Raw genomic sequence first — 288,358 nt, forward strand, 5'->3', positions numbered from 1 at the left:
GGTGGCCCCCCCTTTTCGGCTGGACGGGAGGGCCTGGTGCGGACTCGATTGGGGGAACCGGGTAACGCTCTTCACAGCCCGTCTACTCTTCCGGGTAGTCGCGTGGCCAGCTGGTTCAGGTGAAGCTGGTGGGGAAATCTCTTCGGCCTCCGACTCTGATCCGGAGGCCTGGGCGTTCTCCGGGCCTTCTGCTAGGCCCGTGAAGTCGGGGTATATAGGGGCATATGGCGGTGGCGCAATATCGTCTTCGTACGCTTCCGTCGTAGCAAGTATCGGGGCCTTCGGAGGCTTCTTTTCGGGCAAACCCTGAACTTTCCCTCGGGTTTCTTTCGGGAGTTTCTTTCTAGAAAGTGTGTTGGTAGTACTGGGCGTAGTTCTTGCCTTAACAATAGTAGCAGGGGGCGTGGTCTCAGTGGCTTCTACGCTAGGGGCGGTCGGCCTTATGGGGGCGGTCCCTGCGGCCTTCGGAACGGCAGCGGTTGCCGAGCTTTGAAGAGCGAAGGCATGGGTCGGCAGGGCTTTAAGTTTAGTTTTCCGGCCCTTTCTCTGCTTTACCACCATGAGAGCGGCCTTTTCTACCTTCCGTTGGGCCCAAGCTGGCGGGTCCCGGACTACATCCAACCACGCTTCTATGTATGGAATGTCCTCGGGACAGCCTGGGTTCCCTTCAATTATGACAATATTCATGATCGCCGCCACTTTCTCATACTCGAATGACCCTCCCGGGGGCCATTCAGCAATTCCTAGCCCTGGCCACATAAATTGACATCTCTGTATCATCCCGGCCCTGCTACACTTATCTTGATCGAACACTTCGCTAAAGTGTTCCGTCATTAAATCTAGTGGTGTAGACCCACCCCCGCCCATCCTAACCTGAGTGCCAAAGGACAGGTGACGGACAAAAGGGGAAAGGGGCGGTGGAGGAGTAAGGGGTCTCGTTCCACCAGACACAGAAGGGTCAACACTCGGCCTGACCAGGACGCGGTCGCCCGGCCTGGAACTGCAAGCCCATTCACACACTTTCATACGCCACAAGAAACCCTCCCGTTCGCTGCTCGGTTTCGTCGTCGGAGCCTAGTGAGTTTCGGGACCTAGTCTTATACCAATAGTCCGTATTAGTCACGCCTCTTCTTCGGTCCTTACTGGGCCGGTCACTACGTAGAGTATACTCACCTGTCCGCCGGGGTCGCAGGCCGCGCCGTCGTACGCTTCTTTCTGAAATGGAAAAAAAAGGTGTCTTGCTGGAACCTCGCAGCCCCACTTCCAGTCAGCCGGAATCAATCGGCCCTCCCGCCGTGAGGTGGACGCTAAAATCAGCGGTGGCCACTAACCACCTTCCCGGCTGGGGGAGTCGGTGATCCGATCCGACTGCAGTGGGGAGGGGAAAGAATATAATCCGATTTCCCTTTCTACTACTGTCCCATCTGGGTCGCCAATGAAACAGGTGGGAAAATCAGGAGACGAAAGGCAAATTGGTTCCAAAACAATACAGCTTTTATTGCTAGCAAGTGAACAGCACCGAGTAGTCTCAGGACACTGTGTGTCGTAAATCACCTGACACTTACATTTATACCTCCCTACTGGGCCTGCGCATTAGACCCGTTACACGTCATAACTGTCATGCGCAGTAAACAATTGTAGTTCTTACAGTACATAATTGTAGTTCCCAGTACGTACACACGTCATAACACTGAAATGATACTGGCAGGAGAAACGAAACTTAGCAGCTTATTCTTCACACACACACAATGCTCCTCTCTAGTACAGGAGATAAGGTTTGTTCGGCTCAGGAATGCAGGGCGGGGTGTCAGCACCCACCAAGGTCATATTGCTACATGCAAGCTGATCTCGTATAGGCCTTGCTACTACAGTTACAAGCTATATGTCTAATAGCCCTGCATTCTGTCTTACATTAGTAAACAGCAAGACTGGATAAGGCACGAATGTCCAGTGCATTCATGAGTGTGGCTAAAAGCCAAAAGCAGAGGTAGAATGCATAAGTATAAGTCCATCAGTAAGAACAAAACATGAGGTCGTCCTGTTGTTCAGTAGTATTCGGGTGGTAATCGGCGTTCCACTCCTTCAAAAGGACGACCTTAAGGCCGCCTCCAATCTTCTGTCTTGGGCGTCCTTTAGGGCCGTGCCACCTTCCACCGGCAACGCCGTTTTCTTAGTCACCGCAGTGATTAAAGAATCCACGGTAGGCCACAGATAGGCCTCACGTTCACTCACAGCCAAAGGATAGAGGCGGGACATAGCCCTAGCCACTTTAAGGCTCGCTTCCGGGAGATCCCATTGAGCCGAAATTAAGGTGTGCATGGCATCATGCACGTGGAAGGTTCTAGGCGGGCGCTTCGTCCCCAGCATAATGGCAGAGCCAACAGGGGCTGAGGGAGAGACGTCCTCCGGAGAGGAAATCTTCAAAGTGTCCATGGCCTGTAACAACAGGTTGGGCAAATCCTCTGGGCTAAAAAGCCGCGCTGCAGAGGGGTCATCCGCTCCATCCGAGCGGGGATCCGTCTCCTCCAAGGAATCCGCAAAGGACCGTTGGGAGACCTCAGACACGCTGCCCTCATCTACATCGGAGGAGACAAAGTCCTCCAAGGCCTGGGAATCAACCCGAGAGCGTTTACCTCTGGGAACCTCAACCTCTTTACCAGACGAGGGAGCAGGGGCAGCGTTTTGCATGAGGAAAGCCTGATGCAGCAGCAAAACAAACTCGGGGGAGAAACCCCCCAGACTGTGCACTTCCGCAGCCTGGGCAACAGCCCTAGACGCACCCTCAACCGGCACTCGCAAGAGCGGGGGAGAAACATGCTGCGCATCCAAAATGGCGTCCGGCGCGACACTCCGCGAAGGAGCCGCGCGGGAAGAACGGCGCTTAACTTTAGCCGCTTTTGTGCCGTCGCCCAAATTAAGGGCGTTCATGGCATTAATGTCTCCAACCTCAAGGGCGGCCCACGAAGAAGCCGTCCGAGCCGCGTGGCCGGCCAAGATGGCGGAGGCGAGGAGCGGGGGATGGGCGTTTATGGCGGGAAAAACCGCCACGCCGGAGGAAGGACCGGGACATTCATCGGTCACGAGACTGTCACCCAACAAGGGCGAATCAGGCTGTAAGACCCCCGCATCCCCTCTAGAAGCGCTCAAGCGAACCGGGGAGCGACCCTTTGCGCCCTCGCCCTCCGACGCCATATGCCACGAGGAGAAGAATCGGGGAACCCCCTGCCCGCTATAAAAAGGTAAAAATTACCTGCTGTCCGCTCCGAGCTGTAACGAACTGGTGTCCCAGTGAGTAGCTGCAATGAACGTTTAAATAAACGTCGAAATAAACGCCTTTAAGGACGTTTAAAATTTTTTTTTTTTTTTTTTAACGGAGCCAGCGGGAGGGGGGAGAAAAGGAGGGACCTGGCACCACCAGGTTTGCACTTGCTCAAAAGAGCCCTCAACCCCAGGCACTCAACAAAACCTAAAAATTAGGCTTGGAGGCCTAGCCAGAGCTGCTGCTGTGTGTGACCACCACCTGCTGAGATAGAGAACATACTGAGGAGTTTCCGGCAGCACATGACCACATATAGGGAGGCAAAAGTTTGCTCTCTATCTCCACCTGCTGGTAGATGGACACAACCCACCAGTCTATGGATTGATCAGCTTGATGATATGGAAAGATAGATTTCCAGCTGTGGTGACTGGAAACAAGAACATTAGAGCAATGGGGAACAGTCTGGTACCTGTTGTCCTCTAGTTTTTATGGTCAAGCAGTAGAGTCCTGTTTTATCTTATGCTGCTTCAATAACCTTCACTAAATAATATTTCCAATTTTTTGCATCCCTATCAAGCAAAATTATTACTGGACAATTCAGCTGGCAGTTATAGGGAACATCCTTTTTGTCAAAAAAATATCGTTATTAACCTTCCGAAAGCAAAACACACTTAACCGCCAACATCTACAGGCTACAAAAAACCATCTGAATCCAATCCCAGTAATGAAACCCTCCCCCACTCCCTAACAGAACTTGGCCCATCTTTTAGCCGACTTTTCCACTATTAGGATGCTTAGAATCCATATTCGATTCAAATTTCTGAATTAGACAGATCCTATTCTGCCAAAAATTGAAATGGAAGATTTGAGTTGTCATTCCAACCGGTTATAGGGTGTCTTTAATGCTAAAGAAAGTAGAAATTCTAAAAAAGAGAACCATCAGGGAACAACAGCTTAAAAATCCCCCCCCCCCTTCCTTCCTTTCATTATGACTTGTATTTCATTCTTGAAGAGATTTTAATGGTTAAAAAAAAACCATCCCCCCAAAAAAGCATTAACTCTCTTTTCCTGCTTAGTCACTCTCACTATTATGAATATAGGTACAGGGAGACACTCCTGTGCTGATTCCCATCAGCAGTGGCGTAGCTATGTGGGGCCATGGGGGCCTGCCCCCCCCCAAAAAAAAAAATTTGCTCTGGGCCCCTGGTTTGGTTGGCGGGGTTCCCCAACCTCTGCCAGCTGAAGTCTTTGTCCAGCGCTGTTCTCCAGCACCACCGCATTGCCTGCCCTACTCTCTCTTCACCTCACATCCGACATGCTCACTTTCATTAAAAGGAGCATGCCGGACGTGAGGGGAAGAGAGAGCAGGGCAGGCAATGCGATGGCGCTGGAGACCAGCGCTGGACAAAGGCTTTAGCTGGTGGGGGTTTGCAACTCCCACCTGCCAAAGTATTTGCGGTGGCAGCGGTGGGGGTTGGGGACCCCTGCCAGCCAAGATATACAATGGCAGCAGTGGGTGGGGAGCGCAGGGTGGCGAGGCGGCGGAGCGGCAGACCAAAATGTGCCCCCCCACCTAGGGCTCTGGCCCCCTCCCACCTCGAGGACTGGCTACGGTCCTGCCCATCACGCATCACATATCACGTGGCCAGGTCGCTAGCACAAGTATAATACAAATAACTGAAGAGGGAATTCAGGACAACTTTTTAAAAGCAATAGCCATGATGTACCTAATGGAAAAGGAGTTCACTTTATTCCTAAAAGGCTCAAAGGAAGATGAGAGACCAAGAATAATACAAGCTGATCTTTTAAGGAATCTAATTAGCAAGGATGCCTTAAAGAACTTTAGCATAGTTAATCCGTTTTTTGCTCAGTGTTCAAAGTGTAGAAATCTAGGGTGAAAATTAAAATTTGAGGGAAAACGGGCTAAAGTATCCCTTTCACTTCAGTGAATACATTACAAACCAAAACTAAGATAAACATGAGAGTTTAAGAACATACAATGTTTCTGGGCTGATGCAAAAAATAAAAAAACGTTAACTTTGTTTTGTGTTTAACTATACATTCCCAGGCCTATAGCTTCCTAAACTGTTGGGACCCATTAACATTTCCGGGTTTCACGACTATCTGCAATGAATGTGTATGACATACGCTTGCCTATAGTGGGTTCCTACAGCATGCAAATATTCCTCATGCATATTTATTGTGGATATCCTGAATTCCCGACTGCCCGTGGGACCTCCAAGTTTGGGAAGCCCTACCCTAGCCTGCCAGTGCCATAACAAGCTCAGCTCAGCTGCCATTTCTGAAATCCGAGCAGTGGAGGAGCTGCAGCAATATACGTAGCGGGAGTGCAAAGACAACTTTCTAATGCTTAGGGGCTGTTATATAACGGACAAGCATCTCTAGCAATGCAATCGTCCATCAATGCTCCGAATCCTCCAGCATCTAGATAACATCTCAAAACTCGGCCTAGGATGATGCGTTACCAACAACCATGCTCCAGAACTTGTCCGTAGTGTATATTTAAAAAAAGAGAATTATTTATACGTTCCATTTTGCACGGTGCGCCGGAACATCATGAGCGCAGCATGCTCCAAAAACAAAAATGTCCCGATTCCAATTCTTAAACGTGGTAACGGCAAGAGAAAGATACAGAAAGCAGATATGAGTGTTATTAAAAGGGCAAGACACACCCTCCCCCTCGTTCCCGGGTGACTCATTCACTTTATCCTGTGCTGCAATCGCTGTCTGCCGAATTTTGGGCTTCTCTTTCATGACCTGAACGGGGAAGCACTGGATATCGGAGACTGTGCCCATCAGAGGATAACCAAGGGGAGTTGGGGGGGGGGGGGGGAGGGATATGACGGGCTGCCCTGCAGCTGCAGGGCCGGAGGGAGGATCCTGAGCCGCTGCTGCTGCCGCAGGAATGCTGCACAGTCTGTCCGACCTGCTGAGCAAAAACCAGGCATGGAGCCAGAGGCCCCGCCACGCCCTTAGCTCCCCTTTGGCAGTTTGCAAGATAGGCCTGGGCACGCAGAAAAGAAAAAGCATGATCCCCCTAAGAAGTACTGTACATGAATCATTTCAAGCGAGAAAAAAATAGAGGCAGAGGGTGCAAGAGCCGCGACAGCTGAGCTGAGGCAGGCAGGAGGCCGGGCTGCAGGAGGGGCTTCGGTGCAGAGGAGGGCTTTCAGCACTTTGCGTTATGTGACAGTGTTGCGTTGAGACTGAAAAAAGAAACGAGCTGCCTGAGTTGTACTGTAACTTTGTATTTCTTCAGCTCTTCCAGCACTGTTTGAAAGAAGATCGAGGAACGGAGCTATGCCACACAAAGGACGAAAATCGGGTGGAGGCGGTGGCAAGGGGGTAAGTGAGCTGCTCTGCGCGGCGAACTGGGAAACCGCAGGGACCCGGCGCTTTCCGCACCCAGGTGCGGGTGGGGAGGGTGCGGGAAATGCCTCGCTAATTATACGCCGCTGCTCGGTGAGTCACTGGCATTTGACGAGACAGGAGAAAAGCCATGCCTTGTTGGGGAATCCTGGAATCACCTCCACTCCCAAGACATCCCGTGGGCGCTCCCACCTTAGCCCCAGAACTAGCTGTAACGATTTAGCGGGGATAAAAGTGGGATCACAGGCCGCTAGGGAGTGGCAGCCTGACCGCGGGAGCCAAAACAAACCCTCCTTACCAGCCCCTATAATTCACTGGAAGGCGGGGCCAGGTTTACTGGCTCCGCCCACTCAGTGCCTGCCGGATTTTGCGCGCATCCGAACTCTTTTCCGTCGGGAATTCCAGGGGGAAAGTAAAGCAGAGGCGAGTACCATGGCGTTCGCGAGCTGGTGGTATGCTACGGTAATTGCGCCCTTTAATTCTCTACTGAGGAGGGAGGGGTTTATGATGGGGTGGCTGGGGCTGCTTGCTAGAGTGAATGAGTGTTGGGATGGGGCTGGAGCGCAGCAGCAGCGCCTTGTACTAAAGGTCGGAGGGATGCCCGCCTAGTACCTGTGGAAAGCAATCCCCTCTCCCAATTCCTTTAGCCCACTTTCTTCCTTCTCTCTTATGACCTTTGTTTTTAGTTTCTAAACCACTTTGCTGTTTTTGCGAAGGTCAGTGTCTCAAGTCAGTAAAGTAAAAGTGGGTTTTTTTTAACCGATCCCTTGCAACATCTGCAGGAATTCTATACATTCCACATTTTAAAGTCGTGGACTAAGTGAAAAAAGATAAACCGGTTATTACCAAAGGAACAGGGCAGGATAGGACAGGACATTCAGACAGCATTCCTTTACGTACCTGCTTATTGATACTACAAGACCTACAGGAGAAGAAATGTCCAACAAATTACATTTTTCAGCACACGTGTGTTAACTTAAATTTTTGAACAGGAAAACTTTTATACAGAGTGATTAATGTGCAAACACGATTGAAGAAGCTGTGCATAATTTCTAGTTTCCTAATAATAAGTAGCAGTTGCTTAATAAGAACTTCCCGTTGTTTTTACTGCTTCTGAACACTTTTTGTAGCACTGCTAGGTATACATAAAGCTCTATATAGATAAGCATGAGAGGGAGAGAGTCTGCTCCATGGAGTTAGTCTACTCCCACTACCACAATCTGGCATAATAAATGTTTTAGTTCTGGTAGAAGAGCTTGAACCTGTCTGGCATATCACTAGTCAGGCTCAGGAGAGCCGTAATGATTTTATTGCATCTTGTTTGCTTTCCTATTTTTATGAGTAACCACATATTTTGCTATTTGCTAACCTTGTAAGCTTTCTTTTATTAACATTTCATTAGTAATTTCTTGTAACTTGCTTTGCTTCACTGTGGTACCCTTGTATGAATTTTATTGTTTTATAATTTGAAGGAGGAGCAGGCCCATTGTGGCTTTAGTATGTTTGGTGTGTGATTTCATCAGGGATTTATTCACTCTTTCTGAAACAAATATATGAGTTTTTTTGTTTGTTTTCTTTTGATGAATCTTTCATTTTGGACTCCATTGCTATCCTAATTCTGTGTAGTGTGACATGATGGGATGGTTTAAACAGGGCCAGTTTAACACATGGGCATGTAAAAGTAAAGATAGGATTCCCCCCTCCTCCCCCCTTTCCTAGCTCAGTCTCTTATTTTTTGCACTCCCAGTGTCTCAGTAGGGGTCATGTAAGCTCTTCTTTTCTGACAGGCCCTTGCAGTGGCCCTCGATCCCTCTTCCTTATTACCATGGAAACGTGAGGAGCAAGGTACCAAAGGGCCTTTCAGCCTATGAGGGCCAGTAATAGGCCTCTGTCCTTCATAGTCACATTATTCGGGTACAGTAAGTATTTCCCTCTAATAACCAAATTTACTAACCTGTGTTAAGGGATTTAACTCATGTTTAATACAAGCTCCATTATTCCCAGTTGGGTCTGTTCATTAACTAAGTGCATATTTGCATCTAAGGCATGTATTCATGTAGGTGCAGCAGAACAGGGTAAAGGTGAGAGTGATTGCACCTTCAATATCATTCACCTCCGGCAGGCCTTTCCTATATCAGAACATTTCTGTTGTGTTTGGTGATTAGCCTTCCTTCATAGAGTTACAGTTGGGATGTAAAGAACTGTAGTTGGGAGGTGTGCTAACACTGGCTGGCAGCCATAGCCATGGTGGGGAATACTGATACACCACGTGGCTTCTGCTGGGCCTAACTGTGTCCTTTAGCATGAGGGCTATGAGAACTGCTTCTATTATGGCAGCCGTGTTGGCCCACAGAAGGTTACCTTTAGTGTGGACTGTCGACAGCTTTGTTGGTGTCGCAGTAAACAGTAACAAGCCAGAATGATCTTCAGAATTAGTCAAGGTTACTGGCTCAGATATTGTGTGAATTCTGTGATGTTTCCAAAAGCTACAGCCTGTTTATTCCACTTAACTGGTCTGTGGGTTAACTGCCTACAAGGGCCCAGATAGGGTAGGGATACCGGGGGAGGATGAATCCTGATGAGCATGTAGGGTCTTGGCCATCTGTGATCATAGGTAGATTCTTAGCACTCTGTTGCATGTAAATCTTTGCTCCCCTTTCTGTTTGAGTGTTTCCCCCTATAATTTGAGCATCATTGGTTTGTAATCAGTTGTACCATCTGAGGAATCCTTATTGTGTAGTTATTACAGGGTTTGGTCCCTACCACACTGGGCTTTAATTTGCGCTCCGATCTTCTAGTTCTCTAGGTGTGGGTGACTGTCTTATTTTCATCATAGCTTTGGTGCAGGTTAGAATGGGCCTCTGGAATCATTTGGAGAGGGCGTGAACCAAAGCTGGTCTGAAATTGAATGAACAAGTGGGAACAAAAACTACCATGCAGTTAATTTCCCAGAGCTATTAAATCATGTAATCGGTTCATAAATTAAGTGTAATTTTGCATAAAAATTAGGCCTGTCTTTTTAAATATCTTTATTTGATCTCATTTTATTTAGTTACTCTGTGCTCTGTCCTTTGGTTTTACTCTTCTGGTATTTGCTTTTAAAAGGACCCATGTGCAGGAAGTTAGTTTTGCTTAAAAGTGCTTATGATTGGGGTTACTCTTTTAGCTCAAAATTGTTTCATTAGTTTCTAAATAATGTAGCATAGAGAAAAGAAGATGGGGAAGGAGAAAACCTGGATGTTGGTTTAAGTACAGGAATGTGACTCGCTGGGGAGCATGGGGAGGGGTGTTCACCTGTGACAGTGTACTGGAGGATAAGTGTGTAACAGTATCCCTCTCTCTATTGGGAGGCAGGGCTAGGAGCCTTTTGGATCAGGTTTGGAAGGATATTAGACATGAAATTGATGGAGAAGATGGTTAGCATGGATAGCAGAGGCAGACACCCAGGACCTTTCCTCGGGTCTATATCTTTTCCAATAAACCAAGTACTATATCGTTTTCCTAGAATACTGAGAATCAGCAATGTTTGGATTTCATATTCAGGTTCCCCATCCACAATAACAAGAATAGGAAGAGAAATCCTTTCTGAAGATCCATGTTCTGGGTCTCCATGTTCTGGCTTTGACCAGAGATATGTAAAACACATTAGGGATACAGAGAGAGCCATGTAGCTTGAGATATTCAGAAACAGGCCCCCAATCTTCTTGCGTTAAATAGAGACCAATGTATTTAGGGTCATGTGTGAAAGAGAGGATCTTAAGCCAAATATTTTTTTTTTTTTGTAGACAACAATACCCTGTCTCCTGCTTTGTATTTGGAAGATTTATACCACTGTAAATCAGCCACTTGTTTCTATATTTTTGTGGTTCTGAACAAACTCTTTCCATGCAGTGGACAACCTTATCTGCTGTAGACACATCAGTAGGGACATAGGTATGAAGGAAGGAAAGGTCTTAGGATACGTACGATAGGCGCCACAGAAAGGAGAAGAGTCTGTGGATGTGGCATTGTTGTGTCCAATTATATTAATGGTCTGACATACAGTGTCACTATAATTGTTCTAGTATCTGAATGGTTCACTCAAATATGTCTTTCGTTGAGGTTGACATGCTGAGGAAAAGGACAGTTTTAACACAAAGTACCCTCTAAAACTTGGAGATGAACTGGACTCTCAGCCCGATATTCAAATAATTTATGCTTCTGATTTTGGGCCCTGTTTACTAAGCCGCGTTATAGGCACGTTAGCGTCTTTAATGCGTGTTAATGCACGATTTTTAACTGTGTATGTGCCTACAATATCCCTATAGGCGTCTACACGGTTAGTGCGCGTGCAAATTGTAGGTGCATTAAAAATTCTAGTGCGCCTTAGTAAACGGGCCCTTTGAGAGGTATGTTTCAAAACTGAACTCTTTGAAAGTTTGCTAGGGCTGAGTGCCTAAATTTGTACTCATTAAGCTACTAAATTTAGGAGCATAAAAGGTGGGTGGCAACAGGGTGGATTTAAGGTGAGGAAAATTCTTAGGAGCTTAGCACTAATTTTCAGAACTGAGCTCATAAATTAAAACCATAAATCTAGCTAAATGAATGGTAGGCCTGAATCGGTGTTCAGAACCATTTTCAAGGTCAGAAGTGGCACCAGATGGCTCTGGGTCATCAGGGACAGATGAGTCAACGTTTTTGTCCTCCATCTCATTAAGTGACATGTAAAATAATGTATGAGAAACCATCCCTGTCATCTACTATAGGAACATTAATAAGGTCACTGGAAACTATGACTTATCTTCAATTCAACATCAGAGTAATCTTAAAAAGACTGTATGTATATGGGGTAATTCTGTAAGCAAATTGAGCTTGAAGAACAAGCTTTTTCAGGCTCAGCCAGGTGCTTATAAAATTACCCAGGGTATTTGGAAGCAATTTTGGGTGGACTGCCTCTGACTCTAGCTTCATAGTACATAACAAAATATCCTGTTTTTGTAATTAATCAAATTTCTCTTAGATTTCCAAAGTAGGAGTCAGAATCAGAGTTGGACAGTAGAAAAATAAGAGTTGGAGTCAGAATTGGAGGTTTGGTGTGTCAACTCCATTGATAAAAATATATGCAAGGGCGTAGCCAGAGAGTTTTTACAGGGAGTTGTGAATCACCCCCCCCCCCCCCCCCCCCGTACCTTAAAATCCTGTCTCCTGCAGTGTTCACCCAGGCAGTCGCAATCATAGGCTGCCCGCAGTCTGCACTGGAAGTCCCAGTGCAGGCCATGGGCAGGCTATGAATGCCGCTGCCCGGGTGAAGACTGCAGTCAACCTCCTTGACTTCAGCAGACAGGGATTTTAAGGTGGGGGTGGGGGCTAGGTCTGACATGGGTGTGTACACCACTGACACACCTTGTTTAAATATGCCACTGAACATATGTGCTGTTGGTATATAGCAGTGGCATAGCTACGTGGGGGCCTGGGCCCCAGTAGATTTGGTCCTGGACCCCCCTGCTGATGACCCTCTCGACCCCCCTCAAGCCGCCAACCCTCCACCGCCGTCCGCTACCTTTGCTGGCCGGGGACCCCAACCCCTGCCAGCTGAGATCCTCTTCTTCTGGTGCAAGGCTTCGTTCTGTTTCTGTGAGTCTGACATCCTGCACGTACAACGTGCAGGACGTCAGACAGAAACAGAACGAAGTCTTGCGCTGGAAGAAGAGGACCTCGGCTGGCGGGGGTTGGGGTCCCCCGCCATCAGAGATAGGCGACGGCAGGGGAGGGTTGGGAGCAGGAGGGGGGTCGAGAGGGTCGTTGGCGGGGGGAGTCAAAGTTGTTGGTTTAAGCGGCGGTGGGGGGGGATTGGCGGCGCCGGGGGGGGGGGAGCTAATATGTGCCCCCTCACCTTGGGCTCTGGACCCCCCTCCCACCAAAGTCTGGCTACGCCCCTGGTATATAGGGGGCAATTCTCTATAGCTTGCCTAAAGTTGGGTGGCAATTCTGCAAACAGTTACTATTACAGAATGCTAGTGTAAGTCCACATTTGCACGTCTAACTTTAGGCACTAGCACTTCTGTTAACAAAGTGGCTGGTGTAAATGTTCACACCTAAATGTAGGCAGTTAAACATGGAACTGCTAGTATTCTATAACCTGTGAATGCAAATGCTTGGTACGCCCCTGACACATCCATGCCCTTCCCACATCCATACCTCCCTTGCAGTTGCGCGTGATAAATTTTGAGTGCACATTTTACAGAATCCCAAAAAAGGGCAGTTGTGTGCATAATTGATAATTAGTGCCAATTAGCATCATTTAACAGCAATGATAGCCAATAATTGATAATGCTAGTTAGCAAGAAAGCAGAAAGACAGACGATCTGCAAACTCCAAGACAGAAAATGATCAGAGCAGATCATTAAGAGACAAAATGTAATTTATTATTAAAAACCTTTGTACAAATCAGCTGATTTGTACAAAGGTTTTTAATAATAAATTACATTTTGTCTCTTAACGATCTGCTCTGATCATTAATGCTAGTTAGCAGCCAGACTCCACTGTTGATCCAAAAAATGTAATCATGGTACCCCGTTGTTTATTCAATTGCATTAGCTCCCTGGTCCATTCCGAATTCCATTTGATTTTATGATTAACATATAAAGAGGCGCATTTTCAAAGCACTTAGACTTACAAAGTAGGTTACTATGGGGCTCATTTTCGAAAGAGAAAAGCATCTAACAAGTGGCATAAAGCAGCATTTGGAAGTTTTTTTTTCACAAAAAACGTCCAGATCACTATTTGTGAAACCTATTTTTAGACTTTTTTTCTATGAAGTCCGTCAGAAGTGTGTTCAAATCACAAGGGGGCATGTCGGGGGCGTTTTGAAGGCGAGATTAGGGTCTGCCTAACACTTGGATGTTTTACAGCCGTAATGGAACAAAACAAAAATGTCCAGGACTAAAACCAAGATGTTTTGCTCTAGTCCTGTTTTCAGAACAAATAAAGCAAAATAAGGTGCCCTAAATAACTGGATGACCACTGGAGGGAATGAAGGGTGACCCTCCTCCCATCCCCCAAAAATGTGAATAAAAATATGACTTACCAGCCTCTATGACATCTGCAGGTGTTAAAGTCAGGTCTATTAGAGTAGCAATCTGATCCCTAGAGTAGTGTAGTGGTCGGTGCAGTACACAGTGTGGGATGCAGGTCCCTATCTCCCTCTACCTGTCACACTTGTGGTGGAAACTGTGACCTCTCCCAAGGTCACCAAAACCCTACTGTACCCACATATAGGCGCCCCCTTCACCTATAAGGGCTATTATAGTGGTGTACAGTGGGGGACAATTGAGTACTTAGCTTTCTCAACTTTTGTCTCCAGTATGAACTCTAAAAAAGTTGAGAAAGCTAAGTACTCAATTGAAGACTAATAATAACGATGTAATCTCTACATAATCTATAAATAATGAGGTTATATATAAAAGAAAAAAAGAAAAATTGATAAAAAAGAAAGATATAATCTTGAAAAACTTCATATTAGGATTAATGAGGATTGCGGCATTGCCCCTTGAATCATGCTTGGCTCAGTCTAGCCAGTACGGAAGCACACACACTGATCTGACGATCTTATTGAAAGAAAAACTGCCTAATTAAACCATAGTGTTTTGATTTAAGTATTTATCTGATGTGAAGCTGAGTAGAATGTATTGTTGTGGGCATCTTTAGCGTTCAGCATGCGCCTATGTTTAATGCATGCTAAAAACACCAGCGTGCCTATGTAAAAGACCCCCTAAGGTTCTAATTAAGAAGGATTTTCAGCTGAAAACGTAGGATCCTAATTTTGGCTGAAAATAGGACACACATTTAGGAGCCTAAATTAAGAGTTTTGCTTTATTTATTTATATATATATATATATATATATCTTTCCCAATGTTTTCTGGTATCCCGTTTAGTCAGAAGATGTGTTCCACAGAGAAAGTAGCTAATGTGGATAGTTTTGGCAAAGATACAATGAGGCTCATTTTCAAAGCACTTAGATTTACAAAGTTCCATAGGTCACTATGGGGCTCATTTTCAAAAGAGAAGGACGTCCATCTTTTGACATAAATCGGAAGATGGACGTCCTCCCAGGGACGTCCAAATCGGTATAATTGAAACCCAATTTAGGACGTCTCCAACTGCACTCTGTCGCAAGGACATCCAAAGTTCAAGGGGGCGTGTCAGAGGCGTAGCGAAGGTAGGAGTTGGGTGTGCTAACACTTGGACGTCCGTGACCCATAATCGAAAAAAACAAGGATGTCCCTGACGAACACTTGGACGTTTTCACCCGGACCTGTTTTTCTTATGACTAAGGCACAAAAAGGTGCCCAAAATGACCACATGATCACCGGAGAGAATCGGGGATGACCTCCCGTTACTCCCCCAGTGGTCACTAACCCCCTCCCACCCTCAAAAAACATCTTTAAAAATATGTCATGCCAACCTCAGATGTCATACTCAGGTCCATGACGGTGCATGCAGGTCCCTGGAGCAGTTTCAATGGGTATTGCAGTGCACTTCAGACATGCGGACCCAGGCCCATACCCCCCCTACCTGTTACATTTGTGGAGGGAACAAAAAGCTCTCCAAAACCTACCACAGACCTACTGTACCCATATATAGGTGCCCCCCTTCACCCGTAAGGGCTATGGTAGTGATGCACAGTTGTGGGTAGTGTGTTCTGGGGGGCTCAGCACACAAGGTAAGGGAGCTATGTTCCTGGGAGCAATTTATGAAGTCCACTGCAGTGCCCCCTAGGGTGCCTGGTTGGTGTCCTGGCATGTCAGGGGGACCAGTGCACTACAAATGCTGGCTCCTCCCATGACCAAATGTCTTGCATTAGGACATTTTTGACATGGACGTCTCTAGTTTTGAAAATTGCCGAAAGTCAGAAACGTCCATGTCTAGGGATGACCAAATCTAGGGACGTCTAAATTTAAGGATTTTGACATCTCTGGCGGTTTTTTTCAAAACAAAAGATGGGCGTCCATCTTGTTTCAAAAATACGGGTTTCCCCGCCCCTGGATTTCGCCATTTTGCAAGGACGTCCAAATCGCAACTTATACGTCCCTTTCGAAAATGCCCCTCCACGTAACTTTGTATATTTAAGTGCTTTGAAAATACGCCACATAATGAGTTATTTTACTGAATATACCCATCCAGATAACAGTACAGTGGAACCCTGATATAACGTGCCCTGTAATTACATATCTACATATAATGTGATCATCTCTTGGCTCCCATTTTTTTTACATACAGCTCCTTTTGCAACAGATCAGTTTTTAGTTCAATAGTTCACGCTCTATTGACCCTGCTGTAATGCAACCTCGTATTTAATGCAAGAATATTTTGTGGATCCAAATCATAGCATTGTATTGGATTCCACTGTATTATCTTTGGGTGGTGGTAGATCTACAGAAATCCATGGAAATGGGGACCATGGATGTGAGGGTACATGTAAAGGTTGGAGCAGAATAAGGGGTTTTGGTGTGGGCACAGATTCCACAAGTAGAGACAAATTCTATAAAATTAGCAAAGGTACAGAGAAGGGCAACAAAAATGATACAGGGGAAGGGATGACTTCCCTTATGAGGAAAGGCTGAAGCGTCTAGGGCTCTTCAGCTTGGAGAAAAGATGGCTGAGGGGCGATATGATAGAGTTCTATAAAATAATGAACTGGTAGGCGTGAATTGCTTGTTTACTCTTTCCAAAAATACTAGGACTAGGGGGCATGCAGTGAAGCTACCGAGTAGTAAATTTAAAACAAATTGGAGAAAATATTTCTTCAATTAAACTCTGGAATTCGTTGCCAGAGAGTGTGGTAAAAGCAGTTAGCTTAGCGGGGTTTAAAAAACATTTGGCTAGCTTCCTAAAAGAAAAGTCTGTAAGTCATTATAAGATGGACTTGGGGAAAATACACTGCTTATTTCTAGGTTAAGCATCATTTTGGGATCTCGTAACCTGGATTGGCCACTGCTGGAAACAGAATGCTGAGTGTGATGGACCTTGGTCTGTCCTAGTATGGCAATGCTTATGTTCCTATGTTTTTATGCATAGAAGGCCACCATACAGATTGATTGAAATATTTAGTTTTATTGCCGCCTGGGTGTTGTGCTTTTTTGCTGCCGTGCATCTCAAATAAAACAGGCTGGTGTAAGGTTATGGGTTTGTAGAGGAAATTGACCTGAGTGTTACTAGGTGCTGAATCCTGAGCTTGTTATAGCAAGTGTGGTTGTTCATGCTGCTATTATCGTAGTTTCAGGTATAACGGGGTCTCTTGATTGTTGATCTAGTAGCGCTATAGAAATGATAAGTAGTAGTAGTAGTGATGTTAGTGGGAATACACTTGGAAAAGGCATCAATCAGCTTTTTGATCCTGGACAGATTGTTACCACAAAGTTGAATCTAACGAAGTGCAAAGCCATCCAGCTTTATGGGGGCTTAATCTCTAAGAGGACTGTATGTACTCTAGATTTTTATGGTCCATTTATACCATCACAGAATACTGGGCCTTTTCCAAAAGATGCATCCACTCCTCAAATGCCCATTTAATAGCAAATAGTTTCACATTTAATTATGCCTTGTTAATTACATGCTGCTGTGGATAATTTCCATAATTTCTGCTGGAATGAATTTCCTGGAATGATATGCACAGGGATGGAGTTTTGAGAGTGAATTGTTCATGTCCTTATTTCAGAAGTGTCTGCCTCTACTAGAAAGAGCAGGTGGGGTTAGAGTGATACAAGACAGGGGCTGAAGGCTGCTTTAAGGTAATGAAGGTCTTAACAGCATCAGGTGGCTACAGTTAAGGACTGGCTCCTTTGTGATTATTATTATTTATTGCATTTGTACCCCACATTATCCCACCTTTTTGCAGGCTCAATGTGGCTTACAGAGTGTTGTTATGATGCAGTCATTACATGATCTTAGATACTTAAGCTGAAAGTAAATGAATAAGATGCAATGTCATCTTTATGGAAAGGTCATCTTTATGCAAGGTCATCTTTATGGAAAACTTTTTAATGAATTGTAATAATGTAGAAAACCAAAGAAAATGTTGATATTGCCTTTAGACTCTGAGGTTTGGGCCATTCCCTAACTGCATTTTCTTTGGTGAAATCCCTCTCTAACCCTTTCTTAGGCAAGATATACCCTAAGAATGGCGACCTCAGACACTTCTGCATTTTGGCATATAAGTGGTTGTTTCTCGGCCTTTGAAGGGCATTTTTGGCATGTCTGTGTAACGGATGGGCACTATATGGGGATGTAATCCAGGTATATTACAATGTACTGACCCAACCTATCTCAGAACACATTGTTAATGAAATCTGATCTAATTTAATCTTCCTACAAAGGTCCAAAATGGCTTACATAAAAATACAAAAGAATCTCATCACATTATAGACTATGTGTGGCTCACAATACTGTTACCCCGGATTCTATAAATGGCACCCAAAATTGCACATTTTAATTGAGTAACGAGCCTAGCACTGATAATTAGGTGCTAACAATCAACTATTGGCATTAATTGGCAACAATTTGGATATATGCATGCATCTTGCTAGGCACCATCGTATAGAGATGTGTGCACAAATCTTTTAACATTTAACTGAAAAGGGGGATTTTCCATGGAAGGGGCTTGGACAGGTCAGAGTGGTTCACTAAAGGTGAACACAGTGTTATAGAATTCAGGGGATCTGCACTTAACTTATGGGACAGAATTTAGACTAGGCTTCAGTTGGTGTGAATCCTTGCACCCAAAAGTTGGGCACGGATGCCGGCGCAACACGCTATTCTATAAATGGCGTCCAAATCAGATTGCCACTTATAGCATTCAGGGTCTTATTCAGTGGTGTGCTGGTAAATTTTTAACAACAGGCTCTTTCCCTGGTCCACCTCTGTGCCCCCCACCTACCTCTGCGCCCCCCCCCCCCAAAAAAATTGCAGAACTGGCTATACCCCGGGTGGGGGGGGGGGGGGGCGCCAGCACATTACTCTTTCCAGGAAAAAAATTTTTAATTATCCCAGGTTCCAATCTAATTCATGTTTAATATGGGATAAAATGCCATAAATAAGTAAATAAATATAAACTTTTAACGTTCAGCACCTGATTCTCAAAGTGGACATATTCCAAACACTATAATGAAAATAAAATTATTTTTTTTCTACCTTTGTTGTCTGGTGACTTTGTTTCTCTGATCATGCTGGTCCAGTATCTGATTCTGCTGCTCTTTATCTGTTCCCTTGACTCTGTTTCCAGGGCTTCCTTTCCATTTATTTCTTTTCTTTCCTCCTTTCTTCTTCATTTCTGGTCCTCCGCATACTTGACTGTACAGTGGATCCAGCTTCTGCCTATTTTCTCCATCCATTTGCAGTTTCTCTCCTCACTTCCTTTTCCCTCATCTAATCTCCTTCCTCTATCTTCCCTCCATGTCCAGCATTTCTTCTCTCTCCCTTCCCTCCCCTCCATCCATGTCCAGAATTTCTCTTGCTCTCCCCTCCATCCATGTCCTGAAACTCTCCTCTCTCCCCTGCCCCTCTCTATCCATCCATACCCAGCAATTCTCTTCTCTCCCCTGCCCCCCTCTACCCACCCATGCCCAGCAGGTCTCTCCCCTGCCCCCCCCTCTACCAATCCAGCGATTCTCCTCCCTCCCCTGCCGCTCCGAAGCATGTCCAAAGATGTCCTTCGCTCCCACCCTTCCCTACCGCTCCCCTCCGTATTTGTTTAATTACCTCCGTCAAAGCGCGCGCCATTTAAAGCCCTGCTGCGTGCTGGCCGTCTCCAGGCTTCCCCTGCTTGCTTCGGATGATGTTCGTGCCTTAGTCCCGCCTTCATTTTGACGTCATTTCCTTTTTTCGCGAAGGCGGGACTAAGGCACGAACATCATCCGAAGCAAGCAGGGGAAGCCTGGAGACGGCCAGCACGCAGCAGGGCTTTAAATGGCGCGCGCTTCGACGGAGGTAATTAAAAAAAGACGGAGGGGAGTGGGAGGGGAGGGTGGGAGCGAAGGACATGGTTGGATATGCTTCGGAGCGGCAGGGGAGGTAAGCATGGCCTGTGATGGCGCCCTCCTGCCATGCTTACCTCCCGCAATGGAGCCGGCTCGCTCCCAACAACAACCGGCTCACAAGAGCTGTCAAAATTTAACAAGCGGCTCTTGTGAGCCGGTGCAAGCCGGCTCCAGCACACCACTGGTGTTATTCTATAAAGGTTATGCTCCTAGGTGAAGGTTCTTGAGATTTTGATAATTAAACTCACCAATGATGATCATTGGAACACTTCCCCTCTTAGAACGGCCCTCATAAGTATATAATTGGACCTCGTACTTTTAAATATTAAAACTTTGTTGTATACATACATACATAAGACTGATGTGCAAAAGTCATTTACCTGGGTAACTGAGCTGCTGGAAAACTGCCCACCCTCTGGATAAAAGTATGGGTTGATGGGTCTTTTAGTTTGTGTGGCTATAGGATCTATTGTTTTGCTTTGACTGCATCTGTTCATTGCCCTGCTCCCCCCTCCCCCAAAGCTGCTGCCCTAGACAATGGCCTAGTCTTCCTGGTAGTTAGGCTGGCCCTGTCTTGAAATCAGGGTGTATGTAATATATATTTTAGCAGGCACTTGATTAATATTTTCTTTGTAGCCCTTTGAGCATATGTGTGGGCTGCTTTAAAATAGTGTAGTTGAGTCCTGATCTGACTTCACTTAGGGCTGCAGCTCCTTGAGGGGTACCAGGTCCATTTTACCTATGTATTTGATTACTTGTCTTTTTGAAAGATTATCACCCAAGCATATTACGTAAATAATAAGTGCGACACAAAGAGGTGGGAGGTAGTTTGGGATAAAGGTACCAAAACCTAGGTACATACACCCTATGTATGCATGGGTTTGGCCAACTAAGATGCGAGTTGTTCCGGAAGGCAGGGTTTGGTTGGGGAAAACCACACATCATAAAATTTCCTAGAATCTATCTTGTGGCATCATGTCGTGAAAAATATGGGTCCCCATACAGTTGATCAAAGACTTTCCACAGGAAGGCCAGTTGTGTTATAGGGGTTCACTGACATAAAATCTCAGTGAAGGCATAGAGTTCCTCAAAAGAAATTGTCCAGTTGTCATCTTGGAGCTGACTCCTTGCTTATATAGAAGATGATAGTTTCATCAATTAGCAACCACCATAAAATCAACAATATCAATTCAGTTAAAGACAGATGTATTTGGTTTAGTTTCAGAATTTTGGAATGTTTTCATTGAGAACTGCATTGCTTGCAACAAGTCAGGAGAAAACATGATAGTTAATGAACAGCTTTATCATGTACATAGTAGGCAAATCTGATAAATTTGGAATCAAATTCTGGCTTGCAGCAGTTGCTGAAAACAAGTACCTTTTGAACAGCTTGTCATACTTAAGTAAAGGCAGTTACCAACCTGAGATCAGTCTCTATCATAATATTATGAACGAATTGTGTTCAAAATCTGTACCCTGGTCCATAAAATCGTTCACGGTGAGGCCCCGGTATATAAGTCAGACCTCTTAGACTTACCAACCAGGAACACAAAAAGGTCAGCAGGCACATTCCTGAATCTCCACTACCCCAGTTGCAAAGGACTTAAATATAAATCAACATATGCATCCAGCTTTTCCTATATTAGCACGCAACTATGGAATGCATTACCAAATGCCATAAAAACAACGCACGACCTAACAATCTTCCAAAAATTACTAAAAACCAACCTGTTCAAAAAGGCATACCTCAATGATCCATCCTAAATACCAGACAACAAAACTCTTCCAGAACTAGACAAAACCGAACTCTCTATACCTGACTGCTTCAGTAACTCTATCACTAACGAACGTTAACACACTACCACCTTATTTCTCACGCCGAAATGAACTGATTATCTAATTTAATCTATAATTTACTCTACCATCTATGTACTTAATGCAATACTACTTTGTATTTCTCATTCCGTAAATGGCGATCGCCACTACGGCATAATGTAAGCCACAATGAGCCTGCAAAAAGGTGGGAAAATGTGGAATACAAATGCAACAAATAAAATAAATTTATTGTCCTTGAGTTACTGGACCCTTTCTTGAACAAGGGAAGAGTACTACTGACAGTTTTTTACTTCAGTGAAACTAGCCAAGAAGTTGAAGACTGAGAGTCTAAGCATTGTGAGCACAGTGATAGCGTTCATGAAGAGAGGTTTCACCATTGGCCAAATCTCCCAAGCAAATCTCTACAACACTATGGTGATTGCAATTTCACTATTTACCAAGGAAAGGTAAACAAAAATGTTTTTACTGAGCACCCTCTATCCATGTGGCCACATTGGAACTGACAGAAAGAAGATACTTGAGATAGTAGCTTTACAACAAGACAAAATTGGGGGTCAACACTTTGAATCAAATGGTTTGAAATTATTTCACAGAACCGGGAAGCTGTACATGGCCACTCCAGATTTTCCACAACATCCTTGATCTGGCTGCAATCAGCGCAACAATATTGTACAATACTGGGCAAAAAGATAAGTTGATGTGAGTTTATCCTTCAGTTAGTTTTAGAGCTTCAGCAGCATCACATAACCTTGAAAAAGCATAGGCCAGGGGCATCTGTTGACCAAGAAGAGCCTGGGGGAGTAGCAAATGATGCAAGTTCCAGATTGTGAAGTGCTTGTGTATAGGAAATGTGCTCAGTGAGGTACCAAGGGCAGGACAGTGGAGGTGGTCCACCCTGTGTGCATGCTACAAGGTGGTGCGGGGAGCAGCTGCACAGCTGTTGGCTCAGCTGGTTCCCCTTTCCCTCTGATGTTACTTCTTGTTCTGGGGCAGGGAACCGGCAGCCGGCCGTGCGACTGCTCTCTGCACCCCCAGGAGGTAAGAGCGATGCACTTGGGGAAGGGGGAGGTGATTCACAGAGGGTGTGGTTCACTGGGGAGGGGGCACAGCGGCAGTCCGCCCCGGGTGGCAGCTGACCTAGGAACACCACTGAGCACTGAGTGTAGTGGAAATTTCCATAATTGTATGAAAAATGAATTAGCAATGAGTTACAATGAATGAACTTTGATTTTCATTTTATAAATATCAAATTTTCTTTAATACTTTTTAGTAACTGTAAGATATATCACTTATTTTTACATAAGAAGCAATTTTAATTTAGGGTCAAAATGACTTCATTAACCATTCTAGGTAGGGAAAGTGTTATTAGTTCTAGTATTAAAGATAGTAATAGAGGATAAATAATCTCCATGCAAGGATTCCATGCCTGCATCAAACAAGGTTAGACTTTATATAAATAATTTATATTTACAACACACATACTGTAAAAATACTAGAGGTGTCGTCAAAATACTACCCCAGGTTTGATCATTATTTAGGTACTAACTTTTGGATTTCATACTGGAATCAGTGTGGGATACTTAAGTTGGTGAATTGGTAGCATGGTGAATTAGAAGGCTGTGAGAAGAGCCGTTTGCTTCCAGACGATAATCCTGGCATAGTCGAGAGTACCAGAGGACAGAAGCTGCTCCTGTGAAGACCTGCTGATTTTAAGTGGGCCTGAAGTTGTACAGGTATGGCCAGGAAGTGGATGAGACATTGTTTGTCTCAGAACCATCCTGTGTGACTCATACCCCTACTTTGTTCCATCAGATGCCATCGCCAAGCCAACACCTTTCATACCGAATGGCATTGACATCTTGGTTTGATCATTGTACGTGACAGACAACTAATTTTGCCTTTCAACACCCTTCATCGAAGTCAGTGACCTTACTCCTGCATCATTTGCTGTTAGTCAAAACTGACATTAGCCATGACTGGATTTGCCTGTTATTGTGCAACAGTATAAATACAACAGTCTTTCTTTTTGCTTAGAAACAGTAGGAGCTTTCTCACTGGTAAATGAGCAGTTGGAAATATGTGATGATGGGGACACCAATAATCCATTATGTGAATAGCCTAGAGATGTGAAGGGTAGAAGCCCCCTCCCCTCTTTTTTTTGTGCACAGGACAAATCACTTAGGGTCCTGTTTACAAGGCACGCTAGTGTTCATTAGCGTGCACTAAAACGTAGCACATGCTGGGTAGGCACCCACAATATTCCTATGGGCGCCTACACAGCGCGCACTAATTTTTAACGCATGCTAACAAACACTAGCGAGCCTTTGTAAACAGGGCCGTTAATGTTGGGCTTAAAAGTTTAATATGATTTGGGGGCCACTATAACAAAGCATGTTATCGGTAATGCAAGCGTTAGCGCAAGCGGTTAATGCACGTAATGAAAATCCTTGCTCAAGAATCAATGAGATGCAAAAGGACTCATGGTCTATTATCGCGAGCAAGTACGTACATTTAAAATGTGGAAAATATAACACTGATCCCTCTAACTAAAAAAATTTAACTACATCTCCGAGGTGGTATTTTCATTACTATCTGTATTGATAGGCACACTTTATTTATTATAATCAATCAAATGTGTAATGAACAAACAACATATAATAACCAAGCTCAATAACAAAGTTGGAATTACATTTTTACTGTTATCTTGAAACTCTATACTAGCCCTGTAATCCCAGGACAAGAGACCATGTTTCCCATAGCCTCCCATCCTTTTGAACTTCATGCATGTACTTTAATCTCTGTTGTAACCGGCACTGTTACCTCTAGGCTGAACAAAAATCCTCCACCTATGGTCCTGCCCAGTGGCATAGCCATGGGAGGCCACGGGGTCCTGGGTCCACCCCCAAATTGGCTCTGGTGCCCCCAGTTTGGCTGGCAGGGGTCCCCAAACCCAACCCCCACCAACTGAAGTGTTTATCTGTCCCGCGCTGGTCTGACACTTGCCTCCTCTCCTATTTCCAGTCGCGCCGTGCATACTCTCATTTTAATGAAACTGAGCATGCTCACGCATGTTCTGCAGCACTCCAGGGAACCTGCCTGACCTAACAATTGAAAACACAGTGTTGAAGCACCACCCCCCACTGGCAGCAGTGCAGTTGGAAGACTCTGCACAGCTTAAAGGGAACAATGGTTAACAGGGGCTTCCTTTGTATCTCATTAACTTGACAGTACACACATCAATGGACAGTGTTAATGCAGTTAGGTACTTCCACCTATTTATCAATAGGCTACTTGCGGAACACCATCTGCCACCAATATGACTGTAATATCACCTTTTAACAAGTTATCCCTGTTCCAGCTAGTAAATGCCCTTACTCTAGCCCTTATGGCTACAGATATCAGTGTTGAAAGGTCATACTGATATTGCACAGCTGCATGAAGAATTGTAGTGCTTTCAGTGAAATAACATAGTTAGTGATGTCACAAAGTGACCATTCTGCCCACCAAGATTCTTCCACTTTGGGTGGATGAGCGTATAAATTTCTGTAAGTCCAGCACCAGTTCCACACCCCTCTATCATAGCAAGCTGATGTGGGAAAAGAATGAAAACAAGGTTGTGCCTGACTAGTAGTGAATTCAGAAAATTTGAAAGATACTGAGCACCAATCATTAGGGATGGACAATCATTAACAATGATAGAAGAAATGTCAATGACATTTCCTTTGTTTCCTGTTGTTGGCAAATGACAGTGAGTAGAAAAATACACATGTGCTTTTATAAGGGAACCTGACCCCTAGCGTAGTACTGCAAGACTACCGCTAGGGGGTGCTGGAGCCATTTTGATTCCTGCACTGGCTAGGACATGAGTGACTGGGGGTCTAGATTGGGGAACCAGGATAGCACAGGTGAGCCCTTCAGATGCTAGCTAAGATCGTTTTGGCCTGATGCTCTCGGGATGGAGGAATAATGCTGCTGGCAAGGTGGCTTACAACAAGCAGCCATGTGAATCAGTAATCTACAATACTGAGCTACCATCAGTTGCTGACTCCCATAGTAAAACATGGTCCAGTAAAAGCCTGACTTCTGTTTCTCCTTGATAACTACCCCCCAAGGTGGTTATTTTAGAAGCTCTATTCACAATGTATATATTTAAATATTCATACCTCTAAAACCTTCCCAGGCACAAATCCACTTCTATGGCACTATTAAATGTTCTTTTATGTTGTGAAGGATCTTCAGAATGAATGCAACAAGACTGCTTAACAGACAGTTTTCAGGGAGTCAGGTGCAAATCGTCATTGATCCTATGAAGTGTGTTTTTTTGTGTTGATCATTTTTTTAGTGCTCTATTCTCAGAAAAATAGCATTTTTTCAAAAACTTATTTTTTTTTCAACAACAGCCCATTTCTTAGCTTCAACAGTGCATATTCTAACTGCTAAAAAAGCGAAATTCCTGATTACTGAGTACCTCAGTACTCCCATAATTTATTTCTTACCAAAGTTCATAAGGATATGGAGCAGCCACCAGGCCGCCCTATTGTAGCCTTGAGAAATTCCATTTTGGAACCTCTGTCCCAATTTCTAGATTATTTTTTGAAGCCTTTTGCATCTCAGGTTCCTTCCTTTTTACAGGATACCACCGATTTTTTTTTAAAATGTCTGCAATTGGTTGAACTTGCAGAGGAATCTATTTTTGTCACGATAGATGTGACGTCACAGAGGAGGCCTTAGCTTTGATGACGGAAATCTTGAATAAGCGGCCTGCTCCACAACGTATCTCTACTGAATTTTTGATTGCTTTGGCAGAATTAGTCATTAGGTTCCTGACTCCTTTTGTACTGCTGCCATTTAAGTGAATGAATGTATTTAGTATAGCACTGTTGAAGCTAAGAAATGGACTGTTGTTGAAAAATCAGAAGTTTTTGAAAAAAATGCGATTTTTCTGAGAATAGAGCACTAAAAAATGATCAACACAAAAAAAACATACTTCATAGGATCAATGATGATTTGCACCTGACTGCCTGAAAACTGTCTGTTAAGCAGTCTTGTCACATTAATTCTGAAGATCCTTCACAACATAAAAGCACATCTAATAGTGCCATGGAAGTGGATTTGTGCCTGAGAAGGTTTAAGAGGTATCAGTATATGATAATCCCTGCATGGTCATAAGTAGAATTGTCCAAATCTTTGTGATATATTTAAATACTGACATTTACACATGTATATTGAATATACATTGAAAGCCCCATTTGAGAAAGCCAGTATTTACACATATAAATGTGAAATACGTGCATATGACAAGGGGCTGAGATTTGGGTAGGACCAAGTATTCCTAATCCAGAAAGGGAATGCACGTCTCTGATCACCAAGATCGATGTTGGGATTCACAGCTGCTCCCAGGCACATATAGGTTTTCTAAACGTTCTAGTTTCGGACAGTGTTTGTGTCCTTTCCTAAAATGCTACCAGAATTAGACACATCCCAACCTGGATGTCTCAATTCCAATTTCTATGTTCTAACTAAAATGTTCTGAGATGAAGCATCCTTGCCAGTGCTTATGCAGCTTCCTCTTTTCTTCATTGAGGTCCGCTTTTTTTTTTTTTTTGGTTTGTTTGTTTTGAAAATATGCTATTATGGCACTAATAACCTCTTTTAACTCACCCTTTAACTATGCCAACTGTCGTTTTGCCTTCCTTCTGTTTTTTAATTCATGGAATCACTGTTCCCTCTAAGCTGAGTGGGAGTCCTCCAACTTCATTGCTGCCAGTGGGGGGCATTGCTTCAATATTGTGTTTTCCATTGCTAGGTCAGGCAGGTTCCCTGGAGTTCTGCAGAACTTACTACTGCAGTGATACCTTGGTTTTCGTTGGTAATCCGTCCGAAAACAATCGGCGAAATCCAAAACCAACGAAAACCGAGACAATAAGAAAGTACAGTAGACGGCGATTTTGAAGTTGCAGCAGTTACGTCACTTGTGCTACTGGCGCTGTCAAGTACCACCAGGAAGGAGATTTTATGCCATTCCTGGGATTTGGCAAGCCTGTCTTGATGGATCTGCAGCCAGCTGAAGACGAAATCCAAGGTGACAGACGAAAACCGAGACAAATTTTTTGATGAAAAAAACGACGAAAACCGAAAACGACAAAATCCGAAGGCGACGAAAACTGAGGTTTTACTGTACTACTACTTATCATTTCTATAGCACCAGGGCCGTGCCGACACGGTAAGCGAGGTAAGCATGGCAGGAGGGCGCCATCCTCTGGGGGGCGCCCCGCCGCACCATGCTTACCTCGCCCTCTTCTCCCCAGATCCTTGTCCTTTTTTTTTTGTTTGTTTGTTTAAATTTACCTCTCCGGCGCGTGGCAGCGTAGCGTTAGTGAGGAGGCGGCGCTCCCCCGCCCCGACGTGTCAGTCTCTTCCCTTCGCTCGGTTTCGCCTTCTTCTGACGTCAGAAATGACGTCAGAAGAAGGCGGGACACTGAGCGAAGGGAAGAAGACACGTCGGGGCGGGGGAGCGCCGCCTCCTTCTCACTAACGCTACGCTGCCGCGCGCCGGAGAGGTAAATTTAAACAAAAAGGAAAAGGATCTGGGGAGAAGAGGGCGGGTAGTGTAGCGATCGTTTTCGGGGGGGGGGGGGCGCGGCGGGGCCAACTGCAGGGGGGCGCCGGAGACCCTAGGCACGGCCCTGTATAGCACTACCAGACGTATGCAGCACTGTACACTTGAACATGCAGAGACTGTCCCTGGGTGGTGGTTCAATATTGTGTTTTTAATGGCTAGAGACAGGCAAGTTCCCTGTACAGCTTGCCTGTCCCTCAGTATTGAAAATGTGATAGTGAAACAGCATCACCCCCTGGCAAGACTGTAGGTGGAGAAACCCCACTCAGCTTAGAGGGAACAGTGCATAGAATACATCTGGTCTGGGCTTCTGAGATGGTGTTTTTAAATAATGAATTCCAAGGAGTAGAGGATGACATATGACTTCAAGCATTTAGGAGAACTCATCTTTTTTTTTTAAAAGCACCAGAACTGACCTGATGTTGGTCCGTGTTTTGGCGGAGATTACCGCCTGCATTAGGGGTCAAATACAAATTGCTCTGGATGACAATGCTCTTGTGTATGGTGTTAAGGGAGGAAAGGCTGCTGGGAAGCAGACAAATGCACATAAATCACAGTATACTGTAACTCCGTGACAAAGCAGAACTGCTACTCTCCTGAACACTGTCAGACAGAAAGGTGCAAAAAAGGATTTGAGTTCTCTTAAACACTTGAAGTCATGTGTCATCCTCTACTCCTTTGAATTTGTTCTGATCTATGTAGAGGTTTTCTCTTGTTTTTAAATAATGTCCATGCCTGGGTGTAAAGACAGTTCATCACCGCAGCAGTTCATTACTGAGCCAGATAAACAAGTAACACTTCACCATGCCCAGGGCTTCTAGGTGCTTTTGGGCTAAGATCAGGTGACCCTCAGGGAGAGGAATGCTGGCTTCGGCCTAACCCCTGATAAGCCTTTTCTTGGCTGGGAGGTGCGTAGTGGCGGTGCCCAGTGCTCCCACCAGCTGCCTTCAGAGAATGGAAAAAGGACCCAAATGAAGAAAATAAGAAGCAACATAAGCACTGGCTAGTCATTTGCAAAGCATTAATAAAGAAGGCTAAAAGAGAATATGAAGAGAAACTTGCTGCAGAGGCTACAACTCACAGTAACAACTTTTTCAGGTACATCAGAAGCAGAAAGCCTGCGAAGGAATCCGTGGGGGGCGCTCAAGGAGGACAAGGCCATAGCGGAGAAACTGAATGAATTCTTTGCTTCTGTCTTTATGGAAGAAGATATAAGAGATCTGCCTGTACTGGAAATGGTTTTCAAGGGTGATGATGCGGAGGAACTGAAAGAAATCTCGGTGAACCTGGAAGATGTACTGAGCCAAACTGACAAATTAAAGAGTAGTAAATCACCTGGACTGGATGGCATATATCCAAGGGTACTCAAAGAACTCAAGCATGAAATTGCTGATCTGCTGTTAGTAATATGTAACCTGTCATTAAAGTCGTCTGTAGTACCTGAAGATTGGAGGGTGGCCAATGGGATGCCAATTTTTAAAAAGTGTTCTAGGGGTGATCCGGGAAATTATAAACCAGTAAGCCTGATGTCGGTGCTGGGCAAAATAGTGGAGAGAAACTCCTTTATATGGTGTGAAGCCCCGCCCAGTGCATCCTAGGATGTACTGGGCAGAGCTGGGCACCACCATTTTCAAGGCGGCGCTGCTGGAAAAGGAGGGAGTGTACCTTCCTCCTCCAACAAATGTACGAGTGATGCTAGACCCCACAGGTTTTAGGAGGGGTTGATTAGCAGCCCACTGAGCTACCAGGGCTTTTTGGGGGAGGATGCGAGGGGGGGTTAGGGGGGCTGGAGACCCACTGGATCTCCAGTCCCCCTGAACTTGGGTTTGGGGGGACTGGAGGTCTGCTGGACCTCCAGCCCCCGTGTCGCTGGCTGCGGGTTTGGTCAGGGCACAGGCCATGCTGTTTAGGGTCTGGTGGTCCCACAGACCTCCAGCCCCTGTGTTTGACAGGTCTGGACTTTTGACAGCCCAGACCTGTCAAACAAGTGCGGGAGGATTTGCTCAGGCACAATCCTCCCACACTTTACCCTATGATCAGAGATAGCGTGCATAAATTTGCATGCTGTTATCTCTGATCCTGTGGGCGGTAAAGCCCTGCGCTGTTCCAGCGCTATTTTTAGAGTGCTGTTTGGAACAGCGCAGGGCTTTCAATCATCTGGGCATTAGTAAAGCTCTGGTGGTCCAATGGCCTCTTCAGGGCAGGAACGAACTCCACTCGTTTTTGCCTCATGCTGCTGCTCCAATCCACATGGCTGCCTAGACTTTCCGTGGCAGCCTCGCAACACTGAAACGGGAGATACTGGCAGTCATTTTCCGATTGGAACTAGCACGGGCAAAGGACTTGCTCTTGCCTATGTTGGCTCTGCCCATACTGATTCCAATCGGAAAATGTCTACTGGGACCTCCCGCAGCATTCTCACTAGGCTGCTGCGGAAAAGTCTCGGCAGCCATTTGGATTGGAGCAGCAAACAGGGCAGGAATAATGGGGTTTGTTCCTGTCCCTAAAGAGGCCACTAGATCACCAGGGCTTCACTAAGGTAGGCCCACGAGGGCTACGGGTGGTTGAGCAGGAAGGGGGGACGGGAGATGTTTAGTTTCAGACGAAAATGCATCTTTAGTGAAAGCCCCTGACCTGCCCATGGCCACAACCCCTTTTAAATTGTGTGCTAAAGATTACTTGTGAATCTTTATAGAATAGCACTTAGCAAGTTGTTCGCACCAATCCAATTATTGGTGCTAATCAGTTTGTTAACCAATTCAGTTGTGTTTGATTCTCAAAATAACGTACAAGTTTGTGCATATAAATTTACACTCCATTTATATAATTAGGCTGTTAGGCTTTTGGTTGAGAGGAGAGGGGTCTCTCGTAGCTGGAGATTATGAACTACAGTTCTGTTAAATAAACCCTCCCCCTCCCCGCCCCCCCCCCCCCCCCCCCCCCCCCACTGGAATTGCTAAGAGATCATAAAGAGCTAGAGGTATTGAGTCTTGCAAGTAGCAAAATATCCCTCTGAAGCAGGAAGGCTCTGCCAGATTTTGAGCCTTGGCTAAGGGGTGCCTAGAGCAGAGAATCCCCCAGGAGGAAGGGCTGCAGAGAGTGAGAAGTGTCTGGGGCAGAGGAAGGGCTACAGTGGCTGAGAGGTAGATGGAACTTTGGACAGCTTAGGCAGAGCTGTGGGGTCATGTAACCCAGTGGATCTTGGAAGCAGAAACCCCTCCCAGGGAGAGGCAGAGGGAGGTCCAGCAGGGGAGCCACAGCCCCTCCAGGTGAGAGGGAGGTCCAGCAGCTGAGAGCTAGCATAGCCATGGCTTCAGGATGGGTGACCAGTGAAAGGGGTGGAGCTCAGGGTTCAGACAACAGAGTGGTGGTGGCACCACAGATCCTCCCAGGACTTCTAGTAGGTACCAGTTGAATTCTGCCCTCAAGGTGAGACTTGAAGTACAATGGAGAATGGGGAGGGCAACTAGTAATGAGATGTGGGGGAGATACAAGTGCTCCTTATGTAGCTGGCAATGTTATATTGAGATTGGTACCTCAGGTTATCTCAATAATTCTCTGATGCTCTGTAGCAGAGTTGTCCAACCTCGGTCCTTGAGGGCCGCAATCCATTTGGATTTTCAGGATTTCTTCAATGAATATGCATGAGATCTATTTGCAAGCAAATAGATCTCATACATATTCATTGAGGAAATCCTGAAAACACAACCTGGCGAGGGCTGAGGTTGTATACCCCTGCTCTATAGGGATATATAAGAAATTCTTGCTGTTCTTTGGATGGGTGTGCCTCAAGGAGTTTAACACCTTAACTGTTTAAGTGCACTATTGGTATTTGCTATGAATTTACAGTTGTTTAAGTTAAATAATCTGGTGGTGGAGATGAAAACGGTAACGGAATTCAAACATGCGTGGGATAAACACAAAGGAATCCTGTTTAGAAGGAATGGTTCCGTGGAATCTTAGCGGAGATTGGGTGGCGATGCCGGTAACTGGAAACAAAACGGGAGCTGGCCAGACTTCTACGGTCTACGCCCTGATCGTGACTGAATAGATAGGGATGGGCTGGAGTGTAAATTTTAAGGGGCTTCGATGTTAGCTTCAAAACTTAGTACAAGAACAGTACTGGGCAGACTTCTACAGTCTGTGCCCTGAGAAAGGCAAGGACAAATCAAACTCAGGTATACATATAAAGTATCACATACCATGTAAAATGAGTTTATCTTGTTGGGCAGACTGGATGGACCGTACAGGTCTTTATCTGCCGTCACTTACTATGTTAAACACTGCCAGCCAGTCTTATTCACAGTCACATTTGTGTTTCGTTTTCCTTGGGGGAGGGGAGAGAGAAAAATCTGACCTGTCAACAACCCTCTCTCTCAGGTGGAGACAACAGAGACAAAATATTCAAGTATCAACGGAGCCTGCCCAAGTGGTGCTCTTGCTAGGTCGGACCCGGACCCAGGAACAGCCACGTGTGTAATTGCTATTACAGAATATTTGCATAAATAATAATTTCCGCATGTAACTTGAGGCACAAGCACTTATGCCAGCCTAACTAATGTCAGTTTCAGATGTAACTGATGGTATTCTGTAACCTGTGTGCCCATGACCTGCCAATAGCCCTCCCATGTCAACACTCACTTGAAGTTGCACACTATGGACTAGATTCTGTATATCACACCTAAAAATTTGGCGCCGAAATGAAATTTGCATAAGCCTAAATTTCTGTGTGGTATATAGAATATGCCGAGTGGCCATGATGGCGCTTAACTCTAGGCACGGCCTTGTGTAATTGCTATACTGCTGGATTCTGTTCTAGATATATCAAAAGCCACAGTATTATCTATGTGTGTTACTCATTTTAGCTTTATTAAAACACGTTTATGGGAAGGGCATTGCGGAGGACAGGAATAAGGGTAGAAGGTATTAGGAAGTATCTACTGTGTCAGCACTTAAGTACATAAGTAATGCCACACTGGGAAAAGACCAAGGGTCCATCGAGCCCAGCATCCTGTCCACGACAGCGGCCAATCCAGGCCAAGGGCACCTGGTAAGCTTCCCAAACGTACAAACATTCTATACATGTTATTCCTGGAATTGTGGATTTTTCCCAAGTCCATTTAGTAGCGGTTTATGGACTTGGCCTTTAGAAAACCGTCTAACCCCTTTTTAAACGCTGCCAAGCTAACCGCCTTCACCACGTTCTCCGGCAATGAATTCCAGAGTTTAATTATGCGTTGGGTGAAGAAAAATTTTCTCTGATTTGTTTTATGATTTATGGTTTTCAGCGTCCATGGAAAATGAATTGCGGTTTTACGTGGAGTAGTAAAATGAAATGGAACAAGTGGCATGCAAAACAGTTTTGAACAATGAATTAGAGCAGAATTTGCATACAAATTGTCTTCAAGGTTCAATCGGTGCACATGCATCTGAATATTTTACAGTATAGTGTTCGTGCTGCCCTTTAAAAAAATGTCTGAGGCAGTGAGGAAAAGCATTCAGTAGCTTGGCTTTCTGGCAGCTGAGGTGGGCTTCGTTGAACTTATGAATGTACCAGTGCCATCCCGCAGCTTAGGTAACTTTGTTGTACAGAAAATCTTTGTGAATCCATCGTGCCAGAGAACGATCAGTTAATTTTGTGCGTTCCTGCTATGGATTGAGAGAATTGGTTAATTCTGTGCCTTCCTGCTATGTGTTGTGAGAATAATCAGTTAATTATGTGCCTTCCTGCTATGGGTCGAGAGAATGATCAGTTAATTCTGTGCCTTCCTGCTATGGGTCGTGAGAATAATCAGTTAATTATGTGCCTTCCTGCTATGGGTCGAGAGAATGATCAGTTAATTCTGTGCCTTCCTGCTATGGGTCGTGAGAATAATCAGTTAATTATGTGCCTTCCTGCTATGGGTCGAGAGAATGATCAGTTAATTCTGTGCCTTCCTGCTATGGGTCGAGAGAATGATCACTTAATTCTGTGCCTTCCTGCTATGGGTCGAGAGAATGATCACTTAATTCTGTGCCTGCTATGGGTCGAGAGAATGATCAGTTAATTCTGTGTTTTCCTGCTGTGGGTCAAGAGAATAATCAGTTAATTCTGTGCCTTCCTGCTAGGGGTCCAGAGGTTTGTGTGGTAGGTTGTGTTGCATTCTTTTGGCATGATGTGGTAGATATCTCAAGTGCGTCTCTTAAACCCAGACACCTTCACCTCATTTCTGTTCATTTATTTAAAGTTGCTTTCAGCTGAACATCTAACACCTTTTTATTGGACTAACTTCATGATCAGAAATTTTGTCACCTTATATCTGTCAACAAAAATGGAAAAACTAAGAAATCTGAATACTTATAGGACTCAAATAGTCTTGTAGAACATTTCACTCTAGAGCACATGTTAGACCTGCTTTTTTTTCTGTTTATTTTTTAGCCATACTGGCGTTTGGCCAAACATCTGTTAAAATTCTGTTTGCTGTACACTGCTTTTGAATATTTGTCCTAGAGGACTCAGAAAAGTCATGTTTGTAAAGCTGATACATTGGATGTGACTTACACTAAAATACAGTTCTTTAACAAGGAATGGAGGGACTTTTCTATTTTATTCATCCTAGGCATCGATTTAACTATTCTATAGTACAGACGGCATACCTTCCCATTTCATAAAGAAAATTTTGGCTGCCATATGTAGCATTCATTACACATTAGAGCATACTTGACCCCTTTCTGAAGGCTCCTGGTGCTTTTTGTTGCATTTTGGCCTTTCTCTGTACTTTGAACCCTCTCTGTACTGCTATATTACACTAAAATACAGTCAATATTGTTTTTTTTTTTAACCAAGCATTGTTGGCCTGTGTATTTCTGGCTCTGGCAGCCACTGAGCACATGTTGCCTCATCTTATTCAGCTAGGATTACATGCAGTGGTAGAGAGCAGAGCGTGACCAGCTCATGAAAGGGCAATGTCTTTTGTTGCACTATCAAGAAAAAAAGAGAAATCTTGTTTTTATCCAGTCCAAAAGTTTAAAATATGTGGACATTTCAACTAAAGAACTTTGGCAGATGGTATCTTTGTAAATCATCTCAAGCACATTAATTTACAGGGAGTGGTAAATCTCCCTTGCAAAACCTATACATGTAAGACTGCAGGATAAAAAGACAACGTATAAAATATAGCACACTTTTTAACATGAGGTAACTGAAAATTTGCATTTACGAGTTACTTGGGCAAATGGACTCCCTCCCTAGTTTTCTGTTCAGGAAGATTGGAGTACATGACTGTCTCATTCCCTTTATCAGTTTCACATTTTAAACAATATTATGACATGCTATCAAATTCTCACTCTTCAGTAAATAGTCCTCTAAGTCTTCTCCCAGTTATTGATTAATCCAGGGCTGGTGCTAGGGTCTCTGGCGCTCCCCTGCAAACTATCAGTCCAGCATCTCCTTTCTCTTTTCTCCTTCCCCCCTTCTCCCACCCCACCCCCCTTTTTCAGCCCAGTGCCTCATATGTAGATCACCTCGCTTCGCCAAAGCAACTCCTCTTCTATATAGCCTACACTGGTTACCAATAAAAGATAGAATATCTTTCAAGTTCTGTGTTTTTATTCACCAAATTCTATATGGTTCTGCTCCATCATAAATGCACAATCTCATTGAATTACCCCCACATAATGCCGTATCATAATCCAGAGAATATCTCATTCTGCATTTCCCTATTTGTAGGAATGTAATCTATAAAACAATTCACAATGCCAGTTTTTCATATCAAGGTACTAAAATTTGGAATTCTCTACCAAAACCAAATGCACAGATGATTACCTATCCTTCAGAAGCCTACTGAAAACTTATTTTTTTCAATTTAGCCTTTCGGAAAACAAAGAATTCTATTTGAACATTATCCATTCATACAATTAATTTCACTTCTTCCCTCCCTAATCCTATCTAGCCCTAATTGTACCCAAATTTATTAATCGTCTCTTCTTTGTTTACAAACTTAATTATGATTTAATCTTCTTCTCTATCCATCTACCCTTAAGAACAGTTGCATCCAGGTTAATTCACCACATGTGTTATATTTGTTTTACATAGTCAATGTTATAGTATTATTTATTGTACTTTATAATCTGTTTATGTAATTTTTAATATTTATCATTCATTTAATTGTTTGTTATGTAAGCCACATTGAACCTGAGTCACTCTCAGGCTAATGTGGGGTAAAAATGCCATAAATAAATCAGCAGTGTGCGTTCTTTCAAAAGAGAACACACAGGTCACAAAGAGGGGAATTCTATATATGGCACCTTAAAAATCAGTGCCGTAAAACCACACAGTTAGCATGATTCTATAAACCACGCCTAAAGTTATGCGTAGTTTATAAAATACGCTCATGCACGTTCTTGCAATTAAAATTTAGGTGTGCTCATTTAGGTCGCCTAAAACCAGGCCTAAGCACCTGCAACTAAGTTAGGCGCGTATAGTTTTTTGAAAAGCCCACAACCTGCCCATTCCACGCCCTTGGCCACACTCCCTTTTCGATTGTACACATAGTTTTATAGAATAGAAAGTTGTGAGTTAAATCTAATTAAAGCCAATTAGTGTCGCTAATTGGTTAAGTACTAATTATCAGTGCTGACTGGCTTGTTAATTGAGTTGCGGCCAAATTAGCGTACACAATTTAAGGCGCCATATATAGAATTTGGGGGAAAGAGCACATACTCTTAAGAATATTGCTCCGGTGATGACATAAGCAAAACAACCCCAAACAAAACAAACATTTCCAGAAACAACGCAAAGCAAAAACTTTCTGGTTGCCTAATAATTACTGGCCTCTTGTGTATTATGAAAAAAAGCTAATTCTAAAATAAGATTTAGTCAACTTTAGATCCAATGATAAAACAAATGTCCAACTTATTTATTGTTTTTATTTTCAGCATGGAGATAAAAAGGCTGGTGGTACCTCGAAACCAGGGGAGAAGAAGGAACCTGAAGCAGCAGAGGTAATTATACATTCTGGGACTAATTTGCCCCCTGTTTACAAAGCCATGCGGCAATGCAGACACAGCCCATTCAAAGTGAATGGGTTGTGTCGGCATTACCACACCGGCAGCCAGTAGCACAGTTTTGTAAACGGGGGTTGATAAGGAGGTGCGCAGTTTTAGGAAAGAGGAAGGTGTGTAAATAGCAGTATTCTAGTCACTTATACATGCTACGGAGAGAATTCTGTAAACAGCACCGAACCTTGGGTGCCAAAATAATTCAGTGCTAAGTGCTATTCTGTATAGGATACATGTCTTATACAGAATAGCGTTTGATCCTGTGCTTAATATTTAAACACCAGACTTGCGTCTGCTAAACCCAGCTGTAAATGCCGTCTTCTTCCCCCACCCCCCTTTTACAAAGCCAAAAGGCAATGCTGACACAGCCCATTCACTTTGTATGGGCTGTGTCGGCATTACCTCATTGGCAGCCGCTAGTGTGACTTGGTAAAAGGGGGGATTTGTTAGCCATACCCTAAGATATTAGCTGTTGATGTTACTGCTAGACAGAATGCAGGTTGTGATCAAGGAAACCAATCCACTGGAGATGTGAAGTAAAGAAATCAAAGGCAAGTGTGGAGGAATCAGTCACAAGGATGGAGGGCAAAGCACAGCCAGGTGAAAGGATGGCATATTTGATGAATTTATGTTGTTTTTGATATACCACATATCAAAAGACAAAATATCTAGGTGGTTTTCAATCATAATATCTGCATGCATGTTTAAAAGCTCCCCCTCCCCCCACTCAGCAGTCTTTGTCATCTATCACTGAATGATATGTTGGCAGTATCCTAACAAAGCACCATCTTTCTCTCAACGTTCAACACGAGGTCTATAAAATACTGAGTGGAGTGGAACGGGTAGAGGTGAATCACTTGTTTACTGTTTCCAAAAATACTAGAACTAGGGGTACACAATGAAGCTAGTAAGTAGTAAATTTAAAACAAACCGGAGAAATATTTCTTCACTCAACGTGTAATTGAACTCTGGAATTTTTTGCCAGAGAATGTGGTAAAAGCAGTTAGCTTAGCAGGGTTTTGAAAAACGTTGGCTAATTTCCTAAAAGAAAAGTTCATAAGCTATTATTATAATAGACGGGAAATTCCACTTCTTATTTCTAGGATAAGCAGCATAAAATCTGTTTTACTATTCTGGGATCTTGCCAGTTACTTGTGACCTGGAATGGCCACAGTTGGAAACAGGATACTGGGCTTGATGGAGCTTCAGTCTGTCCCAGTGTTGCAATTCTTATGTTCTTAACCTCCTTTAATTTCTTCATGGATACATAAGAGATGAAGGCAGTTGCAGACGGTTAAAACAGATGCAAAACTTTTACAGCTGGGGAATTGTATTTTGTTTTGTTTTGTTTTTTTGTTCGTTGTTGTTTTTAATTCAGTTTAATACAGTTTTTATATTCCTAATTTTCTGACCTCAGCCAGTAGTTTAACAACAAAAGAAAAATACATAAAAACTGAAATGACCCAGTTACAACTGTAGTCAGCCTCTCTTTTGAGGATGAGGGTAGCCCCAGAGGTCCTGCATAAAAGGGAATAATGGTACTGGAAAACCAACAAAGAAAAGCGGACTACAAATTTACCAGTGCAAGACTAAAGAAAGGGTCATGGTGGATCCAGAGCGGTGAAAATGTCAGGACCTACGCAGAAGTGAATAAAATAAAGGGAAAAGCATAGCTGTAGACCTCTAGTCTGCAGACGCACCAGGCAAGAAAGAGGGGGGCTCTTTCCTGCCCAGAAGAGGTCACTAGACCACCAGGGCACCACACTAAAGTAAAGGAGGGGAGGATAGGATGCCCATCCACCCGCCAGCCTGCCCATTCGTCCACAAATCTGGACAAACAGGCAGGCTGGCAAAACCCGCCAGGATGCCCGGCCGTGTCCTCAAAAAGAGGACATGTCTGGGTAAAACCAGACGTATGGTAACCCTATTCACAACCTCCTTCAGCTTTTGTCTCATTTCACAATGATAAATAACTAGATGCTCCAACAACTGCAGTTGGAATTGCACACTGTCAAATTCTGCCATTATAATTTTGCCGATTTTTGCATGAGTTTTATTCAGTGGCTTAGCTACGGGTGGGCCCAGGCCCACCCACTCTCAGTCTGAGCGCCAATCAGGTGCCTTGTCTTCTTTTTTTTTTTAACATATTTTTGTGCTAAACTATAACTGTGCAGCTTCTGGCCTTGTCTTCTTATGCGCAGGTAACCCTGCACAGCCGACACATAAGAAGACAAGGCAACTGATGGTGCTCAGACTGAGGCTGGGTGGGCGTACTGCTTGTCTCACATTCAGCTACATGAAGAAAACGCCTCTAAGCTTTAGCACTCTAGCCTCCAACAAGCAAGCAGCAGGTGCCCTCCTGATTGCTTTGTGTGCTGCTTTTGGGGTCTGGAGTCAGGCTTGGGGGGACTGCTGTTGCAAGTTTAATGTTCTGCGGAGTCTGCTCTGCACAGTAGTTTGCCTCAACTTCCCTGTGGTGGCTGCTGCTGTATAGGTGCAGCTCTTCTACGCTCTAATCCTCAGTGTTTCCCGCCCCACGGTCCACGCATGGCTGTATAGCAAAATTGGCCTGGGGAACTTGTGCTGGGCAAAATTGGTACTTGGGAGCTTGCGCTGCTTTTTAAAATTTAGGTAGCTTCCCCCCCCCCCCCCCCCCCCCCAATCCCGTGCTGCTGGAGAAATCAGGAGTCAGCAGCCAGACACTGCGGCGGCATCTTCCCCCCACCCCAGTCAAGTCTATTCTTCCCGTGGCCTCCTCTCCTCTCCTCCACACCGATCAGGGCCTCATCGAGGGGCACTGCAGGTCTGCAGGGAAACGCTGCTCAGGGTCTGCACTGACCAGGTTTTTAAAAAAAAGTTGTTGTTGGGGTTTTTTTCTTTTCTTTTTTTTTATCTGGGCAGTACAGAGCCTACCAGCATGACACATAAAACTGTTTGTTTGTTTGTTTGTTTGTTTACATGTCATGCCGGTGGGCTTTTGCACTGCCCAGATTTATAATCCATGTTGCTGGACTTCTTGGTGGGGGATGGGCACTGCAGTGCCCAGAAAAGAAAAAGAACATTTTTGTTTAATGCTGGTGTGCTTCTGGGTGGAGGAGGGGGGTTGAGAAGGGCAGGGTTGATGCCAGCCTATGGTGGAGGGGGTACGGCAGGGCTGATGCCAGCCTACAGGGAAGGATGGGGGGGGGGGGGGGGTTGGGAAGGGCTCATGCCAGGCTACAGCAGGACAGTTTCAAATTTTTGGTCCTTTATTCTGTATTTGGTGAGGGTTTATCTGTGTTTATCATGTTACCAAGGTGAGAGATTCTGTTGGAATGTAGTTAGTGTGGGGATCTATAGGAGTCTGAATTGTCTGGCTTTTTCAACGGGACACGTATTGCTGTTGTGTATATTTGCTGCTTCCTTTTTAAAGGTATTGCTATTGGTCTGTTAAGTTTTCCAGCATAGGCTCTGAGAAGCTTCTTCGCAGGATTTAGTGTTACTTCACAAAGAGGAACTTTTAGTAATGAACAGCACGTGTTTTCTGCTGCAGGGCCCATAGGAATAAAATGAGTCCTATGGCAAATAACACGGGCTAATTGTTAGTAAAAGACCTCCAAAGTATCTGGCAGTGAAGGGATTTTGTGTTGGTATTATTGAGGTGCTACCAGAATTTGTATTCAGTATTTCTATGGAAAGCTGTAAGAGGAAATATTCTAGTTATGTTCTGTGTGCTACAGATTTCACAGTAGGTGGGGAAAAAATCTCAATATTGACAGTGTGAAAGTATGTGGTTTATGTTGATGCAGGACAGCTGTTGGGCAGACTATTTACTTAGAAATCCATCATCAAGTGCACTCTAAGGCATTATTTAGTAATATTCCAAGAAACACTACCCATACCTATATACATACCTCCCCCCCCCCCCCCCCCAATATTCAGCACTATTTTAACCAGTCAGCATTGACCGCTTGCCGCTTAAATAGCATTTAACTATCTAACTGCAAATATTCAGAGGGAGATAACCGGTTATCTCCACTGAATAGTCATGGTTAGCTCATAGTGGCTATAGCACGCGATATAGCTGGTTAGCGCTGATATTCAGCGTTTAAATAGGACTGCTGTTTATGCAGTACTATTTTTAATTGCTTGGAACGTAACTGGTTAGCACTGAATATTGGCTTAACGGGTTAAGTTCCGGTGGCCAAAAATGACGCCGGAAATTCAATGCTGATCGCTGGATACGGTGTGGCATTGAATTCAGTGCTGGCAGCGGGCTTTAACCTTGCTGCCTTCCGCTGGATATTAGCACCATAGTGCCCACCCATATTAGCTCTAGGCCCACGCAAAAAGTCAGGTCTGGCTACGCTACTGGTTTTATTCATTTATAGCTGAAGCTGTAGCCTCTTGCTCGCTCTTCAGCTACCCCATGTGCACTGTTAGGTAATTGGGTTGTTAGTAAAATACAATAGAAGTTGTCTTGGTGGTTCTGTCACTGTCCCTTGTTCCTGCCATTTGAAAGTTCCTAGGAGAAACTAAATTTGAATGTTATATGATTCATGTGTCATCTACTGCATTCCCTATGCCAGGGTGCAGTGGAGTTTCCTGTTTGACAACATTGTTGGAGGAATTCAAAGTATGCAGTAATATATTTGGGTTATCAACTTACTTATAGTTTTGGGTATTCAGTATCTGATGGATGAGTTCCAGATCCCTCCCTGGTTATGGAATTCCTTACAGTTTGTAGTCTTTAACAGTTGTAGCAGTCGGTTCGAGATGAATGGCACACTTGCCAGGGTAAACAGCACCTCTCTGCCACTGAATATCGCTTGTTCAGAATCCAGGAATAGATTGTTTTTGGAAGGCTTCTACTTTTCACCTGTCTGGAATCAAAAGTTCAGTCCAGAAGTTGTAGTGGTGGCTCCAGCAAGCCAATTTATAAGAATGTAAGAAGAAAATCAGTAACGCTGTTGACCACAGGATTCATCATAGGTTAAAACAAGAAAACAGCACTCCTGCATATACCATGTATGTGTTCCTGACAATGCACAGTCGTCCCAAATTTATTCATTCAGAATACCCTAACTCAGCTGGAGTACATTGTCTTGACAGTATCCACTTTTTCTCTCTCTCTCAACACTCCAGTTGTGCTTCCTTATACCCTGTAAAAGAAATGGATTATGAGACTTCTAGATGAGTTGCTGTAACCTTACAGGAGCTTTGGTGTAGGTGCAAGCCCAGGAGTTATTTAGCTGGTAGTGAAATTTCCTTCCCAAAACATAGCATGGCACCCAGAGCAATATCACCCTCAACTTTCTTCAGCTGTTTTTCCTCCCTGCTGCTTCTAGAAGTCTCGCCACATATCAATTACATCATCAATATTTAAAGTCAACAGGGATGATACCTTGATATACCACAGCTTTACATAAGATTTCCAAGACTATTCCTAAGACAGCAGGCCAGAGCCGTAGCGAAGGCGGCTGACACCCGGGGCAGGTCGCCGCTATGCACCCCCCCCCCCCAGGGTGCAGCACGGCGCCCCCCCCCCTCGGCGCACTCCCCCCCCCCCCCGGAGCGCATTCTTAATTGACGAAGAAATGAAGAAGCGAGGGGCGGGCGGGAGGACCGATCTGCCCCCGAGTCCACGTCGCTGGGAGCTGCGTCGGCTCCGTTGGTTCCTTGCTCTCTCTGCCCCGGAACAGGAAGTAACCTGTTCTGGGGCAGGGGGAGCAAGGAACCAACGGAGCCGACACCCCCCCAGTGGCGTGCACCCGTGGTGGACCGCCCCACCGCCCCCCTCCCTTCCTATGCCACTGCAGCAGGCAACTTATTCTTACTGGCTGGTCAAACATATTACTGTTAAGAACATAGTTTAGGAGTTGGCCATTGTCAGTATCTGAATTCTAGAGAGCTTGGGACAAGTACGTAGGATCTCTAAGGTAGTCATAGGGAGAGTAGATGGCATGGATGGGCAGGCTGGCTAGGTCATATGGTCTTTATCTGCCTACATTTTTCTATGTTTCCCCTGCAATGGGAATAGGAAGTATGTCCATTCTGACTGATTTGTGGGGTTTTCTTCCTTTTGGCCATGTATTTTGTTTGAAGCAATGAACTTGCTTAGAATCCCTCTGGACGGGCCCAGGGTTGGACTGATGGGTTTGTGCACGCCTTCCAGCAGGTGAAGACTGAGAAACTTCTGACTCTAGAGAGCCAATAAGAGCCCTGGCCATGTGACCCTAGCCTCAGTATTTTCTCAGTCTCCAGCAGGCGGTAGAAGGTGAGTCCATTAGTCTCTCTCTTTCTCTTTCTCTACTTTAAAAAAAAAAAAAAAACCCTTCTGTGCCTGGGGAATCCAGTATAGAGGCTAGGAAGAGAGCAATTTTTTCCTCTCCAGCCTCTGGGGTGCTAAACTCGGGGGTCCCTAACCCACTTCCTCCCCATCTCCCTTTGGTGCAGGGAAGGGCTAACCCTTTCAGTGGAAAGGTGTTTAGCCTTTGGGAGAGACAGCCACTTTCACTTTAGATTGGAAAAAAAAGCATTGTTTGTTATCTTTCCTCTCCCCCAGGCACAAACGAGCAAGCAGCTGTGTAGTGCTGCACTGATTTGTGAGCCTGCTTCAGTTCCTCTTGTCTCCTGTTTAGGAAAAAACAAACAAACCCCATGGCACAAACAAGCAAGCAGCTCCGCCATGATTGCTGATTTCTTTTCAGCTGTCTCTCTTCCTCGCGTTCAACGTCGGCTGCATTTGTAAAAAAAAGAAAAAGATAAAACTTCACAGGGGCGTGGACTGAACGACGCTATGGCAGAGAAGTTAAAGCGTTGTGCTGTGTGCCAGTGCAGGGGAGTAGGTTCACTCGGGGCGTGTAAATTTTGCACCGCGATTGCTGTACCAAAGTCGCCCCTTCCCCCGAACGCTTCGCAGGCTGCGCCTGTCTCAGTGTCCTCCCTTTCATCCGCGGAGCTGGCTGGCCTGTTGGGTGTGGCTTTGAAGTCGGCCATCTTGCCTGCAACTTCAGCCTCTGCAGCATGCGAGCTCCCATTTGCTGCATAGCCTTCAGTTCAGCGTGAGGCAGTGTCTGGAGGGACTCAGGGGGAGGGTTTTTCCCCTGAGTTTGTCCTCCAGATGTACCAGACTTTCCTCATTAAAAATATTGATTGGTAGCCTCAGATGTCATACTCAGGTCCATACTCCCCTAACAAGGCTCATATATGGTTTTAACCTCCACCTTAACAATATATCATAATGAAATCATTCATATGTTTTTTATCGCCTCAGCAGTGCACATGACCAACTTCACTCTTTTATTGGACATTCAATAGCACCCAAATCCTCACTGGCGATAATATTTTATTAAACTGTTTCTTCATTTACTTATTTACCTGTTCATTTTACTTTTTAATCTCTAAGTTACTTATAAGCAATACTTAACTTGCACTGAACGGTCAGACCAGGGGTTCAACAATGCCCGACATGCATGTTTCGCCCTAAAAGGCTGTGTCAAGGGCTCCCCCTTAGCCGTTCTTAGTACCAGCCTCGCAATGTTTTCTTTCTGGATTTCCTCCTGCTAAGGTCCATGACAGTGCATGCAGGTCCCTGGAGCAGTTTTAGTGAGTTCAGTGCACTTCAGACAGGTGGACCCAGGCCCATACTCCCCCACCTGTTACATTTGTGGAGGAAACAGCGAGCCCTCCAAAACCCACCAGAAACCCTCTGCACCCACATATAGGTGCCCCCCTTCACCCATAAGGGCTATGGTAGTGGTGTACAGTTGGGGGTAGTGGGTTTTTGGGGGGGAGGTTTGGGGGGCTCAGCACACACAGTAAGGGAGCTATGTACCTTGGAGCATTTTATGAAGTCCACTGCAGTGCCCCCTAGGGTGCCCGACTGGTGTCCTGGCATGTCAGGGGGATCAGTGCACTAGGAATGCTAGCTCCTCTCACGTCCAAACGGCTTGCATTTGGATGTTTTTGACTTGGACTTCTTTGGTTTCGAAAATCGCCAAAACTCAAAGACGTCCAAATCTAAGGACGTCCTTGGGATTTTCAAAATGAAAGATGAACGTCCATCTTTTTTCGAAAATATGCTTTTCCCCGCCTCTGGATTTGGACGTTTTACAAAAACGTCCAAATCCCAACTTAGACGTTTCTTTCGAAAGTGCCCCTCTATGTAACTTTGTAAGTCTAAGTGCTTTGAAAATATGCCTCTATTGGGCTCATTGTTGAAAGAGAAGGACGTCCATCTTTCGACATAAAACAGAAGATGGACATCCTTCTCCCAGAGACGTCCAAATCGGTATAATCGAAACCCGATTTTGGACGTCTTCAACTGCAGTCCGTCACAAGGACGTCCAAAGTTCAAGGGGGCGAGGCGGAGGTGTAGCGAAGGCGGGACTTGGGCATGCCTAACACTTGGATGCCTTTGACCCATAATCGAAAAAAGCAAGGACATCCCTGATGAACACTTGGACGTTTTCACACTGACCTGTTTTTCTTAAGAATAAGGCACAAAAAGGTGCCCAAAATGACCGGATGACCTCCCGTTACTCCCCCAGTGGTCACTAACCCCCTCCCACCGTCAAAAAAACATCTTTAAAAATATGTCATGCCAGCCTCAGATATCATACTCAGGTCCATGACAGCGCATGAAGGTCCCAGGAGCAGTTTTAGTGGGTACTGCAGTGCATTTCAGACAGGCAGACCCAGGCCCATACCCCCCCCCCCCCCCCCCACCTGTTACATTTGGGAGGAAACAGCGCGTTCTCCAAAACCCATATATAGGTGCCCCCCTTCACCCGTAAGGGCTATGGTATTGGTGTACAGTTGCGAGTAGTAGATTTTGGGGGGCTCCGCACACAAGGTAAGGGAGCTATGTTCCAGGGAGCATTTTATGAAGTCCACTGCAGTGCCCCCTAGGGTGCCCGGTTGGTGTCCTGGCATGTCACAGGGACCAACGCAGTACAAATGCTGGCTCCTCCCATGACCAAATGGCTTGCATTTGGACGTTTTTAACATGGACGTCTTTGGTTTCGAAAATTGCCGAAAGTCAAAAACATCCATGTCTAGGGATGTCCAAATTTAAGGATTTGGACATCTCTGACGGTATTTTCGAAATGAAAGATGGACGTCCATCTTATTTCAAAAATACGGGTTTCCCTGCCCCTGGATTTCGCGTTTTGCAAGGACATCCAAATCACAACTTGAACGTTTCTTTCGAAAATGCCCCTCCACATGTCCTATCCAGTCTGTCCATCTATACCATCTACCATCCCTTCCTCTTCCTTAAAGAGCTATGCTTTTGTCTCTAGCTTTCTTGAATTCAGATACAGTTTTCATCTCCACCACCTCCATCCACTTCTGTTTCTGTGGATTCTGGAAAATTGTGTCTATGTTGTTGAATGGAATTCACCTTAAAAGCTATATAAAATTTGTATTACAATACAAATACACAAATAAAAACCTATTTTTCTGACCCCCAGGAAAGTAGCAAATTGCTTCAGAAATAACCATCTAATATTCAAAATGATAAACACTTAGAATCAGAAGCCCTATCTATATCCAATGAATCCAGCATTTCACACGAGGCATGAATCAGCAGTTCCATGAAGGTAATAGCCACAGTGACAAGTAGCCCTGCACTTTTATCTACATTGAATATAATGGTATTGTGTGCAATGCAACACAAATTTTAAAATTAGAAGTGCAATATTCCCTGATTTTTTTTTTTTTGGATACTGTAGAAGACAGCAGTTTTGTCCTATTAGAACCCACATGTAGAGCTCTATAGAATTTGATGTGCCTCTGCTCTCTTCTATAATTGGGAATTAATGTCATGCTGGTGTTCTAAACTTGGAGTCATGCTATTGATGAGATGTTGATTTTGCTGCCAGCAGCATAATACCACATTGTCATCCTTGACTCAGTCAACATCACTGAACATTAGTGTAAGCAGTGGCCCCAAATCATTTGATGTCTCTCCCTCATGTCGTTAATCTTGTTCTTTTTGTTGTTGTTTTATTGTTTGTGGATAGATCAGAGAATTGTAGTGCATGATTTTTTTTTTTTTAGCTCTCCGGCCCTTCCCAGCATGCTATGCATGCCATGCGGACAATGTACAATTTTTTTGTTCCAGTGGGTGATTCTGTGGATGGAATGAAGAGAAAGGCGATTGTTTGGCAGCCCTGAATAAGTGGTTAGTTTGGAATTGTCTCTGCTTGAATGTGGTTAAAATGGAGTATTTATGGGTGAATTTCTTGTTTATTTTGGGATATTAAGGTTAGTTAAGACATTATGGAGTTTGCTTTCTTCCACTTGGATGGATTCTCAGGTTGGCAGAAGCTTGTAGGCTGCTCGGCAGTTCTGATCTATTTGAAACCTCAAAATTTTCATACAGTGTTCTAGGCAGTGGTGTTAAGTTGTTGGACTACTGTACTGCTTTTTATTTATGACTGCCTACATATGTTTTGAAGAAATTGCAGTGGATTCGGAATTATATCACCCTCTTATCTCCCCGAAATTCCCAATGTAATTGTACCATCCCTGCCATCTTCCATCCCCCTCCCAAGCAGGAGGAATCATCAAGCAGCATTTTATGTTTTCATGCCACTTACTGGCCCCGCAAATTCCAGCTGCAGAGGAGAAGGAAGTGACACTTACGTGCTATTCTATAAATGGATGCCTAAGTGTGTTTTTGCACTGAACTGCTGTCGCCCCATTTTGGTGCCTTGCATCCATTAGAATGCTTTTTTTTTGTGCTGAAAATTCAGCACAGAAGTAGCACCTAATGTTCGGTACTGTATATAGAATTTCCCCTATAATGTGTAAACTGCTTTGGTCAGTGATTCCCAAACCTGGCCCAGGAGGCACCTCAGCCAGTCAGGATTTCAGGATATCCACAATGAATATTCATGAGAGAGATCTGCATGCACTGTCTCCACTGCATACAAATCTCTCTCATGAATACTCATTTTGCTGAGGTGCCTGCAGGACCAGGTTTGGGAATCACTGACAAAAGCAGTTTACACATTATAGGGGAAATTCTATATACAGTACTGAACATTAGGTGCTACTTCTGTGCTGAGTTTTCAGCACACAAAAAAAGCATTCTAATGGATGCAAGGCACCAAAATGGGGCGACGGCAGTTCAGTGCAAAAACACACTTAGGCATCCATTTATAGAATAGCACATAAGTGTTTCATGTGGATCTGCAAAGGGGCATGGCCATGGGAAGGGCATGGGCGGTCTAGAGACGTTCCCTTAAAATGCACACAGTATTATAGAATTCAGGGGCTCAGTGCCCAACTTCCTCACCTGGTTTCATTTGGAATAACTCCTCGCGCCAAAAGCTGAGCGTGAATCTTGGCACTACGCACTGTCCCAGAAACTCCGTTAGAGAATGCCATTCAGTGCCCATAATTTTTGGCACTGAATTTTGAGCACCATTTATAAAATTTTACCCTATGTACAGGTACTTTCACTGTCTCTAGTAGGCTCACAATCTAATCTCCTATCTCATCTACAGTCAGTGGGACTGGGTAGTACAGTATTGGTTTAGGCCTTCATTTGCAGTCTCATCTGGGACAAATTTGTATAAAATAAAGAGGTTGAGATGCAGTGTCTTTCAGAGGTTTTCTTTGTTACACATTTTGTTTTATATATTTTTAAGTCCATTGCTGTTTTTAACTAAATATTTTGGTATTAATGCCTATGCTTAAGCATATGATATCTTTGTAACCAAGGTCTTTCTTGTTATATTAGATCTTGGACTGTTGTTGATTTGTTTGATGCTTTTTCTAGCTGGTTAGCTGCCAAATGGCTTGTTTTGAATACGTCAAAAATGACTGCTTGCTGGATTACAGTATGTTTTAGACCATCTCTCTCAGACCTCTGGTGTTTTGGGGTACCCCTTTCACAGTAGGTGGAAACCTTCAAGTACTTGAGCATTTTGTTTGATTCTCAGCTCACCCTAACAAAGCAAATTTCTTTTGTACTTAAGGGCATTTTTACCCTGTGGCATCTTCATGCTAGTAGACATCTCTTTGATGAGTCTACACTGCATACTCTTATCCATGCTTTGTTGACATTTCACCCGGACTGTGGTAATGTGGTGTTTGCAGGGAATAAAACTGCTAATATGAATTTCAAGTTTACTGCTTTGGAGAAAACTATCGAAATGGTTCAAAGCAAATTATATTTAAAAGAAAAGGGAAGGATCTAAAATAAAATAAGAGAGTCAAAAAGCACAAAAAAAACTAGAGAGAGCGGAAGTAGGATGGAAACCAACACTGCAAGAGACCAGACACAATCCCAGTCAGTCAGCGATAGGCTCCCTACTACTACTTAACACTTCTATAGCGCTACAAGGCATACGCAGTTCTGTACACCATACACGTAAAGACAGTCCCTGCTCAAAGAGCTTGCAATCTAAATAGGATGGACAGACAGAACAATTAAGAGGTAAGGGAATTAAAGAGGTGGGGATAAAAGGTACAGGCAAGTGAGCAGTGATTAGGAGTCAAAAGCAGCGTTAAAGAGGTGGGCTTTTAGCTCCCTAGAGCCCAATTCTTCACAAAACAAATATGTTTCAAATTTACCTTAAAAACAGGTAGAGAAAGTTCCAGATGGAGGTCAGCTGGGATAGAATTCCAAAGAGCAGGATCTTGTACATTAAATATCTTTTTTTTCTGTTTGAAAAGAGGTAGACAGAATGATATGATGGAACCTGGAGAAAATGACTGTGAAGAGTGAAGAGCCCTGGAGTGGCAAATAGGGCAGTAGAAATTGTGAGAGGTATATAGGGTGACATGAATGAAAAATCTTAAAAACCAGAAGTAGTTCTGTAAGACATGGGGAGCATTGTTATGCTTACAGAAAGAGGGAGGGGTCATATGATCAAAGCTCCCAGCACTCGTGAGAAGGTACAAGCCAGCATTTTGTACCAATTGGAGATGTCAAACATCTTTCTGGCTGGCATCATAAAGTACAGCTTTGCAGTAATCTAAGTTGGAGATCACTAACACATGAACAAGAATGTGAAGGGCCAATACTGAAAACTGACAGAGTATAAAATCGCAGTTTAAAAAACAGGTTCTAACAGTTTCTGAAATGTGTTGGCAAAATGACCACTTGCAATGTGAAGTGGTTGCAAACCTTACAGAATACGGCTATAAATTTGTCCATGTGACTGCATCATTTCTTTGCTGTCATTGGTTCCCTATTCGATATAGGTGTATATTTAAATTAATGATATACTATTAGCAGTCAGGACCTTTCATGAGAAGGTACCAAATGTTTGTGACTGAGATGGTTTCACCTTACCTTCCTGGTAGGATACTGAGATCAGCCTCAGGACCTAGACTGGCAGTTCCTGAATTATTCTGAACCCGATGGAAATCCATACATGCAAGTACATTTTTAAAGTTTATGCAGAATGTTCTTTAAAAAGATTTAAACCAGTATTGAAATCTTATTTTACTGCTGTGCTTGGAGCACCCCATCCAGGGAGTTAAATTTATTCAGTCTTGAGTGTATCTCTACATTGGCACTGGGGTTTTTTTTAATGTGTGTTGAATGATTGTCTCTCAAGTATTTGAATTAGGTGTCTTACCTTCATGTTATTAGAGTAACTTTCAGATATTTTATGTCAATTTTATTTGGATTGTAAACTACAGTGATCTGTTTCAGCTAAGCGGTATAGCAAATTTCAATAAACCATAAATGATCAGTTTTAGGAAATGTCCCTAAAATAAATGCCACAAATATTCATAAATCTGAAGTTCTAACATATTGCTCCCACTGTTTTACTTGTGAGTGAATCTGGGTGCTGCTCAGCTAATCTTTGTTGCAAGCTCATACTGGCATCATGCTGATGAGTGCAAAATGTGACTACTGCACAAACAGTGGAAGAGGTGACTCAGGAAAGGAGCTTTTGATAAATAGAGAGGGTGTGACCATGATGAAATGTGCTCACAATTTATTCCAATGAAGTATAAAAACATATGGAGAAAATGTATTGGGACTGAACAGAATAGAGACCTAGAGGCAAAACCTAAAGAGGATGTATTAATGCAACCCCTCCCTCCCCTTAAAAAAAAACAAAAAGCTCCTGAATCAAAACAAGCAAGCAAATCATCTGAAGGGTCCATGCTGGGGTAGGTTAATCTGAACCTTGAGAATGGTAAGAAGGTTTAGTTCATCAAGACATATTAACAAAACCCCCCATGTATTACGAATGCTTTGCTTATGTTGAAAACCAGACCTGGTCCTTAGGACACACCTAGCCAGTCAGGTTTTCAGGATTTCCATGATAAATGGAAATCCTGTATACAATGGAGGTATGGTATGGCATGCAGATTTCTCTTGTGCATGTTCATTATGGAAATCCTGAAAACCTGGAGATGCCTACTTCTAGTCCAGCTCAGGGCCAGTCTCTCACCCATTATAAATATTCACGGGATAATAAACATTCCAGCATCTTGTTAAACCGGATTAATACCTGAATATCTAAAAAGCTTCTCATTCCAAGGGAGCAGCTGAGTATTAATTTTGCTTCATCTCACTAATCGGTGCTTAACTGTGGATTAGCACTTTGCTTTAATCAGTTTCTGGCTATTGTTTTAGATCTCTCTTTGCCATTATCTGGAACGAAAAACAAGAATATCCATAAAAGAGCAATTTGCACAATTAAAATACAGATAAAGTCATTAGACACGTGAACAAGTTAAATGGAAGCTAAAGAAAATACAACACATTTTAAAATGACTGAACTCAGAACAATTAAATATAAAACCACTTCAGTGCATCGGTAAAAGTAACCCAAGCTGGGCTATAGTTCAGAATCGGGGAATGCTGTAAATCTGCTGGTGTTAGACAGCCAGTGTGCTGGAGCAAAGGTCTTAGAAATTGGCAATTCTGATTCCCCTGTCTACCTCTTACTGTGTAATCTCTCTGTGATTAAACTTCAGTATTAAGCTGTGATTTGGGCGGGGGCTGTATTATATATGGTAAGTATCTGGCTCTAGACTGTAAGAACAGGCGAGTCCATGCTACTTTTTTTTTTTTGTTACATTTGTACCCCGCGCTTTCCCACTCATGGCAGGCTCAATGCGGCAGGCAATGGAGGGTTAAGTGACTTGCCCAGAGTCACAAGGAGCTGCCTGTGCCAGGAATCGAACTCAGTTCCTAAGTTCCCCAGGACCAAAGTCCACCACCCTAACCACTAGGCCACTCCTACTTTTTATCGAGTCCCACAAAGCCTTTCTCCTTCACCTGGAAAGCACACCTACATGAAAGAAAAAGGTAGATAAATCACAGGCTGAATGACAGGAACTGGGGCCCTGAGGGGTATTATCATTAGGGCACAGTTTTAATACATTACACTTTTTTCCCCTCAAAAATAAAAAACCTCATCTAGGTGCTTCCTTGAACAGGGCTACTTGTTTGAGCTATTGTGAGATCCACAAAAATTCAGCAGTACTGTGAATCCAAGGTTCCACAGATGAAGGAATAGAATTAATTTGGATAAATCACTTGTTATGTATCTCATACCGAGTTTCATAGTTTGCATTAATGGTCTTCACTGAACAGGAGAGCACAATAGTCCTGTTTATCTCTGGGAAAAATACATTTTGAGTATAGAGCAGTATCACTGCTATAGGATGTGATTGGGGATTGGAGAGCTCCTGATGAATGTGACTTGCATTTCAAAAGCTCATGTACAGTAACATTTTTGGATAATTGTTTTGGTTGATATGGTTACCAACTTTAAAGGGAAAAAAGTATCTTCCATAACACAAATTTACCCATGGCTTTTAGTTCCACTAGACATTGTGGAGACAAATAGTTTAACTCTGTTCCAAAAGCAATTGGACACATTTTATAGGGAAAATGGATGGAAGGGAAGCTATTAAAATTTAACCATCAAGGATCCCTGTGTTCACACTCCTAAATTGTGATGTTGTAGGCCCTACACATATCCTGCCGTCTAAGTACTTTTCTGCCTCTTGCCACTGTCTTAAAAGAGGATGTTGAGTTGTTGTTGAACCTTTAGCCTGATCCTGGATGGCAGTACTTCTGTTTTTGAGTCAGTCAAGGATATAGTACTAAGTGCTATTTCTATTTAATGACAATAGGAGCAATCTATTGGCATAGGCTATCCTTAGACTATACAGTTGCAATGATATGTGAGCATAGTGTGCAACAGGCTTATTTTCGAAAGAGAAGGACGTCCATCTTTTGACATAAAACGGAAGATGGACGTCCTCACAGAGACGTCCAAATTGGTATAATCGAAACCCAATTTTGGATGTCTCCAACTGAAGTCCGTTGCAAGGACGTCCAAATTTCAAGGGGGCATGTCGGAGGCGTAGCGAAGGCGGAACTTCGGCGTGCCTAACACTCGGATGTCTTTGGCCCATAATCGAAAAAAGCAAGGTTGTCCCAGATGACCACTGGAAGAAATCAGAGATGACCTCCCGTTACTCCCCCAGTGGTCACTAACCCCCTCCCACCCTCAAAACACATCTTTAAAAATATTTTGTGCCAGCCTCTGATGTTATACTCAGGTCCATGACAGCAGTATGCAGGTCCCTGGAGCAGTTTTAGTGGGTACTGTAGTGCACTTCAGACAGGCGGACCCAGGCCCATACCCCCCCCCCCCCCACCTGTTACATTTGTGGAGGAAACAGCAAGCTCTCCAAAACCCACCATAAACCCACTGTACCCATATATAGGTGCCCCCCTTCACCTGTAAGGGCTATGGTAGTGGTGTACAGTTGTGAGTAGTGGGTTTTGGAGGGGGGGTTGGGGGGGCTCAGCACAGAAGGTAAGGGAGCTATGTACCTGGGAGCATTTTATGAAGTCCACTGCAGTGCCCCCTAGGGTGCCCAGTTGGTGTCCAGGCATGTCAGGGGGACCAGTGCACTACAAATGCTGGCTCCTCCCACGTCCAAATGGCTTGCATTTGGACATTTTTGACATGGACATCTTTGGTTTTGAAAATTGCCGAAAGTCAGAGATGTCCATGTCTAGGATGTCCAAATTTAAGGATTTGGACATCTCTGACGGTATTTTTTAAACGAAAGATGGATGTCCATCTTTTCTCAAAAATACGGGTTTCCCTGCCCCATGAACAAAGGAATGAGGGAGAGGAGCACAAGCAGATGGGAAAGTGTGAAAGAAAAAAAAACTTGTTGAGAAAGGAAGAAGGGAAGTAGAGTTTTCTGGTACAAGTGATTGTCAGAAATCTCTGGGGATGATGCACCTTTTTTTGCACTTAAATGCATTAGTGTTGCACAGTGATTTCTGGCACCCATATGCTCAAAAAAACAGGGAGTGAATTTCCCCTTGCCAGCCATCCCTATATTCATCCTCTCAGGCCTTGTGAATCTCTAGATGAAAACTACAAGTTACCGACTAGGCCTTTGATTAAAACTTACTAAAATCAGTCTCAAAGTATGTAGTTAAATAATTGTGATTGTAGGGAGAAGTGGCACGCGACCGGGAAGGGCAGCCATATTCCGAGGAACAATTTGGCACTCTCTGATGCTGTTTCTTTTGAAAGGGGAAACTAATCATTTGGCAACATATACACCAGTTTAAATCTTTCAGAAATGATTAGTGGGTGAAGAAAATTAATGTGTAGAAAGAGATTAGTTTTAAGAGAAGAACAAGAAGAACAAAGTGAGACTTAAGATGTCTTTAATAACCGTATCAAGTAGCTCTTGAGCGGGAAAGCATGCACTTAGACTACAGATTAAAATATCGTAAATTGGGGGTTAAACAGGCAACAGTTGTCTTGGATTACAGTATAGAGAGAAAAGTAGCATGAGATGTTAAATTAGAAACATGACTGTGTGAAAAAGGAACCTGGAAAGACTTTCAGTTATGGTACTGAGACAGCAGGGAAAAGCCCAGCCATTATCAAATATAACTTGCTCAGAGCCCGGTGCCCTATATTTTAAAGGGGCGGCGTACCATTCCGTAATCGCACATTAAAGTTCTTGAAAACAATCTTGCCTTACGTTGCAAATCTCCAAAAATAATTGTGATACAAATGTCCTGCACTGCTCTTTTCACTGCTTCACAATATAAACTTTCATAGTATTTGCAATAATAATATTGGACTTATCGGGTAGGTTTAATCTTGAAAAATGATGGATCTTCTTCATAGTATTGTCATCCACTTTCTCCCCAACTTAATCGTGATCAATAAAATACTTTCATTCCTCTCCCCAACACAGGCAGTGTTTCACTGAAGCTTCTTCAGAGGGGACATCTGTATCATAATTATTTTTGGACATTTGAAATATAAGGCAAAATTTGTTTTCGTGCGATGATGGGATGGTAGGTCACCCCTTTTAAATATAGGGGGCATCTGGTTCTGAGCATATTATAAAATTTTATTTTTAAAAACTTTTAATTTTTTATTAAATTGAAATAAAAGACAATTTAGTTGATATTGAGTTGGGTCAAGCATTTAATTCAATAAAATATAGCCCCCATTATTTAGGTTTTTGAGATTTATCAAATATAACCAATGTGAATATTCTGTAGCCCCAGAAACACTTGTGGGTGGATAGAGGTTAGGACACCTAGTTTTAAAGACTAGAGGACCACATACAGCTTTTGAACTGTGAAGATAAGAAAACATGTGCCTTGAGAGTTTTTAATGGACTGTTTAGCTAAATGATGTGTAAACATGGAAAGTGGAAATGAAACTTCCATTTTGGCATCAGATTGTTCATGATGGCAAGTGCACTAGTGGACAGGATTAGGGCTAGGCTCTGGAAAGAGGGCACATAGATGGTCACTTGCCAAAGACTTGCTTCAGGGGTATAAATTAGGGTGAAAATCTGTAGCAGCAGTGCAAAAAGGCTTGAGACATCATATTCTATTCCTGGTTTTAACTGAACTAAAAGCCCAAAAGAGCAGGAGGAAAATGCTAAGTCAAAACAACCCAGAACTAATAATGGAAGGGACTCTCAATTTTCACACTCTAGCCTATATCTCTGTGTTTGTCTCATACAGAATTTGTTTTGTGTGACGCTTCACAATGCATCCTTTTTCTTTAAAAGTCCAAATTCCACATTTTGAGGACAATTATCTAATCTAGGCGCTAACGGTTATGTACGTATTATGGAGAGAATTCTATGACAGGGGGTCCCATTTCTGCATGCATTACATACGTAAATATGCAGAATACTGACATTGATGCGTGCACGTGGGCACATATGGCATAAATATCAATATTCCCCCTAAGCGCTATTCTGTAAGAGCACGCCAAGTGGCATACGCCAAAATTCTGTATATGGTACTCAATTATGTGCACAGATTTGGGCGTGTGCCCAAAATATGATACTCAATTATGTGCACAGATTTGGGAGTGTGCCCAAAATATACATGCAGTTTCATTGAATGAGCCAATTAGCACCAATAATTGGGTACTAACAATTATTGGCGCTAGTTGGCAACAATTAGAACTTACACATGCATCTTCCTAGTCGAGATTCTATAAAGATACTGTCATAAGATTTTCTGCTTGGATCCAAAAAGGCGGCATAGCCATGGGAGGGGCAAGGGCAGATCGTGGGCGTTCCTAGAATTTGCACGCAGTGTTATAGAATATGACAGATCCTCGCCTAATTTAAGTGCAAGGATTTACACCATGTTTCAGTTGGTGTAAATTAAGGTCTGTAATGGATATTTGTATTAGATTTGAATACATTATTTGTATTCAGCGGAATAGTAATTTAATTTCGATTACAATTAATCCAGGCTCTACTGTGCTAAATCCTTCTGAAATAAATCTGATTTCACTTTGCTTCTTTATTATTTGTTATGTAAAGCTCAATGCCCATTGTTTCTATTCGGCCAAATAATATTTTTCATTATTTGTATTTGGCTGAATAGTAAAATATGGTATTCGGTATAGCTCTAGTATAAATTGTTTTGGGCGCAGATGCTGGCACTGAGCACTATTCTATAAACAGCCCCCAACTTGGACTAGTGCTTAGGGCTAGATTCTATATATAGAAACATGACAGCAGATAAAGGCCATATGGCCCATCCAGTCTGCTCATCCTCTGTAACCCCTAACTCTTCCTTTTTCTAAGCGATCCCACATGCTTATCCCATGCCTTTTCCTCGACTCCACAACCTCCACCGGGAGGCCATTCCATGCCTCCACCACCCTTTCCGTGAAATAATACTTTCTTAGATTATTCCTTAGCTTATTCCCTCTTAACTTCATCGTATGCCCCCCCTTATTCCAGAGCTCTCCTTCAGTTGAAAAAGGCTCACTTCCTGTACATAAATGCCCTTGAGATATTTAAACGTCTCTATCACGTCTCCTCTCTCCTTCCTCTCTTCCAGCATATACATGTTGAGGTTCATAAGCTTGTCCCTATCCTTTTTGTGTTCAAGACCTCTTACTAATTTTGTATCCGCCCTTTGGACCGACTCCATCCTGTTTATATCTTTTCGTTGGTGCGGTTTCCAGAACAGTACTCTAAATGGGGCCTCACCAGAGACTTATACAATGGCACTATCACCTCCTTTTTCCTGCTGGTCATCCCTCTTTTTATGCATCCAATAGAGATGCCTAGGCATATTCTATTAGACACACCTAAATGTAGGCACAGTATACAGAATACGCCTTGGGGTGGGTGGACATGCCTACATTTAAGCGTATCCATTTACGCAAGTGAAAAGCTAATGTACATGCGCCTACATCTACGCATGCTGGCCCAAATTCTATACCCGTGTGCGTAAATGTGATTGATAGGCCAGGCACGCCCACACTCCTCCCATCACCACACACCCCCTTTTTAAAGGCTGCACATGTGAGAATTTACGTGCACCGCTTTATAAGAATACGCGTATCAAAGCGCACGTGGAAATTCCACTTAAAACCAATTAGTGATGACAAGTGGTCATTATCGTCCACTTATAAGTGGCTTGTTAAACAATTGCGGTGCATGCGTAGATTAGGTGCACATCCCTCAACACGCCATATATAGAATCTTGCAGTTAGTGCTCATTTTTTCCAATGCCTATATTTGGGCGCCATTTACAGAATCTAGTCCAAAGTGCTTAATTGTAAGAGGAGGGCATTGATGGGGCTGCCACTTACAAGCACAACTTATAGAACACTGTACCTTACACCTGCCCGTACCACATTCCCACCAGATCTGTGGCTTGTGTAGGTGCGCAAGTCTAGATTTTAAGTATTCTGTACCAGGTTATGCTAGTATGTTACAAAGGAATCTATGCGCCCAATTTCCTTTATAGAATATCTCTAACCCTGCAGTATCAGGGCACCTATATGGTGACATCTACTTATAGAATTATCTCCTAAGAGGGTGAATGTTTAGAATACTATCCACCATATAATTGAAAGAGAAAAACGCTTAGATTTCGACCCAAATCGGGAGATAGACGTTTATCTCACAAAAACGAATAAATCGGTATAATGGAAAGCCAATTTTGGACGTTTTCAACTTCACTCCATCGCGGAAGCGTACAAAGTTGACGGGGGCGTGTCGGAGGCGTGGTGAAGGTGGAACTGGGGCGTGGTTATTGGCTGAGGAGAGATGGGCGCCTTTCGCCGATAATGGACAAAAAGTATGCGTTTGTAGCTAGAATTTAGGGCACTTTTCCTGGACCCTGTTTTTTCACGAATAAGGCCCCAAAAAGTGCCCTAAATGACCAGATTACCACTAGAGGGAATCGGGGATGACCTCCCCTGACTCCTCCAGTGGTCACTAACCCCCTCCCACCACAAAAAATGATGTTTCACAATTTTTTATTTTCACCCTCAAATGTCATACCCACCTCCCTGGCAGCAGTATGCAGGTCCCTGGAGCAGTTGTTAGGGGGTGCAGTGGACTTCAGGCAGGTGGACCCAGGCCCACCCCCCCTACCTGTTACAATTGTGCTGCTTAATGCTTAGTCGTCCAACCCCCCCCAAACCCACTGTACCCACATGTAGGTGCCCCCCTTCACCCCTTAGGGCTATAGTAATGGTGTAGACTTGTGGGCAGTGGGTTTTGAGGGGGATTTGGGGGGCTCAACACACAAGGGAAGGGAGGTATGCACCTGGGAGCTCTTTTACCTTTTTTTTGTTTTTGTAAAAGTGCCCCCTAGGGTGCCCGGTTGGTGTCCTGGCATGTGAGGGGGACCAGTGCACTACAAATCCTGGCCCCTCCCACGAACAAATGCCTTGGATTTATTCGTTTTTGAGCTGGGCGCTTTCATTTTCCATTATCACTGAAAAACAAAAACACCCAGCTCACAAATTGTCGAATAAAACATGGACGTCTATTTTTTTTCGAAAATACAGTTCGGTCCGCCCCTTCACGGACCCGTTCTCGGAGATAAACGCCCATGGAGATAGACGTTTTCGTTCAATTATGCCCCTCCAAGTGTGTACGCACCTTGAGTATTGCGTTCCGTTCTGGTTGTTGTATCTCAAAAAAGATATAGTGGAATTAGAAAAGGGTCAGAGCGACCAAAATGATAAAGGGGATGAAACTCCTCTCGTATGAGGAAAGGCTAAAGAGGTTAGGGCTCTTCATCTTGGAACAGAGATGGATGAGGGTAGATATGACTGAGGTCTACAAAATCCTGAGTGGTCTAGAACGAGTAGAAGTAAATCGATTTTTTACTCGTTCTAAAAGTACAAAGACTAGGGGACACTCAAGGAAGTTACATGGAAATACTTTTAAAACAAATAGGAGGAAATATTTTTTCAGTCAACAAATAGTTAAGCTCTGGAACTCTTTGCTGGTGGATATGGCAACAGTGGTTAGTGTATCTGGGTTTAAAAAAGGTTTGGATAAATTCCTGGAGGAAAAGTCCATAGTCTGCTATTGAGACAATGGGAAGCAACTGCTTGCCCTGGGACTTGTAGTATGGAATGTTGCCACAATTTGGGTTTCTGTCAGGTACTTGTGACCTGGCTTGGCCACTGTTTGGAAAACAGGATACTGGGCTAGATGGGACCAATGGTCTGACCCAGTATGGCTACTCTTATGTACTAGTATATGTGTGCATATGTATACACATAACATCAAACACTATTCTGAAAATACCTTCTTAACTCCTATAGTGCATACTTGCAAGGGAGTCCTACACATGGGTGGAGCATGGATGGGACATAGGCAGGGCTCCCACTTAGGTGTATAACCAGGGGCAGATTGATCAGTAGGGGGCCCAGTCTCTCCTATTCTCTATTTAATTACTTCTGATAGGTGGTTAGGGGCCCATGACCCTTGCTGCCTAGGGGCCTAGACCACTGTCGGTCCGCCCCTGTACATAACTTACAGAATACTGCAAGTTAACACCAGTCCCACTTACACCAGGTGGCATGAGAGCGCTGTGTCAATACCAGGTTATACTGCTCTTTCTCAGGACCGACGGGGGGGGGGGGGGGGGGGGGCAAAAATCCCCGGGCCCGGGGTCTCTCTCTCTCTCCTGATGGGACTCAGGTGATCGCATCCCGTCAGGTGCAGGAGAGAGAAAATTCTGGTGCTAGGCCACCCTTGGAGGCTGGGGAGGACCCAGGAGCAGACACAGCAAGTTGGCGGGGGGCCCTGCCAGCAGAAGAAATATTCTTCTAGTGCTGCTCTTCTTCACAGTCTGTCGCATTGCCTTCAGTGGCTGATTTCCCCCTCAGGCCGTGCATGGACTTGGAAAATCCACTGCTTATTTTTAGGATAAGTTGCATAAAATGTGTTTTACTTATTTGAGATCTTGCCAGGTACTTGTGACCTGGATTAGCCATTTCTGGAAACAAGATACTGAGCTTGATGGACCTTTTCTTTGGCTCAGTATGGCAACACTTGTGTAATGTCATGATATCAGGAGGTGTTGTGGATTGCCAGGGAGGCATGGCAGGACATTGAGGCCAGACCTAGAAGATAACTGGGCACTGGTCAATGTTTAAACCAATGCCTGGTTCACTTTCCTGTTTATTTTCGAACGAGAAGGCCGGCCATCTTCCGACACAAATCGGGAGATGGCCAGCCACCTCCTGAAGCCAGCCAAATTGGTATAATCGAAAGCCGATTTTGGCCGGCTTCAACTGCTTTCCGTCGCAGGGCCAGCCAAAGTTAACGGGGGCGTTTCGGCAGAGTATGGCAGGCAGGACGGGGGCGTGGTTACGAGATGGCTGGCTTTGGCCGATAATGGAAAAAAGAAGGCAGGCTCTGACAAGCACTTGGCCGGCTTCACTTGGTCCATTTATTTTTAGGACCAAGCCTCCAAAAAGTGCCCCAAATGACCAGATGACCACCGGAGGGAATCGGGGATGACCTCCCCTTACTCCCCCAGTGGTCACCAACCCCCTCCCACCCAAAAAAAAAATTAAAATTCATTTTTTGCCAGCCTCTATGCCAGCCTGAAATGTCATACCCAGCTCCATGACAGCACTATGCATTTCAGGCAGGTGGACCCAGGTCCATCCCCCCCTTACCTGTTACACTTGTGGTGGTAAATGGGAGCCCTCCAACCCCCCCCAAACCCAATGTACCCACATGTAAGTGCCCCCCCCTTCACCCGTAAGGGCTAAGGTAGTGGCGTACAGTTGTGGGGAGTGGGTTTTGAGGGGGATTTGGGGGGCTCAGCACACAAGGTAAGGGAGGTATGCACCTGGGAGCTATTTTTGAAGTCCACTGCAGTGCCCCCTAGGGTGCCCGGTTGGTGTCCTGGCATGTGAGGAGGACCAGTGCACTACAAATGCTGGCTCCTCCCACGACCAAATGCCTTGGATTTGGCCGGGTTTGAGATGGCCGCCATTAGTTTTCATTATCTCTGAAAACCAATGCCAGCTATCTCTAAAGCCGGCATTTGGCCGGCTCTGACCGTATTATCGAAATGAAAGATGGCCGGCCATACCACCCTAACTTAGCCCCCGGACTGCCCACACACTGGCTGGTTTCAGAATGGGTGGTTAGAGGGGATATTCAGTGGCACTCTCCCGTGACATGCTGCTGAATACTCCTAGTTAGGCCTGGACGTGTGATTTAAAGGGCCAGAAGCCTCTCTTGGCTGTTTAAAGCACTTTGAATTGACCCCCATGTGTTTAGTATACTGGCATATCTATGGGTATGTTTGCACTTATGCACATACATGCCAAAAATCCACGTAAGAATGTTTCATAAATACACGCAGATCTTACTTAGCCCATATTTGACAAGAAGGTGTAAACAAGAGCAGAGACTGGGCGAGATTCATACATGCATAATTCGTAGACTAATGTAAATTACATGCATGCCTCCAGCATTAGGTGCGAGCACTTACACCAGTTCTAAATTAGAAATGTGTAATTTTGCTGTTCTATTCTATAACGGAAAGTAGGTATTTCCTTTCCTTTGTAGAAGAGGTGCCACATAGGTGTATAGTTGTAGAAATGCTCCTGTAGGGATCTATGTACCTTTATACTATACTATCGCTATCTTGTATACCACACATTTGTCCACAGAAGACTTCACGGCAGTTTACATATCCAAGAGAAACTCTTCATATGAAGATGAAGTACATATCAATACAAAAACAACAAATAATATACTGGGTACATATCTTACTTCACTTAAAAATCATTGAACCAAACATCCAGAAAATTCTCAATACTCTCACATAAAAATTTCCAGAAGTGAAAATATGAAAACACTTGTTTAATGTCTAAAGGTAGTGAATTCCAAAGTCTTGCTCCTTGAATTGAAAATAAACTTTCATAACTAGACTTATAACCTTTTTAATTGAGGGACAACCCAAACATAAAGTCCTAGGAAAACAAAGTTTATGGACCTGAGATGACACCACCAGTAATCAGGGCCGGTCTTAGGCAGGGGCGAGAGGAGCGGTCGCGCAGGGCCCCGCGGCCCTCCCTCCTGCACCCCCACCACCACCACCACTGCCGCGATCTGACTCCTTGCCTCCACTCCCCCGAGCCACAGAGTGCCCTCCCGGCATATACCCGAGGCCGCCCTGGTGGTGTAGTGGAGTCTTCAGGGCAGAAAAGATCCCGTCTTTCCTTCCCGCTGCCGGCGTTGATGCCTTGTTGCCGCATCGCTCTTTAAAAACGGCTGCCGAGACTGTTGGCTCAGGCAGCCATGTGAATATTCAATTACTGTTTCATTATTGCTACCAAGTATTACATATTAAGTGGATTTGTTTTAATTAATTTATCTAGTCCTTACATGCACATGCTTTTGCTTTTTAAACCCAAAGGTTTCCTATGATAGCATTGTGCATATTTGAATTAATTTTTCTGTATAAGTTTTGCTTGATTTGTCTTTATTTGAAATAAAAAAAATGTTTAAAATGCATCTTGTCAACAAAGGGTGGGGCAGGGGGCCCCACCTAACTGGTCTGCACAGGGCCCCACAATTGCTAAGACCGGCCCTGCCAGTAATTCCCCTACTCCCTCAGAATTTGATCCATACAAAGACTTATGAACCAAACAATGGATTACACCAGTCTTCTATAATAAAATCTTGATGCCGTTCCAGAATAGATTCTCACCACGCAGCATCTGGGGGGAGGGGGGCTCAGTTATAGAATTACCCCCTTAATGGCAGAATATTGCCATGTACTGTAGATGTATAAGTTATACAGCTAAATTGTGTTGCCTCCAGAGCACTCCAGATCCTGACTCCTGGACACACAGTTTTGAGGAATATAACAATTTCATGCATCAAAAATTATGTTCAAGTCCTTCGTATTCTTAAAACCAGACACACTCACACATAATAGATCAGTGTAGCCACCAGCTTCATAAGTGGGTTTGACTATTAACTTTATGTTCCCTTTGGTTTCATTCTTGTGTGGTGCTATGCAGTTGCTTTTTTTTTTTTTTTTTTTTTTGCTTATCTGTATTTTAATTTATTAGTGTTTACTGACGATAACGCCAATCCAAATGGCACTATTTAAACTTTGTAGCTCAGGTGACACCCAGTGGATTGCTAGGCCAATTTCTGGAAGCTTTTATGTGATAAGCACTTGAACAGAATATTACTTTCCTGTGGGGTCGATGCAGAAAGGTACGGCTGTCGCGCAATTAATAAGCACTTTATCTGCTTGTTAATGGCTGTTGTATTTAAAAAGTGTTTCTGAATTAAAATTTACTCCCACGGTAGACATGAGCACTCAGCAGGTGAAAATGTGAGATAATGAGACTGTTATCCCGCAGCATTGCAGGGCTCTGTGCTGATGTTTTCTGTGGGGGCGCAAAACCAGAAACCTACTGCCAAGTCTAGGGCAGCATAGAACCCCCGCGGTCTGCATCAGCCCCATTTCCCTTCCCTCTGCTCGACCCCCTGCCAAACCAAAATGAGTCCCTCTGGCACTCTCCCCTGACATGATTGACCCCCTGCTTCCTTCCCCCAGAATGAAAAAAAATGGCCTTGTGTCTATAGTTCAAACAAGCTTCATTCTTAATGAAAAAAATGGCCGCCTGTGCATACGTCATGTCTGTGGCTGGTGTAACTATAGGCATGACATTTAAGGCACACCAGCCACAGACATGACGTATGCACAGGTGCCATTTTTTTCATTAAGAAGAACGAAGCTTGTTTGAGATATAGAACCTCTGCCCTGACAAAATTTCGAAACCTGGCTTGTGTCTATAGTGGCACCCTTCCCTCCCACCCCCACCACCCCATTCGACTTGAATTTTAAAAAAAAGTCCCCGGTGTCTAGTGTCACGCTGTAACCCGCCGACTTTAAAGTACTAGGTGTGTTTTTGCGCTGTTTTGGCGCCATCCATTCAAGTTTCCAGCAGATTTGTCTTTTTAAAGACAAAGTTGTTTTTCAACACTGGATGATTTATTTTCTTGGATTCAGATACTATTATTAGATCTCTGACACGGGTGTTTTTCACCAAAACACAGACCGTGTGGGGTCTGATCAATAAAGCAAGGCTGAGACACCCTCTATCTTGAGGGCTCCTTGTGCTTGTTTTGCTATTTGCTTTTGCTGTTGTGTTTTTTGTTTCCTTCTCCTTTGTATTTTGAAAAATCAGTATCAAAACCTTGTATTGTATATGATACATCACAGGTAGCCAGTTAAGCTGCTTCAACAAAGGGGTAACATGCTCAAATTTACCCTTCCCCAAAATCAATCGAGCTGCAGAATTCTGGACTATCAGCAATGCCTTACATCTTACCTTAGCCATGCCTGAATATAAATCATTGCAGTAGTCAAGTTTTGTCAATATCAATGATTGTACAACTGTCCGAAAATCATAAGCACTCTGCATTGGCTTCGATTTCATTAACATATGCAATCAACAAAAAGATGATTGTACTACTTGCCCAATTTGCTCTCTAAAAGATAATTGCGAGTCTAAAATAACTCCCAAACTTCTGAAAAGTGGTTTCACCACAGCATAAGCCCCATGCAGAGTACAAGTTTCAAATGAGGATAGAGTAGACTGTGTTCCAATCATCACAATTTCAGTTTGGGGTAAATTCAACAACAGTTTGTTTTCCCTCATCCAAAAATGGTCCTTATCTATACATCTTCTCAGAATCCGTGACACATCTTCTGCAGATGTAGCAGGAAAAAGCAAACAAACTGGATATCATCTGCATACATTCCGTAACTCTCTTCAACCCCCGGACCACCTCGTTCCTGAACGAGGCAAGAACAATGCTCACTCGCTTCTGCCTCCAGCGCCGTCATTTTCAAAATAGCAATGCAACCCGAGATGCTCTAGGCAGAGACAGTCGACAATATAAGAGATGTTTTCCCTTATATAACAGACTCACCCCACCCAGTGCACCACATCGCCATTTTGAAGATGATGGTGCTGGAGGCAGGAATGAGTTGGCATTGCTTGTGCCTCATTCAGGTAGGTGGGGTTTGGAAAAAGGGTTAGGGGTGCCACTAGACACCAGGGAGGGATTTTTTTTTTCAAGTTGAGTGAAGTGGGGGAAATGTGCCACTTTGATTTGGGGGAAGGGATTGTGGTTTGTTTGTTTTTTTACAATTGGGGCCGAGCAAGTCAGGGTGTGGGAAGGGAGGAGGCCCCACTAAACCACCATGGACTTTTGTGTTTTAATGTTGAGGGAGGGGGGGGTCAGGTCAGGGGATGGGATGGGATGGGAGTGCCCAGACTACTACTACTACTTATCATGTCTATAGCGCTACTAGAGGTATGCAGTGCTGTACACTTGAACATGAAGAGACAGTCCCTGCAACAGAGCTTACAATCTAATTAGGACACAAACAGGACAAACAAGAGATAAGGGAATATTAAAGTGAGGATGATAACGATGGGGATTGGGAGGGAGGTTAGGATCTGGTTGGGCTGCGTCTGGGATAGGGTCCAGTGCTTGGTGCTAGCAGCTTATTTATTTATTTTTAAATGTCACCCACCCTGTCAGTGCATGAGTCAATCAGCGCTCATGCACTAACAGGAAGGGTGACATTTTGCAATGAGCTGCAGATTTCTGCCACATTAACTTGCTTGCTAATTTTGTGGTAGAACTGGCATGCTGAGCTGGCTCTACCATAAGTCTTTCTGCATCCTCTTGAGTGAGCCTGGACCCTTCAGGTCCTAGACAATGAGCAGGACAGGGCCTACCCAGTGCCTGGTTGTGCGACTGCATGGGAAGACTGAGTGTGTGGGTTGCAGAAAGCAGTGGAAAACCTCTGCAGCAGCCAGGTAGGATTCTCAAAGCTTGTAGAAAGAGCTGGGGCACTTAATACCAGCAGCACAAGTATGTAATGCACCCTTATTTGGGAGCATGACCCCTAGCAGTATGGTTCCCCCCCCCCCCCCCCCCCTGAAAATAGCCTGAAAAGATAAACACACAGAGCACAAACCTTGTTACAAATAGTTGGGTTTTTTTTTAAAGACATTTAGCATTTTCGAAAATGGTGACATTTGCTATTCGGATTTTGGATGTTTAGCACAAAACGTCCGAGTCTGACTTAGACATCATATTGAAAATGCCCATCCACATGTCTAACATTTTCAGTAGAGGTTAAGAGGGGTATCGTATCAGCTGAACATTCTGCATGTTTTTATTCAGCTGTCAATCACTGTTGGTCAACTGGCACCAGCTTACAGTATTTTGCATCTGCGTTTTGTGTCATGCAGTTCTGATAGGATAGCGTTAGGTGGCAAGAAAAAAATAATTCTGGTCACAGCCAACAGAACTCTCGTTTAACTACTAAAGCTTAGTGCTTATTGTTAGCTGAAACTGTAAGTTATTACTGGACAGTAGCCAGCTGCCTCCTAATAACTTACAGAGAACTGTCAAAGTACTATTTGAGCACTGAATGTTGTGGCTTAATTCGGATGCCATGGATAGCTTAGGATAAACTGTTTGAGCATGAAACACTATGATGTTATCTGCCACTTGACTTTATTATGTCTTATTTGTCATAATAGAGTGGTCACATCTGTTAGATACTGCTTCCAGACTATTTTGGTCTACTGTTTCTGGAAGTTTAAATGAGCACGTGAAAAACTGAAGAGCGCTTTTCCAAAACTCACTGGGGCCAATATTCAGCCACGATCGGCACCGACCCCAGATATTCGATGTCAGGCCGTTTCCAGTGACCGGCATTGATCGTCCAGATTTATTTTGGCCACTAAAAAGTTGACCAGCTATGCTGATTCAGCACTAACCTAACAACTTTTTAATGATCAAAAAGAGGCCTGCTGATTAAGTGGCCTGTTTTGACTGCGCAACATAGCTGGTTTGGCGCTGAATGTCCGCATCTAACTGGGTATGTCATACGATATAGTTGGTTATCTCCTGCTCCGCAGTTAAGACGCTTAAATGCTATTTAACCGGCCAGGAGCCATTCCGTCATGGTTAAAATAGTCCTGAATATTGAGGGGACTAAGTCCATGAGGTTTTTGGCACATGAATAAGCTACAGTAAATAAACATAAAAATAGCCATACTGGGTCAGACCACTGGTTCATGTAGCTTAGTATCCTGTTTCCAACAGTGGCCCAATCCAGGTCACAAGTATTTGCAGAAGCCCAAATAGTAGCAACATTCTATGCTACCTATCCCAGGGCAGACAGTGGCTTCCTCCATGTCCATCTCAACAACAGACTATGGACTTTTCCTCCAGGAATTTGTCCAAGCTTTTTTAAAACTTGGATACCTTAACCCAGACAAGTTAGCCACTGTTACAACATCCTCCAGCAACGAGTTCCAGAGCTTCACTATTCTTTGAGTGAAAAAATATTTCCTCCTATGTGTTTTAAAAGTATTTCCATGTAATTTCATAGTGTCCCCTACTTCTTCAAAGTGTGAAAAATCGATTCACTTTTGCCTGCGCTACACCACTCAGGATTTTATAGACCTCAGTCATATTCCCCCTCAGTGGTCTCTTTTCCAAGCTGAAGAGCCCTAACCGCTTTAGCCTTTCCTCGTACGAGAGGAATTCCATCCCTTTTATCATTTTGGTCGCTCTTCTTTGAACCTTTTCTTGCCTTGATGAATGAAATTAATCACATAGCTCAAAACTGATCCCCCCCCCCCAAAAAAAATGGACTGAGTTAATGTACAAGGTTCAAAGCTTCACAAAATATGATTTTTGTTATGGCAGATCAGAGAGTCGGAAGGGTCGAGTTGCAGTTTGGAGCGCTTCCAGATTCAGTTACCTGTTCCTGTTGTTTTCCTGAGCCTCTGTGAGCTTTGAATCTTCAGGAAGTATAAATCAGATTTTTCCTGTACCGGGGAGCAAATATGCTTTAAACTGGCCCGTTAGACTTCCTGTGCTTTGTTTCCAGCTCTTTGCTGTTTGTGCATTAGCAGTCGGCTGCCCTTTAAAGCTGCTCCAGAATGCATCCAGCCTGTGACTAGATTAGGGATAATGCCAGAGCATTAGATTACACCATCCTGAAGCTTAAAGCTTTGAAGTCATATGAACGAATATAGTTCCATGCTGCATTAGGGGGATTATTATTATTATTATTTGTAGCATTTGTATCCCACATTTTCCCACCAATTTGCAGGCTCAATGTGGCTTACATTTGCCGTAATGGCGGTTGCCATTTCCAGGTAACAGAATTACAAATGGTGTTGCGTTTCACAACCATTTCCAATATGAATGAACCTAATTATTTATTCCAGTTTATCAACTGGCTTGTTTCAAAATGAGCTGCGTACACAGTACAAAACAGAATATAAGACAAAAAAATTAACAGCTCTCCCCTCCCTCCCCTCAATACTGAGTCCCCTTTGGTCAGCTTTTCTTCATAGAAAAAGAAGCCAGATATTTAGTGGCACTATTTGGATTGTGGCTGCTGCTGAATATCTAAATACAGTGGTGAGCAGCTTGCATTACACGGACAGCAGAGAAATTCAGCCCCTATTCGGATAGCTTATCCAGAGGACATTTTGGACAGCTTTGGGATAACTTGTGTCTCCTCCCTGACTCTGTCCCCAGACTGCCCTAGCACGATCTGGACAGTGCAGATCCAGTCTGTAGAGATATTCAGCAGTTCTGTCGGGATGGTACCACTGAATATCTCTTTCAGCATCATGGGCTGGATTCAGTATACGGTGCCGAAACGTTGGTGCTTAATGGTATTCTATAGAGTTCTCCGGGATCCCCGGAATCTGCATCCATCTTCGGGCACAAGCACTTACACTAAATGAAACTAAGTGTAAATCCTGACATGCAACTTGGGCGCAGATCCCCCAAATTCTGTAACGTGCATGTTTTAAGGGAACACTCTGACCCACCCACCCACCCATGTCCCTCTCATCATAACGCCTCCTCTTCAGATCCATGCAGAAACACTTAAGCGCCATTGTATAACAGGGGAATTAACACTGGAGAAGTCCTTTGAGATAAGAGAGAAAAGACACCGTTTCCATGAAGATTTAGTTAGATTTTCTACCATAATGCACCTTTTGGTTTCCACTGTGCCATGTGTACTCCTTCCTACCACTCCAAAAAGTCAAAAAACAGGGGTAGGGAAATAACTAGTGTACCTGAATGTAACTCGCATTGAGCTACTACTGAAAAAGGTGTGAGAAAAATTCAAATATTAAATATAAGTGCACTGTTTGCTATAGGAAAAGTGCAAAGGGCTTGGACATGTCTCCATCTTAGGTGTCGTCGTTGAAGATACGATGAAACCTTCTGCTCAGTGTGCTGCGGCGGCTAAGAAAGCAAATAGAATGTTAGGTATTATTAGAAAAGGAATGGAGAACAAAAATGAGGATGTTATAATGCCTTTGTATCACTCCATGGTGTGACCGCACCTCGAATTTTGTGTTCAATTCTGGTCGCTGCATCTCAAAAAATATATAGTGGAATTAGAAAAGGTGAAGAGAAGGGCAACGAAAATGATAAAGGGGATGGGACGACTTCCCTAAGAGGAAAGGCTAAAGCGGCTGGGGCTCTTCAGCTTGGAGAAGAGACAGCTGAGGGGAGATATGATAGAGGTCTATAAAATAGTGAGTGGAGTGGAACGGGTAGACGTGAAGCGTCTGTTTACGCTTTCCAAAAATACTTGAACTAGGGGGCATGCGATGAAGCTACAAAGTAGTAAATTTAAAATGAATCGGAGAAAATATTTCTTCACTCAATGTGTAATTCAACTCTGTACTTCATTGCCAGAAAATGTGGTAAAGGCGGTTATCTTAGCAGAGTTTAAAAAAGGTTTGGATGGATGGCTTCCTAAAGGAAAAGTCCATAGACCATTATTAAATTGGACTTTGAGAAAATCCACTATTTTTGGGATCTTGCCAGGTATTTGTGACCTGGATTGGCCACTGTTGGAAACAGGATGCTGGGCTTGATGGACCTTTGGTCTGTCCAGGGCCGTGCCTAGGGTCTCCGGCGCCCCCCTGCAGTTGGCCCCGCCGGCGCCCCCCCCCCCAAACGATCGCTACACTACCCACCCTCTTCTCCCCAGATCCTTTTTTTTTTTTGTTTAAATTTACCTCTCCGGCGCGTGGCAGCGTAGTGTTAGTGAGGAGGTGGTGCTCCCCCGCCCCGACATGTCTTCTTCCCTTCGCTCAGTGTCCCGCCTTCTTCTGACGTCATTTCTGACGTCAGAAGAAGGTGGAACCGAGCAAAGGGAAGAGACTGACACATCGGGGCGGGGGAGCGCCACCTCCTCACTAACGCTATGCTGCCACGCGCCGGAGAGGTAAATTTAAACAAAAAAAAAAGGACAAGGATCTGGGGAGAAGAGGGCGAGGTAAGCATGGTGCGGCGGGACGCCCCCCCAGAGGATGGCGCCCTCCTGCCATGCTTATCTCGCTTACTGTGTCGGCACAGCCCTGGGTCTGTCCCAATATGGTAATACTTATGTACTTATGCGTGCAATGTATAAATAGAATAAGTTACACCCAGATGCAGTTATTGAATAGCTGCTCCCCACAAAGCATTGGGGCGCCTGAAGTGAGGCAACCACATATAAGCTTTTAAGAGGAAAAAAAACTCAGACTGGCGAAAGAGGTTAGGGCTTTTCAGTTTGGAAAAGAGACGGATGAGGGGAGATATGATTATGGTCTACAAAATTCTGAGTGGTGTAGAATGAGTAGGAGTGAATCAAATTTTTTTTTACTCTTTCAAAAAAGTACAAAGACTAGGGGACACTCAGGGTTTTTTACTAAGGCATATTTACGTTTTTAGCGAGCACTAAAAATAGGCACGCAGTAAACGTTAGAGACGTTCATAGGAATACATAGGCGTCTCTAACATTTAGCATGCACCTATTTTTAGTGCACGCTAAAAATGTAAGTGTGCCTTAGTAAAAGACCCCCTCAATGAAGTTACATGAAAATTCTTTTAAAACAAATAAGAGGAAATATTTTTTCACTCAAAGAATAGTTAAGCTCTGGAGCTCATTCCCGGAGGATGTGGTAACAGCAGTTAGCGTATCTACGTTTAAAAAAGCTTTAGACAAGTTCCTAGAGGAAAAGTCCATAGTCTATTATTGAGATGAACATGGGGGAAGCCACTGCTTGCCCCGTGATTGGTAGCATGGAATTTTGCTGCTATTTGGGTTTCTGCCAGGTACTTGTGACCTGGATTGGCTTTGGAAACAGGATACTGGCCTACACGGACCATTGGTCAGATCCAGTATGGCTATTCTTATGTTCTTATCTTAGCTATGATTGAGAGGGGTTATGACAGACGTTTATAAAACAACATGGGGTGGGATTGGAATGGTTAAATAGGGAATGGTTGTTTAACCTGTCTAAAGCACAGAAACAAGAGGACACTCCATGAGGCTAGTGACCAGCAAATTAAAAAAAATGTAGAAAGTGTCCCCCCCCCCCCCACATAACACATAATTAAGCTGTGAAATTTGTTACCAGATGAAATGGCCAATGCGACCAACATAGCAGGATACAAAAGAGAATTGGATGCATTCCTGGAGGAAAAGCCCATAAAATATTATTAGGTGGTTCAGAGAGCCATTGGTCATCCCTAGAAATGAGCTATGAGAAATAGCTCCACATTTGGGGGTCTGCTGAGTACTTGTACCCTGGGCTCAGTGGACCTTGGTGACAGCATGGCGTTTACATAAAAACATAAGTATTGCCATACTGGGACAGACTGAAGGTCCATCAAGCCCAGTATTCTGTTTCAAACAGTGGCCAATCCAGGTCACAAGTACCTGGCAAGATCCCAGAACAGTAAAACAGATTTTATGCTGCTTATCCTAGAAATAAGCACTGGATTTTCCCACTCCATCTTAATAATGGCTTATGGACTTTTCTTTTAGGAAATTATCCAAACCTTTTTTAAACCATGCTAAACTAACAGCTTTTACATTTTCTGACAGTGAATTCCAGAGCTTAACTACAAGCTGAGTGGTGAAATATTATCTTCAGTTTCTTTTAAATTTACAACTTAGTAGCTTCATTGCATTCCACCCCCCCCCCCCCCCAGTCCTAGTAATTTTGGAAAGAGTAAACAAGCAATTTGCCTTTACCCTTTCCACTCCACTCAGTATATTGAAGACCTCTATATCTTCCTAGCGCTTTAGCTTTTCCTCATAGGGAAGTCGTCCCATCCACGTTATCATTTTCGCCCCCCTTCTCTGTACCTTTTCTATTTCCACTATATCTTTTTTTTGAATGTGGTGACCAGAATTGCATACCATGGAGCAATACAAAGGCATTATAACAATTTCATTTTTGTTTTCCATTCCTTTCTTAATAGTTCCTAACATTCTATTTGCTTTCTTAGACACCGCTGCACACCGAGCAGAGGGTTTCAACGTATCAACGATGACACCTAGATCCTTTTCCTGGGTGATGACTCTCAATGTGGAACCTTAAATCACGCAGCTATAGTTTGGGTTCCTTTTTCCCACATGCATTACTTTGCACTTGCTCACATTAAACGTCAACTGCCATTTGGATGCCCAGTCTCATAAGATCCTCTTGTAGTTTTTCAAAATTCTCTTGTGAGTTATGAACTTTGAATAACTTTGTGTCATCAGCAAATTTAATTACCTCACTAGTTATTCCCATCTCTAGATCATTTATAAATATGTTAAAAAGCAGCAGTCCCAGCACAGACCCCTGGGGAGCCCCACTATCTTCTTTTCTTCATTTTGTTTCATACGTAATCCAAGAAGGGTTGTTCTAAGCTCATGGTACTTCAAGACAGAGAGCCCAGAATCTGAAATTGGGGATGGGTAGGACACAGACTGGTGCAGTTTGGTTGATGACACAGGAACCAAATGTATGGGGGACATAGGCAAGGTAGTGTTGAGCTGCAGCATGAAAGCACCTGTAGATGAGAAAAGGAAATCTGAACTGATGTAAAAGCAGACAGCCAGTTAACTAGGCGCGTATGGCACTGAATATTGACACATATGTGACTTACTCAGAAAAAACTTTTCTGATTCTACACATAGAGAAAATTCTTTTTAAAATAATACCCAAATCTCTTTTCCCAGCAAATAAATGTGCTGTTACAAATATGTTTGTGTTAGGTAAGAGATGAGGTCTTTATGTATATAGATTGTATGTATATCCATGAGGTAAGAGAGAGAAGGTGAAAAGTTGTGAATGAAAGAAAATGAGGCTTTGATTAGGACACGAGTCATGAGACAATTATATTCTTGACTAATGTAGGGGATATAGAGGCATATTTTCAAAGCACTTTGGGAGGCTAAGTTCCATAGGTTTCTATGGAACTTTGGGAGGCTAAGTGCTTTGAAAATGAGCCTGAAAGTAGAGCAAAATGGTCTTTTAAAGGCAAATACTATCTCTGATATGAAAAGTGGCACTGTCCCTTTAAAAGTAAGGGCATACAGCCCCCCAATTTTTGTTTAGTTTATTTATTTATTTATTTAATTGCATTTGCATCACTACTACTACTACTACTACTATTTAACATTTCTAGAGCATCACACATTTTCCCACCTATTTGCAGGCTCAATGTGGCTTACATAGTTTTGTTAACATTGTCATTCCAGGATATCAGAAACAGTATTGTGCAGAGATTAAGTAAGGGAAGAAAGAAGGAAGGAAGGAAGGAAGGGAGTGATTAGGGTAATTATAGAAAGTGGGCTTTCATAACTGAGTGGGTTGGTGAGGTGGATTAGTGAGGGTATAGGTTCTCATTGTAGGCCTTGTTGAAGAAATATGTCTTCAGAGATTTGCGAAAGATAGTTGTTTCTTCGATTGTTTTCAGGTCTGTAGGTAGTGCATTCCATAACTGCGTGCTCATGTAAGAGAAGGTAGTGGCATGCATCAGCGTGTATTTTAGTCCTTTACAGCTGGGGAAGTGCAGATTGAGAAATTTGCGGGATGATCTTGTGGCGTTTCTGGGGGATAGGTCCACGAGGTTTAGCATGTAGATTGGGGTGTCTGCGTGAATGATTTTGTGTACAATCGTGCAGATCTTGAACGCAATGCGATCCTTGAGTGGAAGCCAGTGAAGTTTCTCTCTTAGGGGTTTTGCACTTTCATATTTAGTTTTTCCAAAGATGAGTCTGGCGGCAGTATTCTGGGCAATTTGGAGTTTTTTGATAGTCTGTTCTTTGCAGCCAGCGTACAGTGCGTTGCAGTAGTCCAGATGACTTATTACCATGAACTGTACCAGGGTACGGAAGATGTATCTTGGGAAGAAAGGTTTTACTCTTTTGAGCTTCCACATGGAGCAGAACATCTTTTTTGTCGTATTCTTCACGTGGGTATCGAGAGTGAGGTTTCGATCAATGGTAACTCCAAGGATTTTCAAGTTTTGTGAGATGGGAAGAGAACAGTATGGTGTCATAATGGTGGAGAAGTTTTTTGTGTTATGTTGTGAGGTGAGTACAAGACATTGTGTTTTTTCTGCGTTAAGGTTTAGTTGGAATGCATCCGTCCAGGTGTGCATGATCTGGAGGCTTTGGTTGATTTCGTAGGTGATTTCATTTAGATCATGTTTGAACGGGATGTAAATTGAGACGTCATCTGCATATATGTAGGGGTTGAGGTTTTGGTTGGCTAGAGGTTTGGCTAAAGGTATCAACATTAGGTTGAATACGGTTGGTGAGAGGGGGGATCCTTGGGGGACTCCACATTCAGGTATCCATGGGGGTGATCTGTCTGCGTTCGTTGTTACTTGGTATGATTTTGTGGTCAGGAATCCTTTGAACCATTTAAGAACTATGCCTCCTACTCCGAAGTATTCTAGTATATGTAATAGTATTTCATGATTAACCATGTCAAAGGCACTGGACATGTTGAATTGTAGGAGGAGTATGTTGTTACCAGTTGCAATTGCTTGTTTGAATGAGTTCATTGCGGACACTAGAACAGTTTCGGTACTGTGATTTGACCGAAATCCTGATTGAGACTCGTGCAGAATTGAGTGTTTATTTAGGTATTCAGTGAGTTGTTTCGTCACTATGCCTTCCATGAGTTTGGTTATAAGTGGAATAGATGCTACTGGGTGATAGTTGGTTAGGTCCATTGTGTTTTTCTTAGCATCTTTCGGTAGCGGGGTAAGTAGGATGTTTCCTTTATCCGTGGGAAAGAGCCCATTTTGAAGCCTGTGATTTACGTGGTTCGTGAGGTCTGTTTTGAATTGTTTGGGTGCGGATCTTATTAGATTATTAGGGCATATGTCTAATTTGCATTGTAATTTGGCGTATTTCCCGAGCCAATGTGAGATTTCATGTGATGAGAGCGTGTCAAAGTTGGTCCATGATCGATCTGCTGGGCATTCCCCAGGGTTTGAGTCTAGACATTCAAGGATATTTGTGTAATCCGTTATATTGGTTTAGTGTCCTGCTTTGCTTACAGGAGTCTGTTTGTTTTGGGAAGCAGTTTTGGAAAGAGCATGCCCTGTTTTGACACAGAAAAAAATTTTAAATTGTAGATTATTTTCCAGTCATTTCAGGCCATAAATGACATGGATTTTGCACATAGGGTTGCTTCTCCTTTTTTGGTGTGTTTCATGAAATGACATGAGAAATGTCATTTCAAATGAATGTACATCCCTACTAAAAAAAGTGACTTTTGCTTGGAAAACAGTAAGCAGAGTTAAAACCGTGGGATAGCACCACAGAAATAGGAAATATAGAGTGTAAGGCTCAATTAATCTGCCGAACCAGAAGGTTTTCCTTAAAGAAATCTGCCTTCAGATTCTTTCAGAAAGACATTTTATTTCCAACCAGATAGCTTTGGGAACTGAGATCCAGAGAGACAGGCATAAATGGTTTTGAGTATCGACCTTGGGTTAAAAAAAATTTTTCCATTTAATTTCTATGGGAACAACTTTTTGCAAACAGAGCCCCTAGTTTGACTGCTTGGATGCCGGAAGTGTTGTATGCTAAACATTGGTTCTCATAGTTGATTCAGTAGCGTGTGTAGCTCAGGTAGTTGTTGGTAATGTATTGATAAATATTTGTTTTTTTATGTAAAACTACAGCAGATCATCCTTCAATTCCATTGACATTTTGTGTATCCTTATTTCTTTACCATGTTCCATCATCTCTCTTTTTTTTTTTTTTTTTTTTTAAATCAATAGACGAAGCCTACAAGCCCCACGTCCAGTCAGTTGTCTGCTACGCATACGAGTGGAGCGCTTCCCTCCGATAAGGTAAACATATGAAAGAACTTCTGTATATCATTACTCTAGTTCAGGGGTTCTCAACCCAGTTCTTGGGACACACCTAGCCAGTCAGGGTTTTCGAATACCCAAAATGAACATGCATCAGATAAATTCTGAATGCCATAACTCCATTGTATGCAAATTTTTCTCATGCATATTCATTGAGGGTACCAAGAAGCAACAGGGCAGCCGATCCGCAACATCCAATGTGGAAACAGACATAGCAGATCAATAGTAGATACAAACAAATCTTTATTGTAGAACTTCAAACCAATACGATGCCCAACACGGGCCGTGTTCTGCCTATAAAGGGGCTGCGTCAGGGGCTATATGGTGTATAGAAAGTTGTTCACCACCAAAGAAATTAATACCCGTTTCGGATAAGACACCAGCCAGATGGAAAACCAGCACAATTGCTACACAGTTGTCAAAATGCTGTCCAGGAGATGGCAGCGTGCACACAGACACACAGCAGTATTAGTTTCAAGTTCTACAATAAAGATTTGTTTGTATCTACTATTGATCTGCTTTGTCCCTTTCCATATTCAATGTGGGTATCCTGAAAACCCAACTGGCTAGGTGTGTCCTAAGGACTGGGTTAAGAACCCCTGTTCTAGTTTGTAAGAGCACCGTCCCATCCTTAGAATCATTGACCGGAAAGGGGCACTCCAAGGTTTTGGTAGATTACATCTCCGTGAAAATATTATCGTTCTGGTTTATCGGTGCTGTAACTGGATACTGGCTGTCATGAAATTTAGATCACTTTACACTGATTCCTGCTGCTCTTATGTGGTACTTCTATAAGTGGGTGCCCCAATGTTCTGAGATCTATTTGAAAGCAGTGTTCTGGCTTTTATTTTTTGAATCCTAGCTTTATCAAAAGTGATATTCAGTAAAAATAATTTGATACCTCTCTTAGACAATGTTGATAAATGTTAAATTTCTTATCCTGTCTTATACTGCCCTCTGTATTCAAGGCCAAAGTATGGTGAGAGGATGAAGGTAATAAGACTGTCTTATAAACAGATCAAATGCAAGTTTCCTACCGGCATGTACATCTTTGGAAAATCTTCAGTAAACATGGCTTCATAGTTATAACTCGGCTATTAGAACACTTGCGATAAAATTTCTAGATGATCTTTTGAGAGTAAACCACTATTTGAAGATTCAGGCACGTACAGACAATTACAAATCTAAGTAATTGCACCCCAAACCATGACAAATCTTAAAACATGCAGGTATAAAGGAGAGAAGGCTTGCGTGTTTACTCAGTCTTATGAAGCTTTAGAGGACCAGTGAGAAAAATCACAGCTATGGAATAAATATGGTGAATCACTGCATTTGGCTTCCATGAGGGCTGAGGTACCCTACACAGAGCATCCAAGAATATAACTGTAAGAGCAGTGAGCGTATTTGGAACAGGTTCAATGGGCAGTGATGGGAGCGAGGTTCACAGGTCAGGTTGAAGTCATAGAAGGCATTTCTGTAACTAGGTGCCACGGTGGAGGTACCTAGCTATAAGAATACTAGCATAAGTTGAATCAAAGTGCCTACATTTAGGTGTTTGCACTTATGCTAAGTTTGCGGCTGGCGTAAAGGGGTGCACGTAAATGTGATACTTAAGCGCCTAGCTTACAGTATTCTAAGTTACACATGCAAATATGAGCCCTTCCCGTGGCCCACCAATACTACTCCCCATCCTTGATTCCAACCTTATATCAATAAAATTGTATCTCTTCAAGCACTTAATACACATCATGACCTTACTTTGTATAAAAATCATAATTATTATTTTTTTAAATGTAATAACGGACAAGACAGAGAATATTATGGCACTCATTTTCAAAGGACACGGAATCTCAAAATGCTCAAAAAAAAAAAAGTCCATCTGACTAAAACGTCCAAATTGCGATTTTTGGAACAGCAGACTTTGGACATCCTACACTGCATTGTGCCCAAATAGCAAGGGGGCATATCCTGAGTGAGACTTGGGAGGGCCCAAAATTAGGACCTCCAAAAATGATAATCGAACAAGAAGAACCATCCAAGTCTAAAAAGGACGTTTTTATTTAGACCTGTTTCAGTCACGTTCAATGTGCAAAAAAGGTGCTCTGATTGAGTAGCTGACCATTGGAAGGATTAAGGCATGACCCTTCATGAATCCCCCAGTGTTTACTGTCCCCCTCCCTCACTCCTGAAAGTGTCATTGGAAAGGGAAACTAGGCTCCCTGACAACATCAGGTATTATGGGCATTCTGAACACAGCAGCAAGGAGGTCTGAAGGGTAGACTTGTTTATGTTTATTGGGAAGTTGATATACCCAGGGCTGGCCCAAGGCAAGATGCTGTCTGAGGCAGAGCTAACATGCTGCCACCACCCCGGGCGACGTTTACCTCGTCACGTTCCAAACCCGGCAGTGATTCCCATATGCTGCCCTGCAGCTGTCATCCACCTCTTCCCTTTACTGCATTTGCCTGAGCCTCTGATGAAACAGGAAGTTATATCAGAGAGGTGGCCACAGTAAAAGGAAGAGGCGGGTGCCGACGGCAGGGCAGCTTATGGCAGGGGTGTAGCTAGGTGGGGCCAAGGGGGTATGGGCCCCCACAGATTAAGCCCTGGCCCCCTCTGCTTTTGTCCCCCCCCCCCCCCCGCCAGGTACCTCTGCTGGCGGGGGGGGTCCAAAGTGGCGGGGGAGGTCGATGGCTGGGAGAGGCGGGCTAAACAGTTCCCCCCCACCTCAGGCTCTGGACACCCCTCCCGCTGAGGTCTGGCTAAGCCCCTGGCATATGGGAATCTGTGCCGCTGCTGGATTTGGATTGTGATGAGGTAAAACGCCGCAAGGAGGGAGATGCCACTCCTGAAGAGTGCCGCCCCTGGATATACCATTCCGCCTTTTGCTACAAATCAAAGAGGTGTACAAGACCAAACAAAAAGAATAAGGAAAAGAACACCTATTTCAATAGAACAGAGGAAATAAAGCAGAGAAGGCAGAAAGGAAAAAGAGAAAAGATTTAAAAATGGGCAGGGGAACACAGACAACCAACTGTCCACCAATACCTGTCACCCAGAAATGATGCTGCAATTAGGAATTTAAGGAAATGCCTGGGAAAACAAATAGGCTTTAAGGAGACAGGGGAAGCCAGGGAGTGAAAGTTCAACTTTCAAAGCAGGGGGTAAAGAATTCCAGAGAAATGGAGCCAAACAAACAAACAAACAAATGGAGCTGAGACTGGCACAGTGAACAAATGGTACAGTGAGATGGGAGTCAAAAGCAGAGCGGAGTTCACGAGTTGGGCGGAAGAGAGCAATGAGGCAGTAGTCAGTGCAGTGGACTGCAGGTTCAAATCCTACTTCAGCTCTTTTTTACCTTTAAATTGTAAGCCCTCCAGAAACAGAGATATACCTACTGTACCTAAATATTAAAGACATATGCAAGCCTGAGGGCTATTGAGGGGATGCACATTCAGGAACAGTGGGTATTTCCCTGTCTCTGGTGAGTTCACCATTTACAACAACAGAGTTGCAGTGGAATATGAACCCGGGGTGCCCTGGATTAAAGCCCATTGCTCTGCAGGGACGTCTGTGTGGCCATCTTCATACAAATGCTGCCAGACAGATGTCCTTGTTCTAGTCCCTGGTTGTTTGGCGTTCATAATTTGGGTGTTTTATTTTGGAAAACGGCTGTTCATTTTGGACATTCTCATGTATTTTTGAACAGGAAACCGCTGCAGTTTTCCTTTTTGAAAATGGTTTTCAGATGGATGGGTGTTTTGGAGGTTATGAGCAGGATGTTCCAATTCTGACTTGGAGGTTCTTTCGAAAACGTATCATTTAAAGAAATGTTACTCCATCATGAACAATCTATTTTATGAAGTAACTTGTAATTCTAACACTCAATAAGCACGCTGAATGGTTTTAGAGAACTAAAATTACAAGTTAGATTATAAAATAGTTTATGGATTTTATTGTTACTAAAGACTGAAATAACTCCTGCTTGACTTAAGCGACTCTTTGGCACGGCAGCGGCTGGTGTTAGAAAGGTTGCCAAGAAGAGGGTACGTTTGAACATATTTGATGGACTGGTCACAAAACTCAATTGTATTGGCTTATGATTTCGTTCTTCAGAACATTTTGTCAGTACCCTGTCCTCCTGTTATCTCAGCCTATTTACTGAATGGTCCTGCAAGTGGGTTGACGACACTTATCCATTGATGGCTTAGGTGGTCACTGCCGCTCACCTTTGTTTGGCAGTGGCGTGGCGGCAACCGGAGCCGCCTCCTCGAACTCTTATCAAAGTTGGACTTTTGTACTTGATGTCGCAATTGGCAGTCCTTAAGCCTGATACTATGGGTCACTTTTATGCCATTTGGAGACCATTAAGCAATGGTGTGGTCTTCCCTGATTTTACTGTGCATTAATTCGGAAGTACGGCCTGGTCATCCATTAGTGTTGGTTTTTGGTTCATGGGGGGAGGGGGTGATGGAGGTGGGTAGGGAGTTACAACTGTTACCTTTGGGATTTTGTATTTAATTGTGTATATTGGTTGGCATTCAGCCAGTGTCTTTGATAGAGTCTTATTAAAAATGAAAAAAAAAAAGTTTGAAACAAACCCCTTGGGTGCACTGTTATCTTCTCTGAACTGGTTCCTTATTGTCTGCTGTGGTGATTCGATTTGATTGTGGACATGTGCCCATCTTTTTGGGGCTGAAAAGAGCAGCAGCAACGGAGGGGGGAGGGGCTAAAAAGAATGACCCCACTATAACGGTGAGGCAGAGCCCTGGGCAGGGTGGTGGAGCTCGAAAGGCAGGTGGAATGCCTTTTAAGCTATCTTTAGTTATTGAAAGAAGTAAAATAAGGCATGGCATGTTGTTTATGACTTACTGGGTGTGTTTCTGGTATGAATATGATGGTGACAGTAGACTCAAATATATTTTACAGTTCTTTGTAGGTTGGAATATCTTATCTTTGCTATTCTTAACAGGTATCATAATCTAATATGCCTTTGGGCTTTGTTTCTGTTAGATTTGATGTAGTTCCTTTTCTGATTTTGTATTTTGGGAATTGCAAACCGCCTTGATACCACTGTATGCGAAGGCAGGATATAAAGAATAAATAAACATAAACATACAAAGACTTCAGTTTTCTCCAGGACTAACACCACTATTACAGTTCTGCCCTGCAAGCTGCAAACAGGCTTGTGTCCAGTGCTGCTGTTCCATCACGGTCAGACTGGACTCATACATAAGAACATAAGAGTAGCCATACTGGGTCAGACCAATGGTCCATCTAGCCTAGTATCCTGTTTTCCAAACAGTGGCCAAGCCAGGTCACAAGTACCTGGCAGAAACCGAAATCATAGGAACACTCCATACTACAAATCCCAGGGCAAGCAGTTGCTTCCTATGTCTGCCTCAATAGCAGACTATGGACTTTTCATCCAATAATTTGTCCAAACATTTTTTTAAACCCAGATACACTCATCGCTGTTACTACATCCTCTGGCAAAGAGTTCCAGAGCTTAACTATTCGTTGAGTGAAAAAATATTTCCTCCTCTTTGTTTTAAAAGTATTTCCATGTAACTTCCTCAAGGGTCCCCAAGTCTTTGTATTTTTGGAACGAGTAAAAAAAAATTGATTTCTACTCGTTCCGCACCACTCAGGATTTTGTAGAGGTACACATTGTAAGTACTGTTGTCCCGTACTCAGAAGAAATTTTAATTTTTCTGTGTTTATATGGCACTACTCCTGTACTTGGTAGGTCAAGGCAAGTCCTATTTGCATTGTATAAAATCATGGGTCAGTCTTCTTCATTCTAAATGTATAACAATGGGGTAAACGTGCAGCATAAAGATATCCAGATAGCTTCACTGAAAATATGCATAAAGGTATGTATTTGTCTGAACACAGTATGTCAGCTGAGCTTTATATGAATAACTTACCTGTTTTAAAGTTATCCTTCTATTTTGGATAACTTATCATCAGAACTTTACATATAGGTTGCTATTTTAGAAAAATCCCCATGTCTAAATGGCATTCTTTTTAAAGCTGTTAACTAACATGTTAATACGAAACAATATCATTTCATATTAGGGAGTCTTTTATTACTATTTGAAAATACGGGTTTCCCCGCCCCTAGATTTGGATGTTTTGTAAGGACGCCCAAATCGCAACTTGGACGTCCCTTTCGAAAATGCCCCTCTCTATCTCACAATCATAATCCGTCCATAGATGACTTAAACATAGTAGTAACCGTGAATCAGATCAAACTCCACAGATGTCTAGTCTCTTCCAATATCAGATTACTTGTACTGGATCAATCCATCTCAGAGGCCAATGTTCATCAACTCTTTCAGTAATTGAGTGAAATACTTAGATCCTCTGAATGATATCCACTGCTATGGTGGTTCCGCTTTACAGCACTCTTCTCAGATGCCCTGTTGAGTCTTTCACCAGTTGGGAGTCACTGACCAAGAAAGGGATCTAGGTGTCGTCGTTGATGATACGTTAAAACCCTCTGCTCAGTGTGCGGTGACGGCTAAGAAAGCAAATAGAATGTTAGGTATTATTAGGAAAGGAATGGAAAACAAAAATGAGGACATTATAATGCCTTTGTATCGCTCCATGGTGCAACCACACCTCGAAGATTGTGTTCAATTCTGGTCGCCACATCTCAAAAAAGATATAGTGGAATTAGAAAAGGTGCAAAGAAGGGTGACAAAAATGATAAAAGGGATGGGACGACTTGCCTATGAGGAAAGGCTAAAGCGGCTAGGGCTCTTCAGCTTGGAGAAAAGATGGCTGAGGGAAGGTATGATAGAGGTCTATAAAATAATGAGTGGAGTGGAAAGGGTAAATGTGAAGCGTCTGTTTACTCTTTCCAAAATTTGATGGAGCTACAAAGTAGTAAATATAAAACGAATTGGAGAAATGTTTCTTCACCCAACATGTAATTAAACTCTGGAATTCATTGCCAGAAAATGTGGTAAAGGTGGTTAGCTTAGTGGGTTTTAAAAAAGGTTTGGATGGCTTCCTAAAGGAAAAGTCCATAGACCATTATTAAAATGGGCTTTAGGAAACTTCACTGCTTATTTCTGGGACAAGCAGCATAAGATGTTTTATACTTTTTGGGATCTTGCCAGGTATTTGTGACCTGGATTGGCCACTGTTGGAAACAGGATGCTGGGCTTGATGGACCTTTAGTCTGTCCTAGTATGGCAATACTTATGTACTTATTTAAGCTGGCGTCAAACCCGTAGATTTGGCCACACAACCAGAGCGGGTCTCCAGCAAGTGCCAGGAGCAATGGCGTTCCAGTGTCGGGGGGGGGGGGGGCACCTTACTGTAGTCTCCAAGATTGGCTCTTTGAATGCCTCTGCTATGCTGCCAACTGCTTTGCTCCACTCATTTCAAATCCTTGCTCCTCGCTCCCTACTCCTCTCAATACTCCTCCACTAATACTTGCTCGCCCAGTACTAATCGCAGCTTCACTACTCGCCATGCCATTCTCAAACCCACAAAATAGTTGCATCCACCCCAATCCAGCACTATTTTCTTTCAGAAGGGCTGCATCCACCCGATCCAGCACTCCTTTCCCTCCAGAAGAGCTGCACCCCCCCTGGATCCAGCACTTATTCTCTTTAGATGGTCTGCATCCTCTTGGATCCAGCACTTTCCCACCAGAAGGGCCCTATCCACCTGGATCCAGCACTGTTTTCTCCCAGAAGGGCTGCATCTACTTGGATCCAGCACTCCTCCCCCCCCCCCCCCCCCAAGGGCTGCATCTACTTTGATCAAGCATGCCCCCCCCCCCCTGAAGGGTTGCATCTACTTTGATCTAGCACTATTTTCTCTAAGATGGGCTGCATCCTCCTGAATCCAGCAATCATTTCCCCCAGAATGGCTGCATCTCCCTGGATCAGCACTCGTTCAACTCCAAAATTCCTGCATCTACCTGGATCCAACACAGTTTTCTCTCAAAATGGCTATATCCCCTTGGATCCCGCACTTATTTCCCCCCCAGAAGGGCTCTATCCCCCTGGATCCAGCACTCGTTCATCTCAGAAGGGCCCCATCCCCCTGGATCCAGCACTCATTCATCTCAGAAGGGCCCCATCCCCCTGGATCCAGAACTCATTCATCCCAGAAGCGCTGCATCCACTTGGATCCTGCAGTCATTCACTCTCAAAAGTGCTGCATCTATCTGGCACTGTTTTCAATCAGTGGGGTTGCATCCACCGGGATCCAGCATTCATTTTCCCCCAGAAGGTCCCCTATCTCCCTGGATCCTGCACTGTTTTCTCCCAAAAGGGATACATCCCTTGATCCAGCACTCATTCCACCCAGAACAGCCTGCACCTACCTGTATCTAGCACTCATTCACTCCCAAAAGTGCTGCACCTACCTGGATCCAGAACTGTTTTCCCTCATTGCAGCTGCATCTACCTGGATCCTGCACTCTTTCTCCCCACAAGGGCTCTGTCCCCTGCCTGGATCCATCACTTCATCCCAGCAAGATGGGCAGCATGTACCTGGATCCAGCATTGTTTTCTATCATTAGGGCTTCAGACATCCCGAAGGAATGTCGATTAGGCAAACATGATTTTTTAAGGTGGTACTCGGAAGATGCGGGGAATCCGTTTTTTACTTGTTTCCGAAAAACGCTGCTCTAGTAGCTGGAGTGAAAACTAAGTGACCGAAGGATATCTAGATTTGTTTGTTGCCTCATGCAAGGATGTATTTGAAATGCAAAAGAGAAAATACAAGTAGGAGATGTAATACTTGACAGGTTGATTAAGAAGAGATGACGAGAAACCTGTATTCATTCCAGGTACAAAAACAATCACTATTTGGAGGTAGGAAAATAAGAGCAATTCTGTTCTCAGTGCTTACTCTTTTCCAGTCCGGCGGCTTCTTTTAATGCACGGTTGCATGCTGTCTTCCTGTTTGGAGGGAGACGTGGGCAGCAGTCTCCTTTGATTCCCAGCAGAGTGCTTGATTCTCGTGAGAAAAAATGAGACGGATCACTATAGCTGTCCTGGCAATAGTAGCCTCACTGAAAACCCGGCCAGGATCGCATCTGAACGGGACAACAACGGTACGTTCGCAGTTTTAGGAAACTCCTCCAGTACGGAACAGATGATTAAGTACAACAAGGGTGGAGTGAGGGAAGCTGCAGGGTGGGGAGCGACTGGCTCTAGTTTGTCACGTGCACAGAAAGCGTCGGGTCCTTAAAACGCCATGGGACAGTCTGTTTAGAGACAGAAATGAAAACAAGCTCCTGGCCAGCGCTTTAACTGGGGGTTACAGTAAAGGTTTGGGAGTTAACAGCAAGGCTCCCACACTAAAGGTACTACGTTCTGCCAGGGCTTTACTCCTGCTCTGTCTCTTGATTGCCTGACCTGTGTCTAGCAGTGGCCTTTTCTTTCCAGGACCTGAAGTAACATGATCTGCTAACTTAAGATCTTTCTCTCTGGTTTGTATGCAACGTTACTAGCTAAATATATGAAAAGGAATACCATAAAATACTGTTCTGTTTAGTGTATCTTTGCCACGCTGTTGCCGGTTTAGCCTAAGAACAAGCAGGAATTGGAGAATCGTGTTCTGTGTAGTTTCTGCTCCGTAACCAGGCGTTCCTGAAAACACAAACCAGAATTAGAAAGCATGTCAAAGGTATCACACAGACTGAGTTTGAGTTTTGGAGGGGGTGTCACTTTTTGTGCAAGCTCCTCTTCGTACAGTCGACAAGTGGAAAGTTTTTTTTTTTGTGTGCGTGTGGCCTTTAACTCGGCAGATGTTCAGCCCTAAGGGTGTGGTGAGGCGTACAAGTGAAATTGTCATATAGCACGTTTAGATGCTACATGCACTGTCTTGCACGCCACCCTATGATTATAATGCAGACAACTGGCCGTCACCAAGTGGGAAGTACCCCCCTAGTGCTGTAGGTCTCTGTGCTGGTGACAGTTCATCTCGTCCTTGGTGTCTGAGAGCTGAGCTGCTTGTGATATACTGTAAAAAAAAAAAAAAAAAAAATACATAAATAACAGGGAAAAAAAAGAACTTTAAAGAAACAGCTCATTTTCCCATGCAGTTCAGAATCAAGGTGATAAGTGCCATTTAAAACAAGTATGGTTGGACAACACGTTATGAAATGATTCCTTCCTGCTATAATCTTTTTCTCTCTGGTTTCCCCCTCTAAGTCACATACAGTTGAAACACCTTAAACTCCTCTGCCTCCAGTTCAGCTCTTGGTTGTAGTATCAGGGTTCTTGAAGATGCCATTTGGCTACAGTTTTTGCACTAATGTACAAAAATCCATTTAGCTTCTGTCCAGTTCCTGCTTTTAATCATGTCAAAGTTCTGGTACTTGGTAACACTAGGGCTCAGATTACACAGGATTATAATGGGTAAAGTTTTGCTGGAGCAATATATTAAGACTCAGCATAGACTTTAGAGGTGTGCATGAATCGGCAGTAATAATTTGCACACAGTATAAACTCTAAAGAAAACCTTGCATGGGGTGAATAACTTAACATATGGCCATGTGGGGGTGATTTTATTATGGGGCATCTGTGTGTAAAAGGTCCTTTGAAGTGTACACGTGCTCCATAGAAGGTGGAAATATGTTCATGCACTGTATGCCTGTATATTCTTATTTTATAACAAAAACAAACAAGGAAAACCTCCACAGATGGACTAAACCAATCAGTCAAATAATTAGTTGAGTGGAACGGGTAGACGTGAATCGCTTTCTTTCCAAAAATATTAGGACTAGGGGGCATGCAATGAAGCTTGAAAGTAGTAAATTTAAAATGAATCAGAGAAACTTTTTCTTCAAGCAAATTGTAATTAAACTCTGGAAATTGTTGCCAGAGAATGTAGTAAAAGCAGTTAGCTTAGTGGGGTTTAAAAAAGGTTTGGGTGACTTCGTAAAGGAAAAGTCCATAGACCTTTGTTTAAAATGGACTTGGGGAAAATCCACTGCTTTATTTCTAGGATAAGCAGCATAAAACGTATTGTACTTTTTTGGGATCTTGCCAGCTACTTTGTGACACTGTTAGAAACAGGACACTGGGGTTGATGGACCTTCGGTCTTTCCCACTATGGCAATACTTATGTAGACACTACATGATTCTTTAATAGCCAGTGTCCAAAAAGGTTCACAGAGCCCAGCACAGCTGTGTTTCTGCATAACGATATGCCTGCATCAGGGGTCAAAACACAATCTTTGTCATCAGATAGCAGTGGATGGAGCCAATAACTGGTTCACAGTTCTAATGCTCTTCAGTAAAGTAGTTTAAAATAACTCAATACACCACACTCGTAGAATCAAAAACAGCCTGTCAATGTGCCACTCTGAACAGAACACCACATTGAGTTATTTATTTTAACTACTTTACTGAAGCTGTGTCGGGCTCTTTGAACTTCTTGGACATTGACTATTAAAGAATCATCTGGTTCTTACATTTGACTAATTGACTTCGCTTTTTTTTTTTTTGTTTTCTTATGTTATAGAATGTGTGTGCCCTGCAACTATGTCCTAAGAGCACCTACACATGACGTATCATAGCTAGGCTTTTTGATGGCATGAATTCTTAATGCAGATTTTTGGCTGTTCTGTTTTTAAAAAAAAAAGCACTTTTCCACATATAAAGTTAGGTTTGCACGCAAAAAATATTTTATTGAAATTATCCCCACAGAAGTTAGAACAGGGCACTTAAACTGTCAAGGCACCTATGTGCCTGTTCTTTTTCAGCACATAATTGTGTGCCTTGGAGCAGGTCTAAATGTGTGTGCCTACTTCCCCTAGGGCAGTAGTTCTCAACCCAGGCTTTCCACAATGAATATGTATGCGAGAGATTTGCATAGAATGGAGGCAGTGCTCTAAAATGCTTCAAGGTACAGTGAGTGTAAGACCTATCTGGGTCTAACCCCACAGAAGCGCTTATGCTTCTGCGCCATGATCAGACACCCCCCCCCCGAGCGTGTGAAACAACGCGCTCGTGGGCTCTAAACGCAACTAGCATTCAAATGCATGCAAAACAGGGCTCTTAGCTCAAGTAGCTTGTAAATGCATGCTAAATGTATTTCTCCTCAATGATCAGCGAGCAGTGCGCCAAGCGTTGGCGCGCTGTCCGCTGCAAACCGTACGCCAGCTGGTGTTAGGGTTTGCAGACCATTGGGAAGGAATGGAGCGGCTTATCCAGCATATATTTGTATGCAAGCAGGCACCCCATTCCCCCCCCCCCCCCCCAATGCATCCCCCGACATTTAGGTTTGTTACAAAGAAGAAATATAGAATATTTTTCTTATGTGAATGATATTGTGCTGCTGTTCCCCATTTTGTCAGATTTTAATTCTGTGAAGTCACTGATGAATAATGTTTTTTTTATGGAAATTTTCTCCTGGATATCTCAACATTTTCTGAAGATTAACCCTGATAAAACAAATGGTTTATTGGGGTTCATCCTAAAAAGGGGAATTCTTTGATAGTGTAAATAATTTGACTGCTGATATGGATGTGGTATGACTACATTACACTAGTATAGGGGGTGATTCTATATATGGTGCCTAAAAAAAAAAATACGTGCAGAAAATATTTCCGACTAAGCTTATTCTATAAGCGGTGCCTCGATTTAGGTGTGGTATATAAAATACACTTAGTTGATATTTCAGTGCCTAAAACTACGCGCCTCCATTTACACCATTGAAAATGTAGCGGAAATCCTGACATGTAGATTTAGGCGCAGAGGGCCTTTCTATAACTATGCGTGTAAATTTCAGAATGTCCATAACCACGCCCTTTTTGCTTGTGCGTGTTAGAAATTAGGTACACCTGCATTACAGAATCCGCTTAGTGAATTGTGCATGTAAATTCAAATTATTGCCAACTAGTAAAAAAGGCCCGTTTCTGAGACCAATGAAACGGGCGCTAGCATGGTTTTCATCGTGAGAGTGTGGTGTGAGAGAGACTGAGTGAATGTGTGAGTGTGTGTGACAGAGTGAGGCTGTGTGTGTGAGAATGAGTGTGTGTAAGAATGTGAGTGTGCGTTTGATATATGTAGACTTTGTGTGTGAGTGATTGAGGGAGAGAGTGTGTGTGTTTGAAAGAGTGTATGTGTGAGTGTTTTAAGCAGGTGGTGCATTCTCCTCCCCCTACCGTGCTGCTGTTGTTTCCCCTCCTCTCACTGCCCCAGTCACCCTCCAAGTTCCAGGCCACCCTCCCCCCCCCCCCCCCCCTCAGAGTGAGTGTATGTGTTTGAAAGAGTGTGTGTGTGTGTATGTGTGAGTGTTTTAAGCAGGTGGCGCATTCCCCTTCCCGTTCTGTGCTCCTCTTCCTCCCCCTGTGTTCACCGTCGACATTCCAGTCTGCTGTCCCTCCCCCAAGCCCCCCTCTTCATCCCAAGCCCTCCTCCCTCTTTTCTGTGCTGCCTCCCTGGCAGTGCATGCAGCATTCATGCATTGATTTGTTTGCTGTGCTGCTGCTCCTCTCTCCTCTTTGTGTCTCCGTAGGAGCACAGGTACCAGGAAGTTGTTTTGAAGTTCGTGTTCCTGTGCTCCCGGGCCAGTGAGAGATGAGTGGCTGCAGCGCAGACAGCCAATGGCTGAAGGCTGTCTGTGTTTTTTTTTTTTTTTTGTTAAGATTAGCGGCGATCTTTGAGGGGGGGAGGGTGGATGTGAAACGGCAACCTCGGGGGAGGGTGGGCTTGAGAGAGGAAGCTGCAAACTCGGGGGGGGGGTTGTGTTTGAAAGAGGCGACCTTTGGGGGGGGGAATGGGGGAAGCAGCGACCTCGCTCGCGGGTGTTTGGAGAGTGGAAGAGTCGAACGGAATAGGCGACCTTGGGGGGGGTGGCGAGGGGGAGGTGCGTACTTGTTTTGAAGCCTCCAAAAGTCCCTAGCAACGTGTGTGTTCGATGTGTGCTCGTCCCTCGCGTCCAACTTGATGACGTTGAGGGCGGAGCGATGCGATTGGTTGAGTGTCATTGCTCCGCCCTCGACGTCATCACGTTTGACGCGTGGGCGGGGCAGACACAAAGCGATCTCACCCCCTTCACTTTTAGAATGTTGGGTAAGTGAGGCTTCATTAGAACGTTGGAGGTGCGTTTTATATAGAGAGATTAGTTCTGATTGCTTGTTAAGTGCTGTTATCAACACTGATTAGTTTGTTAAGCCAATTAAGTTATACATGTTATAGAATACGCCTGGATTTTAGCGCAGATCTCTAGACTCGCTAGTTAGTTGCAGTGGAGATCCTAGGTCGGCTACCACCCGGGGCGGATCGCCGCTGCACCCGCCCCCCCCCCTCCCTCCCCCGGGTGCATTCTTGACTGCTGGAGGGTGCAGTTAGCAGCCGTGCGCCTGTCGGCTCCCTGCTCCCTCTGCCCCGGGACAGGAAGTAACCTGTTCTGGGGCAGAGGGAGCAGGGAACCAGCGGAGCCGATAGGCACTTGGCTGCTCTCTGCACCCTCCAGCAGCGTGCACCCGGGGCGGACCGTCCCGCCCTTACTACGCCACTGGTTAGTTGTGAAATCGGAAATAAAGCTTTTAGATGTGTAGTTGGATGCTAGTTTAACTATGAACACTTATATGAATTGTTTGGTATAAAAGATTTTGTTCAAGTTGAATCTACTGCGCAGATTAAGGTTTTTCTTAGAAAATCAGTATTTCTGACTTGTTATCCAGGCAGTGATTCTTAACGTCTTTTGATAATATTTGTCTGTTAGGCTTGCCAGCTAAGCAGTTGCAGAGACTGCAGGTCTTATAAAATGTAGCCGCTAAGTCGATCCTACATGGTAATAGATTTGACTGCGCAACACCATTTTTACGTGAATTACATTAGCTACCTATTCAAGCAAGAATTGATTTTAAAGCTTTGACTTTGACTTTTATTTTTAAGATTTTGCATGGTTTAAGTCCTGGATACTTGACAAATTTAGCAACCACTTCTAAACCACTATTGTCATCTACGATCTTCACGGGAATTATTACTTGCATTACCAACAGCTAATTGCTGCCAATTAGTACTAAATAGAATACACTGGCAAAGGTTATGAACTTTGGAACATTGTATATCTGAAATGAGAAATATTACACACTAGTAAAAAAGGCCCGTTTCCAAAACAAATGAAACGGGCGCTAGCATGTGTGTTTTTTTTTTGTTTTGTTTTCTTTTTCTGTTTGATATTAAGGGATATTTTTTTTTTTAAAAAGGAAAAGAGTTTTTTTTTTTAAGTTGTAAAGTCTGTATGAGTGTTTGTGGTTTTGAGGGGGTGTTGTGGAGGTCTATGGGTGTATGCTATTTTTTGGGGGGGAGGGGTGTTTGTGGGGTAGGGTAGCGTTCTGTATGAGTGTTTGTGGTTTTGAGGGGGGTTGTGGGTGTCTGTGGGTGTGTGTGCCATTTTGTGGGGGGGTGTTTGTAGGGGGGTGTTTGTGGGGTAGGGTTGTTCTGTATGAGTGTTTGTGTTTTTTTGGGGGGGATTATGGGATTCTGTGGGTGTTTGTAAGAGAGAGATGTAGGTTTTTACTGTTTCAGTTTTTGTATTAAGGGGGTTGGGGGAGGGAGTGTGTGTGTATGAGTGTGAAAGCAAGATGTTGTCTGTCTATGGCAGTGTGTGGCATTTTGGGTGGTGGGCAGTTTGGTTGTATGTATGTGTGTTAGTGAGTGATGCTGATTGTCCATATTAGATGTGGGGTTTTTTTGTGGCTGGTAGGGGGTGATTCTCTGCGTGTGAGTGTGATACAGTAATCTTAATTCAGCAGGGCACTCTGATGTGGTATTTGTAGGCACTTGTATTTTTGTTGAAACCAGAGGAATCCGTTGCAGGCAGGCAGTAGGAGTAGATATGGGTTTTTTTCGAGTGTGGAATGTGGGTGGTGTTCTGTAGGGGGGGACGGGGCTGAGGGCGCATGTGTCAGGAGGTCTCCTTGTAGGCACTGATTTCAGCTGGGCACTCAGGTGGGCTATTATCCGTTTTTTTAGGGGGGGGGGGGTTGGGCGCCGGAGGTTTCCGTTTGGGTGGTTTTTTTTTGGGGGGGGGGGGTTGGTTTGGTTTTAGTGTGGAATGTGGGTGGCGTTCTGTAGGGGGGGGCGGGGCTGAGGGCGCATGTGTTTGGAAGTCTCTGTTGTAGGCACTGAACTCCGGCTTGGAGACTCACCGCATGAACAGCTTGCAGAGTAAGGTCCGCGATGTAGTGGTTGTTTAGTGGCGTTCTTCGTCCGCGCTTTCCTCGCGGTTGGTCCCCGTGCTGGTAGCTACCCCCTCCTCAGGAAGGGGCGGGACTCGTGTGTGTTTGGTTTTTTTTTCCTGAACACCGCTGCATTTTCTTCGCTGTCCCACTCGTGCTCCTCTGCAGCACCGGTCCCATTCAAAGGCTTGGTGGTTTCTAAGTCCATGTGAGTGTTTGGGAGGTGGAACCGTACTTTGTGTGCATCACCTGAGGCACAGCCAACCAGCAGTGCGTGGGCGGGTGGAACCGTACTTTGTGTGCATCACCTGAGGCACAGCCAATCAGCAGCGCGTGGGCGGGGCAAACACTGATGTTCAAAAAGTGGTCTCTGCCGCCCAGGGGCGTATCTGGAATCCGGCGGTAGGGGGGGCCACAGCCAGAGAGGGGGGGCACATTTTTGCCTCCCTCCCCCCACCCGCCGCCGCCGCCGCCTCTCTCCACCCCCTCCCCGCCGTCAACCCTCCCCCGCTGCTTACTTTTGCTGGCGCCGAGGTCCGACCCGCAATCTCCGTTTTTCGTCTTCCTCCGTGGCCATGCTTCCAGGAAGTAACGCTGCAGTGCTGATTCGTTGAATCCAGTTCGACGTCTGACAGACGCCGAACTGGATTCAACGAATCAGCACTGCAGCGTTACTTCCTGGAAGCATGGCCATGGAGGAAGACAAAAAACGGAGATTGCGGGTCGGACCTCGGCGCCAGCAAAAGTAAGCAGCGGGGGAGGGTTGACGGCGGGGAGGGGGGCCAGGGCGAAATCTGCGGGGGCCCAGGCCCCTGTGGCCCCACGCAGATACGCCCCTGCTGCCGCCTCACTTTAGAACGTTGGGAAAGTGAGGCTTCATTAGAATGTTGGAGGTGTGTTTTATATAGAGAGATTATATGAGTTTTCCATGAGCTGTGAAAACTTTTATTCCAGCGTTACCTCTTTTAATTGTTGTACCACTTGTACTTTTTCATGATCATGTTTATACTTTCTGGTTTTGACAGAAGTTTATATGTTGCGTGATTTTAATTTACATTTTTTGTTGTTGTTGTTGTTACCGACTTAGTACTTGGTGGTCAAGGGGCATGCAAATGCTTGCTAAATTAAAATTTATCTTTCGTAACCGGTGCCACCTCCTTGATTATCAAGAACTTCAGCTAAATGTTTCTTTTAACTTTTGATCAGTTTCTCACATTGCCTTTGAGAAATTATGGTCCATACAAAACCGTTTGAGCTCTGTGATGTTTCACGTAATGATTCTGAATTAGATGTTAGGCTCCATGTGGAAATGGGATTTCAAATCGGATTGTTCATATTTCCACGCTCTTGTAGACCAGGCTCTGCCAAAAGCAGACACTGGCCACAGGAAGCTGAGAGCTGCTGCAACCTGCATTCCATATCATCAAGCTGATCAATCCATAGACTGGTGGGTTGTGTCCATCTACCAGCAGGTGGAGATAGAGAGCAAACTTTTGCCTCCCTATATGTGGTCATGTGCTGCCGGAAACTCCCCAGTATGTTCTCTATCTCAGCAGGTGGTGGTCACACACAGCAGCAGCTCTGGCTAGGCCTCCAAGCCTAATTCTTAGGTTTTGTTGAGTGCCTGGGGTTGAGGGCTCTTTTGAGCAAGTGCAAACCTGGTGGTGCCAGGTCCCTCCTTTTCTTCCCCCTCCCGCTGGCTCCGTTAAAAAAAAAAAAAATTTTGAACGTCCTTAAAGGCGTTTATTTCGACGTTTATTTAAACGTTTATTGCAGCTACTCACTGGGACACAAGGTCGTTACAGCTCGGAGCGGCAAGCAGGTAATTTTTACCTTTATTTCAACATTTTTTATTGGAAACAGTACAAGAGATAACATACTTCAATACACTGTTCCTCAATTTAGCAACATCCATTAACATATCTTTACTGTATTATAACACTTTTTCCCCCCCCCCCAACTGTCTCCTAGTTTCCCCTTTCCCCCCCCCCCCTTTTCTCCCCCCCCCAACCCCCCATCCCCCCCTTATTATTCCTACAGTTTTGTAGTTGATGACTTTTCCATTAGTACAATTCCACTTTACCATAGTAATCTCAAAACATTTATACAAAGTTCAGTTAACTAACATTTCCAATATTCAACTTTATATACCGCCATCCAATTATAACATACCATTCATCCCTCCCTCCCCCCATCTCCTCATCTATATATGTCATTTATGTAGTATGCAGTGTGTTGAGTGACTAAATGCTCATGTCTAATAGATCACTATTAAACCATAACAGTCTGATATCATTGGATTCTATCGTAACCCATAAGCTTTCGTCTTGCCTCCATTCATTAAGAATGTCTAACTTTGTATTTGTATGGTATTCAGTATTAAACTTCGAGCCTTATGCCCTAGGGATTGTATATATGGTTCCCATATTGCCCAATATTCTTTCTTACGCTTTATTGTGTTTCTGACATCTTTAGCTTTCCATGTAGCTAGGGTGTGCATGCTGTTCCGCCATTGCCAGAATGAGGGTGCTTCTTCCTGTATCCATAATTGCATTATACATTTTTTCCCTATAACACTAGCTTTATAAACAAACTGGCGTTCAGCATTTCTTAAATTATATCTGCTTCCTTTGTACCCTAACAGACAGTGGCGAGCTGTCAATCTAATCTTTGTATGTAAGACTTGTTCACAAAATCTTTGTATCACATTCCAGAACCGCTTCACCAGATGACACTCCCATAACATATGTATGAAAGATGCCTCCCCCATCTCACATTTAGGACAAGCACTCGTCGGTATCCGCCCCGCATAATACGCCTGCTTCGGTGTAAAATAAGCTCTCATGATCACTCTATATTGAGTTTCCCTATGTCTGGCACTGTGTATGTTATCCTTAATCTCTTTGATATGTACTAAGAGGTTCTCTTCTGTAACCAGTATTCCCAAATCAATCGTCCATCTCTGCGCTATCATATCAAGTTTCTTTGGCTGTGTCTTTGTTGCTATTATCTCATAGAGTCCTGATACTGTCACCCTTTGTTGTTCCCTAGGTATCAGTAAATTTTCCAATAGTGGGATCAATCCCCTAGAACATCCTAGCCTCAGTAACCTGGTCACATAGACTTTCACTTGTAGATATGAGTACCAATCTATGTTATTAACCCCCACTATCCCCTGTATCTCCTCCTGTGTTCTTAGTTGTCCTGTTCCATGAAATAGATCTGCTACAACCACCAACCCTTTTTTGGCCCATGTATCATACCTGTCTGAACTTAGGCCAGGCACAAATTCCGCATTTCCCCTCAAAGGTAGTAAATCCGTGTATCTCGGATTTTTCCCCAGTAGCCGTACTAGGTACTGCCACACTCTCCTCATGGGGCCTAATAATATATGCCGCCTCCACTGTTTTGGTATCCCTGTTGTATTTGTGTGTAGTAGATAATACGGATGATATGGTTTAAAGAATTCTTTCTCTAGCTCCCACGGGGTATAGTCTTCAGTTCCCAGAGTCCAATCGGCCATATGTCTCATCAAACAGGCCCAGTTATACTCTTTCAGGTTTGGCAACCCCAACCCGCCATATCGCAGCCCTCTATATAGGTGTTCCAATTGTATTTTAGGTTTTTTCCCTCCCCAACAAAATTTTGAAATCATTTTTCGTAATCTTCTCATGTCAATATTTAGTATAATGAGTGGGAGTTGTCGAAGTACATACAACCATCTCGGGAATACAACCATGCCATATAGCCCAATCCTCCCACTTAGTGTCAGAGGTAATCCCTGCCAGCGTTCCATAGTTTGCTCCGTTTGTTGCAGCAATTTATCTATATTTTTCCTATACAGTTTTTGTGGATCTGCTGTTAGCACAATTCCCAAGTATTTAAATTCTCCCACTGTCCAACGAAGTGGAAAGTCTCCTTTCCATCGACTCGGAATATTTTCATTGGTGGGCATGCTTTCTGATTTTTGCATGTTTAATTTAAATCCTGAAAAAGACCCATATTCTTTAAACCTGTCTAATAGCACCGGTAAGGCTATGTCTGGGTTAGTTAAATGAACTAAGAGATCGTCGGCAAAGGCCGAGATTTTAAATTCATGTTTCCCCATACATACTCCCGTGATTTCTGGGTCTTCTATTATTGTCCGTATTAACGGATCTAGTGTCAAAGCGAACAGCAGGGGCGACAATGGACAGCCTTGTCGCGTCCCTCTGCTAATGTCAAACGCTGCAGTGTAGCTGCCATTAACGTATATTTTGGCTTGTGGCTCTTTATACAATGCTGCAATGGCCTGCACAAATGTTCCTTCAAATCCATACGCTCCTAACACACTAAACATAAACCCCCAATCCACTCTATCGAACGCCTTTTCAGCGTCGAAACTGATCAGTAGCGAATCCAGCTGTTTCAATTTTACCCATTCTAATGAAGCCAATATCTGCCTCATATTCTTCACTACTTGTCTACCTGTTATGAATCCCACCTGGGGCGATGCGATCAAATCCGGCAATATTTTTGCCATTCTTCTAGCATATATCCCAGCCAGTAATTTGGCCTCATAATTAATGAGTGAAATTGGCCTGTACGATTCCGGTTTAACCGGATCTTTCCCTGGTTTTGGGAATACTACTATATCCGCCATCCGTAATGTTGTCGCTAATGCCTCCATTCCTACCATCTGCTGTAATGATTTCTGAATGGGCTGGACTATATCAGGCTCTAACAGCTTATAAAATTCTGCCCTATACCCATCCGGTCCCGGCGCTTTATGTAAACTACTACTTTTAATTACACTGGTGAGTTCGTCTAGCTCTATGGGTTTATTTATCATTGTCTTTTGGGTTTCTGTTATCTGGGGTAGTTCTACATTACATAGATATAGCCCCGGGTCTAGCTGATCCTCTGTAACTGGATTATATAGCTTGTTATAATATGATGAAAATATTTGTCTTATTTTATCATCATTATGCATCAGTCCCCCTGTAGCACTTTGCAAAGATAATATTTTCTGAGGGCCTTTCTTTCGCTTAATCATTCCTGCTAGCATTTAACCTTGCTTATTTCCATATTTATATAACTGATATTGGTAATATATCACTGACTTTTGCGCCTTTTGATGTATTAACGTATTTAGGTGCGTTTGCGTGGCCATTAACTGTTCCCTTATTGCCCTTTGATTTGTGTTTCCATATTCCCTTCTTAATCGAATCAATTGTTTCCCTAGTCTTAGTATTTCCTTATCTCTGCTTTTTCTCTTATGGCTGCTATAGGCTATTATGTCTCCTCTAAGTACAGCTTTGGCTGCTTCCCAGTATAATATAGGATCCTGTTTGTGTGCTTCATTATGCATTTTATAGTCCATCCACTTCCCTCTAATGTATTCTAGAATGTTTTTATCATAGTACAGCTCTATAGGAAACATCCATTTATAGTGTTGATTTCGTGTCCTCTGTGTGTGGATCGTAATAAAGATTGGTGCATGATCTGATATTATTGTGGGGTCTATTCCTGCCTCTTGTATCCCTGTGGCATCCCCTTCACTCACTAATATATAGTCTATCCTAGCCTGCGTTTGATGTGCCCTAGACAGGTGGGTGTAATCTCTAATATCCGGATGTAGTATTCGCCATATATCCACTACTTCTAAAGTATCACACAATAGGGGAATTCCTTTCATTGATTTATCTATTTTACTTCCCGAATTATATGTTTTGTCCAGATTCGGGTCCGCCACCGTGTTAAAATCTCCCCCTATTACCATTCTGATATGTGGTTCTTGAGTTTTAATATGTTGTATTTTTGTGATTAGTGTGCTATAAAATTTCTTGCTATATACATTGGGGGCATACACATTGACTAATAGTATCCTTTCTCCATCCACTTTCACCTTGGTTATTACATATCTTCCTTCAGGATCTCTAAATATATATTCTTGGTCAACCTGCAATCCTTTATGAAACAATATCGCCACTCCCGCTTTTTTCCCTACTGCTGGGGCCTCTATCAATGTGCCTACCCACCAACTTCTAAGTTTCTCATGTTCCCGTGATGTTAAATGGGTTTCTTGTAGCATTGCTATAGATGCCCCTTTTTTTTTCAGAGCCCCCAGAATCTTCTTTCTCTTAATAGGCGATCCATTGCCTCCCACATTCCAGGAGTATATCATCATTCCCTTCATGTTATCCCTCTTACTGTATTGTGTATTAAGATATATCTTCTCTTAAGTGCGGGCCACTGTCCCAACCGCAGTAGTCCCGCTCCTCTTGTTATCTTATACATCCTGCCTGCATACTGTTTTTTATAATATCTTTTTCCATTCTTTCCCTTTGTATCACAGATCTCTTCCACCAACCCCCCCTCCCCTCCCTTCCCCTCCCCCCTTCACTGTCCCACCAAGCCATCCTCCCTTTTGGCTAGACACCTTTTATCGCCACCACCCCCCCTCATTTATAAGCTTCTGTATCTTACTTTTAGCATTACCTTTCCCCTTTAATCAATCTTGTTTTAAGTGTATATTCACCTTTTCCCTCCCCCATCGTTCTGGTTAACCTCTATCCCATTGTAACATACCCCTTCATTCATACAGTCTTTAGTCCTTGTCAGTCTGTCCCAACGTTCAAGTTTCAGTTCTGTTCTCTGTCTGTAACACATTCAGGGATTGCAGATACTCTCTTGCTTCAGCCACCCGATCAAAAATTTTTGTTATGCCGTTTTCTGTGACTTTGAGTTTAGCTGGGTATAGCAGTGCAAACTTGATTTTTTTATTATAGAGTTCTGTGCAAAGTGGCGAAAATATTTTCCTTGACTGCTGCACGTGGTGTGAGTAATCCTGGAAGCATAATATCTTTTGTCCTTGGTATTGCAGTTGCCGCCCGTTTCTAATCTCTGTTAATATTCGTTGTTTATGTCGAAAGTTCATGCTTTTAAATATGATTACTCTTGGCCGCGTCATGCTGCTTCTCTGAGGCCCAATCCGATGTGCTCTCTCTACACAGAAGTTTGTCAGGCTGTTCTCTAATTGTAACTCCTTGGGTATCCATTCTTCCAGAAATAGCGTTAAATCTTTATCCAAGATTCCCTCCGGAAGGCCCACTAATCTTAGGTTATTTCGCCGACTTCTGTTTTCGAGATCGTTGATGTGAGCTTCCATCTCTTTTATTTTCTTCTCCATAGCGCTGTGCTCCGACCGCATGTTTCCCACCTGGTCTTCCAAATCAGAGGTGCGTTGCTGGCCGGCATCCAGCTCTAAATTCATGGAATCTATCCTTTCATGCGCTTCCTCCGTGCGGTCATAGAGCTGCTGCAACTTGCTGTCCAAGGCCGCTTCCACTGCCGCCTTAATCTCTGCCGCTATTTCAGCTACCCAAGCTGATCCGGCCGTTGGGTCTCCAGGGCTTTCGGGTCGGCCATTTTGTTTCACACCGACTTCTGCTTCTCTCGTTCCTTACGGACCGTTTTTGTCGCCATTCCTCTATCGCTGTCTATTCGATTCGCCGCGACTGCACTCTCTTATTCTTCTAAATTATATTCCTGTTTTTAAATTTTGGTATCGATCCCTGTTTGCAGATTTTCAGGGGGGGTGCGCACGGAGCTTAGTCTTTCAGCGTCTGCTCCGTGGCATAGCGACACGTGACCTCCGGTAATTTTTACCTTTTTATAGCGGGCAGGGGGTTCCCCGATTCTTCTCCTCGTGGCATATGGCGTCGGAGGGCGAGGGCGCAAAGAGTCGCTCCCCGGATCGCTTGAGCGCTTCTAGAGGGGATGCGGGGGTCTTAAAGCCTGATTCGCCCTTGTTGGGTGACAGTTTCGTGACCGATGAATGTCCCGGTCCTTCCTCCGGCGTGGCGGTTTTTCCCGCCATAAACGCCCATCCCCCGCTCCTCGCCTCCGCCATCTTGGCCGGCCACGCGGCTCGGACGGCTTCTTCTTGGGCCGCCCTTGAGGTTGGAGACATTAATGCCATGAACGCCCTTAATTTGGGCGACGGCACAAAAGCGGCTAAAGTTAAGCGCCGTTCTTCCCGCGCGGCTCCTTCGCGGAGTGTCGCGCCGGACGCCATTTTGGATGCGCAGCATGTCTCTCCCCCGCTCTTGCGAGCGCTGGTTGAGGGTGCGTCTAGGGCTGTAGCCCAGGCTGCGGAAGTGCACAGTCTGGGGGGTTTCTCCCCCGAGTTTGTTTTGCTGCTGCATCAGGCCTTCCTTATGCAAAACGCTGCCCCTGCTCCCTCGTCTGGTAAAGAGGTTGAGGTTCCTAGAGGTAAACGCCCTCAGGTTGATTCCCAGGCCTTGGAGGACTTTGTCTCCTCCGATGTAGATGAGGGCAGCGTATCTGAGTTCTCCCAACGGTCCTTTGCGGATTCCTTGGAGGAGACGGATCCCCGCTCGGATGGAGCGGATGACTCCTCTGCAGCGCGGCTTTTTAGCTCAGAGGATTTGCCCAACCTGTTGATACAGGCCATGGACACTTTGAAGATTTCCTCTCCGGAGGACGTCTCTCCCTCAGCCCCTGTTGGCTCTGCCATTATGCTGGGGACGAAGCGCCCGCCTAGAACCTTCCACGTGCATGATGCCATGCACACCTTAATTTCGGCTCAATGGGATGTCCCTGAAGCGAGCCTTAAAGTGGCTAGGGCTATGTCCCGCCTCTATCCTTTGACTGAAAGTGAACGTGAGGCCTATCTGTGGCCTACCGTGGATTCTTTAATCACTGCGGTGACTAAGAAAACGGCGTTGCCGGTGGAAGGTGGCACGGCCCTAAAGGACGCCCAAGACAGAAGATTGGAGGCGGCCTTAAGGTCGTCCTTTGAGGCGGCTGCTTTAAGTTTGCAGGCCTCAGTTTGCGGCTCCTATGTGGCCAGGGCGTGCCTGACTATGATGCAGCGGGCTTCCCCCTCGGATCATTCCTTGAGGGCTGATTGGCCGGCCCTGGAATCGGGCTTAGCCTATTTGGCAGACTTGCTGTATGATGTCTTGAGGGCCTCAGCTAAAGGCATGGCTCAGACAATCTCTGCGCGGCGGTGGCTTTGGCTGAAACATTGGTCTGCTGACCACGCCTCTAAATCCCGCCTGGCTAGATTGCCTTTTAAAGGCAAGCTGCTCTTTGGGGTCGAGCTGGACAAAATCGTGACCGATCTCGGCACGTCTAAGGGCAAGAAGTTACCAGAGGTCAGGGCTCGGGCTAGTACTCGTCCCGGTACCTCCAGAGGACGGTTTCAGGAAGCCCGTCGGTACCGCCCGGGCAGGTCGGGTTCCTCTGCCCCCTCTTCCTTTAAGAGGAATTTCTCCCCCAAGCAGCATTCCTTTCGCAGAGACCGCCGTCCCGGAGGTGCTCCCTCCGGTCCTCCCCCAGGGTCTCGTACCCAATGACGGGGCCTTGGTCCACGCCCCAGTGCAGATTGGAGGACGGCTGTCCTCGTTTCTGGGCGAGTGGACCACAATAACTTCAGACGCTTGGGTGCTGGAAGTCATCAGAGACGGCTACAAGCTAGAGTTCTGCCGACCCTTAAGAGACGGGTTTGTACTCTCTCCCTGCAAGTCTCCGGTCAAAGCTGTGGCAGTGCAGCAGACTTTGGACAATCTGATCCGCCTGGGTGCGGTCGTTCCGGTGCCAGAAAGTCAGCTTGGCAAGGGGCGTTACTCCATTTACTTTGTGGTACCAAAGAAAGGAGGTTCTGTCCGGCCTATCCTCGACCTCAAAGGGGTCAATCGGGCCTTGAAAGTGCGGCACTTTCGCATGGAGACTCTCCGCTCTGTTATAGCGGCAGTGAAGGCAGGGGAGTACCTGGCATCCTTGGACATCAAGGAAGCATACTTGCATATTCCCATCTGGCCTCCTCATCAACGCTTTCTGCGTTTTGCAGTCCTGGGCCGACACTTCCAGTTCAGAGCCCTCCCGTTCGGGTTGGCTACTGCTCCGCGGACCTTTTCCAAAGTAATGGTGGTCATCGCGGCCTTCCTGCGAAAGGAAGGAGTACAAGTCCATCCTTATCTGGACGACTGGTTGATCCGAGCCCCCTCTTATGCAGAGTGCGGCAAAGCTGTGGACCGGGTAGTTGCTCTTTTGAGCTCCCTGGGATGGATCATCAACTGGGAGAAAAGCCAGCTGCGCCCGACTCAGTCCCTGGAGTATCTGGGAGTTCGATTCGACACCCAAGTGGGCAGAGTGTTCCTGCCAGACAATCGGATTGTCAAGCTTCAGGCTCAGGTGGACCAGTTCCTAGTAGCCTCTCCTCTTCGGGCTTGGGACTATGTGCAGCTGTTGGGCTCTATGACGGCCACGATGGAAGTAGTGCCCTGGGCCAGGGCTCATATGAGACCACTACAACAATCTCTGCTGCAGCGCTGGACTCCGATGTCGGAGGATTATGCTGTGCGCCTTCCCTTGGACCCAGCAGTGCGCAAGGCGCTGAGCTGGTGGATGCAGACAGACAAGTTGTCTGCGGGAATGCCTCTGGTGACCCCGGAGTGGATTGTCGTCACGCCGGACGCCTCTTTGTCGGGCTGGGGAGCCCACTGCTTGGGAAGGACAGCGCAGGGGCTCTGGTCTCCTGCAGAGGCAAAGTGGTCTATCAACCTCCTGGAACTCAGAGCCATTCGGTTGGCGCTTTTGGAGTTCATCCCGGTACTGGTGTTGAAGCCGGTACGGGTCCTGTCGGACAATGCCATGGCTGTGGCCTATGTCAACCGCCAGGGAGGTACCAAGAGCGCCCCTCTAGCCAAGGAGGCTATGAATCTATGCCAGTGGGCAGAAGCGAACCTGGAGCAGCTGTCAGCGGCCCACATTGCCGGAGTCATGAATGTCAAGGCGGACTTTCTCAGTCGCCATACCTTGGAGCCCGGAGAGTGGCAGCTATCTGCTCAGGCGTTCTTGGACATCACGAAGCGCTGGGGCCAGCCGAGCCTAGATCTGATGGCGTCATCGGCCAATTGCCAAGTGCCGCGCTTTTTCAGCAGAGGACGGGACCCTCGATCCCTGGGAGTAGATGCTCTTCTCCAACAGTGGCCGACTCAAGAGCTTCTCTATGTGTTCCCGCCCTGGCCCATGTTGGGCAGGGTGCTAGACCGGGTGGCAAAGCATCCCGGCAGGGTAATCCTGGTGGGTCCGGATTGGCCCAGACGTCCCTGGTATGCGGACTTGATCAGGCTCTCAGTCGACGATCCTCTGCGGCTGCCAGTGGAGCAGGGCCTGTTACATCAGGGTCCCGTGGTGATGGAGGATCCCTCCCCCTTTGGTCTTGCGGCCTGGCTATTGAGCGGCAGCGTCTGAGAAAGAAGGGCTTCTCAGACAAGGTCATCGCCACTATGCTGAGAGCGAGGAAGCGCTCTACTTCTACTGCTTACGCCAGGGTTTGGCGTATATTTGCAGCGTGGTGTGAAGCAGGCTCACTTTCTCCCTTCACTGCTCCAATTTCTTCAGTGTTGGCATTCCTGCAAGAAGGTCTGGAGAAAGGCCTGTCGCTCAGTTCCCTTAAAGTCCAGGTAGCGGCTCTGGCTTGCTTCAGGGGCCGCCTGAAGGGTGCTTCCCTGGCTTCGCAGCCAGATGTGGTGCACTTTCTCAAGGGAGTTAATCACCTGCGCCCTCCTCTGCACTCAGTGGTGCCTGCGTGGAATCTCAACCTGGTGCTAAGAGCATTGCAGAAGCCGCCTTTTGAACCCTTGTCGAGGGCATCTCTGAAAGACCTGACGTTGAAAGCAGTCTTTTTGGTGGCTATCACTTCAGCCAGAAGAGTTTCCGAGCTCCAGGCGCTCTCATGTCGAGAGCCCTTTCTGCAGTTCACTGAGGCAGGAGTGACTATTCGCACAGTGCCTTCCTTCCTGCCCAAGATTGTTTCTCGCTTCCATGTGAATCAGCAGCTCTGTCTCCCTTCCTTTCGTAGGGAGGACTACCCAGAGGAGTACTCTGCTCTTAAATATCTGGATGTGAGACGAGTCATCATCAGATACTTGGAAGTGACCAATGAGTTCTGGAAATCGGATCATCTGTTTGTCCTGTTTGCAGGTCCTCGTAAGGGTCTGCAGGCTGCTAAGCCTACAGTGGCAAGATGGGTCAAGGAAGCCATTGCAGCGGCTTATGTGGCCGCGGGGAAGGTGCCGCCTATCCAGCTGAAGGCTCACTCCACTAGAGCTCAGGCGGCCTCGATGGCAGAGGCCGGGTCCGTCTCCTTGGAAGAGATATGCAAGGCGGCAACTTGGGCTTCGGCTCATACATTCTCCAAGCATTACCGCTTGACTGTGGCTGCACGGGCGGAGGCCCGGTTTGGAGCTTCAGTGTTGAGGTCAGGGATTTCAATGTCCCGCCCTGGGTGAGTACTGCTTCGGTACATCCCACCAGTCTATGGATTGATCAGCTTGATGATATGGAAGGTAAAATTATGTATCATACCTGATAATTTTCTTTCCATTAATCATAGCTGATCAATCCATAGCCCCTCCCAGATATCTGTACTGTTTTTATTCTGGTTGCATTTCAGGTTCAAGTTTAGTCTTCAGTTACTTCAGAAAGACTTCGTGTTCAAGTTTTTTCACTTGGATTCTTCAAGAGTTGAGACGAGTTTGTGTTACAGTGAGCTGCTGCATTCCTCTCCCCTCCGTTTTACGGGGCTGGATTGAGATTTAAATTCTGCCGGCACTCCCTCCCGCTTCGTGCGGCTGTAGGGCAGCTTTGTACCCCTCCCGCTTCGGCGGTGTTAGGGTCAGTCAGCTCCTCCCGCGGTTGCGGTTGCAGGATAAGCCAGATCCCCCCGCATCGGCGGGTGTGGTGTCCCTCCCCCGCTCCGCGGGGATGAGCTGGACGGATTCCCCTCCCCCACTTGTGTGGGGATGAGCTGGGTTAATTCCCCTCCCCCGTTTCGGCGGTGGTGAGCTGGGCAGAGTGTCCCTTCGTGGGTGTAATTCTCTAAGTGCTGAGTCCTGCGGATGGAGCTTTGATATCGACATACTGAGGAGTTTCCGGCAGCACATGACCACATATAGGGAGGCAAAAGTTTGCTCTCTATCTCCACCTGCTGGTAGATGGACACAACCCACCAGTCTATGGATTGATCAGCTATGATTAATGGAAAGGAAATTATCAGGTATGATACATAATTTTACCTTGGCAGCTGTTCAACCCCAGTTGTAGCTTTTTTTAAACTCTGCAGTTTTAAGAATTATAATTGTACACCGCCTACCTGTGTGATTCACTGTAAAGATAAACCAAGTAGCATAAAGAGAGGGTCCAAAAATGCAGACAAAGACAACACAGACAAAAAGCACAAAAGGGCCTTCAAACAATCAAGAGTCCTTTTAATCCACTGGTTTCCAAACCTGATCTTGGTGGCACCTCAGCCAGTCAGATTTTCAGGATATCCACAATGAATATTCATGAATAAGATTTGCATTCGTTGCATGCAAATCTCTCTCTTGAATATTCATTGTGGATATCCTGAACATATGACTGGCTGGGGTGCCTCCGGGACCAGATTTGGGAACCATTGCTTTAATCAAAAGACCCAACATGAGCTGTTTTTCAGGGGGCAAATGGAGATAGACTCTCTCAAACAAAACTGTAAATAAAATAGCTTAAAGGTTCGTTTGCTGCATAAATTGTAGTTCCACCATTTTCCGCCGTAGACCCTATGTTATTCTATGTACAGTTTTATTTGAGAGAGTCTTATCTCCGTTTGACCCCTGATGCAGGCGCATGAGCTTTTGTTTAAAGGACTCTTGATTGTTGAAGGTCCTTTCATTCTTTTCTTTTTCCCCCTTCGTTGTGCACTGTAAAGATAGGAATAGGTTCTTCAGCATAACTCTAAAGGCTAGATGTGCTTTAAAAAAAAAATTACCACCACGCACTAACATGCATTATTTTCTACATGTTCATTTTATGCGGTGGGACCTATTTACTAAGAATACATGGAGCAACATTTTCAATCTGACGTCTAAGTCTGACTTTGGTCGTTTTGCAAAAAAACGTCCAAAATCTGAATAGGAAAGAAGGTCATTTTCAAAAAAAAAAAAAAAGAAAGTCTCTATCTTGTTTTTTTTATTATTATTATTATTATTATTATTTTTTCGAAGATAACTGTTTTGAACTAGGTTTTGTGACTTTGGACGTTTTGTTTTTTGGTCTATTTTCGGAAAAAAAAAATGTCCAAGTGCAAAACACACAAAATCAAGCTGTTGGGATGAAGGAGGAGTCAGCATTTTTAGTAGACTGCCCCCCCCCCCCCCCAGACATCCCAGGAAAGCAATAGGGCACCCTAGGGGGCATTGCAGTGGACTTCATAAAATGCTGCTAGGTACACATCTCACTATTGCTCCCTTATCTTGTCTGCTGAGCCCCTCAAAACCTACTACCCTCAACTGTACACCACTGCCATAGCCCTTACAGGTGAAGGAAGCACCTATGTGTAGGTACAGTGGGTTTCTGGTGAGTTTTGCAGGGCTCACAGTTTCCTCCACAAGTGTAATAGGTAGGAGGAGATATGGGCCTGGGTCCACCTGTCTGCAGTGCACTGCACCCACACTAGACTACTCCAGGGACCTGCATGCTGTTCTAATGGACCCAAGTATAACATCTGATGCTGATAAGTAATTTGTTTGGGGGGGTGGGAGGGTGTTAATGACCACTGGGGAAGTAAGGGGAGGTCATCCCCTCTGGTCATTTAGGGTACCTTTTTGTACCTTATTCGTTACAAAAACAGACCTAGCTCAAAATGTCTTAGTTTTAGTCCTGGATGGTTTTGTTTTGTTCCATTATGGCTGAAAAATGTCCAAGGGTTAGGAACGCCCAGATCCCGCCCTTAACACACCTCCTTGTGATTTGAACGCACTTCTGATGGACTTCATAAAAAAGCATCTAAAAATTGGTTTTGAAAATACATTTGTAGTGCACTGGTCCCCCTGACATGCCAGGACACCAACCGGGCACCCTAGGGGGCACTGCAGTAGACTTCATAAATTGCTCCTAGGTACATAGCTCCCTTACATTGTGTGCTGAACCCCCCAAAACCCACTACCCACAACTGTGCACCACTACCATAGCCCTTACGGGTGAAGGGGGGCACCTAGATGTGGGTACAGTGGGTTTGTGGTGGGTTTTGGAGGGCTCGCTGTTTCCTCTACAAACGTAACAGGATGGGGGGGATGAGGCTGGGTCCGCCTGCCTGAAGTACACTGCTCACACTAAAACTGCTCCAGGGACCTGCATACTGCTGTCATGGACCCAAGCATGATATTAGAGGCTGGCACAACATATTTTGAAGTTTTTTTGAGGATGGGAGGGGGTTAGTGACCACTGAGGGAGTAACGGGAGGTCATCCCCAACTCAGGTGGTCATCTGGTCATTTTGGGCACCTTTTTGTGCCTTGGTCGTAAGAAAAATACGACCAGGTGAAAACGTCCAAGTGTTCGTCAGGGAAGTCCTTGTTTTTTTCGATTATGGGTGAAGCACGCCCAAGTCCTGCCTTCGCTACACCTCCGAAACGCCCCCTTGAACTTTGGCCGTCCCTGCGACAGATTGCAGTTGGGGATATCCAAAATTGGCTTTCGATTATACCGATTTGGACGTCCCTGTGAGAAGGACGTCCATCTTCCGATTTATGTCGAAAGATGGGCGTCCTTCTCTTTCGAAAATGAGCAGGTTAGTATGACCTTTGAAAATACATTAGGCCAACCTTTATTAGCAAACTCCCTTTGCTAAGACAGATCTTAATGGTCACTTCCTGAATTATGTTGTTTTGAAAACGGATCAGCCAATTTTTACAGCATCTTGCAGTAACACCTGTCAGCAGTAGTAGTAATTATTTTACATAAGTGTTGCCATACTAGGACAGACTGAAGGTCCATCAAACCCAGTATCCTGTTTCCAACAGTGGCCAATACAGGTCACAAGTACCTGGCAAGATCCCAAAACAGTACAATACATTTTATGCTGCTTATCCCAGAAATAAGCTGTGGATTTTCCCAAGTCCATTTTAATAATGGCTTATGGAATTTTCTTTTAGGAAGCTAGCCAAACCTTTTTTTAAACCCTGCTAATCTAACTGCTTTTACCACATTCTCTGGCAATGAATTCCAGAGTTTAATTACATGCTGAGTGAAGAAATATTTTCGCCAATTCTTTTTAAATTTACTACTTTGTAGCTTCATTGCGTGCCCCATGGTACATTTGTGTTTAGGTTATTTGGAAAAGTGTTGGGGGTCTCATCTATTGCTGGATACTTTGTAAATGTGTACATATGAGATGCATGAGTGTAAGCAATTTGTTTATAGAATTACCCCATTAGTGTGCACAGAATCAGTGTAATGTTTGTTAATCTGCAAATTATTGTGAGTACAATGTGCACACATTTCTTAATACACATTACATATTTTATTAAAATGACTGAAATAAACTAAAATAAAAAAGGCCTGAAAATCAGGGGGAAAAGGTTTGAAATGAGAGAAAATATCTTGCCTGTACGTTCTCTAATGATCACAGCAGTTTACCATTCTGAATGTGAATGTTTAGCAATGTAAGCAAAAATACAGCATTATATCTTGCTTCCCTGCCCACAGTCTGTCTCTTCACTTAAAGGGTCTCTCCTTTCCATTTCATTTTGAAAAGCAATTTAGATTATGACTCAAGTTGTCCCATTATACACAGGAAGTTACAGTGAGCAGAAGGCAGTTTAGGAAAGAGAACCTCCTAGGCCTCATAAAGTACGGGTAATGCAAAGAAATGCAACCAGAGAGGAAGAGACTGTTGGAGGAAGACGCAGAAAGGTTTCCTGTTGTATTGGGAAGCGCAGGCTTCATTGAAAAGAATTTCTAAACACACCTGGATAAGTTACCTATACATGTTGCATCTTATCAGTGGTGTGCTGGTAAACCTTTTAACAACAGGCTCTCTCTCCAGGCAAATCCTGCCCTGCAAGTTGTGAGAGCAATGCATTCCTCTCTCCCCCCTCCCCCATGCGGGTGTGCTAGGCATACTTTTGCTGGCTCCACCAGCCAAATACATGGACTGCCACTGCTTGTTTTTGGCTTTGAGCAGCAAGCTGGGACATTTCGCATATGCTGCATACACAAGAAGCCCTGGCATGCTGCTCAGAGCCAGAAACGAGCAGTGGGGAACGGTGGCAGTCCATTATTTGGCTGGCGGGGCTCGGCATCCCCACCAGCAAAGTAAGGAGGGGACCCGAACCTAAATTTTGGGAGGCCAGTTGTTAAAGTAGCTATTGGGGGGGGGGGGCACCTACTTTAAGAATGTTGAGAGCCAGTTGTTAAAAACGTAGCAAACAACTCTCACAAGCCAGTACGACCCGGCTCCTGCACACCACTGCATCTTATGAACTCCAGAAGAAAGCTCTTTTTGGCGGGATGGAAGTACTATGGCAATCGATAGCAGTACATTTGAGCGACTGACGTCATACTTCACATACTCTGTCTTAGAAGTGAGGTTCATTCCTATCATGGTGTGCACAAAACTCACCTATTTGGAGACATTACCTACTGGGAATTCTGATATTTAGCCTCACAAATTGACCACACTAAGAACACAAAATCCTTGTTGAAGTCCAGTCGGAGAAGTCATTTTTGTGTAGTTGTCACGGAACGCCTGTCACCCACCTGGGGTTATCCCCAGCACAGCTCAGGTCGACCTGCACCTGCCGCTTGTGCTGTACACTAGCACGCTCCTCCTGCCAACTGGGTCCCACTTGCTTCTGTGCGAGTTTTCCACTCTGAAAGTATTCCCCGGTGATCTCTAGGACACTGGGGCCACAGCACAGGGGTCCCACAGTTCCCAGAAAGCACCCACAGACCCAAAAACACAAACCAGGATTCTTAGTACATAAGTATTGCCATACTGGGAAAGACCAAAGGCCCATCAAGCCCAGCATCCTGTTTCCAACAGGCACCAATCCAGGTCACAAATACCTGGCAAGATCCCAAAAAAGTACAAAACATTTTATACTGCTTATGCCAGAAATAGTGGATTTTCCCCAAGTCCATTTAATAATGGTCTATGAACTTTTCCTTTAGGAAGCCGTCCAAACTTTTTTTTTAAACTCCGCCTTTACCACATTCTCTGGCAACGAATTCCAGAGTTTAATTACACGTTGAGTGAAGAAACTTTTTTTCCGATTCGTTTTAAATTTACTACATTGTAGCTTCATCGCATGCTCCCTAGTCCTAGTATTTTTGGAAAGCGTAAACAGGCGCTTCACAGCTACCCATTCAACTCCACTCATTATTTTATAGACCTTTTATCATATCTCCTCTCGGCCGCCTTTTCTCCAAGCTGAAGAGCCCTAGCCGCTTTAGCCTTTCCTAAGTCATTCCATCCCCTTTATCATTTGCGGCAACTAGAATTGAACACAATATTCGAGGTGCGGTCGCACCATGGAACAATACAAAGGCATGATAACATCCTCATTTTTGTTTTCCATTCCTTTCCTAATAATACCTAACATTCTATTTGCTTTCTTAGCCGCAGCAGCACACTGAGCAGAAGGTTTCAACATATCCTCAACGACGACACCTAGATCCCTTTCTTAGTCCGTGACTCCTAACGTGGAACCTTGCATGACATAGCTATAGTTCAGGTTCCTCTTTCCCACATGCATCACTTTGCACTTGCTCACATTAAATGTCATCTGCCATTTAGATACCCAGTCTCGTAAGGTCCTCTTGTAATTTTTCACAATCCTCCCGCAATTTAACGACTTTGAATAACTTTGTGTTACCTCAATAGTTACTCCCATCTCTAGGTCACTTATAAATATATTAAAAAGCAACAGTCCCAGCACAGACCCCTGGGGAACCCCACTAACTACCCTTCTGCATTGAGAATACTGACCATTTAACCCTACTCTCTGTTTTCTGTCTTCAACCAGTTTTTAATCCACAGTAGAACACTACCTCCTATCCCATGACTCTCCAATTTCCTCTGGAGTCTTTCATGAGGTGCTTTGTCAAACGCCTTCTGGAAATCCAGATACACAATATCAACTGGCTCACCTTTATCCACATGTTTGTTCACCCCTTCAAAGAAATGTAGTAGATTGGTGAGGCAAGATTTCCCTTCACTAAATCCATGTTGACTTTGTCTCATTAATCCATGCTTTTGAATATGCTCTGTAATTTTGTTCTTAATAATAGTCTCTACCATTTTGCTAGCACCGACGTCAGACTAACCGGTCTATAATTTCCCAGATCTCCTCTGGAACCTTTTTTAAAAAATCGGCATTACATTGGCCACCCTCCAATCTTCCGGTATCGCTCTCGATTTTAAGGATAAATTACATATTACTAACAATAGCTCCGCAAGCTCATTTTTCAGTTCTGTCAGTACTCTGGGATGAATACCATCCGATCCAGGAGATTTGCTACTCTTCAGTTTGTAGAACTGCCCCATTACATCCTCCAGGTTTACAGAGAATTCATTAAGTTTCTCCGACATGTCAGCTTCGAATACCATTTCTGGCACCGGTATACCACCCAAATCTTCCTCGGTGACGACCGAAGCAAAGAATTCATTTAATCTCTCCGCTACGGCTTTGTCTTCCCTGATCGCCCCTTTTACTCCTCAGTCATCTAGCGGTGCAACCGATTCTTTTGCCGGCTTCCTGCTTTTAATATACCTAAAAAAAAATTGACTATGTCTGTTTGCCTCCAACGCAATCTTTTTTTCGAAGTCCCTCTTAGTCCTCCTTATCAGCGCTTTGCATTTGACTTGACATTCCTTATGCTGTTTCTTATTATTTTGAGTCAGTTCCTTCTTCCATTTTCTGAAGGATTTTCTTTTAGCTCTAATAGCTTCCTTCACCTCACTTTTTAACCACGCTGGCTGTCATTTGGTCTTCCATCCTCCTTTTTTAATATGCATAATATATTTGGCCTGGGCTTCTAGGATGGTGTTTTTGAACAGCATCCACGCCTGATGTAAATTTTTGACCCTCGCAGCTGCTCCTCTAAGTTGTTTTTTTTTCCACTGTTCTCACTTTATCATAGTCTCCTTTTTTTAAAGTTAAACACTAACGTATTTGATTTCCTATGTATACTTCAAAGCTAATATCAAATCCAATCATATTATGATCACTGTTATCAAGCGGCCCCAGCACCATTACCTCTTGCACCAGATCATGTGCTCCACTAAGGACTAGGTCTAGAATTTTTCCTTCTCTCGTCGGCTTCTGTACCAGCTGCTCCATAAAGCACAGGGGCTACCAGACTGGAGGTGGGACTTCTCTACAACATCCCTGTAGGTCTCCTCTATGTACCTCTCTGTCTCCCTCAGCTCCACCAAGTCTGCTACTCTAGCCTCAGGAGAACGGGCACATTCTCTGAGAGCTAGGCGCTCTCTGCATCGGAGACAATATGTTTATTTTCATTAAAATATTGAACAGTGAACTATAAAAATAGGTGGAAAATAACAGGTAACTGAATAATCTTTAATCTAAACATTTTGTCCATACCTGGATAATACCTGAGGAGTACAGGAAATATAGCTACTCACAGGTTACAGAATATAACTTCTTACGGGGCCTTTGTGAAGAGATCTTTCTCTCTCCTCTCCCTGTCTGAGACTGGGGAAAAAGGCCAGTATATCCTGGCTCAACTTGAGCTCTTGGGCCAATCAGAGCCCAGAACAACACTTTTTAAAAGTAGCTGTCCACTTCACTGCAGGTTACTTTCTGTGTTAAAGAAAACCAGTTATTTTTCTGTAACAGCTTTAAATATAAACATGCACCTCCTGCTGGCCAAACTAGAAAAATACACTTCACAAAATCCTATATAATAATGTGCACCTTGAACGTTCTATGTCTGGATGCCTGGGTTCGTAACACAATTCTCATTGGTCCGCCCTCGCGTTGGAATGTGATGAAGTCCAGAGGGCGGATCAGTGAGAGGAAAGGGAAACCAGCACCAGCCAGCCACAGAACGTTGGAGGTGAGGATTCAAACGCAGAATAATCGCCCCCCCTCCCTCGCCCGCCCCTCCCTCTCCTCCCCTCCCCTTTTGAGTTCGACCCCGCTCCTCCCTCCCTCTCTCTCTCTCTCTCCCCCCCCCCCCCCTCCAAGTGGCAGCCCGACCTGCATAGCCTGCCCTCTTCTCCCAGTCCTCCGCCTGCCCCTCGCCTTCCTGCGTGCTGGCCTGAATTTAAAAGTTTTTGCCTCGGGGTCCGCCGGCAGCAGTAAAAGGCAAGTAGGCGCGGCGCTTCAGCCTGCCTTCCCTTCTGTCTCAGCTTTGCCTCTGGTTCTGCCCTTCCGGAAACAGGAAATGAGGGCAGGACTAGAGGCAGAGCTGAGACAGAAGGGAAGGCAGGCTGAAGCGCCGTGTCTGCTCACCTTTTACTGCTGCCAGCGGACCCCGAGGCAAGAACTTTTAAATTCAGGCTGGCACACAGGAAGGCGAGGGGCAGGTGGAGGACTGGGAGAAGAGGGTGGGCAATGCAGGTCGGGCTGCCACTCGGAGGGGAGAGAGAGAGGGAGGGAGGCACGGGGGGCATGGAACTCGGAGGGAGGGAGAGAGGGGGGCCTGGAACTCGGAGGGGGGGAGAGAGAGGGAGGGAGTTGCGGGGTCTGGAACTCAGAGGAGATGGAGGGATTGAGGGGGCATGGAACTCGGAGTGGGGGAGGGGGCCAAGCTGGAACTCGGAGGATAACCTTGTTAGTGCCCGTTTCATTTGTGTCCGAAACGGGCATGTTTTACTAGTATTCTTATAATTCATATGCTAATTCACCATTTCACCACAGTACTTTTAAAGCCATTTTTTGTTAACAAAATTGCCTTATCAATAGAATGCTGGTTGCTGTTTCAGCTAAATCATATAAAAGTTGATGTTTACTCGAGACTGAAGAATCTGTCAGTTGAATTGATACGCACAGGAGAGACCCAGGGCTGCCTGTGCAACTTTCTAAATTCCTCGGTGTCTTGGACTTTGTGCAGCGGGTGTGCTTAGTAGGCATGATTTTCCATTAAAACAGAAAGATGATAAAGTGATGTTTGTTTTCTCAAGAGTTTTTGGAGTTGGTAGTCGCTGCAGACTTGGTGTATTTCAGTTGATGTTGCTGAATGGATCCCCTTGTGCTGTGAAGTAAGTTTCAGCTAAAGTGATCTTTTCAAATGAATTATGAATGCTGGCTTGGTTTACATTAGGAGATGACAACAGGAGTTTTGTCATGGATTCCCTAGAAAAAATCAGCCTTGGACACTGAAATTTCTAAGCTGTTCTAGTAGAGTATTGAGCCCTTTTGGGAAATTGCAATGTGTGAAATACGCTTTCAGCACAGTCATAATCTTGCCATAAGATTTATCCAGGTGTAAACCAGATGAAACATTTGACCCACATATCTCGCTATTTTAGGTATTCCAGGTTACAATAAAATTACAAAGGGGTTCTTTTACTAAAGCATGCTAAGCCGTTAATGCACAAATTAGCATGTTCTTGTTAGCACACTGGTATAATAGCGCATGCTAGAGTCATGCATTACCTGCATGCCATGTTGGGGGTGGATGGAGGATGGGCCTGGACTGTACATTTCAGTTAGCGCATAGTATTTACCGTGCTCTGTCACTGTGCAGTTACCACCACCTTAAGAGGAGGCATTGAAAAGGCAATTCTACATGCCTGTCATGTGTAAAGATACAGGATAGTGACGTATGGCACACAAATTTGGGCATGCTGCTGAGATGTGCATGCAAATTAATTGGGTAGTGAGCTGTCACCATCAACAATAATTGGGTGCTAACAGCCAATTATTGATAATTGGCACTCATAATTATTTTTGTGCGCCATCTGGCTGCTCGCTATTCTTATTTCTTGGGATTTATTAACCACCTTTATGAAGAGATTCACCCAAGGTGGTGTACAGCAGGTACAGTTTAACATCAAACGTACAACTCTGTTAATAGCATAACAGTAAAATGATCAAATATAAACATAAATACAGTGAATGAGGTAAACTTGAAAACAGCAAATTGAAATCTAATAGGACTGTTCTATAAGGCAGGGTGCCTAAATCCCACAGTGCATATCTCAAAAGGGGGAGGGGCATGATCATTCCAAAACGTTAGAAGCGTAGTTATAGAATACTGGGTAAGCACACCTAACTTGGGTGCCAGCATTTAATCCAGGATTCAGCAGGCGTAAATCTGGCACCCAAAGTTATGCACAGGAATTGATGCTACACACTTTTTTTTATAAAGGGCGCACACCCTTTATAGAGTAGCGCTTAGAGCTGATTTTTTTTTTTCATCATCCATTTTTGAGCACTGTTTATAGAATTCTCCCTAAGTGCTCTTCTATAAATACCCTCTTAATTTACATGGATATTTGCAAGGGGTATATACAGGGGAGGAGCATGGACAGGACATTAGTGGGGCTCCCAGTTACATGGGTTATTTTAAGAAGACATAACCACTAGTGAGCAACAAGTCGAATCCCACTCAACTTTGTGATAAGAGGAAAAGACCTTGGACCTCGCAAAGTATTCCTACCTGCCCTGTCAATGACTGGTCAGGATAATGAGTTTTCAGTGACTATTATAGTCATTGGTCAAAAACCTTCTCGTCCATCATAAGTTTTCGAAATGTTTTTTCTATAATCAAACTTTTAAAAGTTTTCACACATCTTTAAGGCGGATGCTTTACATTGTCTTAAATCATAATCATGATCACTTTAATTCTTAAAACTTTCAGCAGCTCTATCCAAACATGCTGCAGTGACCTTTATCTGAACGAGTAGATCCCGAGAGGCACCTGTTTCACCTTAGCTTCGTCAGGGGATCTTCTTGTAGGTTACTTGCAGTGCTTGCTGCCCATATGCCACTCTGCTGCTGTAAACAATTTTAGCCATGTTTTTGGATTAATCTAACACAATAAAACCACACTCAAAAATCCACTCAGTGAAAAATAACTAGTACAACTTGTTGCAAAAAAGGAAGGAAAAGCCTCCAAGACCTCAAAATCTCAAGTTGTACTAGTTATTTTTCATTGAGTGGATTTTTGAGTGTGGCTTTATTGTATCATTTTGATAATCCACAACCGCTTGGTTGTTGTTGTTTTGGATTAATTTAAGTCATAATAGCCATACTGGATCAGACCAATGGTCCATATAACCCAGTATCCTGCTTCTATCAGTGGCCAGTCCAGGTCACAAATACCTGGCAGAGTCCCAAAGAGCAGCAAGATTCCATGCCACCGATCCCTGCCACATTTAAGTGCCTGTTGTATGGTTGGTGTAAATGTGGGTGCACTGATAATCGGGTTACACTAGTGTTGGATGTCGTGGTTATGTTATAGAGTAGGGTGCCTAGATGGAAGCATCCAGTTATAGAATCACCCCCTAAGTGCATCATCTTAACATGTGATGATAGAACATTTCACTGCAGAAGAAATGTCGGATGTGTTCTCAACGTTTACTGTACAGCCTTGCACTTACCATGCATTCATTTTTGCTGTTAAAAGTGCACTTTAATAAATGGGCCCCAAAATGTATAATCAGCAGTAAAACTTCACAAGCAAAAACAGACCCAACAAAGTAAAACTCATTACAAAAACTTACAAAAAACCAAACTCGAGTACAAAAGCAAAGTTCCTGCACTAATAGACTATTTGACACTCTGTCCTCCCTCCCCAGTGCACTGCAAACACAATTTACTAATTCATGCAGTATGTAAACTACTTTGATTGTTCCAGAGAAAGGCAGTATATAAAATAATCAAATTTAAATGCATTAAAAGTGAGGAATGTAAAATCTTTTAATCATCTTTCTGTGAGATGTACCATATAGTAAGAAGACCACGTAACCATCTTAACTGAAATGCCTGAGTAAGCAGTGGATGCCAGAGGAGTTTGCCCTGGAAAGCTGTTTCGGAGCACTGGGGCAGTGTGTGAACATTCCTGGTCCTCCCTTCTGACACAATTTCTTTACATGAGGGCTTGCTCAGCTGGGCTTCTGCCATACACCTTTAAACTTGGGTTGACCTTTGTCAAAGTCTTATCTTGTAGCTAACTTGGTTAACTGTTAAGAGTGTGTAATGTGATTCAGTTGGACCTTGAAAAGGGATCAGAGAATTGATTGGTAACCAACGTAGATTTTGTAACACTATATCAGGCTTATTTTCGAAAGAGAAGGGTGCCCATCTTTCGACACAAATTGGAAGATGGGCGTCCTTCTCACAGGGTTGCCCAAATCAGCATAATTGAAAGCTGATTTTGGACGTCCTCAACTGCTTTCCGTCGTGGGGATGAACAAAGTTCATGGGGGTGTGTCAGAAGCATAGCGAAGGCAGGACTGGGGTGTGCTTAACATGGCATCCGACATGGGCGTCCTTGGCCGATGATGGAAAAAAAGAAGGGCGTCCCTGACTAACACTTGGGTGACTTGGTCCCTTTTTTTTTATGACCAAGCCACAAAAATGTGCCCTAAATGACCAGAATACCACCGGAGGGAATCGGGGATGTCCTCCCCTTACTCCCCCAGTGGTCACTAACCCCCTCCCACCCTAAAAAAAATTTTTAAATATTTTTTTCAGCCTTTATGCCAGCCTCAAATATCATACCCAGCTCCATGACAGCAGCATGCAGGTCCCTGGAGCAGTTTTAGTGAGTACTGCAGTGCACTTCAGGCAGGCGGACCCAGGCCCCCCCCTACCTGTTACACTTGTGGAGGAAACGGCAAACCCTCCAAAACCCACCAGAAAAACCCACTGTACCCACATCCAGGTGCCCCCCTTCATCCCTAAGGGCTATGGTAGTGGTGTACAGTTGTGGGGAGTGGGTTTTGGGGGGATTTGGGGGGCTCAACACACAAGGTAAGGGAGCTATGCACCTGGGAGCTTTTTCTGAAGTCCACTGCAGTGCCCCCTAGGGTGCTCAGTTGGTGTCCTGGCATGTGAGGGGGACCAGTGCACTACAAATGCTGGCTCCCATGACCAAATGGCTTGCATTTGGTCGTTTCTGAGATGGGTGTCCTCGGTTTCCATTATCGCCGAAAACCGGGGACGACTATCTCTAAGGTCGACCTAAATGTTGAGATTTTGGCATCCCCGACCGTATTATCGAAATGAAAGATGGCCGCCCATTTTGTTTCGATAATATGGGTTTCCCCGCCCCTTCGCGGGGACGTCTTCAGGAAAACTTGGGCGCCACCCCGTTCAATTATGCCCCTCCACGTAATCTATTTTTTTTTCTCTCCTTGATGCCTGTGTCGGGTTTTGCTGATGATGTTCACTTGGATGCAGAAAGAAAGCTTTTAAAATTTTATTTTTATTATTATGTATTCCTTATATACTACCTGCTAGCCCAAAAGCTATTGAAGTAATATATATTCAGGTACCCGAGGTATTTCCCTGTCCTTGAAGGTTTCACAGTCTGACGGGTCCTTTTACTAAGGTGCGCCAACGATTAGCGTGTGCTAAATAAGACACCCCTAGGAATATAATGAGTGTCTTATCATTTAGTGTGCACTAAATCCAGTAGTGTACCTTAGTAAAAGGACCCCTGAGTTTGTACTTGAGGCAATGAAGGGTTAAGTGACTTGCCCAGGATCACAAAGAGCAACAGTGGGATTTGAACTGGTCTGCCCTGGTTAAGATACTCAGGGCTTTTTTTTGAGGGGGTACTTGGGGGTACTGAGTACTGGCACCTTTTTCATTGTCTGCTAAAATTGACCCATGGCCCCCAAGTTTTAATGAAAGAGCTCAGGCCCTACATACAAATTCTGCCTTGTATGATTCTGTGACTGGTTGCAGAGGTCCTGGCCATTGTGGGGTGGATCTCTCAGTGATCACCCCAACCCTGAAGAGTGACCTGGCATTTGAGTACCAGCACCTTTTATGCTAGAAAAAACGCACTGAGGATACTTCTCTAGTCGTTAGATATGTGACGAACCAGATTCTTCCGTGTGGCCTACTACCGCCATCCTGAAATTCTGAATAACCAAAGTATTTTTTTAAAAAAGACCCCTTTCTTGGTTTATCCTGAAAATCATGCCAGTCCCTCATTGATTTAAATACCTTAGTAGTGTTAATGTACAGGAGGTGAGCCTTTTTCAAATGAAGGAAAACTCTGGAATGAGAGGGCATAGAATGAAGTTAAGAGGAAATAGGCTTATGAGGAATCTAAGAAAATACTCTTTCACGGACAGAGCGGTGGATGCGTGGAATGGCCTCCCAGTGGAGGTCGTGGAGACAAGGACTGCATTAGAATTTAAGAAAGTGTGAGATAGGCACGTGGGATCTCTTAGGAAAAGGAGAAGTTAGGGGTTACTGAGGATGGGCCATTTTGGCCCTTTTCTGTCTTCATGTTTCTATGTTGTGCTATTATATAAATGGAGCTTAAAGTTAGGCGCCGTTTATAGAATAGCGCTTAGCGCTGGGAACCGCGACTACATTTAGGTGCAACCATTTATACCAACGAAACCTTGGTGTAAATCACTGTGCCTAAATTAGGTGTGTTATACCCTTTATTCTATAACAGTGCATGTAAATTAAAGGAATGCCCCTGATCTGCCCATGACCCATCTGTGGCTACACCCCTTTTTTGGATCCGGATCCTGTGCCTAAATTTATGCACATAAAATGTAATTAAATCCAATTGGCACCAATAATTTCTTAAGATCTGAATTATCGGCACTAATTGGCTTGTTAAATTAAATTGCGTGCGTGCCCAAATTTGCGAGCACAATTTTTAGTGGTTTTTATAGAATTAGTTTCTTTTTTAGTTATTTCTTATTTCTGTTTATGTATTAGTTGAGGAGACATGTGTTGCCCTCAGTGCCAAAGAATCTCATTGATTGGAGTGTGAAGAGACATGATAAAACAGTTTGAAAATGAGTACATAAGAATCAGTCTCCTGACCTAAAAGAGGCCAAAGGTAGAGACCAGAGAAAGCTCTCTAAATGTACTCTATGGGAAATATGAATTTGATATTGCAATATTGTTTATGCTGGCCTGCCGTGATCATCATTTAAAAAAAAAACTTCAGTCCCTTCAGAACACTGCTATTTGTCTTCTTTGTCATGCCCATCGCTTTGATCACGTCATTGCTTAAGCATCACCACTGGTTACCTGTGAAGTATTGAATAACTTTCAAAGTAGCCCTTTTAACTTTTAAGGCCTTTAGGGTGGGCCTACCAGACTATCTCGCTCATTTCAGTATTCTGTATTCCCCTGCACGGGTGCTCCGCTCTCTCGTTGATTGGCTTGTTCTCCCTGGTCCTAAGCTCTATCTCCTCACATTTGGAACATTGTTCCCCATTCCCTCCGCACAGAATCCTCCCTCAAGTTTTTTAAAGCCAATCTGAAAGCTTGTCTGTTTAAGCAGGCATCTGAAGTATCCAATTAAGTGAAGTTCACCAGCTGGAGGTCCTCTACATTTTCCTTTTACCCTATTTGTCTCTCTTCTGCTTCCTTTCTATGTTTTTCTCTTTCTTCTTTAGTGAGAGTGTTTATCTGTCATTAATGGCGTTTTTTTCCCTTTTTTTTCTAGCCTGTACACCGTTTTGCTCTGCCATGGCAACTTGAGCAGTCTAGAAAGTTTTGAATAAACCATAATTTGTATTAGTACATCTATAAAGTGGATGCATGTATTATGAATGCTTATTTTAGGCCTGGTGGTTAGAGCAGCGAGCTGAGAGCCAGCGAAAAGGGTTCAAATCCAGTTTCTTCCTCTGACCCTTGTTATGATCTTAAGAACTAACTTCAGCCTCCATTGCCTGAGCTCCAACTTAGGGCTGGATTTCATAAAGTGTGCTACTGCCTGTCAGTGCACATTATCTGCCTCGGGGCTCATTTTATGCAGTGGGGACCATTTACTAACAGTGAGCACTAAGGGGGCAATTCTGTAAAGGATGGCAGAAGTCGAGATGCAATGTGATAAGCACTAAGGGCTAGATTCTATATATGGCATCAAAAAACGCACTTAGACGAAATAAACCTCGTCTAAAGCTAGGTGCAGTTTATAGGATGCACATAGGGCTATATTTTATATATATCACCTGAAAAATGTGCGCAGAATAAATTTCTGCCTATGCGTATTCTATAAGCCTAGATTTAGACTTGGTATATAGAATAGCCTTAGTTGATATCCCAGTGCCTAGAACTACACGCATCCATTTACACCAAGGAAAACGTGACATAAATACCAGTGTGTAGACTTAGGCACAAAGGGCCATATTCTATAACACGTGTAAATCTCTAGAAACACCCATGAAACGTCCATTTCCCCTTCTATAAGCACACTCCTTTTTGACTCCGTGCATTAGAATGTAGGCGCTGTGTTGCAGAATATGCTTAGCGAGTGATGCGCATAAATTCTAATTGCTCATTATTGCTTATTAAGTGCTGTTAACGCTGATTGGCTTGTTAAGCCAATTAAGTTACGTGCATTGTTATAGAATATGCTTGGGTTTCGGTGTGGAACGTTAAGCATGATATATGGAATCTGGTGGATAGCGGCCATCCCATGACTAAAATTTAGGCGCAACCATTTATGCCAACTGAATCATGGTGTAAATACCCACGTCTGAGCACGGGTCAGGCATATTCTGTAACAGTGCATGTAATTTTCAGGAATGCCCACAATCCGCCCATGCCCCTCCCTTTTTGTGATCTGCACATTAGAATTTAGGCACACCACATTACAGAATACAGTTAGCAAGTTGGGCATGTAAATCTCAATGCCAATTAGTGCTAATTGCTTCCAATTAACAGCTCTGATTAGCTAATTAACCAATTAAGTTAAGGGGTAAACATGTGGACAAAGGTGAGCCAGTTGATATCGTGTATCTAGATTTTCAGAAGGCGTTTGATAAGGTCCCTCATGAAAAGACTACACAGGAAATTAGAGGGACATGGGATCGGAGGTAGTGTCTTACTGTGGATTAAAAACTGGTTGAAAGAGAGGAAACAGAGAGTAGGACTAAAAGGTCAATATTCGCAATGGAGAAGGGTAGTTAGCGGGGTCCCTCAGGGATCGGTGCTGGGACCTCTGCTTTTTAACATATTCATAAATGACCTAGAGATGGAAGTAACTAATGAGGTAATCAAATTTGATGATGACACAAAGTTATTCAAACTAGTGAAATTGCGGGAAGATTGTGAAAAACTACAAGAGGACCTTACGAGACTGGGCATCTAAATGGCAGATGACGTTTAATGTAATGCATGTGGGAAAGAGGAACCCAAACTATAACTAAGTCATGCAAGGTTCAGTGTTGGGAATCACGGACCGAGAAAGGAATCTAGGTGTTGTCGTTGATGATACGTTGAAAACTTCTGCTCAGGCTGCTGCTGCGGCTAGGAAAGCAAATATAATGTTGGGTATCATTAGGAAAGGGATGGAAAACAAAAACAAGGATATTATTCTGCCATTGTATCGCTCCATGGTGCGACCTCACCTCAAGTATTATGTTCAATTCTGGTCGCCGCACCTCAAAAAAGACATAGTGGAATTGGAAAAGGTGCAGAGAAGGGCGACAAAGATGATACAGGGGATGGGACGGCTTCCCTATCAGGATAGGCGGAAGAGGCTGGGGCTCTTCAGCTTGGAGAAAAGGCGACTGAGGAGAGATATGATAGAGGTCTATAAGATAATGAGTGGAATGGAACTGGTCGATGTGGAGCGTCTATTTACGCTTTCCAAAAATACTCGGACAAGGGGGCATGCGATGAAGCTGCAGTGTGTTAAATTTAAAACAAATCGGAGGAAATTTTTCTTCACTCAACTCGTAAACTCTGGAATTCGCTGCCAGAAAAGGTGGTTAAGGCGGTTAACTTAGCGGACTTCAAAAAAGGGTTGGACGGCTTCCTGGAGGAAAAAGCCATAGAATGTTATTGAATGAACGAGGGAATACAATATTTCTAGGATGGGCGGGACAAATTGCTTGTTCTTTTGGCCGCTGTCGGTGACAGGGTGCTGGGCTCCATGGACCCTTGGTCTGTCCCAGCATGGCGATGCTTATGTACTTATGTAAGTTATTCACATTGTTATAGAATACCCTTCGGTTTCCACATGGATTTGCAGGTGCCATATATAGAATCTGGGAGTTGGTGCCAAAAGCAGAACTGGCTATTTTGAGGTGGAGTCAGCACTTGGCCAGTTAAATGCCGATTATTCAGCAATTAACTGGCCAGGTTAACTGCATAAATAGGGCCGCAAGGTCCTATCTTTATCCGGTAACCCACAGCCGATTAAGTTCTGAATATCGCATTTAATCGGCTCCACAAACCTGGAAATTCAATGTCGAATTCCGGACATGTGCCAGCAGTGAAATTCTGAGCATAATGCCGGCAGCGATCAGCAAAATGTTGAGCTCTGCCAGCTGAATATCGACCCCAGAGAATACTGCTTAGCCCCCAACCAATACATATAGTGCTAGTATTCTTGAATTTCTGCATGCAACTGCAAGAGGGTAACAGTATTAGCGCATTGTAATAAATCTAGTCCTTAGACTGTAAGTCTTTTGGAGCAGGGAAAACGTCTACTGTACTTCAATTTGTAATTCACCTCAAGCTCAGATTTCGAAAGGTGAGGAATTTGTAATAAAATCAAACCTTACAGTATGTGGAATGCTGGGAAACTGACTGTAATCATGCTTGTTGTGAATTCCACTGTGCACAATGAACTGCAAGAGCTTAACTGACTACATTTTCTTTCACTTTCATCTGGGATAAAGTAATGTGGTTGCTGTGTTGGTCTACTTGAAAGGTTATCACATAAAACAAACAAAACAAAAAAAACAGAATATATGGTGATGCTTTTTATTGGAAGTGGACTGTCCTGACATGAGGAAGGGAATTAAACCTCTGAAAACTAGTCAAAAATGTTGAGTCCAATAAAGTGTTACCTTTATATTCTTATTTTTTGACTCACAAAAGGAGAAGGGGGGGTAACCTGAATGGAACAGCAAGTTCAACTCTTGCCACCTTTCTGGGCAGACTGGATGGTCTATGCTGGTCTTTATCTGCTGTCACTTACTATATTTGAATTTAATGTTTCACTTTCAAACATGGTAATTTATTTCATGTACAGATAAGTGCATTTTGTTAGAAAATTACGTTTGAATGTACATGCCAGAGACTACAAACTAGAGGAGTTCTGTGTCCTTTGGTTTTTTGTTTTTTTTTTCTTGTTTATTTAACAGTAGGAATCGTAACCTGAATTGTGCTTTGGAATTAATTTTGGTCTGGCATAATCTGTGAAGGAGCTAGCTTCTGATGCCCTCGGAGAAAGCTGCATGTTGCACACCGGTTGCTGAATAGTCATTAATGTAGATTTCTTTGCAGTTAGGATATTGGATAAGAGTCTTGTTCTTGAATGTGCTTAGTGATGTTTGTCTTATTCAGCATCCAGTTACGATGGTGGATATATCTGTATTACTATACTGATGGATGGCTAAAGTGGTCACCTTAGAAGCTACCGTAACAGATAACCTACCATAACAGATAGCCATCCATCAGTATAGTAAAGCATAGAGAATAGGGGGTTATCTTAGAAATACTAGTCATAATTTGTACATGGAAGTACTGGCATATGCATGTGCATATTAACTAAACATAGCCAGGATTTACACACAAATCTCGAATACTTGCATATAGCAGGAGGCATGGCCTGGGTGTAGTTTAAGGCAGGACTGTGGCAGGGCCAAAATATACATATGTGTTCCCCATTTCCGAAGAGGAATCCATGTCTAGGTACATCAAACTCACTGTTGGAATTTAGACCTGTTCCTAAGCAAAGTTTTGGCAAAGTGCTCGTTATGGGCAACTTTTTATGATTGCTCCTTAAATCCCCCTGTAATCCCCCACCCATCAATGTGAGTGCGCTGGATTGCAGGCTCTGTACCTAATTGGGCTCGGACACGTATATTTCTAAAATGTTAAACGAGCACATCTGTGTGTCGGCACGTTCACTTCTGTGTTCTAAAATTAACAAAATACACGTGTAAGTACTACATGTATATTGCGAGTTGTCAGCCTGGATGTTTTCGACGTTGATTTATATAAAATAGATGTTCTCGTCGCACGTAGCCGGCATATACATGGCCATTCCTGCCTATATTTTAGGAGAAGCTCTACATCAGCAGATCCTTTTCCAAATAGTCCTGTAACTGTAAGTATCCCAACTCAGATGTCTCATAAGTACATGAGTATTGCCATACTGAGAAAGACCAAAGGTCCATCAAGCCCAGCATCCTGTTTCCAACAGTGGCCAATCCAGGTTACAAATACCTGGCAAGATTTTCCCCAAGTCATCTATGGACTTTTCCTTTAGAAAGCCGGCCAAACCTTTTTTAAACTCCGCTAAGCTAACCGCCTTTACCACATTCTCTGGCAATGAATTCCAGAGTTTAATTACACGTTGAGTGAAGAAACATTTTCTCCGATTCGTTTTAAATTTACTACATTGTAGCTTCATCGCATGCCCCATAGTCAAAGTATTTTTGGAAAGCGTAAACAGACGCGTCACATCTACCCGTTCAACTCCACTCATTATTTTATAGACCTCAGCCGCCTTTTCTCCAAGCTGAGGAGCCCTAGCCGCTTTAGCCTTTCCTCATAGGGAAGTCGTCCCATCCCCTTTATCATTTTTGTCACCCTTCTCTGCACCTTTTCTAATTCCACTATATCTTTTTTGAGATGCTCAGAGCTGGAAATGAGTAGCAGGGAGTGGCAGCAGTCTATTTATTTGACTGTCAGGGCTTGGCATCCCCACCAGTAGAGTAAAATGGAGTTCAGGAGGGCATCAGAGCCCAAATTTTGGGAGCCAGTTGTATAAAGTAGCCACAAACAACTGGCTCCCAAAATTCTTAAAAACTTAAGCTGGTGCTAGCCAGCTCCTGCACACCACTGCACGCATGTTTTGTTTGTTTTTGTTACATTTGTACCCCGCGCTTTCCCACTCATGGCAGGCTCAATGCGGCAGGCAATGGAGGGTTAAGTGACTTGCCCAGAGTCACAAGGAGCTGCCTGTGCCGGGAATCGAACTCGGTTCCTCAGGACCAAAGTCCACCACCCTAACCACTAGGCCACTCCTCCAATAGTGCATAGTTTATAGGTGGGCGTACATGTTGACAGAGTCAAGGTGGTACATCCAGTTATGCATGTAGCTTACAGAATACTTTTAAGTCATTCACATATCTCTGGAACATAGGTGTAGACATGTTTCCACCAGCACTGTTGTGTTGATGTTTAAACACATATGTACCCTGTTATGCTGGGAAGTAGCAGCCTCCATTATTGAAGATGCACCGGTCAGGCTCCCTCTGGATGTATATATGTAGGCATGCTGTTATAGAATTGTCCCGCATGTTTAAATTCAGACCGTTCCCCAGCCCTTCTCCGAGACGCCTTCACTCATTTCCAACTAATGTTATGTGAACAAGCTGTCACTCTGATTCTAGAAAAGTTGCCAAATTTGCACGCGCACATTTTAATAGAATAACAATCTGGTTAGGGTCAATAATTGACTTTTTAACAAAACAGTTATTGGGCACTAATTAGATTCAATTGGGACATATACGTGTAAATTTAGATGCGGGACCCATGCCTAAAATTTACGCTGGGCCTGAAAAAGGCCCAGAAATGAAGAGGGTCACGGGCATTTAGGGGTGGATCAGGGATATGATTTTGAGTTTTGCATGTAATTATAGAATAACAGTACTCCATTTAGGCAGGGGCATTTCCACCACATTTTCGTTGACCCAAATGACGGAGCCTAAACTTATGCACGACCTCTCTCCTTAAGCGTTGTTCTATAAACCAGGGGCATAGCTACATGGGGCCACGGGGGCCTGGGCCCCCGTAGATTTGGTCCTGAACCCCCCCTGCTGACGACCCTCTCGACCCCCTCCCCTCCTGCCACCAACCCTCCCTCGCCGCTGTCGCCGCCATCTGCTACCTTTGCTGGCGGGGTCCCCAACCCCCGCGGCTGCTGGCTGATCTGCAAGGCTTCGTTCTGTTTCTGTGAGTCTGCAGGATGTCACTGTGAGTCTGCAGGATGTCAGACTCACATAAACAGAACAAAGCCTTGCGCCGGAAGGAGAGGACCTCGGCTGGCGGGGGTTGGGTCCCCCGGCAGCAAAGGTAGGCGGCGGCAGGGGGGGGGGGGTCAAAGTTGTTGGTGGCAGTGGGTCAAAAATGGCGGGGGGGGGGAGGGTTCGGTGGCGCCGGGTGGGTCTAAAATGTGCCCCCTCACCTCGGGCTCTGGACCCCCCTCCCGCCGAAGTCTGGCTACGCCCCTGCTATAAACTGCACCAAACTTTAGACATGGCTTATGGAATACAGCTTAGGCATTTTTGTGTTTAGCCCCATTTATGAAATTCACCTCTGTATGTGCATAGGTACAGCTGCATATTGGGCAGACTGTTTTATAAGGGCCTGATTCTGTGGGCAAAGAACCGTTTTACCCATGGAAATGCTTTTGAAATGCACTCTGAAAGATTTTATAACTGGGGAGACAGTTGAAAAGTAAACCCTTGCTTTTCTCTGCATTGTTCCTGATTTTTGAAATAAAAGTGCACACAGGCTTCTGATCTTGAAAATGACTTCAACAACACCATGTGCTTCCATTTGCACCTGCTGTTGGGTGCTCACAGATTTTCTGGGTTAATGTGTGCATATTCACTTGAATTTTCAGAAGTATACACATAAATGCAGTCTACTACCATAACCCTGCCCTGTGCACACGTGTACTCACTGTGGATAAAGTGCAGGGTATGTACATGTGTGCACATATAGGGTGAGCAGTTTTGTCAAAGTCCATTTGGCTTCTGTAAGTACTAGAGGACCAGTGCAAGGGCATTAGCTACCCTAGGCAAACCTTTAACCCTCCATCACCCCAGGTACAAAATAAGTACCTGAATATAATATGTACAACGCTTTTGATTGTAACCACAGAAAGGCAGTCCCATCCCTTTTCCCTTAAGCAAAAATTCCAAAAAGCAATCACATACACACTGGCAACTTGATTTTTTTCGTTGGTGACTTTTAACATTAGAAAACATGTAGTCACAAACAGAGCTTTATACAGCAGCGAAGTACAGGAACGGCTCAGGAGCTAAACCTAATATCCCGCAGACAATATGTTCAACTTTTATCCGCAAGCAAGAAAATTGGCTTGTATTGCTTGGAGCAATCCAGCAGTTTCATGAGAGGAGAGTCATGTACTTTAGTGATTAGTGTTATTTCTACTACCGGAACAGCAGCAACTCAAAAACTACTGTCATGCTAAAAAAACAAAATATCGACACGCCCTTGAAAGGCTTCATTATTTCATGATAGTTAAAGAATAGGTTATAAAAGTGTATTTCAGGACCATGTCCTGTGAGTTTTAATCCTTCACAGTGGCTACATCTCCTCTGTGACTGAGCAGGGTGTGTTCTAGTGTTTTTTTGCAATCTGTCCAAGCTCTTTGTAAACCATGAGTCAGGCAGCTATTGTACCAGTTGCTTGGTAGCAGTTTAATATTTATGTTCGGGCCTTGCATGATTTCAGCTCAGCACAACACTAGGCCCGTCTTGTGTCCTATTTGGCACATCTGCTACATATTTAGTAACTTATTTTTTAAGTGTTAGGCTATAGAACAGTGAATTCCTCATGGTTTTCACGGTCAGAATGCCACAGATTTCTGTATTTCTGGTAAACCAAAGAAGAATTTAATCAGGTCAAATTCCATTGTGGAAAGATGTTTCATTGGTAAAATTATCCTGATACATGCTTGATATCTGACCTGATATACCAGTGGGCACTATTGTAGCGCTCACCCCAGTCACTAAATTAATTTGTTTAATTTCTTGACTGCTACTTCAGAGTATGCACAACACAGTATACAGATTAAACCATTAAAACATACAACTAGCTGAGATATTCAGCATTGCTGGGCAAATCCAAAATCTAATGGCTGACATATTAGCAAACAAGTAAACTTTGTAAATATACATTAGAACAGATATTGCAAAACACTGAGATACTATGTATTTTTTTATTTTATTTTTTAGATTTAGGGGCAAACTCAAACAGAGGTTTTCCACCTCTTGAGCACACTACATAAATTCAGTCAGCCTAGGTTAATACCTGCTGCCTGTGAGGTCCAATGTTTGGTGCAGTAAATGGGACCCTCTGGGTGAGACACTGAGTGTTTTAAAAAAGGTCTCTGCTGAACATAAGAATAGCCATACTGAGTCAGATTAGTGGTCTATCTAGCCCAGTATCCTGTTTCCAGCAGTGGCCAATCCAGGTCACAAGTACCTGACAGTCTTCCGGTACCACACCTGATTTTAGGGATAGATTGCATATTACTAACAGTAGCTGTACAAGTTCATTTTTCAGTTCTATTAATACTCTGGGATGAATACCATCCGGTCCTAGTGATTTACTATTCTTCAGTTTGCAGAACTGACCCATTACATCCTCCAAGTTTACAGTGAATTCATTTAGTTTCTCTGACTCGCCTGCTTCACATACCCTTTCCGGCACCGGTGTCCCTCCCAAATCCTCCTCGGTGAAGACCGAAGCAAAGAATTCATTTAATTTCTCCGCTATGGCTTTGTCTTCCCTGATCGCCCCTTTAATACCACTTTCGTCCAGTGGCCCAACTGATTCTTTAGCTGGCTTCCTGCTTTTAATGTATCTAAAAAAAGTTTTACTATGTATTTTTGCTTCTAACGCTAACTTTGTTTCAAAGTCTTTTTATCTCCGCTTTGCATTTGGCTTGGCATTCCTTATGTTTTAGCTTATTATTTTCAGTTGGTTCTCTTCTCCATTTTCTGAAGGATTGTTTTTTTGCTCTAATAGCTTCCTTTACCTTACTGTTTAGCCACGCCGGCTGACGTTTGGTCTTTTTTCCTCTTTTTCTAATACGCGGAATATATTTGTCCTGTACCTCTAGGATGGTATTTTTGAACAGCATCCACGCCTGATGCAAGTTTTTTACCCTGCGAGCTGCTCCTTTCAGTCTTTATTTTTTTCACCGTTTTTCTCATTTTATTGTAAACACTTTAAGCACAGTTTATAGAATAGTAGTGTTGGGTTTTTTTGTGTCATATATATATATATATAGAATTCACCTCTTAGTCCCGTTCTGAAATGGGAAATGCACGTCTATGAACTTGCTACGCCCTTGTCTCGCTTAAGAAATGCCAAGACCATGCACTCTTGCCATTTGCACACACTTGTATGTGAAATGTGCATATCCTGACTTTGTAAAATAGGGACTTAGACATTTAAGTGCCAGTTTATGCACGTCTCGCATGAATTGCCCTTCTAAAATTACCGCCATAGGCACTAGTGCTTACAGCAGCTCAAGAGCTATGTAAATTTTAAAATATACTTTCTGCAAGTATACATGTATATTAAGGAGTTTTATTTTGGGTGCAGACTCCACCCAAACTTTGCCCTGTGCATGCCCACAGTGAAAATATGTGCCATGAAATTTACATGCGTACTTTCTTGCTATTTGCTATTTTATGAGGCCATTTATCAGTGTTTGTTCATTCTTATTACTTTAGCCTTGCCTGGTTCAAATCCCGCTTCCCCTGACCCTCCAGTGCTGTACGTATAACTTTTACTTGTAAGTCCATTTGAACAGGGAAATTTATGTGTACCTATTAATAACTTTCCTTGAGCTCAGATTTGGAAAAAGGTAAGTAATAAAATCTCAAATCCAAAATCCCAATCGCTTCATTTTGGAGTGGAGGAGTGGCCTAATGATTAGTTCAGCAGGTTGCATTCCTGGGGAACTGGGTTCGATTCCCGCTGATGCCTGATGGTCAGCAAGGGGGTTGAGCTCCCGGGGAATCGGGTTCAATCCCCTCTGCAGCTCTGTGTGACCCTGGGCAAGTCACTGAACCCTGTGTTGCCCCCAGGTACAACAGTAGTACAATGTACTACTTAGATTGTGAGCCCACTAGGGACAGACCCAGTACCTGTAAAATGAAACTGTAAACCGCTTAGGTCTAAGTGGTATATAAGTACTTGAATGAGTGAATATATTTATTTATTATTACATTTGTACCCCATGCTTTCCCACTCAAAGCAGGTTCAATGTGGCTTACATAATAATATGGATTACAGAGTATTGATAAAGAAAATATAAGTTAGTTATAGCAGAATAATAAAAGAGATAGGTAGGTAGAGATGAGCAAGGGTGAAGGGAGTAGAAGAGGTATGCGCAAGGAGTAGATGATCATTGGAGGGGGGTAGAGAGGTGGGAGGGAGGATGGGACACGGGATAAGCATAGGGAAATTTGGTGGGAGATGTAGTCTGGGTCATTGTCTTTGTCTCCTGGATATGTGTTGGGTAGATGGGGTTCATAGGATCTGTTTGGGTCATTTGGGTAGGCCTGCTTGAACAGATGGGTTTTTAGCGATTTTCGGAAGGGTAGATAGTCGCTGATAGATCGGATGGTTCTGGGGAGGGCATTCCAGAGTTGGCTGCCTAAGAAGGAGAAGTTGGATCCTTAGTAGGTTTTGTACTTGATTCCTTTGCAATTGGGGTAATGCAGATGGAGGTACGTTCGCGAAGTTTCAGACATGTTTCTGGTGGGAAGGTCAATCAGATTGAGCATATAGCCCGGAGATTCACCGTGGATAATCTTGTGGATTAATATGTAGACCTTGAAGTTGATTCGTTCTCTAATAGGGAGCCAGTGAAGTTTTTCATGAAGAGGTGTTGCGCATTCAAATTGTGATTTGCCAAAAATGAGTCTTGCTCTCATATGTGGCAGTATGGTGGTGAATTCCCGACTGCCCTGTTTCTGATGCCAGTGTCGTGTAAGGAGTGGCAGGTGCTGCTCTGGCCACCTTGTTGGGCAGAGGGGATGGACTGTGTAGGTCTTTACCTACCATCATTTATTGTGTTTGCTCCACGTTCTTCCAGACTCCCCAGAATAATGTGCAAGTTATTATTCAATGTATCTTTGCATTTGATTTTTTATGTGAGAGGTCCAGCAGCAAGCCAGGTCTGCCTGCATATTTTCTTAATGAAATGATGCTCATAAAGAAAGGGAAACTAATTCTGATGGTTTCTGTTTTTATTTTAATAGACACAACCTACGGTCACTGCTAAGGCAAAAGAATCTCCAATGAAACCCACAGGAGCAAAGGTAATTCATAATCCCAGGGCTGCATAGACACAGTGTGTGTGAAAGAATCCTGCAGATTAATGGGCACTTTTGGAGAATTTACTAGAATATTGCTTGTTTACTGTGTGTGTGTTTTGCTGGGGGGGGTTTTTTTTGGTTTTTTTTTAAGCTTTGTCTTAGCTGATAAGTTTATGAATTTCCAGTGTGCACTCTGTATGTAAATTTAAGAATTGGCATACTGGGTCAGATCAAAATAGCCAAGAAGTCCTGTGTCCTGTTTCCAATGGTATGAGGAAACATGACCCTTAGCGATAGTCGCACAATTTTGACAGGTGGTGCTGGGAAGGCAGGAGCGACTGGGGATCACTCCTGCTTGGGACCACTGGACCACAAGGCCAGAGAAGTATGGGAGAGATTATGGAGGTTAGGGGCTTGTTTTGGGAGGGGGTATGGAAGGCCTGATCGAGGGGTGGGGGCTTGCATTAGGGGGATGGGGAATCTGAATTGCAACAGGTTTTGCATCTCATTACCATGTAACCTACCACAACTTAAATATTGCCACGGTAGTTTAAGACAAACTGCATTAGGGCCATTTAAGTTGTGTTAAGGGGCAAATAACACGACTAAAATCCCTAACTCAACTTGATGAATCCCCTCGCCCACCACCACCACCATCACCTTAGTAACTTCATTGCATGCCCTCTACTCTTTTGCCTTTATCCATTCCAATCCTCAGGATTTTAAAGGTCTCTCATATTTCTCTTTAGCTGCCTTTTCTCCAAGCTGAAGAGCCCTAATCCCGTCTTAGCCTTTTCTTGCATGAGTCATTTTATCCCCATTATATCATTTTGGTCATCCTTCTTTAACTTTTTAAAATTCAGCTATTTTTTTTTCCTGTAATGTCAACCAGAATTGCACACACAACTCAAGGTGTGATTGCACCGTGGAACGATACAGAGGCATTATAATATTCTTTGTTTTATTCCCTTTTCATTTTCCTAATAATTCCTAGCATTCTGTTTGCTTTATTGAACATCGTCGCACATTGAACGGTAGATTTCATTGTGTTTTCCACCATAACACCTAAATCTTTTTCCCAGGTGGTGACTCCTAAGTGGAACCCAGCATTGTGTAACTATAGTCTGGGTTTTATTTTCCCAGTGTGCACCACTTTGCAATTCCTCACATTAAATTTCATCTGTCATTTGGATGCCTATTCTGCCAGTTTTGCAAGGTCCTCCTGCAATCTCTCTCAATCTGCATATAGCTTAACGACTTTGAATAATTTTGTCTCATCTGCAGATTTGGTCACTTCACTTATTCCCATTTTTAGATCATTTGTAAATATGTTAAAAAGCACCAGTCCCAGTAGTAATCCATGGGATACTCCACTATTCACCTTTCTCCACTAAGAAATCTATTTGGTCCTGCTATTTGGTCCTATTCTTTATCTTTTTGCCAATTTCAGATCCATAATAGGATATTGCCTCTATCCCATGACTTTTTAATTTCCATAGGAGTCTGTCATGAGGTGCTTTTGTCAAATGTTTCTAAAATTCAAATGCAATATGGGGCTCATTTTCGAAACAGACATCCAAAAAACATGGCACAAAGTGACATTTGCACGTTTTTCTTTTCCCAAAATGTCCAAATCTCTATTTTTGAAACCCATTTAAGTTGTTTTTCTGTGCAATTCATCTGAAATGCATCCAGATCACAAGGGAGCATGTTGGGGGCAGGATTTGGATGTTCCTAACACTTGAATGTTTTTCTGCCATAATGGAGCAAAGCAAAAATGTCCAGGGCTAAACCTGTTTTAATAATGGCTTAGTCACAAAAAGATGCCCCAAATTACCACTGGAGGGATTAAGACATGTTCCCCCCCTTACTTCCCCAGTGCTCACTGACACCCCCCCATCCCCCAAAGATGTCAAAGAAACAGTACATAATAAGGTCTATGACAGTTTCAGATGTTATGGTCAGTCCTATTAGAGCAGCAAGCAGGTCCCTGGAGTATAGTAGTAAGTACAGTGTAGTTTAGAGAAGGGAACCAGGCGCATATCCCACTCTTGCTGTTACACTTGTGGTGGAAAGTGTGAGCCCACCAAAAACCCACTGCACGCACGTATAGGTGACACTTGCAGGCATAAGGGCTATTGTAGTGCTATACAGTTAGGTAGACTAGGGTTTTTTTGGTGGGTTTTGGGGGGGCCCACCAAACAATGTAAGGGGTAATGGTGAGATGTATACCTGGGAGCTTGCCAGGCGTGCCAAAAATGAAATTACTGCAAGAGCCACAGAGTAGTCGGGCGGTAACTCCATTTTGGCTCGCGTTGGGCGTTCGTAGACGCTTACACTGCTTAATAATAGAATCCCAGAATCTATCTGTTCTAAAATACAGGCGTATGTTGAGCGTATGAGGCATAAACATCTGTTTAAAAAAAAAGTTGAAAATCTCAACGACTTGAAAACCAGCATATAAACATGTATTTTCCAGCACATACACATTTATCTTAGTTTAAAAATATGTGTGTCTTCCTGATGCTGTCACAGAAACCGGTATCCTTTGCCAGTTTGGCTTCTTTATTGGGGTGAGGGGGGGACAAAATCCATTGGGAGATTAAGGGGGCAACCTCTCCCAATCCCGCCAGTGGATCGTTGCTCTTTTGGAGTAGCTTGCCAAAAGCTAAACGTGCTTGATAGCAGGTGTAAACCTTAACGTCAGTCTTTTAGGACATTGACATTTATTCCTCTTCTGAAATAGGGAACAGACCTGTATCTTCTAGGCACACCCTAGTCCCACTCAAAGCATGCCAAGACCGTGGCCCTTACCATTTGCATGTACCTGTGGTGTTGATATCTAGAGCCCAGCTAGACATCTTATGCAAAATAAATGTTTAAGTACTGGTTTATGTATGTGTGAAATGCGAATAACCCTCTAAAATGTCCACCATATTGTATCTGGATTTTCAGATTTACGGCAATCAATTTTGTGTACATAAGTCTGTGCATGCGGTGGAAGTAAAACTAGGACTGGTTCAGTCTGTCTTGACCTGGAGCTGAGTGATTCTGTGCCATTGTAGCATTCCTTAGCATCCCTCTGGACTGGCCCAGGATTGGACTGATGGGCTGTGCACGCCTTCCCACAGGTGGAGCCTGAGAAACTTCTGACTCTAGAAAGCCAATAAGAGCCCTGGCCATGTGACCCTAGCCTCAGTATTTTCTCAGTCTACAGCAGGCGGTAGAAGATGAGCCCATTAGTTTCTCTCTCTCTCTTTCTCTACTTTAAAAAAATAATAAATTAAATTACCCTTCTGGGCCTGGAGAATCCTGTATAGAGACTAGAAAGAGAGCAATGTTTTCCTCTCCAGCCTCTGAGGTGCTAAACTCGGGGGTCCTGGGTTCCTCCCTATCTCCCTTTGGTGCAGGGAAGGGCTATTCGGAGGAAAGGTGTTTAGCCTTTGGGAGAGGCAGCCACTTTCTTGTTTGATTGAAAAAAAAACACCAATTTGTTACCTTTCCTCTCCCCAAGGCACAAACGAGCAAGCAGCTCCTTCATGCTGCACTGATTTGTGAGCCTGCTTCAGTTCCTCTCGTCTCTCCGCTCATGTTTTGAAAAAACAAACAAACCCTGTGGCACCAACGAGCAAGCAGCTCCGCCGTGATTGCTGGTTTCTCTTCAGCTGTCTCTCTTCCTTGTATTCAGCGTCGGCTGTATTTGTAAAAAAAAAAAACGCCGCTATGGCAAAGAAGTTAAAGCGTTGTGCTGTGTGCCAGTGCAGGGGAGTAGGTTCGCTCGGGGCGTGTAAATTTTGCACCGCGATTGCTGTACCAGAGCCGCTCCTTCCCCCGAACGCATTGTAGCATTACCGTTCATTATTGTGTCAAAAATCTGGCTTATATAGATTATTTATTTTACAGGAAGAACAGAGTACAAAACCAGAAACAGTTAAAGCACAGTCGACAAAGGTAAGCCATCTTGCTTCTCACCTCCAGATGAGGAGCAGCGAGATGTTCAGGCTAGCCCCCTGGATGATCTAATCAAATAGAACTTTCTCTGTTATAGTACCAGTATCTGCTGCTTTGTGTTGAGAAGAGTCAGGAGACCACTGCTATGCTTTTTACTAGTATTTACATGTGTCAATTTTAATTGTCAGCATGCTTGTTTTGTAAAGTTTGTGATTATTATGCTCTTCTTTTAATTTATTTTAAATAGTTTTATGGTGACAGACCCCTGATGCAGGCATTTGCCAAAATATGGCCATGTTGGGTCCTTGAATAAACTTTGCTTCTGCAATTTGGCTCCGCCTTGTGGTTTCATCTGTGGCTGATTACACTTTTCTCTTACTCTTAAACAAAATAAAGGCTGTGTTCATTGGTTCTTCCTGGCTTTGCCTCGCACACTCTCTTCTTTGGCTGCACAGGCCTACACTTTTACTGCAGCCTCCTTGTTTTCTAGCCTGTACAGTTGAAACTTCCTTTCATTCCTGTTTATTAATTTGGAACTCATGTGGCCATATAACACTGTTGCTTCTACCTTGCGGTCATTCAGCTGTTCCTATTGTCGCTTCCTGGTTTCCATATGGAATTCTGTGCCTATTCTGCATTGCACAGTTGCACAGAGTTTCCTCAAGAGTAAAACTAAAAGGATTACTGCTCCCCAGGGGACTTGGAAAGATGTTAGAAATTAATGGGAAAAGGGAAAACCCTTGGGAAACACCCCAACGCAATCTCCTAGACACTGAGGTTATGCTATAGAGACGAAAAAACATTATCGTCTTATCATTCAAAAGGTGGAAATCCAGTTAGATGTTTTTCCTTCCAAAAGCCAACAAATGTCTCTTCAGCATTACTGAATTATCCATAAGATTAAATGCATTGGTGAGGTCTAGAAGGACCACCAGGGTTCCATTACACATAGAGCATCGTCTAGATTGGAGATCAATAGGGTATCAATGCTGTGACTGACTCGGATATAAGACTGATCATCTCCAAAACCCTGTGTCAGCTCCAAAAAGTTGAGGTCTGAGGTCTGATTAAACTCCTGTTTGTCCACCAACTTTGCAAGAAAAAATAGATTGAAATCTGGCCAACAAATGTAGGGGCCATGGAGGTCTTTTTAAACAAGTTGTAATAAAATTCTCTCTCACTGAAGCATTAGTCCTTCTTAAGCCAGGATAGAATAGTGTCTGGTAGAAGCTTCATAGTTACTGCTGGATACAGATCTTAGTGCCAGTACTGGACCTTGGCATCTGCCATTGGCCAGGTCTAAAGGGAAGAGCTGTTGCTGCTTCCATTATCCTCGGCTTGACAGAAGAAGTTGCCAGTTCTAACTGAGACTGTTCCCTGTTTCCACAAAATAGAGGCCACAGGAAAGAGGTGGAGACAAAAAAAACCCCAGCAAAAGTAATCTTAATATTAGATGAAAAAAAAAAAAAGAAATCTGAAAATGGCAAATAAAAAAAGAAAATAGCCATAACACACACAAAAAAAGTAAGACAAATAGGTAAACTAAATCCCTAAGTACAAAAAAAAGAATCAAAGCTTCAGGCCTCTCCGCCTCCCAAACATCCAAACACAACAGCACGTTCCCCCCCCCCCCCCCCCCCCCCCATTCCTAAAAATTTAGTCTCGCTCTATTTTCCAAGTATCTTTTTTTTTTTTTCGCCATAAGTCCAGGAGAGAGTTGGCACAAATGCATTCTTGAGAGAACAAGTGGGTGTTATAGCTGACTTCTCCCTTCCTTCCCGGGGCCTTGTTGTACCTAATACTCCTATCATATGGGAGCTGGAGTCAATTCTGGGGACTGAGCCATAACCTACATCAGCAGGAAATGCTGCTGATGCTGGTCATTGATGAACTTCAAAATTTGTGAGAATCTTCCAACAAATTTATTTTGTTTTGCCTGGGGTGATATTCTAAGTACTGCAGTATAGTGACTTTACTAGATAACCTAGACTTCCCCTGCAGTGTTCAATGAGTGGTTACTTTGTTGATGCTGTATCTTGTTGAGAGAGTGTTTATTTTTAAGCTTCGGCAATAACTTTTTAAGCTTGCATTTTATCTTTATTTACAGCCACCTGATACAAAACAGCCTCATGCAGGAAAGCAAAAGGAGAAGACTGCGGTAAATGCCCTTAAAAATGACTTTTCCAATGAAAACTCAAGCAGCTCAGTCATTGCCTCCTGCACTAACCCAAATGTTTGTTTATCATTTAGCCAAAAAGTCCAACCAAACACTCTGGCCCATCAGCAGCATCTACTGCCAAGCAAGCGAGCGGCACCGGGGTAGCTCCTTCCAGCCACGATGCCAGATCTACTCCATCCAAACCAAAGGAGGAACCCAAGGTAAGAAGAAGAGAGAAGAGGTCAGCTGTGGCTTGAGCCCTGAGCTGTGTTTCCCTTTTTGGGATAGTGAGAAAGAGAGCATGTCAAATCTTGGACAAAAGCTACAATAACCGCAGCTTAAGTCTGTGCTGGGTGGATCAGAAATCCTGCAGCTAGATTAGGTGTGCCAGTCGAGAGGTATTTACACAAGAGGACAAACCATGGCAAAGAACATCCAAAGGTTTGTTTGTAATAAAAGGAAGGAAAAGCTGTGATTACTACTAATCATTTGTATTGTGCTACCAGACATATGCAGTGCTGAACACAACACGCTTTAAGAGACCAGTTCCTGCTCATCACAAGACCTTACAAATCTATTCAAGATAGGCAGAGAGGACAAATAAGGAATGAGGGAATTCGATATTTACATGATTTTTTGAGTGTGAGCAATTTTTGTACTGTGGTTCAAGGTTTTGCATGCCCATTGATTATTGCAGTGCTTTGTTGTTGGGACTTCCTTTGTGGTCACTTCAGGCAATACACATGGCACAGAATGTAAGTTGCCATTTAATTTCTGGTGCATCCCTTTGATTATTATTTCTTTAGTGTTAATACAGCTGCATTGGCTTTCCATTTTATGTCAAATGTTGTTTTAAAATCATGACTTTGACTTTTAAAGCACTTCTATGTATTGCTGCCATCCTTAAGATCTATACAAAAACACGAGCTTTAAGGTCCATAGATAAGTGCCTGCTTGATGTTTCTTCATTCAGGCATATTAAATTGGAAGAATATAGAGACTCTCTTGTTACGGTTATGGGCCCAAAGCAGTGGAACACATTGCTTCAGAGTTTGCGGCTGAGTCAGTCATTGCGTGCTGTTCAAAAGCAACTATAAGCATTTTTGTTTTCAGCAAGCCTGTTCTTGAGGTTGAACTGTTGAATATTTTACTACTTGTTCAGTATGGCCATGATGTTGATTTATTTGGTAATATTGATGTATTGTGACTAACTATTGAGCATTTAACCCCAAGTTTGGTTTATCTATGAAAATGTTTAATTCTCACTTTAGAGAATTTTTAATTTTGCATTATCCAAATTCTAGGAAATTTGTTTATAAAATGGTTTATTTAGCCATGTTCCTTAACCAAGTGGCAAAATGGTGGACCATGGTACCTTCAATGGTTAGACAACAAGGGGGTTGTTTACTAAAGCTTAGCTTGAGTTATCTGTAGCAGCCATTGCATTTTGGCTGAAACTGCTCCCTGTCCCCCATGACCACCCTCTACCTTCTCTCCCTCCCCCCAAACCACAAGCACTGCCAGAGAGCAGGTTCCGCCAAACCAGGCCAGTCACATCGATCAGAATCCCTCTGCTCTCCCACCACCTGAAGGCCCACTTTTAAATGCCCTAGCGGTCTAGTGGCCTCTTCCGGTAAGGAGGATCCCCTGTCACTTCTGCCCCGCCAGTTTTCCTCAGTCAAAATGGCTGCTGAGACTTCCTGCAGCAGTCTCGCGAGACTGCCACAGAAAGTCCTGGCATCCATTTTAAGACTAGAACCAGCATACGCAGGAACAATCCCCAGCCGCACCTGTCCACGCTGGTTCCAATCTCCAAATGGCTTCTGGAACCTCCCACCGCAGTCTTAACAGTCATTTTGACTGAGAAACCGGTGAGGGTAGGAGCGACTGGGAATCCTCCTGCCCAGAATAGGCCACTAGACCACCAGGGCATTTAAAGGTAGGCCCAGGGAGGTAGTGGAAGGGCAGGGGTGGCCAGCCTGGTGGGACATGCTGTCTTTGCCAGGGGGTCAGGGGTGGTGACTGCCAGGAAGTCAAGGGTGGCTGCCCGAGAAGACCTGCGCTCTCTCTCTGCTGGGGGCAGGAGAGGCGTCATTTTTGGCTTCAGTTGAAACTGAGTGGCAGATTTACTGAGAACCCCGTTTTCGGTTGCCCTCTGTAGTCCATGTGTACACCTGAGTACCACAGCACTCAGGCCAGTCTCAAAGTTGTTGAACACCAAGTCTGGAGTAATTTCCAAAGTAGGCTGTTCTAATCGAATACACAATTTACTGTTAGTACTGTATAAGTATACTATTTGTACTGTAGTCCTACTACAGCTTATGTGAGCCACATTGAGCCTACAACTTAGTGGGAAAATGTGGGGTATAAATGCATTAAATACATAAAATTGATCAGAAGTAACACTTTTTTCCAAGTCCAAAAGGCTGCTTTTTGTCTTATTCTTGCATAACAAAGAAACAGTAGTTGATTTCAAACTGAAGGGATATTGCAGTGTGTGGAATGTGTAATCCTCTTGATGCAGTTGGGAAAAAATGTTATAGAAGGAAAGGCTTTTCTTCTGTGTAGGGTTGTCTATTGTGGAGAGGATTTATGACTTTAAACTTTAGAGAGGTTCTAGGCAATGTGAGAAGAGTCTGCACTTTTACAGACCCACAGCCCACATGCTTCATTAGTTTCTGGTAGTGTACATTTTGCCACCATTTCTGCTGCAGCTTCCACGGGCGTAGCAGCTACAAATTACCGAGGTTTACAATATTGATCTAGATGGGGGAACAACAGAAAGGTGAGTGAATTTTTTAGAACTTATTTTGCAAGATAAAGAGGCTCATTGTCAAAGCACATAAGACTTACAAAGTCCATAGGTTCCTATATAACTTTTTAAGTCTAAGTGCTTTGAAAATGAGCACCAAAATCTGGGGTAAAACACTTGAATTCTTTAACTGTTCTCTCTGTGACCAGATCGTTATGAGGGTGCTTCACAGTAACTGGCATCTGGTTACACATGCAGGAAGCCCGAGTGATGGGGATCGCAGTTTATTATGACCTTGGTTTTCAGCAGTTGCTTTATGTGTTCAAGGACTCAGAATTTAAGATAACACCCAGCTGGACGTGTGTTTGTTGCCCTTCTTTAAAATGTTGTGCAGTAGTGGGGTAGAGGCAGTCACTTTGATTTACGAGGAAAATTACTCATGGTTTAAGGTGTTTTGGGTGCAAGTTATTATAAAACACCCTTATTAAAAAAAATAGTACAGTTCATTTATTTGGGTTTCAGCTTTTTTCATTGGTAGCTCAAGGCAAGTTATATTCCCATAGAATTTCTTTTTTTTTGTTTGTTTTTAATTAACTTCCACTACCTGTTTTTTTGTTTGTTCCTGAGAATATTAAAATGGACTTCTAACAAGATGTTCAGGCAGTGAGGGGGAGTCTGTATGATAGAGGCATAGCTGCAGAACCTGGAACTCTGTGAATAACTTGTTCAGTGTTGTATATACTGCCCTTGATCGGGATGGTATATGTTTGTGATTAGGAGGCACACTGAACGATGGTGCCTGCTCTTGTGTGATCCGCATGTAGCTCTTTCTGGCATACTTTATAAAATACGTACATATATACATGTATTCCGTATATAAAATAATCAACATTACTGATCTAGCAGCCACCAATTTCAAAATTTATTTTTTTTTTGTTTGTGTATGTGTGTATATATATGTGTGTGTGTATATATATATATATATATATATACACACACACACACATGAGTTTTGCCATTTTCTCAGCAACCGCTTTGAATTTCAATGAGAAATTTTACATGCTTATTTTTTATTATTAAACAACATTTAGGAGTTCTTTTATTAAGGTGCGCTAATGATTAGCATGTGCTAAATGGTAAGACACCCATTATATTCCTATGGGCGTCTTATCATTTATTGTGCGCTAAATCTGTTAAACACGCCTTAGTAGTAAAAGGACCCCTTGATTCTTAAGCATTTTATTTAGTGATTTTTGCGCATTAAAAATATTTGAGCTAAAACACAGTAAAATAATGTAATTCAAACAATAAAATTAACAATGTGTCCAAATTTCACAGTCACCTTGAATGCTCAATGTGTCCACCCCTAGCTTTAACACAGGCCTTCAGTCCCTGTGGCAGGCTGTCCCAGATCATCTGCAGCACTTCCTTGGGTTTGGCGATTGTTTATGACTTTGGGTGGAGCTTGGGATAGGCCCCCAACATTGCTCCCCAGACAAAAGTCTACATCACTGTGATGTCATTAACAGTAAGCTGATATCCCCCTTTTTTTTCCCAAACAATGATAGTTTTACAGTACAAACATTTTTGAACACGTGAAAATCACTGGGTGGTCACGCTAAAAAGTCTGGAACTTCGCCATGTGTAAAGATGATCTCATTCCATTCTGCATATAAACGTAGATAGTAACAACAAATAAAACTGTAAAATTTCATGTTGAAATTTCAAGTTTCTCAGAAAATGGCAAAAAAACCTCTAGGGGGTTCCTTTTTTTTTTTTTTTTTTTGCCTTACCCTGTGTGTGTATATTTGGGTATACATATATATTTTGAAAATGATGGCTGATAGATTATTTTATAAAGACAACACAGGTTCTCAGAACTATCCCCAATACTGAACAAATGCAATGTGAGCACTTTCATGGAAGACAGGAGTAGCAACAGGCAAATTATTCTCCAAAGCAAACTGTGTCATTGCTTATCCTACAGGGAGAAATATTGGGAGAGAGATCGTTCTGTCAGTCTCCCTCTTGGAAGGAAGATAATGCTCATAGAGTGTGTTCACACTGCTCTTAATGTTGTTCAACTTTAGAGGGACATGATTGGATGTTTTGTATCTGGATTTGATACTTCATGCATTTTTAGCTTCATCATGTACCTTATCTTGTGTCCTTGTGTTTGGGCTATGTGGAACACACAAAGCAAGGAGTAAAATTGAGTGAATGAACATTGATGCAGAGAAAATGCTTCATATTGACTGTGCCATTGGTTGATCACTTTCTTCAATTACAACATAAGTTTGAAGATTGCCGTTGGTGACTTACAGATGCTGTTCTGATGAGTTTATTGGGTAGGGATTGTGGTCCTCGGTTGTCCTTAGGGAGCAATGGTGGATTTATTGCGTACTGTACACCGAATGCTCTTAATTTGGAGACTTGAATGGTCATCGTTATTGTAAACAAGTGTACTGATTGGTTGATTTGAAAAAGTTGCTCTTTGATTGGTTGCCATTGTTTTCTGTGTAGTCTGACTAATACCATTTTTTTTTTTTTTAGAATATCCGAAAGATGCTGTCATGGTAGTGTTTGCAGCATTTTTGAGGATTCTTACCCTGAGATGCCACTGCCACGCAATCTCCCACCCACCAAGTTTTTAGCTTAGCATACTCCTGGGTATTCAAATGTGTTTCTTGCAACAAAGCAATGTCAACTTTGTCTTTGTAAATGGTGTAGAATTTTTGACCTTTTTATGGGCGAGTTGATTCCCCCCACATTCCAAGACACTAGGTTCATCATGTAGGCATTAAAGTCTTGGCTTTCTCACGAAATGATAGTAATCTATAAGTCCAGAGGGAACGTCCCAGCTCTCCCCCCCTCCGAACACTGCCTCCAAACACACCCAGCCCCAGATAGGTACCTGCGACTTGCCAACCCTCAGGAACCACCATCTCCTTTGAATCACCCCCTCCTTATCCTTTAACTTCGCTCTATACTCCCTCCACCCTCCCTCCCCAACCCCCCACATTACCCCACTTAACGTCCGCTTCCTAGGAACTGTCACCTTTAACACCCCCCCCCCCCGTCTCCCCTTTACACAATCATTCAAAACACATTCAAGAGTTAGACCGCACCAAAGAAGAAAAAAAAAGAGGGGGAAAACAGCTCCTCCGCCTTTCCTCTTTCCTCCGTATTATCAGTTCAAGTTTGTGTCTGGCCTCATAGGTCGCCCTACCTCCATCTCTTATCCTCATAGTAGCAAACTCTCAGGTCAGTAGAACGAACACAGAACTTTACTCGAACTGACTTGTAGCCATTTCTCGCCATATAAACATAACAGATGCTTAAATGGACTTTTCAATCCAGTTGATTTGTGTGTTGGGACCACCATGAAGCTGAAAATACACGAACCAGGATCAACGATTCACCTCCATTTCTCTTTCAGCCTCCTGTTCTCCCATCTGCATTAGAAATTCATGCGCCTTGTCCACCCACATGTAGGTCTGAGTAGAGCCCTTGTAGGTGACTTTAAGGGTGGCGGGGTACATCAGAGCAAACTGGTCTAAAGTTATGAAACCTCTTTCCTCTGCAGCGGTTTTACAGTCTATGTTTTTTTTATATCATAAAACCAATTGGACTCCTCGAAAACTTGCTACTGCTGGCCTGAGCTCATCAGACAAATGTTGGCACTGTTCGCTGCAATGGGTACTTTCTCTCATATGTTATATGAGTGTCCTCCGATCTCTCAATTCTGGAAGGCTGTTTGGAATATTATACAAAAAATGTTGCCCATAACTGATGACCTTACTTATTCAATTGTAATTTTTAAGTCCGTTCATGCAACTTTTGATTTGACCTCCCCGCAATCAAAACTATTGGACATTCTCCTCACTATTGCTCAACGGCATATTTTGCAAAACTGGAAAAACGCACAGTTGCTGAATATTCATTTCTGGTGGAATACAGTCCTGCAGCATCAGAAGTTTGAGCTCGCCATGGCTGCAAAAAGTCGGATGATAGTATCTAAGAAAAAAATTTGGTCTATTTTGGACAACTACCTCCAAACTATTTAGGCCACACCTTAAACCAGTACAAAGGACTTATTTGTTAAACACCTGTATGCTTTCCCCTCCTTTTTTCTCTTCTTTCCTTTCTCTTTTTTCCTTTCCCACCTGTTGTGTTTCTTGCTTCCTATGTTTTTCCATCATTGTTTTCCTGTTATTTGTATTCTTGGAAATTAATAAAATATTTGGGGAAAAAAAACAAATAACATGGAGTACACCGGCGCAAAAGCTGTATGCTGCGCCACCACCCCCGCCAAGTAATTTTGAAAGTACAGGGTCTTTGTATTCCCATATGAAAGTGTTTTCCCTGCACGCAGCACCTCTAGGATCGCCTGCTTGTGTTGAAAGTTCAAAATCCAGAAAATCACCACTCTAGGTTTTGAATGTAAATTTTGTCTTGGCCCTATCCTGTGCGCTCTTTCCACCTGTAGGGGACCACGCCCATCCACAAGTTGCAGCTCTTTAGGGAGCCAATTTTCCAAAAAGCCAACTAGGTCTCTGTCCATTATACTTTCCAGTAAACCCACCAGGCGCAAATTGTTCCTGTGCGATCTGTTTTTGAGATCTTCAACTTTAGCCTCCAGCGCAGTAATTTTTTTTGTGCATGGAATCCTGTACCTTTTTGACCTAGGTGACCTGATCTTCCACTGCACTTCTGCGTTGTTGAAAAGTCACACATTCCTTTGAAAGCTCCGTTAGCTGTGATTGCAAGCGTTCTAATTTGGAATCCAGAGGGGTGAACCGCTGCTCTAATAATTCCTCCATCACCACTGACATCTCTGTAGTGATTTCCGTCACCCACGCTGAGGAAACAGTGGAGCCCGCCAGGCTCGGGGACGCTGCCATCTTGTCATCCATGAGTTTTCCTCTGGATCTGTCTTTATGCGCTGATCTTGCCACCATCGGTGAAATTTCTGACTGACCCAGTAAAACAGAGTAATACTCTCACCACCTTAAGCAGTTTTAAGGTTTTCAAGGTCCAATTGCCATATAATAATACGCGGGGAAACAGCCGGGGGCCTGGAGAAACTCAGCCTAACGATTGTCCTCCAGCATGGGGTCACATGACCTCCAAAAGAGGCACTTTTTAATGAGATTTATCCAGTGCATTTTGTCTAGCAAAAAAAGTGCCGGTACTCAAATGCCAGGCCACCCTTCAGGGGTGGAGTGATCATTGAGGGACCCACCCTTCAATAGCCAGGACCACTTCAACCAGTCATAGAATCTATGACAAGGCAGAATTTATATGTAGAACCTGAGCTCTTTCATTAAAATACGAGAAACATGGGTCAAGTTTAGCAGACAGTGGAAAAGGTGCCGGTACTCAGTACCCCCAAGTACCCCCTCAAAAAAGCCCTGGATTTATCTCTAAGTGGGTGCCTGAGACAGTGAGAGATGATGACTTTCCCAGGGACGCTGCTTGTCTGTGGTAGCAGATGATTTGAACCCATTCCTCTTGATTCTTGGCCTATTATTTGAACCACTAGTCGACCTTCTATTCCTTCTATGAATAGTTGTAACCTGCAATCCCTTATTGGGTAAATTGTGGTATTCTAGCTCAGCAGTTTGTTGAACCAATGTGAAAGGAAATTTACATGTACGTATAAGTACAGGAATTATGCACTATACATATTTTTATTTCATTCTGCAGATGGCTTCTATATTTAACGGCCTGGTTTTGAAAGTTAGATCCTGCTAACAAACACATTAAGGGGCACAGTGCAGTGGGCTGAGAAACTGGAGAACTAGGTTTGATTCCCACTGTAAATCTTTGACTCTGGGCAAGTCACTTAGCCCTCCATTGCCCCAGGTACAAAAGCTTAGACTGTGACCCCCGCTAGGGACAGAGAAAGTACCTTCATGTAATAAATGTAAACCACTTTGATTGTACCACAGAAAGGTGGTATATCAAATCCCTTTACTCTTTACCTTTTTTTAATGTGGGGTACTGTTAAGATGGTGTTTTACTGTTAACCCCAGTTATTAGTAACTAGGTCTAATTGCCTAAAATGGGATATGTGGTAAAGCAGCACGAGTTAGTGGAAAAGTTTAACACACCTTAACAGTAGCCCACATTGATAACTATGCTCCTAGCTTACCTATCTGGATATTTTTTAAAAATATCTGGATAGAATTGGGCTTGTTAAATGGCCTGATTAAATCCAGATAATAAGGAGGACTCAGTTAAGGCAGGAGCAGTGGCAGAGGTGGCACTGAAATTACCTATTAGCAGTGATTTTCAGTTGCTAAATGGTAAGTTATCCATGTAGTTTAGGCCTGTAAATGGATAGTGCCAGCTTGGTCACCACCGAATATGTATTTTCAGTGCTGCTAGTTGTGCAGATAGCGGCGTTCGCACTTCATATGGAGACCCCACTGGCTGAAAATTTAGTGTTAAGGGGATAATTCTGTAAAGTAGGTGCTGACATCTATGTACCAATTGCTCAGTGGTAGAAGTGCTCCCAAAATGCTCTTATTTATGCAAAAATGCTAGAATAAGATGGGACTGGACTAGAGAAAGATCTTTCTCCTGTTTGGCTCCACAGTTCCCAGGGGCGTGTTGGCAGTGTAGCAAAGGCAGGACTTGGGCGTGCCTAACACATGGGCGTCCTCGACCCATAATGGGGAAAAAAGGGCGTCCATGACGAACACTTGGACGACTTTACCTGATCCTCTTTTTCTTATGACCAAGCCACAAAAAGGTGCCTGAACTGACCAGATGACCACTGGAGGGAATCGGGGATGACCTCCCCTTACTCCCCTCAGTGGTCACTAAACCCCTCCCACCCTCAAAAAAATTTTGAAAAATATTTTTGCCAGCCTCAAATATACCCAGCTCCATGACAGCAGTATGCAGGTCCCTGGAGCAGTTTTAGTGGGTGCAGTGCACTTCAGGCAGGTGAACCCAGGCCCACCCCCATACCTGTTACACTTGTGGTGGTAAATGTGAGCCCTTCAAAACCCACCAGAAACCCACTGTACCCACATCTAGGTGCCCCCCTTCACCCATAAGGGCTATGGTAGTGGTTACAGTTGTGGAGAGTGGGTTTGGGGGGGGGGGAGTTGGGGGGCTCAGCACACAAGGTATGGGAGCTGTGTACCTGGGAGCAATTTCTGAAGTCCACTGCAGTGCCCTCTCGGGTGCCCGGTTGGTGTCCTAGCACGTCAAGGGGGACCAGTGCACTACAAATGCTGGCTCCTCCCACGACCAAATGGCTTGGATTTAGTTGTTTCTGAGATGGGCGTCCTCGGTTTCCATTATCGCCGAAAATCGTGGACGACCATCTCTAAGGTCGACCTAAATTTCGTGATTTGGGCGTCCCTGACCGTACTATCGAAATGAAAGATGGGCGCCCATTTTGTTTTGATAATACCGGTTTCCTCGCCCCTTCTCCGGGACCTCCTGCGAGGACGTCCTCAGGAAAACTTGGGCGCCCCTTTCGATTATGCCCCTCTGAGTATACTACAATTGGGAAGATTCTTGAATTTGTTAAAGCTGCTATATGAAAGTATGATTGTCTTGTATGGAAGTATTTTAGGTTTCTTCTATTTGGGAGTTTTTTATTATACAATATTTGTATTTATATTTGTTAACCGCCTTAATCTGAATTAACCAAATGGTATATAAAATCTTTTTAATAAACGTAAGCATAAAGTTAGCACATACCAGTGTATAGTGACACCAAACAGTAGTGTTGCTAAGGGCCTCGTCCAAGCTGAGTGGTGTCTATTTGCAGAGGTAACTGGTACTCCCAGTATGCAGCTTTTCCTCAGCTTGCATGCAAGATCGATTACTGCTTTTGTACACACATGTTGCTAGGCTGTTGCCATCTAGTAAGACAAGTCTTTAGTTTTGGGGAGTGTCTGGTGTGGTTCTTTTTTCTCTTTTGAGATGAGACTGGAACATTGCAACAGTGTGGGGGGGGGGGGGGGATGTTCAGCTTCTGGTCTTAGCAGATCCCTCAATGAAAGAGAAGTGAGATGTGGAGCATAATTTTATATGTAAAGTGTATTTGATGGTGTTTAAACCAGAGGCTTATAAAGAGCACAGTGCAATTGCCCAGACTCTTAACTTTGCAGAGCCAGAGGATTAAGGAAAAATTGGTCTTCGAAGGAATAGTGTGACAATAGTGTTTACTGTTTTCTGTTTTTTATTTTTCAGTCTAAAAAGGAAAGCAAACCAGTAACTGCAGGCACAGCAGCTCTCGCCACAGGGACGGCTCTCGCTGCTGGGACAGCTCTCGCCGCAGGGTCAGCTGTAGCCGCTGCTCCTTGTGAAGTAAGTGCCTAGGAGGGTGACTTTACTGTACTTTGTTGACATGCTCTCCAAGGTAGTTTGAGGTGAGTTCCAACAAAATACACAATAAATAAATAAAAATCCCCACTTTTTTCTTTCCCTCATAATCTCCCCAAAATTGAACAATAGTTCTCAATATTTATGAATAATATTTCTGAAAGCACCTTGCTTTCATCTGTTTCTTAAAAGAATTAAAATATACCATTGTCCTTAAATCCATTGGAATCTCATTCTTCAGTTTATGGCCCACATATCCAAATATTTGAGAATATGTTGAAACGTATTTTATCTTGTTGGGAATTTGAATTAAATGTGTTAGAGATGAGCGTAATGCCCTAGACAGTTCATATGGTGATGATAATTCTTTTAGTGGACCATCATTAAAAAGAGTATAGAAAAATAAAACACAAGATTTTAAACCTCACTAGGTATTCCACCAGCAAACTCCCTTGTAGAGGTGTTACATTATCAATGCCTTTTTATTATGTAGCAGACGAATTGCAGTATTCTGCCCGCAATCTTTTAAATTGGTATTTAGGCAAACCACAAAGAGAATTACAGTAGTCCAATCTCATTATCAAAATAGGACTTGGATAAAGATTAAGCAATAATATCAAAATAGGACTCTGATAAAGATTAAACAATAATGGGAGACAAATGTGGAACCTTGAGAAAGTCCACATCCCAGTTTTACTCTTTGAAAAGGTTCTCATTCAGGTACACCTTTGGAACAGGCGCTGAACAAGGCTGACTTTTTTAGAGTTGGACACAGTACCTTTCTGCAGTACACCATAATGCTTTTTGAGCTTTAAACTGGAACTCCCAGGGGGATTTCACCCCCTATTCCAGACAGTGGCTGACCATTCAGGCCAGGGGCGTTACTTTTTTTTTTTTTTAAATAGTGAGCCATGTAGACCATATGAATATTTTAGCCTGTTATAGAATGATTTATATTTCTCAAAATCTTCTGAAGTTGTGGCTTCACGTCCACCAAATTACTCTGTAGTGCTTCAAAATATATCTACCAGGTAATAAGGTAAGAATTTCTTTCCCCGAAAGATATCAAGTGAATGCCCATGAGAGCTGCAGCTGTAGTTCTGTGGCCAAAACATTTGCACATTGGGGGATTAGGGGAGCACTTCAGTGCCGGGACAAAAGTTCAAAGTGTTGTTCTAAAAAGAGATTGAAGTAGAAGGGCAGGAAAGGGTTAAGTTTGGGAATTTAACTATCTCATTTTTCACATTTCAAGAAGATAAAACACATGTAATTGCCGGATTGGCAAATTACATACATAAGAAGAACCATCTAAGGAGCAGAGTCCTTAACCTCAAAAGTTTGGCTTTTTTGAGGGTTTTTTTTTGTTGTGGTTTTTTTGTTTTTTAACATAAGCACATGTTTCTCCTCATTCACTCCTCAAAACCCCAGGTCCAGTCTAGCACTTAGCTCACACTTTTGTATAGAAATGCCAGTGGGAACATTTAAAAAAAAATCTATATGTGATCTCCTTGTAAAATATGAAGTACATGTATATATTAAAGGTACACCCATGCCATGGCCAGAAATGTGCATAATGTGGACATGCACGTTTAAGTAGTGGTGATCCTAAAATCACTACTTAACTTTATATATATATTATATATATTATAGTAGTGGTGATCCTAAAATCACTACTTAACTTTATATATATATATATAAAGTTAAGTAGTGATTTTAGGATCACCACTACTATATATACAGAGAGAGAGAGATGCCATCTAGACCTTTTGAAATGACCTCTTCACAAATTGAATAGTTACCGCTAAATCTTGAAAGATGAAAATTACCGTCCTTTTGATTGCATTATATTGTCTGCTGTTTTGCCACATTGCACTTAACCACAGTTCCAGTAGACAAATAGTTCTCCTTTAGACAAACCTTATGGTAAACAAATGATAAGGATATTGTACTAATTGTTTGTCTTTTTATTTAAATAGAATAAAGAAGAAAAGAAATCTGTATCAACTGCTGCATCTAGCAAGCCAGGAACAGAGGTGTGTAATAAACAGAAGAAACCAGAAGAGTTTTCCTTATGCATGTCACCCTAATGGTTCTGTAATAGGGAGTATTCTGTTTTTCAAAGCTGACTCATTAACAGCAACATGCTTTGACTAAATCTCATTTTAGACTGTGGCCAGGGTCAATTGTGCCCCTGCTCTGCTACCTGCAGATTTTTAGGAGAGTCGCAGGGCTCAGGCCACAAGAGATAAAGCTCGTCCTTGGCTTATGAAGGACCAGATGACCCTGACATGAGCTCATCTGAAGTGGGAGAAATGTTTGGCAGAAAGGCACAGCTGCACAGAAATCACACATTACTGTTCAGTCTGCCTGAAAAGTTGCCCAAGGAGGAGAAAGATTTATGGGGGCTCTTCTGGCAAAGCAATAACAGTAAACGGAGCACAAAGGGCAAATTGAGAAGAGAAGCACAGAAAGAGTGAGATGAGACTAGAGACGCATACATATATCGTGACAGACAAATATAGAGAAAGTGAGACGAGACTAGAGATGCATATGTACGTTGGAGCTCATTTTTGAAAGAGAAGAACGTCCAAAAAGTGTCATAAAGCAGCATTTAGACATTTTTCTTCTCAAAACATCTAAATCGTTATTTTTGAAACATATTTTGCAGATGTTTATCTATTTCACACTTCATACGGTACTTGCTAGTGAAGATGAATTCAATATACACTGCTATGTGGAGGAGTGGCCTAGTGGTTAGAGCACCGGTCTTGTAATCCAGAGGTGGCCGGTTCAAATTCCGCTGCTGCTCCTTGTGATCTTGGGCAAGTTGCCTCAGGTACAAATTTAGATTGTGAGCCCTCATGGGACAGAGAAATATCCAGTGTACCCGAATGTAACTCGCCTTGAGCAACTACTGAAAAAGGTGTGAGCATTTTTCCCTGTCCTCTCTCTCAATAGGAGGTTTTTGGACTTATGAGGAGTTTATCATGTTCAACTGTAGCAGAATATAAACAAATAGAGTGAATGCAAAGCATCTGAAGTCTTTTCCTCCGTCAACAAAGATGTTTATCTATGCAATTTGTCTGCAGTATGCCCAAATCACAAGGGGGGGTGTGTTGAGGGCATTTTGGGGGTGGGATGAGGTCACGCTTAAGGCATTCCTAACAGTTGGATGTTTTACAGCCATAATGGAACAAAACAAGTGTCTAGGACTTCAACGTTTTTGTCTAGACTTGTTTTTAGAATGAATAAGGCGCAAAAAGGTGCCCCAGATGACCACTGGAGGGAATCTGGTATGACCCTCCTTACTTCCCCAGTGGTAAGATACCCCCACCCCACCCCCAAATATGATTTAAAAATATTATTTGCCAGCCTCAGATGTTTTAGCCAGGTTCATTAGAGCAGCATGCAAGTTCCTGGAGTAGTGCACTGTAGACAGGTGGGACCCAGGCCCATACCCCCGCCTACCTGCTATGCTTATGGTGGAAACCATGAGCCCTCCCAAACTCACCAAAACCCTACTGTGCCCATATATAGGTGCCCCCATCACCCATAAGGGCTATTGTAGTGGTGTACAGTTGGGGGCAGTGGGTTTTGGTGGGCTCACCAATATAAGGGAGCAACAGTGAGATGTGTACCTGGGAGCATTTATATGAAGTCCCCCTAGGGTGTTCCATTGCTCTCCTGGGATGTCTGAGGGACTAGTCTACTAAAAATGCTGGCCCCCTCCTACATCCCAATGACTTGATTTTGTTTTATTTATTTATTTCCATTTGGACTTTTTTTTTTTTCCCAAAAATGACCTAAAAAGATAAATGCATACAGTCAAAACCTACAAACAGTATTTTCAAAAGAAAAAAAAATAGATGTTTTGCTTTTTCGAAAATGGTTGTATTTGCTATTTGGATTTTGGATGTTTTGAGCAAAACATCCAAAGTCAGACTTGGACATCATATGAAAAATGGCCCTCATTGTGACAGATGAAACTAGAGACGCATACATAGAAATGTTCTACTGCCTTTGTGTTGTCTCTCAGAAGAAAACTGAAAATCTGAAAATGAAAAACTGAAGGCAAGAATAATAATGAATAAAGCTTGCAAATTTTTATTTTATAGAATAATGATATAAAGGAAACTGGGAATACATGTAGAGAGTGAAATCCGCAAAACATCGCAAATAAGACCAAAAGAAAACAAGGCATAGGGAAGGTGATAAATGCTCATTAGAAATACAAGAAATACATACAAATAATTTTTTTAAAAAACATTCATTTGATAGAATATTTATTTCTTTTAAACAGCTTAAGAAATGATGTTACTTTTTTGAATTTGCAGTTGATTTGCCTTTCCAAATCTGTGCTCAATTTATGTTATGATTTTGATACATTAGGGAGCTTCCTACTTATATAGGCCTTATAATCTCAGTGCTAGATTTACTAACGTGCATTAATGTGTATCGGTTGTACTTTTTCATCCATGATTTCTGGCCAAAGGAAAGCTGTCTGGTAATATATTAGGAAGGCAAAAATATATATAAACTGGCCGATATTCAGTGGTTTTTTAACCAGCCAGAAATGGTCGCGGACCGGTTACCTAGTGTTTTGGCACCTAATCGCTAATATTCAGTGTAAAATAACTTATCTCTGTTGAATATTCGTGGTCAGCGACAAAAGGATAACCGACAGTATTCAGTACTGACTGTCTACATTTAGCAGCCAAATTAGACCACCTAAATATCGGTTCTATCTTTGACCGCTATAAATTTAACCGGCCAGCGCTGATTATTCACTTAGGGGTCCTTTTACTAAGGTGCACTGAAAATGGGCTGCAGTAGTGTAGGCACGTGTTATGGACGCGCATTGAATCATATTTCAGCACGCCTGTAAAAAAAAAAAAAAAGGCCTTTTTTTTAAAAAATTTTTTGCCTTTGCTGCATAAACATGGTGCTCTTGATAAATATATGGTCCTGAAGCAGCAAGAAGCGAAATGCTGGCCAACGTTGATGGGACCGTTCTGTAAGAAATTTCATTGTGAGAAGTTTTTGTCTGTACTGCTATATTAAATATTTAAGGATTATAAAGTTTTTCTGGGTTTGTTAGGTTTATTCAGTCAGTGGTGTGATTGTGATTGATCCCATAGTTGTGCATTAACTGTTGCCAACTGGGAGTCTGAGGCTTTTTCTTGCCACATATTTAATTATTAAACACTTTTTATTTTTTTTTTGCAAAATGTATTTGTTCACTAGGAGTTCAAGAATAGTTTGCACTAGTGGAGGTTTTTGTGATCTTGTCGGCTAGTATCTTATACTCTACTCCTTGTTTTTTCACTGTAATACACTAACATCTAATTCAAAAACAGAAGGAGAAAGTCAGTTGATCTTTGATTTCCTGAGAATTTAATCCTATTTAACATTTATTTTAATGATCCTTATACAAATTGTATAACTTGTTTAAATGCCCAAATACATTCTTTGTCCTTGTGCTCAGTTTCTGCATCTTGCTTTTCTAGGCCGGAATGGATGCTGCCTTAGATGATTTAATAGATACACTTGGAGGGCCAGAAGACATACCAGCCTGCCCAACGTTTACAGGCCCTGAAGTTACGGTAAATGATTTGTATATAAATTCAGTACTGTTTTTAAGAATTTTATAAGGACCTTCTCACATAGGCCAGAGACATCCAAAAGTTTTCAGCAGTAGGCCGCTTCATCTGATATTCATGCGTGTGCAGTCTGTGTGATTAATTCATATAGGCGCAGGCTGCATGAATGTGTTAGCTTTTGATTTCATATCCACCAAATAGCACTGCGGTGCTTTAAAATCATATGTGCTAGATAATGAGATAAAAATTTATTTTGCTTAAAATCTCAATTGGACTGCAGTCCAAAGTCAGATGAGCTGCATTTAGCCTGTGGGCCACACATTTGTATGTCCTTGACATAGACAGTAACACATAGTAAGCATAGCACGGAGGAGAAGCTTAGTTGTTAAAGCAGCAGTTACTTCACCCTCTGTTGCTACAGGCAGAAGCGTAGCCAGGTTTGACGTCAGGACCAGACCTTTAGTAAAATACGCACTGCTATGAGGCTGCAGGTCCAATCCGCATAGGCACTGTTTCATTCAAATTCCATTTGGGGAAGCGGCTGCTCCCCTTGCACCCCCCCCCCCCCCCCGAGCTCTGCCTCTGGCTACAGGCATTGATTTTGGGTTAAGTCATGGTGACCAGGCAGACCCAGGTATTCTGTCGCACTTGTCCAGATAGTTCCACAGCAGTCTGCCCAGACAGTAAACAACACTATCTGGTTAGTGCCAGTGCGGTCCAGGGCAGACCAGGAAGTTACCAGTTTGCCAGTATTCAGTGCCAGTGTCCAGATAGGTAGTAATCAGGCAGGTTGGACTGCACTTTATGCAGTCCCGACTATGCCCGGTTAGCTGTCTGGTAAAGCACTGAATATTGTCCATACTCAGATAACTTCTGGGTGCCTTTGAATAGTCAGATAATCAATACTGGTGTCCCGATTAGGCCCAGCATGGAATAACCAGGCAAAATTCTGCCACAGTGGGCAACGCGTTTAAAATTGCTGAATATTGGAGGGTTTAGGTTATAAACTCGCGGTGGGGTGGGGGAAGTACCTACTGTATTTGAATATAATACATGCTAAGCTACCAGTGAAAAGGCATGAGCTAAATCTAAATATTGAAAAATGCACACACTGCTAATTTTTGGTCAGGTCTTATGCTAGCTCGACGACAAGGTTTTTCTTTTCCCTACTGTTGCCAGATTGAAAGGTGGCAACTGCTGGTAGCCAGAAACTGACACCATATTTTTTTTTGTCTTTTTCAGAAAATCGCCTTGCATGTATGTGTTTCTAGCTATCTTTCTGTTTTGTTTTCTTGTTCCACCATTCTCCTTATTGCAGCTCATCAGAACCAGGTGTCGGCAAATTTTACGTTCATCCGAACGTATTTAATAACTTACTAGCATAAGTCTAAACTCTTTCCCAGCTCCATTTCCGCTTAACGTCTCTGCTCATTCTAAGAGATATATTTACTAAAACGGACTAAACAATCATCACAGGATTTAACATACATTGTTAGTTCCAGCCTGCAGTAACTGCTACTGTGCACCAAAAACAACCAACACGATGATAAAATCTCATTCTGACTGTTGGTTTGAGATGGGGCAGGGGATGGGTAGAGATTTGGCTGCACATTGCAGTTAGCGCACAGTCATCAGCATGCTCTTAACTATCACGTGTGCAATTAGCAAAAGCACCGTTAACACATCCTCAAGAGGATGCATTAAATGGTCCTTCCCCCCCCCCCCCCTCCCAAAATAGCTGCGCAGCAAGTGCATCACTCGCCACATGGCCATTTCCTGAAAAAAAAAAGAAAGACCTGCCTTTTACCTGCTGCGGTAAAAGGGGGCCTTGGTGCACATCAAAAACACGCACCGACGTCAGTGCAGGCCCCCTTTTGGTGCAGCTTTATAAAAGGGGCTCTTAGTGCACGCTCTAAATCCATTACCACACCTTGGTAAAAGAACCCCCAAGTTAGGTGGCCTATTGTAACATTATCCTCTAAATTAAGAAATGGGCTGTTCCATTTCGTGAAATTGTATTTCATTCTTTTATTTGGATTTATTGACCACCTTTATGAGGAGACTCACCCAAAATGGTATACAAGAAGAATAGCTTGATAACTTAACATTGTGTTACTAGAACAACAATAGTAAAATGAGTAAATGTCAGCATAAAACAGGTAAAACAAGGAGGTAAACTTGGAGATAGAAGATTCAATCCTAGAAAATAACAATAATATGGGAAAGTGGCAAAAATCTATATATCGAAACAGCATAGTGGAACATTCATAAAACAGATCTGTGATGAACGTCAGCAGAATACAAATGATACATCATAATAGGCAGCGTGATAGAACATTATCTATATATATAAAAGGCAACCCCAACGTTCTGAAGCCTCCACGGAAGTTGAGGCGCCCGGTGTGCCCTGGAGTGTCTGCACCGCCCTCGCGTCAAAACGTCATGACGTCGAGGGCGGAGCTATTGACACTCCACGGCCGAAACGGGTGGGCGAACAAGGCAAGTAGCTTCGACGGACGGAGGGAGGGCGAACAAGGCAAGTAGCTTCGAGGGACGGAGGGAGGGGACCCCTTGCTAGCGCCCGTTTCATTCTGCTCAGAAACGATATAATTTCTATCCAGAGTTTTGTGATCTGTTTTTACCTCCTTTAATTATGCTCATTTTAGCTTAGGCTCCTGCTCCTTAATTGGATGGCCTCCAGGTTTTTTTGTTTCTGCTTTGTTTTACTACTTTATAACATTTATTAATACTTGCATTGGATCTCCCTTTATTTTCTGGCCTTTCCAGTAATTAACTTCACTGGTTGGGTCTGTTTTGATTGCGCCAGATCACTCTCGACTCTGTTTCAGAGGAAGACTCCTGCTGATAAGGGAAGACTCTTGTGATAAGGGCCAACGAGTATTGTTTTGTGGCATACTGGTGTTTTCTGGTTTATCAGCATTGAACGCTAGACATTTCAGAACAGTTTCCTTAAAACTGGGGAGACTTCCTATTTATTTGGTAGTCTCTCACACCCAGCCGTATAAGATTCTGTGTTGCCTCTTTGTGTATAGTACGTAGCTATGTAAAGTTGGAAAACAGCAGCTGATCTGCTGTGCCTCTGTAGTATATCATCCTAGATAGGTAGGGGAGCTGCAGTAAACTCAGACCACGCTGCTCTTGCGATACTTCCTCTCGATTTCAGCTCCTTGGTCGCCATTTCCTTCTGTCTGCATAGACCTGGCCTATCAATGCTGTGTGTGTATAGCTGCTATTTCTGGCTCCACCAGGAAGCCCTAACACGCCCCAATCATATCGGAAGCTTCCCTGAGAACCAGAGAGTAAGCAGACCCACAAAAACCTCAGCTGGAACTGGCAGTAATCGAGCTCAGGGGCTTCTTTTGGGGACAGTGGTAGCTGAAAAGGGACGTAATGTAATTTGGCAGCTTCTGCTGTTTGAATTTAAGGCTGTGGCAGGCAGTTTTTCCACTGATCCTGTCTTTAACTGACACGTGCAGAGTTGAAATTTCTGTATTACTCATAGGCTGTTTCCTTTCTCTGCAGGCACACGTATTCCTCCTTGTCCGAGTTTTTCCGTTTCAGTTAAGGCACCAAAAATGTGTGCACTGTTTGCTGTCCCTGTGCTTGATATTAATTTGTGCCTCGAGCTCTGTGCTGTGTGACATCACCACCTGCAAAGCATCCCGGGACCATTCAGCTCTAGGATACAGCTCCTGTGTCAGTTTAAATTATGATGTTTACTCTTCCCCCACCCCGCTCCCCCTCAATCAGAAAATTAGGAAATTATCAGAGAGGTGATGATGAGGAAGAGAAGAATTAGATTTTTCTGCTTTGAATTTCTTCAGACTTTTTTTTTGCCATATGAAGAAGGAATGGAACCTTTTCTTTAAAATGTATTTAAAGGGCACTGGGGAGGGGAGGGGGCAGTTCTGTAACATTCCATTATAAAATAGTAGTACAAATGGCTATCGGTGTGTCTAAAATGTAGAAGTGCACACAGGGCCGTGCCAACATGGTAAGCGGGGTAAGCACCGCAGGGGGGCGCCTACCTTCAAGGGCGTCGCTGCGGTGCTGCCCCACCATACCGCTCCGCTCACGCTGCTCCGCTCTCGTCTCCTGCCACCACCCTGCCTGTTTTTTAAAAAATCCATGCAGCAACGCAGGCAGCGCCTTGCGTCTGCCCTGCGTGTGCGCCTGTGAAGGAAGAAAATTGCTTCGCTGGCGTCGGGCAGGTAAATACGGCGAGCCAATCAGATGAAAGCTTTCAAAGGCTAGCTAGGGGAGGTCTAAGAGGTCGCCCAATCAGGACTAGGCTTACACTTCAATTTGTGCTCTGGGGTAAATTGTGAGAAGTAGAGCGAGCCGGTAAGGAGGGCCGAGGCTGATGGCTGCTCGTGCAGGGGTCATGGAGAGAAAGGTGGCCAGGGACTTCAGGCACAAGGTAAGATCCCCGGAAGCTGTTGCTGAGCCAGGCAGTTCTAGAATTGTTTAAATCTACTAGTTTTAACTTCCAGCCAGCTAGCTTACACTTCAGCGGTGCTTTTACAGAAATGGGTCAGGTGACTTTGCAAGGACTATGGACTCCTGAAAAGGAGAAGAGTGTTTTGTACTTTGACATTTGTTTAAGGCGCTATATGTTTCAGTGGAGGTTGAGAGACAGGAAAAATAATGGCATAGAACAGCATAATGTTGTAATTTTTTTGTCTGATCGATCTATGTCTTGCTGAACGTTTTTATTAAAATATTTCAGCACTCAAAAGTACACTATTCAGGGTATGTGCATTATGCATTGAACAGTACTTTGGACAGCTATGCTGTGCTTCCAACCTGTATGGTTGTGTTAAAGTAACCGTTTGTTGTTGTTACCATTGTCCCTATTAAGGATATTTAAAGGAAAACAAGTGTACCAATGAATAGAAGTATTCATACTGTTATAGTTGTTAAAATACATTTTAAAAATGTAATCTGAAAGATAATTTTACATGGACTGGGCAAGATGATTTGAAACATTTGTAAAATATTTTTGTTTCCCTGTATTGCTAGCACTCTCTCACTGAATACCTTACAGCTGGTTTGTAAGACCACTGAACTGACTGTATTGTGCTCTAGTACCCACATCCATAATGAGTCTTAATTAAAAAAAATAAATCATAAATACTGAATTAAATCCAACCAGTAAATGTTCAATTTTTTTTTTAATCCTGTTGATACATTTTGAGTTAGAAAACGAATGCAGTGTTAGAATAAGTGAATAAATTCCTTTATTTTTGACAGTTTAATTACCTCATTTGCTTCAAATAATTTATTACCTTAGCTCTCCTTTAAATTAGTATATACAGATTGTACAGCACTAAACCATTGAGCCTTTGATAGTCTTATCGTAAAAGATGCACCCTTTCCTTTCTCATGGCCTGGCCATAGATTCTTGTCATGGTGTGGAGCAGAATTCATACAGGCCTCCCTTTTAAACTCCACTGCCTGGAACTTGATTTAAATTTGGTGTCCTAGCTGTAAAAGGCTCTGTGCAACATTGTGAAAATTCCTTTTGAGCAATCCAATCTCTTATGAGTGCTTCATGCTCCAAACTAGGTGTAGTGAACCCCAAGCCCCTGATTTGTCTCCTCACTGCTGTGACTTGGCTGCCTTTGATGAATGTATAGGTGGTGGATGCTTGGAATGCCCTCCCGTGGGAGGTGGTGGAGATGAAAACGGTAACTGAATTCAAACATGCGTGGGATATGCATAAAGGAATCCTGTGCAGAAGGAATGGATCCTCAGAAGCTTAGCCGAAATTGGGTGGCGGAGCAGGTGGGGGGAAGAGGGGTTGGTGGTTGGGAGGCAAGGATAGTGGAGGGCAGACTTATACAGTCTGTGCCAGAGCCGGTGATGGGAGGCGGGAAGTACTGCTGGGCAGACTTGTACAGTCTGTGCCCTGAATAAGGCAGGTACAAATCAAGGTAAGGTATACACACATGTTTGTCTTGTTGGGCAGACTGGATGGACCGTGCAGGTCTTTTTCTGCCGCCATCTACTATGTTACTATTTTTACTATGTATATTTTTTAATTCACAAAGAGAGAGTGTGTGAGACAATCCTGCTTATTTTCAAAGGAGAAGGGCAGCCATCTTCTGCCCTGCGTGTGCGCTTGTGAAGAAAGAAAATCGCCTCGCTGGCATCGGGCCTTCCCTCGCTGTGTCCCACCCTCGAGGAAATAGGAAGTTACTTCAGAAGAGGGTGGGACACAGCGAGGGAAGGTCCGGCGCCAGCAAGACGATTTTCTCCCTTCACAGCACACGCAGGGCAGACGGGAGGCGCTGCCTGCGTTGCTCCATGGATTTAAAAAAAAAAAGGCAGGGTGGTGGCAGGAGAAGAGGGCTCTGTCGGCTCTCGACGGAGGGGGGCTCAGATGGGAGAGGGGGAGCTCACAGGGGAGAAGGGGATTGGGGGAAGGGTGGTGGAGCTCAGGGGTTCTCAGAGGGGAGAAGGGGATTGTGGAGGGTGGGGGAGCTCAGAGGGGTGCTCAGAGGGGAGAAGGGGATTGGGGAGGGGTGGTGGGGGGCACCAACTGATAGTCTGCAGGGGGGCGCCAGAGACCCTAGGCACGGCCCTGAGCGCACACTTAGGTCAGCTGTAAAGCATGTATATGTGCACACGCCTGAGTGTGACAGGAACGCGTGTAACTTACAGTATTGTGTAAGTTATCTGTGTAATGGAAGCCCTGCCTATGTCCTGCCCATGATCCACCCCTATGTTAGAGGGCAGCCAAAATCCACAGCTTAGCTTTGGCCATAACCAAAAACCATGCTCACCCCCTTCCCACCGAAAACACATCCTCTCCCCAGTCCACTTACCAACTCCGCCCTCCCCAAGCCTGCCTTCAAAGACCTGGTGGTCTAATGGCCTCTTCAGGGAAGGAATGATCCTAAGCCGCTCCTGCCTCTGCTAGCTCCATAGCCAAAATGGCTACCATAGCTTTCTGCCCATGCAGAGTTCAATCTCACAATGGCTGCCATGACCTCCTGCAGCAATTTCAGCAGCCATGTTGACTGTGGAGCCAGCGGTAGCAGGAGCAACTCGGGATTGCTCTTGCCCTGAAGGGGCCACTAGGGCTTCAAAGGTAGGCTTGGGGAGGACTTATATGTGGTGGAAGGGTGACACAGAGTGGTTGCAGGGGCAGAAGTGGCGAGTTTGGGTTTCAGCTGAAACTGAAGCATGGCCAACCCAAACTTGGGTTTGCCTCAACCCTATGTATGCTCTTTCCGCCTGCAAATATGTGCTGTGTAAGTATGTGCTAAATGGGTATTTACAAAATAGCATTTAAGTGCCATACTAGCATTTATGAATGTAAGCACATACATATGCTGTAAATGCTAGCATTCTAGACATTTACATGCCTGGGTTATAGAATTGCTCTTTTGGTATGTACAGAATGCCCTGAGATTACCAGCCTGCTGCTTATGGTGTACCCTTTTTTTTGGTACTGTGCAGCTTAAAAACAATGCTGATAATCATTGGAGATCTCTATGCTGTGGTTCCTTTGGGTTCATGGTTTAGTAGGACAGATGTTTTTAGAGCTCTGATGAATTTTTTATTTCCAGTTCAATCATTTTAGGATTTTTTTTTTTTGTTTGAGTTGTTTTTTACTTCTGTTGAAAATTCGATATAGAATCTGAAGTTAGAGCAGACGGGTCACAGAATCTCCAGATAAGTGCTGCAGACTGGGATATTCAGACTTTATTCGGATATTGCCTCAGAACATTTTACAGACCGCCTCAGCAATGGGCAGGTAGTGCAGGGATAGTCCCCAGAGCTTATACAGATAGTGGCAATACGGTCTGTTATCAAGATAACTGGCTTAAGTTTTCTGAATGTTCAGCACCAGCCACTATGGCATCATTTCTGTAAATTGGCACCCACCTTTGGGCACCCCGATGCAGTGCAATTTCTGCCAATTCTGTAATGGATCTGGGCGCTGAGATACCATTACAGAATAGTAATGCAAATAACATTGGTACGCCAAAATATATGCTTGCCCAATTAATGGCAGGTCAGTGGCTGGCATAAATGAGTGCACATAAATGTGACAAGCTAGATGTAATATATAAGTTGCACACATTGATGGGAGACTCACCCGTGTCCAGCCCAAGCTTTGCCCATGGGTACACTCCCCTAGTAGATGTGCACGAGGCCACTTAACACACCCTTACAGATTAGTGCTTATGGCAAAGTGGACATGTACATGGCAATAAAGGCACCATTCAGGCACGCATATGGTGACTAACCGATGGCGCCCTTTATCTGAATAGTGTCACTGAATATTTGGGTATTTTTTTACTTCTGTAACTTAAAGTAGCAGCTAAATATTGGGCTTCCCCCTCCCCCCCCCCCTTTTTTTTGTCATCAGTAGACAAACCAGCAGTTTCCAGGTTAAAATGAAGCCTTTTTTTCTGCTCTTAATTTTATTAAAGATGAAAAAAGCATACTGATTTATCCTAGCTGAAAGGAAGAGAGAATACAAGGGTTATTCCTGGTAGATTTATAATGAAGGTGGATGCTTTTTTACCAAGATCTGCAGTAGGATAGACCCCCCCCCCCCCCCCTGGAAGGTGTGGATAACAGGAGGAGGATTCTAGTGAAACTTGAAGAATTGCTAAGATTTAATGATAAGCAATGCATGCAGGGTCATGCATTTGGGCTGTAAATACCTGAGGGGACAGTACAGTTTAGGGAGTGAAGAACTTATGTGCATGAAAGAGGGGACTTGGGTGTGATCTTATGTGATGATCTTAAGGTGGTCAAACAGGTAGAAACGTCAATGGCGAAAGCTAGAAGGATGCTTGGGTGCATAGGGAGTGATCATAACATGATCAAGTTTGAGTTACTATCTAGGATGAACCCGCAAAGGAAATCTACTGTAGCTACATTTAATTTTCAAAAGGGCAACTATAGTAAAATGAGGAAAATGGTTAAAAAGAAACTAAAAGGATCGGCTGCTAAGGTTAGGACACTAAATCAGGCGTGAACGTTAATTCAAAAATACCATCTTGGAAGCCCAGTCCAGATGCACTCCATGTATTTGCAAAGGTGGAAAGAAGAGAAAATGACAGCCAGCATGGTTAAAAGGTGACATAAAAGAGGCCATTACAGCCAAAAGATTGTCCTTCAAAGAATGGAAAAAGGACCCAAAAGAAGAAAATAAGAAGCAACCTAAGCACTGGCAAGTCAGATGCAAAGCATTAATAAAGAAGGCTAAAAGAGAATATGAAGAGAAACTTGCCACAGAGGCTAAAACTAACAGTAACATCTTTTTCAGGTACATCAGAAGCAGGAAAGCCTGCAAGGGAATCTGTGGGACCAGTGGCATACCAAGGTGGGGGCGGTCCGCCCCGAGTGCACGCTGCTGGGGGGTGCCGCGGCGCGCGCCTGCTCTGAGTTCGCTGACTTTGCGCGTTCGCTACAGCTCCCTCTACCCTGGAACAGGTTACTTCCTGTTCCGGGTCAGAGGGAGCTGCAGCGAACGCGCAATCCGCCCCGAGTGCACGCTGCTGGGGGGTGCCGCGGCGCGCGCCTGCTCTGAGTTCGCTGACTTTGCGCGTTCGCTACAGCTCCCTCTACCCTGGAACAGGTTACTTCCTGTTCCGGGTCAGAGGGAGCTGCAGCGAACGTGCGAAGTCAGGGAACTCTGAGCAGGCACGCGCTGCGGCACCCCCCCCCCCCCCCCAGCAGCGTGCACTTGGGGGGGGGGGTCCATGCTGCATCGGGGGGGGGGTGCTGCACCCAGTGGGCGGGGCCCCGCCCCGGGTGTCCGCCCCCCTAGGAACGCCACTGTGTGGGACCGTTAGATCATAAAGAAGCAAAAGGGACGCTCAGAGAGGACAAGGCTATAGCGGAGAAATTGAATGAATTCTTTGCTTCTGTCTTTATGGAAGAAGATGTAAGAGATCTGTCTGTACCGGAAATGGTTTTCAAGGGTGATGATGCGGAGGAACTGAAAGAAATCTCGGTGAACCTGGAAGATGTGCTAAGCCAAATTGACAAATTAAAGAGTAGTAAATCACCTGGACCAGATGGCATACATTCAAGGGTACTCAAAGAACTTGACCATGAAATTGCTGATCTGCTGTTAGTAATATGTAACCTGTCGTTAAAATCATCCGTAGTACCTGAAGATTGGAGGGTGGCCAATGTCGCCGATTTTTAAAAAGGGTTCTAGGGGTGATCAAGAAATTACAGACCGGTAAGCCTGACATCAGTGCTGGGCAAAATAGCGGAAACTATTATTCTATATAATAATTCTCACCTCCAACGTTCTGACTTGCCTGGGACCATGGCTCATTCCGAGTTGGTCTGCTAGGCTCCATAGATCAGGCTGACATCACCGTAGCCATTATGATGTCAACTTCAGAACCCGAGGGGGGGGGGGGGGGAAACATGCCTCACAGCTGATCCATGTCCAGAGGAGGGTCGCTGGACATGGGTGGCTGGAGGGGGGGGCAGGGGAGAGAGGAGGGTCGCTGGACATGGGTGGCTGGAGGGGGCAGGGGAGAGAGGAGGGTCACTGGACATGGGTGGCTGGAGGGGGGGGCAGGGGAGAGAGGAGGGTCACTGGACATGGGTTGGCTGCAGGGGAGCCGAGGAAAACCTTGCTAGAGCCCGTTTCATTTGTGTCAGAAACAGGCCTTTTTTACTAGTACTATTATAAAGAATACTACTACTACTACTACTTAACATTTCTAAAGCGCTGCTAGGGTTACGCAGCGCTGTACAATTTAACATGGAAGGACAGTCCCTGCTCAAGGAGCTTACAATCTAAGAGACAAATGTACAGTCAATATGATAGGTCAGGCAGATTGGGGCAGTCTATATGTTCGAAAGGTTAGGTTCCGAAGGCAGCATTGAAGAGGTGAGCTTTATAAAGCTATATAAAGAATAAAATTGCAGAACACATAGACAAACATGGTTTATGGGACAGAATCAGCATGGGTTCAGCAAAGGAAAGTCTTGCCCTCGCCAATTTGCTTCATTTATTTGAAGGCATGAATAAACATGTGACTAAAGGTGAGCAGGTTGATGTAGTGTATCTACATTTTCAGAAAGCTTTTGATAAAGTTCCTCATGAGAGACTCCTGAGAAAATTAGAGTCATGGGATAGGAGGCAAGGTTCTGGTGTGGATTAGGAATTGGTTATTGGACAATGGAGGAGGGTGAACAGTGGAGTGCCACAGAGATCTGTACTGGGACCAGTGCTATTTAACATATTTATAAATGATATGGAAATCGGAACAATGAGTGAGATGATTAAATGTGCAGATGATACAAAACTATTCAAGGTTGTTAAAATATGTGCGGACTGTGAAATATTGCAGGAAGATCTTAGGAAATTGGAAGACTGGGCATCCAAATGCACATTGGAAAGAATAATCCAAATCATAGTTACCTTATGCAAGGGTCCGCCTGTGGGCTCAGCACTCAAGAAAAGATCAAGGTGTCGTAGATAATACGGCAACGGCCAAAAAAGCAAACAGTATGCTTGAAATTATTAGGAAAGGGATGGTGAATAAGACCGAAAATACTATAATGCCTTTGTATCGCTGCATGGTGTGTTCGCACCTTGAGTATTGCATTCAGCTCTGGTTGCCGTATCTCAAAAAAGATAGCGGAATTAGAAAAGGTTCATAGAAGAGCGACCAAAATGATAAAGGGGATGGAACTCTTCTCGTATGAGGAAAGGCTAAAAAGATTGGGACTCTTCAGCTTGGAAAAGAGACAGATGAGGAGAGGTATGATTGAGGTCTACAAAATCCTGAATGGTGTAGAATGAGTAGAAGTAAATCGATTTTTTTACATGTTTTAAGAGTACAAAGACTAGGGGACACTCGAGGAAGTTACATGGAAATACCTTTAAAACAAATAGGAGGAAATATTTTTCACTCAATGAATAGTTAAGCTCTGGAACTCTTTGCCAGAGGATGTGGTAACAGTGGTTTGTGTATCAGGGTTTAAAAAAGGTTTGGACAAATTCCTGGAGGAAAAGTCCATAGTCTGCTATTGAGACAGACATGGGGAAGCAACTGCTTGCCCTGGGATTTGTAGTATGGAATGTTGCCACGATTTGGGTTTCTGCCAAGTACTTGTGACCTGGCTTTGGCCACTGTTTAGAAAACAGGATACTGGGCTAGCTGGACCATTGGTCTGACCCAGTATGGGTCTTATGAAAGACCAGCAGAAAAAGCAGGTGATAGTACACTTGCATAAATTTCTGGTAAGGCCCTATTTAGAGTACAATGTGCAGTTCTGGAGACCACACCTTCAAAAACATATAACCAGGATGGAGTCAGTCCAGAGGGTAGCTACAAAAATGGTCAGTGGTCTTCATCATAAAGCTTATGGGGACAAACGTAAAAAGATCTCAATATGTATACTTTTTAAAGAAATTCCTGATAGGGGACAATAGAATATTTAAATACCATCATGGTATAAATGTACATGCAGGGGAACCTTTTTCAGTTCAAAAGAGATTCTGGAGCAAGAGGTCATAGGATGAGGCTGAAGGGGTTTAGATTGAAAGTTATCTATTTCTTTATAGAGAGGGTAGGGGATATGTGGAATATCCTCCCAGTGTAGGTGGTAGAGATGAGGCAGTGTCTGAATTCAAAAAAGCTTGGGACAAGCACAAAAGGTCTGTGAAGGAGAAGGGATTGCAGGGCTTTGTAGTTGGTGTAGATGGGCAGACTGGATAGGACCCTCTGATTGTTATCTGCTTTTATTTTCTCTGTTTCCATGTTATTATTTAACATAGTACATAATTTTATTTAATTTGAATGAAAATAAAGTATCTGCTGTTACCAGTTTATAGTTTTACTGTTTGATAGCCAACCATCCCTAGAAGGGTATTATTCAATATAACAGACACCAGTCTAATCACCCAGCTTAGATTAATGTTAAACATGTATTAATCTAAATTAGCAGTATATTTTACTAATCTACATGTAAGAAAAGAACTTGGTCACAAGGAGGAAGCTATTTCCCCAGCCTTTGCTGCTGATCAGCACTGGCCCTCCTGCCTGAGAAGCCCTAACACTTTCTAGGTTGTCTTAACAACAAAGGACATTATGGCTGCAGTTCCTCTTCCGAGCTAGCAGATACCATGATAAGGATGGCGTAGACCCCCTCCCTTTCACTTTCTCAGTGTTAAGTACAATTCTGCTGTACTTCCATAACTCTAAACTCTTCCTCTTGGAGACATAATCTGTCCAGCTCCTAACCACATTATTCATCTCCATAGACATCTTTGGCGTTGACCTCCGAACTGTTAGGATTCTGCTATTGTAACTATGAAAAGTCCCAAAACTCTTGCTTATCCATAACTCAGTAAAATGAGAGACACGTGCTTCCACCCAAAGAGAGGGCTGGTGCTGTGCCATGATGTCCCGTTGGCGCTCAGGTTCAAAAAGGCACATTTGACCCCCCCCCCCCCCCCCCCCAGTGGTAGTACTGAGAGACTACCACAAGGAAGTCAGAGGAGCCATTTTGATGGTCCAGGAACATTCAGGGATTGTACCTGCACCTCTCCCCTCCTTGAGAGGTGTAGGAATTTGTAGAGGATTCAGAGGAGGAAGTTGAAATGTGGTCTGTGGGGGATTGGTGGAGGTTGAGTTAGAATTTTGCCTGCCTTTTTGTTTAGACTCAGGTTTTAATTGGTAGCTGGCACTTGCACCTGCCTTGGGTCAGGTGTAAACCCCCATATATAAATTTTTATCATACTCCCATTGTAAAATGGGAATGCACATGTAGATTTTGGGTCCATCCAGACCACACCTCTGTGGAATCTCTGCTTGGTGTGGATCTCCATATTTAAATAGTGGATTTTTGAAATTGCCTTTTATACACGTATGTGATCTACATTTGTAAATGCTGCTATTTACACATGGAGATGCTTCTAAAATAAACTTCCTAAATCTATCAAATCTTTAAGGTGACATTGTTTTTGCTCCTACAGATTAATACAGCAACCTCTCCTGAAGTTTTATTATAACTATCCCTGCTCTCTTTCAGTACCCCCAAAATAGTGGCCCATGCATCTCAATTGGTGTTTGTGAAGCAATCTGGAGAAAAGTGCTTTTAAATACTGTTAAAGAATTATTTATTTATTAGGATTTATTTACCTCCTTTTTGAAGGAATTCACTCAAGGCAGTGTACAGTAAGAATAGATCAAACATGAGCAATAGACAATTACAGCAATAAAAATATTCAAAAACAATACAAAGTATGGAATGGTATACTATTTACTATGTCAACACAATACGTAATAGAACATTATAATTGATAGCGAAGGGTAAAGCAAAGATGTAACATATAGAAGGGTAAGAAAGTAGGAACAGCTAGAAAGTAAGGTGATTTAAAGAAAGGTGCACAAGAGGTCAGTGAAATGGTTAAATATTATCTCAGCTAGGGTAGGAGTGGATAAACATGTCCTGCTGCAGTATATGCAGCCTGACTCACTCCTTGTGTGTGTGAGTGAGACTGATGAGTTAGTTACTTCTTCCAATAAAGGCCTGGTTGAAGAGCCAAGCTTTCACCTGCTTCCTGAAGTAGAGATAGTCTTGTGGTAAGCGCAGCCTTTCAGGAGTGCATTCCAGAGTGTGGGGGCTACTCCGGAGAAGGCTCGCTTGCGGGTATCACATCGTGTAATGTCTTTTGGAGAGGGTGTGGTTAGTGAAAGTCCTTGGGAGGACCTTAGTGTCCTTGGTGGTGTGTGGAGGATCATCTATTTTTGAATTATTCAGGGCCATTTCCTTTCAGGGCCTTGAAGATCAGACATAGAGTTTTAAATTTATCCCTGTATTGTACTGGTTTCCAATGAAGGTTTTGCAAAAATGGTGTGATATGGTCACGTCGCTTGCAACCTTCTATGAGTCTTGCTGCTGCATTCTGAATCAACTGGAGCTGGTGCAGGCCCTTTGTAGTCAGACCATTGTATAGTGCATTGCAGTAATCTTGATGTTATCATGGCATGCACGACTGGGATAAGATTTACCTTCTCGATGTAAGGAGAGAGGCAGCATAGCTGTCGCAAATAGTAGAAGTAAAATTAAGAATTTATATTTACAAGAGTGGTGATAGGGAAGAAGCTGAAAACTACAGGCCGGTAAGCCTCACTTTGATGATTGGAAAAGTAATGGAAGCGATCCTGAAGGAAAGGATAGTGAATTTCCTGGAAGCCAATAAGTTGCAAGATCCGAGACAACATGGTTTTACCAAAGGGAAATCGTGCCAAACGAATCTCATTGAGTTCTTTGATTGGGTGACAGGGGAATTGAATCAGGGACAAGCTATGGACGTAATCTACTTAGATTTCAGCAAAGCTTTTGACACGGTTCCCCACAGGAGGTTCTTAAATAAACTGGATGGGCTGAAGATAGGACCCGAAGTGGTGAACTGGATTAGGAACTGGTTGAAGGACAGAAGCCAGAGGGTGGTGGTGAATGGAATTCACTCGGAGGAGGGAAAGGTGAGTAGTGGTGTGCCTCAAGGATCGGTGCTGGGACCGATTCTGTTCAATATATTTGTGAATGACAATGCCGAAGGGTTAGAAGGTAAAGTTTGCCTATGATACTAACATTTGTGGATGATACTAAGATCTGTAACAGAGTGGACACCCGGGAGGGAGTGGAAAACATGAAAAAGGATCTGAGGAAGCTAGAAGAATAGTCTAAGGTTTGGCAATTAAAATTCAATGCGAAGAAATGCAAAGTGATGCACTTAGGGAATAGAAATCCTCGGGAGACATATGTGTTAGGCGGGAAGAATCTGATATGTACGGACGGAGAGAGGGATCTTGGAGTGATAGTATCTGAGGATCTGAAGGTGACGAAACAGTGTGACAAGGTGGTGGCCGTAGCTAGAAGGTTGTTAGGCTGTATAGAGAGAGGTGTGACCAGCAGAAGAAAGGAGGTGTTGATGCCCCTGTATAAGTCGTTGGTGAGGCCCCACCTAGAGTATTGTGTTCAGTTTTGGAGGCCGTACCTTGCGAAGGATGTAAAAAGAATTGAAGCGGTGCAAAGAAAAGCAACGAGAATGGTAAGGGATTTGCGTTACAAGACGTATGAGGAGAGACTTGATGACCTGAACATGTATACTCTGGAAGAAAGGAGAAACAGGGGTGATATGATACAGACGTTCAAATATTTGAAAAGTATTAATCTGCAAACGAACCTTTTCTGGAGGTGCGAAGGCGGTAGAACGAGAGGACATGAAATGAGATTGAAGGGGGGCAGACTCAAGAAAAATGTCAGGAAGTATTTTTTCATGGAGAGAGTAGTGGATGCTTGGAATGCCCTCCCCCAGGAGATGGTGGAAATAAAAACGGTAACAGAATTCAAACACGTGTGGGATAAACATAAAGGAATCCTGTTCAGAAGGAATGGATCCTAAGGAGCTTAGCCGAGATTGGGTGGCAGAGCCGGTGGCGGGAGGCGGGGGATAGTGCTGGGCAGACTTATACGGTCTGTGCCAGAGCTGGTGGTGGTAGGTGGGGCTGGTGGTGGGGAGGCGGGGATAGTGCTGGGCAGACTTACACGGTCTGTGCCCTGAAAAGGACAGGTACAAATCAAGGTAAGGTATACACAAAAAGTAGCACATATGAGTTTATCTTGTAATGCAGACTGGATGGACCATGCAGGCCTTTTTCTGCCATCATTTACTATGTAATCACTTAGGTCAATAATAACTTCAGTGGGGATATTTTCAAACTGTCCATGGAGCTTGCAGGCATATGGGTACATAGGTCTCCAAATAACTTTTCAAAAGGAAACTCCCAGAGGGCTAACAAGGAAAAGCAGATAAAACGTTCCTGCACACTTTCTATCATTTTGGGAACGAAAACAAGTATTTTTATGAAAGTCCCATGCATACTTTTCTCTTCCTGATCTTACCCCATCCCTTCCTGTCCACAAGTAAAAGCACACCTGTTGTGCACAGTGCCCATATTTTTCCGGCAGCAAGAGGATGGGGGTCAGTTTTCAAAGGCCCTTTGTATGCAGTTAGTCACCTGTTTACCCATGTAGAAAGTTTTGATAATTTACCCTTTCCAAGAATCTATCACTATCATGGGTGAAGTCAGTTGTTTCATTAAGTGTGCAAGTGCATATAATGATTCATAGCTCGTTTGGTGTTACAGGAGACAAATACAGCTACGTATGTAGAAGAACTTGGTAAAAGAGAGAGCACGATCCCCCCAGAGTACAGAAAGCTTCTCGAGGTAAGGTCGATGACTGAAGGGATTCTACCAAACATGGTTTCTTGTTTCAGAAATTAATAGTGCTTCATTCACCACGAAAACATCTTCTTTCAGAACAACGATGGCAAAGCAGCTCCTCCTCCAAAACCAGAAGATGTTCCCAAGGTGAGAAGAAGTTGCAGGGCACATTTCTGGCTAAGAAAACACAGAACAGAGCTCTAGAAAAAAAAAAGCCTCCGATTTAGGAGGTCAGGTTGTATGTTTTCAGTTGATGAGTCCTATGCATGATGACTTGGTTGCCCCAGTGTGTTTATGCACTGCTGCTTATGGGGAAATGGATAGCACATTTTATTGTTGTGTACCATCGTATAGTAATGAGTCTCAAAATAATGCATCTGAGCTGTATTGTATAGTTCCCAGGTGTGATCTTGAAATACCAGGGAGTGCAGTGCAAGCTCTGCATTAACTTGAGCAATGAGTGGCGTTTAAATATGTTCAGATTAGCAGTGGGCCTAGTAGTACCAGAAGTAAGAGTGTATTTTGTGTTTTATTGACTCATCAGGTCAGGTTATAAGGCTAAAAAAAATTCTTAATTTGTAAGTCTATTTTCTTACAGTTTTTTTCTTTTTTTTTTTTTTTAATGATGTAAAGTTCAAGAAATCTATCTACTTCTGACTAATATTGAATCTGTACTATGGAGCATGAGTAGCATAGGGGGAGGTGAGAAGACTCTAGCCAATGAAGTTGTTTAGCAAAATAAATCACTAATTCAGATTTGTTTCGGTTTTTTTTTTTTTTTTTTTTTGATGCTGTAGCCCATGAGTGAGGATGACCTTGCTGATGAATTTTCAAAGGATTTTGTTTGTTTCTCAGCTACTCCAGTACAGTCTACAGCCCAAAGCAAACCAGAAGTAAGTGGCCCTGAGGGTGAGGTACAATCCTAGAGGTTGCTGAAAAGCAGCACTGCTTAGGCCCTTCAGAGCTGTTGGCCTGCCTTTTGTGATTTTTTTTTTTGGTCACTGGAAGTTTCAGCAGTGTGCCATTTGTGGGAAGATGAGGAAGGATCCTCAGAAGAGAGAGGGTGATGTGTGGAGATTCTGTGACTAAGTTCTGGGATCCCCTTTTGCTTCAGATGTTGGTTGTAGTGGTGGTGGGTAAGAGCTGCTTCCTTCTAATGTTTTTCCTGGAAGAGGAGGTCATCATTGATTTGTGTTAGCCTGAGAGAGGCAGTTGTGATTTTAGGAGGGTGGAATTTTAATCTGAAATTAGTGATGGGAAAATAAAATAGCTAGTGAAATCCAAATAATTAGGTGCTAATGGCATAGTTCTGCATTTTACTAGAATTATCACTTCCTCTGTCACTTCGGTTCTTACGTTCTATAGCGTGCTTAGGGCTCTGTTTACTAAGCCACATTATAGGCGTGTTAACGTTTTTAACACACGTTAACCATATATGTGCCTATACTATCCCTATAGGTGCCTACACTGTTAGCATGCACACTGATTGTAGGTGCATTAAAAGCACTAACGCACCTTAGTAAACAGGGCCCTTAGTATTTGAGAATTTTCTTTGGGGCAGGGGGCTAATTTTTTAATCAAGGGCATGATGAAGAGTCCTCTCTAGAATCTTCCCAAGCAGTCTCATCCCTGCAGCATTCAGCCACTGACAAAAACACTGACCCTGTGCATGCTCATATCAACTGTCATTCCCCTCCCCATGCTTGCATGGGTGAGGTGCCAGTTGAACTGAGCATGCTTTTAAATGCACTGCTGTGGGGATGAAACTGCTGGGTAGAACTCCAGAGAGGACTCTTCAGCTGGCAAGGCCCAGGGATCCCTGCCAGCTACACTAACGATGTGTGCTGTCACTGTGTTGGCTCCTCCATGACTACGCAACTGAGTAATGCAAAAGCCCATTGCCTTCCGCTTTTCCCTTTAGATTATTTTTGTTATACAGGTGAAAGCTTAGGTATGCTTCCTGCCTGTGCTAACTACTGACAAATTCCTTCTTCTAGGATAAAGCAAGCAGCAAAATAGCACTACCACCAAAAGCTGAAAGCACACCAAAGGTAAATGTCAACCGTATACTGCAAATTTCAAAATGAAAGGTTTCTTAAATTGAAAATGAATTTAAGGTTTCTTAAATTGAAAATGAAGTAGAAACAGATTATAAAGCTCCGATTTTTCATTTTTTTTCACAAGATGATAAATTTTGTAGGTTTGGATCAGGTATGTCAAACATCACTAATGATGGGCCATTACGCAGCTGCACATTCATCGATAGGCCACACTGAAATATTCATCCTCCCTATTCTCCCCATTACAATTACTTAGGAGCCAGGAGGAATAAAGAGCCAATATCATTCTAACACCCAACATCGAGAGAAAACTCCACTAATAAGGGTGTGTTAGTAGCAACCGCAATAATAAGTGAACACACCCTTGCGTTGAGAACTGTGTGGCCTCTGAGGCCAGAGCCCCAGAATGCTGAAATGTTTTCATGAGTGAACGTCTAGAACAAACTAGATAGTCAAGTGTATTACAGGTGGATAAAATCAGTAATACACAAAGGAAAGTCCAGGGTGGAGCAAACCATAGCAGTCCAAGGTCCAGTAAACAGAAGATCTTCATTAAAAGGGCAATTTTGTAATCTAGGTGCCGACTTTTGGAGGGTTTTTTTTTCCACAGACGGCGTTCTGTTTGATTAATAGGACGATCACAACGTAGTGGGAAATCTGCCCTAACTTTGTGGTTCATTTCCATTATTCCATATTAAACACATAAGAACCATTCTGACCCCTGAGGCAGGCGTTTGTACGCCGAAACACGGCCCGTTTCGGGTTTCAGATTAAAGGACGACCGTTATCTCTATCCTGAAGTCCCAGTGTTGCTTTTTTTTCTGTTTCTGTAATCTAGGTCAGTGGCGTAGCCAGGGGTGGGTTTGAGTGGGCCCAGGCCCACCCAGTAGCAGCATACTTATGATGTGGCTGGCAGGGATCCCCAAGCCCCACCAGCCAAAAACTCCCAACAAGTGTCCCTCCTGCATACCTTGTAAGCAGGGGCGTATCTGGACTCCGGCGGTAGGGGGGGCCAGAGCCAGAGGGAGGGGGCACATTTTAGCCCCCACCGCCACCAATGACTCTCTCTCCACCCCCCTCCCGCCGCCAACTCTCCCCCGCTGCCGTTCTTACTTTTGCTGGCGGGGGACCCCAACCCCCGCCAGCCGAGGTCTGCTTCCACCTGCCGCTGCCGTAAAAACTTCTTCTTCAGCCGGCGGGGGACCCCAAACCCCCGCCAGCCGCCCCGCGGTGTTTAAAATTCATCTTCGGCCTCCGTGGCCGTGCTGCTGTGATAGGCGCTGTTGAAATCCACTTCGGAGTCTGACGTCGCAGCACGCTGCGACGTCAGACTCCGAAGTGGATTTCAACAGCGCCTATCACAGCAGCACGGCCACGGAGGCCGAAGATGAATTTTAAACACCGCGGGGCGGCTGGCGGGGGTTTGGGGTCCCCCGCCGGCTGAAGAAGAAGTTTTTACGGCAGCGGCAGGTGGAAGCAGACCTCGGCTGGCGGGGGTTGGGGTCCCCCGCCAGCAAAAGTAAGAACGGCAGCGGGGGAGAGTTGATGGCGGTAGGGGGGTCCAGGGCAAAATCTGCGGGGGCCCAGGCCCCTGAGGCCCCACGCAGATACGCCCCTGCTTGTAAGTAGCAGATCTTCGCCTGCAGTGAGCAGTGACATAGATACTGCTCACACTGGCCCCACAGCCTTCCCTCTGATGTATTTCTGCCTAGGTGGAAACAGGAAGTTGCATCAGAGGGAAGGCTGTGGGGCCAACATGAGCATTGTGTATTAGTTGCTGCTCACTGCTGGTGAAAATATGCTATTTAAAAAGTATACGGGAGAGGGGGGATGTTTGAGAGACCATATGGCATGCAGGCGAGAGGAGAGACCAAATCACCTTTGGGACGGGGCGAGGTTCTTCTGCCCACCCATCTTGGGCCCAGGCCCACCCAAAATTGGGTGTCTGGCTACGCCCCTGATCTAGGTGCCAGCATTTATGCACCTCTTGTGTGTATAAATATTTAGAACACTAGCACTAATATTGACAGGGACCAGTCAGTTTGAAGATATAATGCCACCTTTCCATTCTCTACACTGGTTACTGGTCAGTTAGTGTATGAAATGTAAGATCCTTATGAGAGCTCCTAAAGCTTTAAGCAATGAGGCTCCTGTGGCTGTTGCTGCACTTTTGAAGTTTTGCTGTCCATCTAGAAGAGACGTTCTTAACCCCGGGAGACACACTCAGCCAGTCAGGTTTTCAGGATAACCACAATGAATATACATGAGATAAATTTATCTTGTGCATATTCATTGTGGGTACCCTGAAAACCGGACTGGGTTCAAAACCCCGAATGTTGAGATCTGAAAACCAGATCAGTGATACATTTGCTTGACCAAGACCTGCTCATGTGTGTTCAGTGGCAGAACCAGCATTATGAAATTCATTACCAATTTATTTATTTATTTGTTGCATTTGTATCCCACATTTTCCCACCTGTTTGCAGACTCAGTGTGGCTTACAATAATACATCATGGCAAGCGCCATTCAAGAGTAGCTAAACAATTGGTTGCATACAAAAAAACAAGTGTAGCATAATGGATATAAACAATTCAGTAAATCAGAAACTGACTATCAAGTAAGTAATGATGGGTTCAAGACTACTAATTAATGTTAATATTTTCTGGAAACAGGGCAAAACATTTTTGTTTAGGCAAACATAATTACGATAATATATAAAATGTAACACTGTTTATGCAGTAGTGTGGTTTGTTGTATTATAAGAGACACCTAAGGTTTCTAATATTTGTTGTATTAAGTTGATATATTTTCTTGTTTTATTTTTCAGATAGTCCATTTTATTTTGATTAGTTGATTATATATGTTGATTTTATAACCACCTTAGAGTTTTAGATAATGTGGTCTAGAAATTTTAAAATAAATAAATTAAATATATGGAGGGCAATGTCATTATAAATGAGTTAATGTTGTGATGTCCAAGTGGCTTAGAAAGAATTTTTCTGAATTAAACGTAATATATAGGAGCACACAAAAAAAGTGAAGTTTTTTACAGTTAGATGTATTTTCAAATACAAAATAAAATTAATAATAATTGTTCTTTGTAGGGTAAAGAAGGAGCTAAAGTAATACCTCCTCCAAAGGCTGAGGGTGCACCAAAGGTAAGAGTATACATAACAGATCTCTTGCTCATGGTGGCAAACCTTCGTACATTTTCTAAATTTGTGAATGAAATGTGAAGACTGAAGTCCTGAAACTTCGGCTTTTTATCAGGAACACAACATACTGAAGCCCTTTTACAAAGCAATGGTAGGGCTACCGTGCGGGCAGCACGGATTACCTTTAAGCTTTGTGTGCTTGTTTACCAGATTTTGTGTGGTCTGTTGCCTGGTTCCATGCAAAACCTGATGGATTTGCCTTCAAGAAATGCTTTGCCTACATCTAGGGACTATCTCATGCTTCATTATCCAAGTTTAAGAAGCTTCATTATAAATCTGTTCCTACTACAGGCTTTACCTACCAAGCTAGAAAGTTGTGGAATTTTCTGCCAAACCCACTAAGATATATATCATTGATTACCTATTATTTTGTAAGTTGCTGAAGGCATTTCTGTTTAATTAATCCCTTACCTGTAGTAGTGATTGTTAGTGTTTACAAAATGGATTTATTTTATTTTATATCACAGTTTATATACCACTCTATCTCATATTCTAGGTGGTTCACAACATATCATGTTCATAATTTAGCATGAAGGACTAGGTTCTAAATATGGCGCCTAAAAAATCCACGTGTAATATAGGCATATTCTGTAAACTCCACTTAGATTTATCCACGGTATATAGAATATGCCTAGCGGCCACGACTGCGCCTAACTGTAGGCACATCCATTTACACCAAGTAAAACTTGGTGTACATACCAGCACCTAAATTTATGTGCAAAGCAGGTGTATTCTGTAGCTATGCGTGTAGTTTTTCAGAACGCCCATGACATGACCATTTCCCCACCCATAGCCATGCCCCTTTTTACATGTGCACATTAGAATTTAGATGTAGCGCATTATAGAATACGCTTATCAATTTATATGCATATATTCTATTTATTGACAATTGGTGCTGATAATTGCTTGTTAAGTGCTGTTATTAATGCTGATTGGCTTGGATTTCCGCGCAGAAATCTAAGTGCGATATATAGAATCTAGTCGGAAACCACTAACATACTAACAAGACATTACATGTTCCTAAAGAAAATACATCTCCATACATAAAATCATTTCCCTCCACAAAATCCAGACATTGCAATCCTATGTAACTGGAGGACTAGACTAATGGTTAGAATAGTGGGCTGAGAACCAGAGAAACCATGCTCAAATCCACTGTGGCTCCTTGTGACGTTGAGCAAGTTAATTTCCATTACATAGCTTCCCACTATTTTTACCTGGCTCATTCATGTGTTATCCTATTCCGACAGCATGGGAGTGACTGACAAAAGTTGACTGTTTATCTTCTGCAGTCATTGGGTTGGGTGATCAATTTCGAGAACAGCAGACTAACTCCGTCACAGATGCTGTATTATCTGGGCGCTCTGTTCAACAGAGCATGGGAGAAGATCTTCCTCGCAGAGTGCAGGAGACACATCTACTGTATGTCTTCCTTCCTTGGCCCATTGTAGGCTCTGTGTTGAAAACAATCTCATTGCACTGTGGTTGATTCTCATCATAGTCCTGGATTGGCCACAGAGGCCATGGTACGTGGACCTGATTCAGCTCCTGGACAGGTATCCTCGTTTCTTTTCATTTATTAGAATTTGATATACTGTTCCTAAACAAGTCGAAACAGTGTACAAGATAAAATACAAAATAGAACAGGGAAAAGATCTCCATAGTAATGATAGGACAGAGCTCAGTCACACAAACCGCAAATATACAGACACTCATACCTCATAATACAGACTTGTCTAACCATAAGAAAGAAACAACAACACTCAAGATACATCATCAATATATATAGCATAATAAAAGCCCAACAAACCAATGCAGTAACATTCCATACAAATCAAAGCAATACAATAGTGCTTCCCTTGCTGCAGGGCACCTGACTGAAATAATTATATTATGTAAAGGCCAATTCAAAAAAGTGCATTTTGAGTGCCTAGCGGGACATCAGTAAAGTCTAATAATCTCAATTTTGGGGGGAGCGAGTTCCAAAGGGCAGGAGCAAGAAAGTGGAATGCTGATGCTCTTGTGGACTCCCACCGTGCTTTAGAGTGGAACAAGCCTATTATTGGTTAAAGAGCGAACAATACATGCTGGTGTATAAGGTATTGCTAATGATTCAAGATAGGAAGGAGAACCAGTATGTAATGCTTCGTGTATCAATAGAATTTTAAATTTAATACGGTATTCTATGGGGAGCCAATGAAGCCATTGCAAAAGCGGAGATACATAATTGTGACATTTCGCTCTGCAAGCAATATGAGCCATGGTGTTCTGAAGTGTTTGAAGTTGCTTCAAGTTGGTCTTGGTTATACCCGAGTAAACAGTTATAACAATCGTAATGTGAATTTATATATTCATAGAAAAGGGTGATAAGAGATGAGCTATCAACTAAATTTTGGATTGTCCTAAGATGTCGAAGAAAATAGAAGTCAGTCCTTATTACCTGGAACACTTGGGAGTAAAAGATAGTTGAGTCCAAAATGACTCAAAGATATTTAAAGAAGTAACTGGCATATTAGGTCTATCAAAAAGTGAAAGACTTAGCTGAGGAATAGGGGAAGAACCAGCGATCCAACAAGAAACTGTCTTCTCAGGATTCAAAACAAGACGATATTGAACTAACCAATTTGCAACTTCACGTAAACAATCCTGCAGTGGTGAAAGGTTGATAGCCTGTTGATCAGTATAATGAATTAACATGAAATCCCCCTCCATCTTCCACAGGTACGTGGGCTAGTAAAGCAAGGTCTGAAGTTCATGGAGGATCCGTGTCCCTTTGGTTTACGGCTTGGCCATTGAAAGGACTCGGTTGAGACGAAACTGTTTTTCTGATTCAGTCATTGCTACCTTGCTTCAGGCATGGAAATACTCCTACATCCATTCATATGCGCAAGGGTGTGGAGGACATTCAAGGGCTGGTGTTCTGAGTTCAGACTTTCTTCTCTGCTCAGATCGCCCACATCCTAGCGTTTTTACAGACACGCCTTTAGAAAGGATTGGTGTTGAATTCTCTGAAAGTTCAGTTTGCAGTTTTGGCCTGTTTTAGGGACTGCCTACAGAAGAGGTCTCATGCGGCTCACCCAGATACCCAGCTCTCGCAAAGAGCGGGTTGCTTGCGACCTCCTTATTGTACGCTATGTCTAGAGTGGAACCTCAGTTTAGTCAATTGGAATCTTCATAAGCCTCCTTTTGAGCCACTCAGGAAGGCCTCCTTGAAAGATCTTACACTAAAGACGGAGTTCTTGGTGGCGGTTGGTGTCAGCATGTAGGGTTTTGTAGCTTCAGGCTCTCTTATTGGGATCCATTTCTTCGCTTTTTGGAAGCAAGGGTCTTCCTGTGTACAGCTCCTTCCTTTTCTTCTGAAAGCCCCCTTCCTTCTGAAAGTGGTATCAGCATTTTATCTTAACTGATCTGTGGAGCTTCTGTCCTTTATGCAGAGAGGATGAAGAGGCTCGGTATTCCTACTTGAAGCTTCTCAATTTGCGTAGAGTCCTCATTAGATATCTGGTAGTCACAAATGAGTTTCACAAATCGGACAGACTGTGCTTTTTGGTAAACAGAGGCTTGGCCTCATGGCTTTCAAGTCCATAATTGGTTGAAGGAGACTATATCGTCAGCTTATTTGCTTACGGGGAAGCAGGCTCCTCAGGCCTTGCGGGCTCATTCTACGAGGCGTACAGCAATAGCCTGGACGGAGACTACCTTATTGTGTCTGGCTCATATTTGCAAGGCAGCAACGTGGTTGATACCACATAGCTTTGCCAAGTGCTACAGGGTGGATGTTGCAGAACTCTCGGAAGTCAGTTTTGGGGCTTTGGTCCTCAGGGTGGTGCCGCCAGGATCCCACCCACTCAGAGATTTGTTTTTAAACATCCCACAGGTTCTGGAATAGTGGGAAGCTATGTAATTTGAGAAGAAATTAGGTCTTGCCTGATCATTTTCTTTCCATTAGTCCTTCCCACTATTCCAGAGGCCCACCCAAGTTTTCTGAGATATTTAACTGGTGCAAAGTAATGGGTCAAATAAAGACAGTCACCTTGCAGGGTGCTTCCTGCATATATCTTGTTGTTCTTCAAGTTGTCTAGAGATGATAGAGGCCCACACGTTTACTCGTCTGGATAGTGTTAAATTAGCAAATTGTTTAAGGTTGTTGTGTTTATTCTGAGTTTCTCCTTATTGCTTGTATCCGTAAATACTGAGGAGCTATACTAGATGCCAAGAGAGATGTTTCAGCTCAGTTTTCAGTTATCTCCACCTGCTGGTTAATGGGCACAACTATCCCACAGGTTCTGGAATAGTGGGACGGACTAATTGAAAGAAAATTATCAGGTAAGACCCAATTGCTCCTTACCCTCGATTACCTCAGGTATAAACTTAGGGGTCAGTGTTCAAAAGGGTTTACTGCCTGGTTAAATTCCACCGAGCAAGCTGGCTACTGACATTCAGGGGCACTTCACTGGTTAGTGCCACTGAATATCTCCACAAATTGACCATGCCCTAAGGTTAGGTTAGGGGCAGACCAGGGGCAGAGTTAGGGAGGAGCAACAACTTTAGTGGTGATATTCAGTCCACTAACTAGCTAAATAAACACACAAAGTTAGAACAGCAAAAAAACGTTGTCCTAACTTTATGCAGCAAGTTAACCAGGCACCGTTCTGAATATCAGCTAGTGCCAAATTAACTTTCAGGTCAGCAAACATACCTAGATATTCAGTGCCGTTCATGCCCGTCATTGAATAGCCAAGGTTAGATCAGGCTGCTGCTGGAACTGACTTGCGGGCTTAATATCCTCCCCCCCACCCCCAGAAGCGTATTCTCAATTTAGGCATACTTTATAGAAAAAGCCTGAATTTCCACATGGTTTACCGGTCGCCGGTCCGCACAACTAAATTTTGTCACGGGCAGTTACACCAAATGCTGATGCTTAAATTAGGCGCAGACTGGGTATATTGTATAACAATGCACATAGATTTTAGAAAAGTCTATGACCCGCTCATTCCATGCCCATGCCCCCCTTTTCAACTATGTGACTTAGAATTTAAGCACTTCACTTTATAAAATACTCTTAGACAGTTGTGCGTGTAAATTCTAATTTCAATTAGTTTCAGTAGTTGCTTGTAAATTGGCAATTATCAGCGTTGATTGGCTTGTTAACTAAACTGCGTGCGCAAATACAGAATACAAATGGATTTGCGCTTGCAACTGAAGTCACTCTATATAGAATCCGGGGGTAGACCTGAATGCGACAAAGTTCTGGCCCTTATTTGTTTAAATTGCTGTATTTTCTCCATTCAGTTTGCAAAATGGATGTTTCTCAGACATACACTCCTACATTTATTTTAGAAAAGGCTCTACATCAGCATATCCTTTTCTAAAATATCAGAATTTACACATTCTGACCTGCATGTATCTATTCTATTTTCCAAAAACCAACAATGTGTAGCCTCTAACAAGATCTAACGTGGAAGAGAACAACAGAAAGCTGCTGAAAAGCTTAACATTTTGTTTATTCATTATGCTTGCTCCAGGTTGTTTAAAAGCCCATGTTTTGCCAAGGGCTGCTTCAGGGGCATAAAAAGTACCAGTTGGTTCTAAAATCTACCCTTGACCACCTGGTAAAATCCTTATAACTCCAGAAGGCAGCTAATCTTTACAACCATTCAAAGAACCACTTATAAAACTACTCGGAGAGCCTTATAGTATCTTATAAATCACATTAATAAATGGTCGAGATAGAGTAATGCGCCTTTAAAACAGTTTAATGCACTGTGTACTGCCTGTAGTATCAGATGGATGGAAGGTCTCAAATTCTCAGAACTCCATGATGAAATGCTGAGATGTTCTTATGGATTGTCCATTCAGAATCGCAGTGAAAATCCAACAAATCAGCCCTTGGCAAAACATGGTCATGTCGGGCATCTCTCTTTTTTTTTTTTTTTTTTTTTTAAACAACGTGGAGGAAAAACGTTCTCTCTTTCATCTTCTTACTGTTGCTGTCTATTCTGTTTTCTACATTCCATCTAGAATGGGCCTGCATGTGTAATAGTAACTGTAAAAGAACTGGGGAGGGAATTCTATAAAGGGAAGTTCTGAGCACTAAGCTAGTATAACATAGCAGCAAATTTGTGCATCAAATCCATAAAAGAATGGTAGCATAAGTTGGCAATGACGTGCCTTAATTTAGGAGCAAATGCTTACGCCTGCTGTATCAATGAAAAACCACAGGAGTGGAAAGAACACAACACAATATTTCAGGAGGAGTAAACCAGAGAAAACGACAGTGGAATCTGAGAAGCAGCAGCCTTCACCAAGACTCTCAAAAGTTTTTTTTCAAGACCACCTCTTCTCGGATTCCACTATTGAAACATGGTATCTTTGTTGAGTAGTCATTCATTAAAGTTGATTACCCTTTTCCAGCATCTCTGCTTTGTTCTTGAAGAGCCCAACTCTGTTCCTTCTCCTTGTTTTCTCTACGCCTGCTGTATGGCAGGTGTAAATGTTCACACTTAATTTCATGTCCAAGGTGCCATAATTGACAGTGTTCTATAAAGCACGCACTGAAATGATCTGAACACCCATTGCCTGCCTACGCCCCTTGAGCGCCTCCTTTCCTCACAGTTATATGCTAGAGCACTTAGGTGCCACATTATAAATAGTGCCTAAGTTCACTTATGCACATATCTGCTGTTTTACCACTGTTGTGGCACATAACTGTCGTTCTAGCACAGAAGTTGGCGCTTAACGTTTTGTGCACTATATAGAATTAAAGGCTGAGTGAAAATAATTCTTTTGATTTTTTTTTTTTTTTTGCCTATGTCATTCGATCAGGTTATACTTTTGATGGTTCAATCAGAGAAAACTAAAACTAGACAAGTCGATATTCAGAAGGGTGACCACTTACAGATATCTGAATGTGTTATCGGGATATCTTTAATTGGCTTTTTAGGTGTGTTGTCATTCAAGAGCCGTGGTTCTCAACCCAGTCCTTGGGTCGTAGCAAGCTAGTCGGGTTTTCAGGATACCCACAGTAAAAATGCATAAGATAAATTTGCTTGCACTGTCTCCATTGTATACAAATTTATCTCATCGATATTCATTATGGATATTCTCCATAGTCTGTCCCAAGGACTGGGTTGAAAACTTATTTTAAAAAAAGAGTGCTGAATATGCAGTGTTAACACTCGTATACTGTGCTCAGTAGTTAGGAAAAGACATCACTTTTAATAAGGGAAAGGGAAATGGGACTTGATATACCGCCTTTCTGAGGTTTTTGCAACTACATTCAAAGCGGTTTACATATATTATTATTATTATTAGCATTTGTATAGCGCTACTTATTTTGTACCAGGGGCAATGGAGGGTTAAGTGACTTTCCCAGAGTCACAAGGAGCTGCAGTGGGAATCGAACTCAGTTCCCCAGGATCAAAGACCACTGCACTAACCGCTAGGCTACTCCTCCCAGAGGAATTCACAAGTATGTACTTAGTAAGAGCACAGTCACTTCGTACCAGTGGATTAGCACTCTAGTCTATTTATCGATTTGAAGATTTAAGCCCCCAGTGCCCTAGAACAACATCCAACTGTAAAAGTTTTGACAGTTATTGAGTCTGTATGCAAATGAGGCCCCCAGGAACTCTTTTTCAAACTAGTAATTTTCTGCATTCTGCTGGTTGCTCACTGATTTGTTGTGATGGCTGATTGAAGTTACAGAAAATGGCAAAATTACCAACGAAATAGTAAAAACAAATATATATGAAATTAGGACTGCTTGAATTTTAGTTCTGCAAGCTCCATCAGTAGCTGCTTGTTGCCCCGGTTCAATATGGATACGATTATTTTATCTTCTTTTGTTTTCTGTAGCATTCAGTGGGTGACGAGGATCTCATGGAGGCTCTATCAGCAGGTCTCGTTAGCGCTACTGCTCCTCCTGATGAAAAGAAACAGAAGATAGAAGGGGTAAAGGAACTGATTTCTTAAATTAATGATGTGCCTCTTTGTGGAAGGGGTAGTACTGCAATTTGCTTTACCTTGTGGTACAGGACACCAGCCCCCCCCCCCCCCCCCCCCCCCCCACACACACACAATAGTCAATCGGCATGAGGCAGCCCTCATAAGCCCTCAGTTGGCGCTGACCCTGGATATTCAACGCCGGGCCGGTTCCAGTAACGGGCATTGAATATCCAGTTTCATTTATGTTCCCCACTAACCAGTTAAGTTCCTAGTCGTTAAAGATAGGACCGCTATTTACACAGTCCTATTTAACCACTTAACCCAGCGCTGAAAATTGACGCTGTATCACGCAAAATAACCGATTAGCTGCTATGTACTAACCGCGAATGTTCAGCGGAGATAGCCGGCTATCTCCTGCTGAATATTAGCAGTTAGCTGACTAAACATTGTTTAACCAGCCAGGAGCAGTTCCTGGCCGGTTAAATAGCACGAAATATCGAGGGGGGGGGAGGGGGCAGATGTTCAGAATGTATCACATAACATTCATGTATTGTTCCACTAGCGCTTGACTAGGTCATAGGATTCAAGATTCCAAACAGGGACTTTGTTGATGCGTAGTAACTCAGCTATACTTTCACACACTGCCAAGAATATTTCTCGGCTGCCACTGATGGAGCACAGTTGCCTATGGGATATTGCTCTTTGTCCAAGACTGATGAAGTCATTTTTGACCGTTATACTCCACCCTCCAGGTCACTTAGCATAAAAAATCTTTTTGATTCATATTCAGCGCCCTTTCCTCCCACAGCAAATCGATGTGCCAGCCTGTTTTAACTATAGTCCATTACAAGGCAATTCTATAACCCATGTGCCCACATTTATGTACACGTTTAGTTTGAAAACAAAAAGATTAACGTTTTTCTGGTGTGAAAAAAAAGCCATGTTCACTACTGCATTTTTGCATGTTTTTACAAAACATCCAAAATCGGATTTAGACGTCATATCGAAAATGCCCCTCATTGTGTTTTAAACATTTACGCACCTAACTGGCATGTCATTGTTAGTGCCTCTACTTTATACAACCCCCTCCCCCTCTGTGGAGGTTTTTCAATAAGGAACTGCCTAGTTTTAGATAGCAGGAATGGGTATAAATGGTCTCTTATAGAATACTGACCTGTGGGAAAGTACATGCTATGATTTGATGGCTTGCAGGTGAGCAGAGCAGGCAAATATACGTAAATCGATAGTGTCCTATAATTTACACTTGTGGCAGACATTTACACTAGCTACAAGACTGGTGTAAGTGACTGTGTCTTGAATGTAAACACATTTTCTGCCACTTGTTCTAGCATTCTGTAAAGAAAAGTAGATGCCTGTTGACCCTCTTAACCTAGGCACCCTGTTACAGAATTACCCCCACATTGCCTTTGTAAAGGTTGCCTATTATATAAATGCAATGTAGACATGTGTGTCCCTTTATTTATTAAGTTCCCAGATGTAGCCCCAACAGTGTGCAAATGCCCGTGCAGAAATTTACGCCTGCTTTGAAGGTGTAAATACGTACATATTGGTATATTTTATAAATTACATGTATATATCACTGCCCAAACTGTGCTCCTGAGCATGGCTGCACACAAATTGCCCCCTGTTTTTTTTTTCCTTTTTTTGGTTGTTTTTTTGTTTGGTTGTTTTTTTTGCTGGGTGGGTTTAATGGTCACGTGCACCTGTTTATTTCCAAGGCCGGGCTGGAGAGTGCGCTGGATGAACTAATAGGCACGCTTGAAGGACCAGAAGAAAATGTGCCACAGTGCCCAGAGTTTACTGGTCCAGAAATTACGGTAAGTACTCTGTCTTGTATGTCTAATGCGAAATATGTTGGTATCGATATTCAGCCGGCAGCACCACAGCATTTTTGCTGACCGTTGTCTGCATTAAACCTGTAAATTCAATGCCAGACCATTACCGGACTTCGACACTGATTTTCTGGGTTTTCGGAGCTGGCTAACACATAGCTGGTTAAGTGTGTGGCACACCTTATAAAGAGTGAACTGACTTATATGTGGTGCTGAATATCGGAACTTAACTGGCCATCTCTCATCACAAATTGTTTTGCTGGCCCTCCTGAATGGTCTAAAAATGACTTTCTATACTGGGAACAGATCTGCATATACATCACACTCTGGTACTCGGCAGCTTTGAAATTGAGCTCTTTAATGGTTGTGTGGAAAGGATATTACAGAATTTCTGCATCAACCAAATTCTGTAATATCAAACCAAAATGCACAAATCAGAAATACACACAACAAAGCCGACACTCAAGTTATACCAGCACCAAGCACAAACTTTCTAGATAGTGATACTTTTACAGCTTAATAAAAAAGATGTTTTAGCTTGTGAATTTTTGAGATGGCATAGTACCCATCTTCAGTTGTCACCTACAGAATGAACCTCTGTAATGTGCAAAGTGTTGTGCATTGCAGACGTTTTAATTGGCCCTTAAGGGAAGGGGACAAATTTCAGAACTGCTCATCGACACGAAACTGCCCCAGGAAAATGTATCTGCATGGATTTGCACTTGCTTTTTCCCTTTACAATAACCCATGTAGATTTTAAAAAAGGACCTACACACGTTAATTCCATCCCTCGACTTAACCCCCCTCCCCGATAGCCTATTCCTTACCCAGGTAAAATGCTTATATACCTGATCCCTGTGTACAATTTTACATACGTTAGGGAGTAGGTAATTTTCCCAAAATTGCCCTCAGGGCCATATTATCATTAGGCAAACTACGCAGTCACCTGGAAGAAACAAAAAGCTGCTGCAGGTAAAACAAATCAGCAGGTCCTCACAGCCCCACAAATTCAAAGAACCAGCAGCATTTACCCCTTTTACCCACAGGGAGGACCATGACTTTCATCTAACAGCCTATTTACTTCTGGAAATGACTTTTGGAAACTGCCCTGATTATGTGGGTATACGTGAAACAAATAAATTATATGTATGATATCCCATTGTGTTGTTATAGAAACTTTCTGGGAGGGAAGCTGTTAAGAGTGATCATGATTGTTCAGTTCGGAGGGTCCTAAGAGGTAACTGAGGTGATCCACAGGGGCTAAAGTTTTTCCTAGGGTACTGAATACCTTTGCACCAACACTGAATGCCCTTCTCAAAGTTATTGCAAGATGCCTATGAAATATAAAAACAAACGGGTCAATATTCAAAGTGCTTTATTAATACATTTTTTATTGAATGTAAGAGAGTGAATAGACATAAAAGGATCATGGCAACAAAAGCACCATAGCTTTATTAATCATAAGCCCCGCCCCCAAAGATTAAACTAGAACAGCATATGTGATATTCCCACAGATTGGCCCGAGGTCTTAGGTCTGATAACCCCTGCTCAACAATAAAAACAAACTTCCACTCTAAACTTTCCCCTTACCTACCCACCTATTTAAATCAATGTAACTGTCCAGAAATGGCCCCTGCCCTGCAGTAGTGTGTGCTAATGCTGTTATTGCATGTTGTCAGGAAATAAACCTTAAAACATATGAGGATTTAGCAAGTTATTTATATGTTTAATGACCATATTGTGAATGCAGTGAATATTAAAGGTTATTTTAATAAAATTATCAGATGTTTCAGTAAGCTTATGTGAAAATGAATATCTCATCCTGTTTTACAGGAGACAAATACAGCTACGTATATAGAAGAACTTGGTAAAAGAGAGAGCACAATTCCCCCAGAGTACAGAAAGCTGCTGGAAGTAAGTGTGACCCTTGAAGGGATTCCTCCAAAAAGCATTTTGTGGATTCAGAAATTAATGTAGTTGCTATTCAAAAGTATTTATGTGGTCAGAATTGAGAGCTAAGTGTGTAAAGTGCCTTAAAAAAAAATATTCAGACCTAGCTAACAGCTGAATTTTGACATCTCAATGCCTGTCCAAAATTTAACCATTAATTTGGCCATTAATTCGGAAAATGGAAAATCGGCCATTTTCTGGCAGCTGTAAAAATGGTCTTAACGAGCGGGAAAGACCCGCATAAGTGCGCACTAAGGTCACTTTTTACCATAGTTTGGTAAAAGGACCCCCTGGTGGAGTAGAGAGGGGAAACTGGTTTTGCTGGCTACTTGGGTGGAAGAGGAGAGATGATGGATTACTGTAGGGGAGGGGGGGATAGGGCTTTGAGCACTTCTGGGTGTGAGACCCTTGGGCCAGCCTTCTCTGCCAGTGATATTCTGCTGCTGTCTGGATAAATTTATCTATTTGGAGGAGAGCATTAACAGCTGCCAGTAAGTCAGTGGTTCCCAAACCTGGTCCTGGAGGCACCCCAGCCAGTCAGATTTTTGGGATATCCACAATGAATATTCATGTGAGAGATTTGCATTTAATAGAGGCAATGCATGCAAATATATTTCATGAATATTCATTGCGGATATCCCGAAAACCTGTCTGGGTGGGGTGCCTCCAGGACAAGGTTTGGGAACCACTTCAATAAGTTTTTTTTTTTTTTGTTACATTTGTATTCCGCTCTTTCCCACTCATGGCAGGCTCAATGCGGCTTACATGGGGCAATGGAGGGTTAAGTGACTTGCCCAGAGTCACAAGGAGCTACCTATGCCTGAAGTGGGAATTGAACTCAGTTCCCCAGGACCAAAGTCCACCACCCTTATCTGTTTAAAGCTGCAAATTCAGAGGTCTTATTTGATATACCATTTTTCTTGAGTTAGAACAAAGCAGTTTACAATCCAAAATTTAAAAGAAATTAGAAAGGAATGCCATATATTCAACAGGAAAGTTCAGAAAAGAGATAAAAACAGTAAAAAAAAAAAAGGAAGGAGAGGAGAAGAGAGTAGTCTCTTGCCTGGTCACTCAACCAAAGCCTCGTTGAAAGGTGGGATTTTAGGGCCAGATAGACCAGGGGAATATTGAGTGTAAATTGTCTGCTTATCTTTGTGCTGGCCATGGCTTTGGTTATTGATTCTAGTACCTTTCATCCAGTGCAATGTTCCTTCTTTCAGAACAATGATGGCAAGGCAGTTCCGCCTCCAAAGCCAAAAGACACTCCAAAGGTGAGAACATGTTGTACTGCAGATTATAGGCTCCTAAAATTGCAACTACAGCAGAAGCATTAGCCAGAGCTCAAAATCCAGTTCTAGCACACAGCTGTCCAATTTGGGGACAAAGCGAGACTACAAAGCAGTTATTGTAAGGAGCAGTATTTAACATTTCGATAAAGCTAGTACAAATACGCAGTGCTGTAGAGATATATAAAATAGAAACAGTCCCTTTTTCCATGAAGCTTACAATGTAGTTGAAATACAACAAACCAGGGTTTAAACAAATCAAGGACGTGAGAAAGTGTCATTAATAAACAAAAAATAATGTTAATTAATAATTAGTGAGATAGGAGAAATTGACCTTTCTCACGTCCGTCTTGATTTGTTTAAACCCTGGTTTGTTGTATTTCAATTGTTTGATTATTTACCAGTGGTATTTATTGGGATTTACATATATTGGTTTGGTTTACTACAATTTAGTTGAGACATGCATTCAAGTCAAATGGGGGAGAAATCCACCAATCATCAAGAGAAGAAGCAAAAATGGCAAAAGCAGCAGTATCTGTGGGACATTGTCCAAAGTACTGCATCTTTGCGTTGTGAGGAATTTGCTTCATAAAAAGAAAAACAAGTTTATATTTGTGTATATGTCGAATAAACGTTCATAGGTTTGTTTTCAGAAGCTTGTCTCCAGTTTCCATTAGAAGTGACATGTGCATCAGGCAGAACATAGAATTCTAAAACGTGCCACCTCCCGTCCTGAGGGACAGCATCCCTTCTCCAATTCACCAAATAGAAAAGCTTAACCTGTATGCTTCAGCAGCCACCTACTTCTCCTCTAGTATCCTTTGCGTTCCAGAGTTGTGGCATTGTCTCCAAAACTTTGACAAGGGAGACATACCTTGTACCACATTCTCCCCAAAATGTGTTGATTTCCGCTGACAATACTGGAAAACAAATTTTTTAAAAGTCACAAACTTTCCAATTTGTTTTATTTAGGAAACAAAATAGCGGCATATTCTCAGTTTTCTAGAAGGATAGATTGTGAGACAGAACTTGGTCTGTTTAGAAACAAATATCATACAGGTTGTATTTTGTGCTTGAATTGTAGCCTTTGAGCGAAGCTGAACTTGCTGATGAATTTTCAAAGGATTTTGCATTTATGCCAGACCTTCCAGTACAGTCTCTGCTACCTGCCAAGCCAAAAGTAAGTTCTATACTTTTTTAAATAGGGTTTTATACAAAAAGGAGAGACAGTTGAGGCAAAATGATTGATGCTAGGTTTGGATCTGGAATAGCTGTGCTCTATAGGAGATCCTATAGCTCATTTCATTGATAACATCTGATGCCTCTTTGTCTTGTAAAAAAAACATTTTTTTAAATTTATTTTTAAATAATTCGTAGGAATTTACAAGAATTAATGGTATTTATAAACATAAACTAAGCATAAATTTAGTGAATTTTGTAGATGATGTTGCTACATGATTATCACTCTTAGCACGCCTTAGTAAACAGGGCCCTATCGTTTTTAGCATGTGGTAAAAACATTAGCACGCCTATAACGCGGCTTAGTAAACAGGGCCCTTGTATTCTTTGCTATTACAGTCTCTAAGTGGAACAAAGTTAAATATACATCTTTCTAAAAATGTTAATGCATGATTACTAGTTATTTTAATATTAAAAATAAGAAAACCATGAATATACAGACCATCAACAGCAGATACAATGTTTTACGTTGCCATCCAAGGGTCTTTTTTTTTTTTCTTGCTTTTGGAATTCTTTTCCCTGCTCTTCTTTGCTTAGAAATATTCTTAAGATTCTTTGCATACATTGCATGTTTGAGATCTCCCCAAGTGTTGAGATCATGAGGACCATTTCAAAACCTCACCTTTTCTTACCTTAAAATCAATCGTGAAGTAATTACAGGAATGGTCAGATCATTATCTCACAGAAATATCCCACCTCTTTTCAGCTTCAGTTTCTTCACTGCTTCAAGGATTTAGTTCCTAGGCTATGTTGATATTTGAATCTATTTTTCTTTCCACTTGTATGTGTCATAGGCTGTCACATAGTACCAATGATTGACAAGGTTTTTTGTTCTCCAAATATTTCACTTTCTTTTCCGCCAAACTTGTCTTGTATGGTTGTAGCTGAACAGTTCAGCTATAACCACAAAACAGTTTTTCCAGGTATTTTGTTCCAAAATGTTTTTTTTTTAATTATTATTTTAGATTTTAGTCACACCTTTTTCAGTAGTAACTCGAGGTGCTTCAGGTATACTAGGCATTTCTCTGTCCCCCCCCCCCCCCCCCGCCGCCACCAACAACCCACCATCGCCTACTTTGCTGGTGGGGGACCTCAACCCCCCCCCAGCCGAGCCGAGGTCGTCTTCCCAATCCTGCGCAAGGCTTCGTTCTAATCTGACGCCTTGCACGTTGTACGTGCAAGACATCAGACTAGAAGGAAGCCTTGTGCGAGATTGGGAAGAAGACCTCAGCTGGCGGGGGTTGGGGTCCCCCGCCAGCAAAGGTAGGTGATGGCAAGTTTGCGACGGCGGGTTGTTGGCGGCAGGAGGGGGAGTAGAGAGGGTCGTTGGTGGGGGGGGGGTCAAAGTTGGTGGCGGGGGGGTGGTCGGCAATGGCGGAGGGGCTAAAATGTGCCCCCTCACCTCGGGCTCTGGACCCCCCTTCCACCGAAATCTGGCTACGCCCCTACCCTGGAGGACTTACAATCTAAGGGATCTTTTACAAAGGTGCGCTAGAGTTTTTAGCGCACACTAAATGTATAGATGCCCATAATATTCCTATGATATAAAAGACTAAAACCAAGACTGAAAATGCTGCTCCACTAACAAGGCTAACAACACTCCAAACGCATATGTATAACCGGTAATATCTTTTTAAATGCTTTTACAATGTTTTTTAATTTGCTTTTTTGTTTTCCTTTTACTTCTTATTAAAGAGTGCCCTCAGCAAAAAAAAAACCACCTTTTTTTAGGCAATGCATTTCTTTGCCAAGTGGTATAGCACTTCTTTCATCGGTCTTCTTTTTTTTTTATATATGTGCTATTGCCTATTTGAATAGTGCTACTCTTTGAATAAGTAAATCAAAACGTGAACTTATCTCTAAACGTTTTCTACAAAGTGCACAGTGTTTTCTCGCTTGTCACTTCACTCTCCTCAGCCCCAGTCTCTGACCAATTGACTGGCTTCCCCTGAAAATGCCCTATTCCTATAGGCTTCTAATGTTTAGCACACACTAATTTTTAACACGCACTAGAAATGCTAGCGCACCTTTGTATGAGGGGCCCCTAATTTTGTACCTGAAGCAAGGGAGGGTTAAGTGATTTGCCCAAGATCACAAGGAGCAGTAGTGGGATTTGGATCAGGCACCCCTGGATGTCAAGTCCAGTGCTCTAACCACAAGTCCACAAACAAATTATCTTTATTTGAAAACAACTGAGAAGGTTTGAATGGTCAGAATGTTTGTTCAACCATGAAACTGCCTTCAACTGACTAATTGAAGGTAGTAATGAGTCACTAAACCTTTTGGGCTTCAGTTCACTTTTTATTCCCAATTACTACTACTACTTAGCATTTCTATAGCGCTGCCAGGGTTACACAGCGCTGTACAAGTTTAACATGGGGAAGGACAGTCCCTGCTCAAGAGAGCTTACAATCTAAAGGTTACAAACTATGTAGTCAGTGTAGGTATCATGAATGGGGAAGGTGGTTAGGCGCCAAAAGCAAGGGAGAATCTGTTAAAATCAGCAAATAGTAAATTTTCATTTACATTTGCAGAAATATGTTGAGCCCATTATTGAGCAGGATATCTTGGGAATAATTTGGAACATCTAACTAGACTTTACAAATTATTTGTATAAACCCTAGTGTGTCATCTTTTTCATACATTGTCATTGCAGGATTCTGTAGAGTCCAAAACGGCTCCTCCTAAAGAAGTGGTTTCCCAGTCTGCAGCGTCTGCAGTCCAGTCTGCGGCTGCCCCCAAACTGCACACTACTTCAGTAAGTGACCTCCTAAACAGTTGCGTCGGTGTTTACAGACACCAACTCGTGCAACCATCACTTTTCATTAAAATGAGATTGCAACAGGATGATAAGCCAGTGCTAGAGAAGGTAGTGAAATGGCTTTAGAGGTGGGCTGCAGCCATGGATATAACTCTACATTCACTCCTTGACCATGGCTGCTAGGGAGCACCAGCAAAGCTTCTGACTGGGGTGTGCAGTCGCAGTGCATGGGCACAGCTGGGTAAACATGAACAGGGACAAAAATTCATCAAGTTTATTTAAAACATAATATATAGAGATATATACACACACATAGGAAATTGAAACTTCTGCTGTGTATATTGTCCAGAAACAGTTGAGCAAAACAAAAGCTGAAATTGTACTGTTGATTTTCACATTAGAGGAAAGCTGCCAAGTTTCAGCCATATCTCTTCCAATTGTGTATAGAAGCGTTTACTGTGCTGTTATAGCAGCTGTTTAATTATGCTGTTCAACAATTTACAGAAAGCACCAGCTGATCCACTAGATGCTTTGTCGGGAACTCTGGGGAAGAGGGAGTGTGATCCACAGGATGGTAAACCAGTGGTAGATAAAGTCAAGGTAATGAGACCTGCATGATTCATATGCATTCCCCCCTGGAATTCTATATATCGCACCAAGATTTCTGGGCAGAAATCGATGTGTATTCCATAACAACGCGTGTAACTTAATTTACAGCACTACTTGCTAAGTGTATTCTGTAACGTGGTGCATGTAAATTCTAAGTCACATAGAGGGGCATAATCGATTGGGGCCGGCCATCTATATGGGCGGCCATCTCTAAGGCCGGCCCCGGAAAGCGGCATACCCGACCGTATTATCGAAACAAGATGGCCAGCCATCTTTCATTTCGATAATACGGTCGGGGCCGGCCAAATCTCAACATTTGGGCCGGCGTTAGAGATGGCCGGCCTTAGAGATCGCTGCCATTGGTTTTTGCCGATAATGGAAACTAATGGCGGCCATCTCAAACCCGGCCAAATCCAATGCATTTGATCGTGGGAGGCGCCAGCATTTATAGTGCAGTGGTCCCCCTCACATGCCAGGACACCAACTGGGCACCCTAGGGGCACTGCAGTGGACTTCACAAATTGCTCCTATGTACATAGCTCCCTTACCTTGGGTGCTGAGCCCCCCAAAAAACCCCAAACCCACTCCCCACAACTGTACAACACTACCATAGCCCTTATGGGTGAAGGGGGGCACCTACATGTGGGTACAGTGGGTTTCGGGTGGGTTTTGGAGGGCTCACATTTACCACCACAAGTGTAACAGGTAGGGAGGGGGATGGGCCTGGGTCCGCATGCCTAAAGTGCATTGCAGTACCCACTAAAACTGCTCCAGGGACCTGCATACTGCTGTCTTTGAGCTGGGTATGACATTTGAGGCTGGCACAAAAATGTTTAAAAACTTTTTTGGGGGGTGGGAGGGGGTTGGTGACCACTGGGGCGGAGTAAGGGGAGGTGATCCCCGATTCCCTCCGGTGGTCATTTGGGGCACTTTTTTGAGGCTTGGTCCTAAAAATAAATGGACCAAGAGAAGCCGGCCAAGTGCTCATCAGAGCCAGCCTTCTTTTTTCCATTATGGGCCGAAGCCAGCCATCTCGTAACCATGCCCCCGTCCCGCCTTCTGTACCCTGCCGAAACGCCCCCTTTAACTTTGGCCGGGCCTGCGACGGAAAGCAGTTGAAGCTGTCCAAAATCAGCTTTCGATTATACCGATTTGGCCGGCTTTAGGAGAAGGCTGGCCTTTTCCCGATTTGCAGTCAGAAGATGGCCGGCCTTCTCCTTCGAAAATAAGCAGGATAGTTAAAAAGTGGGCGTGATTATGGGTATGGAATGGGCGGGTCATGGGCATTTCTAAAATCTATGCGCGTTGTTATAGAATACACTCACTCTGCGCCTAATTTAGGCGTCCAGATTTACACCAGGTTTTAGTTGGCGTAATTGACTGCAACTAACTTTTCTCGCATGGACCAGCGTTTTGTGTATTCTATAAAGTACCCCTAAATTAAAGCGTACTTTATAGAATACACTTCGATTTCTGCATAGAAGTTACGGCACGGTATATAGAATCTAGCCCATTTGTGCTAAGGCTTTAAAACTCTAGTACCATGCAGTAAGGCCTGTACTGTTTGTAATTTTCTGAAGCCTGTTGCTTGTTTACGATAGCCTCCAGTCACTTTGATCTAAGGCAGCTGTTCTCAACTTTTTTTTCAATCAGGCCATACCTCATAGATTATGCACATCTGTGACATACCTCATACATGACCCTCGTAGACCTTTAGTCTGTTACATTATATTCTTTTGTATTGTGGAAACATGCTCTGCATCGACAAAAACCCTATCTCCCCCCAACAACAGATGCACATCAAAACTAGCACATTTTCTCCATGGATGTTACCATATCACACACACACACAAAAAAAAATCTGATTCTCAAGTCATCTTGGTAATAGCAAAATAAATCTCTCCACTACAAGGCACATTGTGAAATAACACAAAATCTGAAAAAATTCTAACTCCACATACATGTAGCAGCAAATCTACCATAGATCAGTAGCGCTGATTCCAATGATTAACAAGAATCCTTCTTGAGAACAGGCTACACTACAACTATTTCATGGGGCCCAAGAACCAATACATCTAATGCTGGTAATACAGATCAAGTGAGACTGCTACAGAGTTGTATGGAGAAACTACTTGCAAACAGAATGTCACACCTCCCTCACACACAAAACACAGACAAACCCACACCAAATACAGAACGAGGGATCACAAATTAGAAATGCAAATATAAAGGCAAAAATTGAACTGGGAACCCCAAGAAGTCAAACTGGGCATGTACCAGAACAAAGGAGAAATTAAAACAAATGCATTTCCTCTTGTACTGACTGAACAAAATACAAAGACATCTGTGTTGCATGTTTCCCCAAGGTAACATATTCCACCAAGTAGATTCAAAATAAAAACACTTTTTTCTACCTTTGTTGTCTGAGTACTTTATTTTTCCAAGCATGTTGGTCCCAGTTTCTTCTTTTCTATTTTCTTGTCTTCTGCTCTCTTTCCAGCGAGTGTGGTCCATTTGTCCTTTCTCCACTATCTTCTTCTATTCCTTCACTAATATCTATGTCTGATATATTTCCTCTTTCTCTCTTTTCTGTCTCCCCCCCCCCCCCCTCAGTTCCACCATACTCTTCAGTCCTCCATGTATGTTTTACTTACCAGTACCTATCAATATTCCATCTCCTCCTCTCCTTCCCTGGCCTCCTATTCCCTTCTCTTTCACCATCTCCCCATTACTACACTTCTACTTTGTACTTAATCATCTTCTCACTCATCTCCTTGAGAGCCCTCGTGGTCTGCTCCACATGTTTCCATCTTGCCAAGTATCTCCCCTTTCTCTCCCTTTACACCCTTGTAACCCAACATCTCCTTGTCCCCCACCCCTCTTTCTCCTCCTCCACTTTGGTTCAGCATTTCCCTATTCCCTCTCCCTTTCCATCCACCCTATAATCTAGCATTCCCCTGCCTCTCTCAGACTGGATGGACTGTGCAGATCTTTTTCTGCCGTCATCTACTATGTTACTATGTCTGTCCCAGTATGGCAATATTTATGTACTTCTGTATGTACCACTTTCACGTATCCCCCCCCCCACACACACACACACTCTGGGCCCATCAAATCTCCTGCCTGGACTGGCACCAGATCCTTCCATCTGCCACTTCCTGCTCCTCTGATACAACTTAACTGGCTGTTTTGCCAGCGCCATAAACCCAGAAATTTAATGCTGGAGCCTGGGCGTGGCCTAGCATTGAATTTCCTGACATAACATCAGCTGTGGTCAGCAAATCATTGATGATGGGTTGAGTGCTACAGATGGTAGTGGCTCGTCTCATCCTGAATTGGTAATTATAGTGAACCTGATGTGCAGACCTCATCCATCTTCAAGTGGAGGCAGTCTTCAGCTTCTCCAGGGCAGAGGGCAGCTGTAGTAATGGCTGACCTGTTTCCCTTTTGTCTTATGCTTTAGTCCACACCCAGCCAGCCAGTCAGGCTTTTTCAGGCTATCTACAATGAATATGCATGAGATAGATTTGCATGCACTACTTCCATTCTATGCTCGAGAGGAGGCTGCCTTCCAGGACAGCAGTGATGGCAGCTTGAAGATTGCTTTGCCACATCCCATTAGTTGTGGACCAGTCTGGTGGATGAAACAGAAGGAAAACTTTGGTATTACCTGCTAATTTTCTTTCCTCAAGTCCAACAAAATTGGTCCAGAAGCCCACCCTTCACAAAACTGACCTCCAAGCAGACTGATGGGTCTTTCAAGATTCAGCGTTGAGACTTGGAGACACCTTCTGGTGATGTACGGCTTGTGGCCAGCTCCTACTTGAGATGGATATTTCCTTCTGTTAAGGGAGTGTTGAGGGATGCTTTTGCAAGTTAACTTATGCTTGCTTACAGGAATACTGATCTGCTGAGGCTGCATGGGTGGCTCTTACAAGGTAGAGCTCACCACTCATTAGTCTCTGTCTTCATCCGCTGACTGAGGGACATAACCCATCAGTATTAAACTGGTCTTGTTGAACTCGAAGAAAGAAAATTAGCAAATATTTCTTTTACACACGTGTATTTGTCTTACAAGGCTTCTAAACTGACCTCCAAAATATACTCCTAATAATGCGAGACCCTTTATCTTTGAACAGGAGAAAACAGGTAAAGATAAAAAGGACAAGCTGGGTGAAGATGAGGAGACAATTCCTTATGACTACAGGCTAAAAGAAATAAAGGTGACACGCTTTTCTCTCAGTGCATTTTCCTGCTCTTTATTTTATTTTTCTATAGCTGGTACTGTTGATGGAGATGTCAGGGCTCATTCACATTGGCACTAGGGTAGATCATTAGATGGTACTATAGGTTCAGGTTGTTATAGTTTTTGAAGTGTTCAATTAGTAAACTCTTTCGACATTGCCACCTTAGTAATAAGATCCAATGCTGCTGAGAAAGCAACTGTGAGGTGAAACAATAGTAATTAGTTTTAAGGCCTGTATACACTCCTACGAGAATATTTGAATTCCACTTTTAAGGAGGAAATTGTCAAAGTAGGCAACCATTCAGATGGATTATTTTATTGTTACCCCCAGTTATTAATAACACTCTCCTCATTGCAGAAAATGGGACCAGTGCTAAAATAGTAGCCCACATTGAAAACTACCCCCTTAAAATGCTGCTGCACTATTTTTCATTTTGCCAGACCAAAAATTGTGTTTTGAAATTGTGCAGTTGCCAATGCCCATTTCTCCTCATTCCTGACTGCAAATTCCATGCTTTCTGTCTTGTAGCACTGTATGTAATAATAACCACAATAATAATACTTATAAATCTGATAGTGTTACTGGGGCTGTACCATGATGATAAGTATTCGGGTACAATATGCAATATGTCCCTGACCCAAAGAGCCAGAGGCAGGGAGAGATAAGGTGACAAGAGTGTTTCAGTGGTTCTGCCACTGGTAATTGAACCCTGGCTTCTCTGGTTTCAGCCCATTGCTCTACCACTCAGTCACTTCCTCTTCCTTCCTGAATTAATGCATCTTCTTCCATCTCTGGCTGTATTTAAGACCCATCTCTTTCAAATTCAAATCTCCTGACTCTTTCTTGTCTTGACCCTCGCACATTAAACTTGTTTTATTTTAATAGTTCAGTGATTACTAGAAATTATCTCTTCCATCTCATCTTGTAAGCTCCATAGAACAGAGAATGTCTGTATTTTATGGTTTCCATAGTGTTGTGTATGTCTAGTGATTATTATGGAAATCTTTAGTAGTATTGGCTATTCCTGTCAGATTTTTGAATGTATCTAGTCCTGCCCTTTGATTCTGCTGGGACCCATGGTGGCCTACGTTCAAACAGGATTACCATATAGTTCCATGACTCCTTGGTGAGGTGGACCCATTGCACGCATGGCCATGTAGCCTTAAATGAGAATTACCAGTTACACATGCAGTGTCTTAGCCCCTCTCTATAGACATAGAGCTATGTGGTAACCCTACTGCTTTTAGGAGATGCTGGATCCAACTGGCAACCTTCATCAGAGATATAGTTCTGATTTCCCTAAGTCTCTCAGTAAATTAAAATGGAGCCATCTGGCAACATTAAGCTCCGCTGCTGTTGGAATTGGAGCAGGGATTCTCATCTCTGGTCTTCAAAAGCTGCCACCAGACCTGTGTTGAATATTCATGATGACTGTCCACCAAGAATGTTTATCAGACACTTTTGCATACCTTGGTCTGAGAACCAGGATAATTTGCACATTTTGCTAACTCAGAAAACTTTACCCGATTGTGGGTCCCTGGGTTGTAGAGCTAATGGTCAAGGAAGATACACCTCTTTGCATCTGCAAGTTTGAAATGGTAGAGACCATTGGAGATGGGCAAAATGATTGCGATGATCAATCCTATAATCCAGATATTTGCTGAGGTGTTTTATATGAACTCCTTCAGTTGGGGAAAAGGTAGCATCTCTCCCTCATCAGGCTGTCATTTGTCCATCTGCTCTGTCAGTAGAGAATTCAGGACACTTTAAAACCTAGGAGAGACTGATTATGCCTTTTGAGCTGGAGTCGGTATGGATAAAGCTACTTTATGGAGGCATTATCAATTCTTTTTGGTGTTCTCAAAGTGATGCGACAGACAACTTTGAGGAGGAAGGGAAAACATGCAGTTCCAGCTACTGTAATTCCTCATTAAAGATGTGCATTTTGGTTACCCCTGTGGTTTACAGGAGTGAAGTTAATGTCTTTAATATCTGTCATACAGTGCAGACAGTGTGACACTGTTCCATTTAAATCTGCAGGACAAAGATGGCAAGCCGCTCCTGCCAGCACCAGAGGTGAAACCCCAGGTGAGCAGTGCAACACAGTGTGGTTGTGTATACAGATATCCAGTGCATGTGTGGCTTTTTTAAATCCACAATTTGGGAAGTGAGGAAAGAATTTAGGCTATTTCTAGTGTTGTTTTTTAAACTGAATTTTCATAATGCTATCAAACCAACTATTAGGTCAGTAGTAGAGGCAGATCAAACCCATGTTCTGCTGCTGACTCTTCTTGAAGCATGTTTATGGTTTTGGGATGTTTTCCACTTGTCCGTTTCCACCTTTATGAATCATGATTAGTCTTATTGGTAGCCCATGAGGACACTGCAGACAACTGAAGGAAGAACTTGGGAAAATAACTTAAAAAAAAAAACTGGGGGTTTGACTATAAATGAGAGAACCTCTTGTGTGAAAATATAAGAAATAAAACATGTTTTAGGACAAGAGTAAAAGGAAGTCAATGTTTAAAACCAAAAGGGAAAGCAATAGAGCAAACAGGAAAATTGGTATTGTATAGACTCTTAACTGATGCTGGTGCTCTACATCTGTGGCAAGTTAGTTTCATGTTTATACTGATGTGTTTATTCATTTTCCTTATGTCTGCCTGCAGTCAATGACAGACACTGAACTTGTAGATTTGTTATCGGAGGGATTTGACACATTGCCTAAAACAACACTACAGTCTGCACTTCCACCAAAGGTATGTGGCCATACAATGTCGACTTACAGCACCTATGTTTCATCCTCCAAATTCATCCCCGGCTAAGGCATGCCCTCTGCTGGTTGAATAGTACCAGAGCCAGGACTGGCATCACTGGTGGAGCAAGTTCAAAAATTTCTAGACACTAATTCAGCAAAACTCTCTTGTGTAAACAATAACAAAAGCTGAAAAGTACTTAATTTGGCTGAAAACTCATCATTCACACCGTGACATTTAAAGTATCTTTCTGAAACTTACTCATCTTATCCTATGTCATCTTAACTAGCGCATAGGACAAGAGTAAGTTTCAGAAGCACTTAGTCCCCTGAAGAAGCTCTATAGTGAGTGAAATGGAGAGCCCTGTTGGGCAAAGTGAAAGCTAAGTGACTTCAGAATTATTCGTTACAATGTGCTAATCACAATTTGAAAAAAAAATTGATAAATTTTTTTTAAAACAGAAGAAAAATTGAAGAAAGTGCTATATATTAAGCCATAAACATTGATTGAATTAAAATATGTGGAGGTTTTTTTGACCTATGATAATACCGGAGTCTGATACGTGCCGGCACTAAGATACTATACTTGCTGCTGTGCCAAGACTTTTGAGGTTGTCTTCCTCCATTTATTGTATCTATAACTTTAAATGTCATGGTGTGAATCACTGATGGAGCTCCATTTTGTAGTTCAGGGGCAGAACAGTGATATCAGTAGTGGTGAGAGAAGTAAGGGAAGCACACTGTCGTCATACAGTGGTCTCTCGGTGACACACAGTGGCTGCTCCAGCAAAAAGGAGCCCTACCTGAGTGCATCTAAAATGTATTAACCAGTTGACTGGGCACTGAAGATGGAGTGGACCAGGAGTGGCTTAATGGTTAATGCAGTGGTTTGTGGACCTATGGAACTGGGTTTGATTCCTGTTGCTGCCCGTCAGTCACCAGTGGGTTGAGATCCTGGGGAACCAGGTTTAATTCCCTCTGCAGCTCCGTGTGACCGTGGGCAAGTCACTTAAGCCCTCCATTGCCCCAGGTACAATATATAACTAGATTGTGAGCCCATTAGGGATAGTATCAGTATCTGAAAAAGAAAAGTATAAACCACTAAGTCTAGGTGGTATATAAATACTGAAAATAAAATAAATATAGGTTAATACAAATATATATACATGTGAGTGATATGGTGAGACAGTAATGATGAACATAACGGCACACTTTTGTTCTGTATTTGCATTTTCCTTATAGTGATGAGTCAGTATATAAAATTGAGACCTTAAGTTTACTTGTGTACATGACTGCTGTTCTCACCTCTGCACAACTTCCTGCTTAAAATCGCGTTTATATGTACTCTGTTCTTGCCTCGTAAGAATGTACAAAACTTAAGAGGGGTATTCATTGTCATTAGACAGTAGTATTATGTTAATCCACTGTAGAAAGAACACACCCTGAGCTACATTCTCCATTTCTTATTTATTTACAAAATTTGTTACTTGCACTACTACTGGAGTGCTCGGAGCACAGTACATTAAGATTAAAAATACATCATACATAATGGAAAATATACACTCAAAAACAACAAACAGGAATAATCAACAAGAAAATAAAACAGCAACTACATAATTTAAAAATCAAACCGGACTCCAAAACACACCACTTAACAGGTAATAACCAATAAAAAATTCTGAGAATTTAAGATACAGGTAATTGAAAAACATAATGGGGCCCTTTTAATAAAGGGCATTAAGCCCTAATGCATGCTTAGTGTGTGAAAAAACAGTCAACTGCAAAAGCGTGTTAAAGTGTTTTGAGGTATTTTGACTGACATGCTAGTTAGTGGGTGCTATTTTCTAAAAAAAATTTGGGGAGGGGTGTGTCATGGCCTGAGTGGGTGTAGAAGCTTAACATGCTGTTGTTTACATTAGCACACGCTGACTGGCTATTGCTGTGTTAACGCAGGAGCACTTAGCGCTTGCTAAATAAGAGGTGGTAAGTGCCCCCTCATTAACTTTTTTTTTTTAACAGATAATGCGCTGTAATACGGACATTAGCACAGAACCTGAAAAATAATTAAGCAAAAATGCCTTAAATTGTGACATGTTGAATTTGGGTTTAGCGTGCAGGAAAGTCCTATATTAGGACACGTAAGCTCAGATTCTAATGCCATTTAGTAAAAGGGTCCTGATGTATGTAAACAAATATATAAGCAAATATATAGAACTTTTATCAGCTAATACATGCTGGCTTGATGAAGAGTCGGGCATTAACAAAAAGGCGAAAGCTTAGGGCCTCTTTTACCAAACTGCGCTAGCGGTTCCCAGTGTGGCAATGCTGACAAAGCCCATTCAGAATGTCACACCAGGGACCGCAAGCGCAGTTTGATAAAGAGGCTCTAAATTAATTGAAAGTTCTTTAAAGACTCCCAGATTTTCTTCTACCGAGCAATATAATTTCGTCACATAGTAGTGAGTTTCTCCATTCTATAAATTAGCTCAATCTAACTTTCCAGGTGTGTATACAGGGTGGTCCCACCCTTTTCCAGCTGACCACCAGCATCAGTTTTGCCACATTCAGTAACCTCTGTAGCTAGTGGTGTATATTCAGTGCCACTTGCTATACAGAATAAACACTGCAGCCAGCCCTTAAAAACAACACTGACCATGGTGTTTGAATATTGACCAGTGAGATTCTAAATTTATCATTGACTTCAGCAAAAGGCTCAAATGACATGCCTCAGGTTTTGCACTGAGGAACCTGCAGAAACGCCAGCAGTTAACTCAGTTTTATGTTCAAAGAAACATTCACAAGACAATAGTTTATCCTTTTGTAGAGTTAGCTCAGAGCTGATTCTCAAAGAAATAAGTTGAAAAGAGCATGCTAGAAGCATTTCACATGTGTATTTTTTTTTTGTTACATTTGTACCCCGCGCTTTCCCACTCATGGCAGGCTCAATGCGGCTTACATGGGGCAATGGAGGGTTAAGTGACTTGCCCAGGGTCACAAGGAGCTGCCTGTGCCTGAAGTGGGAATCGAACTCAGTTCCTCAGGACCAAAGTCCACCACCCTAACCACTAGGCCACTCCTCCACTCCATTTCCATTGGTCAATACAAGTAAAACTCACCCCCCTCTCCCACACCAGAGCCAGGCTGCATTGCTCTCTCCTTCCATCCTCCTGCTCTGGTTCAGTTCCACATTGCCTCTTGGTTACATCCCACTCGCATGTCACATCCAGCACCTGCAGCCTGGCTCTGACATTGCACACTAGCTCCTGCATCTCCAGCCCTTGGCAAATTGGCATTCCCAACAAGAACACGAGTGCTTGAAATCCCACAACAGCCCCCATCTAGAGAGGCACTGGGAGGGGGGGGGGGTCAGGGTGCAGGGTATGTTAACAATAATACAAGAGGACACTAGGGGGGAGAAAGAGGGCTACAGGACATGGGGAAGCATCACTGAGAGTTGTGGGGCTGTTGTGTAGAGGTATGGTACGAGTTGTACTGGGGAGGATGCAGGAAATACAGAGTGTAATGATGAACATAGCGGAGAATGGGTTCAGGACCTATAGAACGTAATTCTGTAAAGGGCACCAAAAGTTAGATGTCTATATGTAGCATGCTTTGCTAATTCTATAAGGGCTTTGGGGGGCACCCAAGTAGAACAGTAGTGCAAGTTGGCATTTGCCAGCATTTAGGCATGCCCACTTACGTCATGCCAATAGTAGGTGTAAATGTTCACATGTAGAGGCAGCTCTTTAGTGCATAGCTTACATGTCCCCTTGCATTACATTCTAAGCGTGTTGTGTGCCTGTGTTATAGAATATCGCTAAGCGAATGGCTGGCTCTAATGCATATACCTGTAGCAATCACATGCATAAGTGCTAGTATTCTATAACATAGGTGCAAAGTGGTACCTAACCTTAGGCGACCTGTTATATAATGAAGGGGACTAAGGATAGCTGGGTGGGGATGCCTGTGTTTAGGTGTTGGGAGGGGCTGTATTGTGGGTAGAGTTCCAATAGCAAATGAGATCTGTGTAGGGGCTCTGGGTTGGAGTTTGTGGGAGAAAGAGTAGGTGAGGTCTGTTTCTCTGAGTGGGTCAGGGTTCCAACTCCATGGTTTTCCTACGGAGTTGGGCAGCTTTTTAAAGTTCTTGTAGGCACTTTTCCACAGTCTCGGATTGCGACTGTTCGGGGTAGGTTTTGAGTGTCCATGCCGGTTGGTTCCGGCTGTGTCTGTAATGCTCACCCTCTTGGTCAGATTTCATCTTGAGCCTCATTCCAGTTCCAAATTTAACCAATAGGAGGGTGAGGTGGGTGATGAGGTCATCAGCAGATGACTCATCATCAGCCCTGCAAGAGGCATTGGCGCCAGCAAGCATTGACCATGTGGGATCGGAGGAGGAGATCAAGCATGCTACACAGCAGCATAGCTTATTGCAGCAGTGACCATGGGGGCACCCCACCTCCACCCCTGCTGCTCAGATAGCTTGGGCTATTTTGGGTTCCTTGCGGGCCAGGGATTGAGCTGGGAGATTTTTTTGCTATCTGGCAACCCTGGAGTGTGTGAGTAGGTGGGCAGGTTGTGAGTGATTGGGGATGGTGTGGTACACTCTTCCCTTCTTACTTGTCAACTTGTCATGGTGCCTTATCTATCCCTTCTGTCTTTACTCCTTCAATGTTTCTCTAGTCTCCCTCTTATCCTCCCTACAGCCTCTTCTGTTGCCTCCTTTTCCATTTGCTCGAGCAGAACCTGGATTGCCCATCTGCTTCATTCATTGCCTACCATGCCCCACAGCTTGAACCTTCCCTGGGTCTCCTTTCAGCAAGCAGGACCCAGGCTCCCTGCCTATCATGCTGTATTTATACTGGAAATGTCTTGAAAAAATTGTGTCATATGAGTGAGTGAAATTGTTTCAGCTGTAAGTTGAAATGTGCTTTTATTTCCAAAGCATGACAAGAAATCGGGGGATGCTGAAGAAGTTATTTGCAGCTCTGCAGCCTCTGCTGTGCAATCAGGAGCTCCATTACCCTGTGATGCAGTAAGTTTATATTTAATTTACTTGTAATTGTATTTATTTATTTATTTATTTATTTATTTATTTATTGATATTTTCTGAAGAAAATTGTTTAAATGTGGTTTACGATGGAAAAGGTTATAAGATTAAAAAGAAGACATTAGAAGGTTGAGAAGAAGACAATATTTTGATGATACGTTTGTTTAGTTGTATTGGCATGGACATGTTCGTTACTTGTATTAGGACATGCCATTATCATCTCCAGGATTTTGAGTTGTATACAAATGTTTGTGCAGGTGCTTGGGGTTTTGGGTAATGAGTTCCACCATTTAGTACTTTGGTATTGGAAACCCCACTGCATACACTGACTTTTCTTTATATGAGTTTTTGACACTTTGGGTAGTGAAGTGTCAGGAAGTTTCTTGCTTCTGTTTTTGTATTTCACAGTGGCAGATTAATCAGATTGGACATGTATGCTGGGGCATTAACAAAAATGATTAGGTATAGCATGGTACACAGTTTGAATACTATGTGTGCTTTGATCAGGAGCCTGGAGTAGTGGGCTGTTTCTATCCCTAAACTGGAGTTTAAGGTGGTTTATAGTCTAAGCAGGCAAACACAGCGAAGGTGACATAAAAGATGCTGTTTGCTACTTTGGCTACCACTGGACATAAGATTTCAGCATATTTGTCTAAAACAACACCTACATCTTTTTCTTGGTTGCTGACCCCAAGGAGGACCCTAGCATCAGACCCCTGACACAGGCGCTGTGCGCCGAAACACGGACCGTGTCGGGTCCATTCAAGTATTGTTTCATCAAAGTATATGATTAAAGACTTGACCCCCCTTTTTTTTTTTTTTTGAAGGCCCCTGGTGCTTTTTGTTTTTTCTTGGCTTTTTATTTGTGCTTTGCTCCCTCTCTCTGTTAAACCTTATGTAATGAAAATAGTCATTAATTGGAAATAACATATGTGCACATCAACAGGATTTTTCTATCCCCGATGACTTACTGGATACCCTATCTGGGACGTTGGGTACACGAGAGGCTGATCCGGATGAAAACAAGCCCGTGGTAGATGTAGTAAAGGTATTTTTTTTCTTCTTTTAGTTTTCTCTTGCTTCATTACTAGTGGGGATATTAGTGTTGCACTGCTTCCTGGTTGCTGAGCAGATTTATTTAATTATCACACATATCCCGCATTATGTATAATAATCTGAGCGGGTTACAAAAGTACACATATAAAATGATAAAAGATAAAATAATGTCAACAAATATAATAATTATACAAACATTTAAAATCAAAACATGATAAATATGAATACATTATTCAGAACAATCCATCTCATTAAACATCATTGGAAAAGGCTTAGCAGAATAAATGAGTCTTTAATTGTTTCTTAAAACTAGACAAAGAAGTAATTTGTCTTAGTTCCAGGGGAAGATCATTCCAGATACGGTTAAGATTTACCAAGAAACGGTGTAGCTTCTCTTTTGCACTAAAGGATTATATATTACACTGGTTTATTCCTGCAAGACATTTTTATCCACCCAAGGGCAGCAACACTAGTGTTCCCCTTCCTCCTGTTGCTGTGCTTATACCACTTCTTCCTCCAAACCATACGTGGCACTTCAGCTGTTCTGTGGATCTGTTAACCCACGCACACAGGAGAAAGGATAGCGACGGTACAGTCAGGCATAAGATGAGTGCTGGGGCTACTGCAAGTGTCTGGCAGGTGTCTCCAAGAGCTTTCCCCGATGCCACTTTCTGACTGACAGACAGCAGTTGCTGGTAAGAGAGAGAGGTTAGGAGATGAGATGCAGGCTCAAAGGTGGATTGTAAATAAAAAGAATTAGAAGAAATTTCTAGCTTTCAAGGCACTTGAAAAAGGCTGAAACCATTTTATAAAATTTGCATGCTGTCCACAAGGTGTTTTTCAGATGGTGCAAAGCTAAGCTTTTTTTTGCCTATGACTTTTCATTCCCGTCACTGCTTTGGAGGGACTCTGGTCTAGTTTCAGTGCCTTAAATTACAGAGCTGGGTTTAGGTCTTTAACATGCAAAGTCCATATTTGGGGTATTAGACTTCATGTAAGGTTTATTCATAGTTATTTGTAATGATTAAAATGGCACAGCCCTTATTACAGGTTTATTTTTTTGTATTTTCTGTTTTGGTGTGTTATTCTCATGGGTCCTCCCCCCCCCCCCCCCCAAACCCATTTGGTCATTGTTATCTTTGTGGGAGGAGGGTGGGTGTAATGAAAAGATTGTGTTTACTGAAGCAGGATATCGGCTGTCCTTGTAGACATTACCCCCCCACCCCCCGGGGTTCTATGTAGCACAACTGCAGTCATATTCTGGATTTACCCACCCAAGTTAATTAGTTAACAAGCCATTCAGCACTGATAATTGCCAATTAACAAGCAATTAATGACTAATTGGCATTAAATTTATGCACACAACTAAGCACACGTGTTGCAAGTAAATTCTAAGTCTCATAGTTGAGTGGGCGTGGAATGGGTGGGTCGTGGGCATTCCTAAAATTTATGCGCATTGTTATAGAATACACCCGGTCCGGGCCAAATGTAAGTGTCAGCATTTACACCAAGTTTTACTTGACATAACTGCCCGTGCATTCTTTTCCTTGTGGAAATGTAGGCTTATTCTATAAAGTGTACCTAGGCGCATTTCGTTGCTGCGCAGATTTTTTTAGGCGTGATATATAGAATCCAGTCCTACTTGTCTTCAGAGTACTTTAGGCTCCAGGAATTCTGCATAGGAGAATTGCATTAGCTTATTTCAAGGTTCTGTCACTGTGTCTTAGACACAGAGGGCTAGATTCTGTACATGGCACTGAATGGTATTCTTTAAAGGGTGTCCTTTATAGAATAGTGCATAGCACCAGAATCTGTGCCCAGCTTTGGACACAAGCATTTACACCAATTGAAATCAGGTGTAAATCCTGGAGCACAAGTTGGGCACGGATCTCCCCCCCCCCTTCGAATTCTGCAACATTGCGTGCATTTTAAGGAAATACCCCTGACCTGCCTATGCCCCTACCATCATTGTGCCCCCTTTTCAGATCCACACAGAAACACTTCTATAACAGGTATAGTTCTGCTAATTTATTTAAAATTTTCTAGTCCACCTACAACTAGGCGGATCACAAATCAACATAATAAAAACAGTAACAGACACTGAATTATACAATATTCAAAATAAAACAAATCATCCCCAGGCATATTCAAACAAATATGTCTTTAGTAACATTTGTAACTTTCCTTTTAAGAGAGTACACTTGAGAAGTGCTTTGAGATTAACTTTAAATTTCCCCTCAATTAAAAAAGTAAGGTTTAGATCTATCTGGGAACATTCATTCTGTTATCGGAGTGCTAAAATATGGAATGAAATCCCTGTTCAGATTCGTCGGATTTCATCGTACATTCTTTCCGTAAGGCACTTAAAAACGTATTTCTTCTCAAGACAATGATTGTAACTCATCTTGGTTATGTATTTGGAGATATAATTTGATTTTATTGTAATTTGTGAAATGATTCCTTCTAACGTGAAATTGTTCTTATCTTTAATCCGCTTTGCGTCCTAACTGATAAAAGCAGAATTTAAATTATGTAATACAATACAATAATCTGCCGTCTTTTGGGCCATTTCGATGCCTTGCTTCTCTTATAATGCTTTGCCAGCATGAAAATAGCACATAACACCCGAATTCCCTAGAGAACCACCAAAGGAGTGATCTGCTTTTGGAACTGACAAAAGTTACTTTCCATGAATAAATCCAACTTTATATTTTATTTTGGTTGTGAAAAGTCTTTGAAATCAGACATGCAGCAGAGTATAGTTGCTAAATCAGACAGTTTCACTTCCGTTCTTTGCCTGTATTGAATTAAACACAGTTTCCCAAAAGCTAACTGTCCAACTTTAAAATATTTTAAAATGAGGCACCTTGGGTAGAAACCAGAATTGCTTCTATTCACATACAGTAGTGGCAAGCAGAGAGCAAACTTTTGGTTTACGAGCAAAACTTAGGGGTCCATTTATCAAACTGTGATAAGAGGCTCTTCCGTGGTGTCGGTGGTGGATTTGCCACGCTCCAAGGTCCCCTTTTAACACAGCAGCTAAAAGGAGGTTGTGTTTCCTTTTTTTTAAAGGAAATGACTGTGTGATAAGTTAAGCACTTGCCACGCGGCCATTTCCTGGGGGAGCCCTTACTGCTGCCCAATGGGTAAGCCCCCAGCACTAAAGAAATAAAAATAAATTTCCGAGCGCTGGAAATGACGCATGGCACACACCGGAAGTACAGCCCAGCTCCTGCGGTAGCCCGGCGGTAGGGCCGATTTGCCACGTGCCATTGCCTCAGTAGCTCTACCATGGCTTTGTAACAGGGCCCCTTAATCAGGTGAATGCCAGAAGACTAAAAATGGTCAGAAGCTAGGAGATAAATTCAAGTCCTTCACCCACTGGTACTCCCTGTGAGCTGGGGCAACTCGCTGTATCTCCTATTGTCCCATATGATCTTTGGGGAAGGAACTTATAATTATATGCAATACATTATAAATTGCTCTGGTGTAGGGCACTGTAGGAATGACAACAAAATAATTACATGATGTGCCATGATTACTATTTTTCCAGATTTTGTATAAATAATTTTACTCTGTGATTACTAAGAAAGTACTTATTGAAAACATGTGGGTTTACTGTTACTTTTTGAATCTCAAGCTTGTGGCATCATTAACTCATAAGGTTCTTGTTTTTTAGCTGTAGGTCTATCACAAATCTTCACTAACGTTTCACGCTGTTAATACTGTTAATATAAATTTCTCCTCTGACCTAAACAGCTGTCTTAATTTCTGATAACGATGGAGCATGTGATGAAACCTCATCGCATTCTCATCATAGCAGAATCTGCTCTGGAGTTAAAGAGAGAAAAAGTCTGAAAAGTTTCCCAGAACCTTCTTATTGTCGGACAAAAGAATCTCTTGTTATAAAACTCTTGACTTCCAATTCTCAACTATTGATCAAGTTACGCTCTTGCATCAGCTAGTTGCATGGGTTAGTTCTGATAATCCCACTAATATGTGAATTTAGAAATGCACACTTAATAGAAAATCAGTGCAGACTGTACGGCTCTATCAACTGCTTAAGCATTTGTTTTGCTTTTCAGAATACAGTGCCTACCAGTTAGGTACCCATTGCATATGGAATTAACCTCTTTCAGTCTCTTCTATGTCAACTTCTCTTAGCTTCCCTTGCATTGTTTCATCTCAGTTGTGCCAAACTTGTGTTAGATATTCTGTTTTCTTGCTAAAACCTTTTTAACCGTAACAGCCATATATCTACTAGAATTTGCATGTTCCCACGAAATTCCCGTTCAGACTTACCATCCAAGAACAGTTCTGTTTCCTAAGATATCCATAGCAGCTTGGATTGGCCAAACTACTTTTTAGGATGAGGACTTGCAATCTTGCTTTAAGAAAGCAGAGCAGTTTCCGGAGGAGGGAAGGTAGAAATTTGGCTCCACGTGGCTTCCGTAATCTCTCTGATGAAGTATCCATGGCATTTTATGGGGAAAGACTGTAGCAGGCAGCTTCCTCAAAAAATGACACTGAAAGATGTGGATGGACTTCTCTTACTCCCCACCAGGAAGAAGGAGAGGATCAGGACTCTCCTCCCAAAAAGAAGGCAAAGAAAAACCATAAAATCTGGGAGGAAACATCAGAACCTAAATTACAGGTAGAATCTCTTTTTGTTTCATACACTTAACATGAGCAAGTAAATTCATCAACTGATACTTTTTAGTGTGCTAGTGGAAGCCTCTGATGATATCAATCTAGATTACAACTTTGGGCTTAGTTAACAATTCTTGTAGAGTTGTTTTTGTTAATAGAGTTGCTGCACTATTACGTGATAGATCTGAGAGACATACATCTTAGCTCAGCGAGGTAGCAGAGATTCTAAGGAAGTACACTGAGCACCTTGTTCTGGGGTGTTCTGAGAGACCCATTGTGAACCAGTGCACAAGCCTTATAAGAGGTACCCCTGCAGCAATGCAGCTGGTGGTTATGGGCTTCTGAAAGAGAGAAATAGAGTGAGATGTTATAAACAGCCACAATAAAATATGAGGCAATCCCCTTCAATCTTCTAGTTCTCATCTCGCCAGCAAACTTACACGTTTATCGTGATTATCCTAGCAGTCAAATAAAGATCCCACTTAGATGCCGATGGATAAAAAATTCAGTATTTAGGTTGATTTAAGAAAAAAAATTGCACAGCAAAATGACCATGACAACGGGCAAATTCCACCAGAAGCAAAAAGCTGAGTAATATAATGAATGTATGAGAGCTCTCTTGTGTTGAGAGCTATCCCATACATGCTGTATGCTACTAGCACTCACATTTAAGCTTAAACTGATGCACATGGAGTAACTTCATCACACCCTAAAGAAAAGGCTAAATGGGATTCTGAGACTACATTCATCATAGAAGAAACATCCTGCATGATGGCTTGTCTCTTGTGCTTGTGCACAGAGAAGTAAAATGCAGTAAGTAAGGGTGTGATGGTGATGGGTTAGGGTGCAGTGCTATAGCTGCAGGAATGACAGTAGACTGTAATCTTTAGAGACGCCTGAAGAATAGCTGGTAAACCTAGGGATGTATTAAGATTGTATGCCGCTGCTGGACAGCTCCCGAGAAAGGTATGCGGCCATACTGAAATGAATAATGCTTTTTGAATTTTGAAACATGCCGAAAGCCCTTGTTTCCCTACTCTGGGAGCCGATTGCAAATGTGTTTTTCTCACCATGTTGCAGTTCAGTTTGCCCTAGTGCGGAGATGTGAAACGTATCATCTGAAGGCATTTCCTATGTCAAATGGCACAATGAAAATTATTAGAGTATGGTCAAAGCTAGCACATTCAAATAACATGGGGAAGTAGGACTTAAGCAACCAACTGAAAAAAATAAATAAATAGAAGTGTTACAATAAGGGTTTTATTTGCAAATCATATCATGTCAGCTGCATTATCAAAGTTAAGTGTGTAGAATACATGAATAGTTAATCAGAATTGGTTGTGTTTTCCAGGAAAAATCTAAATCAAAACACGTGGACAAGCTGGGAGAAAGAGATGACACAATTCCACCCGAGTACAGACATCTTCTGGATGATAAAGTATTTATGTGTTAAATTTGTATCCCACATTTTCCCACATCTTTGCAGGCTCAATGTGGCTTACATAGTACCGTAAAGGCATTCGCCAATTCCGGTATGAACAAATACAGTAATGTTGTGGTAGAATAAGGTTCGTGTGTACAGACACATTAGGGAATCATAGAGAGGAAGAGTTTTATTATGGGAGAGAAATCCTGTTTTCCAATCCAAAATTAGTTATCTACAGAATTAAGATAGGACCAAGGATACTAGAACTAGAAGTTAAATTACCGACACTGAAAATTGTGCCATCTAAAACTCTTCTCTTTTGAGGCACAGAATGGCAATATGTGGTAGATAAGATTAGATTTCCTGCATTGTATATTGTGTGTTTGCTGTTCTCTTCAGTATGCAACTGCTCGGAGTGCATGATAAGTCTTACTGGGAAGACTAAAGTATGTTTTTTTTAAACAGCATGGGAGGTTCATAGCCTGAAGTGTAGTTTGGAGAGAGAAAGGTTGAGTTATTACCAGCACAAAAGAAGTTCTGTAACAGGGTGTTTATTCACTGTGTAAATCTGTGGTGTTTTTCAGGGGAATACAGCAAAACCGATACCAAAAGAAGAGGTGAAGCCTCAGAAACCAAAGGTAACATTGGATAAAATGCTTTTTAGGGGTCAGATGTACAGACAGTATAAGTTAAAAAAAAAAAAAGCCCACTTCAGAATATGTGGTAGTATGTGTCTATCAAGGCTTTACTGGGGTAATTTTGTCACTTGGACTGAGAGACAAGAAAGCCACCTATTTTTTATATATTTTTTTATTATAGATTTATACATTTTCTAGGGGGGGGGGTTTAAGCATTCAACTTGAACTCAGAAAATACATTCTAACAAAAAGAATTACAAAAAAAGGAAAAATACATCACTAGAGGAAATAGGTACAATTGATAGAACATCACAACCCCATTACAAAGGGAGCCAAAGGAAAAACGGAGATTACAATCCATTAAACGGAGGGGCGAGAGGGAGAAGAATTTTTTTTACCAAACAGTTCAAAGATTAAGTGGCCTGTATAAGTTTGTGCTAACAGTTCAGTTAGCACAACTTTATACAGGCCACTTAATCTCTGAACAGGAGTACAAGGTACCTATTCTTGGTGCCTAGGGGATAATTTAGGTGCCTCTAGTTAAGGTGATGTGCACTGAGCACCAACACCTATGTTTACTAAGGTGCGCTATAGGCGCATTAGCGGTTTTAATGTGCATAAATGGTGTACACGCGTTAAATGCTAATGTGCCCATAGGAATGTATAGGCGCATTAGCGTTTAACACGCTTTAACTTTAAAGGCGTGTTAAAAATGTTAATGTGCCTTAGTAAACATACCTCCCAAGTCTATAACGGCATCTACTACTACTTAACATTTCTAGAGCGCTACTAGGGTTACGCAGCGCTGTACAGTTTAACAAAGAAGGACAGTCCCTGCTCGAAGGAGCTTACAATCTAAAGGACGAAATGTCAAGTTGGGGCAGTCAAGATTTCCTGAATACAGGTGTAGTGGTTAGGTGCCGAAGGCGACATTGAAGAGGTGGGCTTTGAGCAAGGATTTGAAGATGGGCAGGGAAGGGGGCCTGGCGTATGGGCTCAGGGAGTTTATTCCAAGCATGGGGTGAGGCGAGGCAGAAAGGGCAGAGCCTGGAGTTGGCGGTGGTGGAGAAGGGTACTGAGCCAAATTCAAATAAATAGTTTTCTTTACTGCAAAATTATTATAGCAGCTGCATTCTTCTTCATCTGTCCTGTAGGAATTTTTCCAGTCCCGCCTACCAGCATCTGAACATCTGCTTCCTCATTGCTTTTTACGAGTACAGCCATGAGATTTGTCCGATTAGGATCTGCTAATTTCTTTGGTTCAGTGTCTTTCTACGGCAACCAATCTCAGCCGCTGTATTCAAGAAGCATTAAAGTACATTGCCTCACACTCTTCAAAGTACTGCAGTGCGTAGCTACATGGGGCCAGGGGGGCCTGGGCCCCTGTAGATTTGGCCCTGGATCCCCCCTGCCGACGACCCTCTCGACCCCCCCCCCCTCCTGCCGTCGCTGTCGCCTGCCTTTGCTGGCGGGGGACCCCAACCCCTCGTCAGCCGAGGTCCTCTTCTTCTCGCAAAAGGCTTCCTTCTGTTTCTGACGTCCTTAGAAACAGAAGGAAGCCTTTTGCGAGAAGAAGAGGACCTCGGCTGGCGGGGGTTGGGGTCTCCCACCTGCAAAGGTAGGCGACGGTGGGTTGGCGGCAGGAGGGGGGTTGAGAGGGTCGTCGATGGGGGGGGGGGGAGTTGGTGGTGGCGGCAGCGGGGTTGGCAATGGCTGGGGGGGGTGTTGGTGGTGCCGGGGGGGGGGCTAAAATGTGCCCCCTCACTTCGGGCTCTGGACCCCCCTCTTGCCTAAGTCTGGCTACGCCCCTGCTGCAGATAGTTTTCTGTGATAAAGGCCTGCATATGTTAATTTGCACTAACTCTAACATTCTAATATACTTTTGTCCCAGGGGTTGAGGAAAAAAGCATTTTAGGTAGCCATCTTGGTGATGGTTTTCTAGTGCCCGCTGGCCTAGTGAGATTTAATTCATATACAAACTTTTGGGGTCTTTTACTAAGCTGCGGTAGTGTTTTTAGCCAGCGGTAAAAATCTGCTGGCGGTAAACGCCAAGATGCCCATAGGAATATAATGGGCATCTCTACATTTACCGGCAGCTGATTTCTACTGCTGGCTAAAAACACTACCGTGGCTTAGTAAAAGACCCCCTTTGTCTTACATACCGTATTTTTCGGACTATAAGACGCACCGGACCATAAGACGCACCTAGGTTTTAGAGGAGGGAAATAGGAAAAAAAAAATTTTCCTCTTTCCCTCCTCTAAAACCTAGGTGCTCCGGTGCGTCTTGTCCGGGTTTTGGACCTCCGTTGTGTACTTACAGGATTCCATGTTCCCTGGTGGTCTAGTGACGTCGGGGCAGGAAAGAGCCCCCTCTTTCCTGCCCATCGCGCTGCTCTCCGTGCTTCTCAATGCTTTCTGATGGTCTCGGCGATATTCAAAATGGCCGCCGAGACCGTCAGAAAGCATTGAGAAGCACGGAGAGCAGCGCGATGGGCAGGAAAGAGGGGGCTCTTTCCTGCCCCGACGTCACTAGACCACCAGGGAACATGGAATCCTGTAAGTACACAACGGAGGTCCAAAAACGCTACCTTCGGACTATAAGACGCACCCCCCCATTTTCCTCCCAAATTTTGGGGGAAAAAAGTGCGTCTTATAGTCCGAAAAATACGGTATGTTTATTTTATTTTAAAAAGTTAGACCACACTATCGTACAATTCTAGGTGGTTTCCAAAATATGTATATATATATATATATATATATATATATATATATATATATATATACACACATAATAAAATTCTTAACAAGTAGCACAGAAACCTCCAAACAAAATTGGACACAAAATATAAAATAAAATATCTATACAGCAGGTAAATATAATAAACCATGAATCCAATGGCAGCAAAAGCCTGTGCAAACATGTATGCCTTCAATTGCTTTCTAAATTGAACAATAGAGCAGATTTTACACAAAGCTTCAGCTAATGCATTCCATAGAACAGGCCATCTATATAAAATACAGAGGATCAATAAACATCCAGTCTGAGCTGTCGGAAAGATGGGACTTCCAAGTAAGAATTTGTCTCCAGACCTTAATTATCTGACAGGCTTATAGATTTTCAAAGAGCTAGCCAAAGTCAGTGGGCCATTATCATTCAGAACTTTATGGATCATTGTTAAAACTTTAAACCTGATCCTCCAGACAATAGATAACCAGTGCAGTTCTCGAAGAGTTGGAGTAGTGTGATCGAATCTATTAAGGTTTGATAAAAGTCGGGCTGCAGAATTTTGACAGATTATAAAGCACGCAGCTTATAGGTAGGCAGTTCTAAATAGAGAGCATTACAGTAATCTCATAAGGGAGTAACTGATGTCTGAACCTGAACCACAGTCCGGAAACTTGGAGATAATTCTTAGGATGAAGGACTTTCTAAGTTTGAAAAAATCTTTTTGAATCATGCATTTTAATTGCTCAGTCATAGACAGAGCAGAATCAACCCAGACACCTAAGTATTTCAGACAGTTAACAATAGGTATCCTTAAATCATCAAGCATAAAAGCCTCAGGTACTATTGAAGGGGAGGCTTTACCAGAAAGAAACAAAATTTAGACAAATTTAACTTAAATCTATTTGCTGAGAGGCAGGACTTAATTGACTGCAAGACAAACACCCAAAGATTGAAAAGCCTTCTCTACAGTGGTGGTGATTAGAAAATAAAATTGCAAATCCATCAACATACAGTTAGACATCTAAACACAGTGCTTTTTTTTTTGTAGGAAAAAAGGTACTGGTACTGATTATGGGCTGGGCCACCACCTATGGCTCTGCCCCTATGATGCCACACCCTTTATACCAGCCATGGCGCATATAAACAGGCATCATTGAAAATATTATACCAGTATAGGAGAAAAAAATAACTTGAATTTTTTCATTATAAATAATTTCTGTAAGATGTTACAGCTCCAATATACACAGTTCAAAATAAGATAACAGATGTAAATTCTCAAATTTCCAAACACTAAAATGAAAATAAAATGATTTTTTTTTCTACCTTTGTTGTCTGGTGACTTTGTTTTTCTGATCATGTCGGTCCCAGTCTCTGATTCTGCTACTCTGTATCTGTTCCCTTAACTCCGTTTCCAGGGATTACTTTCCATTTATTTCTTTACTTTCCTCCTTTCTTCTACATTTCTTGCTCTACATCCATAGGTAAAAGCTGGGAGGTATAGAGTATATCCAGTTTTTGCCTATTTTCTCCATCCATGTGCAGTTTTTCGCCTCTGTTCCCTTTCCCTCATCTCTGTCAGTATGCATCTCCTTCCTGTTCTTTCCTCCCCTCCATCCATAAGCATCTTCTGTCCTTCCTCTCTTCCCTCTCATCCATCCATGTCCAGCATTTCTCCTCTCTATCCTCCCCATCCCTTCCATGTCCAGTGACTCGCCCAGCCTCCACCTGCCCCTGAGATCATTCCAACCCCATCTCCACCTCCCGCCCTCAGCTCACCAACTTTCCGTTCTGCCCTCTGCAAATCTAATATTTACCGAAGTCACAGTTTGAACCGGCGGCAGTGAAAACAGCAAGCAGGCAGGCTCGCCTCCTTGTCGCTTCCCTGCCCTCTCTCAGCACAGCGTCCCACCCTCGCCGCTTCCCTGCCCTCTCAGCGTCCCGCCTTCCTCTGATGTAATTTCCTTTCTGCAAGGGCAGGACGCTTAGAGGGCAGGGAAGCGGCGAGGGTGGGACGCTGTGCTGAGAGAGGGCAGGGAAGCGACAAGGAGGCGAGCCTGCCTTCTTGCTGTTTTCACTGCTGCCAGTTTGCGCTGTGACTTCGGTAAATATTAGGTTTGCAGGGGGCAGAACGGAAAGTTGGTGAGCCAGCCCTCAGAAAAAGGTGCCGGTCCACCATACCGGCACAAAAAAAGCACTGTTTAAACAAGACCGAAAACAGAATATTGGGCTAACATAAATATTAAAGAGAATTGCAGAAAGCGCAGATCCTTGAGGAACCCCAGATGACATTTCATACCAGTCAGAAAAATGATCTTCCACTTGCTCTAAATTTTCTTTGAGAAATGAATGATTTAAGCCAACTCAATACATATTGCTTCCTATTCCCAAAGATCTCAAACGGTCAATCAAGATACCATGATGGACAGTATCAAAAGCAGCCAAGATAACCTAGAGGGACCATAAGATATTCAGTACCTCTGTCAAATCTAGCAATTAAGGAATCAAATACAAATAGAAGAATTTCGGTAGAATAACGGGGCCTGAAACCAAATTGGAACATATTCAAACAATTATTTGAATCTAAAAAAAAATCTTATAACTGGATTAAAACTACTTTTTCTAAAAGTTTTGACAGAAATTTCAAAATTGAAATAGATCGATGGTTGATTCAAATCACCTTTCTCATTTTTTATAAGTGGAAAAACTGAAGCATTTTTTAAGTTGGCAGGAACAATAGCTTCTGACAAAGATTTATTAACCAAATTACTTATCGGACCTGCTAAATCAATCTTCAAAAGTTTAATAACATACATCTAAAGAACATTGATTCATATTCAGCCCTTTCAAGATCTCTCTAATCTGCTTAGGTATAGACAATGAAGTATCCATCCAAATAATAGAAGAAGCACTTAAAAGAGATTGAGGGATGGAAAGGCCCTGCAAGGACTGAGATAGTGTTTGTACTTTCTTATCAAAACAAAGCAGCAAAATCCTGACATGTAAGAACACCATATGGCTTACCTTTAATAGAGATTGCTGATTACTTCACTATTGAAAACAATTCCTTAGCATCATTAGGTGCCTGGGATATCAAATTATCAAAATATTCTTTCTTACCTGTCATAGGACCCTGTTTACTAAGCCGTGCTAGAGGCGCATTAGCGCTTTTAGCATGCGCTAACTGTCTATGCGCCCGCAATATTCCTATGGGTGCCTACACAGTTAACATGCACTAATTTTGTGCATGCGCTAAAAACGCTAGCGCACCTTAGTAAACGGCCCATAGTGAGCTGCTGGTACTCCTGCAAACAATCACGGTAATCTATAAGGGATTCTTGATCGTGTGTTTTACGCCACAGTCTCTCATTGTTTGCAAATTTTGCTTGGCCAATTTAATACTGGTTGGTATTACTGGTGTAAACGTTTTGATTTTAAGACATTCAAAATACACTGAACTCTACGCAGAGTTTTATAATGTCTAAGGCTTCTGTAGTCTAATATTTATGTGTAAATAAGATTTTGCATTGTGGTCAATATTCAGTCAATCTTGTCTAGATAAATTTAGCTGGACAATATTGTCTGTTAACTTCATCCAGATATTCAGCTTAATTCTACACAGGTTGACCCTCTGGTCTAAAGTTAACCAGGCAAAGCTGTGCAGTTAACTTAGGTCTACTGTCTGAGTTATCGGAGTAATTTTGGCTGGCCAATATTAAATTTCAGCGCTGATTGGCCAAAGCAAAACTGCACCTAGGAATGCCCCTACTGCTTCTTTTTTAAGACAGGCAACGTTTTCCTAAACAAAATCTAACAAGCAAATAGAGAGGAAATTTAATAATCTGGACAAACCCTTTTAAATCTGGATCAGATTGCCCTTAATGTGAACAAGGATTCTAAAACATTTTTCGGGCTTTTCATTGCTCATTTTTCCTGTTCCTCCAGGATGATTCTGCACTTCTTGATGCTCTTTCACAGGACTTTGACTTTTGTTCATCAGATCCAGCTGTATCGGAAACAACCAAAATGTCTCAGCACCCACCAAAGGTACAATTCTCAGGAGTCTGCACATTACTGGTTTAATTCTATATATTGTGCTCAAAATTGCACATGGAAATTTGGGCGCATGCCCAATTTCCACACACAATTTAATTGAATAACAAGCCAAGTAGCACCGATAATTGGATGCTAACCTATTATCGGCACTAATTGGCATCAATTAAAATGTACGTGCACACATTTTTAGGCACCGGGATTAGATCCGAAAAGAGGACACGGCCATGGGAGGGGCATGGATGGATCGGGGGTGTTCCTAGAATTTACACACAGTTTTATAGAATAAGAGGTCCTTTTACCAAGCTGCAGTAAAAGGAGCCCAGCTCTATCGGAAGGGGCAGTTTTGCTGCGCACTGAGGCCCTTTTTATTTTTTACTGCAGCAGGTAAAAAGGCTGAAAAAAGAAATGGCCATGCGGGAAGATTTCACTTACCACGAGACCATGCAGGTTGGAGCACTTAACTGCCACCCACTGAAGTTGGTGGTAAGGACTCCCACGCTAACCCGGCGGTAACCGGGTATCATGCGGCGCTGCCCGATTACTGCTGTGTTAACGCCTGCGGAAATATTATTTTTTTTAATATTTCTGCTAGTGCTGGAAATGCCACATGCTGAGGGTGAAACTACCGCCAGCAGTGCCAATCTCCGCACAGTAAGCTTGCGATGGGCTTACCACCATTTAGTAAAGGGGCACTAAGTGAGATCCGCACGTAATTTAGGCATATGAATTTGCACCAGGTTTTACTTGGTGTAAATCCTCGTGGCTGATATTGGGTGCAGATCCCAGCACCAAACGTATCTGTAAACGGCACTGAACTGTGCGGTTGAACTAAAGGGAAGTTTCAGTGATGTCTTGAGGCATTGCTGTAGCGGTTTCTCTCTTACATAGTGCCTGAGAGAGGATGATTTCCACACTGTCTGCATTGCAACAAAATCCTTGGACTTTGCATCAGTTTTTTATACAGATACTTCCATCTCCTTTTTCTGTGGCACTTTTTCTCACCAAAACAAAGCACATACTTGTGAACATACAAGATAAAGTCAGTAGTTTCAATCCCTGTCTTTGGGAATTCTTCCTTTGAGTTCGGGTAAAGGTATGTGTGTTGTGACTTGGCCATGTAGAACAGCATTTTACACACTCAATTAAGTATTTATAAAACTGGCCAGTGTTTTTGTACACATAGTGGAGGAGTAGCCCAACAGTTAGTGCAGTGGGCCTAGAACCTGGGGACCTGGATTCGATTCCCACTGTAGCTCCTTGTGATCCTGGGTAAGTCACCTCGGGTACAAAAAACAGATTGCGAGTCCACCAAGGACAGAGTACCTGCACATAATAAATGTAAACCGCTTTAAAGGTATATCAAATCCATAACTGTTTAACCATTAAAAGTAGGTACTAGGGAAATAGCACTTGCTGTTACACAGTACGTATCTAGGATGGAAAATAGGGCAGGAAATGGACAGGGGCAGAATTGATACTTATGCGTCCATCTTGTAAGAATTGGCATTTATGTGTGTTTTGTATCTTTTAATACAACAAAGAGAGGGGGCAAAGTACAGACACAAGTCCAAATAGCAAAAAAAAACAGTACCAGGAGCCTTCAAAATAGGGACACAGTTCTTTAATAGTACACTTAGGTAAAATAATCCTCAAACAGACCCGACACGGGCCGTGTTTCGGCGCTCAATTCCTGCGTCGGGCTCCATAACCAAAGGAGAACGTATCTTGTAAGCATATGCATATATACCGTTCCTCAGAGCAGGTATAACTCTGTGAGAAAGCTCTCGGGTAGATATTTTTATGTTCATTTTTATTAGAACAATAAAGACAGAGGTAGAACGATGGAATTAGAAACGAGCGCAATGATAGTTTGTTGACAGAAAAAACAAAACACCACTAAACAGTTACTGGTAGTCAGCTTTAAATTTCAAACTCGCAAAGACCGTAGTTGAGTCCATAAAGTCAAAAACCATAAAACTCAAGACCACTAAGACTTATACCTCACCCACCCCCCCATAAAACTCAAGACCACTAAGACTTATACCTCACCCACCCCCCCACCCCAATCTCCAGGACATGGCACTGTCATTGATCCTGAATATATAAAACAGAAAAGATACTACATATTTAAGGCTTTACTATAAGTTATTGGCTTAATTGTATTCCAAAATGGCTTCCAGTTCTTCTGCAAAGTAATCCATTTGGTTAAAGCCATATTTTGAACACCACATTCTTTCCACAGTTAACAAAGTGATCATTTGGGCATGCCATTGGGATACAGTTGGGGGCAACTTGTGAGAACCAGTTAGGCAAAATCAGTTTTTTTAGCCATTAAAACAGCTCTCTAAGAATCCCCTAATCTCAGGTGAAACAGGAAAGGAAACAACATAATTATTAAAGAACAACCTTGTCTACATATGCAAAGTAAGAGAATAACTGTTGCCAAAACCTGAAATGAGAGCAGAGCCAGAATATGTGGTTCAGAGTAGCATTAGCTTGTAGGCATTTCAAACAAGTATAAGCCTCCTGCAGCCTGGCTCTAAAGGCCCTCTGTGGTGAAATGTAAAGTCATGTAACAAACTTGTATTGCATTTCCCATAGCGTAATATTCTCAGAAATAGCTCTGACCCCCTGCCAAGCAAGGCTTTAGTAGTTCTTCAGTGACTCGTAGTGTAACTCCCTCTGCCACACCTGGGGTTACTATGCTCTGCAGATATTTGTGGTGGTAGGTTAAGGGTAAGCAAGGGAGAAGTAGGGTTTTTGAGGATCTTCCAACAAAACATACTGATGCAGGAATGTTTGTCCAAAGGTTTATTGAAGCAATAGCTAGGCACAAAAAGCTAGGACCCAATATGGGACCATGTTTCGGTGGAGTCGCCGGTCTCAGGAGTCTGAAAAATAACATAGTAAATTTTAAATTTAATATCAATGCAAAACTAAAAATACATTACACCTTAAGAGAACAGTGAAATATATGTATGTGTATCATACATCGTAGTGGCTTGTCTGTTCCTCTACCCTGGTGGTCCTTTCCTTCAGTAGGTTAAGTGTACCAGAAAGAGAATTTCATAAAGACATATATGCACATAAGTTGCCCTTGTAACACAGGTACAACCTGTGTGCCTGTGAACTTTGTCATCCTCAAGGGTTCATTTTATACTAGAGTACATAAACTAAAAAAAAGTGCATAGATGCTTGTGTTGCACCTGTTTTATAAAAGTGATATATATGCCTTTTATAAAGTATCTCTCCAAAATCTGTACAGAATTACAGCTGTTGTGAGAGAGGTTTAGGTTTGCGCTTGTATGTGTTAGTAAGAACTAGCATATAGGTTATAAAATACACAAAGTGTCGGTCCCTCCCCTTACTCCAGGAATGCCTATCTGTGCATTACACTAGCAGCTTTGTTTTCTGAGCACCTCTTCCTGTGAATTTGTAAGTGCCTAGCTGAGTGTATAGAACACTATTCTGTATGCTTATTACTTATGAAATTACCCCCATATCATTTGTTCAGTGAGTAATTTTGATGTTTGATCTGTATTGGATTTTTTTCTCAACCATTGTTTAAATCAATCCACTTTGGCCTAAACTTGGGGAAAATTGGCACCTTTGTACAACGTGAATTTGTGGTTGATAACACATTTCAACTATTTTGAAGTAAACGAAGTAGATTGTGAGCTATCATGCCAACCCAGAGGTTGTTACTGTCTATAATTGCTCTTCTTAACCATGTTCGCCAAGTATCAATCCGCTCATTAAAACTGGTATTTGTTCTGAGGTGTTTTTTTTTTTTATTTTGCACTTAACTGTTTTTGATGTAGGACAAGAGTGGAAAGGACATCATAACCCCCAAACCTGTCACTGAAACAGCCACCAAGTCCTCCACTGATCAGACCTGTAAATCATCAGTTAAGGATGTTGGGAAACCAGCAGATCCTGCAAAGGTAGTGAAGGCTACATTTATGATGCAGACTCTTTTCATGCCCATGCTTTATATCATTGGTTAATCAGGGAAGGAAGGAAGTTGCTATTTTTGTTTTTATTTTAAAGGCAAAATATAACCAATCTCTAACCCATATAGCTGCTATTATATGAGAGTTGAATGAAAAGTAATGCCTCCAGATGAGTTTTTGGTGCGTTACACATGTTCACTTGATCTTTGAAATCTCTTCCTTCGCTTCAGTTGGTGAGAAGTGTCTGTGTAAAGACTGTTTTGCTGTTGCTTGTGAAATGGAAGCGTGCAGTGAGCACTCGTCAGCACGATTTAAGCAGCACATATGATAGAATTTCTGACTGTTGAAGGAGTCCCTTCAATTGAAATTCATTACATGAAGGTTGTTTATGGTGATGACTTTGTTGATAAGCGTACTGTGCATCACTTGACCAAAAAAATGTAAAGATTGTGGACCAGGAAGGGCTGATTTGTGTGATGAAAAACATGGTGGACAGCCTTTGACAGTAAAAGACAAGTCTTGCATGAGAGAGGTTGAGAAACTCAGAGGATTACTTGAAGGAAAATTGCTGACACATGTAGCATTTCACATGACTGTGTAGGTTTCAATGTCCAAGAATATCAATAATGTAAGATTTGTGGAAGATAGGTTCCTTGCATGCTGACTGCAAATGAAAGCTTCAAGAAGTGAAATCTGTCAGCAATTGTCCTGATATGAAAATGGGTGAGGAACTTCTTCACAAGATCAGGGCAGCCAATGAAAAATAGGCTCATCATTATGAGCCAGAAACAAAGTGCCAATCCATGGAGTATCACCTTAAAAGGTTCAACTATGAAGAAAAAATTCAAAACGCAGTCTTCTGCAGGAAAACATGGCTACAGACTTTTGGAACATGGATGTTGTTCAAATGGATTTCCTTTAACATGGTAGAACCATCAACTCGGAGAGTTACATTGCAGAAAGAATGATTGAGAAGAGTTAGGAAGCACAAAATACCACAGAGCCAATAGGGAAAATGGGTCTCACAGTTTTACCCCATCAGCCATACAGCCCAGACTTAGTGCCATGCGATTTCCATCATTTTCTAAAATTGAAGGAATATCCTCAGGGGTATCTGTTCAACTTGAATAAAGAGATGGAAAGGACTGTAAGCAACTGGTTGAAGAGACAAGATGTGCAGTTCTTTCAAGACAGCTTTCAAAAACTTGTCTTTCGTTGGCAGAAAGTTGTGGAGAATGGTGGCAACTGTAGAAATGTAGATATTTTATTAAAGAGCAGGTTTCAAGCATTATTTTTGTTTTTTATTCATTACAATATCTTAATTTAAACAAACATTATAGAGAAGGAGGTGGCATTATGTTTCATTCAACCTTCATAATATGTTCCATGAAGAAAGGGTCTGGAGTGGAGATGAGTAGGTTGGAAGGAAATGGAGTCCATGGACAGTATGCTAGAAAAATCATAAATAACTGTTGAACAGTTATCCCTGTAGTATTTCATGTGTTGGGAATAGGTTTCCCCTAATTAAACCTCATAATTACACAGTTAAATAAATGCTAAAGCAAATACCTTCCAATCAAATTCATGTATAAGATATACAGAAGTCTGCTCAGCCTCATTCTCCAACTATATTGTACAATTACTTTTTAAGGGATCAGGTGGGAGGAAGGGGGACAGTTTTACTTTGTACTGCACTGGTCCCTTTAACTTGCCCCCAGAGAGCATTGGCTCGCACATTACTGGGTCTGTGCTCTTAAGGTAAAGTTAACAACACTTTTGGAGGCACCTGTACCACAAGCTGTGTTCATTATTTAACTTGCATTTTTGTAAAAAAAAAAACAACCTTTGCATTGAGCTGTGGTATTGCCATATAAGGCAGCTTTTTAAACAGATTATTTTTCCGTGTTGGTGATTGTGTTGCATCCATTTCAGGTAAAAGAACAGTCCTCTTCAGCAAAACTAGATTCCACGAAGACAAGTAAAAGTTAAACCTTTTAGGTAAGAGGGATTTTTTCCAACTTTTGTTAATAGGTGTAACTCTTCCTGTCCCAGATACAGGGGTGGAAGCTGGAGTTTTAGTTTCGTAATTGATCAAACGGATCCTTGATGGCACTGAAAACACTCCAGAAACCAAGTGGCTGCTCCCCAGAGTTTTTAATTTTCTGAGATAAACAGCCGAGCTTGGTATAGGATAAAATACCAGTTCATGGTCTGTTTACTGTGGCTTCGGACTACGGAGCAATCACAGACTCTACTATGTTCTCCTTTCTCTGTCAAAATTGGGAAGCAGCCCTCTCGCTGCAGGGTTTGCATATAGCTTCCTAACTCACAGAGCATATCCCTGCACATAGAGCAGAAGACATCCCACTGGAGACCAGCCCATTTGGACCGGTCCAAAAGTGGTTTGCAGTCTATTCGCTGAGCAGAAACTTAGGGCTGTTACCTCATATTAGATCTTCCACAGGTACAATACTTCAGGTAGTTTAGTTTTAATGTGTTAAGATTTGCTATTCCACTTTTCACAAAGTAAGCAACAGAGCACTTGGGGGTCCTTTCACTAAGGTGTGCTGAAAAATGGCCTGCGGTAGTGTAGGCGCATGATTTGGATGCGCGTGGAATTGTTTTTTATCGCACCTGTAAAAAAGCCTTTTTTTTTTTTTTTTAATTTTGACCAAAAATGGATGTGCAGCAAAATGAAAAATTGGCACGCATCTATTTTGGGTCTGAAACTTTTGACTTAGCAGCAAGGTCTCACATGTTAATCGTGCGGTAAAGGTCTACTCACGTAGAATGCTTTTTACTGCCCGGAAGCGCCGTGCGCCCGAAAATGTATTTTCTGACACGCATAGGGGTACGCGCATTAAAAATAAAATTACCGCCCAGGCCACACGGTAGCCGGGCAGTTATCCCAAACTGACGCACATTGGGCACGTGTAGGCACCTAAACAGCTTAGTAAAAGGGCCCCTTTATGAATAGAAACAAACATAATATATCAACTTCATATTCAAACATTGTTAAATAAAACAAAAATGAACAAAGAAATTAACAGACTTATTAACAACGACCTACAAACTGTAAAAATCTACCCCTCTCCAGACCCCTGCAGGACCCTTGCCCACGGAGGTGTACAGAGGGTTTGCTCTTCAAGGATCTTGTTGATCAACCCCTCCCTAAACCTCTGCGATACCCCATTCCATGGTGTTATGAATCGGGGTTCTAAGGAGCGCCTCCGATCCCAGAGATGTAGGGGGGGTGACAGAAGGCGCAGTTCAAATCTAATTCCCATGACCACAGCTTTCTGTCTTTTTGGATCTAAGTGAATCTTTGGCCATCTATATTCCCTCATGAAATCTATATGAGTGAGAGTGAATTTAACTTGGTTGTGAGTAGTATCCTGTGAAACAGGTGTAGGAGAAAGAAGAGATTGAAACGGAGGCTAGAACAGCTTAGTGATAGAATTAGTCTTTTATTCTCACCCTTTTAGGACTTCAAGTTGGTACAAACATCAGACAGATTCTGGGTTCAACCGGCCAGAGCTTCGCCTTCTGAGATTTGGTGGGGAAAGAATCCGATTTTAGCTCAGATCTGCATTTCTTATATAGTATTTTGTCCCCATACAAGTCAATTGGAGAGAGACTTTTTTTCTAATCTTTCTTCATCTCTGAATCATACTTAACTGCAGGTCAGGTGCCCACCTGCCCCTCCTTTCTAAGATTTCTTCATAATGCCAATTTCAACACTTGTAAAACCTCTTTCCTAATATTGAGAGAGATCTGTGTCTTTGTATCTTGTGACTCTGGGAGCCATCTTATAAAGACAGACGCCATCTTAAGAACCAAGCTTTTTACCATTTTTGTCATTAATTTCTACATCTTAAGTGTTACACTCAATTTGAAAGTTGTACCAGGTTTCAATAAGACTCACCAAGCAGTCCTGCTCTTGCAGGCTCTCTGCTATAAGGCCATCAGCTGATTATCAGGCCTAGTCAGTGCTTTTCAGCTGTTTAAGATATGTAACTTGGCCTACCACTATTCCAGTGGATGGGTCTCACGCTGGGACACATATTAACAAAACACATGCTGCAGCCTCAGACTGTAGGTTGGTACACAACTGTCTTCTGCTCACTTGGCCGTCTGTGCAGTCACCAGGGTAGTTGGGTGTCATGTCACCGATCCAAAGAATGAAACTGCAGACAGGGGATCGCTCCAAACAGGAGTGTAACAATAGTCTGTTACCAGTGCTACTGAATGAAAATAACCTAAAAGTAAATCCAGATAACATAGAGCTCCTTTGGTAGGAGGGTGGAATAACCTAATTCAGGGAATCCCCCAACTTGTAGGAAATTATTTTATGCCTAACACCAATGCTACAAAGTTTGGGCATTGTTTAGGATTCCATCGTAACAATGCAGTGCCAAGTGTCTACAATTGGTTAAAAAAAACTTCCCATGCTTGTTTTCATTCTCAGATTTGAGAACAGTGCAGGCTGTTGTCTTATTCTACTGAGATGACTGCATTTCACTCTATGTAGGTCTTATGAAAATATTACAGCTAAGTTGATTACAAGTTGTCGAAGATGGTGATGTACTGTTCTTTTGCTTAGGGTTTTTACGTTGCCTGCCAAGTTCTGTGTGGGTAATGTTACATTATTAACTATGATCTTCAGGGGTACAGCTCCACAATATTTGCAAGGGTACTCTCTTGTACACTCTGAGATGGTCACTTTGCTCCAGCCAAAGGGAGGAATATACATTTAGCTTTGACATTTGGAACCGTTTTCAGGAGTTGCTCCCACACTTTGGAATGAGTTTCCCTGAGAGCAGGATTCCAGCCTCTTCCGAAAGAAAGACATTTCTTTTTAACCAAGAAGGGATAGACTGAAATGCAGGGGACCATAGCCTCTCTTGATAAACTGAAGGATTCTATTTAGTTTGAAGGGGGTTGGTCAGAATAAATGGGCTGATGGGATGCAGGCCCACCCAGCAGTGATACGGGTGATGGGAATTCCTAAGCCCCGCCTGCTAAAGTCTCCTGGCCTCTCCAGGAGATCAGGGGATCACTTCACTCCCTCAACCCCCCTCCCTCGGTACTGTATCTTGAAACCCTTTAGTTCTTCACTGCAGCGATTAGCAACATATTCCCACTTGCTCGTGCTGGCCTGAGCCTTCCCTCTGATGCAGCTTCCTGTTCATGTGACCAGGAAATTGCATCAGGGGAATGCTTGGAGCTGATGCAAGCAAGGGGAATGAGTTGCTTGCTACCAACAAAGACCTAAAGGATTTAAAGGTACCAAGGTGGGGGGAGGTCGGGGACCTGATGTTAAGTAACACCCTGATCGCTTGGGGGGGGAGGGAGGGAGAGATGCTGGGTAGAGGGTGGGCCTTGAGCTCAGGCCTTCCCAAAATTGAGTGTCTGGCTACACCCCTGGGAAATAAATATCTAGCAATTGTCTATATTTTGGTATGCAGTCCTGTGTGAATTTACTGTAAGGTGGTATTATTTATTTTTGGTTTTTTCCTATCAAAGTCTTATGTGTCATACATAGTTACAAAACTTCACAAGGTACATTACAGCTGCACCCATCTGGTAGAAATATTTGCATATTAGGGTCTGTTTTGATTGTGTTCAGAGATACACCGGGGCAATAGAACATGAACCCTCTCAGTCAAGACACACAACACACAGTGAAGGTGACTCAACAAATGGAAACTAGATGATGAGCCAAGAAAGCAAATTTATTGATCCACATCCAAGACTTGACATGTCGTGTTTTGGCCTGTATTACACCAGACCACAGTGAGCCACAAAGGAGACTGGACAAAAAAAATTGCTGATTACTTGAAAAATGGGAGTCGGTTGGTGCCATCAGACCTTCTTAAACTTGTGTTGCGAAGCCAGAAGTATATAGACAAGTCATTCTCATGTGCCTAGGCGGGGTAGCCAGGAATACCATAGCAGTGACCATGGGGCTCATTTTCAAAGCACTTAGAAAGTTCCATAGGTTACAGTGGAACTTTGTAAGTCTTAGGGGTCCTATTACAAAGGTGCGCTGAAAAATGGCTTGCAGTAGTGTAGGCGCGGGTTTTGGGCGCGCACCGATCCATCTTTCAGCGCGACTGTGAAAAAGGACTTCTTTTAAATTTTTGCTGAAAATGGATGTTCAGCAAAATGAAAATTGCCGCGCCTCCATTTTGGGTCTGACCTTACCGCCAACCATTTACCTAGCAGTAAAGACTCACACAGTAACCGGGCGGTAATGACCTACATGCGCCAAATGCCACTTGGCGTGCGTCCGTTATGCGCACCCCCCAAAAATATATATTTTCCAGACGCGCATATTGGTTGCGCGCCAAAAATGAAATTACCGCAATAGCCATGCGGTAGTCGGGCGTTAGCTCCATTTTGGCACGCATTGGGCACGTGTAGACGCTTACGTGACTTAGTGAAAGGACCCCTAAGTGCTTTGAAAATATACCTCCATGTGGTCGAAGCTGAAAAAAGATCAGTAAGCTCTGATGTTAAGAAATTGTTCAGCTTAAATTGAATTATTTGCTTTCAAACACAGTTTCTTTTATTTGTTTCTTTCTACAGGCGTGGCTCTCAAAACACATGACTTTTGTCTTTGGAGGAAGAAAGATCACTTGTAAAGAACACAAGCTCCTCATGCAGCTGGTTATTTGGGATAGCTTCTGTACAGTGGTATTAGCTGGAAGTTTTAAGCACATTTAAAAAAAAAAAGAAAACCTGCTATTTTCCTAGCTATTCATCTTTAATATTAAACTGTTTTCATTTGTAATTTTCTTTAGTTTTTAGAGGGAAAGGATGCACTATATTTGTAACAAATGTATATTGTCAGGATTTTTTCATGGCGGTAATAGACTAGCCCTGTAAAATTTTGCCTATGTCTTCCACAAAGTGAATAGACTTCTTAAGCTTTCCTTAGCAGCACTTACCCTCCACGGATGGGACTGACATGCTGAAAAAGATAAATCTAGTGGGGTAATTCTACTGTTCATGGCAAGTAAACACCCAGCCTGTGAAGGGGACAGGCCAGTGAAGAACGGTGCAAGTAGGGGCCTCAGAGTATAGTGTTAAAAGTATACTTCCAGGTTTTTCTTGAAACATGTACATAATGTGCTTTATTTTTTTTAAATGTCCATCTCTTGGGCTAAGGTACATTTGGTACTTCTTGGGTGGAATGCTGATTTCTTGTATCCAGCATTAATATTAACAGGTGGTATGGTAATATCTAGGAAACGGCCCCCATAATCATGCAAACCTGATAAAACCTAGACAGTGCCTTTCTGTACAGTGGACTGTACCCGATTATGCTCCCTCACCTTTGAAAGAGTGATGTGTTCAACAGTGTATTGCTGTATGCAGTGGCTGCTATCTGAAGATGCCTTCACCATTATTAGCAGAAGCTCAGGACTGCAAGAAGCTAGGCTGAATACCAAAAAAATAAAATAATCACAACTTGCTTAACAGTACAAAGCATATTCCATTATTTGCAGTTTACATCCATCTGTTTCAGGAGCAAAAGATAGTGTCTACGTTGCACACTAATAAAGGATTTGAAATGTTTAGTTTGTACTATTGTGTTTTTCATCTCTTCATTGCATTGGTAATAATGATCATTATACCATTGTTATAAAGTGGTATTTGTCATTAAAAAAAAGACCACTTGATCATTCACTTTTACAGCAGATCCCGCTCTGCCTTGTCATCTACATCTCACCATGTTTTGAATTTGGTTTCTCCTATATTTCCCCCTCCCCCTTCCTTTTTTCCTAGAAGAGAATTTAAATGCTGTGTGTGTAAACTCCTGGCTTTGCTTGGATGTAGTGACCAGTGATGTAATGATTGTAATGCTGTTATATATATATATATATATAGTACATTTACTCACAGGCGAGCTCCCAATTTCACTGGCAAGAATTCCCCTTTTTATTAGGCTTAGAACTCATGTTCAGAGTTAAGGAAAATTACAGAATGCTTGAGAATTTCTCTGTTTTGGTAAACAAACCATAATATGGGAATGTGGCCACATGTTTCTCTGTTCAGGTGGCTAGCCTGAACTCGAAACATGCTCCGCCTCCCCCTTCACATACCAAATTAATTAGAGCTGTGTCCTATCTTCTTCCACGTTCCAAATCATTTTCACACAAACAGAATTATTACTTAAAGAGAGAGTGCACTGTCGGTCGCTCAGACAGAGTTGAAAAGCAATCTTTAAAATCCTTTGCAAATGCACGAAGCATCTCATGGTAGAATGAATACTGTGAGTGCATACACATCCTCTGAACTGCTGCTGTCTTCTCGATACCCATACAAAGGTATGGCCTCTATGAATAAACCCAGCATCCTCCATGGGTTTCCAACAGTGGCTCACATCAAAGGCATTTAGCTCATGCATCCAAGTACGTTGTTAGCTGCTTCCACTGCTTTGTCACATTTGCAGTTTCCAGCTCATCTGAAAGTATTAGTCCTATGCCCTTCTCCTGTTTGGCAAATGTCAGTTTACATTCTACTGGATTTTGTGCCCCCAAATGCATTACTGGTTTTTGCATCCAAGTACAGCTTCTAAACTCTTGAGTACCAGTGTCCTTTAAAGTACAGTGAGAAGGCCTTGTGTCAGAAGCATAGCCAGGCTGAAGGCACAGGGGGAGCAGAGAGCGGACCATTGCCAGCACCTGTTTTAAATGTGACAGATTGCGTAAAAAATAGGGCCGGCACCAGCGGAAGTCCATTTGGGGGAGTGACCTCTCCTCTGGACCCCCCCAGCTACACCTCTGCCTTGTGTGCCAGACAGAGAAGCACATAAGTTTCTGCAGCCAAGGTGATTGTGAAAGTCTAAATGCACATTTTTTAAATTAATTTCTTCATTATTGATATTTTTAGTGTTACATAAGATGACCATAAACCTAAACCTCTTTTGGAAACAGCAAACTTCAAAAAAGCTTCTTAGTTGTGGTACCATAAATTATACAGATTACTGTAACAAAAGCTAAAGCCATAACCAGTAGATCCTCAGCTAATCCCAAACTGGTCATCCCTCCCCATTGGAGTAGACAACAGGGACTCACGCAGCCAGTTACACCAGAACACAACCCATCTATTTCACACAAAACCCGTAGTGAACCCAGAAGTAAATGGGTTGCAGCACTGTTAGGGATGCTGCTGTAGGGAGCATGGCTGAAGAGTATAGACATCCACCAAAGTGATGGGCAACCATTTGCTCAACTCTCACCATTGGAGTAAGGGTCTGGGAATCTTGTTACATCTATGATAGGTCTGGATACTGTGGGAGATCTGTGCCGCAAAGTAGGGTATTGGCTGTGCTTGTCCTAGTCCTTGGGGACACCCAGCCAATCGGGTTTCAGAATATTCACAGTGAGCAATACACAAGGTAAACTGCATACACTACCTCCATTCTATACAAATTTATTTCATACATATTCATTGTGAGTATCCTGAAACCCTGACTGGCTTGGTGTGGCCCGAGGACAGAGTTAAGAGCCATTGAGTTAGACTACTGCTGCTGCTGCTGCTTATATGGGCAGCCATTCATTCATTGCTGTGCTGCCAGGCTAATGGAGTAAATAATTGCTGTTTTTGTTACATGTTTGGGTGGTTAAACTCTCCTTCCTGCTCTTGAGACTGTTCAGCATATCACAAAAGATACCAGCGTGAAGGGTCTAAGAAATTTGTGTACACAAAGTTTACACAGATGATAATAGGCAAGCAGAGCCTGCTATTCATGGTCTTGATTCAAATTGTGCTAAAAACTAGACTGGGAATTCTCAAACTGATCCTGGGGACCTCAAACATTTAGGTTTTCAGGATACCCACAATGAAGATGTATGAGATCAGTTTGCACACAGTAGAAATGTAGCATTCAGATTGGTATGTAAATTTCTCATGCATATTCATTGTGGATGTCCTGAAAACCTGCCTGGACCGGGTTGAGAAGCGCTGGCTTAGTCCAACCAATAGCAGTCGCAGTGCCATGGCCTGGTGCACCCATAGCCAGGCCTGGCTTAAGGGGCCAGCCAGAGGCACTGGCTTATGGCTCTTGAGCTTAAGGGTGCTGAAAGCCTGCCTCACCACTTCACAATAAGGGGAGCTTTTTCTTTCCTTCCCACTGATGTGCTGCTTCTCTACCTGCTCTGCCACTGGGTGAACAGCAGCTTTGAAACGTAAAACAATCCACTTCCTTTGCAGAAAGTGTCTGTTTTATATTTCAAACCTGCAGCGTAGGCCAAAGAAGACGAGCAGCACAACAGCATCGATAATGTAAAATCTGGAGGTGAGGGTTGGGGCTGAGGAAGGTGGTGAAGGCTGATGGGGTTTGAGAGAAGGGAGATGGAGGCTAATGCTGGAGATAGAGGATGGCATATTCAGTGATGGGGAATATGCTAAGTAAAAATAGATATGGTGGAACAGGCAGGGGCAATGGATTTCCAGGAAGGGAGAAAAGAGGTAGGAATGCAGAAACAAGGGCATAATGATGTGGGACAACAGGGACTTAAAAACTTGGAGAATCTAGGATTGGGTGAGAGACCAGAATATAAACATTAAGATGGGCAAAGTATTGAGAATGTAAGTGAGGACTTGGGGCTTGGGTAGGATGGAGAAGTGGGAGCTTGGAGATTAGGTTTAGGGATAGTGGAGACTAAAACATCAGGTATTAGGGAGGTCAGTGGAAACTGGGTAAGGGTATGGCTAGGACTGTGAAACTGAGTGCAGAAAAAGGAAGAGGGACAGTTTGAAGGACCTGGGAGGGGTTGAGTGGCAGTTGAAAGGGACAGATGTTTATCAAAGGGCAGAAGACAAAGGAAGGGGGCTGGTCTTCGAAGGATGTGAGAGGATAGAAATGGGGAAGGTAAAGAGGAGTTAGAGGTATAAGACATAAGAAGGGACTGGAGGAGGAGAGGGGTTGAGTGACAAGGAAGGGTGAGAGGCAGACAAAAGTACCTAAAGCTGAGGAGAAAACAACTACAAAGGGTGGAAATGAGAGACTACACTGAATCCCAGATATTCTGCCTTCCCAAGGCTCGATCAGCTTCCTTAAGTAACTCTGTCAAGGAAGCTGATCGAGCCTTGGGAAGGCAGAATATCTGGGATTCAGTGTAGTCTCTCATTTCCACCCTTTGTAGTTGTTTTCTCCTCAGCTTTAGGTACTTTTGTCTGCCTCTCACCCTTTCCTGTCACTCAGCCCCTCTCCTCCTCCAGTCCCTTCTTATGTCTTATACCTCTAACTCCTCTTTACCTTTCCCATTTCTATCCTCTCACATCCTTCGAAGACCAGCCCCCTTCCTTTGTCTTCTACCCTTTGATAAACATCTGTCCCTTTCAACTGCCACCCAACCCTTCCCAGGTCCTTCAAACTGTCCCTCTTCCTTTTTCTGTACTCAGTTTCACAGTCCAAGCCATACCCTTACCCCAGTTTCCACTGACCTCCCTAATACCTGATGTTTTAGTCTCCACTATCCCTAAACCTAATCTCCAAGCTCCCACTTCTCCATCTGATACAGCAGCTCTTGAAAGAGTTACTTAAGAGCTGCTGTATCAGATGCAAAGTCATATATCCACAGCAAGCTGCTGCAGGTACTGCCAAAGGAGGCACCTTAACTGCTTAAATGGGGACTCTTTCCTGCATGTTCCTGAGAATTGTCTCCACATGGTACAGTGATCCAAAATTTTTATAGGGGGTGAATCCCCCACCCCCCAAGTACCTTAAAATCCTCAGTGATATAACAAGAAAATAATATTACAATACAATGTAAGCATATGTTTCAGAGGAAAGTGAATCTAACAGAAAATATACTGGATGTGCTAGTGTCCATGCATATAAACACTACACATTAAAAATAAGTGTTAAATAATACACTAATATAAATGAACATGCAGAATTTCCAAAAGGAAGGCAACATACATTGTGATATGCACTAAACATACAAAAATGATGGATTAAAAAAAAAAGATATATATTTCACTTTTGTCAGAGTATGTACATTTTATTACTTATTCAACTTAACATGTATACGTGCTAGAAAGTGACCACAACCAAATCAAGTGTTTTAAAATCTGCATGACCATAGTTAATCTATTTTTAGTCTTGTATGAAGTAACTATATTTGAAGAGTGGATAGTAGTTTTATTTCATGTTTAGTTATAAGTTTGGATATGTTTTAAGTTGACGTTGTTCCACAACCTTGTGTGTTGGCCTTTATTTTAAGTATGTTTTATTTTTATGCTTTTACCAATTGTACACAGGAGTATTATATTACATACCTTTTGTTATATTCCCTTTTAAGTTGGCATCACTCCACAACCTTGTGCGGCGTTGTCACTCATTTTAAGTATGTTTTATTTTTATGCTTTTACTGATTGTATATGGGAGTTTATATTATGTACTTTTATGACATTTTTTTCTCTAGCTACACAAGGGGAAGCTCTAAGTGTGTCTAGAGACAGAGTTTGCACTGTTGTGTTTGTATTTTATCCTTTCTTAGCTGGCATTTTGATTGGTTTATGTTTTTACTGGTGTGTTTGGTAGTAATGCATAGACGTTCAGTCCTTTTAACGCTATTTTTCTGGAGGCAGGATACATAGTGCTTTGGTGTATTTTTTATTACTGAATATATGGGGCACATTTTCAATTGCTTTATTCATGGGTTTTTATTTATTTTATGCTGTTTTACAGCAGTGCTATTTGAAGAACGTTTTGGGGTTTTATTGTTTTGCTATTGCAGAGAACATTTGTTTGGTAAGATATTTTAAAACACTTGATTTGATTGAGGTCACTTTAGCACATATACATGTTGTTTAATTCACTTTTGTCAAAGTATTTATATACATTTTATTGATTATTCAACTATAAATCCTAATAATTATTTTAGATCTTTTTAAATCCATCATTTTTGTATGTTTAGTGCATATTATCACAATGTATGTTAATTGCCTTCCTTTTACAAATTTTGCATGTTTATTCAGATATATTGGTGTATTAAACACATTTTTAATTTATAATATTTATATGCATGGACACTAGCACATCCAGTACATTTTCTGTTAGATTCACTTTCCCCTAAAACATTTACTTACATTGTATTGTATTGTTATTTTTTTGTTAGACACATGAGGCAGGCACCGAAACACAGCCCATGTCGGGTCTATCTCATTAAAAGATTCTCCATTGTTCCAGACTTGAGGGCTCATTTGTGCTTTTTTTTGTTGCTTTGGGGATGTGTACTTTTGGACCCTCTCTTTTGCTGCTACTTTTGTTTTTACATGATCACCGATTACTGTATCTTGATGGTAAAGTGTTGTGGAAATCTCACAATAGAAGGCATTGTTCAGCAGATCTCATGCACACTTTCTGCACTGAGCCCAGATGACAGTGAGTGAGTAAACTGGGTCAGGATTTCCTTCCCAAGATTGAGATGGAATGCAGGTGGAATTTTACAAAATTTATTTAGATTTTGCTCACACCTTTTTCAGGAGTAGCTCAAGGTGAGTTACATTCAGGTACACTGGGTATTTCTCTGTCCCAGGAGTGCTCACAATCTAAGTTTGTACCTGAGGCAATGGAGGGTTAAGTGACTTGCCCAAGATCACAAGGAGCAGCAGTGGGATTTGAACTGGCCACCTATGGATTGCAAGATTGGTGCTCTAACCACTAGGCCACTCCTCCACTTATCACTTCCATGATGTTGCTTGGATTTCTAGGTTTTGCAGGACAAACAAATGCTGTTTTATTTTCTTACTAGTTAGTTTGTATTATATATTACAAAAACGCAACAAAATGAATATTATAAAGTCAAAATACAATTAAAATATTTATTTGGATTTATTTACTGCCTTTTTGATGGAATTCACTCAAGGCAGTGTACAGTAAGAATAGATCAAACATGAGCAATAGGCAATTACAGCAGTACAAATATTCAAAAACAATACAAATATACTCAATATCCATTTATTTTTTTTTTATTCAAACCTATCATCAGAACAGTGCAATGCTGAAATGTTTATTTTTCAAAGAAGTGCCAGCTGCCAATACTATTTAAGGGGGTCTTTTACTAAAGTTTAGCTTGAGTTATCTGCAGCAGGGCCCATTTTATTCCTATGGGCCTTGCAGCTGATAAGTTGAACTAAGCTTTAGTAAAACACTCCCTAAGAGAGCTTTGGGTCTGAGTCCTCCATGGTGGATCCACAGACCATAGTAACTGCAATTAACTCATCAAAACTAATTTTCCTGCTGTGATCAATGAAAACACCTTGTAATCAAAATTAAAAATTATGCTTTACACAGACTGTCCAATTTTTAAAAAATGCGCACTGAAGCAAAAATGCCCCAGAACTCTAAAGTTTTTTCCAATTTTGTACCTGTACAGTCTTGATTATCCAGCATATTTGACAGACCCCCCCCCCCCCTCAGCTGTCATCATCGCATTACCATAAAAAAAGCGCACAGGTTCTCTTCCTGTCTTCCAGCTTCACACACTGCTGGTTAGTGTTAATAAATACTGTATTTTAAATGCAGATGCCCCATGACTGCTCTTTATGCATAAAGTATATGTTCTGTGCATTTTTTAAGGGGTTACCATTTTATCCCCCATATTATTACTTTTCATTTATCAGTTTATGTCAGCTAATCAAGACTACACTGTACTTACCAGCCAACTTTCAAAGGCACAGGTGACACTAACCAGATAAGTGCCAACCAGCAAAATCTTGTGTGTCACTCACTGAACAGTGCCACAGAACATTCCCTCTGACTCCCACAACACTAACTGAACAGTGCTGTGAAATATTCCCTCTGACCCACCATGGCACTATCTGGACAGTGCAGGGGTGGTCAGTGGGCAGAGCTTGACTGGCGCCGCAGGTTATCTGTTTAGTGGCAATATTCAGACAGCTAACTAGATATAAGTCCTTGTTTACAAAGCCACCTACAGTGGCTGCCGGTGCATTAATGCCAACACAGCCCGTTCACTTTGAATGGGCTCTGTTGGAATTGCCGCACAGCTTTGTATACAAGGGGGAAAGTTAGGACAGCACAAAGGCTGTTCTAGTTATCCCAATTAACTAGATAATAGAGTTAGTTTGCTCCAATTCCTAAATATTCACTAGCAGCCAGTATCCAGATACTGGAGCGGAATATCTGGTGGAACTTTATTTATTTACTTACTTTTAGTGATGGTGGCCGGCGTTTTAAAAAGTGCTGACTGCCACAGGCTTAATATTAGCCCCTTAGTAAATATGGTTCTAAGAATTAAAGGCCAGTCATTATTATATTAAAATATCCCACTGTGGATGTCTACATGGGTCATTTTTATGTACATTATGTTACTTTTTAATTTTTATTTTTCATGTGAATAAACATATTTTTTGGTATCCTCATTCACGCTCCTCACTTTTTGTTTTATATTTATGTCTACATGATCAAACATGTTTGTTTGGTTTTTTTTTTTTACATGTGGTAATATAATGATATCGTTTGTTTGTCTTACAAAGTTCATTATGTTATCTGCTTCAAGAAAACTACCTTGTAAACCAGAATTCCACCCCCCCCCCCAAAAGGGGTATATCTTTCAAAAGGAAAAAAAAAAATGAAACCATTCTTCCCAGCTAGATTAGCTAGAGCGTTTAACGCTGATCACTTGTCTTTTCAAACCTAAGTAGAAGGTAAAGTATGTTTCAGGTACAGTAGGTATTTCACTGCCCCAAAGATCTTACAGTGTAAAGCCTCATTCACTAACACAGACAAACAAGTTACACACCAGGATCCCTTTTACTAAAAAGAGTGAAGTTAATGCACAGAACCAGGCTAAAAGCGTGACTGCATTAAGGGATTTTCTGATAGTTTGTTTCCACGTGTTACTGAATTTTTATGATGGGGCGTGGCATGAACAGACAGTGGGTTTGAAAGTATTAGGCAGCTAGCACTTTACACTTACTGCACACTAACTAGCTAATGAATAATTAATGCAGGACCACTTACCACCTCCTAATAGAAGGAGTGAGGGACCCGATTCTATATGTATGGCGCCTAGAATCTAGGCGCAGCCGACAGAAGCGCCTAGGCGTATTCTATAAGAGGCACCTAAATTCAGACACGGTATATTGAATACGCTTAGGCTGGGTGGACACACATAGATTTAGGCACAGTGAAAAGCTGGTGTAAATGCCTACACCTAAATCTACATGCACTGGACTATGTTCTATAACCATGCACATTGATTTGATTGATAGGCCTGGTACGCCCACACTCCGCCCCCTTTTTGGCTGCACACGCATTGGAATTTACGTGCACTGCTTTATAGAATACGCCTAGCAAAGCATGCACGTAAATTCCAATTATGACCAATTAGTTTTCATAAGTGGTTGTTATCAGCCACTTATCATTACTAAGTGGCAAGACGTGCATAGATTAGGAAGTGGGCACAAATCTACACGCACACCTCCAGGCACCATATATAGAATCCGGCAGTAAGTGCTTCCATGTTAACTGGAAGCAAGTACTGCATGTTAACATGCACCCTGCAATAAAAATAGTGGGAATGCCCAGTGGTGTACCAAGGGGGGGGGGGGGGGGGCGGTGGGGGCGGTCTGCCCCGGCTGCACACCGTTGGGGGGGTGCCGCGCGCCATTCAGCGTCGTTGGTTTCCATGCTCCCTCTGCCCCGGAACAGGTTACTTCCTGTTCTGGGGCAGAGGGAGCATGGAAACCGACGACGCTGACCGGCGCGCGGCACACATACACCCCCCCCCCCAGCGGCGTGCACCCGGGAGGGTGGTCTTTCGCTGGGGTGGGGGGGGTGTCCCTTTGCTGGGTGGAGGGTTGCGCTACACGGGGGGGGGGGGGGGCGGGGCGCATCGGCGATCCGCCCCGGGTGTCAGCGCCCCTCGGAACGCCACTGGGAATACCCCTTCTTGATGTAGCTTGGTGCACGTTAAAATTGTGCATTATTGCATGTTAAGCCCAAAACGTAATGTATTTTAGTAGAAGGGCCCCTGAATAAATAGACCCCATGCAGAATCATGGGGCTTGCGTTTGTTAAATACAGGTTTGTAAACAGGGCTATAAATTTGTACCTGAGATAATGAAAGATGAAATGACTTGTCCAGCGTCACAAGGCGTGTTAGTGGGAAAAGCAGAATTTGAACCCTGGTTTTTGACCCACTGCTCTAGCCATTAGGCTGCTCCTTCACTCTAATCCTATTAAATGCATTAACCCCTTCACCTCCCAAAAAGCAAGTATACGAGGTTTTAAAAAGAAAAGGCAATAATTAAACTGTTCTATTCTATTCACTCAGTTCTAAGTCCTAACAAAATTCTTTTCAGATTAGCTAAAATTTAATAACAGTCTCTCATAAACAGGGTCCAGGTTTGTCAGAGTACATTATTTTCAGCAATTACAAGAAATCAGGACGGGGGGAAAAGATCAATTCATGCTCACCATCACGTGTATCTGCCACTTTCTACCCTAATTGCTCCTGGCTACTTTAAACCATTGCAAAGTACTATTTTGAGAACGTGCTTGTTTATGCCCCATTTCTCCAAATCACTTTAATTTTCATCGTTTGCAAGCACCAGAAGAAAGTTAGCTGCTTTTGCAAAAGATATTATTTTCCTTAAATCTTATTGTTCTCTAGCCATGTTTTAACTCTGTCAAAATTTTTATCCATCCATCGTATATTTTCTTCAATAGTTTCTTTTGCTTGTTGAACACAGCGGAGCTGAGAACCATTTTCCTTCAGTGAGTTGAAAAATTCTGTCACCTGAGAATAAATGATTGATTTTTGGTGAGAGTTAGTATTCAAAAAGCAGAAGATAAAATATACAAAATTAAAAACATGTGTTTACATATAATATTATGGTTTATGCACAGATCACGTACGATAAACTGTAAACCAGCAGGGGATAGTATGGTCTTAATTGCCCTAAACTAAACCTAAGGTGGACCAAGATTGTCTGGTTGACTTTTTGTCCCTGAACTTCATCTTTCAGCTCAAGGATTTCAGTTAGTAGATTGAACAGCCTAGTGCTCCTTCCCTGCCAAGTTTTCCCAATTTGCTGATCCTACTTCACCTTCCCTTTGCCAGGGAAAGTGAAAATGGCCCTAAGAATAAAATCAAATAAACACATGCTATGGAGTCATGCAAAATGAATTCACCAGAATACCTCACTGAGGGGGGGGAGTTATCAATGTGGGCTACTGTTAAGGAGAAATTAGATCTTACCTGACAATTTCTTTGCATTAGCCCTTCCCACTATTTCATTCAACCAGCAGGTAAAGATAGAGATCTAAAAACTGAAATGAGACATATCTCTCTTGGCATCCAGTTCAGCTACTCAGTATTTACATAGACCAGTGTTTCCCCAAGTCAGTCCTGGAGCATATAATGGAGGTAGTGTATGCAAATCAAGTTCATGCATAATCATTGTGGATATCCTGAAAACCTGACTGGCAAGGGGTGCTCCAGCACTAGTCTTGGGGAAACACCGAGGTAGGTAAGCAGTAAGGAGAAACTCAGAATAAACACAACCTTAAACAACTCACTAACCTAATACTAACCAGACGAGCAGACATAGGTGAACCTCTCTCATCTCTGGACAACCTGTAGAGAACAAGAGATATGCAGGAAGTGCCAGGCAAGGTGACAGTCGTTATTTGACCCATTACTTTGCACTGACTAAACATCTCAGAAACCTATGGCGGGCCTCTGGAACAGTGGGAAGGGCTAATGGAAAGAAAATTACCAGGTAAGACCTAATTTCTCCTTCTATTATGTAGCTTCACATTATTCCAGAACTTGTGGGATATTCCAAAACAATACCCAGAGTTGGAGGAATCCTGGCGCTGCCACCCTGAGGACCAAAGCCCCACAACTGGCTTCTGAGCATGCCACAACATCCACCCTGTAGCTATTGGCAAAAGGTATTCAATGTCAACCATGTTGCCGCCTTGCAGATATCCACCGAAGACAGTAAGGTAGTCTCAGCCCCGGAAGTTGCTGTACACTTCATAGAATAAGCCCGCCTCCTTGGAAGCAAATAAGCTGACACAATAGACTCCTTCAGCCATCTAGCAACTGTGGGCTTGGAAGCCATGAAGTCAAGCCTCTGCTTACCAAAAACCACAGTCTGTCTCATTTGCAAAACTCACTTGTGACTTCCAGATATCTGAGGGCTCTACTCACATCGAGAAGCCACACTGTGCCTCTCTGTCCTCTCTGCGAAAGTACGAAAGTTCCACAGATTGAGATGAAATGCTGACACCACTTTTGGAAGAAAGGAAGGAACCATGAGCAGGGAGACCCTTGCCTCAGGGATCCCAAGAGAGAGCCTAAAGCTCCGAAACCCTATGTGTCAATGCAACAGCCACCAAGAACACTGTCTTTAGCATAAGATCTTTCAAGGCCTTCTAGAGTGGCTCAAAGGAGGCTTCTGAAAAGCCCGAAGGATTAAATTAAGGTTCCATTCTGGACACAGTGTACAAAAGAGAGGCCACAAGCAGCCCGCTCACCACAAGAATTGAACAATATCTGGATGAGTTGCAAGAGACGTGTTCTGTAGTCAGACCCTGAAACAGACCAAAGCTGCAACCTGAACTTTTAGAGAACCCAACATCAAACCTTTCTGAAGACCTGCTTGGAGAAATGCTAGGATGTGCCCAATCTGAACAGAGAAGGGAAAAAGTCCGCGCTCAGAACACCAGCCCTTGAGCATCCTCCACATCTTCACATACACCATGGATGTAGAGCATTTCCAAGCCTGAAGCAAGGTAGTAATGACCAACTCAGAATAATCTTTTCATCTCAACCAAGTCATAAGACCAAAGACATACAAATCTTCCATGTACCCCAGACCTTGTTTCAGTAGGCCATCTACCTGTGGAAGACAGAGAAGACCCCCCATCTAGCAGTCAAATCAGGTCTACATACTACAGCCAATCCAGGCTATGAGAATTATTCGACCCTGGTGCAATGCAATCCTTTTCAACCAACTGCCTACTATGAGCCAAGGAGGGAAGACATACAGTAGTAGATGTGTCTCCAGCCAAGGCTGCAGTAGGGCATCAATCCCTATCGAACCCAGTTCTTTCCAACGGCTTAAGAACTTGGGCACTTTGGCATTCCTTTTCATCACCATCAAGTCCAGAAATGGAGAACCTCCATCAGTCCACTATCAGCTGAAACCCCTGACTGGATAGTACCCATTCTCTTGGGTCCAAGGACTGCCTGCTGAGAAAGTAGGCCTCCACATTCAAGGACCCCATGATGTGAGCTAACAAGCAGAGAAGATTTTTCTCTGCCCAACTCATGAGGGAGCCACCTCCACCGCCATTGGCCAACTGTGGGTCCCGTTTTGCTTGTTGATATAAGCCAATACCGTTGCATTGTTGGAGAAAACTCAGACCGGGACCCCTGCCAGAAAGGGAGCAAAGTCATGTAAGGCATTCCACACTGCCCTGAGTGCCAAGACATTTATTGACCACTGAGACTCCTGTTCCATCCAAGTGCCTTGTGCCAGATTAAATTTGTAATGAGGAACCAATATGGTTCTCCAAACAAGTGGCTGAGAAAATAAAGGCTAAAGAGTTGGCGTTCCAGAAATACACAAAAACTCAAGAACAGGAACACGGGAAGGAATACCGGAGGAAACTGAAAGAAGCCAAGAGAGAGATACGTCTGGCGAAAGCGCAAGCGGAAGAACTAATGGCTAGAAATGTAAGGAGGGGTGACAAAAATTTCTTCAGGTATATTAGTGAAAGGAGAATGACTAAAAAGGGAATTGTGAGACTAAAAGATACTGCGAATCGCTATGTAGATAGTGATGAAGAAAAAGCAAATTTGCTAAATAGATACTTTTGTTCTGTTTTCACAGAAGAAAATCCTGGAGCAGGACCGCGATGGACTGGAAAAAGTACAAATGAAAATGGAGTGGATACAGCATCATTTACAGAAGAGAGTGTGTATGAACAATCTATAAAGCTAAAGGTGGACAAAGCCATGGGACCGGACGGGATCCACCCCAGGATATTAAGGGAGCTCAGAGAGGTTCTGGCAGGTCCTCTTAAAGATTTGTTTAATAAATCCTTGGAGACGGGAGATGTTCTGAGGGATTGGAGAATGGCGGAGGTGGTCCCTCTTCACAAAAGTGGTGATAGGGAAGTAGCTGGAAACTACAGGCCGGTAAGCCTCACTTCAGTTATTGGAAAAGTAATGGAAGCAATGCTGAAGGAAAGGATAGTGAATTTCCTGGAAGCCAATAAGTTGCAAGATCCGAGACAACATGGTTTTACCAAAGGGAAATCGTGCCAAACGAATCTCATTGAGTTTTTTGATTGGGTGACAGGAGAATTGAATCAGGGACGAGCTATGGACATAATCTACTTAGATTTCAGCAAAGCTTTTGACACGGTTCCCCACAGGAGACTTTTAAATAAACTGGATGGGCTGAAGATAGGACCTAAAGTGGTGAACTGGATTAGGAACTGGTTGATGGACAGACGCCAGAGGGTGGTGGTGAATGGAGTTAGCTCGGAGGAGGGAAAGGTGAGTAGTGGAGTGCCTCAAGGATTGGTGCTGGGGCCGATTCTGTTCAATATATTTGTGAGTGACCTTGCCGAAGGGTTAGAAGGTAAAGTTTGCCTATTTGTGGATGATACTAAGATCTGTAACAGAGTGGACACCCCGGAGAGAGTGGAAAACATGAAAAAGGATCTGAAGAAGCTAGAACAATGGTCTAAGGTCTGGCAATTAAAATTCAATGCGAAGAAATGCAAAGTGATGCACTTAGGGAATAGAAATCCACGGGAGACGTATGTATTAGGTGGCGAGAGTCTGATAGGTAAGGACAGGGAGAGGGACCTTGGGGTGATAGTATCTGAGGATTTGAAGGCGACGAAACAGTGTGACAAGGCGGTGGCTGTATCTAGAAGGTTGTTGGGCTGTACAGAGAGAGGTGTGACCAGCAGAAGAAAGGGAGTGTTGATGCCCCTGTATAAGTCGTTGGTGAGGCCCCATCTGGAGTATTGTGTTCAGTTTTGGAGGCCGTGTCTTGCTAAGGATGTAAAAAGAAAAGCTACGAGAATGGTATGGGATTTGCGTAACAAGACGTATGAGGAGAGACTTGCTGACCTGAACATGTATACCCTGGAGGAAAGGAGAAACAGGGGTGATATGATACAGACGTTCAAATATTTGAAAGGTATTAATCCGCAAACTAACCTTTTTCGGAGATACGAAGGCGGTAGAACGAGAGGACATGAAATGAGATTGAAGGGGGGCAGACTCAAGAAAAATGTCAGGAAGTATTTCTTCACGGAGAGAGTGGTGGATGCTTGGAATGCCCTCCCGCGGGAGGTGGTGGAGAGGAAAACGGTAACGGAATTCAAACATGCATGGGATAAACATAAAGGAATCCTGTTCAGAAGGAAAGGATCCTCAGGAGCTTAACAGAAATTGGATAGCAGAGCCGGTAGTGGGAGGCGGGGCTGGAGGTTGTGAGGCGGGGATAGTGCGGGGCAGACTTATACGGTCTGTGCCAGAGCCAGTGGTGGGAGGCGGGACTGGAGGTTGGGAGGCAGGGATAGCGCTGGCCAGACTTATACGGTCTGTGCCCTGAAGAGCACAGGTACAAATCAAAGTAGGGTATACGCAAAAGTAGCACACATGAGTTGTCTTGTTGGGCAGACTGGATGGACCGTGCAGGTCTTTTTCTGCCGTCATCTACTATGTTACTATGTAGCTCCCCAACCCGACTTGCTGGAATCCGTTGTCAACACCTCCCATTGTGTTATTGGAAAGGGAGCTCTAAATTTCAGATTCCTGGGTGACAATCACTACTGAATACTCTGTCTGGCAACCAGCATCTAAGGAAGATGAAAGTCGTACTTCTGTGACACTGGAGACCAGCGACTGAGAAAAGATTCCTGAACGGCCACATATGAGCCCTTGCCCATGGCACCACTTCCATCACCGATGTCACTGCCCACAAAACCTAGACATAGTCCCAAACCCAGTGCATGCCATGACTGAGGAGCAGACAGATCTGTTGAACCAGCTTCAACCTCCTGTGCTCCATGAGGAAGGTCCTCTCCCGTGCTGTGTCTTTCATCAAATAAATCGGATGAGTGTTCAATAGACACTTAAATAAAGAATATTTTTTTCAAATAATATTGAACTTTTAGCTTTGATAGCGATAGAATTTGGACAAAGTTTCAGTCTGAAATTATTTCTACTGCTGATGAAGACTTACTAACATCTAATTCGTTTCATGTTAGTAGCTAATATACCTGCAGAAATTAAGGTACACTAGTCCACTATATTAGAGGGTGGGAATTTGATATACTGCCTTCCTATGGTTACAATCAAAGCAGTTTACATATTAGATACAGGTACTTATTTTGTACCTGGGGCAATGGAGGGTTATGTGACCTGCCCAGAGTCACAAAGGAGTTGCAGTGGGAATTGAACCTGGTTCGGCATTAACCATTAGGCTACTCCTCAGTACATTTGCTCTTTGGCACACAAAAGTTACCTGAGTTACGTGTATATATGTACATATTTTCTAAAATCTGTGCATGGTCATGTAGCAAAAAGGTATTTATTTTATAAAGGCAATATAGATGCTCCCAGAACCAGTCCCAATAATGCACACAATGACACTTGCTCCAAACTTGTTGTAAATATATGCAATGTACTCTATGCATGCAACTGTGTATTTTATAAAATACTTGTAAAAAAGGCCCGTTTCCGAAACAAATGAAACGGGCGCTAGCAAGGTTTTCCTTGGAGTGTGTATTTTTGAGAGAGTGTGTGTGAGAGAGAGAGAGAGTGAATGTGCGAGTGTGTGTGTGTGACAGAGAGTGAGTGTGGGTGTGAGTGTGTCTGTGAGAATGAGTGTGTGTGATGTGTGTGGAAGTGCGTATGTGTGACACAGTGAGTGTGAGAGAGTGTGTTTCACACAGATACAGTGATTGGGAGAGAGAGAGAGTGAGACTGTGTTCGAGTGTCTGTGTGTCTCTGAGAGAGAGAGTGTGTGTGTGGGAATGAGAGTGTGTCTGAGAATGAGTGTGTGCCAGAATGGTCCCCCCCTCCTGCAAGGTGCCCCCTCCCTGTCTCCCTGCCATGTGTAAGTGTGTATTTGTGAGAGAGTGAGTGTGTGTGTGTGTGTGTTTGTGAGAGAGTGTGTGTGTGGTAATGAGAGTGTGTGTGGGAATGAGAGTGAGTGTGAAAATGAGAGTGTGTGGCAGGATGGGCCCCCCTCCCTCAGATGTGGCCCCCCTCCCTCTCCTCCTGCCAGGTGCAAGTGTATGTTTGTGAGTGTGAGAGAGTGAGACTGTGTGCGAGTGTCTCTGTGAGAGTGTGTATGTATGGGAATGTGAGTGTGTGTAAGAATGAGAGTGTGTGCCAGGGTGGCCCCCGTCCGCCAGGGTGGCCCCCTCCCTCCCAGGTGCAAGTGTGTCTTTGTGACAGAGAGAGAGAGAGTGTGTGTGGGGGAATGAGTGTGTGTGCCAGGGTGGGGCGCCTCCCTCCCCTCCTCCTCCCAGATTTAAGTGTGTGTTAGTGACAGAGAGAGAGTGAGTGTGTGTGAGTGTGTTTGTGAGAGAGAGAGAGAGAGTGAGTGTGTGTGTGTATGAAGGAGAGTGTGTGCCAGATGAAGGTGAGTGTGTGCCAGGGTGGCCCCCCTCCCTCACTGCCTGCTTCCCTGCCAGGGGCCCACCTCCCTCTCTCCCCACCTCCTCCAGCCCTCCCTGCCACTTGATCCCGTTCTTCGGTACTCCTCCCCCTGCCTGCTAGCACTGGTGTTTACCTCCTCCTCTTCTGTCCCTCCCTGCCTCTTGATCGGCGATCTTCGTGACTCCTCCCCCTGCCTGGTACACACCCACCTTCTCCTCCTCCGGGCCGCCCTGCCACTTGATGTTGTATCTTTGGTACTCCTAGGGCTGGCGCTATAAAAAGAAGTGCTCAGCTGTCCTGAGCGCTAACTACAAAAAATGTTTAAGAAAATGTAAAAACGCGGCACCGCAGGCAGCCTTGAGGCATTGGCTGCTGGCTGTGCAGGCTCCTCCCGTCTCTTATGTCACTGCCCCCGGAGCCAATGGCTCAAGGCTGCCTGCGGTGCTGTGGTTTTTTTTTGTTTTGTTTTTACATTTTTTGTTGTTTGCGCTCAGGTTAGTCAGCTGATTGGGTTTTTTTTTTGTAGCACCGGCCCTGCTGCTGAACATGAAAAGCAGTAGTGGCCGGCAATGGGAGCTGGGGCTGGGGCTGGGGCTGGCGCTGTGGAGGAAAAGTGGGCTGGCAGGGCCCGTCTAGGGCCGGCCGTGGCTATGCCCCTGGCAGCAGTCTTGAGCGATTCTACTCCTCCCCCTACCTGGGTTGTTGTTTGCTGGGGGGGGGGGGTGTTACGTTTGTTTGCGGTGGCAACCTGGAGCGATTCTACTCCTCCCCTGCCTGGGTTGGTGTTTGCTGGGGTGTGGCGTTCAGTGTGTTTACGGTGTCAACCTTGGGGGGGGGGGGGGTTTGGTGACGGGCGGCGACTTTGGTGGGTGGGGGACGTGCTGGGGGGTTTTGTTCCATGTGTTAGCAGTGGCAACCTTGGGGGGGGGTTGTTTTGGTGACGGTCGGCGACTTTGGGGTGTGGGGGAAGTTGGGAAGGGCGGATAGTGTGTTTCCAACCTTCTAATGGGACGCCATTTTAGGTTGAGCGCTGTTATTTGCTGAGTGTCATTGCTCCGCCCTCTACGTCATTACGTTTGACGCGTGGGCGGGGCAGACACTACTGGAGCAAAAAAGTGGTCTCAGCCGCCTCACTTTAGAACGTTGGGAAAGTGAGGCTTCATTAGAATGTTGGAGGTGCGTTTTATATAGAGAGATGTACTCCATGCTCTGTCCAAACTATGCTCCTGTGAATGCCTATATGTGGCATGCCTAAAACTATACATGATCTTGTAGGCTCGTATATACAGACGAGTGTCAATGGGTATGCAATTTTATAAAAAGCATTTTCAGTGCATAAAACCAGCTCTATCCACAGAACAACCTATATAAACAATCCCCTAGAATACTGCTAAAATTGTGCAGCTTTGGGCTGTACAAGTAAGTTTATGTATGTATCAGGTAGATAATTTTCTAAAAACTCACTGTGCACATAACATATTACTTCACATGCAGAAATGTTTTTGAAAATTACGCTGTTGATGAATCATGTTTCCAATAATTTGTTGATTTTTCTATGAGCTAATTTTAAATGCTCTCTGATGAATCTATTGAGGTCTGTCATCCATTGAAAACAAGTTAGTGTTCCTTACTGTGAATTATTTTCAGAACATTTTATCTGTTTAGGTTTTGCCCACTGGCTAATTCCCTCTTCCCAGACAGGTTAGATTATATGATGTAATGAAGTTACATTGGTTTCCTGTACATATGAGGATCCAATTTAAGATTCTGACCCTGACACAATTCATACAGGTGTGCCTGATCATTTGGCATCGTTGACTATTCCTTATACTCCGGCCCGTTGTCTGTGCTCGCTGAATGATCATAGATTTGTCCTGCCCAATCCTCGGCAGGTGTACTATGAAGTTACAAGGAAAAGTGCTTTTTAACTTTATGGCCCCGTTTTTGTGCAACAGTCTTCCCTTGTATAAAAGATCTGAGCGCTTGTTAAAGAATTTTAAGGTAGCTCTTAAATCTTACTTTTTTTCAAAAATCCAGTGAATTTTTGTGATTTGCAGAACAGTAGAGCTTGAAGAATGTGCAGAAGTTATGCAGCTATGTTCTATTGGTATTCTTCTATGATTGATTCCTTTCCTCTTTAGTTTTTTGGCGTTCCTTTTCTTTTCATTTTATCTATTTTGTACATCGCTTTGATTTGTTTAAAAAAAAGCGATTCATCAAGTGTAAATAAACAAACAAACATAAAAGCTATGCTGAGTCAGACCTAGATCAACTAAGAAACCCCCAGATAAAGGGAAAAATCATTACATCAATGGACAAGTTCATTTTTGTACTGTTTTGTAAACTGGTCATCCAGTAGGATAAAAATTTACAGTACTGTAATGCAAAGCACTTTCAGAACCCTTGTCACACAACTGGATGCCATTTTAAATCAATATCAGTTCATGAAAGAATCATCCTAAATTTGAATGTACTTTCATCATGCAGCAATGAACAGGTTAAAACTCATAGTATTACTAACAAATAACTGGCTAGAAACATAACACACATTTGCTAATCAGAAAACTTTACAAGTTTTTTTCATGTAAATAGCTTTTATACCTCTGCAAGTTTTGCTCTTGTAGAATACTGCTTGGTCACTCCAGTTACCAAACGTGCGATTGTATTTGATCCCAACTCAAATCTAACAACAAAAAATTCCAGAACATAATATGAAGTACATTAAAATATAAATTCAAGAGTAAACATAAAATATTGTAGTTGGTAAATTATACTAACTTTTGTACAAGCTTAACCCAGTTTTTCTTAACGAACTGCCAAGCCATGGAATTAGCAGCTGGGTTCCTGCCAATATTTATTACAATAAATGGAAGATCTTGAATTTTTATCACATCATCGAGCAAACTCTGATCCATTAACCTAAGTTGAACAGGAAACAAATGGGTAAGAAACATGGTTTGAGACCCAAACATATTTCTGCAACCACAGAGTTCTTATTCTATTAGGGTCAAGTCACACAATTTGCAGAGACTAAGAACAGAAAAATACTAATTGGAGGAAAAGATGCTGCATGGGAGGCGAAAATTTCCAATCATAAACATCTAATCCATTTTTTGCCCTGCTGGCTCTGGACCAGGAAAATACAATACCAATGGGGATCTTAGTTTCCAGTTCTTATAGTACAGATATAGTTTATTTTTCCTCTGAATTTATCAGTGTTTATTTAAAAAAAAAAGGTAAAAAAAACTATGAAAAAAAGGACTCAGCATTTTCTAGGGTAGATAATGGAGTTCATTTTGATGAACAGAGACTATTTCCTTTTGAATCAACTTTTTACTTTGGTTTACTGTATACAAAAATGAAGAACACTGAGGGGCCTTTTTACTAAGACGCGTAGGTGCCTACACGTGTCCAACACGCATCAAATTGGCACTACAGCCTGGCTACCACATGCCCTGGGCAGTAATTCCATTTTTGGTGTGCACCCAAAACATGTGATAAAAAATGTTTTCTACCGCGTGGCGCTTACCCGGCAGTAATCGGCAGTTTACACACATTGAACCCTTATCGCCCAGTTAGTGCGTGAGACCTTACTTCTAAGTCGATGGGTGACAGTAAGGTCTCAGGCTGAAAATTGTTTTAATTTTGCCGCACATCCATTTTCCAGCACAAATAAAAGCCTTTTTTCCAGACGCATCCAAAACACATGCCTACACCAGCACAGGCCACTTTTAGGCGTGCCTTAGTAAAAGGGCCCCTGAATTAACATTTGCACTGAATAGGTAGATTTTCTAATAGCTTAAATATAGACCTTATGGGGGTGGGGGGCTCACAATCAAAGATGATGAAGCCGATATTCCATGGGAGTTACACTGAGTATTGCCTTACTGGGACAGCCTGAAGGTTCATCAAGCCCAGCATCCTGTTTCCAACAAGATCCCAAAACAGTACAATACATTTTATGCTGCCTATCCTAGAAATTAGCAGTGGATTTTCCCCAAGTCCATTCTTTTAGGAACTTATCCAAACCTAACTGCTTTTACTACATTCTCTGGCAACAAATTCCAGAGTTTAATATTTTTTTCTGATTCGTTTTAAATTTACTACTTTGTGGCTTCACTGCATGCCCCCTAATCCTAGTATTTTTGGAAAGAGTAAACAAGTGATTCATATCTACACGTTTCACTCCACTCATTATTTTATAGATCTCTACCATAGCTCCCCTCAGCAGTCTTTTCTCCAAGCTGAAGAACCATAGCTGCTGATAAGATATAATACAGCCAGAGACGCCCACTGGAATGGTGGAGGGCTGAAAGGGGCTGAACCTTAAAGCTCAGGCTATATAGAAACCCTGGTAAAGTCAATAATGTTATGGCTTGTATGACTAGGAGCTTGCTGGAAAAGCATGGCCTAGTTGTTAGCCCGGGTTGAGGCCTAAATGATCTGAATTAGAAAAGTTGGCCAGAGAAATATGAAACAAAATGGAAGATCAGAAAACAAAATGGAAACTCTAAAGTGACAGTTATAAAGTGGATTTTCCCCAATTTCCCCATTTGAGTTAGAAAAAAGTGTTTTCTGAAATATCTGCAGGTGCAAAGGAAATGACTTTCCAGTTGAGCAAGATTGTGGTCAGCCAGTTTTAAGTAAACAAGTTTAACATTGGAGCCAATGGGTCCCATTAGTTAGAATGGGACTAGGAGAGTATATAAGACAGGGAGATTTTGGGCGTGTCAGAAGACCTTTCAAAGTGCTAGAGGACATGCTGCCCGACTGTCCACCCATCTGCTTGTATACCTGATCCTGCTGTACTATTGTGGTAAGCTATAATAAAGCTGATTATTCTTGCAACCTGTTCCCTCACTCTTTCCTATAGAACATTTAGAAACTTAGTTAAACTCTTGGGGTAAAAATGGTTTGTAGAACAGGTATTGGTAGGGAGTCAAATAGCGCAAGATTATTGCAGATGAAAGCCTTCTAGAAGCCTCTCTGGTACGTGGCCAGAATGGCCAACCTACTAGAGGGGGCCTTCAAGGGTCTATCCAGCCCTAATTAAAAACATTTGGTCACCCCGACTGCTGACACATGAACACTTTAATTTTCCTTTTCTCCCGAATTCGGCACCATAGAGGGGACTGTGTGTTTTATGCTGCTGAATTTCCTGACTCTTTTCTCTTACTATTTTCCTGTTCTTTTCTTTCCTAATTTCTCCTTCTATTTTCCCTACACTGGCATGTCAATCTTTCTTTTTGGCTCCCTGCTCCGCTGGGACTCGTCTTTCCATTCTATCTCTCACGCTAGCTCTCTAAAACTATTTTACTGGTCTCTATAGCTGGATTTTTAAAACTGATGTGAAATAGTTCCTTCCTCTTTTTGCCCGGAGTCTCACGTCTAGTTTCTTGTTTCATTTCTCTGGCTACATCACTCCTTTTCCAGTCTTTGATTGAAACAGTTGGCATTTCTGCTGTTCTGAATCTCTGAACTGTCCTGTTTATAGAATGCTAATTCTTAGAGATCTTTTTTGTTACTGCATCACATAAATCAGCATGGAAACTGTAACTTCCCTTTTTCATTTCTTTGCTGCGTTTGTTGTAGTCACTTCCCCTTTTTAGTAGCCTGATAACACACCTTCCAGTGCTTTGATCTTCATGCCACTGCTGGAGATTTAAACTTGTCACCGAGATGCAGTTGCTTCTCTGTCCTGTAACTCTATATGGGGATTCCCATTTTCATCTCATCATTTTTGTTTTTAACTTGTGATTTTGTTTTTCCCTTTGAATACAGGTGTCTCTCCCTGTATGCCGCTGATTTACAGTGCTCTGCTACAATATGGTCCACTACTGGTGACGTTATAACACTCCCTGCACATGTCTTTCTCTTTTCTCATCTGTGACTTTTTATATCATTTTCTCCTGAGGCACCTTGGTGCCCCACTCTCTTACCTCTTCCTAAAACTTCCATCCCCTTCCCGGGCATGGTACGCTCAGCGTTCGTCCATACTGCGCTAGTAAGGTCTTATGCTGGCTATACGCCTAACTTCTTGCGCATGTATGGTCTTTCTTAAATCATTGTCCTATCTTACACGAAACCCTGCACCAGAATTTGTGGATACATTCACAGTCAGGTAACAGAGTACAGTATAATCATAAGTCTATGTAACTGACACCTGCACTCTTTTCTTTCTTATGTATATCTACTAACGCTCTTCCTCTGCCTTCTTTTCTCTGGATTGGCATATACCTTGGTGAAAAGCGCCCATTTAATGGACGCAGGAACTGGTATTCAGTCTGCCCTTTTCTAACCCCTTCTCCTGTCAATTTTCTATCTGAACTACTTGTCCTGGGATTCTGCCCCCTTTCTCTTTCTCTTTACACATCTCTTTCTAACTTTGCTGCTTTATTTTATCTGCTGTTATCACTTCTTTTTCTGCGCTTTGATGAAGTCGAGGAAATTTGGGCATGCCCCACTTCTCTTCCTTATGGCGCACTTGCTTTTCAGTTTTGGGCGTCTCCTCCTTTCCCCCTCTGCTTATTGTATGGTTCTCAACTTGTGTTTTGTGCGTGTTAACTATATAGCTTTGTTCTGTTGTTTGTTTTCTAACACGCGTCTATTGTTATGTCCTCTTGCCTATATATATAACCTCTTGGTCAGCGCTTAACCCGGTGATCCACATCGTGCGTCGAAACTGGCAGCTGGCTATCTACTCTCATAACCTTCTTATTTTATCCTCCACTTTCACCTCTGATATTTTCTGATTTGTTGATCTCTGACAAGCGGTCTTGATGCTGTGGTTTCCTTTCCACTAATGCTGTCTCAGATCCGGATCTTGTTTTTTGTATGGTCTGTGCACTTTTTGGGTGTCACTGGATCACTCCCCAACCAGTGTATTAGTCGGTTGGCTGAAGAGCAAGCCGAAATTTCTATGGTCCAGGAAGGGCGGGTTTAGGTTTGGTGTGAATGTTCTGAAAGAGCGTGATTGTGATTTGAGTGTGGACTTCGTAGTACTGCATTTCCTGTCCGGGCGACCACGACAGGTCAGGAGCCGAAGGAACTACTACTACTTAGCATTTCTATAGCGCTACAAGGGTTACGCAGCGCTGTACAAATTAAAACATGGGGAAGGACAGTCCCTTCTCAAGAGAGCTTACAATCTAAAGGTAACAAGCTATGTAGTCAGTGTAGGTATCATGAATGGAGAAGGTGGTTAGGCGCCAAAAGCAAGGGAGAAGAGATGGGCTTTGAGTAAGGACTTGAAGATGGGCAGGGAGGGCGCATGGCGTATGGGCTCGGGGAGTCTGTTCCAGGCATAAGGTGATGCGAGGCAGAAGGGGCGGAGTCTGGAGTTAGCAGTGGTGGAGAAGGGTGCAGATAGGAGTGATTTGTCCTGAGAGCGGAGGTTACGGGTGGGGACATAGGGGGAGAGGAGGGAAGAGAGGTAATGGGGGGCTGCAGATTGAGTGCATTTGAAGGTCATTAGGAGAAGCTTGAACTGTATACAGTAGCAGATCGGGAGCCAGTGAAGCGACTTGAGGAGAGGGGTGATATGAGAGTATCGGTTCACGCGGTAGATAAGACGTGCGACGGAATTTTGGACAGATTGAAGGGGGGATAGGTGGCTAAGCGGGAGACCAGCGAGGAGAAGGTTGCAATAGTCAAGACGAGAGGTAACGAGTGAGTGGACGAGGGTTCGGGTGGTCTGTACAGAGAGGAATGGGCGGATTTTGCTAATATTATAGAGGAAGAAGCGACAGGTCTTAGCTGTCTGTTGGATATGGGCAGAGAAGGAGAGGGAGGAGTCGAAAATGACTCCGAGATTGCGGGCTGACGAGACGGGGAGGATGAGGGTGTTGTCAACAGAGATGGAGAGTGGGGAAAGAGGAGAGGAGGGTTTGGGTGGAAAGACAAGGAGCTCAGTCTTTGCCATGTTCAGTTTCAGATGTCGGTTGGACATCCAGGCGGCGATATCTGAGAGGCAGGCCGAAACTTTGGCCTGGGTTTCGACTGTGATGTCGGGAGTGGAGAGGTAGAGCTGGGTGTCATCGGCATAGAGATGGTACTGGAAACCATGTGATGAGATCAGCGAGCCCAGGGAAGAGGTGTATATCGAGAAAAGAAGCGGTCCAAGGACAGATCCTTGAGGAACCCCAACAGAGAGTGGGACGGGGGTGGAAGAAGAGCCATTAGAAAATACTCTGAAGGTGCGTTGGGAAAGATACGAGGAGAACCAGGAGAGGACGGAGCCCTGGAACCCAAATGAGGACAGTGTGTCAAGAAGTAAATTATGATTGACGGTGTCAAAGGCGGCGGATAGGTCGAGGAGGATAAGGATGGAATAGTGACCTTTGGATTTGGCAAGGAACAGGTCATTGCAGACTTTGGTGAGTGCTGTTTCAGTTGAGTGTAGTGGGCGAAAGCTGGATTGAAGCGGATCGAGGATGGCCTGAGAGGAGAGGAAATCAAGGCAGCGGCTGTGGACAGCGCGTTCAAGTAATTTGGAGAGGAAGGGTAGGAGGGAGATGGGGCGGTAATTGGAGGGACAGGTGGGGTCAAGTGATGGTTTTTTGAGAAGTGGTGTGACTACAGCGTGCTTGAAGGTGTTAGGGACAGTAGCAGTGGAGAGAGGTTGAGGATGTGACAGATTGAGGGGTTAACTGTAGGAGAGGTGTTGGTAAGCAGATTGGTGGGAATGGGATCAGAGGAACAGGTGGTGCACTTAGAGGAAGAAAGAAGGCGAGCCGTTTCCTCTTCGGTGATCTCAGGGAAGGAGGAGAAGGAGGACAGGTTAGGTTGGTTGAGGGAGTGGGTTAAGAAGTCACAGGGAGGAGAAGGCTTGGAAGTGAATTCAAGGTTTATCTTCTGCACTTTATCGCGGAAGTAGTCAGCTAGTGTTTGAGGAGAGAGTGAGGGGGGGGATGGGAGTGGAGGGCACTTTAAGTAGGGAGTTGAGGGTGGCGAAGAGGCGACGAGGGTTGGAGCCAAGAGAATTGGTTAATTGAGAATAATATTCCTGTTTGGCAAGGAATAGGGAGGACTGGAAGGAGGATAGCATGAATTTGTAATGGGTGAATTCTGACAGGGTGCGAGATTTCCTCCAGAGTCGTTCAGCAGATCGGGTGCAGGAGCGAAGGTAACGGATGCAAGGGGTTAACCAGGGCTGAGGATTAATGTGCTTAGTGGGGCGAGAGACAGATGGTGCTAGGGTATCCAGAGCAGTGGAGAGAATATCATTGTAGGTAGAGACAGCCGTGTCGACAGATTCAGAAGACGAGATGACGGGAAGAGATTGGAGATGTGAGAGGATAGGGTAGGGGGGTCGATAGCTTGGAGATTCCGAAAGGCAGTGGTTTTAGTTGGGCGAGGTTGAGGGGGAGGGTGATGAAGTGTGAGGGTGATTAGGTGATGATCTGAGATAGGAAGGACTGAGGTGCAGAAATTAGAAGGTGAGCAGGAAGAGAAGTGAACGAGGTCAAGACAATGGCCATCACGGTGAGTAGGGGTGGTAGAGGATAGTCAGAGGTTAAAGGAGGAGATCAGAGTGAGGAATTTAGAAGCGTAGGAGTTGGATGGGTTGTCAACGTGAATGTTAAAATCACCAAGAATGAGGGATGGAGATGCGGGATCAAGAAAGATGGTGAGCCAAGCGTCGAAGTCAGTAAGGAATGAAGAGAGGGGCTTATCAGGGGGGCGGTACATGACAGCAACTCTGAGTGGTAATGGGTAGAATAGTCGGATGGAGTGAGCTTCAAAGGACGAGAAGCAGTGAGACTGCGGCAGGAGGAGGGGTTGGAAACTGCAGGAGGGCGAGAGAAGTAGCCCGACGCCTCCACCGCGGCCATCTGGGCGGGGAGTGTGGGAGAAGAAATAACCTCCATGACAAAGGGCCGCGACTGAGGCAGAGTCGTCAGGGGAGAGCCAGGTTTCGGTTAGGGCGAGTAGATGAAGGGAACGAGAGATGAAGAGATCGTGGGTGAAGGGCAGTTTGTTGCAGACCGAGTGGGCATTCCACAAGGCACATGAGAAGGGGAGGGAAGAGGGGGGGAGGAGGGGAATAGAGACGAGGTTGGAGGCATCACGGAATCGTTTGCGTGGATAGGAGGAGGACAGGTGAGGGGGGCCTGGATTAGGATTAATGTCTCCCGCGGATAGCAGGAGGAGGAGCAGGAGAGTGCGGAGGAGGGTGGGGGAGGTCGGGCGACGAAGACGGGGTGCACTTAGGAGGAATGGTGAAGGGTTAATGGCAGGAAGGAGGTGTTGAAGATTAAGGGCTAGGAAGGAGGAGGGGGATAAGAGAGATGGTGAGGTAGTGAGGGATGTGGGTGAATAGGGTATTGCCATAGCGGGCAGGTCAGGAGGGAACACAGGTGGGCAATGAGTTCCAGCGGTGGACAGCGGTAAGGGGAGGGGAAAAAGATTAGGAAGGGACAGGGCAAGGAAGAGGATGTGGACAGGGGCCATAAGTAGTGATTGCAGTGTAATAGGTGTAAGTGTAGAGACTGCGGTGAGAAGTAGGTAGATAGAGTGGAGAGCTGGAGGCTTGGAATTGGAGGGATAGATGGATTGGAGAGCAGGTAAGGCAATGGCTGACAAGTTAGCAGGCAGGCAAGTGAGGCAGTGGCTGCCAAGCTAGCAGGCGGGCTGGAGCAAGCTGGTGCGGATGGACAGGGACGAGCAGGGAGAGGCTGGGGGGTAGGTAAGGCAAGTAAATCAGTGGGTGACAAGCTAGCAGGCGGGTTGGGGCATGCTAGAGCCGATGGATAGGAACGAGCAGGGAGATGCTGGAGAGCAGGTAAGACAAGGGCTGACAAGTTAGCAGGCGGGTTGGGGCATGCTGGAGCTGATGGATAGGAACGAGCAGGGAGATGCTGGAGAGCAGGTAAGACAAGGGCTGACAAGTTAGCAGGCAGGCAAGTAAGTCAATGGCTGACAAGCTAGCAGGCGGGCTGGAACAAGCTGGTGCAGATGAGTAGGAATGAGCAGGGAGAAGCTGGAGCAAGCAGGCTGGAGCAGATGGACTGAAACAAGCAGGGAGAAGCTGGTTCAGGTGGATCGGAGCACGCTGGAACAGATGTACTGGAGCGGGCAGGCTGGAGCAGGTGTACTGGAATAAGCAGGGAGAAGCTGGTTCAGGCAGGCTGGAGCAGGTGTACTGGAACAAGCAGGGAGAAGCTGGTTCAGGCGGACTGGAACACACTGGAGCAGATGTACTGGAGTAGGCAGGCTGGAGCAAGTGTACCGGAGCAAGTAGGCTGGAGCAGATGGGCTGGAACAAGCAGGGAGAAGCCTGACTGGAACACTGGAGCAAGCAGGGGAAGCTGGATCGGCGTACTGGAGCAAGCTGGGATCGGCGTACTGGAACAAGCTGGGATCGGGTGGACTGGAACGAGATGGGATCATGCAGACTGGAACAGGCTTGGAGCAGGCGAACTGGGACAAGCAGGAAGAAGCTGGATCAGGCGGACTGGAGCAACTGGAGCAGATGGACTGGAACGAGCAGGGAGAAGCTGGATCAGGCGGACTGGAACAAGCGGGAAGAAGCTGGATAAGTCGGACCGGGACAGGCTGGACAGGCGGACTGGAACAAGCAGGAAGGAGCTGGATCAGGCGGACCGGGACAAGCCAGAGCAGGAGGCAGGAACAGGCAGGGAGAGGCTGGAACTGCGGACTGGGACAAGCAGGAGGAAGCTGGATCAGGCTGCAACAGATGGACTGGAGAAGGCCGGGAGAAGCTGGATCAGGCGGATTGGAAGAAGCAGGAGCAGGAGCAGAGGCACTGGAACAGGCAGATGGATTGGGGCATGCTGGTGGGCTGTAATAGGCAGCTAGTGCAGGTGGAACAGAGCCGGCAGGGAAAAGCTGGGCCCTGGGTAGGCGGCCGAGAGTGAAGGGGACAGGCTGCAGCCACGCGGCAGGCAGGCAGGCGGACAGACAGCCACGACCAGCCCCGGGCAGAGAAGCCGCGCGTCCCAGCGCGCAACCGAGTGCGCGGTGCTTCCCTCCTCTTCTCTTTGATCAGGACGGTAGGCGCTCGCCCCGTTCCGGGGGCCTCCACGAGGCAGCAGGCAGCCGCGATTGGCCCGGATCAGCCCGTCCTCGCCGGCTTCACACCTCCACACCTCACCATTGCAGGCCACCTGTGGCACCTACTCAGGCCCGGAGCAGCTTCGGCTCTGCCTGGACCAACCTAGGATGGCCCAGGACAGCTGCGTGGGGGGAGGCCTTGTTCGCGGTTTAGGCTCTCGGCCTCCTCCGCCGCCTGTCCTTCAGCAGGTAAGTGGCGCCTTCCGCACAGGTCTCTGGGGCCTTTCTCAGTCCCGAGGAGCCCCAGTTCTGCCTGTGCTGCCCTGCAACATCCTCTGTTAGACCGGGACTTAACCCCCGCCCCCCCCCCCCCAATGCTCTGCTCATGCACCTCACTTGTTACCCGCAGTAACGCTCAAGTTGCCCGGATCCCAGTGATTTAATCGGTTCAAATCGGCGTCCGGTATTCACATCGGTCAAGCCGATGCTGCCCAGCCACTCGTCAGTCCGTCCCGCTATGTTTTCAGTTTGCCTCGGCCCAGTTAGGTGGCCCGTTGTGCCCAGGTGCGCCCGCTCGTTCGTGATCCCCGGTGCTCGTATGCTGGGCTCCTTACCTGTCAGCCTTCGATTTGTGCGGTTTGCTGCGGGTCGGGATCCTTGGGATAGTCCCGTTCTGGCTTTGGTTCAGCCCTAGGCAGTTCAGCTAAGCCCATGCGGTTTGTCTGGTTGGGGATGCGGCGTGGCCTCGTGGTGCAGCTTGCAGATCGCCTCTGTTGGATTCAGGGTTGGCAATGCCGTCCCACTGTTCACGCTGTTCCCTGTTGGCTTCAGGTTAGTTCCGGTCCACTTCGGTCCGGTTTTGGACGGCGTTGGATGGTCCAGGTGGGTCTGTTTGTTTTTCACCCGGGAGCTCCTTTCCTAAGCTCCTTACCTGTCGGCCATCTTGGGTAGCACAGACCCTCCGAGACCCAGACAGCGGTCCTCTTGGGCTATTTCTTATCCACAACAGGCAAGCCCAGTCGTGGCCTGACTTGCTAGACAAAGCATAGGTTGCAAAAAAAAAAAACAAAAAAAGCGACGAAAGGTTAAGGCATGAAAAGAAAACAGTACGTCAGGAAAGGACACGGAAATTCCAAACGAGCAGATTAGGCCATCGCACGTTCCTTCCCCCCACCGGGGAAGCGACTGTTGTTTGTCTATAACCTATTGTGTCCAACCCAGGGGACCCCTTACCCCTGTTAGATTCCCTACCTGGTGTTTGTGTGTCATAGGGACTGTGGGTTTTACTAAATGTGTGGATTTTCCAAGTGACACCCCAAAACTGTCAGTAGATACTGTTTGCTTTTTCACTAACCACTGCCTTGTCATCGTCTATCTTCTCTTTATCTGTGGTTCTAACTCCCTTTTCCTCCTTTTTACCTGTGCCCCCTTTAGCCCCTGCTAGCTGCTATACCTCCATCACGGCACTTCCTATCCTTGCCACTGCTTTACAACCTTTTTCTGCTGTGCCACTGTCGGTCATATGCAGAACTCTCCTGAAGTCTCGGCTGCCTGTCCGTGTGTGAGCTACTTACAGATTCACACCCTTCTAAGCTTCTCTCATAGGAAAGTCATCCCATTCCCTTTATCATTTTTGTCGCCCTTCTCTGTACCTTTTCTAATTCTACTATAACTGTTTTGAGATACGGTGACCAGAATTGCACACAATATCGAGGTGCGGTTGCATCAAGGAGCGATACAAAGGCATTATAATGTCCTCATTTTTGTTTTCCATTCCTTTCCTAACAATACTTAATAATAATAATAATACCAGCTAAGTCCCATGGTCGGCATTAAAACCGGATATTCAATGCCAGGCCGTACCGGCACTGAATATCCTGTTCATTTTGGACCTGTTTAAAGATAACCGCCTAGTCAATATTCAGACTTAGATGGTTATCTTTAAACAGGCCAAAGATATCCCATGTTTTCACGCAGCCAAATATGGCTGTTAAACTAGCAAACAGTCAGCTATCTGCTAGCAGCTACAGAGGATTATTCAGTAGGGAATAGCCAGTTATCCCCTGTTGAATATTGGCTGACAGCCGGTTAAGCGCTATTTAACCAGTCAGCAGCTGTTCTAGCCAGTTAAATAGCGTTGAATATTGGGAGGATGTACTTTTTTTTTCTAATGTTCATATAGGGCACACAATGACACTTGCTCCAAACTTAGTGTAAAGGTATGCAATGTACTCTCCGCGTGCACCCGTGTGTTTTATAAAATATGCACATACATTCCAACTCAACCTTTGCTCTGCCCAAGCAAAACTCCATTGCTCATTTTTACTACCTTTAAAATATCTCATTACCACCTGTCTCCATTGCTCACTGTCACTGCTTATTCTCCTGGTTTTTAAACACTCTAAGCAGTGTGCTTCCATGGTTCAGCTGAATCATGGAGAGACAGCCAGGGAATTACAGGTACCAGCAGCTTGAAATATGTAACAGCTGTGCAGAGCTGAGAGTGTGCAAGATCAAAGATGGCATCTGCAGAGTTGGGCACCTCATCCTAGCTCTGCTGCATGTGATTTATGTTTATTAAAAAGCTTGATATCCCGCTATTTCTAAATGGCAGGTCATAGCGGCTTACAGTATAAAAACGTATTAATTAATTAAAATAGAAAAGAACACTAATGAGACAGGAAAGCAAAGGCCAGTCAACCAGAATCATACATACACATTTATAAAAGATCTGGGAACACTCACTGGGCCCCCTGGGATGGTCAGACCCAACCCTGAAGCCCGAAAATCACAGTGGACATTTAAAAGCTGTTTCAAACAAATGAGTTTTTAGCAAGACTTATTAAATGATAATTCAGGTAGAATATAGGGAGGGAGGGAGGGAGGGAGGGAGGAAGGGAAATCCAAAGACAGGGAGCAAGGAAATAAAAAGCAGAGGAAGGGATAGATTCATAACGTGCAACACTAGTGGAAGGAAGAACCACCTGGTGAGAATCCAAGGAACAAAGAGTACAAGAGGGAGTGTAGGGTATTACCACAGTAGCTACAAGATGTAAGGTTTTTTGAGTTAACAGATGTCTGTATAGCACTGGAAACCAATGCAACTGAAGAAAAAAGGGAGGGGGTGACATGACATCATCATATTTCCGTGCCCTACACAAGAAGTGTGTTTTCTAGCTGCAAGACCGAGGATGCTCTCTAGGTACACTGGTCCAGGTCCAGACCGCTGTAGTTTGCTTGGGGCTTCAACTAGATTTGATTTCTCAGGTGCGTTTCTCTTTGCCAGTGGTGGAGACAGTTCTGCCCCAGCTCAAGAAATCTCTGAGCCATGAATGCTGTGTTCCTCTGCTGATCTTGAGCAGTGTCAAGCTGCAGATGTCACTTGTACTGGGGAGTGGATTGTGTGTAGGCTCTGCTGGGAACATTGCAATGATGTTGGAAGGCTTTGGAAAGGACAGTTCATCAGGGACTGTCCTGGAATCTCTAGTTAAACCAATTTGGAAAGGCAGAGGTGTTGATAAGAGTAAGGTGGACAGTTATAGGTCTATATCAAATGTACCAGTTTTAGGAAAACTGCTTGAAAAAATGGGGTTTGATCAGTTTAACAAATTTCTTTTGGAGAATAGCATTCTCCATTCATAGTGTGGTAGCATGTGCTAGCGGCCAGGCATGGAACCCTCACAAATATAGCTATACCAGGGATGTAAGTAAAACAAAATACTTTATTTGCATGTACAAGCAGATGAAGCAACATGTTCACTTCACAGACTGTGCAAGAAAGAACAGCTAAGTATCTTGAGTTCATATATTCTTTCCTTCAGTCCTGTCTCTGAAAGGCTCCACAATCTCACTTTTCACTAGTCCTTATCTTCCCAATTAACCCAGCCAAGGCCTAGCTCTGGACACTCCTCATGGGTTAGAATCTCACAAGCCAAGGGATAAATTAGCCTATCTTGGCAGTCTTCTGTTACCTCCCACATAATCTCTGGTGGCATTGGTGAGAGGCAGCTCCCACCTTCCCTGGGCTCCCTTGGGTCTACCTTTGGACACTGCAACCCCAGCCCTTTGAAACTCCTCTGGAGAACTCCTCCTATCCTGGGTCCATCTTCCAACACTGCAACCCCAACTTACATTCTCCTGGAGAATCCCTTGTCCTGCCCTGGGCCCATCTTCCAACACTACAGCCTCAGGGTTAAAACACACTTGGAGAATACCTTACTTGGGGCTTCCTTGTTCTGCCCTAGAGCTTTTAAACTCCTCCCTGCCAGAGCCTCACCCTCCTGACTCAGTAGGCTAGTTATCCCTATCTTCAGTCTTAGTCTCAGTGAGGGAGTGTCCATAAACAATCCCAGGCTTATAATCACCCATTCCCACACGATATCAATCACAGTTTAAACAAGGTTATGGTATGGAAACTGTCCTACTTTGTGTATTGGATAGTATGTGAAAATAATGGGATAACTCACTGTTGATTCTTTTAAATCTACTTGCTACCAGTGACCCCGAGGTTGACGGAGTCAAGTTTTCAAAGGAACAGGGTTAAAGTGCTTTGTCTTTATTGATCTCTTTGTCCCATATTATGGGGCCAATGTAAAATTTTGAAAATAGTAAAAAAAAAATTTTAAAGGAAGAGGAGAAAGGCCAAGAAAATTGCACAAAATGCTGCTAGGGATCAGCCATACATCCCAGGCGGAGCCATAAAAATATTATTTTTAATATATTTTAAATGCAATTTTCATGTCTAACTTTGTTTTCTTGTTCCCCCTTTCCATAGAATTAGGAGTATGAATGATGACTGAGTGCAGGAGTCAGGCTATAGGTAGAGATAATATATATGTGAACAATGTTAGCATTAATGACAGGGAGGGACACGCGTTAGAAAAGACATTCTGCTCTGATCCACAACACTGTTTCTTTAAAAGTGGCAACAAAGGGGAAAAATGGACCTTCATCAGCCAAGTTTCTTATTCCATTCAATGCAAATGGTCGAGTAAAAGCCAAGAGACTGGCTGGTTCCCATGACTTTCTATGGTTTGAAAAGAAAACTATTAATAGAAAATGATGTGGCTGCAAGGAAAGCCTCCCAGACTTTCTGTGGCTCTAAGCAGGAGCTAACATGCTTATTGACTTTGGAGATATGCATGAAAGCTGTGTCACTAAATAGGAGTGAACAATCCTGTGGAAGCAGAGAATATATGTGACTCCACCTCCACACTGTGCTGGTACTCAGGCCCATCTGAATAACTGAAGTTCTTCCAGTACACAATGAATAGCACCCAGACATTTCCTTCTGCAGCAGTACATGTATTTATTTATTTATTTAATTCATTCAATTTGTTGTTTGCTTAATGACCAGAAATGGCCAACTGTTTTGTCACAAAATGCCTAGCACCCACCTGGGGTTAATCCTGCGACCACCTGGAGGGTCTGTCCCCAGCACTACTCAGGCCCGCCTACATCTGGGCATGTGCTGTCCACTGCACCCTTCTCCCACCGACTGGGTCCCGCTTGCCCATTGGCTAGTCTCCCACTCTCAAATTATTCCCTGGTGATTTCTAGGACACTGGAGCCACACTCCCAGGGGTCCCACAGTTCCTAGAAAGTACTCACAGGCCCCAAAAAGGTCCTACTATAAAACCAAAATAGGACCAGATCACAAAGACACGAAGAAAATATTCCAAATTGTACATAAACTTCTAGACACTTTCTCGGTCACCACAACCAAGTCTGACATCCCATCTGCAGACGAACTCGCCAACTACTTTAATGAAAAAATTGTAAAACTACGTAACAACCTTCCCCAAAGCACCACCGATTTTGAAAACTTTGTTACTGGCCTAGACCCAACCTCAGGAGAATAACCAGCAAACCGAGTCTGGTCAGAATTCGCTCTCCTCAGTACCGATTCAATTACCAGTGCGGTCAATAGAGCCTCCAATACTCACTGCAAATTGGACACCTGTCCCAGCTACCTATTCAAATTTGCCCATGATTCCTTCACAGCAGATCTCACTTCCTACTTGAACTTCATGCTCCAACAAGGTCTCTTCCCCAAGGAAAAGAGCAACATCCTGCTCACCCCAATACCAAAAGATACAAAGAAAAAAACTAATGATCTCACCAACTACCATCCTGTAGCATCTATTTCTCTAGTAGTTGTTGATGGAAAGTATGGTAACCAAACAGCTTACCGATTACATATACAAATTCTCTATACTACATGAATCACAATCGGGATTTCACCCCCGCCATAGCACCAAAACAGTGTTAACCACCCTTCTGGCTAGATTCAGGCAGGAAACAGCAATTGGCAGCAACAACGTACTTCTTCTCCAATTCGATTTGTCTAGTACATTCGACATGGTTATCATAACATATTACTAAGACTCCTGGATTACTTCGGGATTAGTGGAAATGTATTCAATTGGATCAAGGGTTTCCTAACCACCAGAACTTATCAAGTGAAATCAAATTCAAATTTATCATCCCCGTGGAAAGCAGACTGTGGAGTACCTCATGGTTCACCATTATCACCAACCCTTTTCAACCTAATGATGACTCCACAAGCCGAGGCCGTATCCACTCAAGGCCTCCACCCTTTCATCTATGCTGATGACGTTACAATTATCATCCCCGTCAAGCATGATCTGTCAGAAATTACCAACAAAATTAACCTCGGCTTACATACCATGAACTCATGGGCAAATACATTCCTGCTCAAACTCAATGCAGAAAAAACACACTGCCTCATCCTCTCATCCCGCTACAATTACAGCGCTGCGTAACCCTTGTAGCGCTCTAGAAATGTTAAGTAGTAGTAGTAGTACAATTCAAACATTCCCATGAACCTAATCACCCCAGAATATACTCTCCCTATTTCAGATAATTTGAAAATCCTTGGTGTCACAACTGACAGGAACCTTACATTTGAGAGCCAAATTAACTCTACAATTAAGAAAATGTGCCACTCAATGTGGAAACTTAAACGAGTGAAACCGTTCTTTCCGAGGGCAATATTCTGTAATTTGGTTCAATCGATGGTCCTAAGCCATGCCGACTACTGCAACAGAATCTATGTCGGATGCAAAGAAAACCTTATTAAAAAAACTCCAGACCGCTCAAAACACGGCAGCCAGGCTTGTATTTGGAAGACCGCAATTCGATAGTGCCAAACCTCTTCGTGAAAAATTACACTGACTACCAACCAAAGAGCGTATTACTTTTAAAATCTGTACCTTGGTCCATAAAATTATATATGGTGATACACCAGGATATATGTCTAACCTCATAGACCTGCCAACTAGAAACTCAATCAGATCATCACGTTCTTATTTAAATCTCCGCTACCCTAATTGCAAAGGTCTCAAGTACAAATCAATTCATGGATCCAGCTTCTCATTTATAGGTACAAGACTCTGGAATGTACTCCCAAAAACCACGAGGACTACGTACGACCACCTCAACTTCCGGAAATTATTAAAGATCTACCTGTTCGGAAGAGCATATCCTACTGACCCAACTTAATTACCTAAATCCAGCAACACAAAGATATCCAAACTTGTATTGAACTTTATGATTGTTATTTAACTTCCCGCTTTATGATTCCCTGATGTGTCTGTTCATATCTATTTCATTGTAAATAACTTCACTCTATATTTGTTTCTTCACCGTAGGTGGCTATCGCCTCACCGCACTATGTAAGCCACATTGAGCCTGCAAATAGGTGGGAAAATGTGGGGTACAAATGTAACAAATAAATAAATAAAACACAAACCACCAGGATTCTTAGTCAGTCCAAGACATCAGAGATAATAAACTAATGTGTTTATTATCACAGAAATAGAACAGTGAATGATATAAAACAGGCGGAAAAAAAAACAAGCAATAACAGGTAACTGAATAAGGATCAATATTAAAACTATCTAAATACTTTGTCACTACCTGGGTAGCACCTGGGGAGTTTCAGGAAAATAGCTGCTCACAGTTCTTGAACAGGGCCTCAGGGCAGAGATGTTTTACCCTTTGCACTCCCTATCTGAGACTGGGGAAAATCCATTACCTTCTGACTGGATTAGAACTCCAGGGCCAATCAGAGCCCAGAGCGCCAATTTTGAAATTGTTTGTTGCACTACGGGAGGCTGGGGGCAGTCAATGATTATAAATTGTCACACAGAATAGGCTGACCATTTAAAGGACAGCAATAGCCTAAGTGACTGTATGAGACGTCCCCTTATACAAGATAGCAGCTTGGAGCATTATTTGTTCCACCAATTGCTGGTTGTGTATGATTCATAAGATATAGGTGGTACATTGCCATAACAAATTTCTTTTTTGAGTATCCTAGAAATAAGCAGTGGATTTTCCACAAGTTCTTCTTAATAATGGCTTATGGACTTTTTTTTTAGGAAGTTACCCAAACCTTTTTTGAAACGCCGCTAACTGCTTTTACCACATTCTCTGGCAATGAATTCCAGAGTTTGATTACATGTTGAGTGAAGAAAAACTTTCTCTGATTTGTTATAAATTTACTACTTTGTAGCTTCAATGCGTGCCCCCTAGTCCTAGTATATTTGGAAAGAGTAAACATGCGCTTCATATCTACCTGTTCCACTTCACTCATTATTTTATAGACCATCTATTTCACTCACACCATACCCTCAAAAGACAGAAGTAAATCACTCACCACTGAAGTTTATCTTTATTTCTCGTTAAAGTTAAAGCAGCTCCCATTTGGTATTTCTCAGTGATTAACAATGTTGTTGAGTATTTCTTAAAGAGAAAGTCCCAGCCATCCATTGTCTGAGCTCCAACTGCATATACTGCAAATGCAACATCACTTGGTAATCTGCAAGTGTGAATATGAAATTATGGTCTATAACACATTGCCAATTTCAGACAACAGAATTTCTAAATAAAACTGTTATAATGGTGTATCTATTTCTTCAAAGGCAAACTGACTGAAGAACCATGTGAATGTATCCATCTTATAAGGAGTATTCTTTGACTATATACCTTTATATACCAAACTGGATAAATATTCCTATGTTTAAGAGATTATTTATAAAACAGTTATGAATTTTAATTTCCAGCTGGAATTCTTTCAACAAGCTAGCCTACAGTGTTGTAAAGATCAGAACACCCCCTAACTCAGAGTGAGGCTGGATAGCATTTTCCCAGTATCCTCTAGATTTAAGACTGAAATATTCTGCCATATCATTAGTCAGAGAACTACATAACACAGCTCATGGAGAACTTCAGTCTTGGCTGAGAGCACAAAGAAGCAGATCTGTATCACAGAGGAAGGGGATGGGATTTGATATACTGCCTTTCTGTGGACACAATCAAAGTGGTTCACATATTATATACAGGTAACTTATTTTGTACCTGGAGCAATGGAGGGTTAAGTGACGTGCCCAGAGTTGCAAGGAGCTGCAGAGGGGAATCGAACCCTGTTCCCCTGGTTCACAACCCACTGTACTAACCATTAGGCTACTCCTCCACTCCAGATCTGTACCATAAGCTCTATCCCAGCTCTGTACAGCCTAATTACATTACACTATACTTCAAATGGACCTTTATTCCAACTTAATTCAATTATGAATCGAGATCCCAAACAAAGTACTTTTCCTAATCAACCAAGCATTCTGTGATACCGTGAGCAAGGTGGACTCAGGGCCCGGATAAAGTGACACCATGCAGCAGGTTAGAGTAAATGAAATTAACATTTATTAAAGGTGCTAGGAAAAGGAGTTCCACTGAGTTTACAGGGGAAGGAGAAATCCAATGCAAAACTGGTCTTTGAACATAATGTCCTCCGTGGCATGCTCCTGCAGGACCACTACATGCACTACAGTCACTTGGTAAAGTGCTTCCTCTTGACTCTGGGCTGGCTTCCCAGAGTTATCAGTACAGTTCTTAATATCTCACCAACCAGTCTCAGACTGGTTCCAACATCAACTCTGGGCTGGCTTCCCAGAGTTATCAGTACTTAATATTTTTCCAGCAAGCCTCAGGCTGGATCCAACATGCAAAGTTATAAGTTAAACTTGGCCTACCTGGCTGTTATGGTTCCAGTTCACAGGTATGTGGTGAAGGTGTATGCAGTAGGCCTTTGCTCCTTCCCTCTGGGTCATCCCTGGCCTAGCTATGGCCTGACTCCTGAGCTTTATGCTTCCTAGCTCCTCTTAATGCGGCCCTGTGAGGAACTATCCAGCAGGGGGAGTGGTAGCGCCCTATAGATTCCCTCACATATTGCTCATCTACAGTATCTGACTGTGCTTATCAAGCACCAAGTAAATCCAAAACAATCTACAGTACAGAGTAATAAATTCAATAGCATACCGCAGAGTTCCATTGGACTCCATCCAGCTACTAAAATATTTTTCAGCTTTGTCTACACATGGCTGGTATTTCCGTACACAAGCAAAAAGGAGTAAGGAGCTGCGGAGCATTCTTTCAGACACTGTCCCATCATCGTTCCAAGACTGTTGGTCAATTAGATTCTTAAACAGATTGACTATGTAGCTCTGCAATTATTGTATGAAATTCAAAACAAAATATGCAGGTTATCATCCATTACATAGTATTACCCTACACAGCTTCAAGGAGAAATTAGATCTTACCTGCTAATTTGCTTTCCTTTAGTTCCTCCGGACCGGACCAGGATTGGACTGATGGGTTGTGCTCGCCTTCCAGAAGGTGGAGACTGAGAAAAAAACTGTGACTCTAGAGAGCCAATAAGAGCCCTGGCCATGTGACCCTAGCCTCAGTATTTGACTAACAAAGCAGGAAAGAAAGAAAGAAAGAAAGACCACCCTTCTGTGCCGTATGGAATCAAAGCAGCCACAAAATACTCGGCAATGCCGAGTAATAGAGCTCACCAGCAACTCTCACCAGAGAAGTGGTATGGCCCACTCGCATTAGAGCTCACCAGCAACTCTCACCAGAGAAGTGGTATGGCTCACTTAAAGTTTTATATATATATATATATATATATATATACAGTGGGGGAAATAAGTATTTGATCCCTTGCTGATTTTGCAAGTTTGCCCACTGACAAAGACATGAGCAGCCCATAATTGAAGGGTAGGTTATTGGTAACAGTGAGAGATAGCACATCACAAATTAAATCCGGAAAATCACATTGTGGAAAGTATATGAATTTATTTGCATTCTGCAGAGGGAAATAAGTATTTGATCCCTCTGGCAAACAAGACCTAATACTTGGTGGCAAAACCCTTGTTGGCAAGCACAGCGGTCAGACGTCTTCTGTAGTTGATGATGAGGTTTGCACACATGTCAGGAGGAATTTTGGTCCACTCCTCTTTGCAGATCATCTCTAAATCATTAAGAGTTCTGGGCTGTCGCTTGGCAACTCGCAGCTTCAGCTCCCTCCATAAGTTTTCAATGGGATTAAGGTCTGGTGACTGGCTAGGCCACTCCATGACCCTAATGTGCTTCTTCCTGAGCCACTCCTTTGTTGCCTTGGCTGTATGTTTTGGGTCATTGTCGTGCTGGAAGACCCAGCCACGACCCATTTTTAAGGCCCTGGCGGAGGGAAGGAGGTTGTCACTCAGAATTGTACGGTACATGGCCCCATCCATTCTCCCATTGATGCGGTGAAGTAGTCCTGTGCCCTTAGCAGAGAAACACCCCCAAAACATAACATTTCCACCTCCATGCTTGACAGTGGGGACGGTGTTCTTTGGGTCATAGGCAGCATTTCTCTTCCTCCAAACACGGCGAGTTGAGTTCATGCCAAAGAGCTCAATTTTTGTCTCATCTGACCACAGCACCTTCTCCCAATCACTCTCGGCATCATCCAGGTGTTCACTGGCAAACTTCAGACGGGCCGTCACATGTGCCTTCCGGAGCAGGGGGACCTTGCGGGCACTGCAGGATTGCAATCCGTTATGTCGTAATGTGTTACCAATGGTTTTCGTGGTGACAGTGGTCCCAGCTGCCTTGAGATCATTGACAAGTGCCCCCCTTGTAGTTGTAGGCTGATTTCTAACCTTCCTCATGATCAAGGATACCCCACGAGGTGAGATTTTGCGTGGAGCCCCAGATCTTTGTCGATTGACAGTCATTTTGTACTTCTTCCATTTTCTTACTATGGCACCAACAGTTGTCTCCTTCTCGCCCAGCGTCTTACTGATGGTTTTGTAGCCCATTCCAGCCTTGTGCAGGTGTATGATCTTGTCCCTGACATCCTTAGACAGCTCCTTGCTCTTGGCCATTTTGTAGAGGTTAGAGTCTGACTGATTCACTGAGTCTGTGGACAGGTGTCTTTCATACAGGTGACCATTGCCGACAGCTGTCTGTCATGCAGGTAACGAGTTGATTTGGAGCATCTACCTGGTCTGTAGGGGCCAGATCTCTTACTGGTTGGTGGGGGATCAAATACTTATTTCCCTCTGCAGAATGCAAATAAATTCATATACTTTCCACAATGTGATTTTCCGGATTTAATTTGTGATGTGCTATCTCTCACTGTTACCAATAACCTACCCTTCAATTATGGGCTGCTCATGTCTTTGTCAGTGGGCAAACTTACAAAATCAGCAAGGGATCAAATACTTATTTCCCCCACTGTATATATATATATATATATATATATATATATATATATACCAGCAACTGAGCTCACCAGCAACTATCACCAGAGAAGAGGTATGGCCACTTAAAGTTTTATATATATATTAGCATCTGGTTTTGTTTTGTTTTTAATTATTCCGTGAATGGCACAGGTACAAATTCACTTCAAACGTAAGAAAAAAAGAAAATCTGAAAAGTTGGCGGAACTTGGGAGGGGCCTGGTCCAGTCCGGAGGGACTAAAGGAAAGCAAATCAGCAGGTAAGATCTAATTTCTACTTCCTTAGCGTCCTTCCGGACCGGACCAGAATTGGACTGATGGGAAGTACCAAAGCAGTAATCTTAAGGGAGGGACCCTATGAAACCCACCAAGAATAAGCAAGTTGCATAGACCGCCTCCTGGCGACAATGAATGTGTAGACTGCCTCAATCTGAAAAAGAATGAAGCTAAGCCCATATTGCCACCTGACAAATGTGCACTAACAGCACCAAAAATTGCTCTGCCAAGGGAAAAAAAAACCCTTCTCAAGATGTGGCATATGTTGTAACCCTCTCTGGAACTGCTCTCCCAGTGAGAAGACAAATAGAAGTTGTCATTTCCTTAATCCTTCGAGATCTAGTGAGTCAGAAACAACCAAACCCCTACTCCGACTGGCTAGAAGGACAAAAGGAGGATCCGATCGTGAAAAAATGTTGAAGAGCTGCCAAATAGCGTGTAACAGGTGTCTTAATATGTAAGAGTTCTCTTAATATGTAAAGTATTTAAGTTCCTGTGAGGTCAATAAGAAAAAAGGTGATTGGGAAAGCTGAAAAAGTGAAACTACGGTAGGCAGAAAAGAAGTACCCAAGTAGAAGTACTCCCTACATAGACTTACTTGCTCCTTGGAAAATAATTCCAAAAAGAAAAAACGGAAAACAGAGACCTGCACGAAAGAAACTTGCAGCTCCGACTATCGGAGCTGAAGCCATGGCTACTAAAAACAGTGTCTTAGGAGAGAAAAAACCTGAAAGGAAACAAGAAGAAAACAGCCCAAAAGGAGGACCTATCAGAGCTGAAAGAATAAGATTGCGATTTTAAGATGATTTCGGCCTGTCGGGCGAAGGAGAGTAACTCCCTTGAAGAAAACGAGAGACCTCCAACAAAGACGGGGCAAAAAATTACCCCTTCTGTGGCTTCAGAAACAGGAAAGAGCTGCAACCTGCAGGAGAAGAAAAAAAAGATAGAAACCCTTTATCCAAAACCAACAAAAAATACACTAAGAGCAAATATAAGTGAGAGACGAAGCTCGACGATGCCACCACATCAGAGAAAGAATTACTGAAGAGGAAAATGCTCCATTATCTAATGAAGTCCATAAAAGAGCCAAACCATAAGACAAAATAAAGCCTGGTGTGGATGAAAAGCCGAACTTTTTTTTTTTTTTTTTTTAACATGAGATGACACAAGAGAGTCAACGGAGGAAATGCGGACAGAAGACCGAAACACCACTGCTGTACGATGGAGTCTATCCCTACCGTGTCGAGACTATTGCTCGACGGAAGAAGCAAGAAAAAAGCTTGTGAGACCGAAGGCAAAAAGATGTAGCCCTGAAGTGTCATAGTGAGCTACTATCAGATGAAATGCTGAAAAAAGGTGAGAGTCCAATCCCCTGAATGTAGGGTGAGACAACTGAGGAAAAAATCGTTGTAAAGTTTGCACTGCCGCCACATGGTCGGCAGAAATGGCAGTGCCGCGAATGTCTACCCATGCCCAGAGACTCACCGTCTGCAAACTTAAGAGTAGACTCCTAGTTCCTCCCATGCCCAGAGACTCACCGTCTGCAAACTCAAGAGTAGACTCCTAGTTCCTCCTTGGCGGGTGACATAAGCCATTGCCATGGCAAAGTCCGACAGAAATCTCTCCGTCTTGTTTGGCACTAGGGGGACAAAATTCCTCCAAAGGTAGACAAATTGCTCTGGTCCCCAAGAAAAAGATGAACCAAGATGCTCCCAGAAAAGACCAAAGACTCTGCGCCAACCTGGCTAAACAAGGAGCCCCCCCAGCCGTGGAGACTGACGTTGGCCATTAAAAGCTATCAACTGTGTAACCTGCAGAGACATCCGCGCAGCGAGATACTCCATCCGGAACCAGTAGCCCAGACTACTGCCCTTGAGAGAATGAAGAGGCAACCTCAGCTGAAGGGATTCCCTCCGAGAGTACCACTCAGATAATAGAGGAAATTAGAGAGATCTAATGAAAGGTCTGGTCGAGGGAACTAGCTGTATAGTAGCTGGCATGGAGTCGAGGATGAGAAGAGAATCTTGAGCATAAAGAGCGCTACCGATTCTATCCAAAAGGACTATCTGGATAAAAGAGAAAGGTGAAGAGACCTACAGAGAAGCCGGACTCAGGAACCTAGCTCCATAGTAGCTGCTATGGAGCTAAGGACATGAAGATAAAATTGAACACAAAGAACACGTAAAGGGTAGATCGCTACTTGAGAACTCCATCCTGGGGAAGAAAAGAAAAAACCACGAGCTTGCGCCATGGCGCCGGTAACCCCCAAAATAGTGTAGAGACTGCGAAGGAAGCAGACGACTCTTGACCACCATTACTCTGTCAATAAGATGTTTTTTTTTTTTTTAATTAGCTAGATGTCTAGCCAGGAGAGAACAAGAATATCCTCTTTTCTGAGAGCCAGCATAAGTATGGTGAAGATAGAAGGGGCTTGTGGAGACCAAACATAAGAGGCCGAAATGTCAGATGGTACCCCAGAGTCGCAAACCAAAAGAACTCGTAGAGACTGATCCTGATAGGAATATGCAGACAAGCTTCTGCCAAAAAGTGTGCTGTACGAAGCGCCACTATGACGGATCGAAGGTGCTTGTGATAAAAACATGAGAGTTTGAGAGCGCGCTTGACTGCCTTGAGATACCAAATAGGATGAAGGGGGGAAAAAAAGACCTTCTTGGGAACTAGAAAGTAAAATTGCACTCCGAAAAATACAGCGAGGAAATGACCGAAGGTCCAAGAGCCTTCGTAGAGTGTCCCCTACCTCAGCTGCATTGCCAAGAGAGCGATAGGGAGACTGTAGAAAGACAACTGAGAGAAGCTTGGTGAAGTGAAAAGCATAACCATCTTGAATGAGCTGCAAGAATCCCTGGACAGAGGTAACATGACCGTAACTCAACTGTAGAAAGTGAAAACAGAAATCCTGAGCTATCAAATCTCCCATGCAACACTCCTGAGCTACCAACGCTCTCGTGCAACACTAGGTTCTTGGGCCAGTGCCCAGATATGATCAGAAAAAACTGATGTGTACAAAGGCTGCCAGGTAACTAAAATTTCATCACATAAAGCTAAAAGGGTGAGAACAACAGCAGAGATAAATATACACACATAGAACATATCTCATACCGGAGAAAAAAGGTATAGCATTTGCTGATGCAGAGCTAGCTATAGTCCCAGATGAATTGACAGCCACTGTAGATGGCCAAAATATCCTTCAGGCACGTATGATATCTGAAGAAATAATGTCTGAAAGTGAAATACACACCATGCAGAAAAACGCCTGAAGATGCTGCCCCTGCAAGAAAACCACCAGAGGCTTTGTTAAAGAGACTAAACTTGAGAGTGCTAGAACTGAAGTTACCTGAGTTAACATACCTGGGGATTATTATTATTTATTTATTTATTTATTCAATTAATTAGTTTTCACTGCCGATGCTGCAGTGAACACAATACGTGACTGTAACCATGCTTGAGAAAGGAAACTCTGGGTATACATAATTTGAAATCACGGTATTTGTAAAAACTGAAAGTACAACCGTGTAGAATGTACATACCCTCAAGGGAAATAATGAATTAGAAATATGAGACAGCCCCAACACTGGGAACCCACAGACCAAGATTACCCCAAATTACAGAGCCACCAGCCTGAAACAATTTGTGCAAATTGTGTGGACAAAGGCGCAAGCAAGCCAGCCTTCCATGTAAAAACATACATTGCATACAATAGGAGCACAGTGGGCTAATCCTGGGCGAAAAAGGATAAAGGTCCTTTAAATGAAGAAAAGGGTGGATGACTCCCCTGAAACTTCCTGAATATGTGGAGAACAGACCAGGGAAAAAATTCCAGTCTCCTGAGATTCGCCAGACTGCACTGCCTCCGTTTCCCTCTGCACAGTAGAAGAAAAGAAAACAGAAAACTGCTGCGTCGGAGAAGCTGCAGCTGCAGGAACAAAATGGCGGCCTTCCGCGCCAAAATTAAAGAATGAGGGAGGTTCGAAGAAATAACGGATGGCAGTGAAACAGACGCGACGGACCAGGCAAAACAAAGAAACATGAAAATGCTGACGCCGCCTGAAGAGCCCCCGAAGAAACGCGTAACTCTGCAAGAACAGTTACACTCCAGCACTGAGAAAACATGCGCTAGCCTCCCCTGCATGGCGGAGCTGTGCCCGGCCGAGGAACCACGCTGCGCGCCTTTTTTTTTTATAAAGAAGCCGCCGCCCGCTGCCCAAAACGCGAAGAAACGGAGAAAAGAATTCTGAGAAAGAAAAATGGCACGTTAAAGCCCCAAACAGTATTATTTTCTTAAGTTTCTTTTTTTTTTTCACAGCTGAGCTAGAAAAAGAAAAGTGCTGATGAGTAATAGAATAGCACAGAGCTGCCTGCTCGTTAGCAGTCTGGGGATTTTTTTTTTTAAACAGCTGAGCTTGCTCGTTAAAATTCTGGGGAAAGAAAAAATATTTGTACTTGTAACTTCCTAGAGTGGCTGCCTCTCCCAAAGGCAATACAACTTTCAACTGAAAGTGTAGCCCTCCCCACTAAGTAAGGAAGATGGGGAGGAAGTGGGGGAGGGACTCGGGGCACCCAAGTATAACACCCCAGAGGCTGGAAAAGAAAGAAAAGAAATCCCTAGCTGCCAAGCCTCTAACAGAGATTCCCCAGGCACAGAAAAAGAAGCATTATTGTTCTTATTATTAACCTCTAAAAGAGAAAGAGAGAGAGAGAGACTAATGGGCTCACCTCCTGCCTGCTGGAGACTGAGAAAATACTGAGGCTAGGGTCACATGGCCAGGGCTCTTATTGGCTCTCTAGAGTCACAGTTTTTTTCTCAGTCTCCACCTGCTGGAAGGCGAGCACAACCCATCAGTCCAATCCTGGTCCAGTCCGGAGGGACACTAAGGAAGTTCATTTATTTTTGTTATACTTATTGTATTTGTTTGTGTAATGCATTTTCCCTAAATGTGTACAAAGTTAAAACCAAAACTTGTCACAATTTACATATGGAACACCATTTTACATACAACATGGAGACATATTTAAGTCCAGCAGTAAATAAGAAAAGGCTCTGCCAATGCACAGCATTTCTAAAATACCTGCGGAAGTACATGTGTGTTTGCCCACACATACAGCAGGAGCAGCCATTTTTAACGTAGAAACATAGAAATTGATGGCAGATAAAGGCCACATAGCCTATTCGGTTTGCCATCCATATGGTCTACTATTCCTTCCTCTCCCTTAGAAATCCTAAGTATTTGTCCCAAGCTTTCTTGAATTCAGATGCACTCTTCTTCTCCACCACTCCACCAGGAGGCTGTTCCATGCAACCACCACCCTTTCCATAAAGAAATATTTCCTTAGATTATGCCTGAGTCTGTCCCCTTTCATTTTCACTCCTTTCCCCTTCATTTCAGAGATTTCTTTCAGTCAGAAAAGACTCAACTCCCGTGCTTTTTACTGCACGACTTCTGACTTCACAAGGCAAGAATGATTCCTGGTTGTATCTGACCCACTGGTACAGTTACAGACTATGGGGCTCTTTCACTAAGCTGTAGTAAAAAGTGCCCTACACTAGCGGCGGCAGACGTTTTTGCCATGCACCAGGGCCCCTTTTACCGCAGCAGGTAAAAAGGCCAAAAAAAGAAATGGCCGTGCATGAAGCTTACACTTGCTGTGCGGCCAATTCATGGGCAGAGCACTTACCGTCACCCACTGAGGTGGCAATAAGGGCTCCCACACTAATCCAGAGGTAAATATTTTTTAAATATTTTCACTAGCACTGGAAATGGCTTGCGCTGGGGGTGAAACTAGCGCCGGCACCCACACTGGGCCGGTGGTAGTTCCAGGTTGCCACGTGGCAACCCTTTAGTAAAAGGGCCCCTATGGCACTGGCTGACCTGCAACTGTGCTATTTTAAAATTTTGCTCTACAACAAAATGCCAGCTGACTTGAGGCTGGAGCCATTTTGTTGTATGGAAAATTTTCAAAATGGCGCTCTCTTTAGGTCAGCTGGCTCCACTGTGTTTTACTGTACTGGTGAGTCAACAGTAAATGAGAATACTCCTGCCTCATGAAAATGGAAGGTGTGAGAGGAGGGAGAAAGCTCTGGAGCCTCATAGAGGCCAGACCTAATTTTTGGGCATGTTTTGCTCAGGCAAAGGGAGGAGGGGGATCCAACTGTTTGTCTGTCCATCCATGCACACAGTTTTGTGCTTGCAAATCCATGATAGCATCATTTTTAGTGTGCCACTGGAGATCCAGCCCCTGCTCTCCTCCTCCTGTTTTTGTTTAGACATGTGCAAACAACCTATGAATACAGATGGACAGCTTCTCAAAATCAAGCATTATCACCTGCTGAAGAACACACATATAGAAGGAACAGATTTTTAAAACTAATGCTGTTTTCAGTAATGTTTGCAAATCTGTTGATATACAATTGTACAGTACCTTCAGTTGGTTCTCTACATCTTCCATATCTCTCTTCTCCATCAGCTTGTAAAGCAGAACCAGTTCACTCATTCCTTGGAATACTGGCATGATTTTGGCTTCATGTTTCAGATACAGTGTTAAATCCAAAGCTTTGTCAATTGGTAGTTTTCCAATACTGTTATAAAAAAAAAGTTACAACTAGTAAGGGTGGAATCACTGTTAATTTAAACAAATGGGACTACACATTAAACAACTGTTTTTCCACCATATATAACAAATGTTCACTACAAAGTACAGCATTCTTGACAAACGGTTCCCATGGAGCTAACTTGTGTGAAACTGTTCTTGGTAGAAATTTAATTACAAACATTTTGACTACCTGTAAATAGTGTTCTCTGATGACAACAGTGAAATATGTGACAGAAATGCATTATGCCACTCGGTTATACTTTAGCTCAGATAACTACTTCACAAAGGCATTTCCCCTTGATTAAATAATTTGGAATATCAGCCCTGCAGACACTGGATCAGAATCCCACCCAACAATGGGCCCCCTGCTCCCAGTTCTTGAGTCTTGTCTTTGCCTTTCATTCCTCAAAGGGAAGAACCTGTGGTAACATCTGGGGGTTGCTGGATGCGACACAAAAAGGCTCAATTGTGCTAACGAAACTTTCAAGGGAAGAGGGAGAGAGGTCATGAAATGCTCAGAGTTGAGGAGGAAGATGCCCCCTCTCAGAAACTACTAATGAATCTTCTTGCCTGGGGGACTCATAGTTGCTAACATGGTTCTTCACCTGAAAAAGATACTCTATTCCATTCTAAATGAAGGCAAAAAAAAAAACCCTCAATGTTCTAGACCAAATTCACAGAGCACATCTTACCTTACCAGTTGAAATGCATTGCTAATAAGACTAGCTCGGTCATTGCTGCTAATTGCAGTGTGGTTTTCCTTTAAGAGAGTAATCAAAGCATTCCAACCATCTCCTTCATAGTGCACAATGTAATAACCATTCATCCCCACGTTGAACTTAATCCACTCCACATCTTCCTGAAGAGTGATAACATCTACAAAACATATATTCAGTGCATGAGCCACTATTCCTTAGCCCAAACTTTTTCATCTTGTGACACACTTGTCAAGGCACAAAAACTGTCAAAGCACACCATCAGTTTAAGGATATATAGTTTATCATTTAACAAACAAGTACTAAGATTGTGTTTAATTGTGTTATCTTTATAGTTGAATATTTTTATTGAAGACATGTTTGCAAAAAAGCAACAATACACTTCAAAGATAATGAAATTAGCCACAATCCCCCAGATTCTGTACAGCGTGCCTCGAGATACGTGCCAAAATACAGGTGTATTCTATAACAACGTGAATTAATTAGCTTAAATTAGCTTTACAAGCAATAAACACTGATAGCAGAACTCAAGCAATAATGAGCATGAGCATTAATTGGCAATAATTAGCATGCACAAGTCACTATTCTCTAAAGAACTACACCTAAATTCTAATATGTGCAGTTCAAAAGGGGCATGGCTATGGGTGGGGAAATGGGTGTTCCCAAATTTACACGCGTTGTTATAGAATATGGTGCTGTGCGTGTAATCTATGTGCAGGGATTTATGCCACATTTTCGTTGATGTAAATAGAGGTGCATAATTTTAGGCGCTAGGATATTAACTAAGCATATTCTATGTACCGTGCATAAATCTAGGTACCACTTATAGAATATGCTTAGGCAGAAATGTTTACCATGTGGATTTTTTATGCGCCTTATATAGAATCTGGCTCAATATGCATTCACAAACAACAGTGTTAAAGCAAACACCTCTGCCCTCCCCTCCCCCTACACACACACACACACACAGTACTAGTGGTTACATCGCTTCCCTGCATCTGATTTGTAGATTTGTAGGCCTAAATTCCTTTAGACTCCAACCAAGCACACATTTATAGAACTACCCTCGTAATGACAAAGTAATGAGTTCATACCAAATGGACACAATCTGAATGTCACACCATTTTCACCATGTAGTAATCTGGTTAAAATTTGGGAAGAGAACTAGCAAGCTGTCACAGAACACACATATCAAACCCAAGGACTCACTTTAACTGAGCCGATTAGCAATATATGGCCAAGCTAAAGTAGATTTAGTATGAAGGTTCCATTAATTTCCTCATGGTATCTGGATACACAAACTGGGGAATTTAGCCTGTCTGTTTTTCCCTCACCTTTTTTCCTGTAGCAGTCAGTGACAATGGCAGCAGCGATTCAGACAGCCTGCTCACGCCAACTCTAGCCGTCTCTCTCTGATGCTTTCTGCCTATGCGATAGAAGAAAGTTACGAATCGGGGGTTGGCACTAGCAGGCTCTCTGAATCGCTGCCCGCTGACACCGACCACAGCATGGGACAGGAGTGACAGAAAACTCCCACAGCACACCTGGGGAGCAGCTGCGGCACACCAGTTGAAAAACGCTGCTTAACATTCAAATATCCCACAGAAAGGACTATAACTTAGTACATAAAGTAACATTTAAAGATGGCCACTTCTTCTGGGGCATGGATGACCATTAATTGTGACAAAGGAAGAAAAAGGAGTGTATCTAATATCATCTTGAGTATCGAGTTCAATTCTGGGCGCTATATCTCAAAAAAGATATAGCAGAATTAGAAAAGGTTCAAAGAAGAGTGACTGAAATGATAAAGGGGATAGAATGCCTCCCATATGAGGAAAGGCTAAAGAGGTTAGGATTCTTCAGCTTGGAAAAGAGACGGCTTGAGGGGATATATGACTGAGGTCTACAAAATCCCGAGTGGCATAGAACGGATAGAAGTGAATTGATTTTTCACTCTTTCAAAAAGTACAAAGACTAGGGAACACTCAATGAAATTATATGAAAATACTTTAAAGACAAATAGGAGGAAATATTTTTTCATTTAAAGAATAGTTAAACTCTGGAACTCATTGACGGAGGATGTGGTACTCTACCTTCTATCTGGGTTTAAAAAAGGTTTGGACAAGTGCCTGGACAAAAAGTCCTTAGTTTGTTGTTGAGATGGATGTGGGGGGGGGGGGGGGGGGAAGCCACTACTTGCCCCAGGATTGGTATCATGGAATGGTGCTACTATTTTGGATTCTGTCAAGTACTTGTGACCTGGATTGGCCACTGTTTGAAGCAGGATACTGGGCTAGATGGACTACTGGTCTGACCCAGTATGGCTATTCTTATGTTCTTACAACCCTGGAAAGGATGAAAACATCAAATCGACACTCACAAAACCTAAAGAGTAGTTTCCCTCTAATTATACTTATTTAGAGGTCCCTTTTACTAAGCTGCATTAGGCACTAGCACGTGCCTAACACAGCAAAAGATGGACTACCAAGGGTGCGCTACAGAATTAGTTTCTGATTGTGCTCATGCTAACCACCTGCTAAATACAGAAAATCATATTCTTGGGGGGGGGGGGGGGGGGGAGTTTGAAGACGAATCATGCTCGTTTTTACTGATAGAAACATAGAAACATGATGGCAGATAAAGGCCATATGACCCATCCAGTCTGCCCATCCTCTGTAACCCCTAATTCTTCCTGTTCCTAAGCAATCCCACATGCTTATCCCATGCCTTTTTAAATTCTGAAACAGTCCTAGACTCCACCACATCCACCGGGAGGCCATTCCATGCCTCCACCACCCTCTCTGTAAAACAGTACTTCCTTAGGTTACTCCTAAACCTATTCCCTCTTAACTTTATCATATGTCCCCCTCATTCCAGAGCTCTCCTTCATTTGAAAAAGGCTCTCTTCCTGTACATAAATGCCCTTGAGATATTTAAACATCTCTATCATGTCTACTCTCTCCCTCCTCTCTTCCAGCGTATACATGTTGAGGTTCATAAGCCTGTTCCTATAATTTTTGCATTCAAGACCACTTACTAATTTTGTAGCCGCCCTCTGGACCGACTCCATCCTGTTTATAGCTTTCCGTAGATGCGGTCTCCAGAACTTCACGCAATACTCCAAATGGGGCCTCACCAGAGACTTATACAATAGCACTATCATCTCCTTTTTCCTGCTGGTCATGCCTCTCTTTATGCACCCAAGCATCCTTCTGGCTTTGACCATCGCTTTTTCTACCTGTTTGGAAGCTTTAAGGTCATCAGACACAATCACCCCCAAGTCCTGCTCTTCCTTTGTACACTGAAGCACTTCACCCCCTATACTGTACCGTTCCCTTGGATTTTTGCGACCCAAGTGCATGACCCTGCATTTTTTGGGATTGAACCTTAGTTGCCAAATATCGGTCCATTCCTCCAGCTTCGCTAGGTCCTTCCTCATGTCATTCACACCCTCCAGGGTGTCCACTCTGTTGCAGAGTTTAGTATCATCCGCAAAGAGACAAACCTTACCAGACAGCCCTTAAAAAGAGTCAGCCTTAGGACCGATCCCTGCGGTACTCCACTGACATCCTTTTTTTCAGAGCAAGCTCCATCTACCACTACCCTCTGTCTCCTACCATTCAACCAATTTTTAACCCAATCAGTTACTCTAGGTCCCATACCGAGGGCACTCAATTTATTTATGAGTCGCCTGTGCGGAACCGTGTCAAAGGCTTTGGTGAAATCCAAGTATACCACATCAAGTGCCCCTCCCACATCCAACTGTTTGGTCACCCAGTCGAAGAAGACAGTCAGATTCGTCTGACATGACCTGCCACTAGTGAAGCCATGCTGCCTTGGGTCCCGTATTCCATTTAGTTCAAGAAATCTCACAATCCTCCTCTTTAGAAGCGTTTCCATTAGCTTACTCACCACAGAGGTCAGACTGACAAGTCTGTAATTCCCAACCTCCTCCTTACTTCCACTCTTGTGCAAGGGAACCACATCCGCCCTTCTCCAGTCCACCGGGACCACTCCAGTTTCTAAGGAAGCATTGAAGAGGTCCGTCTCCGAGTTCCTTAAGCACCCTTGGGATCCCATCAGGCCCCATCGCTCTGTCTACTTTTAGTTTGGCAAGCTCCTCACGAACACAGTCCTCCGTAAACGGGTCTTGGTCTACCATACATCCACCCCCTTTAGCCTTTGTTTTCTGCAGCCCTACCCCCAGTCTTTCATTCGTGAACACAGAGCTAAAATAATTGTTAAGAAGTTCAGCTTTATCCTTATCATCTTCCACATATTTCTCTCCCTCAGCTTTGAGCCTCACAATGCTATTATGGCACTTCCTCTTGTCACTTATATATCTGAAAAAGTCTTATCCCCCAATTTTACCATATTAGCTATCTTTTCCTCTGTTTGCTGCTTCGCTTTCCTGATAGCTTTTCCAGCTTCTCTTCGCTTATTAAGGTATTCTCTCC

At 43.4% G+C, this 288,358-nt stretch overlaps 2 protein-coding genes across 3 annotated transcripts in view; one reads left to right on the forward strand and one right to left on the reverse strand.

The window, feature by feature from the left end:
* The first annotated feature begins 6,213 nt into the window (after window positions 1-6,213).
* CAST (calpastatin) lies at window positions 6,214-234,577 on the forward strand. Of its 2 annotated transcripts, XM_030193407.1 has the most exons (34): window positions 6,214-6,343; window positions 6,540-6,625; window positions 37,035-37,100; window positions 77,109-77,180; window positions 133,390-133,449; window positions 137,350-137,397; window positions 139,505-139,555; window positions 139,648-139,776; window positions 150,528-150,644; window positions 152,636-152,692; window positions 156,167-156,262; window positions 173,440-173,520; window positions 173,614-173,664; window positions 174,315-174,410; window positions 175,515-175,568; window positions 178,683-178,736; window positions 186,651-186,746; window positions 188,480-188,578; window positions 190,427-190,507; window positions 191,764-191,814; window positions 192,914-193,009; window positions 195,725-195,826; window positions 196,334-196,429; window positions 200,578-200,661; window positions 202,726-202,773; window positions 203,355-203,444; window positions 208,383-208,472; window positions 209,434-209,535; window positions 215,545-215,631; window positions 216,204-216,257; window positions 222,928-223,029; window positions 226,860-226,982; window positions 228,924-228,989; window positions 233,583-234,577. In XM_030193407.1, the coding sequence occupies exons 1-33, from the start codon at window positions 6,334-6,336 to the stop codon at window positions 228,978-228,980; spliced, it is 2,586 nt and encodes an 861-aa protein (XP_030049267.1). In that variant the 5' UTR covers window positions 6,214-6,333; the 3' UTR covers window positions 228,981-228,989; window positions 233,583-234,577. The 2 variants fall into 2 exon arrangements, with proteins under 2 accessions (XP_030049267.1, XP_030049268.1); XM_030193408.1 differs by lacking the exons at window positions 6,214-6,343; window positions 6,540-6,625 and adding an exon at window positions 7,014-7,111.
* Window positions 234,578-243,877: 9,300 nt separating this feature from the next.
* ERAP1 (endoplasmic reticulum aminopeptidase 1) overlaps window positions 243,878-288,358 on the reverse strand; it is a 152,406-nt gene continuing 107,925 nt past the window's right edge. Inside the window, 7 exon segments of the mRNA XM_030193409.1 lie at window positions 243,878-244,780; window positions 254,291-254,372; window positions 254,468-254,608; window positions 272,388-272,549; window positions 274,046-274,230; window positions 283,015-283,171; window positions 283,878-284,061. Coding sequence (XP_030049269.1) covers window positions 244,634-244,780; window positions 254,291-254,372; window positions 254,468-254,608; window positions 272,388-272,549; window positions 274,046-274,230; window positions 283,015-283,171; window positions 283,878-284,061 — 1,058 coding nt within the window. The 3' untranslated portion in view covers window positions 243,878-244,633.

This window comes from Microcaecilia unicolor, chromosome 2 (genome assembly GCF_901765095.1).
Source record: "Microcaecilia unicolor chromosome 2, aMicUni1.1, whole genome shotgun sequence".
NCBI lineage: Eukaryota > Metazoa > Chordata > Amphibia > Gymnophiona > Siphonopidae > Microcaecilia > Microcaecilia unicolor.

Coding starts and splice junctions, on each gene's coding strand:
- CAST (XM_030193407.1), top strand. Junction 208,473..209,433: donor CTCCATTACCCTGTGATGCA/GTAAGTTTATAT, acceptor GCACATCAACAG/GATTTTTCTATCCCCGATGA. Junction 226,983..228,923: donor AACCAGCAGATCCTGCAAAG/GTAGTGAAGGCT, acceptor CATCCATTTCAG/GTAAAAGAACAGTCCTCTTC.